General features: G+C 42.2%; 16 protein-coding genes and 5 pseudogenes across 17 annotated transcripts in view; 19 read left to right on the top strand and 2 right to left on the bottom strand.

Annotated features, from left to right (window-relative positions):
* LOC110503424 (extracellular calcium-sensing receptor-like) overlaps nt 1-1,948 on the top strand; it is a 7,614-nt gene extending 5,666 nt beyond the window's left edge. The window contains exons 9-11 of the mRNA XM_036961590.1: nt 196-389; nt 688-966; nt 1,075-1,948. Coding sequence (XP_036817485.1) covers nt 196-389; nt 688-966; nt 1,075-1,503 — 902 coding nt within the window. The 3' untranslated portion in view covers nt 1,504-1,948. The remainder of the gene's footprint in view (nt 1-195; nt 390-687; nt 967-1,074) is intronic.
* A 41,449-nt stretch (nt 1,949-43,397) lies between these two features.
* On the bottom strand, nt 43,398-52,627 carry LOC110503233 (extracellular calcium-sensing receptor-like). Its single transcript, XM_021581599.2, has 12 exons — nt 52,538-52,627; nt 52,064-52,336; nt 51,660-51,951; nt 51,155-51,397; nt 50,927-51,022; nt 50,445-50,760; nt 50,184-50,356; nt 49,797-50,027; nt 48,434-48,557; nt 47,734-47,927; nt 44,551-44,829; nt 43,398-44,442 (listed from the first exon to the last, which is right to left on the bottom strand). Exons 2-12 carry the CDS (start codon nt 52,291-52,293, stop codon nt 44,014-44,016), a joined length of 2,607 nt encoding a protein of 868 aa, XP_021437274.2. The 5' UTR covers nt 52,294-52,336; nt 52,538-52,627; the 3' UTR covers nt 43,398-44,013.
* Nucleotides 52,628-88,488: 35,861 nt separating this feature from the next.
* Nucleotides 88,489-92,550, top strand: LOC110503423 (extracellular calcium-sensing receptor-like). The gene is made up of 6 exons (XM_036962054.1): nt 88,489-88,716; nt 88,914-89,202; nt 89,615-90,367; nt 90,461-90,688; nt 91,070-91,193; nt 91,359-92,550. Exons 1-6 carry the CDS (start codon nt 88,505-88,507, stop codon nt 92,258-92,260), a joined length of 2,508 nt encoding a protein of 835 aa, XP_036817949.1. The 5' UTR covers nt 88,489-88,504; the 3' UTR covers nt 92,261-92,550.
* A 4,489-nt stretch (nt 92,551-97,039) lies between these two features.
* On the top strand, nt 97,040-97,709 carry LOC118944038 (annotated as a pseudogene).
* A 920-nt stretch (nt 97,710-98,629) lies between these two features.
* Nucleotides 98,630-104,209, top strand: LOC110503235 (extracellular calcium-sensing receptor-like). The gene is made up of 6 exons (XM_021581601.2): nt 98,630-98,866; nt 99,907-100,192; nt 100,347-101,153; nt 102,404-102,634; nt 102,777-102,900; nt 103,033-104,209. The coding sequence occupies exons 1-6, from the start codon at nt 98,655-98,657 to the stop codon at nt 103,944-103,946; spliced, it is 2,574 nt and encodes an 857-aa protein (XP_021437276.2). The 5' UTR covers nt 98,630-98,654; the 3' UTR covers nt 103,947-104,209.
* An 8,111-nt stretch (nt 104,210-112,320) lies between these two features.
* On the top strand, nt 112,321-115,692 carry LOC110503234 (extracellular calcium-sensing receptor). Its single transcript, XM_021581600.2, has 6 exons — nt 112,321-112,466; nt 112,729-113,023; nt 113,248-114,060; nt 114,201-114,428; nt 114,562-114,685; nt 114,794-115,692. The coding sequence occupies exons 1-6, from the start codon at nt 112,321-112,323 to the stop codon at nt 115,690-115,692; spliced, it is 2,505 nt and encodes an 834-aa protein (XP_021437275.2).
* A 1,923-nt stretch (nt 115,693-117,615) lies between these two features.
* Nucleotides 117,616-121,193, top strand: LOC118944049 (extracellular calcium-sensing receptor-like). Its single transcript, XM_036961578.1, has 6 exons — nt 117,616-117,734; nt 117,835-118,123; nt 118,485-119,297; nt 119,452-119,679; nt 119,959-120,082; nt 120,277-121,193. Exons 1-6 carry the CDS (start codon nt 117,625-117,627, stop codon nt 121,191-121,193), a joined length of 2,481 nt encoding a protein of 826 aa, XP_036817473.1. The 5' UTR covers nt 117,616-117,624.
* A 3,059-nt stretch (nt 121,194-124,252) lies between these two features.
* LOC118944037 (diacylglycerol kinase kappa-like) lies at nt 124,253-126,090 on the top strand. The gene is made up of 3 exons (XM_036961560.1): nt 124,253-124,307; nt 124,384-124,922; nt 125,622-126,090. The coding sequence occupies exons 1-3, from the start codon at nt 124,253-124,255 to the stop codon at nt 125,637-125,639; spliced, it is 612 nt and encodes a 203-aa protein (XP_036817455.1). The 3' UTR covers nt 125,640-126,090.
* On the top strand, nt 125,733-126,376 carry LOC110503237 (annotated as a pseudogene).
* Nucleotides 126,377-131,783: 5,407 nt separating this feature from the next.
* On the top strand, nt 131,784-135,600 carry LOC110503422. Its single transcript, XM_036962049.1, has 5 exons — nt 131,784-131,993; nt 132,669-132,927; nt 133,124-133,582; nt 134,032-134,152; nt 134,548-135,600. The coding sequence occupies exons 1-5, from the start codon at nt 131,791-131,793 to the stop codon at nt 135,168-135,170; spliced, it is 1,665 nt and encodes a 554-aa protein (XP_036817944.1). The 5' UTR covers nt 131,784-131,790; the 3' UTR covers nt 135,171-135,600.
* Nucleotides 135,601-142,129: 6,529 nt separating this feature from the next.
* Nucleotides 142,130-145,692, top strand: LOC110503236 (extracellular calcium-sensing receptor). The gene is made up of 6 exons (XM_021581602.2): nt 142,130-142,269; nt 142,384-142,669; nt 142,896-143,720; nt 143,818-144,039; nt 144,207-144,330; nt 144,587-145,692. The coding sequence occupies exons 1-6, from the start codon at nt 142,151-142,153 to the stop codon at nt 145,471-145,473; spliced, it is 2,463 nt and encodes an 820-aa protein (XP_021437277.2). The 5' UTR covers nt 142,130-142,150; the 3' UTR covers nt 145,474-145,692.
* Nucleotides 145,693-157,011: 11,319 nt separating this feature from the next.
* Nucleotides 157,012-170,199, bottom strand: LOC110503229 (extracellular calcium-sensing receptor-like). The gene is made up of 9 exons (XM_036961866.1): nt 170,138-170,199; nt 166,691-166,694; nt 161,604-161,707; nt 160,909-161,203; nt 160,096-160,385; nt 159,580-159,860; nt 159,126-159,334; nt 158,517-158,862; nt 157,012-158,249 (listed from the first exon to the last, which is right to left on the bottom strand). The coding sequence occupies exons 1-9, from the start codon at nt 170,182-170,184 to the stop codon at nt 157,333-157,335; spliced, it is 2,493 nt and encodes an 830-aa protein (XP_036817761.1). The 5' UTR covers nt 170,185-170,199; the 3' UTR covers nt 157,012-157,332.
* On the top strand, nt 162,747-182,190 carry LOC110503228 (annotated as a pseudogene).
* Nucleotides 182,191-191,147: 8,957 nt separating this feature from the next.
* On the top strand, nt 191,148-196,242 carry LOC110503230 (extracellular calcium-sensing receptor-like). 2 transcript variants are annotated; one of them, XM_036961864.1, is made up of 7 exons: nt 191,148-191,464; nt 191,829-192,123; nt 192,689-192,978; nt 193,223-193,518; nt 193,648-193,871; nt 194,294-194,639; nt 194,907-196,241. In XM_036961864.1, exons 1-7 carry the CDS (start codon nt 191,181-191,183, stop codon nt 195,821-195,823), a joined length of 2,652 nt encoding a protein of 883 aa, XP_036817759.1. In that variant the 5' UTR covers nt 191,148-191,180; the 3' UTR covers nt 195,824-196,241. The 2 variants fall into 2 exon arrangements, with proteins under 2 accessions (XP_036817759.1, XP_036817758.1); XM_036961863.1 differs by having other exon boundaries at nt 193,223-193,871; nt 194,907-196,242.
* A 2,234-nt stretch (nt 196,243-198,476) lies between these two features.
* On the top strand, nt 198,477-203,406 carry LOC110503232 (extracellular calcium-sensing receptor-like). The gene is made up of 7 exons (XM_036961865.1): nt 198,477-198,763; nt 199,165-199,459; nt 200,011-200,300; nt 200,732-201,027; nt 201,202-201,410; nt 201,772-202,117; nt 202,259-203,406. Exons 1-7 carry the CDS (start codon nt 198,486-198,488, stop codon nt 203,173-203,175), a joined length of 2,631 nt encoding a protein of 876 aa, XP_036817760.1. The 5' UTR covers nt 198,477-198,485; the 3' UTR covers nt 203,176-203,406.
* A 9,600-nt stretch (nt 203,407-213,006) lies between these two features.
* Nucleotides 213,007-219,121, top strand: LOC110503227 (annotated as a pseudogene).
* A 3,701-nt stretch (nt 219,122-222,822) lies between these two features.
* Nucleotides 222,823-228,175, top strand: LOC110503481 (extracellular calcium-sensing receptor-like). The gene is made up of 7 exons (XM_021581817.2): nt 222,823-223,100; nt 223,550-223,844; nt 224,526-224,815; nt 225,061-225,341; nt 225,553-225,761; nt 226,087-226,432; nt 226,691-228,175. Exons 1-7 carry the CDS (start codon nt 222,823-222,825, stop codon nt 227,605-227,607), a joined length of 2,616 nt encoding a protein of 871 aa, XP_021437492.2. The 3' UTR covers nt 227,608-228,175.
* Nucleotides 228,176-238,019: 9,844 nt separating this feature from the next.
* LOC110503421 lies at nt 238,020-239,564 on the top strand (annotated as a pseudogene).
* Nucleotides 239,565-242,936: 3,372 nt separating this feature from the next.
* Nucleotides 242,937-253,018, top strand: LOC110503480 (extracellular calcium-sensing receptor-like). The gene is made up of 8 exons (XM_036961709.1): nt 242,937-243,029; nt 247,972-248,075; nt 248,473-248,767; nt 249,282-249,571; nt 249,817-250,112; nt 250,291-250,514; nt 251,446-251,791; nt 252,015-253,018. Exons 1-8 carry the CDS (start codon nt 242,976-242,978, stop codon nt 252,929-252,931), a joined length of 2,526 nt encoding a protein of 841 aa, XP_036817604.1. The 5' UTR covers nt 242,937-242,975; the 3' UTR covers nt 252,932-253,018.
* Nucleotides 253,019-256,663: 3,645 nt separating this feature from the next.
* Nucleotides 256,664-262,028, top strand: LOC110503479 (extracellular calcium-sensing receptor-like). Its single transcript, XM_021581814.2, has 7 exons — nt 256,664-256,947; nt 257,409-257,703; nt 258,167-258,456; nt 258,705-258,985; nt 259,248-259,456; nt 260,065-260,410; nt 260,872-262,028. The coding sequence occupies exons 1-7, from the start codon at nt 256,664-256,666 to the stop codon at nt 261,786-261,788; spliced, it is 2,622 nt and encodes an 873-aa protein (XP_021437489.2). The 3' UTR covers nt 261,789-262,028.
* A 4,285-nt stretch (nt 262,029-266,313) lies between these two features.
* LOC110503478 (extracellular calcium-sensing receptor-like) lies at nt 266,314-271,494 on the top strand. Its single transcript, XM_036961648.1, has 7 exons — nt 266,314-266,581; nt 267,327-267,621; nt 268,042-268,331; nt 268,578-268,858; nt 269,112-269,332; nt 269,653-269,998; nt 270,260-271,494. The coding sequence occupies exons 1-7, from the start codon at nt 266,511-266,513 to the stop codon at nt 271,174-271,176; spliced, it is 2,421 nt and encodes an 806-aa protein (XP_036817543.1). The 5' UTR covers nt 266,314-266,510; the 3' UTR covers nt 271,177-271,494.
* Nucleotides 271,495-288,358: the final 16,864 nt, after the last annotated feature.

The following is a 288,358-nucleotide window of genomic DNA, read 5'->3' as shown; positions in this document are numbered from 1 at the left end:
TGACTGGTCCTCATTCTGACTGGTTCTGACCTGCCCTGGTCCTGACTGGTCCTGGTCCTGACTGGTCCTCATTCTGACTGGTTCTGACCTGCCCTGTTTCTGACTGGTCCTGGTTCTGACTGGTCCTGGTTCTGACTGGTCCTGGTTCTGACTGGTTCTGATTCTGACTCTTGATTTCTGTTCCTTCTCTGTCAGGGTCAGTTGAGTGTATCAGGTGTCCAGAGCGGTTCTGGTCCAACCCAGATCGTACGGCCTGCATCCCCCAGCTGGTGGACTTCCTCTCCTACAGCGACACCATGGGCGTCATCCTGTCCGTCATCTCAGTTTCCGGGGCAACGCTCACAGCTGGTGCCCTGGCCACCTTCTTCTACCACCGCCATACTCCCCTGGTGAGTTGAATCATGTGATCATAGAAATACAATGAATAGAACGGGCGTCCCCATTCAAGTCAATGATGGCATAATGGATGGACTGGCAGACATTTTGAGTGTTCCCGATGTCAGGAAGTAAAAGCTGGAGGTGTACCCTTCAAACTGTGCTGTGATTTGTTGAGTCAACTCTACTGACATTACAAAAAAATACGTTCCATTGCATGAGAGACATCAGACATCAGTTCGTACTGTGTCACATAAGGATGAGATTAATGACATCACTCTGTCTAAAGTATCATTCTCTGTCTCGTTCCAGGTGAAAGCCAACAACTCTGAGCTCAGCTTCCTGCTCCTGCTGTCACTCAAACTCTGCTTCCTGTGTGCACTGGTTTTCATTGGCTGGCCGAAGCCATGGACTTGCATGCTGAGACACACCCTGTTTGGTGTAAGCTTTGTGTTCTGCATCTCCTGTCTGCTCAGCAGGACTGTGGTGGTGCTGGTGGCCTTCAGGGCCACTCTGCCTGGAGAGAACCTGATGAGATACTTCAGCCCAGCTCAGCAAAGGATGGGCATCTCCATCTGCACACTCATCCAGGTGAACATCTAGTTTTTACTATTGGAATTTATTTATTTCCTTCACTGACCGTATTCTGTTGTTATGGTGACTGTGCTTTTTCCTTCCAAACCCCTTTCCCTTCCACAGGTGCTGATCTGTGTGCTGTGGCTGGCCCTAGCTCCACCCCGGCCGGCTGAGCGGGGCGGCAGAGAGGGTCGGGGGCCGAGGGTGGTCCTGGAGTGTGACGTGGGCTCTGTGGTCGGCTTCTCTCTGGTGCTGGGCTACATTGGCTTGCTGGCCTCTCTCTGTCTCCTCTTAGCCTTCCTGGCCAGGAAACTCCCTGACAACTTCAACGAGGCCAAGTTCATCACCTTCAGCATGCTGATCTTCTGTGCTGTATGGATCTCCTTCGTCCCTGCCTACGTCAGCTCTCCTGGGAAGTACACTGTAGCTGTGGAGATATTTGCCATCTTAGCATCCAGCTTTGGGCTGCTGTTCTGTCTGTTTGCTCCAAAGTGTTTCATCATCCTCCTGAGACCAAAGAGAAACACCAAGAAACACATGATGTCCAAATAGAAACCACCAAGAAACACATGATGTCCAATTAGAAACCACCAAGAAACACATGATGTCCAATTAGAAACCACCAAGAAACACATAATGTCCAATTAGAAACCACCAAGAAACACATGATGTCCAATTAGAAACCACCAAGAAACACATGATGTCCAATTAGAAACCACCAAGAAACACATGATGTCCAATTAGAAACCACCAAGAAACATGAGGGACAAATGACACATACTCATTTCGGGATTTAAGGATTGTAGAATGTCCATTCTGTTTGAAAACATACATTTCCTGGTAAACTTTCACCATATGACCTTGTTAATACCAACAGTTGATGTCGGAAGTTTACATACACATTAGCCAAATGCATTTAAACTCAGTTTTTCACAATTCCTGATATTTAATCCTAGTAAAAAGTCCCTGTTTTAGGTCAGTTAGGATCACCACTTTATTTTAGGAATGTGAAATGTCAGAATAACCGTAGAGAGAGTGATTTATTTCATTTCAGACTTTATTTCTTTCATCACATTCCCAGTGGGTCAGAAGTTTACATACACTCAATTAGTATTTTTAGCATTGCCTTTAAATTGTTTAACTTGGATCAAACGTTTTCGGTAGCCTTCCACAAGCTTCCCACAATAAGTTGGGTGAATTTTGGCCCATTGTTCTTGACAGAGCTGGTGTAATTGAGACCGGTTCGTAGGCCTCCTTGCTCACACACTTTTTCAGTTCTGCCCACAAATGTTCTATAGGATTGAGGTCAGGGCTTTGTGATGGCCACTCCAATACCTTGACTTTTTTGTTCTTAAGCCATTTTGCCACAACTTTGGAAGTATGCTTGGGGTCATTGTCCATTTTGAAAACCCATTTGCGACCAAGCTTTAACTTCCTGTGCAGTTGCAAACTGGCTTTTTTTCTGGCGGTTTTGGAGCAGTGGCTTTTTCCTTGCCCGATAGGCCTTCAGGTTATGTCGATATAGGACTCATTTTACTGTGGATATAGATACTTTTGTACCTGTTTCCTCCAGCATCTTCACAAGGTCCTTTGCTGTTCTGGGATTAATTTGCACTTTTCGCACCAATGTACGTTCATCTCTAGGAGACAGAACGCGTCTCCTTCCTGAGCTGTATGACGGCTGAATGGTCCCATGGTGTTTAGACTTGCGTACTATTGTTTGTGTAGATGAACGTGGTACCTTCAGGCATTTGGAAATGGATCCCAAGGATGTTCCAGACTTGTGGAGGTCTATAATTATTTTTCTGAGGTCTGGGCTGATTTCTTTTGATTTTCCCATGAAGTCAAGCGAAGAGGCACTGAGTTTGAAGATAGGCCTTGAAATACATCCACAGGTACACCTCCAATTGACTCAAATTATGTCAATTAGCCTATCAGAAGCTCCTAAAGCTATGACATCCTTTTCTGGAATTTTCCAAGCTGTTTAAAGGCACAGTCAAATTGTGTATGTAAACTTCTGACCAGCTGGAATTGTGATACAGTGAATTATAAATTAAATAATCTGTCTGTAAACAATTGTTGGAAAAATGACTTGTGTCATGCACAAAGTATATGTCCTAACCGACTTGCCAAAACTATAGTTTCTTAACATGAACTGTGTGGAGTTGTTGAAAAATAGTATTAATGACTCCAACCTAAGTGTATTCAAACTTCTGACTTCAACTGTATAGTCATATAATGTGTCAGAATGAAATATGTCTATATAAACTCAACAATACCATTAACGATTACGTCAACTCATGGTGGAATAGATTCCTTCATCATCCAGTGTGCGAAGTGTGTGTTTGTCCCTCATCGTACACTAAAATGCAAACAGGCATATTCCACTGTTTGCTTACCCACGGTGGGAACCTCTCCTCTCCCCATATCTCCTTCCTAAAATCAAATCAAAATTAAATTTGTCACATGCTTGTTAAACAACAGGTGTAGACTACCGGTGAAATGCTGACGGGACCTCTTTCATATTATACTGTATTTGGTGAGGAATAAATACACAGTGAAAATAAATAACAACAAGGAGTTGGGCTGTTGTGATGTACCACAAGGAGTAGGGCTGTTATGACGTACAACAAGGAGTAGGGGTGTTATGACGTACCACAAGGAGTAGGGCTGTTATGACGTACCACAAGGAGTAGGGCTGTTATGATTAACAACAAGGAGTAGGGCTGTTATGACGTACAACAAGGAGTAGGGCTGTTATGACGTACAACAAGGAGTAGGGCTTTTGTGATGTACCACAAGGAGTAGGGCTGTTATGATGTACCACAAGGAGTAGGGCCGTTATTCTGAACAATAAGGAGTAGGGCTGTTGTGATGTACAACAAGGACTACGGCTGTTATATGTACCACAAGGAGAACAGCCGTTATGCTGTACAATAAGGAGTAGGGGTGTTATGCTGAACAACAAGGAGTAGGTGTGTTATTTTAGTCAGTTAAGAACAAATTCTTATTGGCTGCGCTGCAAATTCAAATGAAATTATATAAAAATCAAACTTTCATTAAATCACACATGTAAGATACTCAATTAATGCTACACTCGTTGTGAATCCAGCCAACATGTCAGATTTTTAAAGGCTTTTCGGCGAAACCATAAGAAGCTATTATCTGATGATAGCACAACAGTAAACAAAGAGGGTAGCATATTTCAACCCTGCAGGCGCTACACTAAACTACACTAGTCTCTATGGGGGTGCCACAGGGTTCAATTCTTGGACCGACTCTCTTCTCTGTATACATCAATGAGGTCGCTCTTGCTACTGGTGAGTCTCTGATCCACCTCTACGCAGACGACACCATTCTGTATACTTCTGGCCCTTCTTTGGACACTGTGTTAACAACCCTCCAGGCAAGTTTCAATGCCATACAACTCTCCTTCCGTGGCCTCCAATTGCTCTTAAATACAAGTAAAACTAAATGCATGCTCTTCAACCGATCGCTACCTGCACCTGCCCGCCTGTCCAACATCACTACTCTGGACGGCTCTGACTTAGAATACGTGGACAACTACAAATACTTAGGTGTCTGGTTAGACTGTAAACTCTCCTTCCAGACCCATATCAAATATCTCCAATCCAAAATTATCTGGAATTTAATTTTATTTATTTATTTATTTTGCTCCTTTGCACCCCATTATTTTTATTTCTACTTTGCACATTCTTCCACTGCAAATCTACCATTCCAGTGTTTTACTTGCTATATTGTATTTACTTGGCCACCATGGCCTTTTTTTGCCTTTACCTCCCTTATCTCACCTCATTTGCTCACATCATATATAGACTTGTTTATACTGTATTATTGACTGTATGTTTGTTTTACTCCATGTGTAACTCTGTGTCGTTGTATGTGTCGAACTGCTTTGCTTTATCTTGGTCAGGTCGCAATTGTAAATGAGAACTTGTTCTCAACTTGCCTACCTGGTTAAATAAAGGTAAAATAAAATAAATAAAAAACTAAAGACAGAAATAAAATATAAAACATGCATTACCTTTGACAAGCTTCTTTTGTTGGCACTCCAATATGTCCCATAAACATCACAATTGGTCCTTTTGTTCGATTAATTCCGTCCATATATATCCAAAATGTCAATTTATTTTGCGTGTTTGATCCAGAAAAAAACAGCTTCCAAATTGCCCAACGTCACTACAAAATATTTCAAAAGTTGCCTGTAAACTTTGCCAAAATATTTCAAACTACTTTTGTAATACATCTTTAGGTATTTTTAAACGTTAATAATTGATCAAATTGAAGACAGGTCTATCTGTGTTCAATACAGGAACACAACAAACCAAGCTAATTTTGAAGTCTTGCGCAGCTCTCAACAGTGTTACGCAGTTCCTAGTTGGCCCTACTTCTTCATTGCACAGAGGAATAACCTCAACCAAATTCCAAAGACTGGTGACACCCAGTGGAAGTGGTAGGAATGGAGAACAAGTTCATAAGAAATGTTGTTTGCAAATGAGAACTCACTGAACAGACAGAGAAATGAGAACTCAGTGAACAGACAGAAACCTCAACAACAACAAAACATTCTGAATGGTTAGTCCTCTGGGTTTTGCCTGCTACATAAGTTCTATTATACTCACATACATGATTCAAACAGGTTTAGAAACGTCAGAGTGTTGTCTATCCAGATCTACCACTAATATGCATATCTTATATTCTTGGCATGAGTAGCAGGAAGTTGAAATTGGGCACGCTATTTATCCAAAAGTGAAAATGCTGCCCCCTATACCTTAAGAAGTTAAGCACATTGCTACTCTTTAAAACCGGAGTAGCCCACCTGGCTGGCATGGAAATTAACCACAGGTTAAGCTTCCTCCATTCTCTATTCAAGTGCAAAGGCCTATGGATGATGTGTGCTATTTATTTATTTATTTATATACTATACAGATGATGTGTACTATTTATTTATTGATATACTATACTATATACTACTATACTATGTGTACTATTTATTTATTGATATACTATACTATATACTACTATACTATGTGTACTATTTATTTATTGATATACTATACTATATACTACTATACTATGTGTACTATTTATTTATTGATATACTATACTATATACTACTATACTATGTGTACTATTTATTTATTGATATACTATACTATATACTACTATACTATGTGTACTATTTATTTATTGATATACTATACTATATACTACTATACTATGTGTACTATTTATTTATTGATATACTATACTATATACTACTATACTATGTGTACTATTTATTTATTGATATACTATACTATATACTACTATACTATGTGTACTATTTATTTATTGATATACTATACTATATACTACTATACTATGTGTACTATTTATTTATTGATATACTATACTATATACTACTATACTATGTGTACTATTTATTTATTGATATACTATACTATATACTACTATACTATGTGTACTATTTATTTATTGATATACTATACTATATACTACTATACTATGTGTACTATTTATTTATTGATATACTATACTATATACTACTATACTATGTGTACTATTTATTTATTGATATACTATACTATATACTACTATACTATGTGTACTATTTATTTATTGATATACTATACTATATACTACTATACTATGTGTACTATTTATTTATTGATATACTATACTATATACTACTATACTATGTGTACTATTTATTTATTGATATACTATACTATATACTACTATACTATGTGTACTATTTTCCGCTGCCACTGTTCGCCGTTGAAAATCAAAACTAATTTCACACATATTATTAAGTTTACACCAATCAAAAGTTTGAGGTCACTTAGAAATGTCCTTGTTTTTGAAAGAAAATCACTTGTTTTGGTCCTTAAAAATAAAATAGATCAGAAATACAGTGTAGACATTGTTAATGTTGTAAATGACTAGTGTAGCTGGAAACGGCAGATTTTTAATGGAATATCTACATAGGCGTACAGAGGCCCATTCTAAGCAACCATCACTCCTGTGTTCCAATGGCACCTTGTGTAAAGTAATCCAAGTTTATAATTTTAAAAGGCTAATTGATCATTAGAAAACCCTTCTGCAGTTATGTTAGCACAGCTGAAAACTGTTGTTCTGATTAAAGAATCAAACAAAGTAGTGAATAAGGGTATGTGCTACGTACGCCTCTTGGAGGAGGGAACGCAACACCCTGCTACATCTCAACTCCCCGTGGAGTGAAAAAAAAGTGTGATCGTAGATACGGGGGAAGGACGACAGAGGCTAAGAAAAATACCGTTTACAGGGAATTTATTATTCCTAACACTTTGTAAGGTGGACGGAACCAAAGCAAATAAAGTAAAAGTTAACGAATCCCATCTCCTACCTTACCTGCCTTCCCACTACTAACCTAACCTTTAGCACCACCTGGTGCACTAACCAAGATACAGACGGTGCTCCGCCCAGGTCTTACCTAACCTTTAGCACCACCTAGTGCGCTAACCAAGATACAGACGGTGCTCCGCCCAGGTCTTACCTAACCTTTAGCACCACCTGGTGGGCTAACCAAGATACAGGCGGTGGTCCGCCCAGGTCTTACCTAACCTCACCACCTGGTGTGCTAACCAATATACATGCGGTGGTCCGCTCAGGTCTTACCTAACCTCACCACCTGGTGTGCTAACCAATATACATGCGGTGGTCCGCTCAGGTCTTACCTAACCTCACCACCTGGTGTGCTAACCAATATACATGCGGTGGTCCGCTCAGGTCTTACCTAACCTCACCACCTGGTGTGCTAACCAATATACATGCGGTGGTCCGCCCAGGTCTTACCTAACCTCACCACCTGGTGTGCTAACCAATATACATGCGGTGGTCCGCTCAGGTCTTACCTAACCTTTAGCACCACCTGGTGGGCTAACCAAAATACAGGTGGTGGTCCGCCCAGGTCTTACCTAACCTTTAGCACCACCTGGTGCGCTAACCAAAATACAGGCAGTGGTCCGCCCAGGTCCTACCTAACCTTTAGCACCACCTGGTGCGCTAACCAAAATACAGGCGGTGGTCCGCACAGGTCTTACCTAGTGTGCTTAGAGTAAATACTATGGGGTATGTATGTCCGAAGGCTTCTTGCCTAAACACTCCCAGGTTGTGTTCCCCTTCCCCCCCTGGGAACAAATGAAACAGAATAATTTAGCAATACTCTAAATGTGAAATTTCAATAACCACAAACACTAAGTCGTATTGGCGTACACGTACCTCTGAAGGAGCGGCTACAAGATAATATCAAAACAACTTTCACTGACCTCCACAACAACCAACACAGGAAAGAAAATATAAACTTCCCTTTGAGGAGGAAACACTGGCTTTTATCAAGCTGGAGAAGGAGTTGGTAATTGAAGAGACAGCTGTTTCCCCTGACGAGAGGGAGGGGTCAGAGCTCCAATCAGCTATGGGGCCGACCAATCAGCTGCTATAGGAATCCAGGAAGCCATTTCCTGAAATAGACACACATACAAAGCCAGAACAGCACAGAAACTGGGGAACGTAACAGTCTGAATACTGTAAATGTGATATTTCACTATTTTTGTTTTGTCATTATGGTGTATTGTGTGTGTAGATTGACAAGGGGAAAAAACAATTTTATCAATTTTAGAATAAGGCTGTAACGTAACAAAATGTGGAAAAAGTTAAGGGGTCTGAATACTTTCACAATGCACTGTACACACACACACACACACACACACACACACACACACACACACACGCTGTCATGCAAATGTAAATGTAAATAACTGCCAGTCTAACTGTAATTGACCTTTAATTAACATCAGCACACTTAGCATCCATGGGCTTCCACTCACAGCCTACAAGCCACTGATGAAGACCTTCGGAACATCTACGTTTTAAAAAGTCTAATAAATCCATGTAATATTGCCTAGAACCATCACAATAAATCCATTATGTATATGAGACAGGTCTAAAGAAACATTAGGACATGAGGAAAATGTATTTCAGAAGAACAGTATAGCATACAGAGTTGTCCTTATGTTAGGCCCTGATCTTGCTGTGCCGTAAGGCTGTGAGCTACACTAGTTCATTCAGCAGACAAGATGTGCTTATAATTCCCGTGGCATTATTTTATATTATTTTATAGCAAGAAGAATATAATTGAACACAGCTGAATAAAATATAACGGATATTTATGTGTGCACATTGAAACAGGTCCTCCTGCATTTATTTATTTATTTATGCAACTTTAGTTGTGATACAAACCTTAGGCTATCAGTAGCGGTACGTCGGGAAAAAAATCACTGTTGTGCTAATTGCATTGTTTGATCTATAACCTGTTAGTTCATATGCCTTGCTACCATGATATATTGGCCTAAGGCCGAGACAATAAGAATACACAGTGGCAGAATAAATTCAACCATTCCTGCACGTCATCACACAACCGGAGGGAAACATCTGTCTGGTGAAGTCCACAAATCCCATTGCATCTAACAAACAGTTACAAGGCCTACAGCATGATCTAGCAAGTTAACCTTTCTGATCTCCCCATCACGGATCCGGGATCGTGAATACAGACTCAAGCTCATTACCATAACGCAACGTTAACTATTCATGAAAATCGCAAATGAAATGAAATAAATATGCTAGCTCTCAAGCTTAGCCTTTTGTTAACAACACTGTCATCTCAGATTTTCAAAATATGCTTCTCAACCATTGCAAAACAAGCATTTGTGTAACAGTATTCATTCTACAGGCGAAACCAAGATGATGCATCACCCAGGAATTAGCAGAATTTCTGAAGCTCTGTTTTCCATTCTCTCCTTATATGGCTGTGATTGCGCAACGAATGAGCCTACACTTTCTGTCGTTCGCCCAAGGTCTTAGCAGCATTGTGACGTATTTGTAGGCATATCATTGGAAGATTGGCCATAAGAGACTACATTTTCCAGAGGTCCGCCCGGTGTCCTTTGTCTAAATTTGTGCGTAATCTTCAGGTGCAGGCATTTTCTCCTGGGATTCAGGAGAGAAAGCATGTTTCCAAGAACGATGTATCAATGAAGAGATATGTGAAAAACACCTTGAGGATTGATTCTAAACAACGTTTGCCATGTTTTCAGTCGATATTATGGAGTTAATTTGGAAAAAAGTTTGCGTTTTGAGGACTGAATTTATGGATTTTTTTTGGTAGCCAAATGTGATGTATAAAACGGAGCTATTTCTAATACACAAGGAATCTTTTTGGAAAAACTGAGCATCTGCTATCTAACTGAGAGTATCCTCATTGAAAACATCAGAAGTTCTTCAAAGGTAAATTATTTTATTTGAAGGCTTTTATGTTTTTGTTAATGTTGCGTGCTAGATGCTAACGCTAATGCTAACGCTAAATGCTAACGCGAAATGCTAACTCTAGCTAGCTACTTTTACACAAATGATTGTTTTCCTATGGTTGAGAAGCATATTTTGAAAATCTGAGATGACAGTGTTGTTTACAAAAGGCTAAGCTTGAGAGATGGCATATTTATTTCATTTCATTTGCGATTTTCATAAATAGTTAACGTTGTGTTATGCTAATGAGCTTGCTGATAGATTTACACAATCCTGGATACAGGGGTTTTTTCATAGCTAAACGTGACGCAGAAAACGGAGCGATTTGTCCTAAACAAATAATCTTTCAGGAAAAACTGAACATTTGCTATCTGAGAGTCTCCTCATTGAAAACATCTGAAGTTCTTCAAAGGTAAATGATTTTTTTGAATGCTTTTCTGTTTTTTTGTGTAAATGTTGCCAGCTGAATGCTAATGCTAAATGCTACGTTAGCCATCAATACTGTTACACAAATGCTTGTTTTGCAATGGTTGAGAAGCATATTTTGAAAATCTGAGATGACAGTGTTGTTAACAAAAGGCTAAGCTTGAGAGCTAGCATATTTATTTCATTTCATTTGCGATTTTCATGAATAGTTAACGTTGCGTTATGGTAATGAGCTTGAGTCTGTATTCACGAACCCGGATCCGGGATGGGGAGATCAGAAAGGTTAACTATTTATGAAAATCGCAAATGAAATGAAATAAATATGCCATCTCTCAAGCTTAGCCTTTTGTAAACAACACTGTCATCTCAGATTTTCAAAATATGCTTCTCAACCATAGGAAAACAATCATTTGTGTAAAAGTAGCTAGCTAGCGTTAGCATTTCGCGTTAGCATTTAGCGTTAGCATTAGCGTTAGCATCCAGCACGCAACATTAACAAAAACATAAAAGCCTTCAAATAAAATCATTTACCTTTGAAGAACTTCTGATGTTTTCAATGAGGATACTCTCAGTTAGATAGCAGATGCTCAGTTTTTCCAAAAAGATTCCTTGTGTATTAGAAATAGCTCCGTTTTATACATCACATTTGGCTACCAAAAAAAATCCATCAATTCAGTCCTCAAAACGCAAACTTTTTTCCAAATTAACTCCATAATATCGACTGAAAACATGGCAAACGTTGTTTAGAATCAATCATCAAGGTGTTTTTCACATATCTCTTCATTGATACATCGTTCTTGGACACATGCTTTCTCCCCTGAATCAAATGGTAAAGTAGAAGCAGCTGGCAATTGCGCACCGAATTCGACGCAGGACACCAGGCGGACACTTGGAAAATGTAGTCTCTTATGGTCAATCTTCCAATGATATGCCTACAAATACGTCACAATGCTGCTAAGACCTTGGGCGAACGACAGAAAGTGTAGGCTCATTCGTTGCGCAATCACAGCCATATAAGGAGAGAATGGAAAACAGAGCTTCAGAAATTCTGCTAATTCCTGGGTGATGCATCATCTTGGTTTCGCCTGTAGAATGAGTTCTGGGGCACTTACAGACAAAATCTTTGCAGATTCTGAAACTTCAGAGTGTTTTCTTTCCAAAACTGTCAAGAATATGCATAGTCGAGCATCTTTTCGTGACAAAATATCGCGCTTAAAATGGGAACGTTTTTTATCCAAAAATGAAATAGCGCCCCTAGAGCTCTAACAGGTTAATGTCTCTGACTTTTTCAGATCACAAAACAACTACTGATTATAGAACCACAGAGAGTTAAGTTAACACTACAAGTTTGGCACACCTGGATTTGGGGAGATTCTCCCATTCTTAGGGAGCATCGCTAGACAACTATTTTCAGTTCTCTCCAGAGATGTTCGATCGGGTTCAAGTCCAGGCTCTGGCTGCGACACTGAAGGACATTCAGAGACATGTTCGCGAAGCCACTCCTGCGTTGTCTTGGCTGTGTGCTTAGGGTCGTTGTTCTGTTGGAAGGTGAACCTTCACCCTATTCTGAGGTCCTGAGCAGGTTCTGGAGCAGGTTTTCATCAAGGATCTCTCTGTACTCTACTCTGTTCATCTTTCCCTCGATCCTGACTAGTCTCCCAGTCCCTGCTGCTCAAAAACATCCCCACAGCATGATGCTGCCACCACCATGCTTCACCGTAGGGATGGTGTCAGGTTTCTTCCAGATGTGACAGTTGTCATTCAGGTCAAAGAGTTCAATATTGGTGTCATCAGACTGGTCTGAGAGTCTTTAGGTGTCTTTTGGCAAACTCCAAGTGGGATGTCATGTGCCTTTTACTGAGGAGTGGCGTTCGTCTGGCCACTCTACCATAAAGGCCTGATTAGCGGAGTACTGCAGAGATGGTTGTCTTTCTGGAAGGTTCTTCCATCTCAACAGAGGAACTCTAGAGCTCTGTTAGAGTGTCCATCGGGTTCTTGGTCACCTCCCTGACCAAAGCCCATCTCCCCTGACTGCTCAGTTTGGCTGGGCGGCCAGCTCTAAAAAGAGTCTCGGTGATTCCATACTTGTTCCATTTAAGAATGATGGAGGCCACTGTGTTCTTGGGGACCTTCAATGCTGCAGAAATGACCCTGTTTTTGAAAGAAAAGCACATTTTTCGTCCATTAAAATAACATCAAATTGATTAGAGATACAGTGTAGACATTGTTAATGCTGTAAATGACTATTGTAGCTGGAAACGGCAGATTTTTTATGGAATATCTACATAGGTGTACAGAGGCCCATTATCAGCAACCATCACTCCTGTGTTCCAATGGCACATTGTGTTAGCTAATCCAAGTTTATCATATTAAATGGCACATTTTTTAACGCTTTTGCAATGATGTTAGCACAGCTGAAAACCGTTGTCCTTATTTAAGAAGCAATACATTTGGCCTTCTTTAGACTAGTTGGGGTATCTGGAGCATCAGCATGTGTGGGTTCGATTACAGGCTCAAAATGGCCAAAAACAAAGAACATTCTTCTGAAACTCGTCAGCCTATTCTTGTTCTGAGAAATAAAGGCTATTCCATGCGAGAAATTGTCAAGAAACTGAAGATCTCTTACACCGCTGTGTACTACTCCCTTCACAGAACAGGGCAAACTGGCTCTAACCAGAATAGAAAGAGTGGGAGGCCCCGGTGTACAACTGATCAAGAGGACAAGTACATTAGAGTGTCAAGTTTGAGAAACAGACGCTTCACAAGACCTGTAAACTGTATTTTTCCTAGCCTCTGTCGTCCTTCCCCCGTACCTACGATCACACTTTTTTGGGGAGTTGAGATGTAGCAGGGTGTTGCGTTCCCTCCTCCAAGAGGCGTACGTACCACATACCCTTATTCACTACTTTGTTTGATTCTTTAATCAGAACAACAGTTTTCAGCTGTGCTAACATAACTGCAGAAGGGCTTTCTAATGATCAATTTGCCTTTTAAAATGATAAACTTGGATTACTTTACACAAGGTGCCATTGGAACACAGGAGTGATGGTTGCTTAGAATGGGCCTCTGTACGCCTATGTAGATATTCCATTAAAAATCAGCCGTCTCCAGCTACAATAGTCATTTACAACATTAACAATGTCTACACTGTATTTCTGATCAATTTGATGTTATTTTAACTGACAAAAAATTTAGCTTTTCTTTCAAAAAACAATTACATTTCGAAAGTAACCCCAAACGTTTGAATGGTTGTGTGTGTGTGTACAGTACTAGTCAAACGTTTGAATGGTTGTGTGTGTGTGTATACAGTACTAGTCAAACGTTTGAATGGTTGTGTGTGTGTGTATACAGTACTAGTCAAAAGTTTGGACACACCTACTGATTCCATTCCATTCACCTACGCAAAATGGTGGCTACTTTGAAGGATCTCAAAATATAAAAATATATATATTTGGTTACTACATGATTGCATATGTGTTATTTCATAGTGTTGATGTGTTCATTATAATTCCAACATGTAGAAAATGGTAAAAAATTAAGAAAAACCCTTGAACGAGTAGGTGTGTCCAAACATTTGACTGGTACTGTATAGCTCCCCACTTCCATGACTGTGTCGGTGAAGCATAGGAAATAGATGGGAAACGAGTAGGTGTGTCCAAACATTTGACTGGTACTGTATAGCTCCCCACTTACATGACTGTGTCGGTGAAGCATAGGAAATAGATGGGAAACGAGTAGGTGTGTCCAAACATTTGACTGGTACTGTATAGCTCCCCACTTCCATGACTGTGTCGGTGAAGCATAGGAAATAGATGGGAAACGAGTAGGTGTGTCCAAACATTTGACTGGTACTGTATAGCTCCCCACTTCCATGACTGTGTCGGTGAAGCATAGGAAATAGATGGGAAACGAGTAGGTGTGTCCAAACATTTGACTGGTACTGTATAGCTCCCCACTTCCATGACTGTGTCGGTGAAGCATAGGAAATAGATGGGAAACGAGTAGGTGTGTCCAAACATTTGACTGGTACTGTATAGCTCCCCACTTCCATGACTGTGTCGGTGAAGCATAGGAAATAGATGGGAAAGTGTTGCAGAGAAATACAACTGTCACAACACCTTTTCATGAGCCTTTACATGTATTGTGATTGATGCTGAAAGCTTTCCTTTTCAACCACAGGAGTCAGGGGCTGCCTCTCCATCACCCCACCAGTCATCATCTCCTACTCTCCCTAGCAGAAAGAAAGGGCCAGATGTAGAGGTGTAACCGATGTGAAACGGCTAGCTCGTTAGCGGTGGTGCGTTTCATAAATAGCGTTTCATTCGGTGACGTCACTCGCTCTGAGACCTGAAGTAGTTGTTCCCCTTGCCCTGCAAGGGCCGTGACTTTTGTGGCACGATGAGAAACAGTGCTTTGTGGGTGTCAGTTGTTGATGTGTGCAGAGGGTCCCTGGTTCGAGGCGAGGAGAGGGACGGAAGTAAACTGTTACAGAGGCAGGTGACAGGTGACACACGTTATGGCTTATTTAGAGGCGTGATTAAAAAGTAGTTTTTGTTTTTTTCTATATTTTATTTTATAGCTATTTATTTATTAATTTCTTCATGTTTTTGGTTAAGTTCTTAATCTTAACTTTAGTTCTCTAAAGTGGATTTCTGTTCTCTAATTGAAAAGTGTTTCTTGTTGGTAGTTTTGTTGCCTCTAGTTGCACAGGTGACATCCTGGTAAAAAAAAAAAAGAAGAAGAGGTGAAACGGATTTCAGTTTCTCTGCATTAAAATCACCGGGCACAAAACACGCCACCTCTGGATGTCCATTTTCTTGTTTGGTGATGACCCTATACAGCTCATTGAGTGTGGTTGAGCCAGTATCGTTTCCTGGTGGTATATAGACAGCTTCGAAAAATATAGATGAAAACAAACCGGGTAAATAGTATGGTCTGCAGCTTATCATGAGTTACTCTAAATCAGACAAACAAAACTTTGAGACTTCCATAACATTGGAGATTGCGCACCAGCTGTTTTTACCAAAGAGACTCCCCCCTTGACGATGCATCTTCTCTCCATATCGCATAGAGCCCCCCCCCCCCCCCCCCCCCCCCCCCCTTCGGTACACATTCAGACCACAGTCATCAATCAGATACACTTACTACACAGTGGCACCACATCAACAGGTAGAGCTATCAGGGCCTCAGTAGCACCACCTCAACAGGTAGAGCTATCAGGGACTCAGTAGCACCACCTCAACAGGTAGAGCTATCAGGGCCTCAGTAGCACCACCTCAACAGGTAGAGCTATCAGGGCCTCAGTAGCACCACCTCAACAGGTAGAGCTATCAGGGCCTCAGTAGCACCACCTCAACAGGTAGAGCTATCACTGACTCAGTAGCACCACCTCAACTGGTAGAGCTATCAGGGACTCAGTAGCACCACCTCAGCATGTAGAGCTATCAGGGCCTCAAGTGCAGCATTCTTGTTCCAGGAAGCTATCAGGGTCTCAGTAGCAGCATTTTGGGTCCAGTAAGCTATCAGGGTCTCAGGTCATTATCAGGCAAGTCTCTGTGTGCCTTTAGGAGGCCCTGGTATCACTATCAATCCTACAGGGGGAACTGTAGATAATGAGACCAGGTAAATGGCCCTATTGAATGGTCTTAAATGGCCCTATTGAATGGATTCTGGGTGAATCCCTCTGTCTCTGTGGTGCCCGGGACCTTTCACCACACTGAACATATGAAAGAAAGGGGGTAAAGAGACTTGCGAAGAGATGATCATGTGGTAGAGGAAAGAGAGACCCTCATTGGTTGCCCTCGCACGCCAACACATAGTTCTACAGTCCCTCCAGACATGCAATCCTAAACAGTTCTACAGACAGCCTGCACAATGGCTGTTTTTGACCATGCCCAGCTACGGCCCAGGAACAGTTTATAAAGTCATATTACAAGACATTTAGACATTTCTAACCTCAACAATGAAAGGTTATCTCTTGATGAACGATTGATTTTCTGGAATGTTTATTAGCTCAGTTTAGATTCTTCCTAACATAGCTTCTTTCTCCTGTAGTTAGACATATCCATGGCTAGAACACATCTGGTCAGCATTTACGCTAAGAATAGAGAGGGCAGCAAACCACAGGGCCATAAACAACCCTACGGGGCCACAGTCTGTGCCTCACTGATTCTCAGAAATTCTCTCTTCTTCTTTCTCTACCTCTCTTCCCATCCTGTACATGCATGCTATATGCATGGAATATGCATGGTATATACATGGAAAAGCCATGCTATATGCATGGAACATGCATGGTATATGCATGGAATATGCATGGAATTTGCATGGGAAATCCATGGTATATCGGGTGCTGTAGGTGTCCTTCCCTCCAGGACACCTACAGCACCCGATGTCAAATGAAGGCCAAAAAGATCAAGGACAACAACTGCCCGAGCCACAGCCTGTTCACCCCGCTACCATCCAGAAGGCGAGGTCAGTACAGGTGCATCAAAGCTGGGACTGAGAGTCTGGAAAAACTGCTTCTATCTAAAGGCCATCAGACTCTTAAATTCGAATAAATTGCCGTCACTTGCACACTAGAGGCTGCTGCCTATATACATAGAGTTGAAATCACTGGCCACTTTAATAAATGGAACACTAGTCACTTTAATAATGTTTACATATTTTGCATTACTCATCTCATGTGTATATACTGTACTCTATACTATTCTACTGTCTCTTAGTCAAAGCCAGTCTGACATTGCTCGTCCATATATATATATACCCCTCAGTCTACTACAGGCCTGGCTAGTTCACCCCTCAGTCTACTACAGGCCTGGCTGGTTCACCCCTCAGTCTACTATACTACAGGCCTGGCTGGTACACCCCTCAGTCTACTGTACTACAGGCCTGGCTGGTTCACCCCTCAGTCTACTGTACTACAGGCCTGGCTGGTTCACCCCTCAGTCTACTATACTACAGGCCTGGCTGGTACACCCCTCAGTCTACTACAGGCCTGGCTGGTACACCCCTCAGTCTACTGTACTACAGGCCTGGCTGGTACACCCCTCAGTCTACTGTACTACAGGCCTGGCTGGTTCACCCCTCAGTCCATTTGGCAGCACATAAAAGGTTTGAGATTTAGTTCCCTTCCCCTCTCCTTGTCTGAATCAAACCAGCTCCATAGGGTCAGATTGACTCCTCTACCAATCATCATTAGCTCAGGAAAATACGGATGTGTTGCTGATTTAGCAATGTGGGTGGAGCCAGGATAATGACTTAAAGATGATTGGATGAGCTCTATGACAGATGACAGGTGATCTTGACTGAATGACCCTCGTTGGAGCCATACTGGAACAGAGGTCAAGTTTGAGGTCATGGTCAGGGGTTTGGTCAACGTCAAGGTCAGTTCACAGACTGTCAGTGCTCTCAAACTGGTAGTGAAGGAGAGATAATTATATGTTAAAACCTCTAAGTTGAGAAATACCAAAACATACCTCTCGCTCATCCATGTGTACAAACACTGAAGGATCCATGAGGAAAACAAACACATTCTTCCACTGAACCCCTTTTCCCAGAACTGTGCATCCTCTCACTGTTTCTCCCACCTCGTGTCCCTCTCCTGTGGAAACTACCAAAATAAGGGCTGATACAGAATACGCTGTTAAGATGATCCGCCAAGTAGGGAGGTTGAAATATTGCTACATTAAAACTCATTTAAATTGTGTTGCTATAGTAGGATGGCATGTGCATCGCCTGCAGTTGCTCATGGTTTTGTACGTAATTAGATGCCAATGATGGTTGCAATTTTCCCTTGTTTACACAATTAACCGTTCATTTTAGTGTCCTATTTAGTTAGGGTGCTGTGCTGATCATGTCTTTTATTTAAATACCTTCCGGTTTAGGTTAGGAACCTGGAAGGGTTGATAAATCTGCTATGGTATAATATTAAATCTGCTGATTCACACTGGGACAACACTGCTCCCTGCTGGTGAGATAGATATTACTGATCCTACTGTTCTGATAGTTATTACTGATCCTACTGTTCTGATAGATATTACTGATCCTACTGTTCTCTACTGGTTCTGATAGATATTACTGATCTCTACTGGTTCTGATAGATATTACTGTTCTCTACTGGTGAGATAGATATTACTGATCTCTACTGGTTCTGATAGATATTACTGTTCTCTACTGGTTCTGATATATATTACTGTTCTCTACTGGTTCTGATAGATATTACTGATCTCTACTGGTTCTTATAGATATTACTGATCCTACTGGTTCTGATAGATATTACTGTTCTCTACTGGTTCTGATAGATATTACTGTTCTCTACTGGTGAGATAGATATTACTGTTCTCTACTTGTTCTGATAGATATTACTGTTCTCTACTGGTGAGATAGATATTACTGTTCTCTACTGGTTCTTATAGATATTACTGTTCTCTACTTGTTCTGATAGATATTACTGTTCTCTACTGGTTCTGATAGATATTACTGTTCTCTACTGGTGAGATAGATATCACTGTTCTCTACTGGTGAGATAGATATTACTGTTCTCTACTGGTTCTGATAGATATTACTGTTCTCTACTGGTGAGATAGATATTACTGTTCTCTACTGGTGAGATAGATATTACTGTTCTCTACTGGTTCTGATAGATATTACTGTTCTATACTGGTTGTGATAGATATTACTGTTCTCTACTGGTTCTTATAGATATTACTGTTCTCTACTTGTTCTGATAGATATTACTGTTCTCTACTGGTTCTGATAGATATTACTGTTCTCTACTGGTTCTGATATATATTACTGTTCTCTACTTGTTCTTATAGATATTACTGTTCTCTACTTGTTCTGATAGATATTACTGTTCTCTACTGGTTCTTATAGATATTACTGTTCTCTACTGGTTCTTATAGATATTACTGTTCTCTACTGGTTCTTATAGATATTACTGTTCTCTACTTGTTCTTATAGATATTACTGTTCTCTACTGGTGAGATAGATATTACTGTTCTCTACTGGTTCTGATAGATATTACTGTTCTCTACTGGTGAGATAGATATTACTGTTCTCTACTGGTTCTGATAGATATTACTGTTCTCTACTGGTTCTGATAGATATTACTGATCCTACTGTTCTCTACTGGTTCTGATAGATATTACTGATCCTACTGTTCTCTACTGGTTCTTATAGATATTACTGTTCTCTACTGGTTCTGATAGATATTACTGATCCTACTGTTCTCTACTGGTTCTGATAGATATTACTGATCCTACTGTTCTCTACTGGTTCTGATAGATATTACTGATCCTACTGTTCTCTACTGGTTCTTATAGATATTACTGTTCTCTACTGGTGAGATAGATATTACTGTTCTCTACTTGTTCTGATAGATATTACTGTTCTCTACTGGTGAGATAGATATTACTGTTCTCTACTGGTTCTTATAGATATTACTGTTCTCTACTTGTTCTGATAGATATTACTGTTCTCTACTGGTTCTGATAGATATTACTGTTCTCTACTGGTTCTGATAGATATTACTGTTCTCTACTGGTTCTTATAGATATTACTGATCTCTACTGGTTCTGATAGATATTACTGTTCTCTACTTGTTCTGATAGATATTACTGTTCTCTACTGGTTCTGATAGATATTACTGTTCTCTACTGGTTCTGATAGATATTACTGTTCTCTACTGGTTCTGATAGATATTACTGTTCTCTACTTGTTCTTATAGATATTACTGTTCTCTACTGGTTCTGATAGATATTACTGTTCTCTACTGGTGAGATAGATATTACTGTTCTCTACTTGTTCTGATCGATATTACTGCTCTCTACTAGTGAGATAGATATTACTGTTCTCTACTGGTTCTGATAGATATTACTGTTCTCTACTGGTTCTGATAGATATTACTGTTCTCTACTGGTGAGATAGATATTACTGTTCTATACTGGTTCTGATAGATATTACTGTTCTATACTGGTTCTTATAGATATTACTGTTCTCTACTGGTGAGATAGATATTACTGTTCTCTACTTGTTCTTATAGATATTACTGTTCTCTACTGGTTCTGATAGATATTACTGTTCTCTACTGGTTCTGATAGATATTACTGTTCTCTACTGGTTCTGATAGATATTACTGTTCTCTACTGGTTCTGATAGATATTACTGTTCTCTACTGGTGAGATAGATATTACTGTTCTATACTGGTTCTGATAGATATTACTGTTCTATACTGGTTCTTATAGATATTACTGTTCTCTACTGGTGAGATAGATATTACTGTTCTCTACTTGTTCTTATAGATATTACTGTTCTCTACTGGTTCTGATAGATATTACTGTTCTATACTGGTTCTTATAGATATTACTGTTCTCTACTGGTGAGATAGATATTACTGTTCTCTACTTGTTCTTATAGATATTACTGTTCTCTACTGGTGAGATAGATATTACTGTTCTCTACTGATTCTGATAGAAATTACTGTTCTCTACTGGTGAGATAGATATTACTGTTCTCTACTGTTCTGATAGATATTACTGCTCTCTACTGGTTCTTATAGATATTACTGTTCTCTACTGGTGAGATAGATATTACTGTTCTCTACTTGTTCTTATAGATATTACTGTTCTCTACTGGTGAGATAGATATTAGTGTTCTCTACTTGTTCTTATAGATATTACTGTTCTCTACTGGTTCTGATAGATATTACTGATCCTACTGTTCTGATAGATATTACTGTTCTCTACTGGTTCTTATAGATATTACTGTTCTCTACTTGTTCTTATAGATATTACTGTTCTCTACTGGTTCTGATATATATTACTGATCCTACTGTTCTGATAGATATTACTGTTCTCTACTGGTTCTTATAGATATTACTGTTCTCTACTGGTGAGATAGATATTACTGTTCTCTACTGGTTCTGATAGATATTACTGTTCTCTACTGGTTCTGATAGATATTACTGTTCTCTACTGGTTCTGATAGATATTACTGTTCTCTACTGGTGAGATAGATATTACTGTTCTATACTGGTTCTGATAGATATTACTGTTCTCTACTGGTTCTGATAGATATTACTGTTCTCTACTTGTTCTTATAGATATTACTGTTCTCTACTGGTGAGATAGATATTACTGTTCTCTACTGGTTCTTATAGATATTACTGTTCTCTACTGGTGAGATAGATATTACTGTTCTATACTGGTTCTGATAGATATTACTGTTCTCTACTGGTGAGATAGATATTACTCTTCTATACTGGTTCTGATAGATATTACCGTTCTCTACTGGTGAGATAGATATTACTGTTCTCTACTGGTTCTTATAGATATTACTGTTCTCTACTGGTGAGATAGATATTACTGTTCTATACTGGTTCTGATAGATATTACTGTTCTCTACTGGTGAGATAGATATTACTGTTCTCTACTGGTTCTGATAGATATTACTGTTCTCTACTGGTTCTGATAGATATTACTGTTCTCTACTTGTTCTTATAGATATTACTGTTCTCTACTGGTTCTGATAGATATTACTGTTCTCTACTAGTTCTGATATATATTACTGTTCTCTACTTGTTCTTATAGATATTACTGTTCTCTACTGGTGAGATAGATATTACTGTTCTCTACTTGTTCTGATAGATATTACTGTTCTCTACTGGTGAGATAGATATTACTGTTCTATACTGGTTCTTATAGATATTACTGTTCTCTACTGGTGAGATAGATATTACTGTTCTCTACTTGTTCTTATAGATATTACTGTTCTCTACTGGTGAGATAGATATTACTGTTCTCTACTGATTCTGATAGATATTACTGTTCTCTACTGGTGAGATAGATATTACTGTTCTCTACTGTTCTGATAGATATTACTGCTCTCTACTGGTTCTTATAGATATTACTGTTCTCTACTGGTGAGATAGATATTACTGTTCTCTACTTGTTCTTATAGATATTACTGTTCTCTACTGGTGAGATAGATATTACTGTTCTCTACTTGTTCTTATAGATATTACTGTTCTCTACTGGTTCTGATAGATATTACTGATCCTACTGTTCTGATAGATATTACTGTTCTCTACTTGTTCTTATAGATATTACTGTTCTCTACTGGTTCTGATAGATATTACTGATCCTACTGTTCTGATAGATATTACTGTTCTCTACTGGTTCTTATAGATATTACTGTTCTCTACTGGTGAGATAGATATTACTGTTCTCTACTGGTTCTGATAGATATTACTGTTCTCTACTGGTTCTTATAGATATTACTGTTCTCTACTGGTGAGATAGATATTACTGTTCTCTACTGGTTCTGATAGATATTACTGTTCTCTACTGGTGAGATAGATATTACTGTTCTCTACTTGTTCTTATAGATATTACTGTTCATACTGTTCTGATAGATATTACTGATCTCTACTGGTTCTGATAGATATTACTGTTCTCTACTTGTTCTTATAGATATTACTGTTCTCTACTGGTTCTGATAGATATTACTGATCCTACTGTTCTCTACTGGTTCTTATAGATATTACTGTTCTCTACTGGTTCTGATAGATATTACTGTTCTCTACTGTTCTGATAGATATTACTGTTCTCTACTTGTTCTTATAGATATTACTGTTCTCTACTGGTTCTGATAGATATTACTGTTCTCTACTGGTTCTGATAGATATTACTGATCTCTACTGGTTCTGATAGATATTACTGTTCCTACTGTTCTGATAGATATTACTGTTCTCTACTGGTTCTGATAGATATTACTGTTCATACTGTTCTGATAGATATTACTGTTCTCTACTGGTGAGATAGATATTACTGTTCTCTACTTGTTCTGATATATATTACTGTTCCTACTGTTCTGATAGATATTACTGTTCTCTACTGGTTCTGATAGATATTACTGATCGTACTGATCTGATAGATATTACTGATCGTACTGTTCTGATAGATATTACTGTTCTATACTGGTTATTATAGATATTACTATTCTCTACTAGTTCTGATAGATATTACTGATCCTACTGTTCTGATAGATATTACTGTTCTCTACTGGTTCTGATAGATATTACTGATCCTACTGTTCTGATAGATATTACTGATCCTACTGTTCTGATAGATATTACTGTTCCTACTGTTCTTATAGATATTACTATTCTCTACTGGTTCTGATAGATATTACTGTTCTCTACTGGTGAGATAGATTTTACTGTTCTCTACTGGTTCTGATAGATATTACTGTTCTCTTCTTGTTCTGATAGATATTACTGTTCTCTACTGGTTCTTATAGATATTACTGTTCTCTACTTGTTCTGATAGATATTACTGTTCTCTACTGGTTCTTATAGATATTACTGTTCTCTACTTGTTCTGATAGATATTACTGTTCTATACTGGTTCTGATAGATATTACTGATCCTACTGTTCTGATAGATATTACTGTTCTCTACTGGTTCTTATAGATATTACTGTTCTCTACTTGTTCTTATAGATATAACTGTTCTCTACTTGTTCTGATAGATATTACTGTTCTCTACTGGTTCTGATAGATATTACTGTTCTCTACTTGTTCTTATAGATATTACTGTTCTCTACTGGTTCTGATAGATATTACTGTTCTCTACTGGTGAGATAGATATTACTGTTCTCTACTTGTTCTTATAGATATTACTGATCCTACTGTTCTGATAGATATTACTGTTCTCTACTGGTGAGATAGATATTACTGTTCTCTACTTGTTCTTATAGATATTACTGATCCTACTGTTCTGATAGATATTACTGTTATCTACTGGTGAGATAGATATTACTGTTCTCTACTTGTTCTTATAGATATTACTGTTCTCTACTGGTTCTTATAGATATTACTGTTCTCTACTGGTTCTGATAGATATTACTGTTCTCTACTGGTGAGATAGATATTACTGTTCTCTACTTGTTCTTATAGATATTACTGTTCTCTACTGGTTCTTATAGATATTACTGTTCTATACTGGTTCTGATAGATATTACTGTTCTCTACTGGTTCTGATAGATTTTTTCTGTTCTCTACTGGTTCTGATAGATATTACTGTTCTCTACATGTGAGATAGATATTACTGTTCTCTACATGTGAGATAGATATTACTGTTCTCTACTTGTTCTTATAGATATTACTGTTCTCTACTGGTTCTTATAGATATTACTGTTCTCTACTGGTGAGATAGATATTACTGTTCTCTACTTGTTCTTATAGATATTACTGTTCTCTACTGGTTCTTATAGATATTACTGTTCTATACTGGTTCTGATAGATATTACTGTTCTCTACTGGTTCTGATAGATATTACTGTTCTCTACTGGTTCTGATAGATATTACTGTTCTCTACATGTGAGATAGATATTACTGATCGTACTGTTCTGATAGATATTACTGATCGTACTGTTCTGATAGATATTACTGTTCTATACTGGTTATTATAGATATTACTATTCTCTACTAGTTCTGATAGATATTACTGATCCTACTGTTCTGATAGATATTACTGTTCTCTACTGGTTCTGATAGATATTACTGATCCTACTGTTCTGATAGATATTACTGATCCTACTGTTCTGATAGATATTACTGTTCCTACTGTTCTTATAGATATTACTATTCTCTACTGGTTCTGATAGATATTACTGTTCTCTACTGGTGAGATAGATTTTACTGTTCTCTACTGGTTCTGATAGATATTACTGTTCTCTTCTTGTTCTGATAGATATTACTGTTCTCTACTGGTTCTTATAGATATTACTGTTCTCTACTTGTTCTGATAGATATTACTGTTCTCTACTGGTTCTTATAGATATTACTGTTCTCTACTTGTTCTGATAGATATTACTGTTCTATACTGGTTCTGATAGATATTACTGATCCTACTGTTCTGATAGATATTACTGTTCTCTACTGGTTCTTATAGATATTACTGTTCTCTACTTGTTCTTATAGATATAACTGTTCTCTACTTGTTCTGATAGATATTACTGTTCTCTACTGGTTCTGATAGATATTACTGTTCTCTACTTGTTCTTATAGATATTACTGTTCTCTACTGGTTCTGATAGATATTACTGTTCTCTACTGGTGAGATAGATATTACTGTTCTCTACTTGTTCTTATAGATATTACTGATCCTACTGTTCTGATAGATATTACTGTTCTCTACTGGTGAGATAGATATTACTGTTCTCTACTTGTTCTTATAGATATTACTGATCCTACTGTTCTGATAGATATTACTGTTATCTACTGGTGAGATAGATATTACTGTTCTCTACTTGTTCTTATAGATATTACTGTTCTCTACTGGTTCTTATAGATATTACTGTTCTCTACTGGTTCTGATAGATATTACTGTTCTCTACTGGTGAGATAGATATTACTGTTCTCTACTTGTTCTTATAGATATTACTGTTCTCTACTGGTTCTTATAGATATTACTGTTCTATACTGGTTCTGATAGATATTACTGTTCTCTACTGGTTCTGATAGATATTACTGTTCTCTACTGGTTCTGATAGATATTACTGTTCTCTACATGTGAGATAGATATTACTGTTCTCTACATGTGAGATAGATATTACTGTTCTCTACTTGTTATTATAGATATTACTGTTCTCTACTGGTTCTTATAGATATTACTGTTCTATACTGGTTCTGATAGATATTACTGTTCTCTACTGGTTCTGATAGATATTACTGTTCTCTACATGTGAGATAGATATTACTGTTCTCTACTTCTTCTTATAGATATTACTGTTCTCTACTGGTTCTTATAGATATTACTGTTCTATACTGGTTCTGATAGATATTACTGTTCCCTACTGGTTCTGATAGATATTACTGTTCTCTACATGTGAGATAGATATTACTGTTCTCTACGTGTGAGATAGATATTACTGTTCTCTACTTGTTCTGATAGATATTACTGTTCTCTACTGGTTCTTATAGATATTACTGTTCTCTACTGGTTCTGATAGATATTACTGTTCTCTACATGTGAGATAGATATTACTGTTCTCTACTTGTTCTTATAGATATTACTGTTCTCTACATGTGAGATAGATATTACTGTTCTCTACTGGTTCTTATAGATATTACTGTTCTCTAATGGTGAGATAGATATTACTGTTCTCTACTTGTTCTTATAGATATTACTGTTCTCTACTGGTTCTTATATATATTACTGTTCTCTACTGGTTCTGATAGATATTACTGTTCTCAACTGGTGAGATAGATATTACTGTTCTCTACTTGTTCTGATATATATTACTGTTCTCTACTGGTTCTTAAAGATATTACTGTTCTCTACTGGTTCTGATAGATATTACTGTTCTCTACTGGTGAGATAGATATTACTGTTCTCTACTTGTTCTTATAGACATTACTGTTCTCTACTGGTGAGATAGATATTACTGTTCTCTACTTGTTCTGATAGATATTACTGTTCTCTACTTGTTCTTATAGATATTACTGTTCTCTACTGGTGAGGTAGATATTACTGTTCTCTATTTGTTCTTATAGATATTACTGTTCTTTACTGGTGAGATAGATATTACTGTTCTCTACTTGTTCTTATATATATTACTGTTCTCTACTTGTTCTTATAGATATTACTGTTCTCTACTTGTTCTTATAGATACTACTGTTCTCTACTGGTTATTATAGATATTACTGTTCTCTACTGGTTCTGATAGATATTACTGTTCTCTACTGGTGAGATCCTTGTTCTGATATATATTACTGTTCTCTACTGGTGAGATAGATATTACTGTTCTCTACTTGTTCTTATAGATATTACTGTTCATACTGTTCTGATAGATATTACTGTTCTCTACTGGTGAGATAGATATTACTGTTCTCTACTTGTTCTTATAGATATTACTGTTCTCTACTGGTTCTGATAGATATTACTGATCCTACTGTTCTGATAGATATTACTGTTCTCTACTGGTTCTTATAGATATTACTGTTCTATACTGGTTCTGATAGATATTACTGTTCTCTACTTGTTCTTATAGATATTACCGTTCTCTACTGGTTCTGATAGATATTACTGTTCTCTACTGGTTCTGATAGATATTACTGTTCTCTACATGTGAGATAGATATTACTGTTATCTACTTGTTCTTATAGATATTACTGTTCTCAACTGGTTCTTATATATATTACTGTTCTCTACTGGTTCTGATATATATTACTGTTCTCTACTGGTTCTGATAGATATTACTGTTCTCTACTGGTTCTGATAGATATTACTGTTCTCTACTGGTGAGATAGATATTACTGTTCTCTACTTGTTCTTATAGACATTACTGTTCTCTACTGGTGAGATAGATATTACTGTTCTCTACTTATTCTGATAGATATTACTGTTCTCTACTGGTGAGATAGATATTACTGTTCTCTACTTGTTCTTATATATATTACTGTTCTCTACTTGTTCTTATAGATATTACTGTTCTCTACTTGTTCTTATAGATACTACTGTTCTCTACTGGTTCTGATAGATATTACTGTTCTCTACTGGTTCTTATAGATATTACTGTTCTCTACTGGTTCTGATAGATATTACTGTTCTCTACTGGTGAGATAGATATTACTGTTCTCTACTTGTTCTTATAGACATTACTGTTCTCTACTGGTGAGATAGATATTACTGTTCTCTACTTGTTCTGATAGATATTACTGTTCTCTACTTGTTCTTATAGATATTACTGTTCTCTACTGGTGAGGTAGATATTACTGTTCTCTATTTGTTCTTATAGATATTACTGTTCTCTACTGGTGAGATAGATATTACTGTTCTCTACTTGTTCTTATATATATTACTGTTCTCTACTTGTTCTTATAGATATTACTGTTCTCTACTTGTTCTTATAGATACTACTGTTCTCTACTGGTTATTATAGATATTCCTGTTCTCTACTGGTTCTGATAGATATTACTGTTCTCTACTGGTGAGATCCTTGTTCTGATATATATTACTGTTCTCTACTGGTGAGATAGATATTACTGTTCTCTACTTGTTCTTATAGATATTACTGTTCATACTGTTCTGATAGATATTACTGTTCTCTACTGGTGAGATAAATATTACTGTTCTCTACTTGTTCTTATAGATATTACTGTTCTCTACTGGTTCTGATAGATATTACTGATCCTACTGTTCTGATAGATATTACTGTTCTCTACTGGTTCTTATAGATATTACTGTTCTATACTGGTTCTGATAGATATTACTGTTCTCTACTTGTTCTTATAGATATTACTGTTCTCTACTGGTTCTGATAGATATTACTGTTCTCTACTGGTTCTGATAGATATTACTGTTCTCTACATGTGAGATAGATATTACTGTTATCTACTTGTTCTTATAGATATTACTGTTCTCTACTGGTTCTTATATATATTACTGTTCTCTACTGGTTCTGATATATATTACTGTTCTCTACTGGTTCTGATAGATATTACTGTTCTCTACTGGTGAGATAGATATTACTGTTCTCTACTTGTTCTGATATATATTACTGTTCTCTACTGGTGAGATAGATATTACTGTTCTCTACTTGTTCTTATATATATTACTGTTCTCTACTTGTTCTTATAGATATTACTGTTCTCTACTTGTTCTTATAGATACTACTGTTCTCTACTGGTTCTGATAGATATTACTGTTCTCTACTGGTTCTTATAGATATTACTGTTCTCTACTGGTTCTGATAGATATTACTGTTCTCTACTGGTGAGATAGATATTACTGTTCTCTACTTGTTCTTATAGACATTACTGTTCTCTACTGGTGAGATAGATATTACTGTTCTCTACTTATTCTGATAGATATTACTGTTCTCTACTGGTGAGATAGATATTACTGTTCTCTACTTGTTCTTATATATATTACTGTTCTCTACTTGTTCTTATAGATATTACTGTTCTCTACTTGTTCTTATAGATACTACTGTTCTCTACTGGTTCTGATAGATATTACTGTTCTCTACTGGTTCTTATAGATATTACTGTTCTCTACTGGTTCTGATAGATATTACTGTTCTCTACTGGTGAGATAGATATTACTGTTCTCTACTTGTTCTTATAGACATTACTGTTCTCTACTGGTGAGATAGATATTACTGTTCTCTACTTGTTCTGATAGATATTACTGTTCTCTACTTGTTCTTATAGATATTACTGTTCTCTACTGGTGAGGTAGATATTACTGTTCTCTATTTGTTCTTATAGATATTACTGTTCTCTACTGGTGAGATAGATATTACTGTTCTCTACTTGTTCTTATATATATTACTGTTCTCTACTTGTTCTTATAGATATTACTGTTCTCTACTTGTTCTTATAGATACTACTGTTCTCTACTGGTTATTATAGATATTCCTGTTCTCTACTGGTTCTGATAGATATTACTGTTCTCTACTGGTGAGATCCTTGTTCTGATATATATTACTGTTCTCTACTGGTGAGATAGATATTACTGTTCTCTACTTGTTCTTATAGATATTACTGTTCATACTGTTCTGATAGATATTACTGTTCTCTACTGGTGAGATAGATATTACTGTTCTCTACTTGTTCTTATAGATATTACTGTTCTCTACTGGTTCTGATAGATATTACTGATCCTACTGTTCTGATAGATATTACTGTTCTCTACTGGTTCTTATAGATATTACTGTTCTATACTGGTTCTGATAGATATTACTGTTCTCTACTTGTTCTTATAGATATTACTGTTCTCTACTGGTTCTGATAGATATTACTGTTCTCTACTGGTTCTGATAGATATTACTGTTCTCTACATGTGAGATAGATATTACTGTTATCTACTTGTTCTTATAGATATTACTGTTCTCTACTGGTTCTTATATATATTACTGTTCTCTACTTGTTCTGATATATATTACTGTTCTCTACTGGTTCTTAAATATATTACTGTCCTCTACTGGTTCTGATAGATATTACTGTTCTCTACTGGTGAGATAGATATTACTGTTCTCTACTTGTTCTTATAGACATTACTGTTCTCTACTGGTGAGATAGATATTACTGTTCTCTACTTATTCTGATAGATATTACTGTTCTCTACTGGTGAGATAGATATTACTGTTCTCTACTTGTTCTTATATATATTACTGTTCTCTACTTGTTCTTATAGATATTACTGTTCTCTACTTGTTCTTATAGATACTACTGTTCTCTACTGGTTCTGATAGATATTACTGTTCTCTACTGGTTCTTATCAATCAATCAATCAATCAAATGTATTTTATATAGCCCTTCGTACATCAGCTGATATCTCAAAGTGCTGTACAGAAACCCAGCCTAAAACCCCAAACAGCAAGCAATGCAGGTGAAGAAGCACGGTGGCTAGGAAAAACTCCCTAGAAAGGCCAAAACCTAGGAAGAAACCTAGAGAGGAACCAGGCTATGTGGGGTGGCCAGTCCTCTTCTGGCTGTGCCGGGTGGAGATTATAACAAAACATGGTCAAGATGTTCAAATGTTCATAAATGACCAGCATGGTCGAATAATAATAAGGCAGAATAGTTGAAACTGGAGCAGCAGCACAGTCAGGTGGACTGGGGACAGCAAGGAGTCATCATGTCAGGTATTCCTGGGGCATGGTCCTAGGGCTCAGGTCCTCCGAGAGAGAGAAAGAAAGAGAGAATTAGAGAGAGCATATGTGGGATGGCCAGTCCTCTTCTGGCTGTGCCGGGTGGAGATTATAACAGAACATGGCCAAGATGTTCAAATGTTCATAAATGATCAGCATGGTCGAATAATAATAAGGCAGAACAGTTGAAACTGGAGCAGCAGCACAGCCAGGTGGACTGGGGACAGCAAGGAGTCATCATGTCAGGTAGTCCTGGGGCATGGTCCTAGGGCTCAGGTCCTCCGAGAGAGAGAAAGAGAGAAGGAGAGAATTAGAGAACGCACACTTAGATTCACACAGGACACCGAATAGGACAGGAGAAGTACTCCAGATATAACAAACTGACCCTAGCCCCCCGACACATAAACTACTGCAGCATAAATACTGGAGGCTGAGACAGGAGGGGTCAGGAGACACTGTGGCCCACTCCGAGGACACCCCCGGACAGGGCCAAACAGGAAGGATATAACCCCACCCACTTTGCCAAAGCACAGCCCCCACACCACTAGAGGGATATCTTCAACCACCAACTTACCATCCTGAGACAAGGCTGAGTATAGCCCACAAAGACCTCCGCCACGGCACAACTTAAGGGGGGGGGGGGGGGGGGGGGGGCGCCAACCCAGACAGGATGACCACATCAGTGACTCAACCCACTCAGGTGACGCACCTCCTCCAGGGACGGCATGAGAGAGCCCCAGTAAAGCCAGTGACTCAGCCCCTGTAATAGGGTTAGAGGCAGAGAATCCCAGTGGAAAGAGGGGAACCGGCCAGGCAGAGACAGCAAGGGTGGTTCGTTGCTCCAGAGCCTTTCCGTTCACCCTCCCACTCCTGGGCCAGACTACACTCAATCATATGACCCACTGAAGAGATGAGTCTTCAGTAGAGACTTAAAGGTTGAGACCGAGTTTGCGTCTCTGACATGGGTAGGCAGACCGTTCCATAAAAATGGAGCTCTATAGGAGAAAGCCCTGCCTCCAGCTGTTTGCTTAAAAATTCTAGGGACAATTAGGAGGCCTGCGTCTTGTGACCGTAGCGTACGTGTAGGTATGTACGGCAGGACCAAATCAGAGAGATAGATAGGAGCAAGCCCATGTAATGCTTTGTAGGTTAGCAGTAAAACCTTGAAATCAGCCCTTGCTTTGACAGGAAGCCAGTGTAGAGAGGCTAGCACTGGAGTAATATGATCAAATTTTTTGGTTCTAGTCAGGATTCTAGCAGCCGTATTTAGCACTAACTGAAGTTTATTTAGTGCTTTATCCGGGTAGCCGGAAAGTAGAGCATTGCAGTAGTCTAACCTGGAAGTGACAAAAGCATGGATTAATTTTTCTGCATCATTTTTGGACAGAAAGTTCCTGATTTTTGCAATTATAGATATTACTGTTCTCTACTGGTGAGATAGATATTACTGTTCTCTCCTTGTTCTGATACATATTACTGTTCTCTACTGGTGAGATAGATATTACTGTTCTCTACTTGTTCTTATAGATATTACTGTTCATACTGTTCTGATAGATATTACTGTTCTCTACTGGTGAGATAGATATTACTGTTCTCTACTTGTTCTTATAGATATTACTGTTCTCTAATTGGTTCTTATAGATATTACTGTTCTCTACTGGTTCTGATAGATATTACTGTTCTCTACTGGTGAGATAGATATTACTGTTCTCTACTTGATCTGATATATATTAATGTTCTCTACTGGTGAGATAGATATTACTGTTCTCTACTTGTTCTTATATATATTACTGTTCTCTACTGGTGAGATAGATATTACTGTTCTCTACTTGTTCTTATAGATATTACTGTTCTCTACTGGTGAGATAGATATTACTGTTCTCTACTGGTGAGATAGATATTACTGTTCTCTACTGGTGAGATAGATATTACTGTTCTCTACTTGTTCTTATAGATATTACTGTTCTCTACTGGTGAGATAGATATTACTGTTCTCTACTTGTTCTTATAGATATTACTGTTCTCTACTGGTTCTTATAGATATTACTGTTCTCTACTGGTGAGATAGATATTACTGTTCTCTACTGGTGAGATAGATATTACTGTTCTCTACTTGTTCTTATAGATATTACTGTTCTCTACTTGTTCATATAGATATTACTGTTCTCTACTGGTGAGATAGATATTACTGTTCTCTACTTATTCTGATAGATATTACTGTTCTCTACTTGTTCTTATAGATATTACTGTTCTCTACTGGTGAGATAGATATTACTGTTCTCTACTTGTTCTTATATATTACTGTTCTCTACTTGTTCTTATATATATTACTGTTCTCTACTTGTTCTTATAGATATTACTGTTCTCTACTTGTTCTTATAGATATTACTGTTCTCTACTGGTTCTGATAGATATTACCGTTCTCTACTGGTTCTTATAGATATTACTGTTCTCTACTGGTTCTGATAGTTCTCTACTGGTTCTGATAGATATTACTGTTCTCTACTTGTTCTGATATATATTACTGTTCTCTACTGGTGAGATAGATATTACTGTTCTCTACTTGTTCTTATAGATATTACTGTTCTCTACTGGTGAGATAGATATTACTGTTCTCTACTTGTTCTTATAGATATTACTGTTCTCTACTGGTGAGATAGATATTACTGTTCTCTACTTGTTCTGATATATATTACTGTTCTCTACTTGTTCTTATAGATATTACTGTTCTCTACTGGTGAGATATATATTACTGTTCTCTACTTGTTCTTATAGATATTACTGTTCTCTACTGGTGAGATAGATATTACTGTTCTCTACTTGTTCTTATAGATATTACTATTCTCTACTGGTGAGATAGATATTACTGTTCTCTACTGTTCTGATAGATATTACTGCTCTCTACTGGTTCTTATAGATATTACTGTTCTCTACTTGTTCTGATAGATATTACTGTTCTCTACTTGTTCTTATAGATATTACTGTTCTCTACTGGTGAGATATATATTACTGTTCTCTACTTGTTCTTATAGATATTACTGTTCTCTACTGGTGAGATAGATATTACTGTTCTCTACTGGTGAGATAGCCATTACTTCATGAGAGGGTAACTACACACACACAACGTGATCACTAAAGGTTCATGTAAGGAGGGTTGTCCAGAGGGAGTTCATTTATCCAGTTACAACTGCATGCTTTCTGCAACCAAGCACTACTGTATAACATATTGTTTCACTCTTTCACTTTAAGTGCTGTGTCCAATTAATTATTATCCGGGGAAGTGTGTAGTGTTTTCTTAGAAAATAGTTAATTGAAGGTGTGTATAATCGACGGGAGTTAAGGAATCTAAGATAGCCTGAACACTGTCATGACGTTGGCCTGGGGGGGGGGGGGGGGGGGGGGGGGTTTATGACAGTCATAAATACCTCTCCCCCCTTTTTCCTCTCTCTACCCTACTGATGTGGCATTTGAAAATCCTTTGGTTAACATAGAGATTCTGGGAACATCAGAAGGTGGTGGGAAATGAACTATATTCTGGTAATCTGACCAATTGAACACATGCGGTGGTACTTAATGAATATGATGTCAGTTCGGGTGTCATCTGAGACATTCTCATCAATGATAAGATGACATAAACTCTACAGTGGAAAGTCTACACATCAGAGTTATCGGATTCACATGGAATTGTTGTTCAATTTAAATGTTTGAATATAAACATTTTGGTGAAGAGAGATGAAATGTAATTTTAACTTCCAAATGAGAGATTTGGGTTTTCATAAGGTTAGGGCTCTGCTCAATCAGTGGCCTGCCTCTGTGAAGAGACATGGGTTATAAAACTTTTCAAACACACCCTTCTCGCTCCACTATATAAAGCCTTGATGAAAATGTAACCTCCCTGTTCCAAGTACGTGAGGTCTGCAGCCTCTGACTTAAAAGGACTAACATGTCAACTACAGAACGAAGCCAACATCAGCGTGAGCTTTGGTTGCGAATATTATGAATTTGAACTTATTCACTACAGAAGTGATACCTCCTAGCTGTTGAGTTAGCAACAGCAGCTGCAAACGTGGGCTAGGAGAGGACAGACAGAGTTTCCCGTCTACCGCACAACGACGACACTACAACGTATCCCGTTCACCACCAGATACACTCTTCAAAGTAAAAAGGACTCGGTTTGGCAACACAGCCTTCCATCTACCACCAACCTACCGAAGCGCAGCTCAGAGTAAATATTTATTGCATTTTCCTTTTCCAAATGGGCGGTAATTTAGAATGCATAAGATACTGTATTTACGATAGCATGGCTTCTCCCTTTGGATTCTAAAGGTGGCACATTTGAATTATATGACCGAACACTTATTGCAAATGCAGGAGGCCTTAGGGTTTGTCTAAATCATTAGACAGTTTATGTAGTTTTATTTTTAAATACATTTACATTTGATGTCGTCTTACTCTGGAATGGGATTCTAGAATGGACGAAAGGGTGGCGGGGTCACGAGGAATCAGCATTGGGGTTACCAAACCTAAAATGAACTTGACATTTCTTTTTATGTGGTATGATGGTTACAGAGAGGAGGATGAAATGTTTTGAAGAGGTTTTTAAATGGCTTCTGAAGGACAGGGAAAGACAGGGAGAGGAAACATTTTAACGGTGAGGAAAATCCCTGAATATTAAAAACTCCTAATGAAGAATGATCAACTTCATTAGGAATTAAACAGACGAGGGGGGGGGGGGTTCATTATAAAATTCATCATCACCATTCTCTATCCAAATTGTACCATTACTTTAGGAGATTATTATTATTTCTGTAGGGAGTTATAAAGAGTTGTAATTCTAAATTGTTTTTTTGAATTTAACATCTTTTTTTAAAATCATGTGTTTGAAAGGGGTAAATGACCAGTTCCTTGAGGTCCTGGTTTTTGGGGTACTTATACAGTGGTATTGTGTTCAGGCTGCATATAGGAAGGGAAATATATGTTAATAAGGGATGTCAGTAACTTCAAATGGACTGTGATATATGTATTGCTATCTTCATGATCTGGTAACTCTTCCTAGAGGTCGCCAGTAGAATAAGGGAGTATTGACTCATTTAGAAAATGTTTTTTTTTTAGCAGTAACATTATGTTATGCTTTCTGACATTTGTCTTAGAGATGTTATTAAGAAAAGGTTGGGGTCATAATTCATAATTTAGTCAATGTTTGTCTAGTTTCCTGAAACAGAAATGTAATGAACTTAACTGCTGTTATGATCTGTGTTTTTTTTAGGTTATCATGGAAGGTAACGTCAGATCGTGTTTTAATGCATGGTAGAAATCATTTGACCATAGACATTGTGTGTAAATCTCAAAACCTCCCTAACCGGGTGAAGAAAGAGCAACAAGGGCGTGCAATGAGAGACAGTAAATTTTACCACTCATATCTGAGTCCGAGCCATAAACCAGGGCGGGGGTGCTGAGAGCGTGTGTGGAGTGAACGTGGAGAGAGAGAACAAGCTCAGGTGAGAGACTCGTGTACATGGGAAAAACGGAAGTGTCTACTTGGATATTAAAATCGGGACATTATCAAGGTCCATGAAATTTGACAGGCAAAAGTTACATGTGCCGTTGGGAAAAAACTGTAAACAACATCTGAAGAAGACGCCCTAGAATGATGCCGGGTGAAGGAAAGGGGGGGTGGGGGAGGGGTGCTGGGGTGTACGCCTGGCTAACTATTTAAACTGAAAATGCATTGAGATACTGGTCTTTCTTTACCAGGCCACTCTTGACAGGAAAACAAGGACAAAGGGGGGCTGTAATGAAAAGAGTTATGACCGGCAATAGAACGTTGTTTATAAATGTATGTTCTAACAGGGATGATCTGTGCTAAGTTGGTAAACTGGAATTTGAGCATTAGACTCAAAGTAAGCACTGAGGTAAGCACTCGGGTCAGATATTTTATAAACATTTTTCTTTGTGATTGGGATACAGCGAGAGAGAATTGCTAAAGCACGTTGAGGGGTGGATGCGCTGCTAACATTTATGTGGGCTAGAGAGAGTTTACAGAAAGTTGTCTCTAAGTGTCATCGTGAGGGGAGGAAGTTTGTTTTGGGGGAATCACTGGATGACAGCTTCGGGACAACCATGAAAGTTTTTTGTTTTGTTTTACCCTGTATTGAGAGTTTTTACGTTACAGCGCATCAATGAGTGATGCTGAGTTATTAAACATGTCCTTTATTTCTGTTTTCTTTTCAAGTCAATATGTTTTTAGGTTTCGTGGAACATGAGGGTGTTCATTGTTCCAGAGGAGGAAATGAGGTCTATTGATTAACTGAGTTGAGAATGTGTTAGTATGTTTGTAAATGTAGAAAATGCATTAGGAGTATAGTGTGTTATGGGTTAGATGTAATGATATAGGAGTATAGTGTGTTATGGGTTAGATGTAATGATATAGGAGTATAGTGTGTTATGGGTTAGATGTAATGATATAGGAGTATAGTGTGTTATTGGTTAGATGTAATGATATAGGAGTATAGTGTGTTATGGGTTAGATGTAATGATATAGGAGTATAGTGTGTTATGGGTTAGATGTAATGATATAGGAGTATAGTGTGTTATTGGTTAGATGTAATGATATAGGAGTATAGTGTGTTATGGGTTAGATGTAATGATATAGGAGTATAGTGTGTTATTGGTTAGATGTAATGATATAGGAGTATAGTGTGTTATGGGTTAGATGTAATGAAAGAGGAGTATCATTCCCAGAGACTGAATTTACTTCTCCTGTCCTATCCGGTGTCCTGTGTGAATTTAAGTATGCGCTAATTTCTAATTCTCTCTTTCTCTCTTTCTCTCTCTCAGAGGACCTGAGCCCTAGGACCATGCCTCAGGACTACCTGACATGATGACTCCTTGCTGTCCCCAGTCCACCTGGCCGTGCTGCTGCTCCAGTTTCAACTGTTCTGCCTGTGATTATCATTATTTGACCATGCTGGTCATTTATGAACATTTGAACATCTTGGCCATGTTCTGTTATAATCTCTACCCGGCACAGCCAGAAGAGGACTGGCCACCCCATAGCCTGGTTCCTCTCTAGGTTTCCTCCTAGGTTTTGGCCTTTCTAGGGAGTTTTTCCTAGCCACAGTGCTTCTACACCTGCATTGCTTGCTGTTTGGGGTTTTAGGCTGGGTTTCTGTACAGCACTTTGAGATATCATCTGATGTACGAACGGCTATATAAAATAAATGATTTGATTTGTTACAGGAGACAGCGCATAGAAGAAGGAGAGCAGCTAACTGTACACAATATGGGGACCTAATTGAACGTTACACATGCCCAGATAATGGTGAAAGTAGCAGAGAATGTGTTGTCATTTCATACACATTTGTCAACTTTCAGTAATGAGTTTGTCACAGAAGGGCATACCACTTGAAAGAATAGCAACCAATCCCTGTATACAGGAGGCCACATTGCCGTTTTTGTACGGTTGGATACTTCTCCAACGCCACTAATCTCTCCCCCATTTCTGACAGATAGTAAACACTTGACATACCTCCCAGTAGAATGGGACCGATCCACAGTAAATGGAACGTGTCAGAAGGTGGCTGCTTATCAACTGTTGTGGCCCAAAGTCTACACTGTAACAAAGGTGTTTACAAATGTGTGGGGGATAGATTGGCCTTGGGATGAGAGATGTGTACCTAACTTGAGCACAGGGATGTATTATCCGCAGGTACCAACTGTAGCAGAACACAGGAGGTCATTGGAGATGTTGGTGGCTAGAGACCAAGGGATAAACTAGGGAAACAGGTAGGGAGTATCTGAAAGGTTCAGTCCTAGACTTATCAGTAAAACACGAAGACAATAGGAGAGCAGGAGTCAAAGTTAGTTTCACGTGTTTTCACGTGAAGTTAGGTCCAACTGCATAATGGGTGAGTGAAGGCACCAAGACACAGGAAGTGAAGACACCATGACACAGGAAGTGAAGACACCATGACACAGAAAGTGAAGACACCATGACACAGGAAGCGGAGCGAGAGAGAGAGAGACTAGAGGCCACTGTAAGATGTACAGATGGGTTGGGTCTGGGAACTACTATAAACATCATAGTTGGTTTGGGGTTTAGCTAGCTTTATGGGTTAATGCATCATATGATAGAGGATAGAGAGGTAATTGTACTGTGAACAATATGTTGAAGGTATTGATGTGAAAGCAGATGCACTTCTGAGTTCCCTCAAGAGGATGTAATGTAGGTAAGGGTATGTTAGGGATACGCACTAGCATATCAGGTGTTGTGCCTATCAGGTGAAATTTAGAAGATGGGGAACAAAGTGAAAATGACATGACTTGGGAACACTTCTCGGAACCTGGGGCCTAAAGGGGAAGACTGGGTGACAGCATAAGGAAGCTTTTTAGAGCATTCATTTTTATGGAACCCACCAGGACATTACCCTGGAGGCATAGACAGGTGAAGAGAGAGTAGATATTGTCATGGTTTCAGACTTTGGTTTTCATGCATATATAAATATGCATCGCTTATCGCATTGTTAATACTGTTCTGTTTTATATTACATTGTTGCTTTCCAAGTCTTGTGCTATCACTCTCTTATGAACAAAAGGGGAAAGTGGAGAAACTATAAGCTGCTCCATTGTCACGCCCTGGTCTAAGTATTTTGTGTTTTTCTTCATGTATTGGGTCAGGCCAGGGTGTGGCATGGGTTTTTGTATGTGGTGTGTATGTATGGGGATTGTAGCTAGTGGGGTGTTCTAGCTAAGTCTATGGCTGTCTGAAGTGGTTCTCAATCAGAGGCAGGTGTTTATCGTTGTCTCTGATTGGGAACCATATTTAGGCAGCCATATTCTTTGAGTTTGTCGTGGGTGATTGTCCTTAGTGTCCTGATGTCCTTGTTCTGTGTTAGTTTACACAAGTATAGGCTGTTTCGGTTTTCGTTACGTTTATTGTTTTTGTAGTGTTTGTGTTTAGTGTGTTTTCTCATTAAACATGAAGCGCAATCTACACGCTGCATTCTGGTCCGACTCTCCTTCTCACCAAGAAAACCATTTCATCCATCTTCCATTGAAGGAGACAGCAGACTCAGCTGGAATTACATTTTGTTGTGTGATCACAGTTCGGAGGCCGTAAGTCTCTGAATTTGAATTCCTCGCAGTGACTGGTTGTTCATTGTTTGTTCATTTGTTTGTTTGTTTAATTAATGTTTTATAATCATTTGTTATTTTTTTTATTTGTGTTTTATCATTGTTTATACATTTAAGTAATTTCCAAGTTTATGTAAAGTGAACATTATGACGCTATTGTTCAAGAGGGAGGACTGTTGGAGTCGGCTAAACTTTGATTATTGAGATAGTAACTGAATGGCAGGAAATGAAAGAGACTGGGTTTTACGTCTCTGAAGAAAGACTGATGTCTTCGGGAATGTGTTGGGGGGATGAGAGGAAAGCAATGTGTGAAACAGGGGAGACAGATGGACATCTGTAGATTAGAAGGAGGTGTTGAGGTCAGGAGGTGAGGACAGATTCTCTTAAGGGAGTAATACAGTGCCTTGCGAAAGTATTCGGCCCCCTTGAACTTTGCGACCTTTTGCCAAATTTCAGGCTTCAAACATAAAGATATAAAACTATTTTTTTGTGAAGAATCAACAGCAAGTGGGACACAATCATGAAGTGGAACGACATTTATTGGATATTTCAAACTTTTTTAACAAATCAAAAACTGAAAAATTGGGCGTGCAAAATTATTCTGTGAATAAAAACCCCAGTGAAAAAAGTATTTGATCCCCTGCTGATTTTGTACGTTTGCCCACTGACAACGAAATGATAAGTCTATAATTTTAATGGTAGGTTTATTTGAACAGAGGTCCGGTGGCGATCTGCCTGTCGCCGAAACCTGTAGGTGGTCTTAAGAAGAGTGGACTGGGCTTTCTTCCAGGTACACCAACAGCGGCAGACGAACATCTGAGCCGAGGGTATGTTGACCTCTTCCTCAGGGAAGAGCGGGGTTGGTAACCCAAGGAACCCTTAAAGAGTGAGAGTTGTCGTGTCTTTGGCATCATTAAACTGAAGACTTATTTCTCAACTGACTCTCTGTAATTATTATTACGTGATTAAACTGATTAATCATGTACCTGTAATTAACCAGGAAGTCGGGGCACCAAGGAAAATATTCAGATTACAAAGTTATAATTTTCCTAATTTAACTCTTCAGATATTTTATATCTGATCAATTCGTCTTCGAATTAATGAATTATTATTTACCTCAAGTTAGTCTCATTCCAAACGTCGTAAATTATTGGTTATCTGCACGAACCCAGTCTTCACCATGAGTCATCCATACGTAAAATATTAATTTACTCACTAAATAATTCACAGAAATGCATAAACAAACAGTAGATAGTTCCAAGGGAATGATAAAGGAGTTTCCCTAGTGGGATAAACCGGTATTGCAGCTTGGTGGACAAAAAGGGAAGTGGGGGTCGACTGAGATGAGACACTACAAAGATGATAATTATTTGAAATGCTAATCCTTTGTACATGAACGCTCACTCATTCAGGAACAATTGCAATCAATATATATACTTACGTTCAGTGTGTCGTAGGGATCTCTGTTGAAAAGTTTGTTTCTGTTGGAGAGTCTGTCCGCTCTCTCTCTCTAACGGGGTTAGGATGGATAGTTCAGAGTGACATTCATTCATGTCGTTATAGAATAGATGTTTCGGTGGTTGTCGGATCTTCGCGTTCAATGACACCGAATTCCTAGCTGCAGACCAGTAATTAATATCAAAGACTTGTTCTTATTCTGTCGGTATCGATAGTCTAAGAGTTTATCCACGTGGGATGGTTAAAAGACTCAGCAGTCTGGTCTCAAACCTTGGCCCTCTCGTTATCGAGGTAAGCTGGTCTGCAACCTTTGTCTTCTCGTAATTGAGAGAAACATGGTCTGTTGAGGAATCCTCACAGTGGGGGTTTTATTCTGAAGAGCAGAAAAAAGCTGTCTCATGACGCCAAGTCCTAACTGTGTTCATGGAGGCGTGCCAGTGACATAAGTGAAACTTTACACAGAAATACAATTTTCTCACATTACATCATTACATAGCATCCCATAATTTCACAAATAGTTTAATATTTCCTCATTCATCCTGTACAGCAATTAGATGCAAGCCTCATAACTGAGGCTATTATATAAACAGCGTTATGGTAATGTGGCCTTATTGTCTCTCATGAGTTTCACAAAATTGTACCAAACGGACCAGTTCGTAGCTTTCAGTTAGTGGTTTCCGTTGTGGCTTTCTCCAGTAATGAGTTTAACATCACAGCGTTCCTCCAAGGTCTGGAGTCCCTCCATCAGGTTCTGAAGTTGCTCCTCATGTCTTCCAATGGTGGCTCCTTGCAGGGAGACCTTCCATCTTGCCTGAGCAGGAATTGCAACAGATCAATAGCTATTGAGCAGGGTGGCAGCGGGGCAGCAGCGTCCAAGTAGAAAAAGGGCTGAAATTCTAGTTTATTTTTGCAGGGACATCCAGGTGTGTTAATATTGTACAGGTGTGTTAGAGTTTCAAAAGAGGAAAGTTTAACGATCCAATGACAGCCTGTCACCTCAGAGAGCCCTGAGACTCTGGACTCTCTCTCATCACTCTGGACTCTCTCTCATCACTCTGGCCTCTCTCTCATCACTCTGACCTCTCTCTCATTACTCTGGCCGTCTCTCTCATTACTCTGACCTCTCTCTCATTACTCTGGCCCCTCTCTCATTACTCTGACCTCTCTCTCATTACTCTGGCCCCTCTCTCATTACTCTGGCCTCTCTCTCATCACTCTGGCCTCTCTCTCATCACTCTGACCCCTCTCTCATCACTCTGGCCTCTCTCTCATCACTCTGGCCTCTCTCTCATCACTCTGGCCTCTCTCTCATCACGCTGACCTCTCGCTCATCACTCTGGCCTCTCTCATCACTCTGGCCTCTCTCATCACTCTGGCCTCTCTTATCACTCTGGTCCCCCTCTTATCACTCTGGCCCCTCTCATCACTCTGGCCCCTCTCATCACTCTGGTCTCTCTCATCACTCTGGTCTCTCTCATCACTCTGGACTCTCTCATCACTCTGGCCAGTGTTAGCCTGCAGGGCTACATTCTATATAGCCTTACCAGGCCTCTAGCCTCTCTCAGCCTCTCTCTGATCCTATCTCCCTGTTAGAGGGCTCTGTGAGAAGAGATATCCTACCAGAGAGCTGGGTGAAGTTACTGCTATGTTTCCTAAACCCATCACATCAGGGGCTAGGGGCTAGGAGCTAGGGGCCAGGGGCTAGGGGCTAGGGGGCTAGGGGGCTAGGGAGCAGACAGGGGTTTGATTTCTGACTGAGCACTGAAAGAAGAGGAGAATGAAAGCTTGTGGGCCTGCAGTGAGAGAACACTCTCGTTTCATTCGATTCTATTAGGATACCTGTTAAACACTACAATGAGCTGACAGAGGTCTTAAGAGGACAAGCTGAGTGAGGATCAATGTAAGATGGAGGATCTTTAATTACAACAACTGACTTTGAGGAGGCACAACAACACACTCCTGTGGTCAATAGAGGTGTTTCTTTTTGTTTCCAACTTGACCACCATCTGTTTCTTGGTGATTTCTATTTGGACATCATGTGTTTCTTGGTGTTTCTCTCTGGTCTCAGGAGGATGATGAAACACTTTGGAGCAAACAGACAGAACAGCAGCCCAAAGCTGGATGCTAAGATTGCGAATATCTCCACAGCTACTGTGTACTTCCCAGGAGAGCTGACGTAGGCAGGGACGAAGGAGATCCATACAGCACAGAAGATCAGCATGCTGAAGGTGATGAACTTGGCCTCGTTGAAGTTGTCAGGGAGTTTCCTGGCCAGGAAGGCTAAGAGGAGACAGAGAGAGGCCAGCAAGCCAATGTAGCCCAGCACCAAAGAGAAGCCGACCACAGAGCCAACCTCACACTCCAGGACCACCCTCGGCCCCCGACCCTCTCTGCCGCCCCGCTCAGCCGGCCGGGGTGGAGCTAGGGCCAGCCACAGCACACAGATCAGCACCTGTGGAAGGGAAAGGGGTTTGGAAGGAAAAAGCACAGTCACCATAACAACAGAATACGGTCAGTGAAGGAAATAAATAAATTCCAATAGTAAAAACTAGATGTTCACCTGGATGAGTGTGCAGATGGAGATGCCCATCCTTTGCTGAGCTGGGCTGAAGTATCTCATCAGGTTCTCTCCAGGCAGAGTGGCCCTGAAGGCCACCAGCACCACCACAGTCCTGCTGAGCAGACAGGAGATGCAGAACACAAAGCTTATACCAAACAGGGTGTGTCTCAGCATGCAAGTCCATGGCTTTGGCCGGCCAATGAAAACCAGTGCACACAGGAAGCAGAGCTTGAGTGACAGCAGGAGCAGGAAGCTGAGCTCAGAGTTGTTGGCTTTCACCTGAAATGAGACAGAGAATGAAAATGTAGACTGAGTGATGTCATAAATCTCGTCCTCATACAGTATGACACAATTGGGTAACATTTCGCTACGTCACAAGCAGTTCCCTACACCCGCAATAGAATCTGTTAAATATGTGTATGTGACCAATAACATCTGTTAACTTCTTATGGGCAGGTGGGACAGTAGCGTACCACCTGGCCAACATCCGCAAAGAACGGATCCGGTGCTCTTTCACGCGCTTGGAAACACTGCAGCCGAAATGGGAGCCTCCTAGAAAAGCTACAATTTACGGCTCATTTTTCCACAAAAACAGCCTGAAACTCTTTCTAAGGACTGTTGACATCTAGTGGAAGCCCAAGGAACTGTAATCTGGGAGGATTTCGCCTTATAATAAAAGTGACAGCCATTGAAAACAGTGGTAGGCTGAATTCTTTTTTGGGGGGGATAGTTTGTCCTCTGTGTTTTGCCTGCCATATCAGTTCTGTTACACTCACAGACATAATTTAGAGTGTTTTCTATCCAAATATATCAATTACATGCATGGCTTCTGGGCCTGAGTAACAGGCAGTTTACTTTGGGCATGCTTTTCATCTGGACATGAAAATACTGCCCCCTACCCAAGAGAGGTTAAATATGTGTATGTTACCAATAACATCTGTTAAATATTTGTATGTGGCCAATAACATCTGTTAAATATGGACCAATAACATCTGTTAAATATGTGACCAATAACATCTGTTAAATATGTGACCAATAACATCTGTTAAATATGTGACCAATAACATCTGTTAAATATGGACCAATAACATCTGTTAAATATGTGTATGTGACCAATAACATCTGTTAAATATGTGTATGTGACCAATAACATCTGTTTAAATATGGACCAATAACATCTGTTAAATATGTGACCAATAACATCTGTTAAATATGGACCAATAACATCTGTTAAATATCTACCAATAACATTTGCTAAATATGTGTATGTGACCAATAACATCTGCTAAATATGTGTATGTGACCAATAACATCTGTTAAATATGTGACCAATAACATCTGTTAAATATGTGACCAATAACATCTGTTAAATATGTGACCAATAACATCTGTTAAATATGTGACCAATAACATCTGCTAAATATGTGACCAATAACATATTTTAAAGATGTGACCAATAACATCTGATGTGTTATCAATATGTGACCAATAACATTTGATCTGAACTGATACTCTGAGTCAATATTCACGTAAAATAAGAAATTCCCCTCGACCTCGCCCACAAAGTGGGAAAAACAAACATTCTTTCCTAATGACCCGCTATGTAAAATGATCAACTTTATCGTCAAATTTGTTGTTACACAGATATAGCAAAACATGCTGAAGAAGCTGCTATGTCGTTCCATGACACGTAACAAGGTAAGCCTGTGAGAAGAGTCGCTTGGCTTCAAGCTATTTGGTGTGGGAGAGTAGGCTAAATACAGCAATTTGTGTGTAAAACATTTTATCACAGGTTAAGACATTTAACTTGTTGTCTGTTAGTAACTCCGCTCACTACTAGTAGTTGTATAGTCTGTTAATAACTCCACTCACTACTAGTAGTTGTATAGTCTGTTAGTAACTCCACTCACTACTAGTAGTTGTATAGTCTGTTAGTAACTCCACTCACTACTAGTAGTTGTATAGTCTGTTAGTAACTCCGCTCACTACTAGTAGTTGTATAGTCTGTTAGTAACTCCACTCACTACTAGTAGTTGTATAGTCTGTTAGTAACTCCACTCACTACTTGTAGTTGTATAGTCTGTTAGTAACTCCACTTACTACTTGTAGTTGTATAGTCTGTTAGTAACTCCACTCACTACTTGTAGTTGTATAGTCTGTTTGTATGTGTTGTTGGTCTTGGCTTGCTTAATGTTCCGGTCGGGTAGCTAGCTAGTGGCTGCTAGCATCGTCATGAAAAGGGGCATGAGGGAAGCCCTACAATACTACACTTTACGAAATTGTGAGAATGTTCTGGAGCATACAATGTTGAAACGTAATCTTTAGACATATTGTAGTTTTCTTAAATGTAGTTTTGAAATTGACTAAAAACAAGCAGACCACAATAAAATTGTGTTTGAAAAAAGTAAACTATTTTCTGTCAGTCAATGGGTAACCTAAAGAGATGTTATCTAAATGAGAAAACCTGTATAAATAAGGGTAAAAAACGTAAATATATATCAAAAAATATTTTACCAACTGATGTGGCTTTAGCAATGGAACGTATTTTTTGCAATATCAGTAGAGTTGACTCAACAAATCAAAGCACAGATTGAAGGGTACACTTCCAGCTTTTAGTTCCTGACATCGGGAACACTCAAAGGGTACGTTAGTAAATTCACTCTGAAGTGCCAGAGAGCGCTCAGAGTGTGCTCTGGGCGTTCGTAAATTCAGAGCATTGTCAGATTGTCTGCTGGTAAATTCAGAGGTTTTCGCTCCTGGAGCATTTAGAGAACACACTGGACGCTCTGGTCGAGGAGTAGGGTTGATCCGAGCATTCTGACCTCACAACGGCAGTCAAGCACCCAAGTGAACTTGCTAAAGTTAGCTAGCTTGCTAGCTACTTCCAGACATAAATAAGCGATCACCTCACTCTGACCATTTTATTTGCCATAGCAAAGCTGGTTTGGCTACTTTCGTGTTATCCAGCGCGTTGGTGACTATAACTGGGTTGCTGGCAACAATTGAATTAAGCTACAGTATTTAGAATCAGAGGAGAGTGCTCTGAAATCGGAATAGATTAGCCAGAGTGAATTTATGAACGCATCCAAAAGGCCAGCCAGTCCATCCATTATGCCATCATTGACTTGAATGGGGACACCCGTTCTATTCATTGTATTTCTATGATCACATGATTCAACTCACCAGCGGCGTATGGCGGTGGTAGAAGAAGGTGGCCAGGGCACCAGCTGTGAGCGTTGCCCCGGAAACTGATATGACGGACAGGATGACGCCCATGGTGTCGCTGTAGGAGAGGAAGTCCACTAGCTGTGGGACGCAGGCCGTACGATCTGGGTTGGACCAGAACCGCTCTGGACACCTGCTACACTCAACTGACCCTGACAGAGAAGGAACAGAAATCAAGAGTCAGAATCAGAACCAGTCAGAATCAGAACCAGTCAGAACCAGGACCAGTCAGAACCAGGGCAGGTCAGAACCAGTCAGAATGAGGACCAGTCAGGACCAGGACCAGTCAGGACCAGGATCAGTCAGAACCATTCAGAATGAGGACCAGTCAGAATCAGGACTAGTCAGAACCAGTCAGAATGAGGAAAAGTCAGGATCAGGACCAGCCAGAATCAGTACCAGTAAGAATGGGGACCAGTCAGACTCAGGGATGGTCAGAAACAGGACCAGTCAGAGCCAGGACCAGTCAGAATCTGGACCAGTCAGAATCAGGACAAGTCAGAACAAGGGCCAGTCAGAATCAGAACAAGTCAGATTCAGAACCGGTCAGAATCAGGACCAGTCAGAATCAGGACCAGTCAGAACCAGCCAGAATCAGGACCAGTCAGAATCAGGACCAGTCAAATATGAATTGGAATGAGAAAAGTTGATAGATGACCTGTTGTGTTGCTGATCTCTCCCTCAGCGCAGGACAGACAGTCGAAGCAGCAAACGGGCCTCCCCTTCTGTACCGCATGTCTGGTACCAGGGGGGCAGGCAGCACTGCATATAGACACAGGGACCTACCAGACGGTGGGGAGGACGCAGTCATCATCATCATCATCACTATTATCACCATTATTACACACACACACACACACACACACACACACACACACACACACACACACACACACACACACACACACACACACACACACACACAGGCAGGTTTGCTGGGCCCCTCTGGGGACTATGTGAGGAATCTGACCACATAAATATCTAACATTCAGTATCATGTTGTTGACAGAGCTTCCTGTTTGACCTAACATTCAGTATCATATTGATGACAGAGCTTCCTGTCTGACCTAACATTCAGTATCATATTGATGACAGAGCTTCCTGTCTGAACTAACATTCAGTATCATATTGATGACAGAGCTTCCTGTCTGAACTAACATTCAGTATCGTATTGTTGACAGAGCTTCCTGTCTGAACTAACATTCAGTTATCGTATTGTTGACAGAGCTTCCTGTCTGAACTAACATTCAGTATCGTATTGTTGACAGAGCTTCCTGTCTGAACTAACATTCAGTATCGTATTGTTGACAGAGCTTCCTGTCTGAACTAACATTCAGTATCATGTTGTTGACAGAGCTTCCTGTCTGAACTAACATTCAGTATCGTATTGTTGACAGAGCTTCCTGTCTGAACTAACATTCAGTATCGTATTGTTAACAGAGCTTCCTGTCTGAACTAACATTCAGTATCATATTGTTGACAGAGCTTCCTGTCTGAACTAACATTCAGTATTATATTGTTGACAGAGCTTCCTGTCTGAATTAACATTCAGTATCGTATTGTTGACAGAGCTTCCTGTCTGAACTAACATTCAGTATCATATTATTAACAGAGCTTCCTGTCTGAACTAACATTCAGTATCATATTATTAACAGAGCTTCCTGTCTGAACTAACATTCAGTATCATATTGATGACAGAGCTTCCTGTCTGACCTAACATTCAGTATCATATTGATGACAGAGCTTCCTGTCTGACCTAACATTCAGTATCATATTGATGACAGAGCTTCCTGTCTAATTTAACATTCAGTATCATATTGTTGACAGAACTTCCTGTCTGAACATTCTTTATTTTTTTTTTTCCTGCCTTTCTCTTTGCTGTATGTCTGCCTCAGGGTGACACGCTAAACAAGTCTCTTTCTCTAACACACACACACACACACACACACACACACACACACACACACACACACACACACACACCTCTCTGCCTCAGAGAAACCAAGCTAAATGGTACTCACCTCATCTCCGCTGCCCCCTCCCCACACCACCTTCTCCATATTGATGTGAAACTGGTCGTCCACTCCCACTGAAGACAGAAAATGGCCGACCTGGACAAACTCTGCTGTCCCCTCGTGGGTCACATGCCAGTTGATGATGTCATAAGAGGCAGGCGGATTACCATTCATGTCGAAGTGGATCAAATCCCCCACAGGAGTACTGAAGTTCACTCTCCTCAGATAATGAGCAATCTCAAAGACAAAAGGTTTATTGAAACAGGATTAAGAGTTAGAACCAGTGGTGGCTTTGGGCTTTTAGTGCTCAACACTTATAAAGTGTTTCCATTGTATCCTGACTGGAAACGTTAGAGTTGTTAACCTGAAAACAGATCAACATGGTATTGTCACCTGGCTGGGCTGAAGCTTCCTGACATCAGGGCACTGTCCACTATTAAAGGGTCCCTCCCCTGGTGGACAGGCCACCATGTCCTGAATGGCGTGGGCGATGGCGTAAACAGCCTTGTACACATTGTAGCTGGCTCTCAGCTGAGACACGTCAGCATACTGGCTCTCCCCCTCACCTAGGATTGACACTTCATTTTACTGAGACAACGTCGGGAATGGATCAGGACACATAAAACAGAGCATTAGTTGTAAACTTTCTCTCACCTATGACCTCTGAACCAGTACACTGTCGCCGGGACGACGGGGTCATGCTAAGGTCAATCCCCAGGGAACACCCAAAAATCTCCTCCCACAATTCCCTCAGGAAGGGGTCGGATTTCTGGTAGTCCTCATCAGGACGTAGGCGTGTTAGGAAAGGGCCCAGGCTGGGAATGACAGCTTTCTTCAGGGCAAATCCAATAGTCCCGGCAAGAGAGGGCAGGTTTTTTGGGGAAGAGAGAGTAGAGTAGGTGACCCAGGCTTCCGAGGCGATCCACTGCCTGTCTGTTATGTTCTGACGGACAACCTCTTCCATCAGGGCCTGAAGAATGAGACGGTTAAAAAGATCAAGATAGTCAAGTTGAAGTACATGATTATCAATAAGAAAATACTTGTCTATAAAGGGCATCAAGACATGGTAGGACAAAAACACTCTGCTACAGTTGTGTAACAAATACTTAACAATACTCTGACCAGTAACTGATTACCCGTGCATCCTGAGAGATAGCGAATGTCACCACCACTTTGGCAGTAGATCCTCTGATGGTGTCCACGATGTGCTTCATCCGTCTCTGAGATGGTACCTTGGGGATGCCCATCAGTGAGAGAAAGGGAAGAGAGTCAGAGAAAATCAGAGAGAGTGTTTATATTTTATATTCATGGAGAGGGGGCGAAGCAGAGTTACAGAGAGACAGAAATCATCAGTGAGGTCGTACCTTGGGGATGACCTCTGCGTAGGCGACACAAACCCCAGATCCTTGGAGATCTTGGAGAAGCATCTGAACCCCAAACTTTCCATAGTCATCATCCCCTGACACCAGCCCCACCCACTCCCAGCCCAGCTGATGCAGCAGCCTGGCCATGCCCCGAGCCTGGAAGGCATCGCTGGGTATCGTACGGAAGAACGACGGGTACCTCCAGTTGTCACTCAAACAGGCACAGGAGGCAAAATAACTCACCTGGGAGAGAACAGAGAGAGAGAGAGTCAGGGAGAATAAGAATTTGTAAGACTCAGAGATCAGAAGGAGAGAAGTGAAGAAGGAGAGAAGAAGTGAACATAGAGTCATCAAGATAGATATTTAATTGAATGTGTAAGAGTTATCTAGATATATATTTGAGTGTAATCTGTAAGAAAGTCATTTAGATAGATATTTGAATGTAATCTGTAAGAGAGTCGTTATCTCTTTCCATCCCAGTCTGTAATCCAACCCCATGCCTCACCATGGGTAAATCAAACGGCCCGAGGGTTTGTGCCACCACGATGGAGGCTGAGGAGCGGGCATCACCGATGATGACGGGCACCTCAGGGGTTGCTCCACACTCTGTGCCTGCCACAGAGGCATCCTGGCCTGTCACCATGGCTAGGGCTGCCCCCAGAGTGGTACCCTCTGCCAGGCATGTGTCAGCAGCCAGGAACCCCAGGGTGAGGTTAGGAAGGAGGAATGGGTCGCGGTTAATCTCCTCCACCGCAAAGATCATAGTCTGGAGCCAGCGGTAAGCACGCTGGTAGAAACTGACAGATGGAGGAAGGGAAGAGACAGGTAGAGAGGAGGTGACTGAAAACACTTTACACGTGAAAACAATGACACAAAGCTGTCATCACACATCACTTCGGAGTTGCGTACATTGTGCATGTCACATTTCCCTCAATACTCCGGAACTCCTGCTCTGGTAGAGGGGCTTCCACATGGACGGGGAACAGGCCTCCAATGACCACATCTCCTGCCCGATAAACACTGCCCGAGATGGGGTTAGCCATCAGCCGACAGGCCCCCCCTCCACCTCCAGACTGACCCCAGACACACCCAGGGATAGGGAGGCAGCAGAGCAGCCACAGCCAGCCACAGAGGCACATCACCTGGATAGAGACAAGGTCGAGGACTGGGAAAGTCCGTCACCTGGAGGAGAGAGATCAAAGCAAGAACGTACAGACAGAACACTGAGTAAATAGAATGACATGAACAAAGAAACACTAGCAATTAAGAGATACACCATACACCATACACCATACACCATACACCACGGACACCTGTAACCAGACAGTTGTATGAAACAACAGGGATAGACACACAAAAAAACATGTTCCATCTCTGCCCTACCTATCAACAGTAAACCTTATCCTGGTGAGAGAGACGGACAGACAGACAGAGAGGATGAGTGTCTGTCAGTCTAGCATCTCCTGCAGAGAGTGAAATAGGGAGAGGAAGAGGAGAATAGGGGAGATGCTGATATAGGGAGAAATGAGCCCCCGGCTAAAAAACAGGGACGGGTGGGGCAGGAGGGTGTTAATTGGGGCATGTTATTGGAGGATAACTTGGGGAACAGGTAATTGAGGGTAATTGGAGAAAGCCTATGAGGGTGATGTTATTGAAGGTAATGTAGTAGGAGGGGAGAATCAGCGTCTGTTCTTCAACAACATCTGATGTCATACTTTATTCATTCTTATGACTGATTGTCTTAATAAAATACTGTACATGTGACTAAATCGAGTCGCCCATTCCTGCTGTCAAGTCACCTAGTGGCCTCATGGGTGGAATGTTATTCATATTTTTCACAGTTTCACAAATAAAAAGCAGCCGAAAATCCAGTGTTTTATGTCAACAACAAAAAATTCAGTCTTCTGTGATGCATATAAAGTTTAATATTGGGATGCAAACTCAAAATGGAATACATTTAAACTCTATATCTGACATGGTACAGGATTCTTTTTTTTTGAAGCCAATAACCATGTGTGTGAGATGTATACATTTGTCTCAAAGTAGATTTGTTTTAAGACTAAGAAACCCTCTGTACGATTTAGTACGACCCCGCCCACTGAAGTAAAAAGGTGAAAGGGACAGTTGGAGAGAGAGAGAGAGAGAGAGAGAGAGAGAGAGAGAGAGAGAGAGAGAGAGAGAGAGAGAGAGAGAGAGAGAGAGAGAGAGAGAGAGAGAGAGGAGAGAGAGAGAGAGAGAGAGAGAGAGAGAGAGAGAGAGAGACAGAGAGAGAGAGAGAGAGAGAGAGAGAGAGAGAGAGAGAGAGAGAGAGAGAGACCCCTATCAGACCACAGCAAAATCACAGTCTACTTAAACAGAGCAATACTCAATCATGAGGCATCAAAGCCAAAGGAACTGAGTAACATTAAGAAATGCTATAGATGGAAGGAATGCAGTTTGGAAACCTACCAAAAAACAATTAGGCAACAACAAATTCAATCCCTTTTAGACAATTTCCTGGGTAAAATGTTCCACTGTAATAGTGAAGGTGTAAACTTGGCAGTAGAAAATCTTAACAGTATATTTGACCTCTCAGCTTCCCTATCAAATCTAAAAATCTCAAATAGAAAACCAAAGAAAATTAACAATAATGACAAATGGTTTGATGAAGAATGCCAAATCTAAGAAATAAATTGAGAAACCTGTCCAACCAAAAACATAGAGACCCCTGAAAACCTGAGTCTACGCCTTCACTATGGTGAATCACTAAAACAATACAGAAATACACTACGGAAAAAGAAGGAACAGCATGTCAGAAATCAGCTCAATGCAATTGAAGAATCCATAGACTCTAACCACTTCTGGGAAAATTGGAAAACACTAAACAAACAACAACACAAAGAATTATCTATCCAAAATGGAGATGTATGGGTAAATGTATGGGTTCTCCAATCTTTTTGGCTCTATAACAAAGAATAAAGAGCAAAAACATATACATGATCAAATACAGATCTTAGAATCAACTATTAAAGACTACCAGAACCCACTGGATTCTCCAATTACATTGAATGAGTTACAGCACAAAATAAAAACCCTCCAACTCAAAAAGGCCTGTGGTGTTGATGGTATCCTCAATGAAATGATCAAATATACAGACAACAAATTCCAATTGGCTATACTAAAACTCTTTAACATCATCCTTAGCTCTGGCATCTTCCCCAATATTTGGAACCAAGGACTGATCACCCCAATCCACAAAATTGGAGACAAATTTGACCCCAATAACTACCGTGGAATATGTGTCAACAGTAACCTTGGGAAAATCCTCTGCATTATCATTAACAGCAGACTCATACATTTCCTCAATGAAAACAATGTACTGAGCAAATGTCAAATTGGCTATTTACCAAATTACCGTACAACAGACCATGTATTCACCCTGCACACCCTAATTGACAACCAAACAAACAAAAACAAAGGCAAAGTCTTCTCATGCTTTGTTGATTTCAAAAAATCCTTAGACTCAATTTGGCATGAGGGTCTGCTATACAAACTGATGGAAAGTGGTGTTGGGGGTAAAACATACGACATTATAAAATCCATGTACACAAACAACAAGTGTGCGGTTAAAATTGGCAAAAAAACACACACATTTCTTCAAACAGGGTCGGTTAGACAGGGATGCAGCTTAAGCCCCACCCTCTTCAACATATATATCAACGAATTGCCGCGGGCACTAGAAAAGTCTGCAGCACCCGGCCTCCCCCTGCTAGAATCCGAAGTAAAACGTCTACTGTTTGCTGATGATCTGGTGCTTCTGTCACCAACCAAGGAGGGCCTACAGCAGAACCTAGATCTTATGCACAGATTCTGTCAGACCTGGGCCCTGACAGTAAATCTCAGTAAGACCAAAATAATGGTGTTCCAAAAAAGGTCCAGTCACCAGGACCACAAATACAAATTCCATCTAGACACTGTTGCCCTAGAGCACACAAAAAACTATACATACCTTGGCCTAAACATCAGCACCACAGGTAACTTCCACAAAGCTGTGAACGATCTGAGAGACAAGGCAAGAAGGGCATTCTATGCCATCAAAAGGAACATAAATTTCAACATACCAATTACGATTTGGCTAAAAATACTTGAATCAGTCATAGAGCCCATTGCCCTTTATGGTTGTGAGGTCTGGGGTCCGCTCACCAACCAAGTCTTCACAAAATGGGACAAACACCAAATTGAGACTCTGCACGCAGAATTCTGCAAAAATATCCTCCGTGTACAACGTAGAACACCAAATAATGCATGCAGAGCAGAATTAGGCTGATACCCACTAATTATCAAAATCCAGAAAAGAGCCGTTAAATTCTACAACCACCTAAAAGGAAGCGATTCCCAAACCTTCCATAACAAAGCCATCACCTACAGAGAGATGAACCTGGAGAAGAGTCCACTAAGCTAGCTGGTCCTGGGGCTCTGTTCACAAACACAAACACACCCTACAGAGCCCCAGGACAACAGCACAATTAGACCCAACCAAATCATGAGAAAACAAAAAGATAATTACTTGACACTTTGGAAAGAATTAACAAAAAAAAACAGAGCAAACTAGAATGCTATTTGGCCCTAAACAGAGAGTACACAGCGGCAGAATACCTGACCAAGGTGACTGACCCAAAATTAAGGAAAGCTTTGACTATGTACAGACTCATAGCCTTGCTATTGAGAAAGGCCGCCGTAGGCAGACATGGCTCTGAAGAGAAGACAGGCTATGTGCTCACTGCCCACAAAATGAGGTGGAAACTGAGCTGCACTTCCTAACCTCCTGCCCAATGTATGACCATATTAGAGAGACATATTAGAGAGGACCTAGGATCAAGAGAGACACTCAAGTGTTTTAGTACTATATCTCTTGACACAATGATGAAAATAATCATGGCCTCTAAACCTTCAAGCTGCATACTGGACCCTATTCCAACTAAACTACTGAAAGAGCTGCTTCCTGTGCTTGGCCCTACTATGTTGAACATAATAAACGGCTCTCTATCCACCGGATGTGTACCAAACTCACTAAAAGTGGCAGTAATAAAGCCTCTCTTGAAAAAGCCAAACCTTGACCCAGAAAATATAAAAAACTATCGGCCTATATCGAATCTTCCATTCCTCTCAAAAATTTTAGAAAAGGCTGTTGCGCAACAACTCACTGCCTTCCTGAAGACAAACAATGTATACGAAATGCTTCAGTCTGGTTTTAGACCCCATCATAGCACTGAGACGGCACTTGTGAAGGTGGTAAATGACATTTTAATGGCATCGGACCGAGGCTCTGCATCTGTCCTCGTGCTCCTAGACCTTAGTGCTGCTTTTGATACCATCGATCACCACATTCTTTTGGAGAGATTGGAAACCCAAATTGGTCTACACGGACAAGTTCTGGCCTGGTTTAGATCTTATCTGTCGGAAAGATATCAGTTTGACTCTGTGAATGGTCTGTCCTCTGACAAATCAACTGTAAATTTCGGTGTTCCTCAAGGTTCCGTTTTAGGACCACTATTGTTTTCACTATATATTTTACCTCTTGGGGATGTTATTCGAAAACATAATGTTAACTTTCACTGCTATGCAGATGACACACAGCTGTACATTTCAATTAAACATGGTGAAGCCCCAAAATTGCCCTTGCTAGAAGAATGTGTTTCAGACATAAGGAAGTGGATGGCTGCAAACTTTCTACTTTTAAACTCGGACAAAACAGAGATGCTTGTTCTAGGTCCCAAGAAACAAAGAGATCTTCTGTTGAATCTGACAATTAATCTTAATGGTTGTACAGTCGTCTCAAATAAAACTGTGAAGGACCTCGGCGTTACTCTGGACCCTGATCTCTCTTTTGAAGAACATATCAAGACCATTTCAAGGACAGCTTTTTTCCATCTACGTAACATTGCAAAAATCAGGAACTTTCTGTCCAAAAATGATGCAGAAAAATTAATCCATGCTTTTGTCACTTCCAGGTTAGACTACTGCAATGCTCTACTTTCCGGCTACCCGGATAAAGCACTAAATAAACTTCAGTTAGTGCTAAATACGGCTGCTAGAATCCTGACTAGAACCAAAAAATTTGATCATATTACTCCAGTGCTAGCCTCTCTACACTGGCTTCCTGTCAAAGCAAGGGCTGATTTCAAGGTTTTACTGCTAACCTACAAAGCATTACATGGGCTTGCTCCTATCTATCTCTCTGATTTGGTCCTGCCGTACATACCTACACGTACGCTACGGTCACAAGACGCAGGCCTCCTAATTGTCCCTAGAATTTTTAAGCAAACAGCTGGAGGCAGGGCTTTCTCCTATAGAGCTCCATTTTTATGGAACGGTCTGCCTACCCATGTCAGAGACGCAAACTCGGTCTCAACCTTTAAGTCTCTACTGAAGACTCATCTCTTCAGTGGGTCATATGATTGAGTGTAGTCTGGCCCAGGAGTGGGAGGGTGAACGGAAAGGCTCTGGAGCAACGAACCACCCTTGCTGTCTCTGCCTGGCCGGTTCCCCTCTTTCCACTGGGATTCTCTGCCTCTAACCCTATTACAGGGGCTGAGTCACTGGCTTTACTGGGGCTCTCTCATGCCGTCCCTGGAGGAGGTGCGTCACCTGAGTGGGTTGAGTCACTGATGTGGTCATCCTGTCTGGGTTGGCGCCCCCCCCCCCCCCCCCCCCCCTTAAGTTGTGCCGTGGCGGAGGTCTTTGTGGGCTATACTCAGCCTTGTCTCAGGATGGTAAGTTGGTGGTTGAAGATATCCCTCTAGTGGTGTGGGGGCTGTGCTTTGGCAAAGTGGGTGGGGTTATATCCTTCCTGTTTGGCCCTGTCCGGGGGTGTCCTCGGAGTGGGCCACAGTGTCTCCTGACCCCTCCTGTCTCAGCCTCCAGTATTTATGCTGCAGTAGTTTATGTGTCGGGGGGCTAGGGTCAGTTTGTTATATCTGGAGTACTTCTCCTGTCCTATTCGGTGTCCTGTGTGAATCTAAGTGTGCGTTCTCTAATTCTCTCCTTCTCTCTTTCTCTCTCTCGGAGGACCTGAGCCCTAGGACCATGCCCCAGGACTACCTGACATGATGACTCCTTGCTGTCCCCAGTCCACCTGGCTGTGCTGCTGCTCCAGTTTCAACTGTTCTGCCTTATTATTATTCGACCATGCTGATCATTTATGAACATTTGAACATCTTGGCCATGTTCTGTTATAATCTCCACCCGGCACAGCCAGAAGAGGACTGGCCATCCCACATATGCTCTCTCTAATTCTCTCTTTCTTTCTCTCTCTCGGAGGACCTGAGCCCTAGGACCATGCCCCAGGACTACCTGACATGATGACTCCTTGCTGTCCCCAGTCCACCTGGCTGTGCTGCTGCTCCAGTTTCAACTGTTCTGCCTTATTATTATTCGACCATGCTGATCATTTATGAACATTTGAACATCTTGGCCATGTTCTGTTATAATCTCCACCTGGCACAGCCAGAAGAGGACTGGCCACCCCACATAGCCTGGTTCCTCTCTAGGTTTCTTCCTAGGTTTTGGCCTTTCTAGGGAGTTTTTCCTAGCCACCGTGCTTCTTCACCTGCATTGCTTGCTGTTTGGGGTTTTAGGCTGGGTTTCTGTACAGCACTTTGAGATATCAGCTGATGTACGAAGGGCTATATAAAATAAATTTGATTGATTAGAGAGACATATTTCCCTCAGATTACACAGATCCACAAAGAATTTGAAAACAAATCCAATTTTGAAAAACTCCCATATCTACTGGGTGAAATTCCACAGTGTGACATCACAGCAGCAAGATTTGTGACCTGTTGCCACGAGAAAAGGGCAACCAGTGAAGAACAAACACCATTGTAAATACAACCCATATTGATGCTTATTTATTTTATCTTGTGTCCTTTAACCATTTGTACATTGTTAAAACACTGTATATATATAATATGACATTTGTAATGTCTTTATTGTTTTGAAACTTCTGTATGTGTAATGTTTACTGTTAATTTTTGTTGTTTTTCACTTCATATATTCACTTTGTATGTTGTCTACCTCACTTGCTTTGGCAATGTTAACACATATTTCCCATGCCATAAAGCCCTTGAATTGAATTGAGACAGAGAGAGAGAGAGAGAGAGAGAGAGTGAGCGAGAGAGAGATGGAGAGAGAGAGAGTGAGCGAGAGAGAGATGGAGACAGAGGCAGAGACAGAGAGCGACAGAGAGACAGAGAGAGAGAGAGAGACAGAGAGAGAGAGAGAGAGAGAGACAGAGAGAGAGAGAGAGAGAGAGAGAGAGAGAGTGAGAGAGAGAGAGAGAGAGAGAGAGAGAGACAGAGAGAGAGAGAGAGAGAGAGAGACAGAGAGACAGAGAGAGAGAGAGAGAGAGAGAGAGAGAGAGAGAGAGAGAGAGAGAGAGAGTGAGAGAGAGAGAGAGAGAGAGAGAGAGAGAGAGAGAGAGATGGAGAGAGAGAGAGAGAGAGAGAGAGAGAGAGGGAGAGAGAGAGAGTGAGAGAGAGAGAGTGAGAGAGACAGAGAGAGAGAGAGAGAGAGAGAGAGAGAGAGTGAGCGAGAGAGAGATGGAGACAGAGAGAGAGAGAGAGAGACAGAGAGGCAGAGAGAAAGAGAGAGAGAGAGAGAGACAGAGAGGCAGAGAGAAAGAGAGAGAGTGAGAGAGACAGAGAGAGAGAGAGAGAGTGAGAGAGAGAGAGAGAGAGAGAGATTTGTACATTGTTAAAACACTGTATATATATATAATATGACATTTGTAATGTCTTTACTGTTTTGAAACCTCTGTATGTGTAATGTTTACTGTTAATTTTTGTTGTTTTTCACTTTATATATTCACTTTGTATGTTGTCTACCTCACTTGCTTTGGCAATGTTAACACATGTTTCCCATGCCAATAAAGCCCTTGAATTGAATTGAATTGAGAGAGATGGAGAAAGAGACAGAGAGAGAGAGAGATTTTTTTGTTGACAACATGAATTTGACAAAAATCACGTAATCAAAGGTATTTACTGTAGTCATCTGCAAGTTTCTGCAGTTGCTCTTCACCAACGTCATCCTGCAGCCATCACCTGCATAGTGGGAGGTTCTATCGTCAACCAATCATTGTTTGTTTAGTTTGACCCACGTGAACGTGACCAAAGACATGACTGAAACAGGAACCAATTTGCCGTGATTCAAGTATACAGTAGACATACAAATCAATATGATATTATTGTCTCTCTCTCACTAACTGATTGTACATTATACACACATATGCAGGGCTTGCTCTGGCCTTTTGGGGGCCCTAAGCAAGATTGTTTTGGAGGGAGCCCCACCCCAACTCGCACTAAATTAGTTGGGGGTGTGGAGGGTTCCTGAATATTCATTAATCTGGTTGAGCCTTCTTGAGTGCATGACGTCACACATATAGTAGCCAGTTTTGTGGTGGAATCATATCTAACAGTGGGTTATGATATGATTCCAACATAATAACGTGCTACTGGTTCGTTTCGAGCCAATATGCTCAACTCATGGATAGTTTTTCCTGTGAACAATGCATTTATAAGATACAGTGCCTTGCGAAAGTATTCGGCCCCCTTGAACTTTGCGACCTTTTGCCACATTTCAGGCTTCAAACATAAAGATATAAAACTGTATTTTTTTTGTGAAGAATCAACAACAAGTGGGACACAATCATGAAGTGGAACGACATTTATTGGATATTTCAAACTTTTTTAACAAATCAAAAACTGAAAAATTGGGCGTGCAAAATTATTCAGCCCCTTTACTTTCAGTGCAGCAAACTCTCTACAGAAGTTTAACAATCCTCTTCGTCTGATGAAGAGTAGTCAAGATCAGACCTAAACACAGCGTTGTAAGTGTCCATGTTAATTTTTATTTTAACTCAGAACACTAAGACAAAATAACAAAAATAGACCAACACAAAACAGGTCTATTTGGTGCAGATACAGAGACAGAAAACAACTACCCACAAACACTGGTGGGAACAGGCTACCTAAGTATGGTTCTCAATCAGAGACAACGATTGACAGCTGCCTCTGATTGGGAACCATACCAGGCCAAACACATAGAAGTACAAAACATAGAACAAAACATGCCCACCCCAGCTCACGCCCTGACCAAACCAGAATAGAGATGTAAAAAAGGAACTAAGGTCAGGACGTGACAGTACCCCCCGCCCTCCAAATGTGCGGACTCCGGCCGCAAAACCTGAACCTATAGGGGAGGGTCTGGGTGGGCATTTCACCCAGGTGGCGGCTCTGGTGCGGGACGTAGACCCGCGCCTCTGGAGTGGCGACCCTCACCGCTGACCCCGACCTGGGGACCCTTACCCTTACTCTGGTGGCGCCGGACAGGCGGGAGACTCTGGCGGCGCCGGAGTGAAGGGCGACTCTGGCGGCTCAGGAATTAAGGGCGACTCTGGCGGTTCCGGAGTGAAGGGCGGCTCTGGCAGCTCCGGACTGACGGGCGGCTCTGGCAGCTCCGGGCTGACGGGCGGCTCTGGCAGCTCCGGGCTGACGGGCGGCTCTGGCAGCTCCGGACTGACGGGCGGCTCTGGCAGCTCCGGGCTGACGGGCGGCTCTGGCAGCTCTGGACTGACGGGTGGCTCTGGCAGCTCCGGACAGACGGGAGACAACCGTTACATTATGATTAAAAAACGATTCCCTCAAGACTGCTCTGATGTCCAAAAGATTTCAAATCGACATTTCTTGATGTGAAACTTTTAAGTTGCATCCATTTGAAAATATCTACATTCGTCAGTCCAAAATTGCCTTTTATTTCTGTCATGGAAATACATGTATTTATTGTCACCAAATCATTTACCAAATCATTTTCTATGCCTTTAGTTTTCCATTTGGACCAATGTATCGGTGATTGGTGAATTCGGAAAAAGCTAATCAAGGATTGTTCTATAGGGTTGTGTTTTTAGGGAGTGATATTGGTTCGTGCAGAATATGTTAATTTACTTCAATATTGTTATAGTATTCTTAACTATGAAGTTGTTCATGTTTTGAACTTTAGCCTTAGAAAATAGACACGTAAAATTATTCTGGGGATGAACATGTGCACCCTTTCCTCATTAGTGCATTTAACTATATGTCATAAGTAAAAGCCCTGGTTGGCGAGTCGATACAATTCCAAGTCTGGAAGGTTAAAACCACCCTGACATAGGAAGATGTAAAACATTCCTTTATATTCTATCAGTTTTATTTGCCCATATAAAGTCTGTCATGACCGAGTATACCTTTTTTAAAGAATGTCTTTGTTGGTGTAATTGGTATTACAGAGATGAATTCTAAAACACTTTGGGAGCCATTCTGAAGAGGTTTATTCTACCTGTAAGATTTATGGGAACGATTTTTTTCCATTTAATTAGATCTGCTTTCATTTAGTTGAATAATGGGATTAAGTAATCTTTATATATTTGTTGTTTGTTGTCAGTTATTTAGCATCCTAAGTGTGGTCCAATTTAAAACCTCTCACAGCCACTGAGACGCGTTTTGACCCTTTGGGAGGCGAAAGAGTGGGTGTCGCGAGAAAATACCTAGGGCGCGCTTTGAACACAGAGCTTCCTTTGTTCCAGCTCGCCTGAGAAGAAGTGTGATTGTCCGGTTGAATTGAGAATTGTTTTGTATGTCTATAACATCCTAAAGCTTGATTCTGCACTTAGTTTGACCTGTTTAGTCGACATATAATATGTCATTTTGAAGTTTTGATGCGCAACTTTTCCGGACCAGAGGACGTTTTGGGTGCATTTCAGCTGATGTTATTAGCAGTAGCTAATACAAAGACGCAAGACTTGAAACCAAACGATGTATTGGGTAAGTATGAACCTTTCCAGAACATTCTGAACGAAGACCATCGAAGGTAAGGGAATATTTATGCTGAAATCTGTGTTTCTGTTGACTCCAACATTACGGAGAAATGTAGCTTATATCTGAGCGCCGTGTCAGAATATTGAATAGTGTGCGATTTCTGTAACGTTAAAAATAAATGTAACAAAGCGATTGCATTAAGAAGCAGTGTATCTTTCTAACTATATGTAGAACATGTATATTTAGTCAAAGTTTATGATGTCTATTTAAGTTATCTTGCCGCGCTACCTAGATTTCCTGCGGGCATTTTTGAGTATTTTCTGAACATGAATTCAATGTAAATGGACATTTATGGATATAAATGGCATATTATTGAATTTCTTTTTTTACTGTGTAACATGTCCTATTACTGTCATCTGATGAAGATTTTCAAAAGGTTAGTGAATGATTTATTTTATAATCCTGCGTTTGTTGATTGCATGTTTTGGCTATTCAAATGAGCTGTGTCTGGTGGTGGTTTGACATATATATGTCCTGTTTTCGCCGTAAAACATTTTAGAAATCTGACTTGCTGGCTAGATGAACAAGGTGTTTATCTTTCATTTGAGCTATTGGACTTGTTAATGTGTGGAGGTTAAATATTTCTAAGAATATTTTTGCGTTCCATGCGCCACCGTTTCAGCTGAACGTGGGAGGGTTGATTCCCAAATGGGAACCAATATCTTTAACAAGTTTTAACACACTACACCACCTTGCATTTATTAACACACTACACCACCCTGCATGTTGTTAACACATTACACCACCCTGCATGATGTTAACACACTACACCACCCTGCATGATGTTAACACATTACACGACCCTGAATGTTAACACACTACACCACCCTGCATTTTAACACACTACATCACCCTGCATGTTGTTAACACACTACATCACCCTGCATTTTGTTAACAAATTACACCACCCTGCATTTTGTTAACAAATTACATCACCTTGCATGTTGTTAACACACTACACCACCCTGCATGATGTTAACACACTACATCACCCTGCATGATGTTGACACACTACACCACCCTGCATGTTAACACACTACACCACCCTGCATGTTGTTAACACACTACACCACCCTGCATGTTGTTAACACGCTACACCACCCTGGATGTTAACACACTACAACACCCTGCATGTTGTTAACACACTACATCACCCATCACCCTAGAAGCACAAGCATTTCGCTACACTCGCATTAACATCTGCTAACCATGTGTATGTGACAAATAAAATTTGATTTGATTTGCATGTTGTTAACACACTACACCACCTTGGATGTTGTTAACACACTACACCACCCTGCATGTTGTTAACACACTACTCCACCCTGCATGTTGTTAACACACTACACCACCCTGCATGTTGTTAACACACTACACCACCCTGCATTTTACCTCAAGTTCCAGTAAGGAGAGTTTCCTCTAGTTTTAGAAATCACACCCTACTGAACTATACCACAATCCATATCCTCATGAAGCCCTCATCCCAGAATACACCTGTCCACCTGCCAAATAGTTCCATCCATGCTGAAACCTCAAAGACAGTAGGGCATGTAGACCCTCACACATCAAGAGGCCTCTTTATATGCTGTCTAGCTGGCTGACCACCCTCTCAGATCACCTCCTGTCCGATAGGTCCGATCTCCCAACGGGATACCGGTCAATGGAATGACGAGAGCATCTGCCAGTTTCACAGCAGGCAGTGACAACAACGCACAACTGCCATGCACAGTGGACCATAATGGAGTGAGACAGGAGACAAACACCATTCACCACTGTGCCTGAGTAGAGCACCAATGTATCCTACAGGGATGTGAAGAGGCAGAGGGCTCACCTCAACTCCTTGCACCTGCTGTAAGTCTCAGACCTCTAATCTACACACTCCTCAAGGAAGCTGTTGTCGTGGCAGAATATAAGCATAATGATCAGTATAGAGCTAAGTCTTCCATGTGATGTACAGTATAGACGTTTTAATATATACATGTGTAGGGGATTCATTCAGGACACTGTACTGCTCTTTTCCCTGCATGCCAGCTCTCAGTGTCTTTGTGTAGTAATGCACCTGTGAACAAGATAATCATATATTTACAGAGTTGAGCCAACTATTAGAATTTTAAATATTGTTATTTTTTTAGACATTCCGTGAAAATAGATTGTTGAAATATTCCCCATGTAGTGTTAATGGGGAGCTAGCCTGGCTGCCATAGAATATTTTAGTGTCATTCAAATTAATCATAATGCAGAAAACCGTATTGGCCCAACTCTCTAGACACATGACTACTGTAAACTTATGGAGTGATGACTCATAAAGGCCCACTTTGTGTGATAACCTGCCGTGCCATTGGGGAATGCTGCAGGCTATATGAGACAGAGAAGGACATAGAGAGAGAGAGAGAGAGAGAGAGAGAGAGAGAGAGAAAGAGCGAGAGAGAGAGAGAGAGAGAGAGAGAGAGAGAAAACAGAATGAGTGTTATGTTGCCCCAGGCTATAGTTTGTCTCCTCTTAACTAATATCTCCCCTTGTGGGAAAGGGAAGGGAAGGGATGGAGGGAGGGAGGGAGGGGGGTGGTGGAGAGCAATAAAGAGGTAAAGAGGTGTGTTGTGGCGCTCCAGGCAACAGTTTCCTCTCCTCTCCTCTAATACATCCCTGAGACTATCTCTGCTTAGTAAGTAGGGTCATAACAAGATGTCCCAGGGTGCACCTCTCTCAGAGGAGGACCTATTCAGGTGATAATGAAGACAACATGATAAGAGAGAACAACACTGAGACAGTTACAGTGTCAATGAGGTCCTCTAGGGAAGAGACAGGAGGCACAGAGCGGAGAGATTTAATCACGCAGTGTACAGATGCGATCAAATACATGTGTATTGGCACTCTTGCATGATTCACTATTTCTTCTAAAGTTGAAATTGAAATAATAACATGTTGTGTTTACACATGTATTTTGTTTGATTTAGAACTGCAAAGGACCAATACAACTTTTTTAAACTGAATTAAATTGGCTCTGGACTAAATTATTCCAAATTCAAATTAATTTGGTTGGAGGTAATGATTATCATTTTCTGTGTAATTTAACTCACCTGTAGTATGTTGCAGGTGCCTACAGGGTAGAAATAGTCATTCAACCAATTTTAAATAGAAAAAGCATAACATTATACTTCATTGCACTCATTTGTAAAGTGCAAGTGTGCCAAAATGTTTGTGTCTAAACCCAGAATACTGATAAAAAAGTTTAGTAGCAAACACTGAACTTGACTTGATCAGATGCCATGACTCTCATATTATCAACAGAACACTGATATGGACTAGGTATATAGAATACATCAAAATCACCTTGAAAACATGTCTAACTGGAGGCCCTTAATATCCTGATCAGACAACACCAAATGTTCTGTAAACACCAGCCTCAGAGGTTTGTAGGAAGCCAAACCAAATGTTCTGTAAACACCAGCCCCAGAGGTTTGTAGGAAGCCAAACAAAATGTTCTGTACACACCAGCACCAGAGGTTTGTAGGAAGCCAAACCAAATGCTCTGTAAACACCAGCACCAGAGGTTTGTAGGAAGCCAAACATTCTGTAAACACCAGGACCAGAGGTTTGTAGGAAGCCAAACAAAATGTTCTGTAAACACCAGCACCAGAGGTTTGTAGGAAGCCAAACGTTCTGTAAACACCAGTTTCAGAGGTTTGTAGGAAGGAGGGAGGGATGTGATTGGTGACAGTTTTTTATGTGATTATTCTAAAATATGCATGAAAACAAGATGAACATTTTTGAAATGGAGTTGTGTTTCAAGCAAACTGACTTGTTGTGGATAAAAGGCTGTGATGTAGTGCACGTGACGTAGTGCACATACAAATTGCCCACTCACTGAATAAAATACATAGGTTAACTGGGTTTCCATTGCATTTTCAACTCCACCAACGGTTTAGTCACAGACTGTTGCGATAAATAGCAAACTTACCCTATCTGGTTTACACCCGTGCTCTCTAGACAAGAGTTCGATGATAAAGTGAACAGGGGGTTAAATGATGACATATGGATAAGAGCAAAAACCAATCATCATGTCACCAGCTTTCAAATAATAGTCTATCCTCAATATTTAATCTATTGGAGACCTGCATGACCACCATGTGAAGTTTTTTTAATTTCATCTGCCTATAAACTTTTCATGTTATTCCACATCTAGGTGGTAGGCCTACAACATAACATAACATCACATCATGTGACTACACGTTTACTTCGATATGATGATTAATACATCTATATTAGCACATAAAGGCAGTTTCCACCAACATTTCTCACTGTAAGGACCGACGCTGGAGCCGAGAAGCAGGTAAAGAGAGTCAGACATTTAATGATGAACAGACAAGAAAGAAGACAGGAACAGCGGCAGAACACAGGTAACGAAAACAGCATACGACTGTTAATGTGGACGCGGGGAACAGAGCTGGGCGAAAGATAGATATAGGGAAGGAAATAACAGGTGATTGAGTATAGGTGAGTCCAAATGATCGCTGATGTGGGTGACGAGGGAAGCAGGTGTGCGTAACGATGGTGGCAGGAGTGCGTAATCCTGAGGAAATTGGCGCCCTTGAATGCCAGGGGGGAAGAGCGGGAGCAGACGTGACGGTACCTCCCCCTCTAGGGGCACCACCCGCATCCCACCTGGGCGAGCCTGATGGGCCGGGTAGAGGCACGGGCGCTGGACAAGCCGGCTGGGCATAAAATCCCAACAAACTGGTAGAGGCATCAGAACCTGGCGAGCCGGCTGAGGCATAGGAGCCTGACGATCCAGCTGAGGCGTGAAAGCCTGCTGATCACACCGGAAAAATGGAGCCTGATGCCTGGCGAGATGCCTGGCGAATGATGAACAGTCAAGAAACAAGACAGGAACAGCTTCAGAACACATGTAACAAAAACAGCATACGAATGTTAATGCAGAAGTGGGGAACAGAGCTGGAGGTGAGGTGAGCTCCAGGTGAGTCCAAATTCCCCCCTGGTGCTCGAGGGCGCCGGGCTCACCAGCATTACTCACTCCCTCCACCATCATTACGCACACCTGCTTCCCTCATCACACGCATCAGCGATCAATTGGACTCACCTGGATTCAATCACCTGTTATTTCCTTCCCTATATCTATCTGTCGCCCAGCTCTGTTCCCCACTTCTGCATTAACGTCTTGAAGCTAGGGGCACTATTTTTCGTTTGGAAAAATAACGTTCCCAAAGTACACGGCCTATTTCTCAGGACCAGATGCTAGAATATGCATATAATTGACAGATTAGGATAGAGAACACTCTAAAGTTTCCAAAACTGTCAAAATATTGTCTGTGAGTATAACAGAACTGATATTGCAGGCGAAACCCAGAGGAAAACCCAATCAGGAAGTGCCTCTTATTTTGAAACCCTTCTGTTCCTATGCATGCCTATCCTCCATTTAAAGGGATATCAACCAGATTCCTTTTTCTATGGCTTCCCGGAGGTGTCAACAGTCTTTAGACATAGTTTCAGGCTTTTATTTTGAAAAATTAGCGTGAAGGATCACATTGCGTAAGTGTAGAGGTGGGGGCTCTCAGAGTGAGTTTGTGCGCAATTGAGTAAAGCCTCCATTGTTCCTCCCGCTGTTATGGAAAAAGCTACACACGGTTGATATATTATCGAATATATATTTTAAAAACTACCTGAAGATTGATTATAAAAAACGTTTGACATGTTTCTGTGGACATTATAGATAGTATTTGGAATATACGTCTGCGTTGTGGTGACCGCTCTTTCTTGTGGATTTCTGAACATAACGCGACAAACAAACGTTGGTATTTAGGGTATAAAAATAATCGTTATGGAACAAAAGGAACATTTGCTGTGTAACTGGGAGTCTCGTGAGTGAAAACATCCGAAGATCATCAAAGGTAAACGTTTCATTTGATTGCTTTTCTGATTTTCGTGACCAAGCTTCCTGATGCTAAGTGTACATAATGCTATGCTAGGTTATCGATAAACTTACACAAACGCTTGGATTGCTTTCACTGTAAAGCATAATTTCAAAATCTGAGACGACAGGATGATTAACAAAAGGCTAAGCTGTGTTTCGCAATATTGCACTTGTGATTTCATGAATATGTATATTTGTTAGTAATATTATTTGACTGTTGCGCTATGCTATTCAGCGGTTGCTGACGAAAATGATCCCGCTACAGGGATGGGTGCGTCAAGAATCAACATTTGTATGCTGTTTTTGTTACATGTGTGCTGATGCTTCCGCCTGGCTACTCCAACCTCGGACAACAGCTCCCCCCCCCCCGCAGCTACTCGCCCAAGCCTCTCCAGGTTCTCCTTTACCCAAATCCAGATAGCAGATGTCCTGAAAGAGCTGCAAAACCTGGACCCGTACAAATCAGCTGGGCTGGACAATCTGGACCCTCTATTCCTGAAACTATCCGCCGCCATTGTCGCAACCCCTATTACCAGCCTGTTCAACCTCTCTTTCATATCGTCTGAGATCCCCAAGGATTGGAAAGCTGCCACAGTCATCCCCCTCTTCAAAGGGGGCGACACCCTGGACCCAAACTGTTACAGACCTATATCCATCCTGCCCTGCCTATCTAAGGTCTTCGAAAGCCAAGTCAACAAACAGGTCACTGACCATCTTGAATCCCACCGTACCTTCTCCGCTGTGCAATCTGGTTTCCGAGCCGGTCACGGGTGTACCTCAGCCACGCTCAAGGTACTAAACGATATCATAACCGCCATCGATAAAAGACAGTACTGTGCAGCCGTCTTCATAGACCTTGCCAAGGCTTTCGACTCTGTCAATCACCGTATTCTTATCGGCAGACTCAGTAGCCTCGGTTTTTCGGATGACTGCCTTGCCTGGTTCACCAATTACTTTGCAGACAGAGTTCAGTGTGTCAAATCGGAGGGCATGCTGTCCGGTCCTCTGGCAGTCTCTATGGGGGTGCCACAGGGTTCAATTCTCGGGCCGACTCTTTTCTCTGTATATATCAATGATGTTTCTCATGCTGCGGGCGATTCCCTGATCCACCTCTACGCAGACGACACCATTCTATATACTTCCGGCCCGTCCTTGGACACTGTGCTATCTAACCTCCAAACGAGCTTCAATGCCATACAGCACTCCTTCCGTGGCCTCCAACTGCTCTTAAACGCTAGTAAAACCAAATGCATGCTTTTCAACCGTTCGCTGCCTGCACCCGCACGCCTGACCAGCATCACCACCCTGGATGGTTCCGACCTTGAATATGTGGACATCTATAAGTACCTAGGTGTCTGGCTAGACTCTAAACTCTCCTTCCAGACCCATATCAAACATCTCCAATCGAAAATCAAATCAAGAGTCGGCTTTCTATTCCGCAACAAAGCCTCCTTCACTCACGCCGCCAAACTTACCCTAGTAAAACTGACTATCTTACCGATCCTCGACTTCGGCGACGTCATCTACAAAATTGCTTCCAACACTCTACTCAGCAAACTGGATGCAGTTTATCACAGTGCCATCCGTTTTGTCACTAAAGCACCTTATACCACCCACCACTGCGACTTGTATGCTCTAGTCGGCTGGCCCTCGCTACATATTCGTCGCCAGACCCACTGGCTCCAGGTCATCTACAAGTCCATGCTAGGTAAAGCTCCGCCTTATCTCAGTTCACTGGTTACGATGGCAACACCCATCCGTAGCACGCGCTCCAGCAGGTGTATCTCACTGATCATCCCTAAAGCCAACACCTCATTTGGCCGCCTTTCGTTCCAGTTCTCTGCTGCCTGTGACTGGAACGAATTGCAAAAATCGCTGAAGTTGGAGACTTTTATCTCCCTCACCAACTTCAAACATCTGCTATCCGAGCAGCTAACCGATCGCTGCAGCTGTACATAGTCTATTGGTAAATAGCCCACCCATTTTCACCTACCTCATCCCCATACTGTTTTTATTTATTTATTTTTATTTTTCTGCTCTTTTGCACACCAATCTCTACCTGTACATAACCATCTGATCATTTATCACTCCAGTGTTAATCTGCATAATTGTAATTATTTGCCTACCTTCTCATGCCTTTTGCACACAATGTATATATAGACTCCCCTTTTTTCTACTGTGTTATTGACTTGTTAATTGTTTACTCCATGTGTAACTCTGTGTTGTCTGTTCACACTGCTATGCCTTATCTTGGCCAGGTCGCAGTTGCAAATGAGAACTTGTTCTCAACTAGCCTACCTGGTTAAATAAAGGTGAAATAAAAAAAAAAAAAAAAAAATGCTGTTCCTGTCTTGTTTCTTGACTATTCCTCATTAAAAGTTTGACTCCCCGTACCTGCTTCTAGACTCCAGCGTCAGTCCTTACAGAATGCGGAAGCCATCAAAAGAAGCATTGGGGAGTGCTGGCATTTCAGTTGCTGGTGAAGTCGGGTCCGGGTGCCGCCGCAGATGGAGCCGGGGGTGCCTAAGCCAGTTCGTCGGGCTTCCACGCCCTAGCTGGCTTGAGATGTTTCCTTGCCCCAGTTGGCTAGGCAGGAGCCCATCCTACATCAGGCCTCAGCCGGATTGCCAGGGTTTTACGGCACAACCGTCTCGCCAGGCATCTGCGCTTCAGCCGACTCATCAGGCTCCATTGTTCCGGCGTGATCAGCAGGCTTTCACACCTCAGCCGGTTTGCCAGGCTCTGACGCCTCTGCAAGTTTTTCCTGATTTTACGCCCAGCCATACTTATGTCATGCAATAAAATGCTAATTAATTACTTAAAAATCTACAATGTGAGTTTGCATTTTTGTTGTAGGTTCCGTCTCTCACAGTTGAAGTGTACCTATGATAAAAATTACAAACCTCTACATGCTTTGTAAGTAGGAAATTCTGCAAAATCGGCAGTGTACAGTGCCTTGCGAAAGTATTCGGCCCCCTTGAACTTTGCGACCTTTTGCCACATTGGAAAGAACTGAAAACTGCTGTTCACAAATGCTCTCCATCCAACCTCACTGAGCTGGAGCTGTTTTGCAAGGAGGAATGGGAAAAAATGTCAGTCTCTCGATGTGCAAAACTGACAGAGACATACCCCAAGCGACTTACAGCTGTAATCGCAGCAAAAGGTGGCGCTACAAAGTATTAACTTAAGGGGGCTGAATAATTTTGCACGCCCAATTTTTCAGTTTTTGATTTGTTAAAAAAGTTTGAAATATCCAATAAATGTCGTTCCACTTCATGATTGTGTCCCACTTGTTGTTGATTCTTCACAAAAAAATACAGTTTTATATCTTTATGTTTGAAGCCTGAAATGTGGCAAAAGGTCGCAAAGTTCAAGGGGGCCGAATACTTTCGCAAGGCACTGTATCAAATTCTTGTTCAAACCCACGGGATGCTCAATCACCTGTTATTTCCTTCCCTATATCTATCTGTCGCCCAGCTCTGTTCCCCGCGTCCACATTAACGGTCTTATGTTGATTTGTTACCTGTGTTCTGACGCTGTTCCTGTCTTGTTTCTTGTCTGTTTATCATTAAATGTTTGACTCCTCTTACCTGCTTCTCGACTCCAGCGTCGGTCCTTACAGCGAGACATGTTGGTGGAAACTGCCTTAATGCGCAAATATACAGTGGGGCAAAAAATTATTTAGTCAGCCACCAATTGTGCAAGTTCTTCCACTTAAAAAGAGTAGAGAGGCCTGTAATTTTCATCATAGGTACACTTCAACTACGACAGACAAAATGAGAAAAAAAAAATCCAGAAAATCACATTGTAGGATTTTTTATGAATTTATTTGCAAATTATGGTGGAAAATAAGTATTTGGTCACCTACAAACAAGCAAGATTTCTGGCTCTCACAGACCTGTAACTTCTTCTTTAAGAGGCTCCTCTGTCCTCCACTCGTTACCTGTATTAATGGCACCTGTTTGAACTTGTTATCAGTATAAAAGACACCTGTCCACAACCTCAAACAGTCACACTCCAAACTCCACTATGGCCAAGACCAAAGAGCTGTCAAAGGACACCAGAAACAAAATTGTAGACCTGCACCAGGCTGGGAAGATTCTGCAATAGGTAAGCAGCTTGGTTTGAAGAAATCAACTGTGGGAGCAATTATTAGGAAATGGAAGACATACAAGACCACTGATAATCTCCCTCGATCTGGGGCTCCACGCAAGATCTCACCCCGTGGGGTCAAAATGATCACAAGAACGGTGAACAAAAATCCCAGAATCCCAGACCTAGTGAATGACCTGCAGAGAGCTGGGACCAGTAACACACTACACCGCCAGGGACTCAAATCCTGCAGTGCCAGACGTGTCCCCCTGCTTAAGCCAGTACATGATCAGGCCCGTCTGAAGTTTGCTAGAGAGCATTTGGATGATCCAGAAGAAGATTGGGAGAATGTCATATGGTCAGATGAAACCAAAATAGAACTTGTTGGTAAAAACTCAACTCATCGTGTTTGGAGGACAAAGAATGCTGAGTTGCATCCAAAGAACACCATACCTACTGTGAAGCATGGGGGTGGAAACATCATGCTTTGGGGCTGTTTTTCTGCAAAGGAACCAGGACAACTGATCCGTGTAAAGGAAAGAATGAATGGGGCCATGTATCGTGAGATTTTGAGTGAAAACCTCCTTCCATCAGCAAGGGCATTGAAGATGAAACGTGGCTGGATCTTTCAGCATGACAATGATCCCAAACACACCACCCGGGCAACGAAGGAGTGGCTTCGTAAGAAGTATTTCAAGGTCCTGGAGTGGCCTAGCCAGTCTCCAGATCTCAACCCCATAGAAAATCTTTGGAGGGAGTTGATCTGCATGGAGGAATGGGCCAAAATACCAGCAACAGTGTGTGAAAACCTTGTGAAGACTTACAGAAAACGTTTGACCTCTGTCATTGCCAACAAAGGGTATATGACAAAGTATTGAGGCACTTTTGTTTTTGACCAAACACTTATTTTCCACCATAATTTGCTAATAAATTCATTAAAAATCCTACAATGTGATTTTCTGGATTTTTTTCTCATTTTGTCTGTCATAGTTGAAGTGTACCTATGATGAAAATTACAGGCCTCTCTCATCTTTTTAAGTGGGAGAACTTGCACAATTGGTGGCTGACTAAATACTTGTTTTGCCCCACTGTAGATATAATAACCATCAAATCGAAGTAAATGTGTAGTCACATGATAATATGTTATGTTGTAGGCCTACCACCACGATGTGGAATAACATGGAAGGTTTATTGGCAGATGAAATGAAAAAAACTTCACATGGTGCTCATGCAGGTCTCCAATAGACTAAATATTGAGGATAGACTATTATTTGAAAGCTGGTGACATGATGATTGGTTATTGCTCTTATCCATATGTCATCATTTAACTCCCTGTCCACTTTATCATCAAACTCTTGTCTAGAGAGCACGGGTGTAAACCAGATAGGGTAAGTTTACTATTTATCGCAACAGTCTGTGACTAAACCGTTGGTGGAGTTGAAAATGGAAACCCAGTTAACCTATGTATTTCATTCAGTGAGTGGGCAATTTGTATGTGCACTACGTCACGTGCACTACATCACACACAGCCTTTTATCCACAACAAGTCAGTTTGCTTGAAACACAACTCCGTTTGAAAAAATGGGCCTTCCTCTGACACCGCCAGGTGTAGAGGTCCCATAACATGAGAGCACTTCACTTCTTGTCCTGTGACAGAGATGGGGATCTGAGAGATATGAATCTAATGTATGAAAGGTGATGGCATGGCAGAGAGAGAGAGAGGTAGAGAGAGAGAGAGAGAGAGAGAGAGATTCTTAAGGTAGTCATGTTCTTTGTGTATATGGAGTTATTTCAGACTGTGCTGTCACACTGTACATATACTGCTGAATACTTTAGCTCTAGAGTACAGGTAGCCAAACAGGCCCCAACTTATTTTATGGATGAGCTATTATTCATTTTAATGTTCAACCCCCCCCCCCCCCCCTCCCACCCGTACTGTTTAATGAAAAGCATGTGGGTTGAGACGCCAAACATAATATTTTCTCTCCCTGAGCTCCCATAGTTTCACCTGAGGTGCCTCGAAGTGGAAAACACCACTAACTGTAGCAGACTGGCGAAGAAAAACAATTACTCAGAGGCTTCCCCGGAGAGATGGAGGGTTGTTGTGAACTTAGAGCACCGGAAAATCACCTGCGCAACGTCCCATTCTTGCCTGGAGCTCTGTTTTAACGAGCCATCTTAGGCCAGATGTAACGAAGCATGACAAAGACTCGCTGAACCGGTTTAACGTGGCGCTTAGGGACAGGCAACGTTGAGGAGACCTTGCACCAGACCTGCCAATTTACGGGAAGCCCTGGGGGTACAGGAGGAACGGAGAGGCCGGGCGGGCAGGCGGGGGCAGGTAGGTGTTTCATACACAGGTGATGACATCAGGACCCGGGGGCGATGAGGCGAGGGTTCACCAGGTGTGGCATGGAAACATAATTAGTCTCCAGGTCTGACAGAGGGATAAGGGGACGTGATTAGGATATGCATTAGGAGATGCAACAGGCTGGCAAGGTGCACTCAGAGGGGTAAACTGTGGCTCTGTTCAATGATCAAAAAACACTTATTAACTATAGGCTGGGAAGGGCTGCGCACACTGCAGACCACAGGAGTAGACCTATTTATACAATATGTTATATGTGCTGTTGAAATAGAGAGAAATGTAAATATTTCTCAAGACATTGATATAAGCTTTTACATTATATTAGAATATTATAACCTTTACTCTTTACATGTTGAATGTTAATAGAACAATAGTGCGAAGATGACAGTCACAGATGTGTAATGACAGATCACAATGACTGTGCTAGGCTGATGTACAGATGGGGCCTGTGTAACAGGTATGACAGGGTCTTTCCAGGATCCAGGACAATCAACACGGCCTGACGTAGCCTGCTGTATAAGCACACATCTCAAAGTTTAAAACAAATTTACCATTGACATCAGTACATTATTTACTCACTAAATGATCTAGTTAGGAATTGGCCCATTCTATCTTAAAAGGGCTAATCTGCAGTCAAAGCAATAACAAAGCGGGAACCCAGCCTCTGTTTTGGTAAAAAGTTGAGGGATAGGACTGGAGAAATGTAACCACTCTCAAATTAATAGACAGAGATATGGATGCAAGGACTGACCATCCATAATATAAACATATTACAAACATTGGAGTAAAACAAGCTTATATTTCGGGTTCTGATGGAGTGTGAAAATTAAACTTTCAGTTCATGAGGCATTTATAAGTTATATTCGTCAAGAATCAATGGGTATTAGTGATGTTAGCGTCTCTCCTTTCATGAAAGTTCAACATGAATCTAGGAACGATAAGTTTTAGTTTGAAACGATTTGATGTGATTCGATTTGATTAGGGAACGAATTGACGCGATTCGGTTCGATACGATTTCTTTGGCATGAACAGATTCATTTTCCATTTCAAAAACATTTCTGCTTCTGATGGGAGCTCAGGAGCTGGGCCTCTCTGAGTTGTGTGTGTCTGAGATTACTTCTCTAAACTGAGTGGCCCTCTGTTTGTGTGTGTGTGTGTGTGTGTGTGTGTGTCACGCCCTGACCATAGTTTGCTTTGTATGTTTCTATGTTTTGTTTGGTCAGGGTGTGATCTGAGTGGGCATTCTATGTTGGATGTCTAGTTTGTCTGTTTCTGTGTTTGGCCTGATATGGTTCTCAATCAGAGGCAGGTGTTAGTCATTGTCTCTGATTGGGAACCATATTTAGGTAGCCTTTTTTGTCATTGTGGGTTGTGGGTGATTGTCTATGTTAGTTGCTTGTGTCAGCACAGTTCTCATTATAGCTTCACGGTCGTTGTTCGTTTATTGTTTTGTATAGTTTGTTCAAGTGTTCTCTGTTCATTAAATTCACGATGAGCACATTCAACGCTGCATTTTGGTCCTCCGATCCTTCCAACTACTCCTCCTCAGACGAGAAGAACGACGATCGTGACAGAATCACCCACCAACCAAGGACCAAGCGGCGTGGTAACGGGCAGCAGCAGCAGCAGCGGCCAGCATCACAAGACTACTGGACATGGGAGGAGATTTTGGATGGCAAAGGACCCTGGGAGCAGCCAGGGGAATATCGCCGCCCCAAAGCAGAGCTGGAGGCAGCGAAAGCAGAGAGACGGCATTACGAGGAGCTAGCACAGCAGCGCGGATGGAAGCCCGAGAGGCAGCCCCAAAAATGTATTTGGGGGAGGCACAGGGATAGTGTGGCAGAGTCAGGAGTCAGACCTGAGCCAACTCCCCCTGTTTACAGTAAGGAGCCAAGGAGGAAACCAGAGCCGGTCAGGGCGGTATTGGAGGTGAGCGAAGAAGAGACAGTGAAGGAGTTAATGGGGAAATTGGAGGAGCGAGTTATGAGGGAGTTGCTGTGTTGGTGCATGAGGTACGGCATCCACCCGACAGAGTTTGTTGGGGGGTTAATGTCACCTGGGTCAGCTCTCCATACTCGTCCTGAGGTGCGTGCTAGTCGTCTGGTGAAGACTGTGCCAACCCCACGCACCAGGCCTCCTGTGCACCTCCCTAGCCCTGCACGTCCTGTGCCAGCTCAGCGCTACAGCGCTCCTGAGCCGCCAGAGTCTCCCGTCTGTCCTGAGCCGCCAGAGTCTCCCGTCTGCCAGGAGCCGCCAGAGCCGCAAGTCAACCAGGAGCCGCCAGAGCCGCCGGTAAGCCAGGAGCCGCCAAAGCCGCCAGCCAGCCAGGAGCCGCCAGAGCCGCCAGTCAGCCAGGAGCAGCCAGAGCCGCCAGCCAGCCAGGATCCGCCAGAGCCGCCAGTCAGCCAGGAGCAGCCAGAGCCGCCTGTCACGTCGGTGATGCCGGAATTGCTTTTCAGTCCGGATCTGTCCTTCAGTCCGGAGTTGCCCTCAGCCCTGAGCTACCTTTCTGTCCTGAGCTACCTCTCAATCCTGAGCTACCCCTAAGTCCTGAGCTACCCCTCCGTCCTGAGCTACCCCTCCGTCCTGAGCTACCTCTCAGTCCTGAGCTACCTCTCAGTCCTGAGCTACCTCTCAGTCCTGAGCTACCCCTCAGTCCTGAGCTGCCCCTCAGTCCTGAGCTACCTCTCAGTCCTGAGCTACCCCTCAGTCCTGAGCTACCCCTCAGTCCTGAGCTACCCCTCAGTCCTGAGCTACCTCTCAGTCCGGAGCTGCCCCTCAGTCCGGAGCTGCCCCTCAGTCCGGAGGAGCTTTTTCAGTCCAAAGGCGTCCTTCAGTCCAGAGGTGTCCCTCAGTCCTGTGGGCCCATTTATTAATGGTTCCGCTCAAAGGACGCTACTAAGGTGGACTAAGACGATGGTGGAGTGGGGACCACGTCCAGCCCCAGAGCCGCCACCGTGGACAGATGCCCACCCAGACCCTCCCCTACAGGTTCAGGTTTTGCGACGATCGTGACAGTGTGTGTGTGTGTGTGTGTGTGTGTGTGTGTGTTCATGCTTGCGTGTCAATGTCAATGGTGTGTAGGCTCTAGAAGAACTAGAAACGCACACCTATAAAGACAAGGTGCTGGTTAGCGGAGTAGAAACTTGAAAATAAAGGAGAGCCGAACAATCTAGGAGCTCAGATACAAAAATGTAATATCCAACATTTCGACAGCCAAGCTGTCTTCATCAGGGTATAATCACAAACAGTGCAGGGTGACTCGTTTATATAGTGTCAAAAGACACAGGTGTCTGTAATCATGGCCAAGAGTGGCCTAATACCATTGGTTAATAATCAAATATTAAAATGTCATACAAAGAACAGCATACAAACAAATGGATAGCATACGATCATAGATTAATTTAACTACACAAGTTTACAAACATATACAATGGCAAAGTCACAATAATCACAAGAATGGCTTCAGATCAAAGTCTACGTTGAGACCGAAGGGAGCAAGGGTCTTTCAATTAAAGAGTACGTATCTCAGAGCATCGTAGCACCATTAGGTGTAAAAACTCTTTTTGGAGGCAGGCCACTCGATTTCGTCTCTGCGTTATATCGGCATCGAACATGTCACCCTCCCTAGGAGAAGGGGTGAGCTTGATCATTTATTGTTAAAACGAGAGGCTGCCTGGATCTTTAATTTAAAGACCATTGCGCCCTTCGGTCTCAACGTAGACTTTGATCATATTGTTTGTATGCTGTTCTTTGTATGACATTTTAATATTTGATTATTAACCAATGGTATTAGGCCACTCTTGGCCATGATTACAGACACCTGTGTCTTTTGACACTATATAAACGAGTCATCCCCCAGTGTTTGTGATTATACCCTGATGAAGACAGCTTGGCTGTCGAAATGTTGGTATTACATTTTTGCATCTGAGCTCCTAGAGTGTGCGGCTCTCCTTTATTTTCAAATGGTGTGTAGGCACCTGCGCTGAGACCAGCTACCTGAGAATCTACCACCCCACTATCAGACTAGGGTGGGAGAGAAATGTATGCCCCCCCCCCCCCCCCCCCCCCCACCCAACTTTATATTATCTGAAATCCCCATCACCCACTGATTAACCTATCGTAGCAGGCGTAAAATAAAGGCCTGAAACTAGATCATCAACATACTGGTCTTGACGAGAATGAAAAAAAAAAAATTGTTCAACCAATCCAGTAGATGTGGAGGAGGAGTTAAGATGCAGTGTGGCCTTATTAATTTCTCGTCACAAGCTCTCTTTCCATTTCCCTTCAACACTTGACCATCCAGTTGTTGGGGACTCAGCAGAGGTTGCCCACTGATTAACTGGTCATTTTTGGACATTTGAAAATGTTTTGAGCTAGTACTCTGTAATTATTTATATTTAGAAATTAGCATTGGCATTTCGCCAATTAAAATATAATGCCACGCTTAGAATTTTACCCCCCCCAGTCTCGAAAGCAAGTGGTTTAGCCCATTTGGAATTTAAGAAGCTCCACTCTGACCAATAAATACGAAATGATTGCTGTCCCTGTTACCCTGTTCATCAAAAAATGACCAATTACACTGACTGTTTAAAGAAAAAGTAGCCAAACTATTTATTACGGTGAACCTGTAAAATCAAAATACAATTTGCATGACTGAAAATGTGAGTTGTGTCCACTCTGGTAGGCTACATAACTCCTGTCAAACACACTTTTCTACAGCACATTTGGTAACAATGACCCAGCAAATTACATTGGTTGTCACTCAACTAATAAAGACTATGAATTGACATCGCAAAATCCATATTCCAGCATCTGAATTTTGAAGGCGCCAGATTTACGATTAGCCTAGTAGAAGAACAGTGATACCTGTCTTTGGCGCCAGCAGCTGTGTGTCCCGCACACCTGTTATCTGACAGTCATATGCAGTTACAAGCATAAAAGTTCGATAGGCTAATGAACTGAAGGAGAGAGCGCATCATTTCAACAGAGGTATAAAACAAATAAGTAAAAAAAAACAATAGTTAGCCATTTTTAACGTTTGAATAGGTTTTCTGACTGATTCATGCTTCATTTGGATTAGTCTGGGATCCCCAAGACCCAATGCACTCATATCTTAACATTTCAACCAGGGACCAATGCGTATAGGTGAATCATACATCCCTAGAATATTTACAATTATTATGATTTCAAAAATGGACGTTTCAAATGCAGATTTCCCCTTTAATAAAAAATATTTGGCAAATAATGTTTAGAATGCTGGTGCACACATGAAAGTCCATCTGGAGAAGCTACAGCATTGGGAGAACATAATCATTTGTTGTAATAGTCAAGTTAATGACGGTGATAAAAAAAAATATATATATGGACTATACAACCCCTGATGAATAACATGCCCCATAATACATCTGCAGTCAACATCGTGTTGACAGAGGGGATGCTTCTGCATGTTGTCATTCACTATTTGTGATCTAGCGAGGCTGCCCTCAGTCAACACAGTCAGTGGAGGGAGACAGAGTCCATGATATGGCCCTCTGTGCCTCACTGTCTCACTGAGATAGTAAGTAGTCAACACCTGTGTCTGGGCAGAGAGACACATACTCTGAAAGCAACACCTAACCCTTAGCCCATGCCAGAATGGACACATGAAAGGATGGCTTCGGTATAAGTAATGTCGTGGAATCTCCATCTGGCCTTATTTCCTGTTGTTTATACCCATCTATTTTCCTTTCACATGGTCCAGGGATAGTGGTAGGAGTTTTTAAAAAATGTTTATTTAACCTTCATTTTAACAGGGAGTCACACTGCGACCAATACAGTGGGGAGAACAAGTATTTGATACACTGCCGATTTTGCAGGTTTTCCTACTTACAAAGCATGTCGAGGTCTGTAATTTTTATCATAGGTACACATCAACTGTGAGAGACGGAATCTAAAACAAAAATCCAGAAAATCACATTGTATGATTTTTAAGTAATTCATTAGCATTTTATTGCAGGACATGGTGGATTTTGGACTGGGCAATAGATGACTGTGTCATTGTCTCACAGCAGACCAAGACTTTCCAATTGTTTTAGACCAGTTCAATACTGTCCCATTGTATCACAGCAGTCCAAGACTGTCCCATTGTCATAGAGCAGTCCAAGACTGTCCCATTGTCTTACATCAGTCCAAGACTGCCCCATTGTCTTACAGTAGTCCAAGACTGTCCCATTGTCTTACAGCAGTCCAAGACTGTCCCATTGTCTCACATCAGTCCAAGACTGTTCCATTGTCTTACATATGTCCAAGAAGGTTCCATTCTCAGAGCAGTTCAAAACTGTACCATTGTCTTACACCAGTCCAAGACTGTCTCATTGTCTCACAGCAGTCCAAGACTGTACCATTGTCTTAGAGCAGTCCTAGACTCTCCCATTGTCTCAGAGCAGTCCAAGACTGTACCATTGGCTTACATAAGTCCAAGACTGTTCCATTGTCTCAGAGCAGTCCAAGACTGTACCATTGTCTTTCAGCATTCCAAGACTGTCCATGGTCTCAGAGCAGTCCAATACTTTACCATTGGCTTACATAAGTCCAAGACTGTACCATTGTTTCAGAGCAGTCCATTGACTGTCCAATTGCTTAGAGCAGTTCAATACTGTCCAATTGTCTTACATCAGTCCAGGACTGTACCATTGACTTACATCAGTCCAACACTGTCCCATTGTCATAGAGCAGTCCAAGACTGTCCCATTGTCTTACATCAGTCCAGGACTGTCCCATTGTCTTACATCAGTCCAACACTGTCCCATTGTCTTAGAGCAGTCCAAGACTGTTCCATTGTCATAGAGCAGTCCAAGACTGTCCCGTTGTCTTAGAGCAGTCCAAGACTGTCCCATTGTCTTAGAGCAGTCCAAGACTGTCCCATTGTCATAGAGCAGTCCAAGACTGCTCCATTGTCTTAGAGCAGTCCAAGACTGTTCCATTGTCTTAGAGCAGTCCAAGACTGTACCATTGTTTTACAGCAGTCCAAGACTGTACCATTGTTTTACAGCAGTCCAAGACTGTACCAATAGGATATCTGCTCACTATCCCAAATTAATCATAATTGAATCAATGACATAGCTACAGTACATGCTTGTGGATAGGTATCCTACCTTTTGGTAGGTATCGCAACTCTATGTATTGCAACTCTATGTATTGCCACACTATATATTGAAAAGCTATGTATTCATATCAAATCAAATGTTATTAGTCACATGCGCCGAATACAACACGTGTAGACCTTACAGTGAAATGTTTACTTACGAGCCCTTAACCAACAAAGCAGTTTATAAAAAAAAGAAGAAGAACAAATATGAATAAGATTAAGAAATAAAAGGAACAAGTATTTAAAGAGCAGCAGTAAAATAACAATAGCGAGACGATATACAGGGGGTTACTGGCACAGAGTCAATGTTAGTAGACATAATTGGAACCGGTTAGTCGACGTAATTGAGGTAGTATGTACATGTAGATATAGATAATAATAGATAATAAACAGAGAGCAGTAGCGGTGTAAAGGGGGGGGTATGGCAAATAATCTGAGTAGCCATTTGATTAGATGCAACTCTATGTGAGCCTTACAATGGCTCAGTGTTAATTAGCAGGGAGGCTGAAGCTCAATTTAATTTAGCAGGGAGGCTGAAAGCTCGGTGTTATTTTGCAGGGATGCTGAACGTTTGAAAGTTAACATTGCATTTGTGATTATAAAGTGCTGTTCCTCTGTCCGTTCTTTATTGGCCAGGTTGTGTTGACCACTTTCAACGCCACGGGAGGCCACGGAGCAGGCCATGCTTTCCTCAGCTCAGAGCCATAAGGTTAGCATGGTGCAAGACACGGGGGAAACCAGGAAGAACCACGGGAGGCCACGGGGCAGACCATGCTTTCCTCAGCTCAGAGCCATAAGGTTAGCATGGTGCAAGACACAAAGGCAAACCAGGAAGAACCACAGGAGTCCAGGGGGCAGGCCTCAGGCTCCTCCAGCTCAACACGTGTTCCTGAGCTCAGATCTAACTCCCCTATGGATGGCCCTCAGAAGATCACTCGCCTGGAAAACGATCTGACAGGCGTCTGCACAAACACACAACACAAACAACCCAGGTTTTAATTAAATATCAGAAGATCATTAAACATCTGCAGGTCTGGGAAACATAATAACAACACATTGAACACATCGCCAATGCCTCGCTAAATCAGGCACACTGAATGAATTGTTTACATGGAGTGACTGTCAAAAGTTTGATCTTAATACCCACATCTAGATGATTATGATGGGCCTAAATTGCAGAAGAATGAGGTGAAGTAAAGAGAGATGACGGAAGTGAATACATCAAATCAAAATTACACAAAAATAAACAAATAAGCTTTCTGCCAAACATGTGCACACACAAGTACTCACGCACGGACTCACACACAGTGGCTCTGTTCAAGAGTATTAAAAACTGTGATGTATCATGGGTCAATTGTGACTGCCTGACTGTTCTACACATACTATTCAATAGTCATTCATGACGCAAGGTGATTTGTAAATCAGTCAGTCTAGACTCACCTTTAACCCTTGTGCTTTGCTGAACAATTATGTCCATTGTGATATGGGCCAGATTGACCCACACAGTTTAAAACACGACTCAAGACAGTCAAAGAAGCAAGTAAAAACAGACCAAACTTTAATTTGTCTGTGTACTACTCCCTTTACAGAACAGCGCAAACTGGCTCCAACAAGGAATAGAAAGAGGAGTGGGAGGCCCCGGTGCACAACTGAGCAAGAGGACAAGTACATTAGAGTGTCCAGTTTGAGATCCAGACGCCTCACAAGTCCTTAACTGTCAGCTTCATTAAATAGTACCCACAAAACCCTAGGCTCAACGTCAACAGTGAAGAGGCGACTCCGGGATGCCGGACTTCTAGGCAGAGTTGCAAAGCCATATTTCAGACTGGCCAATAAAATGTAAAGATGAAGATGGGCAAAATAACACAGACACTGTCGGCAGCAGGTATGCGGAAGGTGGCCTAGTGGTTAGAGCGTTGGACTAATAAAAGGAAGGTTGCTAGATTGAATCCCTGAGCTGACAAGGTACAAATCTGTTGTTCTGCCCCTGAACAAGGCAGTTAACCCCACTGTTCCCCTGAACAAGGCAGTTAACCCACTGTTCCCCTGAACAAGGCAGTTAACCCCACTGTTCCCCTGAACAAGGCAGTTAACCCACTGTTCCCCTGAACAAGGCAGTTAACCCCACTGTTCCCCTGAACAAGGCAGTTAACCCACTGTTCCCCTGAACAAGGCAGTTAACCCCACTGTTCCCCTGAACAAGGCAGTTAACCCCACTGTTCCCCTGAACAAGGCAGTTAACCCACTGTTCCCCTGAACAAGGCAGTTAACCCCACTGTTCCCCTGAACAAGGCAGTTAACCCACTGTTCCTAGGCCATCATTGAAAATAAGAATTTATTATTTAACTGACTTGCCTAGTTAAATAAAGGTAAAATAAAAAAAAAACTGGATGGAGGAAGATTGGAAAAAAGTGTTATGGACAGACAAATCTAATTTTGAGGTGTTCGGATCACAAAGAAGAACATTCGTGAGACCCAGAAAAAATGAAAAGATGCTGGAGGAGTGCTTGATGCCATCTTTCAAGCATGGTGGAGGCAATGTGATGGTCTGGTGGTGGTAAAGTGGGAGATTTGTACATGGTAAAAAGCATCTTGAAGAAGGACGGCTCTCACTCCATTTTTTAACAACATGACATGCCCTGTGGGGGGGCTTAATTGCAGCCAATTTCCTCCATCAACAGGACAATGACCCAAAGCACAGCTCCAAACTATGCATTAACTATTTAGGGAAGAAGCAGTCAGCTGGTATTCTAATAAAGTGGACAGCACAGTCATCGGATCACAACCCCATTGAGCTGTTGTAGGAGCAGCTTGACCCTATGATACGTAAGAAGTGCTCATCAATTCAACTTGTGGGAGGTGCTTCAGGAAGCATGGGGTGAAATCTCTTCAGATTACCTCAACAAATTGACAACTAGAATGCCAAAGGTCTGCAAAGCTGTAATTGCTGCAAATGGAGGATTCTTTGACGAAAAGCTAAGTTTGAAGGACACAATTATTATTTCAATTAAAAATCATTGTTTATAACCTTGTCAACATTTTGACTGTATTTTCCAATTCATTTGCAACTCATTTCACGTATGTTTTCATGGAAAACAAGGACATTTCTAAGTGACCCCAAACTTTTGAATGGTAGTGCAGCTTCCTGACCCTAAACGAAGAAAAGTAATTTCATTTCATGGAGAAAAAGGGAGGTTAACTATTATTTTAGACAAATCAAAAGTGGAAATGGGTCAAATTGACCAACAACGTAACAGGAGGGTTAAATACAAAAAATTAAAACGATTCTTGATCTTTCTATTATCAATCAAATTCAATCAAATGTAATTATAAAGCGTTTTTTACATCAGCCGAAGTCACAAAGTGCTACACAGAAACCCAGCCTAAAACTCCAAACAGCAAACAGTCTGTCCCCATTCAATTGAAGTCAGAAGTTTGCATACACTTAGGTTGGAGTCATTAAAACTCGTTTTTCAACCACCCCACAAATTTCTTATTGACAAACTGTAGTTTTGGAAAGTTGGTTAGGACATCTATATTGTGCATGACACAAGTAATTTTTCCAACAATTGTTGGACAGATTATTTTACTTATAATTCAATGTATCCCAATTCCAGCAGGTCAGAAGTTGACATGAACTAAGTTGACTGTGCTTTTAAACAGCCTGGAAAATTCCGGAAAAGTATGTCATGGCTTTAGAAGCTTCTGAGAGGCTAATTTACATAATTTTAATCAATTGGAGGTGTACCTGTCAAGGCCTCAAGGCCTACCTTCAAACTCAGTGCCGCCTTGCTTGACATCATGGGAAAATCAAAAGAAATCAGCCAAGACCTCAGTCTACAAATAATTGTAGACCTCCACAAGTCTGGTTCATCCTTGGGAGCAATTTCCAAACATCTGAATGTACCATGTTCGTCTGTACAAACAATAGTACGCAAGTATAAACAACATGGGACCACACAGCCGTCATACCGCTGCGATCATAGATCACACTTTTTTGAGAATTGTCCTCTGGTCTGATGAAACAAAAATAGGACTGTTTGGCCATAATGACCATCATTATGTTTGGAGGTAAAAGGGGGAGGCTTGTAAGCCGAAGAATACCATCCCAACCGTGAAGCACGGGGTTGGCAGCATCATGTTGTGGGAGTGCTTTTTTGCAGGAGGGACTAATTACTCAGTTATGTATAGAGCCATGTCATCATGGAATGATCTGCCACCAGAGGTCACTCAATTATGGATAGAGCTCTACTACACAGCTGAAGTCATGGAGCTCTGCCTCTCAGCTGAAGTCATGGAGCGCTGCCTCTCAGCTGAAGTTATGGAGCTCTACCACTGGGAGACAGGACATTCCCCTTCATGATGCTATTGACCTACAGGATAGTGTATTTGAATAGAATAAATTTCACCCCCCCAACCTTAGAAAGTGGATGATCACTGATGATGTCCCTAATGCACTAATGTGTCATCCTGTTATCCTGTCTTTAAAGCAGCACAGTGAACTTTCATCCTGCTATCCTGTCTTTAAAACAGCGCAGTGAAATGTCATCCTGCTATCCTCTCTTTAAAGCAGCGCAGTGAAATGTTATTATGCTATCTTGTCTTTAAAGCAGCGCAGTGAAATGTCATCCTGCTATCCTGTCTTTAAAGCAGCACAGTGAAATGTCATCCTGCTATCCTGTCTTTAAAGCAGCGCAGTGAAATGTCATAATGTTATCCTGTCTTTAAAGCAGCACAGTGAAATGTCATAATGTTATCCTGTCTTTAAAGCAGCGCAGTGAAATGTCAGCCTGCTATCCTGTCTTTAAAACAGTGCAGTGAAATGTCATAATGTTATCCTGTCTTTAAAGCAGCGCAGTGAAATGTCATCCTGCTATCCTGTCTTTAAAGCAGCGCAGTGAAATGTCATCCTGCTATCCTGTCTTTATAGCAGCACAGTGAAATGCCATCCTGCTATCCTGTCTTTAAGTTAAAGCAGCGCAGTGAAATGTTATTATGCTATCCTGTCTTTAAAGCAGAGCAGTGAAATGTCATCCTGCTATCCTGTCTTTATAGCAGCACAGTGAAATGTCATCCTGCTATCCTGTCTTTATAGCAGCACAGTGAAATGCCATCCTGCTATCCTGTCTTTAAGTTAAAGCAGCGCAGTGAAATGTTATTATGCTATCCTGTCTTTAAAGCAGAGCAGTGAAATGTCATCCTGCTATCCTGTCTTTAAAGCAGCGCAGTGAAATGTCATCCTGCTATCCTGTCTTTATAGCAGCACAGTGAAATGTCATCCTGCTATCCTGTCTTTAAGTTAAAGCAGCGCAGTGAAATGTTATTATGCTATCCTGTCTTTAAAGCAGAGCAGTGAAATGTTATTATGCTATCCTGTCTTTAAAGCAGAGCAGTGAAATGTTATTATGCTATCCTGTCTTTATAGCAGCACAGTGAAATGTTATTATGCTATCCTGTCTTTAAAGCAGAGCAGTGAAATGTTATTATGCTATCCTGTCTTTAAAGCAGAGCAGTGAAATGTCATCCTGCTATCCTGTCTTTAAAGCAGCGCAGTGGAATGTCTTCCTGCTATCCTGTCTTTAAGTTAAAGCAGCGCAGTGAAATGTTATTATGCTATCCTGTCTTTAAAGCAGAGCAGTGAAATGTTATTATGCTATCCTGTCTTTAAAGCAGTGCAGTGGAATGTCATCCTGCTATCCTGTCTTTAAAGCAGCGCAGTGGAATGTCTTCCTGCTATCCCGTGTTTAAAGCAGCACAGTGATGATACGTTATTTCAATAGAGGCAATAATATCCACAGTGGCCCGTAGAGACCATCCCATTACGCCTGTCTCTGATTGGATAACTCTAGTCCACCATGCCCTGCAGCTGTCTTTGTGAGTATAAAACTCAGTGTAGGAGTCTGCTCAGGTCTCAGGTCAGGGAGTGAAACCCCTTCAGAGTGTGATGCAGCTGCTGTGGGTGGTAGTGGTGGGGTTGTCAGGAGTCTTTGGGGCAGAGGGAACAGAGGCTGTCTGTCGGATGCTGGGGAGCCCAGAGTTCCCTCTGTTGTCCAAGGAAGGAGACGTGACTATAGGAGGAGCTTTCTCCATCCACAGCAAAACCACACAGCCCCCGCTCTCCTTCACAGAAACACCACCCCCTCTCACCTGCTCCAGGTAAGCTCCTTCACCGACACCGCCTCTCAAATTCCCCAAGTAAGCTCCTCCTTGGTTACAGTTTATTGAATATTTGGCTATTTTATTATTTATTAAGTTTAAAAAAATAATCAAATTAAACACAACTTTTGTGGTTGTGTATGCTCATGATTTGTAAAACTTATATAAACTTATATCTTTCTTTACCTTTTCTCTAGTGTAAACCTCAGAGAGTTCCGATTTGCTCAGACCATGATCTTCGCCATCGAGGAGATCAACAACAGTGACACTCTGCTTCCGAATGTCTCTATTGGATATCGTATTTATGACAACTGCGGCTCGACTCTGTACTCTATGCGTGCGGCCATGGCCCTGATGAACGGTCAGGAGAGGACGGTGGGCAAGGCCTGCTTTGGCCAAACAGCAGTTCACGCCATCATCGGAGAGTCAGAGTCCTCCTCCACTATAGTGATGTCACGCACCACCGGTCCATTCCAAATACCTGTGGTAAGAGGCCCTATAGGACAAGCAACTATACGAGATTTTAAGTCAATCTTGTTTTAGTGTATTCAGTTCCGTCTCTTTCTCTCTCCCTCTGTCTCTCCATGTCTCTCTCTCTCTCCCAATCCCTGTCTCTCATCCTCTCGCTCTCTCCCTTTCTCTCTCTCTCTCCCTTTCTCTCTCTCTCTCCTTGTCTCTCTCGTCCTCTCTCTCTCTCCCTTTCTCTCTCTCTCTCACTTTCTCTATCTCTCTCCTTGTCTCTCTCGTCCTCTCTCTCTCTCCCAATCCCTGTCTCTCTCCCTTTCTCTCTCCCTTTCTCTCTCTCACTCTCTCTCTCTATCTCTCTCTCTCTCTCCCAATCCCTGTCTCTCTCTTTTCTCTCTCTTTATGTCTCTCTCGTCCTCTCTCTCTTCTGTAGATCAGCCACTCTGCCACATGTGAGTGCCTTAGCAGCAGGAAGGAGTACCCTTCTTTCTTCCGAACCATCGCCAGTGACCTCTATCAGAGCAGAGCGTTGGCCCAGCTGGTCAAGTACTTCGGCTGGAGCTGGGTGGGAGCGGTCAACAGTGACAGTGACTATGGCAACAACGGCATGGCTATCTTCCTGGCTTCAGCCCAGGAGGAGGGTGTCTGTGTGGAATACTCAGAGAAGTTCAGCCGGACGGAGCCAGAGAAGCTGTTAAAGGTTGTTAATGTGATCCGAGGTGGGACGGCCAGGGTGATCGTAGGCTTTCTGGCCCACGTGGAGATGAACAACCTGCTGAAGGAGCTCAGTCTGCAGAACATCACCGGCCTACAGTTTATTGGTGTGGAGGCCTGGATCACTGCAGACAGCCTGGTCACCCCCACTAGCTACAGTGTGCTGGGGGGTTCACTGGGGTTCGCTGTCCAGAAGGCCAACATCAGTGGCTTCTCTGACTTTGTGATTAAGCAGTTCTGGGACACGGCATTTCAATGCACAGAGACAAGCCACCAGGAGAATGTGAGTAGTCCTTGTAGCGAGAGTCAGGATCTGATAGAGCTGAGAGATTATAATGCAGATGTGGATGAGCTCAGATACTCTAGTAATATCTATAAAGCCATATATGCAGTGGCCCACTCGCTGCACAGCTTGCTAAAGTGCCAAGACGGACTCGGATGTGATCAAAATGTGAGAACTGAACCTTGGCAGGTAACAGCGACTAAAAACATCCATTCTCTATTCCTCACTGACAGTATATCTCAAAATAAAATAAAAACTGATACTTGTTCATTTTTTCCCCAGGTAGTGGAGTCTCTGAAGCAGGTGAATTTCACCATAAAGACAGGGGACCAGGTGTGGTTTGACAGTACAGGTGCTGCAGCAGCCAGGTACGAGGTGGTGAACTGGCAGCGTGGGCCAGACGGAGGGGTCCAGTTTAAACCAGTGGGCTACTATGATGCCTCCCTACCCCCGGGACAACAGTTCGTCCTCAGGACAGAGGACATCATGTGGCCTGGGGAGCTCCAACAGGTACAGTAAATAGGTGCCAACAGATTAAAAACCAAACACAACGTTTCTGAATAACAGAAGCTTAGCGGTTAGAGCGTTGGGCCAGTAACCGAAAGGTTGCTGGTTCAAAAACCCAAGCGTACAAGGTTAAAATATCTGTCGATGTGCCCATGAGCAAGGCATTTAACCTTATTTTGCTCCAGGGGCTCTGTATTACTATGACTGACCCTGTAAAACAACACATTTCACTCCACCTACCCAGTGTGTGTGACAATAAAACAACCTTTCCTTCCTTATTGTGTGACTCATTATTACAATTGAAAACATTTATGTGACAGACCCTGCTGGAGTAAAACATGTAACATTTACAGTTAAACCATGTATGCTCTCTCTCCCCTAAAGATGCCTGTGTCAGTGTGCAGTGAGAGCTGTCCCCCAGGCACTCGTAAGGCTGTACAGAAAGGAAAGCCCGTATGCTGTTATGACTGTGTCCCATGTTCAGAGGGAGAGATCAGCAACGCTACAGGTACCACAAGCCCAACATTCATTCTGCACAGAACTTACACAAGTTGGGCGATGTGTGTCCTAATCCAGTTTTTCAGAGTTCAGTCCTTGGTCAATGTAATGTCTAGATTATGACATCATGTGTTCTACTTTACTACTAATAATACTAATCATGATTTCCTTTCAGATTCTAATGGCTGCATAGACTGCCCTGATGAGTACTGGTCCAATCTTGGCAGAGACAAATGTATATTTAAGGCTATTGAGTTCCTGACCTTTACTGAGGTCATGGGGATTGTACTTATGGTTTTCTCCTTGTTTGGAGTGTTTCTAACTGTGCTTGTGGCTATTCTCTACTTGATAAAGAAAGACACTCCCATCGTCAGGGCCAACAACTCTGAGCTGAGCTTCCTGCTGCTCTTCTCCTTGACTCTGTGTTTTCTGTGTTCTCTTACTTTCATTGGCCGGCCCTCTGAATGGTCCTGTATGCTGCGTCACACAGCGTTTGGGATCACCTTCGTCCTCTGCATCTCTTGTGTTCTGGGGAAAACAATAGTGGTGTTGATGGCCTTCAGGGCTACACTTCCAGCCATTAATGCCATGAAATGGTTTGGCCCTCCACAGCAGAGACTCAGTGTTCTGGCTTTCACTCTCATACAGGTCCTGATCTGTGCTCTTTGGTTAACAGTCTCCCCTCCTTTCCCCTACAAGAATATGAAAACCTACAAGGAAAAGATCATTCTAGAGTGTAATGTGGGATCAGCTATTGGTTTCTGGGTTGTGTTGGGCTATATAGGACTCCTGTCTCTCTTGTGCTTTGTGCTGGCTTTTCTGGCTCGAAAGCTGCCTGATAACTTCAATGAGGCCAAATTCATCACCTTCAGCATGCTCATATTTTGTGCAGTCTGGATCACATTTATCCCAGCTTATGTCAGCACTCCTGGGAAGTTCACTGTAGCTGTGGAGATCTTTGCTATTCTGGCCTCTAGTTATGGAATGCTCTTCTGTATATTTGCACCTAAATGTTATATAATCCTGTTTAAACCTGAGCTAAATACCAAGAAACATATGATGGGGAAAATGAAATGAAATGAAAACTTACACTAAAAACATGTAATGATGCTTTTCCTAAAATCTTTTCATGTGCTGCTCTGCTGGAACACATAAAACATGTCATTGGAAATGTGTTAAGCTTCAATGCTATTCTGTCAACATACAGTACATGCACCCCACTGCTAGTGAAAGACACACAAGCAAATGGCATGTCCTTATTCTGGCAAATACGCTATGGGTCTTTCCACGAAATGAGTCCATTTTGGTTAGTGAAACTTGGTGGGAAAAAAAGAAGGTTGATTTCACCTGATTTTAATATTCTGTCATGAAGAGGACACGTTCAACTGAATAAAAAACATGTTTTCCCATCTCAAGAGGTTTAAATATATATATTTTGTCAGTGCCTTTGAAAGTTACAGTCCTTAATTGAAACAATACAAAAAGCCAACACCCTAAATCAGTTTTGGTCAAAATCTGTTTAAAAAACTTATTCAGGATCGGTGTCCTTTCCACGGGACGGTTGAGCTAACGTAGGCTAATGCGATTAGCATGAGGTTGTAAGTAACAAGAATATTTCCCAGGACATAGACATATCTGATATTGGCAGAAAGCTTATATTCTTGTTCATCTAACCGCACTGTCCAATTTACAGTAGCTATTACTATGAAAGAATAACATGCTGTTGTTTGAGGAGAGTGCACACTTTTTAACATAGACACTTATTAATAAACAAATTAGGCATATTTGGGCAGTCTTGATACAATGTCTTGAACAGAAATGCAATGGTTCATTTGATCAGTCTAAAACTTTGCACATACACTGCCGCCATCTAGTGGCCAAAATGTATATTGCACCTGGGCTGGAATAATACATTATGGCCTTTCTCTTGCATTTATTTCTTTGTATTTTTCTTTTTTCTTTGTATTATCTTTTACCAGATCAATTGTGTTATATTATCCTATGTGCCTTTCACATTTGCACAAACTTCAAAGTGTTTCCTTTCAAATGGTACCAATACCATATCCTTGCTTCAGGTCCTGAGCTACAGGCAGTTAAATTTGAGTATGTCATTTCAGGCGAAAAATGAAAAAAAGGGGACGATGCTTAAAAGAGTTCTTTAAGCATTTCTAGCCTGTCTATTTACGGGTTTCAAAAAGGAATAGTTTCACGTATATATTTTTTAATGAGTAACCCGTTTACTGACATGTCCAAGCTGAGCTTCTCTAATAATGTGTATAAAGCAGTGTATGATGTAGCCCACTCCATACACGACCTGTTGACCAGCAGGCACAGTAAAGGCCAAGGTGTGAATAGGAACTGTGCACAAAGAGACAGCATCGAGCCAGGACAGGAGAGACAGCATCGAGCCAGGACAGGAGAGACAGCATCGAGCCAGGACAGGAGAGACAGCATCTAGCCAGGATAGGAGAGACAGCGTCTAGCCAGGATAGGAGAGACAGCATCTAGCCAGGACAGGAGAGACAGCTTTGAGCCAGGACAGGAGAGACAGCATCGAGCCAGGATAGGAGTGACAGCATCGAGCCAGGACAGGTGAGACAGCATCGAGCCAGGATAGGAGAGACAGCATCGAGCCAGGACAGGAGAGAGAGCATAGAGCCAGGACAGGAGAGACAGCATCGAGCCAGGACAGGAGAGACAGCATTGAGACAGGACAGGTGAGACAGCATCGAGCCAGGATAGGAGAGACAGCATCTAGCCAGGACAGCAGAGACAGCATCGAGCCAGGACAGGAGAGACAGCATCGAGCCAGGATAGGAAAGACAGCATCGAGCCAGGACAGGTGAGACAGCATCGAGCCAGGATAGGAGACAGCATCGAGCCAGGATAGGAGAGACAGCATCGAGCCAGGACAGCAGAGACAGCATCGAGCCAGGACAGGAGAGACAGCATCGAGCCAGGACAGGTGAGACAGCATCGAGCCAGGACATGAGAGACAGCATCGAGCCAGGACAGGAGAGACAGCATCGAGCCAGGACAGGAGAGACAGCATCGAGCCAGGACAGGAGAGACAGCATTGAGCCAGGACAGGAGAGACAGCATTGACCCAGGACAGGAGAGACAGCATCGAGCCAGGATAGGAGAGACAGCATCGAGCCAGGACAGGTGAGACAGCATCGAGCCAGGATAGGAGAGACAGCATCGAGCCAGGACAGGAGAGACAGCATTGAGTCAGGACAGGAGAGACAGGATCGAGCCAGGACAGGTGAGACAGCATCGAGCCAGGACAGGAGAGACAGCATCGAGCCAGGACAGGAGAGACAGCATTGAGCCAGGACAGGAGAGACATCATCGAGACAGGACAGGTGAGACAGCATGGAGACAGCACAGGAGAGACAGCATCGAACCAGGACAGGTGAGACAGCATCGAGCCAGCACAGGTGAGACAGCATCAAGCCAGCATAGGTGAGCGGCTACCTTTATGGCCCACTGATAGTTCATTTTGTTCACCTGATTTGATAATTGACTGACTGGTTTAAAATGAAAATGACAAATATTTACAATCACAACATGATTTTACTTCTAAAGTACATTAATTATACTTTATGCTATCTAGAACCTAAAAGGGTTCTTCGGCTATCCCCTTAGGAGAACCCTTTGAATAACCCTTTTTGGTTCCAGGTAGAATCTTTTTGGATTCCGTGTATAAACCCTTTCCACAGAGGGTTCTACATGGGAACCAAACATGGTTTTATTAGGAACCAAAAGGTGTTATCCTACTGGGACAGTGTACATCAGTACATGGTGATTATTTTAACTCATGCAGGTGTTGAGATACCTGCGAGACGTAAACTTCACCATGAAGTCTGGGGAGAGTTTAATTTTTTTTTTTAGGTGTGGAACTGGCAGAGAGACCAGGAAGCAGGGACAGTGTTTGTCACTGTGAGGAATTACGATGCCTCTCTCGCTAATGGAGAGCAGTTTGCCATGAATGGGATAAAGATAGAATGGGTTGGCAATCCTTTAAAGGTACACAGTTACACAGAAAACACATGGTAGCAGTTTCAGGTACTTTCATAAAACACAGATAATCAGATTAAAGGTATTTACATTTGTCGGAGATGACACATACAACGTGTAGGCGGGAATTAATTGAATGAAATGTGTGACCAAGGGGGATTAATAATATGAGTGAAGGATTAAAGCGAGACAGACAGGTTAGAGGGAGTGAGCAGGTGTTGTGTTTCAGAGGCCTCGGTCTGTGTGTAGTGACAGCTGCTTTCCAGTCTGTTGTTTGTCCTGTATCCCCTCTGTGCTGCTGGGGAGATCAGCAACCTAACAGGTGAGAAAACTGATACCACAGCCGACCCTTAGCCTTTTGGAAGCCTTAAGTTAAATGTATTTATTTTTGATCCGGGGGACCCATAGCGGCCCCTTATGTCTCTTAGTGGATAGGGCTCTGACTGATACAAACCAAATCCACTGACCGAAAAAATAGATTAACTGTGGAGTATGTGTTAACTTTTAGAATATGTGACTCACTACCTGGATTCGGTCTTATGTAGCAATTAGATTTTTTTAAATATTTTTTACATTGGATGAATGTAGAGACTCAAAGCTGTACAAAATGGTATATCATACACTGCATTTGAGGAATAATGGGAAAGCCATTTCAAATCAAATCAAATGTATTTATATAGCCCTTCTAACATCAGCTGATATATCAAAGTTCTGTTCAGAAACCCAGCCTAAAACCCCCAAAACAGCAAGCAATGCAGGTGTAGAAGCACGGTGGCTAGGATAAACTCCCTAGAAAGGCCAAAACCTAGGAATAAACCTAGAGAGGAACCAGGCTATGAGGGGTGGCCAGTCCTCTTCGGGCTGTGCCAGGTGGAGATAACAGAACATGGCCAAGATATTCAAATGTTCATAAATGACCAGCATGGTCAAATAATTGTAATCACAGTGAACAGGTCAGGGTTCCATAGCCGCAGGCAGAACAGTTGGAACTGGAGCAGCAGCACGGCCAGGTGGACTGGGGACAACAAGGAGTCATCATGCCAGGTAGTCCTGAGGCATGGTCCTAGGGCTCTGGTCCTCCGAGAGAGAGAAAGAAAGAGATAAATAGAGAATTAGAGAGAGCATACTTAAAATTCACACAGGACAAATGATAAGACAGGAGAAATACTCCAGATATAACAGATTGACCCTAGCCCCCCGACACATAAACTACTGCAGCATAAATACTGGAGGATAATTCTGCTTTGAATGTTGATCAGCTTGTAAACTCACTGTTGAGAAAAATTGCCTTTGAATGTTTTGGTATCGAGTGAAGAACTCGTCGTTGTCAACACTCATTCAGCATCGTTCACACCCTCTTAAGCTTTAGCCCCACCCATCTCGTTTCGCTCTCAGAGCGCACACCTGACGCTCTGGCCGATGATTTGTTTACCTCCCGACAACATGAAAACAGCCTAACAAGCCTAGCTGTAATTTTTTTTATTGCGCTTTATTCTAGACGTTTCTTGACACCGGCCATATTCAACGTGTGTTGTACACACGTCACGTAACATCAGCTAACGGGCCAGCCAGCTAACGTTAGCTAGTTAAAACACTATGAACACAGTGCCAATAATGCCACAGTGCTGGAGCTAATCAGCCAGGTTCAATGTTAGTTAGCTAGGTAACATTAGGATCTAACTTAGAAAAGCAACCCGGCTCTGGGAAGTGACAGCTGACTATTATAATAGACTACTTGATTATAGCGTTATCCTTGTACATTCCCAGGAATACTGGTCAAATGAAGACAAGAGTCGCTGTGTCCCAAAGGAGGTGTCATTTCTCTCATTTGAAACCATGGGAATCATGGGAATCCTCCTGGCTGCAATCTCATTGGTCAGAGCGTGTTTAACCACAGTGGTGCCATTGGTCTTCATTCACTTCAAAAAGTCTCCCATTGACAGGGCCAACAACTCTGAGCTGAGCTTCCTGGGGAAAACAATAGTGGTGTTGATGGCCTTCAGGGCCACACTTCCAGCCAGTCATGTCATGAAATGGTTTAAGGCTTCCACAGCAGAGACTCAGTGTTCTGGCTTTCACTCTCATACAGGTCCTGATCTGTGCTCTTTGGTTAACAGTCTCCCCTCCTTTCCCCTACAAGAATATGAAAACATATCAGGAAAAGATCATTCTAGAGTGTGATGTGGGTTTAGCTATAGGTTTCTGGGCTGTGTTGGGCTATATATGTCTCCTGTCTCTCTTGTGCTTTGTGCTGGCTTTTCTGGCTCGAAAGCTGCCTGATAACTTCAATGAGGCCAAATTCATCACCTTCAGCATGCTCATATTCTGTGCAGTCTGGATCACCTTTATCCCAGCTTATGTCAGCTCTCCTGGAAAGTTGACTGCAGCTGTGGAGATATTTGCTATTCTGGCCTCTAGTTATGGTTTACCTTTCTGTATATTTGCTCCCAAGTATTATATCATATTAACTAAACTTTATACACACTTTAGTATTGAGAGGGGATAGGGAGGTTGTGGGTGTTAGACAGGTGCAGTGGTTGCCCCCCCCCCCCCCCCCGAAATAATCAGTATTGTGAAATGTTTGAATGGAGGAAGCTGATCCGAGAGCAGCGCTGTCTTTCTTTCGATGCTATCAATATCGACACGCTCTCCATCGACGCACTTAGAGACCGTTCTCTCTGCGTAATGTTTGGGGAAACGCATGTTAAGTCTTCGGCTGTTTTAGGAAAGATGCATCGTTAAAACAGTCGCTGATGGGAAACCGGGCCCTGGATTGTGAGGATCAATGGTAGGCAGGTTTTCTGCTATCGACTTTATGTTTTAATTATTGTTTTGGGTTTAGGGGAGGGTCACTTGTTTTTTTTCTTTATATCTTTCATGGAGAGTTTAGTTAAAATACTGCATGCATTTCCTGAAGGGAGAGCCATCGATTTTGATTGCAGATGGGTCAGATTTTCTCCAGGTACCGCTTATTATAAATAACCTACAGTACATGTTGACTGATTGAAATAAGTTATTTCCTAGGGACAAATTATGACTACCATTCACTAACAATCCAAAAACAACTTTATTGTATTTCTGCCTGAATTACAGTTTCACCGGAAACTGTCTGATTTCCCAAAACACTCTCCATGTAAAAAAAAAAAAAAGTATTCTTCAGAGTACTCATCTTCTAGAATCTATATTCAGAAGTGACTGAGCCATTGGTTCTGGGAAAGACACACCGTACTGCACTACTCTTACTTAAAACCTCTTAGGGATCCCTTATAACACACCTAATAGGCCAACTGTTTTGTCAATCACACAGTGAGTGTCATCATTGGTCGAAACTAAGACACTGAAACAAATCTAAGCTCCTATAGCATCATACCCATCATTAATGGTAATATATAAAGGAGCCCAGATGGAGCATTGTCAGGACGGTGAGAGGTGAGAGACTCGGTGAAAAGCTATGCTGCAGCTAGCAGACCTCCTGGTGATCACTCTACTGACAGTGACAGCTAAGGCTGGGCAGCCTGTGTGCAGATCTTATGGAACAAAAGAACTGTCACAGTTCTCAAAGGAGGGAGACGTCAACTTAGGAGGTATTTTCTCCTTTCACCAAAACCCAGTCAGTGTGAATCCAACTCTGCAGGTCAACCCAGGAAGCATTCAGTGTGAAGGGTAAGTAAATGTTGAATTGTTTGGTGTGAATCATAACGCGTATGTCTCTGTTCACGTGGACAAACATGTATGATCACAGGTGTGTAAGAGAAATTATATTCAAAAAGTGTTCAACTGTCTGTTTCTGGCTGGGGTTTTCACTGACTAAATGCTTTATAGGTCTGTTTCTGGCTGGGGTTTTCACTGACTAAATGCTTTATAGGTCTGTTTCTGGCTGGGGTTTTCACTGACTAAATGCTTTATAGGTCTGTCTCTGGCTGGGGTTTTCACTGACTAAATGCTTTATTGGTCTGTCTCTGGCTGGGGTTTCACTGACTAAATGCTTTATTGGTCTGTCTCTGGCTGGGGTTTTCACTGACTAAATGCTTTATAGGTCTGTCTCTGGCTGGGGTTTCACTGACTAAATGCTTTATTGGTCTGTCTCTGGCTGGGGTTTTCACTGACTAAATGCTTTATAGGTCTGTCTCTGGCTGGGGTTTCACTGACTAAATGCTTTATTGGTCTGTCTCTGGCTGGGGTTTTCACTGACTAAATGCTTTATAGGTCTGTCTCTGGCTGGGGTTTCACTGACTAAATGCTTTATAGGTGTCTGGATGTGATTTCACTGACTAAATGTTTTATTGGTCTGTCTCTGTCTTGGATTTCACTGACTAAATGCTTTATTGTCTCTGGCTTGGATTTCACTGACTAAATGCTTTATAGGTGTCTGGATGGGTTTTCACTGACTAAATAATTTATAGATGTCTGGATGGGTTTTCACTGACTAAATGCTTTATAGGTCTCTGGATGGGTTTTCACTGACTAAATGCTTTATAGGTGTCTGGATGGGTTTTCACTAACTCAATAATTTATAGATGTCTGGATGGGTTTTCACTGACTAAATGCTTTATAGGTGTCTGGCTCTGGATGGGATTTCACTGACTAAATGCTTTATAGGTCTCTGGATGGGATTTCACTGACTAAATGCTTTATAGGTCTGTTTCTGGCTGGGTTTTCACTGACTAAAACTGAAGTGACAGTACTAGAAGTCCTCTCTGCAGGCTGGACCCAGGTGAGCTCCAGTATGCCCAAACTATGATCTTTGCCATAGAGGAGATCAATAACAGCTCTGAGCTGCTGCCAGGCCTGTCTCTGGGCTACAGGATCTTTGACTCGTGCCCCAGCATCCCCCTGTCTGTGCGGGCGTCCCTGGCTCTGATGAACGGATATGAGGAGGAGCCACAGAGCTGCACCAAGCCCTCCACCGTGCATGCTGTCATAGGGGAGACCACGTCCACTTCCACTATAGCCATGGCGCGCACCATGGGGCCCTTCCACATACCAGTGGTGAGTCAGGGAGTGTATGTCTGTATGTATTGAGAGAGTGAAAGGCAGATATGATACTATGTGAAAATACTGCTGTGGCCCAATGTGCTACTTTCAACAGAACGGCAACGTTTGAGCAGCGTGTTAGAAACGTCTGTCTTTGTTGTCTTTCCAGCTCAGTCATTCAGCCACCTGTGCTTGTCTGAGTAACAGAAAGCAATACCCTTCCTTCTTCAGAACCATCCCCAGTGACCACTACCAGAGCAGAGCTCTGGCCCAGCTGGTCAAACACTTTGGCTGGACTTGGGTGGGGGCCATCAGAACCAACAGTGACTATGGTAACAATGGCATGGCCACCTTCCTGAAAGCAGCTTCCAGTGAAGGAGTGTGTGTCGACTACTCAGTGGCAATCTACAGGACCGACCCCAGAGAGTGGTTCCTAAAGGTGGTGGACGTCATTAAACAGTCCACCTCCAAGGTGATCGTGGCCTTTGCAGACGGCACAGACCTGGAAATCCTGATAAAAGAGCTGCACCTGCAGAACGTGACGGGGTTACAGTGGGTGGGTAGCGAGGGATGGATCACCTACCGTTACATCGCCTCCCATGTCAACTACGCCGTGGTCCAGGGGGCGGTGGGCTTCGCTGTGCCCAACGCGGTCATCCCCGGCCTGGGGGAGTTCTTGGCCAACAGGCGGCCCTCCACCCAGCTGGGGAACAGGGGTCTGGTGGAGTTGTGGGAGAGCGTGTTCAGCTGCAGCATGACTCCTGGCTCCCCGGGCAGAGCCTGCACAGGGAGGGAATCCCTGAGAGACACTGGATCCCGCTACACAGACGTGTCAGATGCTAGTCTGCTCAACAACATCTACAAGGCTGTGTATGCTGTGGCTCACGCGCTACACCTGCTCACTACCTGTCAGAGTGGGAAGGGGCCTTTTCAAGATAACACGTGTGCAGCCAGGGATAAAATAGAGCCGTGGCAGGTAAAGTAACTCTGTGGCTTTACTAAGCTAACAAATAACACCTGTAGCCTGTGGCTTTACTAAGCTAACAAATAACACCTGTAGCCTGCAACTGTGTGGCTTTACTAAGCTAACAAATAACACCTGTAGCCTGTAACTATGTGACTTTACTAAGCTAACAAAAACACCTGTAGCCTGTAACTATGTGGCTTTACTAAGCTAACAATAACACCTGTAGCCTGTAACTATGTGGCTTTAATCAGCTAACAAAAACACCTGTAGCCTGTAACTATGTGGCTTTACTAAGCTAACAAATAACACCTGTAGCCTGTAACTATGTGGCTTTACTAAGCTAACAAATTACACCTGTAGCCTGCCACTATGTGGCTTTACTAAGCTAACAAATTACACCTGTAGCCTGCAACTATGTGGCTTTACTAAGCTAACAAATTACACCTGTAGCCTGTAACTATGTGGCTTTACTAAGCTAACAAATTACAACTGTAGCCTGCCACTATGTGGCTTTACTAAGCTAACAAATAACACCTGTAGCCTGTGGCTTTACTAAGCTAACAAATAACACCTGTAGCCTGCCACTATGTGGCTTTACTAAGCTAACAAATAACACCTGTAGCCTGTGGCTTTACTAAGCTAACAAATAACACCTGTAGCCTGCAACTATGTGGCTTTACTAAGCTAACAAATTACACCTGTGGACTATGACACGAGATCGGGTAGAGAACGTAAGACTGAAAAAAAAAATACCACTGCGCCTCCCGAGTAACGCAGTGGTCTAAGGCACTGCATTGCATTTGCTAGATATGCCAATGGAAATTCTGAGTTTGAGTCCAGGCTCTGTCTCGGCCGGCCGGGATCGGGAAACCCATGGGACGACGTACAATTGGCCCAGAATCGTTTGGGTTAAGGGAGGGTTTTGCTGGCAGGTATGTCCTTGTCCCATTGTGCTCTAGAGACTCCTCTGCCAGGCCGGGCGCATGCACGCTGACACGGTCGCCAGGTGTACTGTGTTTCCTCCGACACATTGGTGTGGCTGGCTTCTGGGTTAAGCGAGCAGTGTGTCAAGAAGCAGTGCAGCTTGGTTAGGGGAGGACGCATTGCTCTCAACCTTCGCCTCTCCCGAGTCCGTACGGGAATTGCAGCGATGAGACAAGGACTGTAACTACCAATTAGATACAACGAAATTGGGGGGGGGGGGGGGGGGGGTAAAAAGCTAAAAAATCAACACCCCTTATTTTATTTCCTTCCTCCAGGTGTTACATTACCTAACCCAGGTGAATTTCACCACTAAGCATGGTGAGAGGGTGTTCTTTGATGATCAGGGGGACCCATCGGCACGCTACGCCCTGGTCAACTGGCAGATGGATAGCACAGGGTACATCTTGTTTGAGACCATCGGCTACTATGATGCCTCACAACCAGAGGGCCAGAGGTTTGAGATGAAGGAAGGTGTGAGTGCTGTCTGGGCAGACAATCAGCCTGAGGTGAAGACTTGTTGGGGAGAAGCATCTATTAATCATTCAACACAACTGTGAATGTGTTCCTTCAAGAGTTTTGCTTTAAAGTATACTGTGAACTTGTGTGTGTTTAAATATGAGTGTCGTAAAGGGTATCTGTGTGTTCCAGGTACCCAGGTCTATCTGCAGTGAGAGCTGTCTGCCAGGTACACGCCGGGCCTTCGTCAAGGGGAAACCTTTCTGTTGCTTTGACTGCATCGCCTGTGCAGACGGGGAGTTCAGCAACACCACAAGTGAGACCTCAGGACTCGCAGCCTTTACGCTAGCCTTCATCCTGTTCATTTTGGGAAAAATCTCAGCCAGCACTTTACTGGTCTATCTAAAGATGTACTCGCTGTACATAATACAATTGTTTATGCTTTCAGATGCAGTGACATGTACAACATGCCCCCCCGAGTACAAGTCAAATGAAGAGAGGAATAATTGTCATTTGAAAGGCATTGAATACCTCACCTTCAAGGAACTCATGGGTATACTGCTGGTAGCCTTCTCTGTGTTTGGTGGGTGTCTGACAATGACAATAGCACTGATATTCTTCAACTACAGAAAGACTCCCATAGTCAGGGCCAACAACTCTGAGCTGAGCTTCCTGCTGCTCTTCTCCTTGACTCTGTGTTTTCTGTGTTCTCTTACTTTCATTGGCCGGCCCTCTGAATGGTCCTGTATGCTGCGTCACACAGCGTTTGGGATCACCTTCGTTCTCTGCATCTCTTGTGTTCTGGGGAAAACAATAGTGGTGTTGATGGCCTTCAGGGCTACACTTCCAGCCAGTAATGTCATGAAATGGTTTGGGCTTCCACAGCAGAGACTCAGTGTTCTGGCTTTCACTCTCATACAGGTCCTGATCTGTGCTCTTTGGTTAACAGTCTCCCCTCCTTTCCCATACAACAATATGAAGACATATAAGGACAAGATCATTCTAGAGTGTGATGTGGGTTCAGCTATTGGTTTCTGGGCTGTGCTGGGCTATATAGGACTCCTGTCTCTCTTGTGCTTTGTGCTGGCTTTTCTGGCTCGGAAGCTGCCTGATAACTTCAATGAGGCCAAATTCATCACCTTCAGCATGCTCATATTCTGTGCAGTCTGGATCACCTTTATCCCAGCTTATGTCAGCACTCCTGGGAAGTTCACTGTAGCTGTGGAGATCTTTGCTATTCTGGCCTCTAGTTATGGAATGCTCTTTTGTATATTTCTCCCCAAATGCTACATAATTTTATGTAAACCAGAGAAAAACACCAAAAAACATTTGATGGGTAAAACGTCATCAAAAGCACTTTGACTTTGTTACAACACCTTTTGAATATATTTTTACATTACTGACTTTAAAATGTTTTGATGTTAGATGGTGTTGTTTATAAAGTCTTTGTTTAATGTAATGTTTTTAGATAATATAGCGCGTGAGTTTCATCTCATATCTTAGTATCCTTACCTGTGTAATATGCAAGAAACTATGGCTGATAATGGTTTTCTCTGCTAACTTCTCAGAGATTTCTTCTCAACTGTGATAATAACCATTGAAACTCAGTGAAAACGAATAAAATGTTTAAATCACTTCTGCCAGTTATTTTAAAAGGTTAAACCACTACACCAAAACAATGAGCTCATCATGCTGCAACACTTCATTTTAAGGGGTCCTTATATGTAATTACGCTGTACCAAGTAATGTGGTTAATTGTATAGTTACACTGAAATAACCCTATTTAACTGGTGGTAACTGCAGTTTGTAATTACGGAGGTGTAACAACAAAAGCTTGTTACCATGCATATTACAAATGGGCAAGTTTCCATTTAATTGACCAATTTAGTGTGTGGTTTGTTCTCAGCTGCATCCTATTCAGTAATAATTGTCACAAGGTTGGAATATCTTGTGGACAAATGCGCTGGGTGTCCGAGATTACAAATGTTGAAGGATCAATAGGCTCTCGTTACCTACCTGTGAATGCGAACTCTTTTTCAATGTTGTTCATCCCAGATTATGATATTTCTTCCTTACAACTAATGTTACAAGCTGAACCTCCTTGCCAACCAAGTGAGAGGATAAACCCACAACTACACCACATAATACATGTAATATCTGCATAAGTACAATGTAATTACTAGGTGTTACACAGGCTTTCTCGAGTTCTCGAGTTCTATTTAATTACTTATTACTCATTACCAAGTGAAAATACCTACAAAAGATGAGCTTCTACATTCAGACAACTTTATTGAAACATGTCAAAAATACCTTACATTTCTTACAAAATAATAGTGATGTTTAATTAGATTTTAAACATGGATACAGTTTAGGTCGGAAGTTTACATAAACCTTAGCTGAATAAATTTAAACTCAGTTTTTCACAATTCCTGACACTTAATCCTACTAAAAATTCCCTGCCTTGGGTCAGTTAGGATCACCACTTTAGTTTAAGAATGTGAAATGTCAGACTAAAAGTAGAGAATTATTTATTTCAGCTTTTATTTCTTTCATAACATTCCCAGTGGTTCAGAAGTTTACATACACTCAATTAGTAGTTGGTAGCATTGCCTATAAATTATTTAACTTGGGTCAAACGTTTCAGGTAGCCTTCCACTGTAAGGTTTGCGGAGCTGGTGGCAGTGAAGTCAGACGCAGGAGAGCAGAAATATCCTGGAAGGATATTGAGGCTAGGTAACACGGTCACCACCGATAAATCCATGAAAATCGAAAATTTCAATAAGCATTTCTCTACAGCTGGCCATGCCTTCCTCCTGGCTACAACCAACCCCGGGCAACAGCTCCGCCCCCCTGCAGCTACTCGCCCAAGCCTCCCCAGCTTCTCCTTCACCCAAATCCAGATAGAAGATGTTCTGAAAGAGCTGCAAAACCTGGACTAGAACAAATTAGCTAGGTCAGACAATCTGGACCCTCTCTTTCTAAAACTATCCGCCGCCATTGTTGCAACCCCTATTACCAGCTTGTGCAACCTCTCTTTCGTATCGTCCGAGTTCCCTAAAGATTGGAAAGCTGCCGCGGTCATCCCCCTCTTCAAAGGGGGTGACACCCTAGACCCAAACTGTTACAGACCTATATCCATCCTGCCCTGCCTATCTAAGGTCTTTTAAAGCCAAATTAATAAACAGATCACTGACCATTTAGAATCCCACCTTACCTTCTCGGCTGTGCAATCCGGTTTCCGAGCCGATCACGGGTGCACCTTCGCCACGCTCAAGGTACTAAACGATATATTAACTGCCATCGATAAAAGACAGAACTGTGCAGCCATTTTCATTGACCTGGCCAAGGCTTTCGACTCTGTCAATCACCAAATTCTAGTCTGCAGAATCAATATCCTTGTTTTTTCTCATGACTGCCTTGCCTGGTTCACCAACTACTTTACAGACAGGCTTCGGTGTGTCAAATCGGAGGGCATGTTGTCCGGACCTCTGGCAGTCTCTATTGGGGTACCACAGGGTTCAATTCTCAGGCCAACTCTTTTCTCTATATATATCAATGATGTCGCTCCCGCTGCAGGAGATTCCCTGATGCACCTCTACGCAGACGACACCATTCTGTATACTTCTGGCCCTTCCTTGGACACTGTGCTAACTACCCTCCAAACGAGCTTCAATGCTATACAACACTCCTTCCTTGGCCTCCAACTGCTTTGAAAAGGTAGTAAAACCAAATGCATGCTTTTCAACCGTTCGCTGCCCGCACCCGCCCGCCCGACTAGCATCACCACCCTGGACGGTTCCGACCTAGAATATGTGGATAACAATAAATACCTAGGTGTCTGGTTAGACTGTAAACTCTCCTTCCAGACTCATATTAAACATCTCCAATCCAAAATCAAATCTAGAATCGGCCTATTTCGCAACAAAGCCTTACTTACGCCAAACTTACCCTAGTAAAACTGACTATACTACAGATCCTCGACTTCGGCGATGACATCTACAAAATAGCTTCCAATACTCTACTCAGCAAACTGGATGCAGTCTATCACAGTGCAATCCGTTTTGTTACCAAATCACCTTATACAACCCACCACTGCGACCTGTCGGCTGGCCCTCGCTACATATTCTTCGCCAGACCCACTGGCTCCAGGTCATCTATAAGTCTATGCTAGGTAAAGCTCTGCCTTATCTCAGATCACTGGTCACGATAACCATAGCATACATTCCAGCAGGTATATCTCACTGATTATTCCCCAAAGCCAGCACCCCATTTGGCTGCCTTTCCTTCCAATTCTCTGCTGCCAGTGACTTGAACGAATTGCAAAAATCGCTGAAGTTGGAGATTTTTATTTCCCTCACCAACTTTAAACATCAGCTATCTGAGCAGCTAACGGATCGCTGCAGCTGTACATAGTCCATCTATAAATAGCCCACACAATCTACCTACCTCATCCCACATACTGTTTAAATGTACGTTTCTGCTCTTTTGCTCACCAGTATCTCTATTTCCACATCATCATCTGTTCATTTATCACTCCAGTGTTAGTCTGCTAAATTGTAATTATTCGCTCCTATGGCCTATTTATTGCCTTACCTCCTCGTGCGTTTTGCACACACTGTATATAGACTTTCTTTTTTTTCTACTGTGTCATTGACTTGTTTATTGTTTTTTCCATGTGTAACTCTGTGTTGTTGTCTTTGTCATACTGCTTTGCTTTATCTTGGCCAGGTCGCAGTTGTAAATGAGAACTTGTTCTCAACTAGCCTACCTGGTTAACCTCTCTAGGGTACGTGGGACGCTAGAGTCCCATATGGCCAACATCCAGTGAGATTGCCAACATCCAGTGAGATTGCCAAATTGTATCCGTAAAGTTCATTAAACATGTAAAACAATGTTTATAATCAAGCCTCAGGTTGTTTTTTAGCCTAAATGATCTATAATATTTCAACCAGACAATAACGTTGTCAATATAAAAGGTAAACAAGAAATGCACATGCGGCTGAAAAAGCTCTGCGACACGGTAGGGTCCACACGTTCAGACTGGTCTTACTCACTCATTCATAAGAATACAAGCCTGAAACGATTTCTAAAGACTGTTGACATCTAGTGGAATACATAGGAACTGCAAATGGAGTCCTAAGTCAATGGATACTGTAATGGCATTGAATAGAAAACTACAAAACCAACAAAAAAAACTACTTCCTGAACGGATTTTTCTCAGGTTTTTGCCTGCTAAATCAGTTCTGTTATACTCACAGACACTATTATCACAGTTTTGGAAACTTTAGAGTGTTTTCTATCCAAATCTACCAGTTATATGCATATCAAATCTTCTGGGCCCAAGTAGCAGGCCGTTTAATTTGGGCATGCTTTTCATCCAAAATTCCGAATGCTGCCCCCTACTCTAGAGAAGTTAAATAAACCTCTCAGGAATATGTGGGATGTTAGTGTCCCACCTCGCCAACAGCCAGTGAAATTTCAGGGCGCCAAATTCAAAACAACAGAAATCCCATAATTAAAAGTCCTCAAACATAGAAGTATTTTACACCATTTTAAAGATGAACTCGGGCCTCCCGGGTGGCGCAGTGGTTAAGGGCGCTGTACTGCAGCGCCAGCTGTGCCATCAGAGTCCTGGGTTCGCGCCCAGGCTCTGTCGTAACCGGCCGCGACCGGGAGGTCCGTGGGGCGACGCACAATTGGCCTAGCGTCGCCCGGGTTAGGGAGGGCTTGGTCGGTAGGGGTGTCCTTGTCTCATCGCGCACCAGCGACTCCTGTGGCGGGCTGGGCGCAGTGTACGCTAGCACGGTGTTTCCTCCGGCGCATTGGTGCGGCTGGCTTCCGGGTTGGATGTGCGCTGTGTTAAAGAAGCAGCGGCTTGGTTGGTTGTGTATCGGAGGACGCATGACTTTCAACCTTCGTCTCTCCCGAGCCCGTACGGGAGTTGTAGCGATGAGACAAGATAGTAGCTACTACAACAATTGGATACTACGAAATTAGGGAGAAAAAGGGGTAAAATTAAAAAAAAAAAAAAAAGATGAACTCATTGTAAATCCAGCCACAGTATCCAATTTCAAAAAGGCTTTACGATGAAAGCATGGCAAGCAATTATGTTACGTCACTACCTAGTCACAGAAAAACAGCCATTTTTCCAGCCAAAGAGAGGAGTCACAAAAAGCACAAATAGAGATAAAATTCATCACTAACCTGTATGTTTTGATGTCATAGGACTTCACAACATGGCGGATATCTGTATGGCTTGTTTTGTTGTCTGAGTGCCGTACTCAGATTATTGCATGGTGTGCTTTTTCGGTAAAGCTTTCTTGAAATCAGACACAGAGGTTGCATTAAGGAGATGTTTATCTAAACTTCCCTAACACTTGTATTTTCATCAACATTTATAATGAGATTTTTGGATAAAAATATGAACTTTATCAAACAAAACATACACGTTTTGTTTGATAAAGTTCATATTTTTATCCAACAATCTCAGTTTACATTGGCGCGTTACGTTCAGTAATGTTTTGTTTCCAAAACATCCGGTGATTTTGCAGAGAGCCAGATCAATTTACAGAAATACTCATTATAAATGTTGATGAAAATACAAGTGTTAGGGAAGTTTAGATAAACATCTCCTTAATGCAACCTCTGTGTCTGATTTCAAGAAAGCTTTACCGAAAAAGCACACCATGCAATAATCTGAGTACGGCACTCAGACAACAAAACAAGCCATACAGATATCCGCCATGTTGTGGAGTCAACAGAAGTCAGAAATAGCATTATAAATATTAACTTATCTGTGATGATCTTCATCAGAATGCACTCCCAGGAATCCCAGTTCCACAATAAATGTTTGATTTGTTTGAAAAAGTCCTTTATGTCCAAATACCTCCATTTTGTTTGCGTGTTTAGTACACAATACAAACTCACGAGGCTCGGGCAAGTCCAGGCGAAAGTTCAGACAAAAAGTCATATTACAGTTCGTAGAAACATGTCAAACGATGTACAGAATCAATATGTAGGATGTTTTTAACATAAATCTTCAATAATGTTCCCACCGGAGAATTCTTTCGTCTGTAGAAATGGGATGGAACGCAGGTCGCTCCCACGTGAGCGCGCATGATCAGCTCATGGCACTCTGGCAGTGACCTGACTCAATCAGCTCTTATTCCCCCCTCCTTCACAGTAGAAGCATCAAACAAGGTTCTAAAGACTGTTGACATGTAGTGGAAGCCTTTGGAAGTGCAACATATCACCCCATAGACACTGTATATTCGATAGGCAATGACTTGAAAACTACACCTCAGATTTCCCACTTCCTGGTTGGATTTTTTCTCGGGTTTTTGCCTGCCGTATGAGTTCTGTTATACTGACAGATATCATTCAAGCAGTTTTAGAAACTTCAGAGTTTCATGCATAATAATATGCATATATTAGCAACTGGGCCTGAGTAGCAGGCAGTTTACTCTGGGCACCTTATTTATCCAAGCTACTCAATACTGCCCCCAGTCCCAAATAAGTTAAATAAAGTTGAAAAAATAAATAAATAAAAAAATAAATAAATCTTAACAAAAACCAAGCCATGAAGTCGAAGGCATTATACATAGAGCTCTGAGACAGGATTGTGTCGAGGCACGGATATGGGGAAGGGCACCAAAACATTTCTGCAGCATTGAAGGTCCCCAAGAACACAGTGACCTCCATCATTCTTAAATTGAAGAAGTTTTGAAGCACCAAGACTATTCCTAGAGCTGGCCTCCTGGCCAAACTGAGCAATCGTGGGAGAAGGGCCTTGGTCAGAGAGTTGACTAAGAACTTAATGGTCACTATGACAGAGCTCCAGAGTTCCTCTGTGGAGATTGGTGAACCTTCCAGAAGGACAATAATCTCTGCAGCACTCTACCAATCAGGCCTTTATGGTAGAGTTGCCAGACGGAAGCCACTCTTCAGTTAAAGGCACATCACAGCCCACTTGGAGTTTGCCAAAAGGCACCTAAAGGACTTTCAGACCATGAGAAACAAGATTCTCTGGTCTGATGAAACCAATATTGAACTCTTTGACCTGAAAGCCAGGTGTCAGACTCATGTCGAAGAGGAAACCTCGCACCATCCCTACAGTGAAGCATGGTGGTGGTGGCAGCATCATGCTGTGGGGATGTTTTTCAGCGGCAAGGATTGGGAGACTAGTCACGACTGAGGGAAAGATGAACAGAGCAAAGTACAGAAAGATCCTTGATGTAAACCTGACCAGAGCACTCAGGACTCCATACTGGGGCAAAGGTTCACCTTCCAACAGGACAACAACCCTAAGCACACAGCCAATACAACGCAGTAGTGGCTTCGGGACAAGCCTCTGAATGTCCTTGAGTGCCCCAACCAGAGCCAGGACTTGAACACAATCGAACATCTCTGAAAATACCTGTGCTGCAATGCTCCCCATCCAACCTGACAGAGCTTGAGAGAAGAATGGGATAAACTCCCCAAATACAGGTGTACCAAGCTTGTAGCCTCATACCCAAGAGGACTCAAGGCTGTAATCACTGCCAAAGTACCAAGTAAAGGGTTTGAATAATTATGTAAATGTGATATTATTATCATTTTTTTGTAAGAAATTTCAACAACAAAAAATGTTTCCTTTTTTTGCTTTGTCGATATGGGGTATTGTGTAGATTGATGAGGGGGAATTAGGAATCAATTTTAGAATTCGGCTGTAACGTAACAAAATGTGTAAAAATTCAAGGGGTCTGAATCATTTCCAAATTCAATGCATTCGGAAAATATTCAGACCCCTTGACTTTTTCCACATTTTGTTACGTTACATGGAGACCATTAAGTGCGAAAAATATATTGTTACATTTCCTGATCTTTCTCATATCTGGCAGATATAAGACAGACACTTCAGAACAAACTTCCTTTAGATTTTTTTGGGGGGGACTATCTATTGTTCCATGTAGTGAATATGTTATTCAATGCATTTGTATGGGCTACTAACAGTAAGGCCAAATTCAATGTTTCATCAAATATTTTGGGGGGATATTTTTTTGTTACTTCAAGAGGTCTTAAAATTCAAAATCAAATAGCAAAATGATCCTTGGTATGACCTTCTTAAAACAATTCCACACTAATTATGCTAGTCATTTTCTACTAATCAATACAGTGTCATAATCATCCTTGGAATGACCTTCTTAAAACAATTCCACACTAATTATGCCAGTCATTTTCTACTAATCAATACAGTGTCATAATCATCCTTGGAATGACCTTCTTAAAACAATTCCACACTAATCATGCCAGTCATTTTCTACTAATCAATACAGTGTCATAATCATCCTTGGAATGACCTTCTTAAAACAATTCCACACTAATCATGCCAGTCATTTTCTACTAATCAATACAGTGTCATAATCATCCTTGGAATGACCTTCCTGAAACAACTCCACACTAAACATGCCAGTAATTTTCCGGTAATCAATACAGTGTTGTTATCATGACACAATGCAGCACCTCCCTCACTGATGCCCAATGGTGCTCGTTCCCTGGTGGAGTGTGACACCGTATAAATATCAGTTTCAGCACTGCCATCCCTTTGTTGGGCACCTGTAATGCCAGCCTAGCATACTACAGAAGCCTAGCAGTGTCAGGTATGCTGTCCACACATAGGTGGCCAGAGCAGGGCTGGGCGATGCTACAGCTGGTTCTGGTGGCTGCTCTATCCAAGGCAGAGCCAGAGGGCCTGGTGATGTGCAGGCGGAGAGGAGGTCCAGAGTACCCACAGCTGGCCAAGGACGGAGACATCATTCTGGGAGGCATCTTCTCATTCCACAGCAGCTGGCAGAACAGAGAGCTGAACTACACACAGAGCCCACCACCTCTGCAGTGCACCAGGTAAACTACTGGCAGGAATAAGGTTGGCATAATATTGAAAATCAGGGAAAATACTATGGGCAAGTTTTAAGAACAACATACATATTAAGAAAACAGCTAATTCCTTATTTTTTTTTTTACTATGGTTATCAACAATTATCGGTTTCAATAATGTATCTCTAGAATAATTTCTTACAAAATATTTTTTTCGAAAATATTGTGCATTTTAGTCAGGGAACATTTGAACCCCAAACCCTGACATTAACTGTCGTGTTGGAACCAGTCTGAATTTCAGAGCGTTCCAGTTTACCCAGGCTATGCTGTTTGCCATAGAGGAGATCAACAACAGCACATCCCTGTTGCCCGGTGTCTCTCTAGGCTATAAGATCTATGACTCATGTGGCTCCATAGCCAGAGGGGTGAGGGTGGCCCTGGCGCTGGCTAACGGGAACCAGGAGACATCCACAGAGGGTTCAGGTTGCTCCAGACCAGCCCAGGTTCAGGCCATCATGGGGGAGGACTCCTCCTCACCCAGCATGGCCACTGCTACCGTCCTCGGTCCCTTCCATATCCCGATGGTAGGCAGAGGGCAAGGTTAGGAGTCAAGAGGGTATCAGTGAATTAAGATGTTCTATACATTAACTCAAAACATGCTCATTGGTAGTCATTAAAAACTTTTTGAAAAATGCTTTCCCCCTAAATAGTATTATTTGGAAGTGTTGTCTATTCTTATACTGTTGATAGATAGTTGTATGTCCTAATTGGTTGTCTATTGTGACTCCTGTACAATTTATTTCCTCAGATCAGCCACTTTGCCACATGTGGGTGTCTGAGTGATAAAGTCAAATACCCCTCCTTCTTCAGAACGATCCCCAGTGACCGCTACCAGAGCAGAGCCCTGGCCCAGCTGGTCAAGCACTTTGGATGGACTTGGGTGGGCGCCATCCGAACCAACGACGACTATGGAAATAACGGCATGGCCACGTTCATTGAGACAGCAGAGCAGCTGGGGATCTGTCTGGAGTACTCTGTGGCCTTCTTCAGGACAGACCCTGAGGAGAAGCTGCAGAGGGTCATAGAGAGCATCAAGACGTCCAAATCCAAGGTCATTGTTGCCTTCCTCTCCTTCCTGGACCTAGACTTGCTGGTGAGGCAATTTGCCCTCTACAATCTGACAGGCTACCAGTGGGTGGGCTCCGAGGGATGGATCATTGACTCCTACATCGCCAGGGTGGATGCCCACCACATCCTAAACGGAGCCATAGGCCTGTCCATCGCCAAAGCCCATGTCACAGGGCTGGGAGAGTTCATCCTGGACGTGAGGCCACTTAAATCTGCCGGCATTGACAGCAGCATGTTCACTGAGTTCTGGCAGGCTTTGTTTGACTGTCGCTTCAGGCAGGGTGAGAGCTCAGAGTCCGAGACGGGTCAGTCTCAGCGAGAGTGTACAGGCAGGGAGAATCTGTCTGGGTTGCAGAACATCTTCACTGATCTGTCTCTAATGGCCATCTTTAATAATGTCTATAAAGGTGTTCTGGCTGTGGCCCATGCCCTCCATAACGTTTGGGGCTGTGGGGAGACGTGTGGCAACAAGACACAGCCTGATCCACAGACAGTGAGTTGATAAGCACACGTTAGGAAGTGTAACTCAGATCTTCATATGTCAGACATTTCAGTTCAAACTACAAAAAAAAGCTGGGTTGTGAATATTCCTGCTATTTTAATATTATTACTGTTATTGTTATGTCTCCTTAGATTCTCGAGCACATAAAAAATGTGCGTTTCAAGACAAAGGAAGGGGAGGAGGTGTATTTCAACGAGAAAGGGGACGTTACTGCCAAGTATGACATCATCAACTGGCAGCCGAAAGAGGACGGCAGTGTGGAGTTTGTTACCGTGGGTCTTTACGATGCCTCCCTACCTGCAGACAGGCAACTCACCATCAACAACAGCTCCTTAGTGTGGACACAGAATGCAAAGCTGGTGCGAATAATTGAATGTCAAATACACGCTATGTGTTGCAGGCTAGCATCTGTAACTGTACACAGAGTAGTGGATTGTGTCACCATGTTCTCTAATGTAAACCAGCAATGCTTTTTTAAATGTTTTATTACAGGTGCCTGTGTCAGTGTGCAGTGACAGCTGTCCCCCAGGTACTCGTAAGGCTGTGCAGAAAGGAAAGCCTGTATGCTGTTATGACTGTATCCAATGTGCAGAGGGAGAAATCAGCAATAACACAGGTAGTAACAATCAGTCAAACAGTGATAAGAGAAATAAACCAACCTACACAGTTGTCCTGGAATGAAAAATTTCTAAAACAAATTACATTCCTTTTGTTTTTTTTATAGATTCTGTCACCTGTGATCAATGTCATCCTGAGTTTTGGACCAATAAGAAGAGGGATGTGTGTGAAAAGAAGGAAATAGAATTTCTCTCCTATGAAGAAATCATGGGAGTGTTGCTGACTGCTGTCTCCCTGTTAGGAACATGTATGACGAGTATTGTGGCATTTATTTTCTTCAGATACAAGAAAACCCCCATCGTCAGGGCCAACAACTCTGAGCTGAGCTTCCTGCTGCTCTTCTCCTTGGCTCTGTGTTTTCTGTGTTCTCTTACTTTCATTGGCCGGCCCTCTGAATGGTCCTGTATGCTGCGTCACACAGCGTTTGGGATCACCTTCGTCCTCTGCATCTCTTGTGTTCTGGGGAAAACAATAGTGGTGTTGATGGCCTTCAGGGCTACGCTTCCAGCCAGCAATGTCATGAAATGGTTTGGTCCTCCACAGCAGAGATTGACAGTAGTGTCCTTCACGTTTGTCCAGGCTTTGATATGCACTCTGTGGTTGGTCCTGTCCCCTCCCTTCCCCATTAAAAACCTCACTACCTACAAGGAAAAGATCATTCTTGAGTGTGATGTGGGTTCAGTTATTGGTTTCTGGGCTGTGTTGGGCTATATAGGACTCCTGTCTCTCTTGTGCTTTGTGTTGGCTTTTCTGGCTCGAAAGCTGCCTGATAACTTCAATGAGGCCAAATTCATCACCTTCAGCATGCTCATATTCTGTGCAGTCTGGATCACCTTTATCCCAGCTTATGTCAGCTCTCCTGGGAAGTTCACTGTAGCTGTGGAGATCTTTGCTATTCTGGCCTCTAGTTTTGGTTTACTTTTCTGTATATTTGCACCTAAATGTTATATAATTTTAATGAAACCAGAGAAAAACACTAAAAAGTTGATGATGGGAAAAATGTAAACAAAATCAGCATGAACGTTATATATATATATATATATATATATATTGTTTAGTCATGTTTGTCATGATAATGTACTTCATTTTACATTTTAATTATTTCAGGTTTGAACGTTTAAATGTTGAAAATAAACCATGTATAACGAGAAATTGAATTGGTTGTTTTTTTGATTATGAACTAAGTCCAATTCAACAGAATTTGTTTTTATGTCAGAGTATGGCTAAAATGTAGTGAATGAGGTATATAACCTGAATACCATGCTAACCTTCTCAACAACAAGAGAGAGTACCATGCTAATTTTCTCAACAACAAGAGAAAGTACCCTGCTAACCTTCCCAACAACCAGATTACCATGCCACCTTCCCAACAACCAGATTACCATGCCACCTTCCCAACAACCAGATTACCATGCCACCTTCCCAACAACCAGATTACCATGCCAACCTTCCAAACAACCAGATTACCATGCCACCTTCCCAACAACCGTAGTACCATGCCACCTTCCCAACAACAAGAGAGAGTACCATGCCACCTTCCCAACAACCAGAGAGAGTACCATGCCACCTTCCCAACAACCAGAGAGAGTACCATGCCACCTTCCCAACAACCAGAGTACCATGCCACCTTCCCAACAACCAGAGTACCATGCCACCTTCCCAACAACCAGAGAGAGTACCATGCCACCTTCCCAACAACCAGAGTACCATGCCACCTTCCCAACAACCAGAGTACCATGCCACCTTCCCAACAACCAGAGAGAGTACCATGCCACCTCCCCAACAACAAGAGAGAGTACCATGCCACCTTCCCAACAACCAGAGAGAGTACCATGCCACCTTCCCAACAATAAGAGTACCATGCCACCTTCCCAACAACCATAGTACCATGCCACCTTCCCAACAACCAGAGTACCATGCCACCTTCCCAACAACCAGAGAGAGTACAATGCCACCTTCCCAACAACCAGAGAGAGTACCATTCCACCTTCCCAACAACCATAGTACCATGCCACCTTCCCAACAACAAGATTGCCATGCCATCTTCCCAACTTCCCAACAACCATAGTACCATGCCACCTTCCCAACAACCATAGTATCATACCACCTTCCCAACAACCAGAGAGAGTACCATGCCACCTTCCCAACAACCAGAGAGAGTACCATGCCACCTTCCCAACAACCATAGTACCATGCCACCTTCCCAACAACCAGAGAGTACCATGCCACCTTCCCAACAACCATAGTACCATGCCACCTTCCCAACAACCAGAGAGAGTACCATGCCACCTTTCCACCAACCAGAGTACCATGCTAACCTTCTCAACAACCAGAGTACCATGCCACCTTCCCAACAACCAGAGTACCATGCAAACCTTCTCAACAACCAGAGTACCATGCCACCTTCCCAACAACCAGAGTACCATGCCACCTTACCAACAACCATAGTACCATGCCACCTTCCCAACAACCAGAGAGAGTACCATACCACCTTCCCAACAACCAGAGAGAGTACCATGCCACCTTCCCAACAACCAGAGAGAGTACCATGCCACCTTCCCAACAACCAGAGTACCATGCCACCTTCCCAACATTCAGAGAGAGTACCAAAAACAACATCCTGATCACAATAAGACAGAATCTCAACGTGTCTTTGATTCCTTGTTTGGTTGAGTGTCCCCTGTTCTCCTGAGACCTTCCTCCTCCAGGAGCCACACCAGGGATGGAGCCATAGCAGCTAACCCTGCTGCAGGGGCGGGGGGGCCAGGGGCTATATATGGGCTGAGGCCGGGAACTGTAGAGTCTAAGAGCCCTGACTGCACTACAGAGCCAGGAGCCATGCCACAGCTGGAGCTGGTCCTGTCGGTGCTGCTGGTGGTGGTGATGGGGGAGGGAGAGCCTGTGTGCAGGTTGCAGAGCAGGGCAGAGCTGCCAGACATGGCCAAGGACGGGGACCTTGTCATCGGAGGCATCTTCTCGTTCCGCACCGAACAAGATGGGGTCATAGACACATTTCAGACAATCCCTAAAATTCGTAGATGCATAAAGTAGGTATATTCATCATGTTAATTTGTTTCAAACGTTGTTGTTTTTATTTATTTGAAGTTTAAAGTGTATTAAATCATTTCTAACTACACATTTTTTTAGTTATAATTTCAGAGAATTCCAGTTTGCTCAAACAATGATCTTTGCAATTGAGGAGATCAACAGAAACTATGAAATTCTTCCAGGCATTAAGCTTGGATACAAAATCTACAATCACTGTGGCACTATGGATATACTGAGAGCTGCAATGGCTCTGGTGAACGGACAGAAGAGCATAATCCATGACAACAACTGCACTGAATCGGACACAGTCCAGGCCATCCTTGGGCATTCTGGATCAACACCTACTATCGGAATGGCACAGATGGTTGGGAGGTTTCAAATACCAGTGGTAAGATACAAAATGAACATACATTGAACAACATAAACTGCCTAGTAAATGCAATGTCAGCATGAACAAATTACTACTTCACATAGCTTTTAAATCAAATGCACAAGTATCTACAGCATAATCTAGTCTGTGATATTCAGAAGTGCTGTCACATTCAGAAGTGCTGTGATATTCAGAAGTGCTGCCATATTTAGAAGTGCTGTGATATTCAGAAGTGTTGTGATATTCAGAAGTGCTGTCATATTCAGAAGTGCTGTCATATTCAGAAGTGCTGTGATGCAATGTGCTGTCATTTTCAGAAGTGGTGTGATATTTTGTCACTAATGTCACAAACTGTCTTTTGTGACCCTCACTTAAACAGATCAGCCACTTCGCCACCTGTGGGTGTCTGAGTAACAGAAAGGAGTTCCCTTCCTTCTTCAGAACCATCCCCAGTGACTTCTACCAGAGCAGAGCCTTGGCCCAACTGGTCAAGCACTTTGGCTGGAGCTGGGTGGGTGCAATAAGCAGTGATAATGACTACGGGAATAGAGGCCTAGCCACCTTCATGCTAGCTGCACAGGAGGAGGGAGTGTGTATAGAATACTCTGAGGCATTTGAGCAGACAGGTCCGCGCCATGAGATTCTCAGGATAGTAGAGATTATTAAACAGTCCAGTTCAAAGGTCATCATGGCCTTCATGACCCACAGGGAGATCAAGGTTCTGGTGAGTGAGCTCTACAGGCACAATATCACAGGACTGCAGTGGATCGGCAGCGATGCATGGATCACAGACCCTTCTCTCACTGCCATCGAGGGACACAGCGCCCTGCTGGGCGCCATAGGCTTCACGGTGACCAGGGCTCACATCCCTGGGCTGGGAGAGCATCTGAAGGACGTCCACCCTTCTCACTTCCCCGACAGCATGTTTCTCAGGGATTTCTGGGAGATTGTGTTCGACTGCTCACTCAATATGACTACAGAACCTAAGAGGAAGCCATGCAACGGCTCTGAGAGTTTAAGAGACGTGCAGAACACATTCACAGATGTGTCCGAGTTCACATTCACTAATAACGTGTATAAGTCTGTGTATGCTGTAGCTCACGCCCTCCACAACCTGTTGACATGTGAGGAGAGCCGGGGACCCTTCTCTAACGGGAGCTGTGCTCAACCCACACGCATACAGCCCTGGCAGGTGAGCAGGAACCAGAGAATTCACTAGTTTTCATTGTCACACGTTACGTATCATTAACAAATACACTGATGAGAGATTATGCGTTTTTTTTCTTCAACTTTTTTAGTAGCTGAACTATTTTTTGTAATTTCTTCCCCCCTAAAAACCACAAAAGGTTTTGCATTACCTTCAAACAGTGAATTTCACAACAGAGGAGGGGGAGAGAGTGTTTTTCGACGGTAACGGAGACTCACCGGCTAGATACGAACTGGTTAACTTACAAACCACTAACCCAGGCACCATGGATGGAGTCACCGTCGGTACCTATGATGCCGCACTGCCAAAAGGCCACCAGTTCACGATGAATAACGTCAGTGTCATATGGAGAGGACGTAGTAAAATGGTGAGGCTCTTAGTCACTCAAACATCTCTCTCTATATACATATTTATTCTACAGAGAATATAAAACTATCTGTATTCTTCAAATTATAGGTCAAAATACATTTTAGGATCTAAGTGTACACAAGTAAATTAAAAACATGATTCTGTCATTACACTGTTTTCGCTGTTTTCTGTGTATCAGGTGCCTGTGTCAGTGTGCAGTGAAAACTGTAACAAACCCTGCTGGAGTAAAACATGTAACATTTACAGTTAAACCGTGTCTGCTCTCTGTCCCCTAAAGATACCTGTGTCAGTGTGCAGTGAGAGCTGTCCCCCAGGCACTCGTAAGGCTGTGCAGAAAGGAAAGCCCGTATGCTGTTTTGACTGTGTGCCATGTTCAGACGGAGAGATCAGCAACGCTACAGGTGATGAGCAAACACACAGCATTACGGCTCACTGAAACAGTCACTCAGAAATCGACACAGGTCCCAGAGGCACACTCCTAAAAAAACAAACATTTTAAATAATGTCATATTTCAGACATCGATCTTAGTATGTAATTGCTTTACGAATGTAAAAGTGGAGTCTGACTGTTGTTTTTTTTAAAATCTAACTTCAGATTCCATCGAATGTATGAGGTGCCAGCTGGAATACTGGTCCAACAAGTACAGAGATTCCTGCCGCCCGAAAGAATTTGAATTCTTATCTTATGAGGAAATCATGGGGACACTGCTGGCCTTGTTTTCATTGCTAGGGGTGTTTCTTACTGTGATGACATCATTCATTTTCTACTGTTACAGAGAGACCCCCATCGTCAGGGCCAACAACTCTGAGCTGAGCTTCCTGCTGCTCTTCTCCTTGACTCTGTGTTTTCTGTGTTCTCTTACTTTCATTGGTCGGCCCTCTGAGTGGTCCTGTATGCTGCGTCACACAGCGTTTGGGATCACCTTCGTCCTCTGCATCTCTTGTGTTCTGGGAAAAACAATAGTGGTGTTGATGGCCTTCAGGGCTACACTTCCAGCCAGTAATGTCATGAAATGGTTTGGTCCCCCACAGCAGAGACTCAGTGTTCTGGCTTTCACTCTCATACAGGTCCTGATCTGTGCTCTTTGGCTAACAGTCTCCCCTCCTTTCCCCTACAAGAATATGAAAACATATCAGGAAAAGATCATTCTAGAGTGTGATGTGGGTTCAGCTATTGGTTTCTGGGCTGTGTTGGGTTATATAGGACTCCTGTCTCTCTTGTGCTTTGTGCTGGCTTTTCTGGCTCGAAAGCTGCCTGACAACTTCAATGAGGCCAAATTCATCACCTTCAGCATGCTCATATTCTGTGCAGTCTGGATCACCTTTATCCCAGCTTATGTCAGCTCTCCTGGGAAGTTCACTGTAGCTGTGGAGATCTTTGCTATTCTGGCCTCTAGTTTTGGTTTACTTTTCTGTATATTTGCCCCTAAATGTTTCATTATTTTGCTGAGGCCAGAGCAAAACACCAAGAAACATATGATGGGGAAAACATCCAATGATATACGTCATTAACATATTTTAGAAAATGTTTGGGCCTACTAATTGATATACTGTTTTTCAAATGTTCTGTAGTAAACTGTGAGGACAACAACTGCTGCATGTTTGAACCTTGTTAAAATAATATAAATCACTAACTGTTTAGTGTTTAGTGCTTTCAGTGTTGTGTGTATTTAAATAAATCACAATCAACAAAAACCTTTTGTGAAATAATAGATATTGAAACATGAACATTAGGACATTGTCAAAGATAGACAGGCAGTCTCAATAAGTTATTGTGTGCAAGAAAACACAGGGCAGACAGACAGACAGACAGACAGACAGACGGACAGACGGACGGACGGACGGACGGACAGACAGACAGACAGACAGACAGACAGACAGACAGACAGACAGACAGACAGACAGACAGACAGACAGACAGACAGACAGACAGACAGACAGACATGCAGTCAAACAACCAGACAGACAGACAGACAGACAGACAGAAAGACATGCAGTCAAACAAACAAACAGACAGACAGACAGACAGACAGACAGAAAGACATGCAGTCAAACAAACAAACAGACAGACAGACAGGCAGGCAGGCAGACAGACAGACAGACAGACAGACAGACAGACAGACAGACAGACAGACAGACAGACAGACAGACAGACAGACAGACAGACAGACAGACAGACAGACAGACAGACAGACAGACAGACAGACAGACAGACAGACAGACAGACAGACAGACTGGTAACCATCTGGTACAGACAAGCAGTCCCTTTGACACACACACGTACAGTGGGATGTGTCTCTCCAGGTACAGAGGAGCTGCTGCTAATGCCACAGAGCACAGTCCCGGTGGAGTAAACACCTCAAGGCCCCTAGCTCATCCTTTAACACAACAACAACAGTAGCAGCTTCCCATCCAAAGACACAGTATACTGTAATATACAGATTCTGTCAAATTGTGACCACCTTTGCATGATTCGCTATTTCTTCTAAAGTAAATATAAATGTATGTTTTGGTGTTTACATTTGATTTAAAACTGCACAGGATCAAGAATTTGAAAAAATGAAAAGCAATGAAAAAGTCCTAATTAATTTGGGGCAATGATAATCCATTACGTTGTAATGTAACTGACCTCTGGTTAGTTGCAAGGTGCCTACAGGGTTAACAATAGTCTTCAATCAATTTTGAAAACAAAAACAGAACATTATGATCCATTTTTTGTATTTTTAAATGTATTTTTTAGTTAAATGTTTTTAAAGCGAAGTCATACTAAGACTAGGCTCTCTTTTACAGATGAGTCCTGCATAAATACATCAAACACATACAACATACAATATACAACATTACAAAACACATTCAGAAAAGCAGACACATGTATTATTAACATAGAGGTCTCTGATCATGTCTCTGAACTGACCACGGGGGGGGGGGATCAGAACATCTCATTTCAGAGAGCTCTGTAAGTTGTTCCACATAAATGATGCAAAAACCCAATTCTGTGGAGACCGAAGGGGCCTCCAGTGTAAATCGAATCCTGAGACCAGGTTTGTTCATTTGTAAGTCTAAATTGAATTAATGATGACAGATACATAGGACGTTTTGTTTTTGCATGAGTGCTTTGTAGATAAACACAAGAAAATGCTGCCCTCTCCTTACATACGAAGAGGCCTAAACCAGGGCAGGGTAATCTATTTGACTGAATCTCTTTAAACCTGCTCTTTAGCAATTATACTACAAAAAATACACTGTATTATCAAATGAACCATGTACCCAGATATCAGCCTGTCACTTTATCCCAACCATTGTAATACAAAGGGACCTGCTGGATAACTGGGGCTGGACAGGTGTCAGTGAGAGTCCATGGTGGTGCCTCATCCTCTCCTGGTTGAGAGTCAATGGTGGTGCCTCATCCTCTCCTGGTTGAGAGTCAATGGTGGTGCCTCATCCTCTCCTGGTTGAGAGTCCATGGTGGTGCCTCATCCTCTCCTGGTTGAGAGTCAATGGTGGTGCCTCATCCTCTCCTGGTTGAGAGTCCATGGTGGTGCCTCATCCTCTCCTGGTTGAGAGTCCATGGTGGTGCCTCATCCTCTCCTGGTTGAGAGTCCACGGTGGTGCCTCGTCCTGTCCTGGTTGAGAGTCCATGGTGGCACCTCATCCTCTCCTGGTTGAGAGTCCATGGTGGTCCCTCATCCTCTCCTGGTTGAGAGTCCATGGTGGTGCCTCATCCTCTCCTGGTTGAGAGTCCATGGTGGTCCCTCATCCTCTCCTGGTTGAGAGTCCATGGTGGTCCCTCATCCTCTCCTGGTTGAGAGTCCACGGTGGTGCCTCGTCCTGTCCTGGTTGAGAGTCCATGGTGGTGCCTCATCCTCCCCTGGTTGAGAGTCCATGGAGGTGCCTCATCCTCTCCTGGTTGAGAGTCCATGGTGGTGCCTCATCCTCTCCTGGTTGAGAGTCCGTGGTGGTGCCTCATCCTCTCCTGGTTGAGAGTCCATGGTGGTGCCTCATCCTCTCCTGGTGGCTGATAAAGCTCTTCTAAAAGGACAGTTGACCTTTGCAGACTGAAAACCTCAACAACCCCAGCTGGTGAAGAAAGGAGATCTAGTTATGGGTACACATTTATACCCTCAATGAGTCCAGTTTCATGTTGTTGTTTTTTTGTTTGTTCATTTTGCAAATGGTTTCGGCAAGTAAAGGTCGATTGCATAAACCCCCTGATTTATTTTCTGTACATCTCACAGACTGCAGCCGCCACACATTTTTATATCTGTGAATTTGAACGGCTGTAACAGAGCTTTGGAGCACATCAGATAGCAGCAACGTGCCCGGATATGTATGTGCCACATCTGTCCAGTGTTCCATTAGACTGTCGACACTACAGTACTACCTATGGTACAGTAGTTAGAGAGATCTACATCCTAAATCATGCAGGGCACATGTGTCCTCACTGTGAGGACTTGGGTAGCCCGGCACCGGCTGGCTCTCTGATGCTCTCTTAACACCCCTATGTCAGTCTCTCGATACCTCAGAGACGTGTCACACCTCCTACATGCCAGGTTGAGGGGTGTGTGGGCAGGATGTGGACGGGGGCAGGAGTAAGGGGCGGGAGCACCGACAGACAGGGCCTCTGTGGTAAGGCTCTGAGACAGACGCAGGGTTCAGAGAGTATAAAAAGAGGAGCTGTGAGGAGTAAGAGCCACGGAGCCAGCCCTAGCTACAGACTGCACTACGGCGCCAGCCCTATCTGTAGACTGCACTACGGAGCCAGCCCTAGCTCCAGACTGCACTACGGAGCCAGCCCTAGCTCCAGACTGCACTACGGAGCCATCCCTAGATCCAGACTGCACTACGGAGCCAGCCCTAGCTCCAGACTGCACTACGGAGCCAGCCCTAGCTCCAGACTGCACTACGGAGCCAGCCCTAGATCCAGACTGCACTACGGAGCCAGCCCTAGCTCCAGACTGCACTACGGAGCCATCCCTAGCTCTAGACTGCACTACAGATCTATCCCTAGCTCTAGACTACACCACGGAGCCATTAGCCGTTCCACTGCTGGAGCTGGTCCTGTTGGTGCTGCTGGTGGTGATGGGGGAGGGAGAGCCTGTGTGCAGGCTGCAGGGCAGGGCAGAGCTGCCAGACATGGCCAAGGACGGGGAACTCGTCATCGGAGGCATCGTCACCTTCCAGACGGAGTACGACAGCAGGATACCCGACTTCCAGAGTTTACCAGATCTACTATCGGAGGAAGTGAGTATCCTGTTTCACGTGACTAGAAAATTCTGAGTTTTATTGTTTTCAATATGAAGAGTGATCTTTTAATCTACTGTATATCTGAGGTTTATTTCCTATACACCACTCTATAAATGTGACCTTTGTCTATTGCAAATAATTTAAAGTAAAATAAATTATTTCACTGTAGTCTGATAATTCAGTAACAGAACAATGAATGCAAAAGTTACGTAATTTTTTAAAACTTTTCCTCTTTAGCATTTGCACTACCTACATACTGTAAATTTCACAATGGGAAGAGAGGCTTTTTTTTTTTTTTTACAGCAATGGAGATTCCCCAGACAGATATGAACTTATACACTTACATAGTGCTACATCGGGACCATGGAAGTGGTTTCTAGCATTATCTGGGGAGGACGTAGTGAGACCGTACATTGTCATATTGTCTCATATCTCTGGCTGGGGAGTCAGTATGCTATTCTGCATGATATTTAATAACACAACAATTACACTGAACCTCAGCCACTCAGCCCCTGTTGGTATGTAAAGTATCGAGACAAGTCAAGTAACACACACTCTACAGTGAACAAGCATTGATGATTGATATGCACATGAGTGAACATGAATACACACACTCTCCTTGGACACTTATGTGAGTCTGTTTGTTTTCCTGAATCATTAACGTTGTGTTTTTTTGTGGACTTTTTCTCCAAACAGATTCAGCCGAGTGCATGAAGTGCCCAGTCCAGTACTGATCCAATGGGAGAGGGGATAGATTGAATTCCTGTTCTACTCTGAGGTCATGAGGGCCATTTTGTTTTTTGGTATATTTGATTGGTTTGTTTAACTATTATGATAGCAACAATTTTATTCCAATTCAGAGAGACCCCCATCGCCAGGGCCAACAACTCTGAGCTGAGCTTCCTGCTGCTCTTCTCCTTGGCTCTGTGTTTTCTGTGTTCTCTTACTTTCATTGGCCGGCCCTCTGAGTGGTCCTGTATGCTGTGTCACACAGCGTTTTGGATCACATTCGCCCTCTGCATCTCTTGTGTTCTGGGAAAAACAATAGTGGTGTTGACGGCCTTCAGGGCTACACTTCCAGGCAGTAATGTCATGAAATGGTTTGGTCCTCCACAGCAGAGACTCAGTGTTCTGGCTTTCACTCTCATATAGGTCCTGATCTGTGCTCTTTGGTTAACAGTCTCCCCTCCTTTCCCCTACAAGAATATGAAAACATATCAGGAAAAGATCATTCTAGAGTGTGATGTGGGTTCAGCTATTGGTTTCTGGGCTGTGTTGGGCTATATAGGACTCCTGTCTCTCTTGTGCTTTGTGCTGGCTTTTCTGTCTTAAAATCTTCCTCATAACTTTAATGAGGCCAAATGCATCATCTTCAGCATGCTCATACTGTATTCAGCTTACGTCAGCTCTCCTGGGAATAACCAATTTCTGTGTTCATGAAAGTGACTTATTGAACGATCCTCACTTTCAGAATGCACAGACCCTTGTTTTTGGGAATGAGAAATATCTCAGTTTCAGCTTAGAGAGAAGAAGCCTCGTGAGGTATTACTCTGTCACATGCATGAACCAGTATTGGTCGGTCACATGAATGAAGCAAACGCTAATGATGAATTAATTATGAATCAGCTAAATCAAGCAAATATAACTTGTCTGAAGTCTACAAGAGAACTAACGGGACTGCCCCGGTAGAGCTCCTGATCAACATGTGTACTTGGTGCATTGAGTTTGTTGAAATCTCTCCAGAGCACTAATAATAAAGGATGATTCATTAAAGATTGACGTTGAGTGTCCTGTGTAGAATTTCCACAACAGATCTTTGCTATTCTAGCCTCTAGTTATGGAATGCTATTTTCTACATTTCTTCTAAAAAAACAGAGGAAAACACAAACAAAAAAAACATTCTCATGGGGTAGAAGACCAATGATATACATGACTAACTTTTAGGTCATCTTTTAAGCAAAAACAATTCAATGTAAAATATCAATGTATTATAATCATTTATTGTTGATTTAAAATGTACAATTGTCTGGTTACTGTATGTTTGCTGTTTTATTAGAATTCAAACCGTAACCCATCTGCCATAACATAATGCTTAAAAACCAAACACCTTTCAATACACATCCAATAGTATAACGCATACAACAGCAGCCCAGTGCACCTGAGGAAAGATGTACAGTACTACATACCGACAATGCTGAAGGGTTTAAGTTTGAAGTATAACTACATCTCATTCATTGACATCTTTAAAGTCTACAGACATGCATAGCCTTGGCTGAATTTGAAATATTCTCTCTGTGTCCAATAACAAAAATACACTTCTAATGCATATCTCGCATATTCATCAAATGTGAAAGAAACTTATCCATAATCAATTACTTACAAAGATAGTTATTCATTAGATAAATTTTGAAACAAATCCAAAAAATCTATATTCGAATTCCCAATAAAACATATGAAACGTCCTTAAATTAACTTAATTAGATTAAAGCTAAAATCTTTAATTGCAACATCCCTTTTTTCGACTTAAAATGTAAAAGAAATAAATAATATACAGTGTTTAAGCCATTGATTCTTGAGGAATATAACTTATAAATTCCTCATGGGCTTAGTTCAACTGTCGTACCCCATCAGAACCCAAAATATGAGCTTGTTTCATTCCAATTTTTGTAAACAAAGTAAATGTTAAACAAACACTGTATAGCATCATAGCATGGTTAAATAATACACTGCTCCAAAAAATAAAGGGAACACTAACGTAACACATCCTAGATCTGAATGAATTAAATATTCTTATTAAAAACTTTTTTCTTTACACAGTTGAATGTGCTGACAACAAAATCACACAAAAATGATCAATGGAAATCGAATTTATCAACCCATGGAGGTCTGGATTTGGAGTCACACTCAAAATTAAAGTGGAAAACCACACTACAGGCTGATCCAACTTTGATGTAATGTCCTTAAAACAAGTCAAAATGAGGCTCAGTAGTGTGTGTGGCCTCCACGTGCATGTATGACCTCCCTACAACGCCTGGGCATGCTCCTGATGAGGTGGAGGATGGTCTCCTGAGGGATCTCCTCCCAGACCTGGACTAAAGCATCCGCCAACTCCTGGACAGTCTGTGGTGGATGGAGAGAGACATGATGTCCCAGATGTGCTCAATTGGATTCAGGTCTGGGGAACGGGCGGGCCAGTCCATAGCATCAATGCCTTCCTCTTGCAGGAACTGCTGACACACTCCAGCTACATGAGGTCTAGCATTGTCTTGCATTAGGAGGAACCCAGGGCCAACCGCACTGCATATGGTCTCACAAGGGGTCTGAGGATCTAATCTCGGTACCTAATGGCAGTCAGGCTACCTCTGGCGAGCACATGGAGGGCTGTGCGGCCCCCCAAAGAAATGCCACTCCACACCATGACTGACCCACTGCCAAACCGGTCATGCAGGAGGATGTTGCAGGCAGCAGAACGTTCTCCATGGCGTCTCCAGACTCTGTCACGTCTGTCACATGGCTCAGTGTGAACCTGCTTTCATCTGTGAAGAGCACAGGGTGCCAGTGGCGAATTTGCCAATCTTGGTGTTCTCTGGCAAATGCCAAACGTCCTGCACGGTGTTGGGCTGTAAGCACAACCCCCACCTGTGGACGTCGGGCCCTCATACCACCCTCATGGAGTCTGTTTCTGACCGTTTGAGCAGACACATGCACATTTGTGGCCTGCTGGAGGTCATTTTGCAGGGCTCTGGCAGTGCTCCTCCTGCTCCTCCTTGCACAAAGGCGGAAGTAGCGGTCCTGCTGCTGGGTTGTTGCCCTCCTACGGCCTCCTCCACGTCTCCTGATGTACTGGCCTGTCTCCTGGTAGCGCCTCCATGCTCTGGACACTACGCTGACAGACACAGCAAACCTTCTTGCCACAGCTCGCATTGATGTCCCATCCTGGATGAGCTGCACCACCTGAGCCACTTGTGTGGGTTGTAGACTCCGTCTAATGCTACCACTAGAGTGAAAGCACCGCCAGCATTCAAAAGTGACCAAAACATCAGCCAGGAAGCATAGGAACTGAGGAGTGGTCTGTGGTCACCACCTGCAGAACCACTCCTATATTGGGGGTGTCTTACTAATTGCCTATAATTTTCATCTGTTGTCTATTCCATTTGCACAACAGCATGTGAACTGTATTGTCAATCAGTGTTGCTTCCTAAGTGGACAGTTTGATTTCACAGAAGTGTGATTGACTTGGAGTTACATTGTGTTGTTTAAGTGTTCCCTTAATTTTTTTTGAGCAGTGTATAATGTTGATATCGTGGATGGTCAGTCCTTGCATCCATAGCTCTGTCCATGAATTTGAGAGTGGTTACAATTCTCCAGGTCCTTACCTTAGCTGTTTTTTACCAAAACAGAGGTGAGGATGCCATTTTGGTTTAGTTTCAATTAAGTATTCAGACCTCTGTATAACAAGCATTAGTATCAAGAGCATTTAAATGTCCAGCCATTCACCGGGCATAACAGACAACTGATGTGTCATCATCATTATGACGAGTTGCCTCCATAAGACAGCAACAGTCTCTACAGTATATTGATTCCCAGCAGTACCCCTTCCTCTGCTGAAGGAGGGTGCCAGCGTGATGTCACACTCTGGAGGATGCATCACCGAGCCAGGCAGTAGGCTAACTCCTACCACAGGCCTATTAGTGTCATCTTAGTTAAGGCCTCAAGACCTGCCGCCTAGGCCCTCCACCTCCTGCACCACAGAGAACCCCCACACCGGAACTAAGAACTCCAACACCAGATTCCCCCAGACAGAACATAGATAACAAAGAGGAAGCAAGCTATGCTGATCACAAGATGCCTTTTATACACTACTTGTAACGCGCATGTAATCAGACGGTAGATAGATGTCATAATATGGCAGACAGATGTTATAATACGGCAGAGAGATGTCATAATATGGCAGATAGATGTCATAATGTGGTAGATAGATAGATGTCATAATATGGTAGCTAGATAGATGTCATAATTTGGCAGATAGATTTCATAATATGGCAGATAGATTTCATAATATGGCAGATAGATGTCTTAATTTGGCAGATATATTTCATAATACAGCAGATAGATGTCATAATGTGGCAGATAGATGTCATAATATGGCAGATAGATGTCATAATACGGTAGATAGATGTCATAATGTGGCAGATAGATGTCATAATATGGCAGATAGATGTCATAATATGGCAGATAGATGTCATAATATGGCAGATAAATGTCATAATATGGCAGATAGATGTCATAATGTGGTAGATAGATGTCATAATATGGTAGCTAGATAGATGTCATAATATGGTAGCTAGATAGATGTCATAACATGGCAGATAGATATCATAATATTGCAGATAGATGTCATAATGTGGTAGATAGATGTCATAATACGGTAGATAGATGTCATAATATGGCAGATAGATGTCATAATATGGCAGATAGATGTCATAATATAGTAGCTAGATAGATGTCATAATATGGTAGCTAGATAGATGTCATAATTTGGCAGATAGATATCATAATATGGCAGATAGATGTCATAATGTGGTAGATAGATGTCATAATATGGCAGATATATGTCATAATATGGTAGCTAGATAGATGTCATAATATGGTAGCTAGATAGATGTCATAATATGGCAGATATATGTCATAATATGATCGATAGATGTCACAATATGGCAGATAGATGTCATAATGTGGTAGATAGATGTCATAATATGGCAGATAGATGTCATAATTTGGCAGATAGATGTCATTATTTGGCAGATAGATGTCATAATGTGGTAGATAGATAGATGTCATAATATGGTAGCTAGATAGATGTCATAATATGGCAGATAGATGTCATAATATGGCAGATAGATGTCATAATATAGTAGCTAGATAGATGTCATAATATGGTAGCTAGATAGATGTCATAATATGGCAGATAGATATCATAATATGGCAGATAGATGTCATAATGTGGTAGATAGATGTCATAATATGGCAGATAGATGTCATAATATGGTAGCTAGATAGATGTCATAATATGGTAGCTAGATAGATGTCATAATATGGCAGATATATGTCATAATTTGGCAGATAGATGTCATAATGTGGTAGATAGATGTCATAATATGGCAGATAGATGTCATAATTTGGCAGATAGATGTCATTATTTGGCAGATAGATGTCATAATTTGGCAGATAGATTTCATAATATGGCAGATAGATGTCATTATTTGGCAGATAGATTTCATAATGTGGCAGATAGATGTCATAATTTGGCAGATATATTTCATAATATGGCAGATAGATGTCATAATATGGCAGATAGATGTCATAATATGGCAGATAGATGTCATAATATGGCAGATAGATGTCATAATATGGCAGATAGAATCAAGGTCTATTTTTGCAGCTGACACGCTTTGTGAATGATATCTATCTGTACCTGGAAACCAGTGTAACCCATTTCAGATAGATGTTGAAATAAATTAAATGTAATCTAATAACAAATTACTTAGATAATTCATCGTACTGTGTACACTAGAATGGAAAGGGCTGTTATATTAGGACACATAGTGAGAGTGGGAATGGGAAAACTTCTCTTGAAAGAGATAAACAATTACTGTGGTAAATAAACGGAAATTACCATTGGTTGACCAAGGAATCAGATGTCATGTTGTTTGCTCTCCTAAGTTCTGGATGCCTTACGCAATATTTGTGTTTGCTTGTCAGTCTGTCCCCAATTGAATAGCCCCTTACAGCTGGGTAGGAGACAGGAGGCTATAAAACACAGAGACTCTCCAGGATGGTGACTGTGCCAAGGCGAGGCTCTGAGATGAGACCAGTCACACTTGTCTTGTTAGCTCTGTTCACCGGGGCAGTGACTCCCTACTGCAGAAGACTCTGTCTGACTCTGGACCCGAGCACTGAGCTACCACACACTAGAGAGGATGGGGAGACAAGAGGTTCCACTTTAAACAACTCCGCTGGAGACGCTCTCACTCACTGTAGAATGAATCTGCTTCTGAAAGATGAACGGTGAGTATACAAATGGAATTGTAATTATTGGGAGAAAAAAATATTTTTTACTAATGTCATTTTATTTTGCAAATCTGACCATCTCTTTTCAGCACTAACAATTTCTCTCTCTAGGAACATTAAATAAATGTAGCGACGATTCCTAAATATAATGTATTTTTGTCCGTAATACACACATAACTTCTTATTATAACATTATATTGTAAGATATGGAGAACCTGGATTTAAATGTCACTCCTGGTTGTTTAATCAGCACTGATTTTGTAATTGTTTTAATTGTCTCTGTGGGAAACTGAGATCAAATGATTGGACTCTAAATGACATATCATGGGACATCTAAAAAGGCAATTAAACAACCTGATGGGAAACTCCACAGGATGCCGGAGCAATGTACTAGTTTCTCCCGAAGTCACTCCAGATATCTCTCTCTCTCGCTCTCTGTCGTTGAGGACTAAATGTACACAAATAAACTGCACTCATCTTGAATTGTTGTACGCAGGTTACAGCTGTATTAAATGAACAGATGTAGCACCAGACATTCATATTGATTTGCTAAATGTAGGTTTTTTGGAGGAGGATCTTACTGTCTTCCAAATTGTTCAAAAGATTTTGAAGGGGGAGTAGGGGGTTGATGTACAGCCATGTGAAAATATATTGTGCTGTTTTATTCTCCAGCACAATTCAAGAGGACTGGATGGTGCTATTCCCCAGAGAGGAGATCAACAGAAACTCTGAACTTGTACCGGCTGTGACTCTGGGCTACAACGTCTATTCCATCTGTGGGAGGGACAACCTGCTGCGAGCCGTTCTGGAACCTTTGAAAGGAGGGGAGCAGAGAGAGCCGACAGGACTGCGGAGCTGCGGCCGCAGCAGGGTGCTGGCGCTGGTGGGACACTCCTCCTCTGGTCTCGGCAGCTCCTCACACTGGCTACAGGTGAGACTGACAGGGAGTGTGATACCCAGCAGTACATATTGTGCATCCCTACCTCCTACAGAATGATTTGTTGAGTAATGCACATTTTAAAATGTAATAAAATCTTGTTGATTCCGACATTAGTCAAGTAAGTGTGTTCAATAATGATATGTCAACTAAAAACGTGTGTTGTTCTCCTTTCTGTCCTTGTGCATAGATGATCCACATATGTACTTGTGCATGTCTGAGAGACAGAGATGTTAACCCCAGAGCCATTCTCCTCAGAGCAGAGTCCAGTCACTGTGCCCAGAACCTAGCCCCGATGCTGCCCCTGACATGCTGGAGCAGAGTGGATGTTGTCTGTGGGACATGCATACCGGAGGGTAAAGCTGAGGGTCAGGCTCCCTTACATGAGGTGAAGGGGTTTGTTCTCCCCGGCCTGACTGAGTTCTTACTAAATCTGATACCCTGGGATGGATCACAGAGTACCTTTATCTGTGACTGGAGCCTGGCTGCTCAGCAGTGGCTGTGCTCCCCTCTACCTGAGGGCCGAGCATGGTTCCAGGTCCATAGGGTCATGTGTGCATTGACAACGGCAGCTGACATGAGAAAGGAATGCAGCGACAGTCATACTGAGTCTGACTGTATAAAATATGCTGTATTGACACCAAACCAGGTACTTGTTTACTTGTATTTTTGTGATCATTGTACTATTTATGAAGGCTGATGCAATGAGGGGAAAATTAAAAGTGGCAGATTCCCAAGTCAGTTAAGAACAAATTCTTATTTTCAATGACGGCCTACCGGGGAACAGTGGGTTAACTGCCTTGTTCAGGGGAACAGTGGGTTAACTGCCTTGTTCAGGGGAACAGTGGGTTAACTGCCTTGTTCAGGGGAACAGTGGGTTAACTGCCTTGTTCAGGGGAACAGTGGGTTAACTGTCTTGTTCAGGGGCAGAACAACAGATTTGTACCTTGTCAGCTCTGGGATTCAATCTAGCAACCTTTTGGTTACAAGTCCAACGTTCTAACCACTAGGCTACCTTCCTCCCCATATAAATAGATGATTTGTCTAAGTGCATTGTGGGTCTATGGTGTAGTAACTACTGTAGTATTCCACTGACAGCTACCAAAGGCGGCGTGCATAAATATATCTCCGCTGGGCAGATGGAGTGATGCTAACACAGGAGTAGCACGTTGTTTCAACCTAAAAGTGACGACAGACAGAGAACATGGTCAGAAAAATGGTGAGGAAAAAATCCACTTGTGAATTGTGACTGATATAATGTTGACTTCCTCTTCCTCCTCTATAATAATGGTTGTGTTTTTGTAACAAATCATGAACCGCAAATTGTATATAAATAATCTGTTTGAATAAAATGTCTGATCAAGCATTTGATTCAACCTAACATTTAGTGTGAAAATCACGCTGAAATTATTTTTTTTTATATCAGGACCCAAAAGCCAGGGTATAAAATGAATTGTGCAGCATTTTAAGTCAGTGTAATATTACCCTAAATGCCACAAATCATATTAAAGATAACCAATGATCTATGCAGGCTACAATGTCGCCTTTTTGATGTTTTGCTTATTGACAGTGTAAAATCCTCGCATTGTTCTAAATACTGTGTTTCTTTACCAGATGCTAGTAACTATATCCCACATATCCTGCAGAGCAGCCATCGGTGTGTCTCTTATGGCTGGGTGGAAGAAGGACTTCTGCTGACGGCTCTGTTCTGGCTTATGATCTACACCAGTAGATCTCACAGAGACACCAGAAAGCTGAGCTTCCTGCTGCTCATCACACAGACTCTGTGTTCTCTCTCACCTCTCACCGCCATTGGCCGGCCCTCTGAGTGGTCCTGTATGCTGCGTCACACAGCGTTTGGGATCACCTTCGTCCTCTGCATCTCTTGTGTTCTGGGGAAAACAATAGTGGTGTTGATGGCCTTCAGGGCTACACTTCCAGCCAGTAAAGTCATGAAATGGTTTGGTCCTCCACAGCAGAGACTCAGCGTTCTGGCGTTCACTCTCATACAGGTCTCGATATGTGTGCTTTGGTTAACAGTCTCACCTCCTTTCCCCTACATAGGGCTCCTAGCCTTCTTGTGCTTTGTTCTGGTCTCTCTGGTCAATAAGCTACCTTCTATGCAAGCTAAGTTCATTTTATTGACTGTTCTTATACATGTACAATTAGCAGCATGGTTGCAAACCTCCAGGGCACCAACAAGGTATAAACTGGTCATTGAGATACATTCAACATAGCTAGATGTCTAAACCTAGAAACTGAAAGGTTGTACACGAGGGATGGGCAACTCCAGTCCTCAAGGGCCTAATTGGTGTCACACTTTTGCCCCAGTCTCAGCTAACAAACCTGACTCCAATATTCAACTAATCATGATCTTCGGTTTAGAATGCAAGTAGTTTCATCAGGTGTGTTAGCTACGGATGGGGGGAAAGAGTGACACCAATCAGGCCCCGCCGAGGACTGGAGTTGCCCATCCCGGTTGTACATAAATTCATTGTTTTCTAATCACTTGTTAATATTATCCATAGTTATAAAATAGCTTTGTAACCACAATAATTTTACTTAACTAGGCAAGTCAGTTAAGAACATTTTTTTTTTGTTGATGGCCTAGGAACAGTGGGCTAACTGCCTTGTTCAGGTGCATAATAACAGATTTTTACCTTGTCAGCTCTGGGATTCGATCTTGTCACCTTTAGTTACTAGTCCAACGCTCTAAACGCTAGGCTACCTGCCACCTCAACACTCTAACCACTAGGCTACCTGCCACCTCTACACTCTAACCACTAGGCTACCTGCCACCTCTACACTCTAACCGCTAGGCTACCTGCCGCCCCTAAGAAATGTATCTTGTCATGTCATCTTAATAAAGCAACAATACAAAAATGTAATTATGTGACTGTTTCCTACAACTGTGCATAAAGCATCCTTAAGTGCAATACAACATACATTGGCAGCAGCTAATGGGGATCCATACTAAATACAAAAATACACAATAATATCATTACACTCAACTCTGGTTAACAAACTGGTGATCATAACATAATACCACAATCAAATCAATGAAACTGAGAAGTACATCTTTTAACCCTTAGAGGACATTATACCATATAATAAGGTATCTGAACCTCTGGTGAATAGAGTTGTTTGTAGGTGTCAAGACTACAGATGTAGCATCTTAATTTGAGCCAGTTTGCTACAGCAGGAAAATAATCCTGCAGCAACAGGAAATGTGAATTATTACGTGGATTATTATGAATGGACATTTTGCTGAGGTTGATACATTTTTCGTTAGGGCAAATTCAAGTCTGAAATGGCAAAGTGAAAATTACAAACTTTAGAAGCCTGTTTAAAACTAAATTATAAACTGGGTGGTTCAAGCCCTGAATGCTGATTGGCTGAAATATGGGGTATATCAGATCGTATACCACGGGTATGACAAAACCTTTCTTTTTGCTGCTCTAATTATGTTGTTAACCAGTTTATGAAAGCAATAAGGCACCTCAGGGGTTTGTGGTACATGGCCAATATACCACGGCTAAGGGCTGTATCCAGGCACTCCGCTTTGCGTAATAAGAACAGCCCTTAGCCGTGGTATATTGGCCATATACCACACCCCCTCGGGCCTTATTGCTTAAATACACTACAAGTTTGCCTTTTCTCACCAACAAAAGAGTGATCAAATTAAGATCCTACATCTATATGTTACCTGCTTGAGCTGTAGCCCTGCTGGGCTCCCCACTGACATAGCAGTGAATGGAGCACATAGTAGTAGTACTGCCCATTGTGAGAATCAGAGGCCTAAACCCCCTTTTCATTATTACAAAGAGCTCACACACAACAGACGACATTCATCAGCCAGCTGCGTCCATTACATTGAAATTTGATTCAGGTCTCCAACAAGTAGGCTGAAATAGGGGTGTGATCAGCACACTAGGTACAGTATGGTCCTATCATTTTAAGCCTAAACATATAGCAGTGGGCTAAATCAGTCACGCAGACTGTTTCTGGGTTGTCTCAAACCAATCTACTTTGAAACAAAGTGTACACCTCACACACATGATTATTGGCTTGAAATAAAGAGGACACCTGTACTATGTCAGATATAGAGTTAGAACATGTTACATTGTGAGTTTACATCCCAATATTGCACTTTACATATACAGAAGTACAGAAGACTTTCAACATTATCCATTATTCCAGGCATCTCAGGAATTACCAATAATGCACCATTCTCTGACATACAGTAACTAAGGGTAGCTTTGTGTTGGCTAACTGTCTAGCGTCATATCCAGATAGCCAGCTAATGAAAATAGTCGGGGTGGCAATGGTCGGAAGCTGAGCGGTTGCCATACCAACACAATAGAAAAAAATAAAGTCTATATTCAGTGTGTGCAAATGGAGTGAGGAGGTAAGGCAATAAATAGGCCATAATAGCAAAGTCATTACAATTTAACATATTAACACTGGAGTGATAAATGAGCAGATGATGATGTGCAAGTAGTGATACTGGTGTGCAAAAGAGCAGAAAAGTAAATAAAAACAATATGGGGATGAGGTAGGTAGATTAGGTTGGCTATTTACAGATGGACTATATACAGCTGCAGCGATCGGTTAGCTGCTCAGATAGCTGATGTTTAAAGTTAGTGAGGGAATTGTAAGTATCCAGCTTCAGCGATTTTTGCAATTCGTTCCAGTCACTGGCAACAGAGAACTGGAAGGAAAGGTGGCCAAAGAGGTGTTGGCTTTAGGGATGACCAGTGAGATATACCTGCTGGAGCGCGTGCTACGCGTGGGTGTTGTTATCGTGACCAGCGAACTGAGATAAGGCAGAGCTTTACCTAGCATAGACTTATAGATGACCTGGAGCCAGTGGGTCTGGCGATGAATATGTAGCGAGGGCCATACAGGTCGCAGTGGTGGGTGGTTTAAGGGGCTTTGGTAACAAAATGGATGGCACTGTGATAGACTGCATCGAGTTTGCTGAGTAGAGTATTGGAAGCTATTTTGTTGATGACATCGCCGAAGTCAAGGATTGGTAGGATAGTCCGTTTTACTAGGGTAAGTTTGGCGGCGTGAGTGAAGGAGGCTTCGTTGCAAAATAGAAAGCCGATACCAGATTTGATTTTGGATTGGAGATGTTTGATATGAGTCTGGAACGAGAGCTTACAGTCTAGCCAGACACCTACATATTTGTAGTTGTCCACATATTCTAGGTCAGAGCTGTCCAGAGTAGTGATGCTAGTCGGGCGGGCAGGTGCGGGCAACGAACGGTTGAAAAGCATGCATTTGGTTTTACTAGCGTTTAATAGCAGTTGGAGGCCACAGAAGGAGTGTTGTATGGCATTGAAGCTTGTTCGGAGGTTAGTTAACTTCTCTAGGGTCTGTGGGACGCTAGCGTCCCACCTGGCCAACATCCAGTGAAATTGTGGAGCGCCAAATTCAAAAACATCAATACTCATTATAGAAATTCATAAAACATCCACAAGTGTTATACATCGGCTTAAAGATTAACTTCTTGTTAATCCAACCGATGTGTCAGATTTCAAAAAGGCTTTATGGCGAAAGCAAACCATGCGATTATCTGAGAACAGCGCACAGCAGATAAATCATTACAAACAGTAACCAGCCAATTAGAGGAGTTACAAAGGCAGAAATAGCGATACAATTAATCACTTACCTTTGATGATCTTCATATGGTTGCACTCCCAAGACTCCCATTTACTCAATTAATGTTTATTTTGTTAAAGTCCCTCTTTATATCCAAAAACCTCCGTTTTGTTCGCACGTTTTGTTCAGTAATCCACAGGCTCAAAGGCAGTCACAACAGGCAGACGGAAAATCTGAAAAGTATCAGTAAAGTTCGCAGAAACATGTCAAACGATGTTTATAATCAATCCTCAAGTTGTTTTTAGTCATAATAATCAATAATATTTCAACCGGACAAAAGCTTTGTCAATATAAAAGGAAAACAAGAAAGGCGCCACTCTCGGTCGAGCGTATGAAAAACCTCTGGGACCCTGCAGTGTCCACTCATTCAGAGACCAGCTCTGAAACCAGATTGCACAGCGGAGGTATGGTGGGATTCGAAATGGTCTGTGATCTGTTTGGCTTTCGAAGACTTTAGAAAGGCAGGGCAGGATGGATACAGGTATATAACAGTTTGGGCCTAGAGTATCACCCCCTTTGAAGAAGGGGATGACCGCAGCAGCTTTCCAATCTTAAGTGATCAAAGGGGTTAGGGGTTGCAACAATGGTGGCAGATAGTTTTAGAAAGAGATGGTGCAGATTGTCTAGCCCAGCTGATTTGTACTGGTCCAGGTTTTGCAGCTCTTTCAGAACATCTTCTATCTGGATTTGGGTGAAGGAGAAGCGGGGGAGGCTCAGGCAAGTAGCTGGGGGGGAGCTGTTGGCCGGGGTTGGGGTAGCCAGGAGGAAAGCACGGCCAGCCGTAGAGAAATGCTTATTGACATTTTCGATTATCATGAACTTATAAGTGGGCAGCTGGGAGGAGGTGCTATTGTTCTCCATGGACTTTACAGTGTCCAAAAGCTTTTTTTGAGTTAGAGCTACAGGATGCAAATTTCTGTTTGAAAATGATAGCCTTTGCTTTCCTGACTGAGTGCGTGTATTGGTTCCTGACTTCCCTGAACAGTTGCACATCGTGGGGACGATTCGATGTTGTTGTGTTGGTCAAGGGCTATATCTGTTCTATATCTGTTCTAAGTTCTATTTTTTTTTGAAAAGGGCATGCTTATTTATGCTTATTTAAGATGGTGGGAAAATTACCTTTAAAGAACGACCAGGCATCCTCGACTGACGGGATGAGGTTAATATCCTTCCAGGATACCCGGGCCAGGTCGATTAGAAAGGCCTGCTCACAGAAGTGTTTTAGGGAAAGTCTGACAGTGATGAGGGGTGGTCGTTTGACCACGGACCCATAGTGGATGCAGGCAATAAGGCAGTGATCGCTGACATCCTGATTGAAAACAGCAGAGGTGTATTTGGAGGGCAAGCTGGTCAGGATAATATCTATGAGGGTGCCCATGTTTACGGATTTAGGATTGTTTCTGGTGGGTTGAGACGGTTTCTGACAGTCTGTGCAGAAATTCTTTGGTTGTGCAAACCCACAATTTTATCAGCTGTCTGGGTGGCTGGGCTCAGACGATCCCGCAGGTGAAGAACCTGGACGTGGAGGTCCTGGGCTGGCGTGGTTACACGTGGTCTGCTGTTGTGAAGCCGGTTGGATATGTTTATATTATATATATTATACGTATTACATATAAATATTATATATTTATATTGTATTCATTTATACAGTATATACAAGTCTGAAATGTTGAAGGGGAAATTACAAACGTTAGAAGCCTTTTTAAACCTTGAATACACTACAAGTTTGCATGCAGGAAAAATCTCAACAACAAAATCTAATTAAGAGCGAGCATCTCTGTATGTGTGTCGTTAATGCCTGAAATCAGGCTTGGCAGCATGGTTTTGAATGAGGAAAGATTGCTTCCGTACATTTGCTCACATTGTATATATACTTATTTTTCTACTGTATTATTGACTGTATGTTTGTTTTACTCCATGTGTAACTCTGTGTTGTTGTATGTGTCGAACTGCTTTGCTTTATCTTGGCCAGGTCGCAGTTGTAAATGAGAACTTGTTCTCAACTAACCTACCTGGTTAAATAAAGGTTAAATAAAAAATAAATAAATAAAAAATACATGACAACAGGAATCAGCAACAGGAATCAGCAACAGGAATCAGCAACAGGAATCAGCAACAGGAATCAGCAACAGGAATCAGCAACAGGAATCAGCAACAGGAATCAGCAACAGGAATCAGCAACAGTATCATTGTCAACTCATGTTTTAGGAATATAAATGGTACTTTTAAAGGGATATTTTGTGGATGCCATTTTTATGTCTTTGTGTCGATTATGAAGGAAGTTAGATAAAGGGCCACCTCTAGCTGCCTCCAGCTTAGATATATATTTATTTTTATTTCACCTTTATTTAACCAGGTAGGCCAGTTGAGAACAAGTTCTCATTTAAAACTGCAACCTGGCCAAGATAAAGCAAAGCAGTGTGACACAAACAACAACACAGAGTTACATATGGAATAAACAAGCGTACAATAACACAATAGAAAACATCTATATACAGTTTGTGCAAACGAGGTAAGATTAGGCAGGTAAGGCAATAAATAGGCCGTAGTGGCAAAGTAATTACAATGTAGCAATTAAACACTGGAGTGATAGATGTGCAGAAGATGAATGTGCAAGTAGAGTTACTGGGGTGCTATAAACATAAAGGGCCACATTGTCAAAATGTAACACTTTAGCATACTTACTCAACAGGATTCTACTTAATCATGTAAAAACTAGTGAATGAGCACAAAAATGTGCTATGATGTATTGATATTGATGATATTAGTAATATATTTGTCTTATCAAGCGGATTTGAAGCAACCTCACATTAGAAATAGGCATGTGGCGCCCTCTTCTGGCCACACCGGTACTGCTATATATTACAAACACGGCCATGATTCCTCGTTCCCTTTCTAATAGATGGTAGATGGTTCCTCGCAGTGAGTGCCAGGACAAACTGTAATCTATTCTTCGCTTTTCTTAAAATAAACTTCAGATACATTTTGCCAAGTCAAGTCCAGTAAAGTTAGCTTAAATGTGTGGTAGCTATTTAAAGATCCTTACTGTAAAGTGTTACTACCATGTTTATTGTTCCATAAAGCCGTTAAAATGTTTTTATTGAGAATTCCGTGTTTTTAAAGGTTCTAGTCCCCCGCTACAATAGAAATAGATAGGTTCTTTATTCTCTATTGTTCTATAGTCCCTTTTAAGCTATGTGTATATCATATTGTTGTACCCACTATTTTTGCCAAGTGGTGCCAATCCAAGAATGCCAGTGCTGAACCCTCTGGGAGAAGCATCACTAAGGATGTTTTCCAGTGGGCACACCTCCTGCCTGTCCCCAACACACACACACACACACACACACACATGCCCAACACACACACATCCCAAACATACACACATCCCCAACAGGAACAGAGGTGTATATAAAGCCCAGACATAGAACGGAACCCGGTCACAAGATGCTGAGCGATCATGTGTGGACTAGAGAGGGTCATACTCGGCTCATTGCCATTGCTTTGCATCCACACAGTGTTTGCCTGTGAACTATTCGGCCGGTTTGACATGCCTAGTTTGTTCAAAGCAGGGGATGTCATGATAGGGGGCATTTTCCCTGTATTCAACAAACAAGAGGACAGCAGTGCCTCTTTTGTGAAGGAGCCTGATAAAGTGAAGTGTGCTGGGTAAGTGTGTCACCCTTCTGTACCATGAGATAACAGTTGTGTGTATGTCTGTTCATTCTGATTATTAACACTTTTTTTTTACCCTTTTCTTCTCCTGAAAACCTACTCTGGCAGATTTGACTTGCGGGCCTTTCGCTGGACCCAAGTGATGATGTTTGCGATTGATGAAATAAACAAAGACAGTATTCTACTACCCAACGTCTCTCTAGGCTACAGGATCCTTGACTCGTGTGCATCTCCCACCAATACTTTACGGGCTGCTCTGACGTTGGTTAGCAGTCCAGAGGAGATCGAGCCCACTGCCCCATGCCTACCTACTATATCTGCCCTAATAGCTGAATCAGGCTCCTCTCAGTCCCTGGCTGTGGCTGGAACACTGGGACCATTCAGAGTGCCAATGGTAAGAGCCACATGCTTCATTCATGACGGGTGTCTAGCTATATTGAAAAGGTGTACAATACCGATGCACTTGATATCCTGTAATGTTTGCATGTCAGGTGTGTGATGTGTTTGCATAATTGTAAAGCTTTTAAATCAAAAAGCATACTTAGAGTAAAGATAGAAAGCTTTTCATTGACTTTCTTCTTCGTCCCATTATTATTTTATTTTTTTCTGCATTTTATCAGGTCAGTTACTTCTCTACATGTGCATGTCTGAGTGATAAAGGCAAATACCCCACATTCTTCCGCACTATCCCCAGCGACTACCATCAGGCAAAGGCTTTAGCAGCCCTGGTCAAGCACTTTGGCTGGACTTGGATTGGGGCGATACAGTCCGATAATGACTATGGCCGGAATGGGGTCCAAGCCTTCACTGAAGAGGTTAAAAAACTTGGGGTTTGCATTGCGTTCGTTGGGACAGTGTTACGAACCTACCCAAGCAGTAAAATCCTTGATGTGGTGGACATGATCAAACAATCAACAGTCCAAGTCATCCTGTCATTTGTTCCTGAGGGTGACCTTTATCCTCTGATGAGGGAGGTGGTGAGGCAGAACATAACGCACATTCAGTGGATCGCCAGCGAGGCTTGGATCACAGCAGCCCGGCCCTCCACCCCTGAAATATACAGCTCTTTCGGCGGCGCCATAGGATTTGTGGTGCGGAAGATGGCCATCCCAAAGCTACGACACTTTCTCATGGGCATCAGTCCATACACAGATCGAAACGCTGCCTTTGTGAGGGATTTCTGGGAGAAGATGGTGGGTTGTCGGCCTCTCTCAGCCGGTGAGCCCTCAGTCTCCGAGAGGAGCAGTAAGACGTGTACTGGAGCGGAGACACTTGTGGATTCACAGGATCTGTTCTTCAATGTCACACAGCTGAGAGTGTCTTATAATGTGTATAAGGCAGTGTATGCTGTTGCACACGCCCTTCATCACTTAATATTTTGCAAAGAAGAAAGAGAAGGCACGATGAGACCATGTGTAAATCTATCACAGATACAGCCTAACGAGGTGAGCTGAGGAGGGGGATAAAAAGCATTGGCTTTTTTCTTGTCCTACTACTATTCATGCAAAAACATTCATATTTTCTCCTTCTTCTAATCGATAGGTCAGTGATCAACTGAAGACTGTGCATTTCATAAATCAATTCGGTGAGGCCGTGTTCTTTGACGAAAATGGAGACCCCCCTGCCTCGTATGACGTCATCAACTGGCAGCTGAGGGCAGGGCAGGTGCAGCATGTGACTGTGGGCCAGTTTGGCTTAGCCGCTAACCAGGCCTACGAGCTCAGCATCCAGGAAGATAGCATAGTCTGGAGGACAGGGAAACTGGTAGCTATAGCAACACACCTTTGACAGAATATTTAGGGTAGAAAGATGAATTACAATAATTTATTTATTGACAGTATTTGCATGGAACATTGCGAACGTGTATACTACTACTACTAATAACAATATAATATAATACCACTACTATACATATTTACTTTCCTCATTAGATTCCTGTAGCAGTGTGCTCTCAAATCTGCCCTGTTGGAACCAGAAAAGCCCAAATCAAAGGAAAATCTGTCTGCTGTTTTGATTGCATCCCCTGTGCTGATGGGACAATAGCCAATGCAACGGGTAAGCCAACAGTCAACACACTGCAATATCAACAGGTAGGTTTACAGTCAACACACGGCAATATCAACAGGTAGGTTTACAGTCAACACACTGCAATATCAACAGGTAGGTTTACGGTCAACACACGGCAACATCAACAGGTACGTTTACAGTCAACACACTGCAGTATCAACAGGTATCAACAGTCAAAATGAAAACTAATTTGTGCTGTTAATGAACTATAAGCTGGTGTTGTGTGTGAGTTATTCAGGAGCAGCGGACTGTAGCCCCTGTCCACAGGAGTACTGGTCCAACGACGGGAGGGACCAATGCATCCTGAAAACAGTCGAGTTCCTGTCTTACTACGAACCAATGGGAATCGCTCTTACTATGGTGTCCCTGCTTGGGGCCTGCCTGTCGTTTGCCACCATGCTGGTGCTCATCCACTATAAGGAAACGCCAGTGGTCAAGGCCAGTAACTCTGAGCTGAGCTCTCTACTGCTGTTCTCTCTCTTCCTGTGCTTCCTCTGTCCCCTCACCTTCATCGGCAGGCCCACCGCCTGGACCTGCATGCTGCGCCACACCGCCTTTGGGGTGACCTTTGCCCTCTGCATCTCCTGCATGCTGGGCAAGACTATCGTGGTGGTAACAGCCTTCAGGGCTACCCTGCCCGGCAACAGCATGGCAGGGAAGTTTGGGCCCTCCCAGCAGAGGATCATCGTGTGCTCCTGCACCGTGGTTCAGATATTTATCTGTGTGCTCTGGCTAAACCTGAACCCACCTTACATGGACTTCAGATATAGTCATAGGAAGATAGTTCTAGAATGTAATACTGGTTCCGAGACTGCATTCTATGCAGTGTTGGGATATATAGGTATTCTTGCAGGGATATGCTTGGTTCTGGCTTTTCTGGCTCGAAAGCTGCCTGATAACTTCAACGAGGCCAAATTCATCACCTTCAGCATGCTCATATTCTGTGCAGTCTGGATCACCTTTATCCCAGCTTATGTCAGCTCTCCTGGGAAGTTCACTGTAGCTGTGGAGATCTTCGCTATTCTGTCTTCCGCCTTTGGATTATTGATTTGTATTTTTGCCCCAAAATGTTATATACTTTTTATAAAACCAGAGAGAAATACCAAGAAACATGTCATGGGGAGGAATTGAAACAAACACTTGTGACGTGCTCAGCTGTGGCTATTAAAGTATGTACGACTTGATTATTAAATGAGCTTTTCTTTCGTGTAGCAAGCACTTTAAAGAAATGTCTTCGCAAATTGCTGAGTGCTAAATAATCACGTTTGAAAAATATGTATTTTCTGTACTACACTGCTTGTCAAATACTGTATAACGCATCCTTTTTCATCCCCCCTGCTGCTGCTGAGCAAAGGGAAAGTACTACTCAGCCTTCTGTGTACTGCTTGTTTAATTACAGTATATACTTGTTTTACCAAGATGTGTGCAGATAAGTCAAATGTTTATACATACAGTAACTCATCATAAAATCTCATGAAGATTGTCCTGTTTATTTCAGAATAACTTCTTCCTAACCTTAGATAAATATGTAACCTATGGTACATGGTCAATATTGCTCATAACTCAGTAGAGAATGTATTATAAACGTTATTACTAATAAAGTAAACTATATATACAAAAGTATGTAGACACCCCTTCAAATTAGTGGATTCAGATATATTTCAGCCACACCCATTGCTGACAGGTGTATAAAATCGAGCACACAGTCATGCAATCTCCATAGACAAACATTGGCAGTCGAATGGCCTTACTGAAGAGCACAGTGACTTTCAATGTGGCACCATCATAGGATGACACCATTCCAACTAGTCAGTTTGTCATACATATGCACTGCTAGAGATGCCCTGGTCAACTGTAAGTGCTGTTATTGAAGTGGAAAAGTCTAGGAGCAACAATAGCTCAGCCGCGAAGTGGTAGGTCACACAAGCTCACAGGGACCACCGAGTGCTTAAGCGCTTAAAAATCTCACTACCTAGTTCCGAGTAATGTCAGCACAATAACTTTTGTCGAGAGCTTCATGAAATGGGTTTCCATGACCGAGCAGCCGCACAAAAACCTAAGATCACCATGCACAATGCCAAGTGTCGGCTGGAGTGGTGTAAAGCTCGCCGCCATTGGACTCTGGAGCAGTGGAAACGTGTTCTCTGGAGTGATGAATCACGCTTCACCGTCTGATGGTTCTGTGCTTCCAACTTTGTGGTAACAGTTTGGGGAAATCATTTTCCTGTTTCAGCATGACAAAAAGTGAGGTCCATACAGAAATGATTTGTCGAGATCGGTGAGGAAGAACTTGACTGGCCTACATAGAGTCGTGACCTCAACCACATCGAACACCTTTGGGATGAACTGGAACACTGACTGCGAGCCAGGTCTAATCGCCCAACACTAATGGTCTTCGGTTTGGGTTCATGTAAGGCTCTTGTGGCTGAATGGAAGCAAGTCCCTGCAGCAATGTTCCAGCATCTAGTGGAAAGCCTTCCTAGAAGAGTGGAGGCTGTTACAGAAGCAAATTGGAGACCAACTCCATATTAAAGCCCATGATTTTGGAACAAGATGTTTCGACAAGCAGGTGTCCACATACTTTTGGTCATGTAGTGTATATTGATTATACATACTGATAAGGAATCATTGCATAGAAATGTGTCATAATTTGCAATTAACTGATTCATTCATCTGATTCAAGTTAGTCGAGACTTGACAGTTCATGCAGCTTTAGTATTCTGATCTTTGTATTCTGATCATAGACTTCCGAACGCATCGTGGGTCTGGTAGCAGAGAAAACAGTCTACGACTTTGGTGACTGGAGTCTCTGACAATTTTATGGGCTTTCCTCTGACGTAGCCAAATTGGATCTATGATCGTACACTATCCATTTATGTTTTTTTTTATGCTTTTTTAATATATGAGAATCAACCAATGATATCAGGCCACACCCAGCCATGATTACAGACACCTGTGTGTCTTTTGACACTATATAAATGAGTCATCTCACAGTGTTTGTCATTATACCCTGATGAAGACAACTTTCTTGTCGAAACGTTGTACATAAACATTTTTGCATCCGAGCTCCTAGAGTGCGCGGCTCTCCTTTATGTTTTTAAGTGTTCCACTCCGCTAGCCAGCACCTTGCCTAAATAGATGTGCGTTTTTTTCACCTCTAGACTTTCCTCTGACAGTGCCTATTATATAGGTCCTGGATGGCAGGAAGCTTGGCCCCAGTTATGTACTGGGTCGTACACCCTACCCTTTGTAGCGGCTTAAAGTCAGATGCCAAGCAGTTGCCATACCAGGCGATGATGCAACAGGTCAGGATGCTCTCGATGGTGCAGCTGTAGAACTTTTTGAGGATCTGGGGAGTCATGCCAAATCTTTTCAGTCTCCTGAGGGGGGAAAGGTGTTGTCGTGCTGTCATGACATTGCCCTCTTTGGGTAGGTCACCACCAAGCCACAGAAAAACACAGCCATTTTTTTCCAGCCAAAGAGAGGAGTCACAAAAAGCAGAAATAGAGATAAAATTAATCACTAACCTTTGATGATCTTCATCAGATGACACTCATAGGACTTAATGTTACACAATACATGTATGTGTTGTTTGATAAAGTGCATATTTATATCAAAAACCTGAGTTTACATTGGCACATTACGTTCAGTAGTTCTAAAACATGCGGTGATATTACAGAGAGCCACATCAATTTACAGAAATACTCATAAAAAACATTGATAAAGATATGACTATTATACATGGAACTTTAGACACAATTCTCCTTAATTAACCTTCTTCCCGCGGTGTATCCCAAAAACTCTGTTTCCTCTAACCCCACCTAACACTTGGCAGAGTTTGCCGTGAGCCCTGCCTTCCTAAGTGCATCTAACACTGCCTTTACCCGGGGTAAGTGGGATTCCCAATCTGGGCTGTAGATCCCCACATCATCTAAATAAGCTGCGGCATACGCTTGGTGCGGTTTTAGGACCTTGTCCATTAGCAGTTGAAACGTGGCTGGGGCCCCGTGTAAGCCGAATGGCATGACAGTGTATTGAAACAAACCGTCAGGGGTAGCAAAGGCTGCCTTTTCTTAGGCTCTGGGGGTCAGAGGAATTTGCCAGTACCCTTTGGTTAGGTCCAGGGTCGTAATGTACCAACCAATTTTCTCCAGTATTTCATCTACTAGGGGCATGGGGTAGGCATCAAACTTGGAGAGTTAATTTACCTTCCAAAAGTCGTTACAGAGCCGCAAAGACCCATCGGGCTTGGAGACCATCACAAATCGACTAGACCACTCACTATGTGACTCTTCGATCACTCCAGCTGCCAACATTTTCTCCATCTCTGCTCTAATTGCGGCCTGTCGAGCCTCAGGTACCCAATATGGCCTCATGCGCACTTTTCTCCCTGGTAAGGAAACAACATCATGAGCCGTAACCTCAGTTCTGCCGGGTCCCTCTGAAAACACATCTCTATTTTTCTGGATCAGGGTTTTTCCTTCCTGTACTTGTGCTGGGGACAGAGTAGGTGAAATATTTACTTTGGCTGTTTGAAAAAAGTTTGGCGTTATAGTTGCAGCATTTTCCGGTCGATTTCTCAGCCAAGCATGATGAAGAAACGGGAGCAATTTCGCCTACAAAAATTAAGTCCAATACAGCAAATGAAAGATAAACATCTTGTTAATCTACACATCTTGTCTGATTTTTTTTATGTTTTACATCGAAAACACAACATATTTATTTATGTTAGATCACCACCAAATCCAAAAAAACGTCACCCAGTAAAATACTACTTGAGTCAAAGTCTAAAAGTATTTGGTTTTAAATAATGTAATTGCTAAAAATGTACCTTAGTATGAAAAGTAATAGAAAAGTTTAAATAATTTCACATGCATTATATTTTAAGCAAACCAGACATCACATTTGTATTTATTTTATTTAATTTATTTAATTTTATTTACGACATCCAGGGGCTCATCCACTAACACTCAGACACCATTTACAAATGAAGCATGTGTGGTTATTGAGTCCACCGGATAAGAGGCAGTAAGGATGACCAGGGATGTTCTCTTGATGTGTGTGTATTTGACCATATTCCTGTCCTGCTAAGTATTCTAAATGTACTTTTGGAGTAAAATGTACATTATTTTGTTTAGGAATGTAGTGGAGTATAAGTTGTTCAAAAATATAAATAGTAAAGGACATATACCCCTAAAAACAACTACTTAAGTAGTACTTTAAAATATTTACACCATTGCCTGCAACCTGGTTCAGGTTATCAGTCAACCTACCAGGGTGGTTAAAAACAGAACAGGACTGAAATCAGCATGATTTAATCACAAATGTACTAATGCTGCATATTTTTTGCTTGAAAGCAGTAACCAAATCCATGGAATGTAGTGATCACATTATAGTAGACATATGTAGGAAAAACAATGTTTCAAAGGATGGGTCTAATTGTAGCGGTCCTACGTGTGGCTGGTGTAGGGAGTCAGGCGCAGGACAGCAGATACGAGTTATAAAGTCATTTACTCATAAAATACAAATATACAAAGGCAACAGTGATAGCTCACAAACACGGACCGAAATACAATAAACAATCGCTCACGAACACAACATGGGGAACAAGAGGGTTAAATAATAAACAAGTAATTGGTTGAGTGAAGCCAGGTGTGATAAGACAAAGACAGAACAAATGGAAAATGAAAAGTGGATCGGCGGTGGCTAGAAGGCCGGCGACGTCGACCGCCGAACGCCGCCCGAACAAGGAGACGAACCGACTTCGGCGGAAGTCGTGACACTAATATAGTGTATAAGAGGTCATACAATATGTTTAGTAGAGATTCCTACAGTATGTTGTTGATGAGAATCATATTTGTTGGTCAACCAACCAGATGCTGCACTTGACACATTTATGAAATCCCAGTTACTAATAAGCATGCATTCATTATGAAAATTACTGTAAAAACTGTTAAATACCTGTGGATTGATGAGGAATGGAAATATTGTATGGTTGAGAGGGATGAGGCAAAAGAAATGGCAAATAAGTCTGGCTGCACAACCAATACTGCAAATTCAGAAATCATGTGACTAAACAGAATAAAAATATGAGTGTCACGATCGTCGTAGTGAGGAGACCAAAGCGTGGTGTGAATACATACTTTTAATGAATGACGAAAAAACATGAAGTACACTAAACAAACAAACAAAATAACAAAAGGACCGTGACTGCTATCGAAACTGAGTGCTAACATGCAACATCACATAGACAATAACACACGGTGCACCACAATACAAAACGGGCTACCTAAATATGGTTCCCAATCAGAGAACCATATCAGGCCAAAACACATAGAAATCGACAAACTAGACATACAACATAGAATGCCCACTCCTATCACACCCTGACCAAACAAAACATAGAATCAAACAACGCAAATCATGGTCAGAGTGTGACAAAGACGAAACTACACTATGACACAAAGAAACATGACTTGAAGAATGATAGTAAAAAGCTTTGGAGCACTTTAAATGGCATTTTGGACAAAAAGTCGGCCCCATCATCCATTGAATCAAATCTTTAAGGATTTTTTCCATTGGCAAGATTACCAAACTTAAGCATGACATGCCAGCAACAAATGCTGACACTACACATCCAAATATATCTGACCAAATGATGAAAGACAAGCATTGTAATTTTGAATTCGGTAAGGTGAGTGTGGAAGAGGTGAAAAAAATTATTGTTGCCTATCAACAATGACAAGCTACCGGGGTCTGACAACGGATGGAAAATTACTGAGGATAATAGCAGATGATATTGCCACTCCTATTTTCCATTTATTCAATTTAAGGCTACTAGAAAGTGTGTGTTCCCTCTGGGTTAGGGAAACAAAAGTCATTCCCTTAACTAAAAATAGTAAAGCCCCCTTAACTGGCTCAAGTAGTAAGCAACCCTTAGTAAACTTTTGGAAAAAAATATTGTTTGACCAGATACAATGCTATTTTACAGTAAACAAATTGACAACAGACCTTCGGCGCACTTATATGGAAGGACATTCAACAAGCACAGCACTTTTACAAAGGACTGATGATTGGCTGAGAAAAATATATGAGCAAAAGTTTGTGGGGACTGTTTTGTTAGACTTCAGTGAGGGTTTTGACATTATTGATCATAGTCTGCTGCTGGAAAAACGTATGTGTTATGGCTTTACACCCCCTGCTATATTGTGGGTAAAGAGTTACCTGTCTAACAGAACACAGAGAGTGTTGTTTAATGGAAGCCTATCCAACATTTTTATTTCATTTATTTATTTATTTATTTATTTATTTAACGTTTATTTAACTAGGCAAGTCAGTGAAGAACAAATTCTTATTTACAATGACGGCTTAGGAACTGTGGCCTAACTGCCTTGTTCAGGGGCAGAACGACAGATGTTCGTCAGCTCTGGGATTCGATCTAGCAGTCTAACAGTCTAGTCCTCTTGGCAAGCTGGCTCTAAACAGGATTTCCCCTACAGTCTAGTCCTCTTGGCACATTGCCTCTCTTATTTTTTTCTCTACAGTCTGGTCCTCTTTCCATGCTGGCTCTACACCATATTTACATTGTAGTCCTCTTGGCACGCTGCCTCTCTTATATTTCCACTACAGTCTAGTCCTCTGCACATTATATTGCCTACAGTAAAGTCCTCTTGGCACGCTGGCTCTACACAGTATACAAGTATATATAAGTATACGTTTATAAGTTTAAGCACAGAGACAGGGCAAGAATGGCCTTCTATGGCATCAAATGGAACATAAAATTTGACATACCAATTAGGATCTTTCTAAAAATATATCAGTTATAGAACCCATTCTCCTTCTGGTTGTGAGGTCTGGGGTCCGCTCACCAATCAAGAATTCACAAAATAGGACAAGACCAAGTTGAGACTCTGCATGCAGAATTCTGCAAAAAAATCTTCAGTGTACAACATAAAACACCAAATAATGCATGCAGAACAGAATTAGGCCGATACCCTCTAATTATCAAAATCCAGAAAAGAGCCATTAAATTCTACAACCACCTAAAAGGAAGCGATTCCCAAACCTTCCACAACAAAGCCATCACCTACAGGGAGATTAACCTGGAGAAGAGTCCCCAAAGCAATCTGGTCCTGGGGCTTTGTTCACAAACACAAACCGACCCCAGAGAGTCCCAGTATAACAAAACAATTAGACCCAACCAAATCATGATAAAGAAATATATTACTTGACACATTGGAAAGAATTAACAAAAAAACTAAGCAAACTAGAATGCTATTTGGCCCTAAACAGAGAGTACACAATGGCAGAATGCCTGATCACCGTGACTGACCCAAAAATTAAGGAAAGCTTTGACTATCCACAGACTCAGTGAGAATAGTCTTGCTATTGAGAAAAGCCACCGAAGGCAAACCAGGCTCTCAAGAGAAAACAGGCTATGTGCACACTGTCCACAAAGTGAGGTGGAAACTGAGCTGCACTTCCTAACCTCCTGCCAAATTGTATGATCATATTAATGACACATATTTCCCTCAGATTCCACAGACCCACAAAGAATACAAAAACAAGTCCAATGTTTATATACTACAGTGTGCATCCATAGCAGCAATATGTGACCTGTTGAAATGGCTAACAAGTGAAGAACAAATACCATTGTAAATTACAACCCGTATTTATGTTAAGACATAATTTGACATTTAAAATGTTGCTACAATTTTGAACTTGTACTTTGAAACATACTTGTTTATTTTACTTTTGTTTATTTATTTATTTATATTTTTGTTTATTTATTTATATTTTTGTTTATTTATTTATATTTTTGTTCATCCCTTTCACTTGCTTTGTCAATGTAAACATGCAGTTGAAGTCTGAAGTTTACATACACTTAGGTTGGAATCATTAAAACTCATTTTTCAAGCACTCCACACATTTCTTGTTAACAGACTCTAGTTTAGGCAAGTCGGTTAGGACATCTACTTTGTGCATGAGACAAGTATTTTTCCAACAATTGTTTACAGACAGATAATTCACTGTATCACAATTCCAGTGGGTCAGAAGTGTACATACACTGAGTTGACTGTGCCTTTAAACAGTTTGGAAAATTCCAGAAAATTATGTAATGGCTTTAAAAGCTTCTGAGTCAATTGGAGGTGCGCCTGTGGATATATTTCAAGGCCTACCTTCAAACTCAGTGCCTCTTTGCATGACATCATGGGAAAATCAAAAGAAATCAGCCAGGACCCCAGAAAAAAAATTGTAGACTCCCACAAGTCTGGTTCATCCTTGGGAGCAATTTCCAAATGCATGAAGGTAACAAGTTCATCTGTACAAGCAATAGAACGCAAGTATAAACACCATGGGACCACGCAGCCGTCATACTGCTCTGTCACGACTCCGACCGAAGGTGGCTCCCCTTCCCGTTCGGGTGGCGCTCGGCGGTCGTCGTCGCCGGCCTACTAGCTGCCACTGATTATTTCCTCCCCCTCCCTTATGTGTTCATTGAGTGCACCTGTTTTGAATTCTGTATAATTAGTGAGGCTTTATTTAGTCAGCCGGCCCGCCTGGTTCCTTGTGCGGGATTAATTATTGTGACCTTCTGTGTTGTGTAAACTTGTGTGCACGTCTGTGAGTTACGTGCTTTCCCATTTCGTGGGTCTTTTCTGGACCGTTTAAGTCCCCCTGTTTGGGGCGTTTGTTTTGTTTACGCCCTGTGTTTTCGTGGGGTTGGCTTATGTTCACCGTTGTGGTGCATTAAAATAGCACTCCCCTGAACTCTCTGCTTCCTGCGCCTGACTTCTCACCCACTACACTCAGAACGTTACATGCTCAGGAAGGAGATGAGTTTTGTCTCCTAGAGATGAACATACTTTGGTGCGAGAAGTGCAAATGAATCCCAGAACAACAGCAAAAAACCTTGTGAAGATGCTGGAGGAAACAGGTACAAAAGTATCTATACCGACATAACCTGAAAGGTCGCTCAGAAAGGATGAAGCCACTGTTCCAAAACCGCCATAAATAAGCCAGACTACGGTTTACAACTGCCCATGGGGACAAAGATCGTACTTTTTTGAGAAATGTACTCTGGTCTGATGAAACAAAAATAGAACTGTTTTGCCATAATGATCATCGTTATGTTTGGAGGAAAAGTGGGAGGCTTGCAAGCTGAAGAACACTATCCCAACCGTGAAGCACTGGGGTGACAGCAGCATGTTGTGGGGGTGCTTTGCTGCAGGAGGGACTGGTGCGCTTCACAAAATAGATGGCATCATGAGGATGTAAAAATACGTGTATATATTGAAGCAACATCTCAAGACATCAGTCATGAGTTAAAGCTTGGTCGCAAATGGTTCTTCCAAATGGACTATGACCCCAAGCATACTTCCAAAGTTGTGGCAAAATGGCTTAAGGACAACAAAGTCAAGGTATTGGAGTGGCCATCACAAAGCCCTGACCTCAATCCTATAGAAAACTTGTGGGCAAAACTGAAAATGTGTGCGTGAGCAAGGAGGACTACAATCCTTACTCAGTTACACCAGCTCTGTCAGGAGGAATGGGCCAAAATTCACCCAACTTATTGTGGGAAGCTTGTGGAAGGCTACCCAAAACGTTTGACCAAATTTAAACAATTTAAAGGCAATGCTACCAAATACTAATTGAGTGTATGTAAACTTCTGACCCACTGGGAATGTTATGAAAGAAATCAAATCTGAAATACATTTTTCTCTCTACTATTATTCTGATATTTCACATTTTTAAAGTAAAGTGGTGATCCTAACTGACCTAAGACAGGGAATTTGCAGAAGGATTACATGTCAGAAATGGTGAAAAACTGAGTTTAAATGTATTTAGCTCAGATGTTTGTAAACTTCCGACTTCAACTGTATGTTTCTCATGTTAATAAAGCCTCTTGAATTGAGAGAGACAGAGGCGGAGATGGATAGTTTAACATGTATAATATATTGTTCTCTCCACAGGTGAGCTACTTTGCGACCTGTACCTGTCTGACAGATAAACTCTCCTACCCCTCGTTCCAGCGGACTGTGCCCAGTGACCTGTTCCAGGTGTGAAGGAAGATGAGAAAGTTTTAGATATAAGTAGTGCAAAAGCAATGTCTTAAGGAAGTACACTTTTAAGTATTAATGTATTGCTCAGTTGAATAAACTCTAGTTAAATAATCACCTCCATACAACACAAATTGTTGAAAAAAAAAAATCAAATTTAATCACGGTGCCAGATTACAATGAGGTTTATAGTAAATGTTTCTCTGAACACATTGCTTTTGCTGCTATGAAAATGTGCCCCATAATTTTTCTTATGCCATGCTCTCTGTCTAATCCTTCTTTATCTCATCCTAGGTTCGGGGTTTAGTCCAGTTGGTGAGCCACTTCGGCTGGCGCTGGGTTGGAATCCTGGGAACCTCCGATGACTACAGTCGCTATGGCATCCAGGCCTTTACCCAGCAGCTGAAGGACCAGGGAGGCTGCTAAATAAAACGATGTAGAAACTCTCTGAGAACGTGGATAAGCAACATACAATACCAACTGTTTAATTCTTCATTCTCAGCTGACATATGTACTGGTTCAAAAGATCTGACTGACACAGAGAGAATTGAATCGAATGTGTCACGTGTGTCACGGCTCAGGATAAGACCCAGATGCAGACACAGGGCACCTGTTGTTTGTGGGATTTTTTTTTTGTGTATTGCCTGTTAACACTGCAATTACTTCAGGATTCATTTGTTTTCTGTATTTGTTTGGTTGATTTTCTTTGGTTAAAACATGTGGAAGCACGCTGCGCCTTGGTCCAATCATTCTTACGATTGTGACAGCGTTCCAGGTGATTACCTCATGAAGCTGGTTGAAAGAATGCCAAGAGTGTGTAAAGCTGTCATCATTGCAGAATAATCTAAAATATAAAATATAATTAGATTTGTTTAACACTTTTTTGGTTACTAAATGAATCCAAATGTGTTTTTAAATAGTTTTGTCTTCACTATTATTCTAGTGTAGAAAATAATAGAAATTAAGAAAATCCTCAAATTAGTAGGCGTGTCCAAACTTTTGACTGGTACTGCAAGTAAAGAACAACTTAGTGTTAAGTGTTTCTCATAACCACAACTCATAATGGTTGCTGCCCACTGCAGTACTTGTGATCCAGAGTGGTGCAGCGGTCAAAGGAAATGCATATCAGCGCTAGAGGCATCACAACAGACCCTGATTCGATTCCGGGCTGCATCACAATCGGCCGTGATTTGGAGGCCCGTAGTACGATGCACAATTGGCCCAGGGTCGTCCGTGTTAGTGTCTGGCTCGGTCTGTAATTGTAAATAAGAATTGGTCTTAAATGCAATGAAGTACTCTACATTGCACTAGAAACTATTTGGCTTCTTGAACAGTGTGTGTCTTAATTAACTGCTCTGGTAGGTGATGTAAGCATGAGAAGACTGCCAAACACTGGACACTGGGTTGAAGTGTTTCAAATAATGTGAATAAGGTTGGCATATTTGTGATATGTAATTAATAAAAAGTAAAGAGTATAAAAAACAAGGTATCTAACAAATATGGATTGACTGGCCAATCATTGACACCAATATATCTGAAAATGTTTATTATATTATACTATTATAATATTATATTAACTAACTATTATAATATACATTATGATGAACTACAATATCAATTGAACACATGCACTTCAATGTTATATCAATTCATATAGGAATAAAGATTTTCTCCAACAACATGGAAGTGGTTCCCCTCTGTAGGCTACTGCTAATCACATCATTTAGCAGGTCAAAGAAGATTTTAACACTCTAGATTTGAACAATTTCACATAACATTGGAATATCTAAAGTGACCCTGTTACATGTTAATAGTTACAAGATTACCAATGATTATCTGCTAAATTGTTGTTCATCTCTGTCAGAGTTGTCCTCCCTAACTGTATGATAAACCATATAACTGAACAATGTTTTTTAACCTCAATCATTTCTTAATAACGTTTATCATTGGATGTCTTCTCCATGAGGTGTTTCTTGGTGTTCTTCTCCGGCCTGAACAGAATAATAAAGCATTTAGGAACAAATAATAGAAAGAACAACCCAAAGCTAGAGGTGATGATGGCAAAGATCTCCACAGCTACAGTGAACTTCCCAGGAGAGCTGACATAAGCTGGGATAAAGGTGATCCAGACTGCACAGAATATGAGCATGCTGAAGGTGATGAATTTGGCCTCATTGAAGTTGTCAGGCAGCTTCCGAGCCAGAAAAGCCAGCACAAAGCACAAGAGAGACAGGAGACCTATATAACCCAACACAGCCCAGAATGCCCCTACAGAGCCTAAGTCACACTCGAGAAGGACTTTTTCTTTGTAGGTAGTGAGGTTTTTAATGGGGAAGGGAGGGGACAGGACTAACCACAGAGTGCATATCAAAGCCTGGACAAACGTGAAGGACACTACAGTCAATCTCTGCTGTGAAGGGCCAAACCATTTCATGACATTACTGGCTGGAAGTGTAGCCCTGAAGGCCATCAACACCACTATTGTTTTCCCCAGAACACAAGAGATGCAGAGGACGAAGGTGATCCCAAACGCTGTGTGACGCAGCATACAGGACCACTCAGAGGGCCGGCCAATGAAAGTAAGAGAACACAGAAAACACAGAGTCAAGGAGAAGAGCAGCAGGAAGCTCAGCTCAGAGTTGTTGGCCCTGACGATGGCCGAAGTTCGGTGGCGGTAGAAGACGGTTGCCGTGGCAATGGCCAGACAAGCCCCGCCCACAGAGCAGGTGGTCAGGATGATTCCGAGGACCTCGTGGAAGGACAGGAACTCCACAGGCTTAAGGATACAGAGGTCTCTCTCAGCGTTGGGCCAGTACTCCTCGGGACAGATCAGACAGTCTGAAGAATCTGAACAGGACAAAACAACAGACATCAAATGTTAATAATAATAGATTCAGGTTTTATTTATTTACAAATACATGTCCCACAATGCTGCACTTTTTCAGTTTACAATAAAGAATGTTGAATTAATGTGCAGCTTACATGAGATAATAAGAACAGGAACATGATTGACAGACACTACCTTTGTAGTGCTGGTAATATGAATAAACCACTACTTAGTAAACTGTGATAGAAATTACTACACATTTTTGCCAACTGTTCCTATAGTCCTACCTGTGTTATTACTGATCTCTCCCTCTGCACATTGGATACAGTCATAACAGCATACAGGCATTCCTTTCTGTACAGCCTTACGAGTGCCTGGTGGACAGCTCTCACTGCACACTGACACAGGTACTTGGGTACTGTTCTTTACCCAGGTGATTTCCTTCTCCATGTCAAACATCTGGTCAGGAGGCAGGGACGCATCATAGCGCCCCACTGTCACAAACTCCATCTTCCCACTCTCTCCTATCTGCCAGTTGACCAGCTCATATGTGGGCACTGGGTCCCCGTTGGCATCGAAAGACACCTGGTACCCGTTACGAGAGAAGTTCACCCTCCTCAATCTCTCCAGGACCTGGGGGTTAAAAGGGCAAGGAAGAGAGAGGGGACGAGAGAGAAGGAGAGAGGGGAAGAGAGATGGAGATAAGGGAAGATAGAGATGGAGTAAGGGGATGAGAGAAAGAGAGAGAGAAACAGAACTTTAATTTACCTTGTATATTTCTCAAAGGTGTTTCTTCAAAACCAGCCGTAAAGTATAATGAGAACTCCTAGGCCTTCATACTTGTAGCCAATATAAACATATATATCAGGACATTATACTATTGTCTTGTTATTCACCTGTGTTGGCTTCACATGGAGGTGATTGTCACAGTTCACAGTGGAGTTTTCACTCGCTTCACAAATGATGCTGTGGATGGCGTGTGCTATGGCATAAACAGCTTTATACACCATGTTAGTGACACGCAGCTGGGATGTATCTGTGTAGGGGGTCTGTAGCTGCTGTATATCCTCACTGCCATCACACACCTTCTCTTCAACCCCAACACCTGTAGAGGTCCCTACAGATAGAGAGAGACAGAATGATAGGAAGATAGATAGATAGATAGATAGATAGATAGATAGATAGATAGATAGATAGATAGATAGATAGATAGATAGATAGATAGATAGATAGATAGATAGATAGATAGATAGATAGATAGATAGATAGATACATACATACATACATACATACATAGATACATAGACACATAGATACATAGATACATAGATACATAGATACCCAGCTGACAGCCAAAGGCTCCCTCCCAGAACTCGGTGAGCAGGGGAGAGTTGGACACCTTCTGTGGGGAGAGGTCCATGAGGAAGTCCCTAAGACCGGGGATGACAGAGCGTTGGATGCCAAATCCGATGGCCCCGGCACACATTGCAAAGCGCAGCATATCTGGGTCAGTGACCCAGGTCTCGCTTCCGATCCACTGGCGGGGCGGAGAGGGCAGGCGTTCCATCTCCCTCAGCAGGATCCTCATGTCCCCAGTGGCTGCAAATGCAACCACCACCCGGGCTGTGGAGCTGGGGAACATGATTATATCATAAAATATGCTTATGTTTGTCATTAATTGGTATGTCTCAGTAAAGTGAACATGAACATTAGCATTAAATAACGCTTTTCACATGCTTAAGATATGCAAATCATGTTGGTCTCACAGATCAGCTTTGGGAAAAGAGAGAAATTAATAATTGCAGCTTTTAGAATTATGGTCTTGCATTTGTGTGAATGAAAAGTTCACAAGTAATCATGGATCACCTGCGTATCACGTCAGCCACCCGTTGCACTCTGCTGAGTGGGTTGGTACGGTAGAAGGCTTCAGAATACTCCACACAGATACCCTCCTCTTGTGCTGCCTTTAGGAAAGCAGCCATCCCGTTATTACCGTAGTCAGAGTCGGAACGGACCGCCCCAATCCAGGTCCAGCCGAAGTGCCTGATGAGGTGGGCCAGAGCGGCAGCCTGGAACTGATCACTGGGGATGGTTCTGAAGAAGGTTGGATACTGTTTCTTATCACTCAGACACGCACAGGTGGAAAAGTGGCTCACCTTGGTAAAAACAGACAGTCGAAAACATGAGAAAGAAGATCATGTGGGCCAAACGAGTCTCAGTTATTGGCTACTTCCTATTTTTTTTCTTTAGCTGTGTAGTTTGATTGGGAGATAATAAAAATAAGCCAATTTATTATTGTTTTCGTTTTGTAAGAATGAAAAGGATGTACGTTTCGACCCAAGACCTTGGTCATTCTATTCATATTTAAAATAGTGTTATAAGACATACTGGTGCTGTGAAAAACATGAGTAAAAGGTGTGACAACAATCCCTGGTCTCCCATAACAACCTAGCCTATGAAAGATCAGATCATGTTTAAATGCCTCCAGACATTTTCCAGACTCATATTCCTCAGATCATGTTAAAATGCCTATAGAAGTTCTTCAAACTTTCTCATCATAATTTCACACAGAAATGTATGTTCCTGAAAGAGAGAATAGAGTTGGAATACAAGAAGTTAAAATATTATTTATTTCCTGAAAGAGAGGAGAATATTAGATTTCTTTCCACTGGAGTTTACCTGAGGAATGCCGAAAGGGCCGATGATGCGCAACATGCTGATGGTTGGCGTGGAGCCAGACTCTCCCACGATAGCTGTCACCGTTGCCGATTCAGAGCACTGTTCTCCGGTATCAAACATGGGATCCAGGCCGTTAGCCAGTTGGAAGGCCACTTTTACAGCCATGGGGACCGAGGAGCACGAGTCGTGTACTTGATAACCGAGTGTGACACCTGGTAGAAGGTCTGAACTGTTGTTTATCTCGTCAACTGCGAAGACCATGGCGCGCGAGAAGCGCAACTCACGGGAATCCAAACTGTAAATAGAAGGGAGGTAAGTGAGCACCACTTGACTAAATGGTAAACTAGCCTATAGAATATATAGTTATAAGAGGGCAAACATCTTAATATCTAGCCATATTTTACTGTCTATAGGCCTACACTTTTGTTATCAGTAATTGAGGACATTGTAGTATTGCCTGCATTTTGAAAATGTGACCCTTTGTAACAGTAGACTTTATCTACTCTCTCAGACACAAACACACTATTTATCTGTCTTAAAAACACTGTTTATTTGTCTTTAAATGCTTTTCATATGTCTTTAAACACACTGTTTATCTGTCTTCAAAACACTGTTCATCTGTATTTAAAACACAATTTATCTGTCTCCCCACACAGCCACAGTCCTGTCCCCTGTTCCCTCTTGCGCTCACTGACCTCCCTGTGCACTGCAGGGGCTCAGGCAGGCTGGTGTAGCTGTGTTCCACAGTGTGCATGTAGTAGTGCATGGAGAAAACACCCCCGATGACAAAGTCCCCGTCCTGGGAGAACACCGGAGGACGAGGGGTGCCTTGGAGCCTGCATCTGACAGACTCCATCCCAGAGGCAGAGACAGAGGCAGAGGCAGACGAGAGCAAGGCGAGCCCACCAGCCACCACAGCTAGATGGAGTAGAACCAGACTACCAGCGAGACTTGGATCGAGAGCAGGAGCCGGAGACAGCCTCATTCCCCTGATGTGTAGAAGGTACGGAGTACCACAGTGCCACACAGACCCACATAGGTTAGGTTACCTCTCTAATCTCATTTAAATACCCACCGAACCTGTGTGGGGATTCCTCTAGGGGCCACAATGTGGGTATAGCCATGCCAGGGAGGGAGGGGTTAGAGGCTCACCCAGTCAGGTCCTGCTTCTTTCATCTATAGAGAGTGTATGCACCAGCATCAGAACTACGTTGACTGTAATGGTTTAGATAGACTTAAACATACAGTAAACACACAATAACCATCTGACTCTCTTATATTTCCTCCACAGTCTTGTCCTCTTGGCACGCTGGTTCTAAAGGAAGCTTGTTCTCGAGACATAAGAAAGATCAGAATGTATTAATACATTTTTTATTTTAACATGTGGGGGTTTCATCCTTATATTTGGCACTAAACTGTCCCCATACTATACAGTCGTGGCCAAAAGTTTTGAGAATGACACAAATATTAATTTTCACAGACTGCTGCCTCAGGTTGTTTGATAGCAATTTGAATATTCTCCAGAATCTTATGAAGAGTGATCAGATGAATCCCTCCTTGCCATGCAAATGAACTGAATTCCAAAAAACATTTCCACTGCATTTCAGCCCTGCCACAAAAGGACCAGCTGACATCATGTCAGTGTTTCTCTAGTTAACACACGTGTGCGTGTTGACGAGGACAAGGCTGGAGATCACTCTGTCATGCTGATTAAGTTTGAATAACAGACTGGAAGTTTCAAAAGGAGGGTGAGCTTGGAATCTTTGTTCTTCCTCTGTCAACCATGGTTACCTGCCGTAATCATGGCTTTGAACAAAAAGGGCTTCACAGGCAAGGATATTGCTGCCAGTATGATTGCACCTAAATCAACATTTTTTTCGGATCATCAAGAACTTCAAGGAGAATAGTTCAATTGTTCTGAAGAAGGCTTCAGGGAGCCAAATACAGTCCAGCAAGCGCCAGGATTCAGTTGCGGGATTGGGGCACCACCAGTACAGAGCTTGCTCAGGAATGGCAGAAAGCAGGTGTGAGTGCATCTCCATGCACAGTGAGGTGAGGACTTTTGGAGGGTGGCCAAGGGTCAAGAAGGGCAGTAAAGAAGCCACTTCTCTCTGGTAACCCATTCCAATCACCAGGTGCATGGCTGTACATTTGCAGTATGTATCAATGTGCATTTACCATCACGAGTTTGTCATGCTCAAAAATCCTGCAAAAATACCAAATTGACTGGCCTGATGAACTCGGGATGGCCGGGCAGTGATTCTGGATCCTCTCCGTCACTCATTGGTGTTGATTTCAGAATGTCATTTTGGTGATGGTACCTAACTGTTTAAACATATTACAAATGGACAAAAGTGTGCCAGGAACTCACCGTCCATCAGTCAATTAGATATCAATTTGAAACCAAACTGATACAAACTGACACCACACCCACTTTTTCCAACTCGTTTAGTAGCCAACTAAACAAAATTCACAGCTCCTTCTGTTCAAACCATAATAAAAAGATAAAACACAAAGTTACGTTCTAGCTGCTACCTTCTAGAGCCACATAACTCCCCACGCACTATCGACCTGAGCTCTAGAACAGGTTTCAAAAGTTTCAGAACTCTAGGTCTGACGGTTCTTTAATAGTTCGAACAAAGTTAACTATTGCAGGCTCTGTCTGTCTCTACGCACCATACTGTGTCCCTCCGTCCAAGCTGTGTGTGTGTGTGTGTGTGAGTTTTCTTGGAAATTTTATGGGAGACATGACTGATTTACAGTTCATGAGGGTTGCCTAATCACGCATATGAAGTTTTGGAAATATCTGACTTTTTTAACCCTTCGAAACAGCCCCTGTGACACCACTTCCGGTTGGCACAGGAAGCTATAAGTTCTATGAGGGTTGCCAATAACACATTTTGAAAAGATCAGACCTTTTTTTTCTTTTTTTTTTGCGTACATTTTTTCCCTTTTTCTCCCCATTCAATTGTTTAGTAGCTACTATCTTGTCTCATCGCTACAACTCCCGTACGGGCTCGGGAGAGACAAAGGTTGAAAGTCATGCGTCCTCCGATACAGAAAACTGCTTCTTAACTGCTTCTTCTTACCCCCAAGGGGACTAGACTGTAGATGAAATACTGTTTAGAGCCAGCGTGCAAAGAGGACTAGACTGTAGATGAAATAGTCATAAAATCTATGCAGCCTACTAAGCTCAGCAAAAAAGAAACGTCAATTTTTCAGGACCCTGTACTTCAAAGAAAATTTGTAAAATTCCAAATAACTTCACAGATCTTCTTAGTAAAGTGTTTAAACATTGTTTCCCATGCTTGTTCAATGAACCATACATAGTTAGTGAACATGCACCTGTGGAACGGTCGTTAAGACACTAACAGCTTGCAGATGGTAGGCAATAAATGTCACAGTTATGAAAACTTAGGACACTAAAGAGGCCTTTCTACTGACTCTGAAAAACACCCAAAGAAATATGCCCAGGGTCTCTGCTCATCTGCGTGAACGTGCCTTGGGCATGCTGCAAGGAGGCATGAGGACTGCAGATGTGGCCAGGGCAATAAATTGCAATGTCCGCACTGTGAGACATGACGGACAGCTGATTGTCCTCACTGTTGCAGACTACGTGTAACAACACCTGCACAGGATCGGTACATCCGAACGTCACACATGCGGGACAGGTACAGGATGGCAACAACAACTGCACGAGTTACACCAGTTATACCAGGAATGCACAATCCCTCCATCTGTGCTCAGACTGTACGCACTAGGCTGAGAGAGGCTGGACTGAGGGCGTGTAGGCCTGTTGTAAGGCAGGTCCTCACCAGACATCACCGGCAACAATGTCGCCTATGGGCACATACCCACTGTCGCTGGACCAAACAGGACTGGCAAAAAGTGCTCTTCACTGACGAGTCACGGTTTTGTCTCACCACGGGTGATGGTTGGTTCCGCGTTTATTGTCGAAGGAGTGAGTGTTGCACAGAGGCCTGTACTCTGGAGCGGGATCGATTTGGAGGTGGAGGGTCTGTCATGGTCTGGCGCGGTGTGTCACAGCATCATCGGACTGAGCTTGTTGTTATTGCAGGCAATCTCAACGCTGTTTAGCCCAGATCTCAATCCCATTGACCACGTCTGGGACCTGTTGGATCAGAGGGTGTGGACTAGGGCCAATCCCCCAAGAAATGTCCAGGAACTTGCAGGTGCCTTGGTGGAAGAGTGGAGTAACATCTCACAACAAGGACTGGCAAATATGGTGCAGTCCATGAGGAGGAGATGCACTGTAGAACTTAATTTAGCTGGTGGCCATACCAGATACTTACTGTCACTTTTGATTTTGACCCCACCCCTTTGTTCAGGGACACATTATTCAATTTCTGTTAGTCACATGTCTGTGGAACTTGTTCAGTTTATCTCTCAGTTGTTGAATCTTGTTATGTTCATTCAAATATTTACATAGTTCCTTCCTATCAGACCTTGCGGTCATGGCAGATTGTAACGGTCTGAGTGTAGTGGGTGAGGAGTCAGGCGCAGGAAGCAGAGAGTTCAGGGGAGTGCTATTTTAATGCACAGAGAAACGGCCAACATAAGCCAACCCTCACGAAAACACAGGGAGTAAATGAACAAACAAATGCCCCAAACAGGGGGACTTAAACTGTCCAGGAAAACCCCACAAAATGGGAAAACACACAACCCATAGATGTGCACACAAGTACACCAAACCGACGGTCACAATAATTAATCCCGCACAAGGAACCATGCGGGCCGGCTGACTAATAAAGCCTTACTACTAACTACCTAACTCAAAACAGGTGCACTCAATAAACACATAAGGAGGGGGAGGAAATAATCAGTGGCAGCTAGTAGGCCGGCGACGACGACCGCCGAGCGCCACCCGAACGGGAAGGGGAGTGTCCTTCGGTCGGAGTCGTGACACAGATGATATTCTTATTTTTTGTGACTTTAATATTCACAGGGAAAAGTCCACAGACTCACTCCAAAAGGCTTTCAGAGCCATCATCGACTCAGTGGGTTTTGTCCAACATGTCTCCGGAACTACTCATACTCTGGACCTAGTTTTGTCTCGTGGAATACATTTTGGGGATCTTAATGTTTTTCCTCATAATCCTGGACTTTCGGACCACCATTTTATTACGTTTGCAATCGCAACAAATAATTTGCTCAGACCCCAATCAAGGATCATCAAAAGTAGTGCAACAAATTATTGAACAAACCAAGGATTCCTTGATGCCTTTCCAGACTCCCTCCACCTACCCAAGGACGTCAGAGTACAACAATCTGTTAACCACTTACGTAACTGAGGAACTTATTTTAACCTTACATAATAACTAGATTCAGTCGCACTCCTAAAAACTAAAAATATTTGTCATTATAAACTAGCTCCCTGGTATACAGAAAATAACCGAGTCCTGAAGCAAGCTTCCAGAAAATTTGAACGGAAGTGGCACTACACCAAACTGGAAGTCTTCTGATTAGCTTGGAATGGAAAGACAGTACCGTGCAGTATCGAAGATCCCTCACTGCTGCTAAATCATCCTATTTTTCCAATTTAATAGAGGAGAGTAAGAACAATCCAAAATTTATTTTTGATACTGTCGCAAAGCTAACTAAAAAGCAGCATTCCCCAAGAGAGGATGGATTTTACATCAGAAGTGATAAATTCATGAACTTCTTTGATGAAAAGATCATCTTCATTTGAAAACAAATTACGGACATTTCTTTAAATATACGTATTTCTCCAAAGCTCAGTTGTCCTGATTCTGCGCAACACTGACCTAGGATCAAGGGAGACACTCAAGTTTTTTAATCTCCTGACACATTGATGAAAATAGCAATGGCCTCTAAACCTTCAAGCTGCATACTGGACCTAATTCCAACTAAACTACTGAAAGAGCTGCTTCCAGACCCCATCATAGCACTGAGACTGCACTAGTGAAGGTGGTCAATTACCTTTTAATGGCGTCAGACCAAGGCTCTGCATCTGTCCTCGTGCTCCTAGACCTTAGTGCTGCTTTTGATACCATCAATCACAGCATTCTTTTGTAGAGATTTGAAACCCAAATTAGTCTACATGGACAAGTTCTGGCCTGGATTAGATCTTATCTGTCAGAAAGATATCCGTTTTTCTCTGTGGATGGTTTGTCCTCTGACAAATCAACTCTATTGTTTTCACTATTTATTTTACATCTTGGTTAATTTTCACTGCTATGCGGATGATACACAGCTATACATTTCGATGAAACATGGTGAAGCCCCAAATTTGCCCTCCCTGGAAGCCTGTGTTTCAGACATAAGGAAGTGGATGGCGGCACAGGTTTTACTTTTTAACTCAGAAATGCTAGTTCTAAGTCTCAAGAAACAAAGAGATCTTCTGTTGGATCTGACAATTAATCTTGATGGTGATACAGTTGTCTCAAATAAAACTGTGAAGCTCCTCGGCGTAAATCTGGACCCTGATCTCTCTATTGACGAACATATCAAGACTGTTTCAAGGACAGCTTTTTTTCCATAACATAACATTGCAAAAATCAGAAACTTTCTATCCAAAAATGATGCAGAAAAATGTTTTTGCCACTTCTAGATTAGACTACTGCAATGCTCTACTTTCCGGCTACCCGGATAAAGCACTAAATAAACTTCAGTTAGTGCTAAATACGGCTGCTAGAATCCTGACTAGATCCAAAGAATTTGATCATATTACTCCAGTGCTAGCCTCTCTACACTGTCTTCCTGTTAAGACTAGTGCTGATTTCAAGGTTTTACTGCTAACCTACAAAGCATTACATGGACTTGCTCCTATCTATCTTTCTGATTTGGTCCTGCCGTGCATACCTACACATACCGTGCGTCACAAGACGCAGGCCTCCTTATTGTCCCTAGAATTTCTAAGCAAACAGCTGGAGGCAGGGCTTTCTCCTATAGAGCTTAAATGTTATGGAATGGTCTGCCTATCCATTTTGAGAGACGCAGACTCGGTCTCGACCTTTAACCTCTCTGGGATATGTTGGACGGTAGCGTCCCACCCAGCCAACAAGCCAGTGAAAGTGCAGGGCGCCAAATTCAAAACAACAAAAATCTCAGAATTAAAATTCCTCAAGCATACAAGTATTTTAGACCATTATAAAGATAAAATTCTCGCTAATCCAGCCACAGTGTCTTATTTCAAAAATACTTTACAGCGAAAGCACCACAAACGATTATGTTAGGTCACCACCAAGTCACTGAAAAACCCAGCCATTTTTCCAGCCAAAGAGAGGAGTCACAAAAAGCACAAATAGAGATAAAATGAATCATTAACCTTTGATGATCTTCATCAGATGACGCTCATAGGACTTCATGTTACACAATACATGTATGTTTCGGTTGATAAAGTGCATATTTATATCCAAAAATCTCATTTTACATTGGCCTGTTATGTTCAGTAGTTCCAAAACATGCAGTAATTGCAGAGAGCCACATCAATTCACAGAAATACTCATAATAAACATTGATAAAAGACACAACTGTTATACATGGAACTTTAGATAAACTTCTCATTAACTTCTTGCGTCGCGCAAACCCGTATCCGGGAGCGTAATCATATCCTCAAGCTCATTACCATAACGCAACGTTAACTATTCATGAAAATGGCAAATGAAATGAAATAAATATATTCACTCACAAGCTTAGCCTTTTGTTAACAACACTGTCATCTCAGATTTTCAAAATATGCTTTTCAACCAAAGCTACACAAGCATTTGTGTAAGAGTATTGATAGCCTAGCATAGCATTAAGCCTAGCATTCAGCAGGCAACATTTGCACAAAAACAAGAAAAGCATTCAAATAAAATAATTTACCTTTGAAGAACTTCGGATGTTTTCAATGATGAGACTCTCAGTTAGATAGAAAATGTTCATTTTTTTCCAAAAAGATTATTTGTGTAGACGAAATAGCTCCGTTTTGTTCATCACGTTTGGCTAAGAAAAATACCGGAAAATGCAGTCACTTACAACGCCAAACTTTTTTCCAAATTAGCTCCATAATATCGACAGAAACATGGCAAACATTGTTTAGAATCAATCCTCAAGGTGTTTTTCATATATCTATTCGATAATCTATCAGTGGTGGCAGCTGGCTTCTCATCAGAAACAAACGGAAAAATACAGCAGCTGGAGATTACGCAATTATTGCAACGGAGGACACCAAGCAACCACCTGGTAGATGTAGTCTCTTATGGTCAATCTTCCAATGATATGCCTACAAATACGTCACAATGCTGTAGACACCTTGGGGAAAACGTGGAAAACGTAAGCTGACTCCTAGCTCCTTCAGAGCCATATAAGGAGTCATTGCCATGAGGCGGTTTCAAAAAATGCGGGCACTTCCTGATTGGATTTTTATCTGGGTTTCGCCTGTAACATCAGTTCTGTGGCACTCACAGACAATATCTTTGCAGTTTTGGAAACGTCAGAGTGTTTTCTTTCCAAAGCTGTCAATTATATGCATAGTCGAGCATCTTTTCGTGACAAAATATCTTGTTTAAAACTGGTAGGTTTTTCATCCAAAAATTAAAAGAGCGCCCTCTATATCGAAGAAGTTAAAAATCCACAGCGCTTCACCAATTATATCAGAGATGTAATGAATGGATTGGCAGAATAGACCAACAAGCATTTGTGTAAGAGTATCGTTACAGTGCCTTGCGAAAGTATTCGGCCCCCTTGAACTTTGCGACCTTTTGCCACATTTCAGGCTTCAAACATAAAGATATTGAACTGTATTATTTTGTGAAGAATCAACAACAAGTGGGACACAATCATGAAGTGGAATGACATTTATTGGATATTTCAAACTTTTTTAACAAATCAAAAACTGAAAAATTGGGCGTGCAAAATTATTCAGCCCCCTTAAGTTAATACTTTGTAGCGCCACCTTTTGCTGCGATTACAGCTGTAAGTCGCTTGGGGTATGTCTCTATCAGTTTTGCACATCGAGAGACTGACATTTTTTCCCATTCCTCCTTGCAAAACAGCTCGAGCTCAGTGATGTTGGATGGAGAGCATTTGTGAACAGCAGTTTTCAGTTCTTTCCACAGATTCTCGATTGGATTCAGGTCTGGACTTTGACTTGGCCATTCTAACACCTGGATATGTTTATTTTTGAACCATTCCATTGTAGATTTTGCTTTATGTTTTGGATCATTGTCTTGTTGGAAGACAAATCTCCGTCCCAGTCTCAGACTCCATCAGGTTTTCTTCCAGAATGGTCCTGTATTTGGCTCCATCCATCTTCCCATCAATTTTAACCATCTTCCCTGTCCCTGCTGAAGAAGAAAAGCAGGCCCAAACCATGATGCTGCCACCACCATGTTTGACAGTGGGGATGGTGTGTTCAGCTGTGTTGCTTTTACGCCAAACATAACGTTTTGCATTGTTGCCAAAAAGTTCAATTTTGGTTTCATCTGACCAGAGCACCTTCTTCCACATGTTTGGTGTGTCTCCCAGGTGGCTTGTGGCAAACTTTAAACTACACTTTTTATGGATATCTTTAAGAAATGGCTTTCTTCTTGCCACTCTTCCATAAAGGCCAGATTTGTGCAATATACGACTGATTGTTGTCCTATGGACAGAGTCTACCACCTCAGCTGTAGATCTCTGCAATTCATCCAGAGTGATCATGGGCCTCTTGGCTGCATCTCTGATCAGTCTTCTCCTTGTATGAGCTGAAAGTTTAGAGGGACGGCCAGGTCTTGGTAGATTTGCAGTGGTCTGATACTCCTTCCATTTCAATATTATCGCTTGCACAGTGCTCCTTGGGATGTTTAAAGCTTGGGAAATCTTTTTGTATCCAAATCCGGCTTTAAACTTCTTCACAACAGTATCTCGGACCTGCCTGGTGTGTTCCTTGTTCTTCATGATGCTCTCTGCGCTTTTAACGGACCTCTGAGACTATCACAGTGCAGGTGCATTTATACGGAGACTTGATTACACACAGGTGGATTGTATTTATCATCATTAGTCATTTAGGTCAACATTGGATCATTCAGAGATCCTCACTGAACTTCTGGAGAGAGTTTGCTGCACTGAAAGTAAAGGGGCTGAATAATTTTGCACGCCCAATTTTTCAGTTTTTGATTTGTTAAAAAAGTTTGAAATATCCAATAAATGTCGTTCCACTTCATGATTGTGTCCCACTTGTTGTTGATTCTTCACAAAAAAATACAGTTTTATATCTTTATGTTTGAAGCCTGAAATGTGGCAAAAGGTCGCAAAGTTCAAGGGGGCCGAATACTTTCGCAAGGCACTGTAGCTAGCATAGCATTAAGCCTAGCATTCAGCAGGCAACATTTTCACAAAAACAAGAAAAGCATTCAAATAAAATAATTGACCTTTGAAGAACTTCGGATGTTTTCAATGAGGAGACTCTCAGTTAGATAGCAAATGTTAATTTTTTCCAAAAAGATTATTTGTGTAGGAGAAATCCTCCGTTTTGTTCATCACCTTTGGCTAAGAAAAAAAAAAACGAAAATACAGTCATTACAACGCCAAACTTTTTTCCAAATTAACTCCATAATATCGACAGAAACATGGCAAACGTTGTTTCGAATCAATCCTCAAGGTGTTTTCACATATCTATTCGATGATAAATCATTCGTGGCAGTTGGGTTTCTCCTCGGAAGCAAACAGAAAAATACATGCAGCTGGAGATTACGCAATAATTGCGACGGAGGACACTAAGCGACCACCTGGCATATGTAGTGTAAATGGTCAATCTTCCAATGATATGCCTACAAATACGTCACAATGCTGTCGACACTATGGAGAAACGACAGAAAGTCTAAGCTCATTCATGACCCGTACACAGCCATATAAGGACTCATTGAAACACAGCGCCTTCAAAAAATCTGGGGTACTTCCTGTTTGAAATTTCATCTTGGTTTCGCCTGTAGCATCAGTTCTGTGGCACTCACAGACAATATCTTTGCAGATTTGGAAACGTCAGAGTGTTTTCTTTCCAAAGCTGTCAATTATATGCATAGTCGAGCATCTTTTCGTGACAAAATATCTTGTTTAAAACTGGTAGGTTTTTCATCCAAAAATTAAAAGAGCGCCCTCTATATCGAAGAAGTTAAAAATCCACAGCGCTTCACCAATTATATCAGAGATGTAATGAATGGATTGGCAGAATAGACCAACAAGCATTTGTGTAAGAGTATCGTTACAGTGCCTTGCGAAAGTATTCGGCCCCCTTGAACTTTGCGACCTTTTGCCACATTTCAGGCTTCAAACATAAAGATATTGAACTGTATTATTTTGTGAAGAATCAACAACAAGTGGGACACAATCATGAAGTGGAATGACATTTATTGGATATTTCAAACTTTTTTAACAAATCAAAAACTGAAAAATTGGGCGTGCAAAATTATTCAGCCCCCTTAAGTTAATACTTTGTAGCGCCACCTTTTGCTGCGATTACAGCTGTAAGTCGCTTGGGGTATGTCTCTATCAGTTTTGCACATCGAGAGACTGACATTTTTTCCCATTCCTCCTTGCAAAACAGCTCGAGCTCAGTGATGTTGGATGGAGAGCATTTGTGAACAGCAGTTTTCAGTTCTTTCCACAGATTCTCGATTGGATTCAGGTCTGGACTTTGACTTGGCCATTCTAACACCTGGATATGTTTATTTTTGAACCATTCCATTGTAGATTTTGCTTTATGTTTTGGATCATTGTCTTGTTGGAAGACAAATCTCCGTCCCAGTCTCAGACTCCATCAGGTTTTCTTCCAGAATGGTCCTGTATTTGGCTCCATCCATCTTCCCATCAATTTTAACCATCTTCCCTGTCCCTGCTGAAGAAGAAAAGCAGGCCCAAACCATGATGCTGCCACCACCATGTTTGACAGTGGGGATGGTGTGTTCAGCTGTGTTGCTTTTACGCCAAACATAACGTTTTGCATTGTTGCCAAAAAGTTCAATTTTGGTTTCATCTGACCAGAGCACCTTCTTCCACATGTTTGGTGTGTCTCCCAGGTGGCTTGTGGCAAACTTTAAACTACACTTTTTATGGATATCTTTAAGAAATGGCTTTCTTCTTGCCACTCTTCCATAAAGGCCAGATTTGTGCAATATACGACTGATTGTTGTCCTATGGACAGAGTCTACCACCTCAGCTGTAGATCTCTGCAATTCATCCAGAGTGATCATGGGCCTCTTGGCTGCATCTCTGATCAGTCTTCTCCTTGTATGAGCTGAAAGTTTAGAGGGACGGCCAGGTCTTGGTAGATTTGCAGTGGTCTGATACTCCTTCCATTTCAATATTATCGCTTGCACAGTGCTCCTTGGGATGTTTAAAGCTTGGGAAATCTTTTTGTATCCAAATCCGGCTTTAAACTTCTTCACAACAGTATCTCGGACCTGCCTGGTGTGTTCCTTGTTCTTCATGATGCTCTCTGCGCTTTTAACGGACCTCTGAGACTATCACAGTGCAGGTGCATTTATACGGAGACTTGATTACACACAGGTGGATTGTATTTATCATCATTAGTCATTTAGGTCAACATTGGATCATTCAGAGATCCTCACTGAACTTCTGGAGAGAGTTTGCTGCACTGAAAGTAAAGGGGCTGAATAATTTTGCACGCCCAATTTTTCAGTTTTTGATTTGTTAAAAAAGTTTGAAATATCCAATAAATGTCGTTCCACTTCATGATTGTGTCCCACTTGTTGTTGATTCTTCACAAAAAAATACAGTTTTATATCTTTATGTTTGAAGCCTGAAATGTGGCAAAAGGTCGCAAAGTTCAAGGGGGCCGAATACTTTCGCAAGGCACTGTAGCTAGCATAGCATTAAGCCTAGCATTCAGCAGGCAACATTTTCACAAAAACAAGAAAAGCATTCAAATAAAATAATTGACCTTTGAAGAACTTCGGATGTTTTCAATGAGGAGACTCTCAGTTAGATAGCAAATGTTAATTTTTTCCAAAAAGATTATTTGTGTAGGAGAAATCCTCCGTTTTGTTCATCACCTTTGGCTAAGAAAAAAAAAAACGAAAATACAGTCATTACAACGCCAAACTTTTTTCCAAATTAACTCCATAATATCGACAGAAACATGGCAAACGTTGTTTCGAATCAATCCTCAAGGTGTTTTCACATATCTATTCGATGATAAATCATTCGTGGCAGTTGGGTTTCTCCTCGGAAGCAAACAGAAAAATACATGCAGCTGGAGATTACGCAATAATTGCGACGGAGGACACTAAGCGACCACCTGGCATATGTAGTGTAAATGGTCAATCTTCCAATGATATGCCTACAAATACGTCACAATGCTGTCGACACTATGGAGAAACGACAGAAAGTCTAAGCTCATTCATGACCCGTACACAGCCATATAAGGACTCATTGAAACACAGCGCCTTCAAAAAATCTGGGGTACTTCCTGTTTGAAATTTCATCTTGGTTTCGCCTGTAGCATCAGTTCTGTGGCACTCACAGACAATATCTTTGCAGATTTGGAAACGTCAGAGTGTTTTCTTTCCAAAGCTGTCAATTATATGCATAGTCGAGTATCTTTTCATGACAAAATATCGCGCTTAAAACGGGAACGTTTTTTTATCCAATAATGAAATACCGCCCCCAGAGTTCCAAGAAGTTAATGCAACAGCTGTGTCAGATTTCAAAAAAACTTTACGGAAAAGCACACCATGCAATAATCTGAGTATGGCACTCAGAGACCAAAACAGCCAAAGAGATATCCACCATGTTGTGTAGACAATATTAGTCAGAAATAGCATTATAAATATTCACTTACCTTTGATGATCTTCATCAGAATGCACTCCCAGGAATCCCAGTTACACAATAAATGTTTGATTTGTTCGATAAAGTTCATCATTTATGTCCAAATACCTTCCTTTGTTAGATCGTTTGATAAACAAATCCAAACGCTCGTGCAATTCCAGCCGAAAGGTTGGACGAAAAGTCCAAAAAGTTCCGTTACAGTCCGTAGAAACATGTTAAACTAAGTATAGAATCAATCTTTAGGATGTTTTTAACATAAATCTGCAACAATTTTCCAACCGGAGAATTCCATTGTCTATAGAAAAGCAATGGAATGCGAGCTATCTCACATGACAGCGCGTCACGAGCTCAAAGCATTTTGCCAGACCTCTGACTCATTCCCCTCTCATTCAGCCCCACTTCACAGTAGAAGCATCAAACTAGGTTCTAAAGACTGTTGACATCTAGTGGAAGCCTTAGGAAGATGACCCATATCCCACTGTATCTTCAATAGGGAATGAGTTGAAAAACAACCAACCTCAGATTTCCCACTTCCTGGTTGGATTTCTTCTCAGATTTCTGCCTGCCAAATGAGTTATGTTTTACTCACAGACATCATTAAAACAGTTTTAGAAACTTCAGAGTGTTTTCTATCCAAATATACTAATAGTTTGCTTATATTAGCAACTGGGCCTGAGTAGCAGGCAGTTTACTCTGGGCACCTTATTCATCCAAGCTACTCAATACTGCCCCCCAGTCACCAAGAAGTTAAAACTTTATTGAATACTCATCTCTTCAGTAGGGACTATGATTGAGTGTAGTCAGGCCCAGTGGTGTGAAGGTGAACGGAAAGATACTGGAGCGACAAACCGCCCTTGCTGTCTCTGCCTGTCCGGTTCCCCTCTCTACACAGGGATTCTCTGCCTCCAACCATATTACGGGCCGTGCCGTCCCTAGGAGGGGTGCGTCTCTTGAGTGGGTTGAGTCTCTGACGTCATCTTCCTGTCCGGGTTGGCGCACCCTCCGGGTTTGTGCCATGGAGGAGATCTTTGTGGGCTATACTCTGTCTTGTCTCAGGGAAGTAAATTGGTGGTTAAAGATATTTAGTGGTGTGGGAGCTGTGCTTTGGCACAGTGGGTGGTGTTATATCTGCCTGATTGGCCCTGTCCGGGGGTATAGTCGGATGGGGCCACAGTGTCTCCCTACCCCTCCTGTCTCTGCCTCCAGTAATTATGCTGCAATAGATTATGTGTCCGGGGGCTAGGTTCACTGTTATGTCTGGAGTATTTCTCCTGTCTTATCCAGTGTCCTGTGTGAATTTAAGTATGCTCCCTCCTATTCTCTCTCTCTTTCGCTCTTTGTCTTTCTCTTCTCTCGGAGGACCTGAGACCTGGGACCATGCCTCAGGACTACCTGGCCTGATGACTCCTTGCTGTCCTCAATCCACCTGGTCGTGCTGCTGTTCCAGTTTCAGCTGAACCCTGACCTGGTCACCGGAAGTGCTCCCTTGTCTCGGACCTGCTGTTTTTGACTCTCTCACTCTACCACACCTGCTGTCTCTTAACGTTTGAACATCTTGGCCATGTACTGTTATAATCTCCACCTGGCACAGCCAGAAGAGGACTGGCCTCCCCTCAGAGCCTTGTTCCTCTCCATGTTTTGTTCTAGGTTCCAGTGTAGAGCCAGCATACCAGAGGACTAGACTGCATGGAAATATAAGAGAGCCAGAGTGCAAAGAGGACTAGACAGAAGTGGAAATATAAGAGAAGCAGCGTGCCAAGAGGACTAGACTGTAGGGGAAAAACTTTGTAGAGGCAGAGTGCCAAGAGGACTAGACTGTCTGGGAAATACTGTGTAGAGCCAGCGTGCCAAGAGTACTAGACTGTCTGGGAAATACTGCGTAGAGCCAGCGTGCCAAGAGGACTAGACTGTCTGGGAAATACTGTGTAGAGCCAGCGTAACAAGAGTTTTAGACTGTCTGGGAAATACTGTGTAGAGCCAGCGTGCCAAGAGGACTAGACTGTCGGGGAAATATTTGTAGAGTCAGCGTGCCAAGAGGACTAGACTGTAGAGGAAACACTGTGTAGAGCCAGCGTGCCTAGAGGACTAGACTGCAGAGGAAATATAAGAGAGCCAGCGTGCCAAGAGAACTAGACAGTAGGGGCAATATAAGAGAGCCAGATGGTTATAGTGTGTCTACTGTATGTTTATGTCTATATAAACCATTACAGTCTACTTAGGGCTTTCGCTGGTGTATGCAGTCTCTATATGTGAAAGAAGCAGGACCTGACTGAGTGAGCAGAGCAGCTTCTAACCCCTCCCTTTCTGGCATGGCCATACCCACAGTGTGGCCCCCAGAGGAATCCCAAAAGAGGTACGGTGGGTATTTAACCCAGAGAAGAGAGGTATCCTGACCTATATGGGTCTGTGTGGCGCTGTATTACTCCATACCTTCTACACATCAGGGGAATGAGGCTCTCTCCGGCTCCTGCTCTGGATCCAAGTCTGGCTGGTAGTCTGGTTCTACTCCATCTAGCTGTGGTGGCTGGTGGGCTTGCCTGGCTCTCGTCTGCCTCTGTCTCTGCCTCTGGGCTGGAGTCTATCAGATGCAGGCTTGAAGGCACCCCTCGTCCTCCGGCGTTCTCCCAGGACGGGGACTTTGTCATCGGGGGTGTTTTCTCCATGCACTACTACATGCACACTGTGGATCACAGCTACACCAACCTGCCTGAGCCCCTGAAGTGCACAGGGAGGTCAGTGAGCGCAAGAGGGAACAGGGGACAGGACTGTGGCTGTGTGGGGAGAGAGATACATTGTGTTTTAAAGACAGAGAAACCATTTGTTTAAAGATTGATAAACAGTGTATTCAAGACAGGTTAACAGTGTTTTAAAGACAGATTAACTGTGTTTTTAAAGACAGATTAAAAGAGAAGGTAAAGACTACTGTTACAAAGGATCACATTTTCAAATGCAGACTAACCTACAGTGTCCTCAATTACAGACAACAAAAGTGTAGACATATAGACGGTATGGAAAATAATACTAGATATTAGGCTGTTTGCCATGGTAACATTCTATAGTCTAGTTCATCATTCATCAGGAGGTGCTCACTGACCCATCTTCTATTTACAGTATGGATTCCCGTGAGTTGCGCTTCTCCCGCGCCATGATCTTCGCAGTTGAGGAGATAAACAACAGTTCAGACCTTCTACCGGGTGTCACACTCGGTTATCAAGTGCACGACTCCTGTGCCTCGGTCCCTATAGCCGTGAAAGTGGCCTTCCAGCTGGCTAACGGCCTGGATCCCATGTTTGATACCGGAGAACAGTGCTCTGGGTCGGCTACAGTGAAAGCTATTGTTGGCGAGTCTGGCTCCACGCCAACCATCAGCATGTTGCGCGTCATAGGCCCTTTCGGCATTCCTCAGGTAACTCCTGTGAAAATAAATCATTCAGCTTCTTTTAATTTACTGTATTCCTAATGTATATTCTCCTCTCTTTCAGGAATGAGTTCAACTTTTAAATTACCGTATTTCAACTGTATTCTCCTCTCTTTCAAGAATATACATTTCTGTGTGAAATTATGCAGAGAAAGGCATTTGAACATAGACTGAGGACGATGAGTCTGGAGAACTTCTCTAGGCATTTGAACATAGACCGAGGATTATGAGTCTGGAGATCTTCTGTCGCCATTAAAACATGATCTGAGGACTATCTTTCATAGGCTACGTTGTTATGGGAGACCAGGGAATTGTGTTACAGTTTTGTGTACCTTTTTCATTCTGGCCTAATGAAAAACAATGAGATTGCTTATTATTATTAATGTCTCCCTGACATCAAACTACATAGCAAAATAAAAAAAAGCAGAAAGTAGCCAATAACTGAGACTCGTTTGGTCAACATGATGTTCTTTCTCATGTTTTCGACTGTCTGTTTTTACCAAGGTGAGCCACTCTTCCACCTGTGCGTGTCTGAGTGATAAGAAACAGTATCCAACCTTCTTCAGAACCATCCCCAGTGATCAGTTCCAGGCTGCCGCTCTCGCCCACCTCATCAGGCACTTCGGCTGGACCTGGATTGGGGCGGTACGTTCTGACTCTGACTACGGTAATAACGGGATGGCTGCTTTCCTACAGGCAGCACAAGAGGAAGGCATCTGTGTAGAGTATTCTGAAGCCTTCTCCCGTACCAGCCCACTCAGCAGAGTGCAACGGGTGGCCGACGTAATCCGCAGGTGATCCGTGATTACTTGTGAACTTTTCATTCATACAAATGCAAGACCAGAATTATAAAAAATACTATTGTTTTTAATTTCTCTCTTCTCCCAAAGCTGATCTGTGAGACCAACATGATTTGCATATCTTAAGCATGTCAAAAGTGTTGATTAATACTAATGTTCATGTTCACTTCACTGAGACATTCCAATGAATGACGAACATGACCAGCATAATAAGCATATGATATAATCATGTTCCCCAGCTCCACAGCCCCGGTGGTGGTTGCATTCGTATCTTCTGGGGACATGAGAATCCTGCTGATGGAGATGGAACGCCTGCCCTCTCCACCCCGCCAGTGGATCGGGAGCGATCCCTGGGTCACTGACCCAGATATGCTGCGTTTCGGTCTGTGTGCCGGGGCCATTGGATTTGGCATACAACGCTCTGTCATCCCCGGTCTTAGGGACTTCCTCCTGGACCTCTCCCCACAGAAGGTGTCCAACTCTCCCACGCTCACTGAGTTCTGGGAGGGAGCCTTTGGCTGTCGGCTGGAGACAGGTATCTATGTATCTATCCATCCATCCATGCATCCATCCATCCATCCATCAGTCTATCTATCTATTTACATGTCTGTCTGTCTGTCTGTCTGTCTGTCTGTCTGTCTGTCTGTCTGTCTGTCTGTCTGTCTGTCTGTCTGTCTGTCTGTCTGTCTGTCTGTCTGTCTGTCTGTCTGTCTCTCTGTCTGTCTGTCTGTCTGTCTGTCTGTCTGTCTGTCTGTCTGTAGGGACCTCATCTACAGGTGTTGGGGTTGAAGAGAAGGTGTGTGATGGCAGTGAGGATATACAGCAGCTACAGGCCCCCTACACAGATACATCCCAGCTGCGTGTCACTAACATGGTGTATAAAGCTGTTTATGCCATAGCACACGCCATCCACAGCATCGTTTGTGAAGAGAGAGAAAACTCCACTGTGAACTGTGACAAAAACCTTAATGTGAAGCCAACACAGGTGAATGACAAGTCTGTAGTATAATTTCCCGATAAATATGTTTATATAGACTACATGTATGAAGGCCTAGGAGTTCTCATTATACTTTACAACTTCTTCTGAAGTAACACATCTGATAAATATGAGTTGAATTAATGTTCTGTTTCTCTAACTCCCTCTCTCTATCTCTCTTCCCTTCTCTACATTTCTTTTTTTTTTTACATATTTCTTCCCCTTTCTCCATCTCTCATCTTTCTATTCCCCTCTCTCCATCTCTCTCCATCTCTCATCCTCTCACTCATCTATCTCTTCCCCTCTCTCCATCTATATCTCCTTCTCTCATCCTCTCACTCATCTCTCTCTTCCCCTCTCTCCATCTATCTCTCATCTCTCATCCTCTCACTCATCTCTCTCTTCCCTTATCTCCATCTCTCCTCACCTCTCTCCTTCTCTCACATCCTCTCTCTCTCTCTCTCTCTCTCTCTCTCTCTCTCCCTTGCCCTTCCAAACCCCAGGTCCTGGAGAGATTGAGGAGGGTGAACTTCTCTCGTAACGGGTACCAGGTGTCTTTCGATGCCAACGGGGACCCAGTGGCCAACTATGAGCTGGTCAACTGGCAGACAAGGGAGAGTGGGAAGATGGAGTTTGTGACAGTGGGGCGCTATGATGCGTCCCTGCCTCCTGACCAGAGGTTTGACATCAACAGGGAAATCACCTGGGTAAAGAACAGTACACAAGTACCTGTGTCAGTGTGCAGTGAGAGCTGTCCCCCAGGCACTCGTAAGGCTATACAGAAAGGAAAGCCTGTATGCTGTTATGACTGTATCCAATGTGCAGAGGGAGAGATCAGTAATAACACAGGTAGGACTATAGGAACAGTTGTGTAGTAATTTCTATCACAGTTTACTCAGTAGTGGTTTATTCATATTACCAGCACTACAAAGGTAGTGTCTGTAAATCATGTTCCTGTTCATATTATCTCATGTAAGCTGCATATTAATTCAACATTCTTTATTGTAAACTGAAAAAGTGCAGCATTGTGGGACATGTATTTGTAAATAAATTAAACCTGAATCTATTATTTTTAACATTTGATGTCTGTTGTTTTGTCCTGTTCAGATTCTTCAGACTGTCTGATCTGTCCCAAGGAGTACTGGCCCAACGCTGAGAGAGACCTCTGTATCCTTAAGCCTGTGGAGTTCCTGTCCTTCCACGAGGTCCTCGGAATCATCCTGACCGCCTGCTCTGTGGGCGGGGCTTGTCTGGCCATCGCCACGTCAACCGTCTTCTACCACCACCGAATGTCGGCCATTGTCAGGGCCAACAACTCTGAGCTGAGCTTCCTGCTGCTCTTCTCCTTGGCTCTGTGTTTTCTGTGTTCTCTTACTTTCATTGGTCGGCCCTCTGAGTGGTCCTGTATGCTGCGTCACACAGCGTTTGGGATCACCTTCGTTCTCTGCATCTCTTGTGTTCTGGGGAAAACAATAGTGGTGTTGATGGCCTTCAGGGCTACTCTTCCAGGCAGTAATGTCATGAAATGGTTTGGTCCTCCACAGCAGAGATTGACTGTAGTGTCCTTCACGTTTGTCCAGGCTTTGATATGCACTCTGTGGTTGGTCCTGTCCCCTCCCTTCCCCATTAAAAACCTCACTACCTACAAGGAAAAGATCATTCTAGAGTGTGATGTGGGTTCAGCTATTGGTTTCTGGGCTGTGTTGGGCTATATAGGACTCCTGTCTCTCTTGTGCTTTGTGCTGGCTTTTCTGGCTCGGAAGCTACCTGATAACTTCAATGAGGCCAAATTCATCACCTTCAGCATGCTCATATTCTGTGCAGTCTGGATCACCTTTATCCCAGCTTATGTCAGCTCTCCTGGGAAGTTCACTGTAGCTGTGGAGATATTTGCCATCATCACCTCTAGCTTTGGGTTGTTCTTTCTATTATTTGTTCCTAAATGCTTTATTATTCTGTTCAGGCCAGAGAAGAACACCAAGAAACACCTCATGGAGAAGACATCCAATGATATACGTTATTAAGAACATATTGACGGGAACAGACATTGTAACGTTCAGTTATGTGGTCTTTCATAGAGTTAGGTAGGACTACTCTGACAGAGATGAACAACAATTTAGCAGCTAATCATTGGTAACATTGTAAGTAGTAACAGGACACGGGTTCACTTTAGATATTCCAATGTTATGTGAGATTGTTCAAATCTAGAGTGTTAAAATCTGATTTACCTGCTAAATGATGTGATTAGCAGGAGCCTACAGAGTGGAACCACTTCCATGTTGTTGGAGAAAAGCTTTATTCCTATATGAATTGGTATAACATTGAAGTGCATGTTCAATTGATATTGTAATGCATCATATTATGTATTATAATAATATAATAAACATTTTCATACACAGTTGAAGTCGGAAGTTTACATACAATTAGGTTGGAGTAATTAAAACTTGTTTTTCAACAACTCCACACATTGTTAACACTTGTTAACAAATTATAGTTTTGGCAAGTCTGCTAGGATATCTACTTTGTGCATTACACAAGTAATTTTTCCAACAATTGTTTACAGACAAGAGTATTTCACTGATAACTCACTGTTTCACAATTCTAGTGGGTGAGAAGTGTTTATACACTAAGTTCACTGTGCCTCTGTCTGCACTCCGTCCAGACAAAAACTCAAAATGTTCCGTCACAGTCCTTTAGAAACGTGTCAAGCGATGTATGGAATCAGTCTTTAGGATATTTTTAACATAAAACATCAATAATGTTCTAACCGGAGAATTCCTTTGTCTGAAGAAAAAGCACTGGAACGAGAGGTAACTCTGTCGGAAGCGCGCGTAATGAGACAAAGGCACTCTGCCAGACCACTAACTCAAAAAGGTCTCATGAGCCCCTCCTTTGTAGTAGAATCTTCATTCAAGTTTCTAAAGACAGTTGACATCTAGTGGAAGCCGTAGGAAATGTAACTTTATCCATATCTCAAAGTGTATTCGGTAGACCAAGCTTTGAAAAACTACAAACCTCAGTTGTCCGACTTCCTGGTTGGATTTTTCTCAGGTTTTCGCCTGCCATATGAGTTCTGTTATACTCACAGACATTATTCAAACAGTTTTAGAAACCTCAGAGTGTTTTCTATCCAATACTAATAATTACATGCATATATTAGCATCTGGGACAGAGTAGGAGGCAGTTCACTCTGGGCACGCTATTCATCCAAAAGTGAAAATGCTGCCCCCTATCCCAAAAGAGTTAAACTCTTAGACTATTGATACAAACAGAATAAGAACAAGTCTTTGATATTAATTATTAGTCTACAGCTATGAATTCGGTATCATTGAATGCGAAGACCGACAACCGCCAAAATGTCTATTCTATAACGACACGAATGAATGTCACTCTGAACTATCTATTCTAACCATGACAGAGAGTGAGGACAAACTCTCCAACAGAAACAAACTTTTCAACAGAGCTCCCGATGATACACTGAGCGTAAATATATATATTGAATGCAATTATTCCCGAATGAGTGAGCGTTCATGTGCAAAGTATTAGCATTTCAATTGTTATAATTATCAACTGTGTAGTGTCTTATCTCAGTCGACCCCCACTTCCCTTTTGTACACCAAGCCGCGATGCCGGTTTATTCCACTAGGGAAACTCCGCTATCATTTCCTTTTAACTATCTATTGTTTGCGTGATGCATTTCTGTGAATTACTTAGGTAGTAAATAAATGATTTTAAGAAAATTGATTATAACTTTATAATCTGAATAATTTCCTTGTTGCCCCTACTTCCTAGTTAATTACAGTTACATGAGTAATCAGTTTCATCGCGTAATAATAATTACAGAGAGTTATTTAATAAATAGGTCTTCAGGTTTAATGATGCCAAAGACACGACAGATGACAGAGAGAATCAAGTAGACGGCACGCGCCAAACGTCTGATTTATGACCCTATGTCCGGATGACGCTTACATTCCCAAATATGGGCATCCGGCCAGGACATCTTGGAGGGAAGGTGTCACATGGTTATGGCCATATAATGCATCCTGTTGTCACGTGTTAGAGAGTGTGTTATTTTATATCTATATTGCATCTATTCCTTTGAAGTTGTCATGATGATTGATGTGTTTGAACTGGGGGGGGGGGGGGTTGAACATTTCAAAGAGGATGACCCCACACCCACCCTATTTTATTGCCCTTGAAGGAGGAATATCCGAGATTTTAAAAATAAAACCCAGAACATTAAACAGAAAATTAATTATCCTAGGCCAATTCTTGGGGTGCTATGCATCTCTTTTCATGAACCCAATGATAAAAGCATCGAGGACGTTTTGTATTAGGCCCCTGAATGTTTTAAAGGAGTTTTGGATACGAGTGATGGACACATGTCTTACATATTCAAACCTGAGGATTCTACTGTTATGAAGATATTCACAGACAGCGGACCCAATCCCCTTTGTCATGCAAAAGCTGGGAGTTTTTCTCCTGCGCTGTGTATGAGAGAACGGCTTAAGATAAGGCTAGCGCTCTGTCAAATTGAACAGGCCCTGAGTGGTACAACCCTGCCAGGATATGCAATGGAAGAACTTGTGTGCGGGCGCAGTGATTTGAAGGCCCTAAGATTCGCTTCAATGGCGTATAGCCCCGATTCCAAAGTGACAATTTTAGCATGTGAACAATTTGATAGTACAAATAAGATGAAGTCTGTCAGTTCATATGTATTTTCCAAAGCCTGCAAGGATGTAAACTTTTTTATGCCAGTATTTAGCTTTAAATGGATTGATTTCCTTATATTCATAACCTTGATGAATAAGCTGGACAGTTTTTTCCAAAATAGTGAACAATTACGTCGCTGGCCGCGTCTATCCTTAAAGACATACCCAGGATCTACATGCAAGACGTTTGATCTATCCCTGGAGTGAAAACTTACGGAGCCTTGACGGAGCATGTGTGGGATATCCTGCGAGCAAGAGAATATGTCTTGACGCTGGTGAATTGGAGACGGATGCCAGTCAGGGCTAACCTGCCCCTTTATCTGTAAAAAAGGAATAGTAAAAATGTTTTAAATAATTATAACATGTTTTAAAAGTTCTGTACTAAAGATCTAGAATTAAAGGGGATTAATGCTATATCTCAACCCTTAACGAACGGGAATCTCTCGTTTTTTCTCATACGGTCTGTCGCGGAGAAATGCAATGTCTTATTTTATACGAATTCAGTCTTTCCTACAACGGTATGTTATAAACATTAAAGGTTATTAAAAGTTTAGTACTGTCTGGTAATGATGTATAACTGTTGTACAACCACTGTTTATAAATTAAACATTCTCACATGTTTCAATATTGCGCAGTAAAAATGTTTTGGATGAATTATAAGATGTTTTAAAAAGGTCTGTACTAAATATTATGAATTAAATAAATGGTTTTAAAGAGGTACCTCACATTTAACGATGGGGCTCTGTCTTTTAGATCTATCATTATGCATGTTTCGGAAAAAAAGTATTTCGGAAAAGACGTGTGCGTGCGCGGATGTGTGTGTGCAGGGCCAGGAGGTGTGTGTGTTTCAAAACAAAAGGGGGGTGTGAGGTGTGTGTCTCTGCATGGGGCGTTTGAAACCAAAAATATGTGTGAGGACTGTTTAGGATTAGGTGGGCGTCTCTTAAAATGGGCACTTTCGATTCATTAACACACGCCTTTCAAATACGTTTTTATCTCACCCCCAAGGACGTGGGAGGCTAAAAAGTCAAACATCCCCGGCAGAATATATCTTGTCGAGACAACTTCCTTTGGTTTAAAACAAATGCTATTTGCAATCAGCCCATATACAAACTGCCCCCCACCCAGGTCTATAAATGTATAATGGACACTCCCCCCAAACTGCTAACCATGATGTTGTCGGAAGTGAAAAGAAAATACCGGCAGACAGAATATGTCGAGACAACCACCTGTGGTTTTGGGGTCTCTAAACATTCAGGGGTCCTGCCGCCTGAAAAAACATCACCCCCGTTCTGTAAGATCATTACAGAAATCTCTCCTTTGAGCCAAGACCGCGGAGCGAGGCTAGTGAAACAGATACTATCCCCTCTGTTCGAACAACCAAAATCGCAACTCCAGATATCAACCCAGAACAGCTGTCACGTTCTGACCTTAGTTCCTTTGTTTTGTCTTTGTTTTAGTATGGTCAGAGCCTGAGTTGGGGTGGGCAGTCTATGTTCTTTTTTCTATAATTTGGGATTTCTGTGTTTTGTGTATTCACCGTACAGTAATGTTTCGTTTCGTTCGTTGTCACTTTATTGTTCTGTTCTTTAGTGTTCTGAGTTCTAATAAATATCATGAACACTTACCACGCTCCGCATTGGTCCTGCGATCTTTCCTACTACTAAGAATAAACCTGTTACAACAGCTAAAAGACCATCTGTGAATCCGTCCTAATGGAGCTTTCTGAAGGAGAGTTAGTGAAAATAATATATTAGGTATTTTTTCAGGGAATGGTATGGATATTATTGATATTATTGGAATATTAAACAGGAGTTATATGTTTTTTAAACGGGGGGATAATGATTTTTTTAGGTAATATGTCAAATGCACGTATTCTTGTCATTTAAAAAAGTATATACATATCGGATAAATATATGTTAATATTATCTAACGTTTGTAGGGTATCCTTCATTTACGCAGTTGCTCCGGGGGATTAATGATCTGGAACAGCCTTCGTTAGAAGGGGGTTCAGAGGAGAAAAACGCATGCAGCCAGTCCCCATCACATTATTGTAGACATAAGTCCAATAATAAAATTCATCAGAATATTAATACATTTAAAACAAAAAGTGTGCACCCTATATTAAAAGCTATTTTTGTGTTTACAGCTGACAGACCGCCAAGAAGGATAACAGCCTCCTTATGGACCCTGAACAACATCGGAGGAGCAGATGTCACAGATTCTATTCTCCCGTTCTGTACGAATGTTTTTTCAAACACACCAAGAACCGAGAATTTGAAGGACCCATCAATTACCCCGCGAACCCACACCCGCTCGCTTCATATTCCAGACTCAAACAAGCAACGCACAACCCGGGCGCAAGTACATTGCACAGAATCACCCACTCCCGAAAAGTGCTACTGGGCAGGGCACTTACTGCTTCAAGAAACGGCTCTACTTGTACATGGTATGAAGCCATTATATATATTTATATTATTAGTTATACATATTTCATTATTTATATATTTTTCTGATTGAATATGTTAAAACAATGACAAATAATGTTGTAATATTGTTAATATATAGTATTATACCTGAAATATATATATTTTTTTATCTAAAATATTTTATGTTTAATATCCTATTTTGTATATATTATTTTCTTTCAGACTCCTCGCCGGCGTATAACGGCACAGAACCCCATACGCACCTAGAGAACGCAGAGGATTTCGGCTCACCGGACATTCACAAAGAATCAACGAAACCGGTGGATTTCATCGTTTTAAATGACATTTCAGAGGTAGACAACCTGCTATTATGGAGGCGGCCAACCTTCTTGATTCCTCCGAACCTGAAATAGAACAAGCTAGGTTTTTCACAGCCTTTTCCAAGGGTGCTCCAAAATCCCAAAAGGTTTTGCTCCACACGAATGTGGCTTTACTCGAGCGACAAAACCATCATTATCTATCCTCCTGGCATAGAACAATGCCATATTTGTTAAACAGCAATCTGAATCAAAAATGCAAATACGTGCGCTAAAAACATATATGTAACATGTATCCGTCCAGAATACCACAAGAACACACATCATTAATTATCCAAATGGCTGAGCCAAGAGACATAATTGAGACAGTTGAAACCCTGTTATCCCAGATACCGCCCGAACTCCAAGCTATAATTAACCTGTCACGCCCTGACCTTGGATATCCTTTTTATGTCTCTATTTTGGTTTAGTCAGGGCGTGAGTTGGGGTGGGCATTTCTATGTGTTGTGTTTCTATGATTTTCTATCTCTATGTTTTGTGCGGGTATGGTTCTCAATCAGGGACAGCTCTCTATCGTTGTCTCTGATTGGGAACCATACTTTGGTGCCTTTTCCCCACCTGTCTTGGTGGGAAGTTTACATTCTTTATGGCACTTTGCCTTTGAGCTTCGCGGTTTGTTTTTGTATTCTTTATTGTTTTGTCGGTGTCATTTTGATCATTAAAAGATAATGTACACTCACAACGCTGCACCTTGGTCCTTTCCTTCATACAGCCGTGACATAACCATATGAATGAGGCTGGAGTAACAGACATAATACCGATAGATGAAAACACATAATCGCAGATTCCCGCCAAACTCAAATAAATAGTTAATTGTATGAATGAGTCAGGGGCGACCAATGAAAACCTGTTATTCCAGATTCCTGAAGCCCTCATATCGTTAATTAACCAGATGAATGAGAGCCTAAGATCTTCCTCACCGGACCCCCCATAAACCACGCCATTAACACCCATGTGTTTGGATTTGGAAAATTGTCTAATAAATCAGGAGGGAGATGGTATTGATAGAAGTGTCCGGGTTGTGTACCGAAATCAATTCTGCAATACAGAGATTCAACAGTTTTTCAATTTCACATGGGTGAATCAGAATCTTGACTATGCAGTGTTTATGTGATGACCCTGGATACTCTGAATGAACTGTTAGACAGGGCAAGAGATTATGGCGAACCTCGTGATGTTTTACAGTTGGAAATTTGTGGAGAAATCCTGCATAACACTATATCTCTTATTTTACCCAATGGCGAAGCAGATCTTGAACAATTTATAGCCCTGCTGGAACGATCTGTTCAATCAAATGTATCCATCATAGCCGATAGGACCCTCGATCTTGTAGTGCAAATAATACGTCAACCCCTGGGTGGCGGGGATCAGAGAAAGAAACTAGATAGCCTAATGCCATCAGAAATCATAACCAATAAAAGGGCCTACCTCATAAACGTTCACAATCCAGGTAATAAGCTATGCTTTGCAATAGGTCTAGCACATTTACTCAACTCTGAATGTACTGATCTAGAGGAGTTACACAAGGCTAGAGAGCTCCAAACGGCCGTGGGTCTATACAGGATGCGGTGGAAGTCCATTCTTTCTTTATAATTTCACCCTGTGAAATACTTTTCCTGAAGAGTCAGGGGTATCTTCCCAACGGGTCTCGTAACCCGTGAACAACCTATACCCCTTTGTCATGACTTTCAGTTCGGGACACACAACCTTGCAAAGAACCGGCCAGTCTTCAAGCCCGTAGTCCACTCCTAAAGTCTGGTCTGTATATTTTTCTCCTTCGGCTACCGTATAGACGTTTGGAATGAGACTAGCGTGAGGTAAAGAATAATTCATTCATTGGAAGACTAATTGATCAGATATTAAAATATCTGAAAGTTATATTAGGAAAATTATAAGTTTGTAATCTGAATATTTTCTTTGGTGCCCCGACTTCTTAGTTAATTACAGTAACATGATTAATTTGTTTAACCGTGTAATAATAATTAAGAGAGTTATTTGATCAAATTTAGTCTTCAGTATTAATGATGCCAAAGACACGACAATAGCTTGGAAAATTCAGGAAAAATATGTAATGGCTTTAGAAGCTTCTGATAGGCTGATTGACATCATTTGAGTCAATTGGAGGTGTACCTGTGGATGTATTTCAAGGCCTACCTTCAAACTCAGTGCCTCCTTGCTTGAAATCATTGGAAAATCAAATGAAATCAGCCAAGACCTCAGAAAAAAAACTTGTAGACCTCCACAAGTCTGGTTCATCCTTGGGAGCAATTTCCAAATGAATGAAGGTACCACGTTCATCTATACAAACAATAGAACGCAAGTATAAACACCATGGTAACACGCAGGCGTCATACCGCTCAGGAAGAAGATGCGTTCTGTCTCCTAGAGATTAGCGTGCTTTGGTGCGAAAAGTGCAAATCAAACCCAGAACAACAGCAAAGGACCTTGTGAATATACTGGAGGAAACAGGTCTGAAAGTATATCTGTTTCCACAGTAAAACGAGTCCTATACCGAAATAACCTGAAAGGCCGCTCAGCAAGGAAGAAGCCACTGCTCCAAAATCGCCATAAAATGCCAGACTACGGATTGCAACTGCACATGAGGACAAAGATTGTGACTATCGTTATGTTTGGAGGAAAAAGGGGGAGTCTTGCATTCGTGAAGCACGGGGGTACAGCATCATGTTGTGGGGTTGCTTTGCTGCACGAGAGACTGGTGCACTTCACAAAATAGATGGCATCATGAGGAGAAAAAATGATGTGGATATATTGAAGCAACATCTCAAGACATCAGTCAGGAAGTTAAAGCTTGGTCGCCAATGGGTCTTCCAAATGGACAGTGACACCAAGCATACTTCCAAAGTTGTGGCTAAATTGGCCTAAGGACAAAAAATCAAGGTTTTGTAGTGGCCAGCTCTGTCAGGAGGAATGGGCCAAAATTCACCCAACTTACTGTGGGAAGCTTGTGGAAGGCTACCCAAAATGTTTGACCCAAATTAAACAATTTAAAGACAATACTACCAAATACTAATTGAGTGTTTGTAAACATCTGACCCACTGGGAATGTGATGAAAGAAATAAAACCTGAAATAAATCATTTTCTCTACTATTATTCGGCCTTATCACATTCTCAAAATAAAGTGGTAATCCTAAATGACCTAAGACAGGGAATTAAATGTCAGGAATTTTGAAAAACTGTTTTTAAATGGATTTGGCTAAGGCAAATGTAAAATTCCGACTTCAACTGAAAGGCAACGTGCCAAGAGGACTAGACTGTAGGGGAAATATAAGAGAGGAAGCTTACCAAGAGGACTAGACTGTATAATAAATCCTGTGTACTGCCAGTGTGCCAAGAGGACTAACTGCAGAGGATTAACTGTATAAAGCCAGCATACCAAGAAGACAAGACTGTTGGGTAAATACTGTGTAGATACAGTTTGCCCAGAGGTCTAGACTGTAGAGGAAATATAAGAGAGGCTCATGGTTATTGTGTGTCTAATGTATGTTTATGTCTATCTAAACCATTACAGTCAACATAGTTCTGATGCTGGTGCATACACTCTCTATAGCTGAAAGAAGCAGGACCTGACTGGGTGAGCAGATCAGCTTCTAGCCCCTCCCTCCTTGGCATGGCCATACCCACAATGTGACCCCCAGAGGAATCCCCATAGAGGTACGGTGGGTATTTAACCCAGAGAAGAGAGGTATCCTGACATATATGGGTCTGTGTGGCGCTGTATTTCTCCATACCTTCTACACATCAGGGGAATGAGGCTCTCTCCGGCTCCTGCTCTGGATCCAAGTCTGGCTGGTAGTCTGGTTCTACTACATCTAGCTGTGGTGGCGGTTGGGCTTGCCTTGCTCTCATCTGCCTCTGTCTCTGCCTCTGGGCTGGAGTCTGTCAGATGCAGGCTCCAAGGCACCCCTCGTCCTCCGGCGTTCTCCCAGGACGGGGACTTTGTCATCGGGGGTGTTTTCTCCATTCATTACTATATGCACTCTGTGGATCACAGCTACACCAGCCTGCCTGAGCCCCTGCAGTGCACAGGGAGGTCAGTGAGCGCAAGAGGGAACAGGGGACAGGACTGTGGCTGTGTGGGTAGACAGATAAATTGTGTTTTAAAGACAGAGAAACAGCGTGTTTAAAGACAGAGATACAGTATATTTAAAGTCAGATCAACAGTGTTTAAAGAGTGTATTTGTGTCTCAGAGAGTAGGTAAAGACTACTGTTACAAAGGATCACATTTTCAATTGCAGACTAACCTACAGTGTCCTCAATTACAGACAACAAAAGTGTAGTCATATAGACGGTATGGAAAATAATACTAGATATTAGGCTGTTTGCCATGGAAACATTCTATAGGCTAGTTTATCATTTATCAGGAGGTGCTCACTGACCCATCTTCTATTTACAGTATGGATTCCCGTGAGTTGCGCTTCTCGCGAGCCATGATCTTCGCAGTTGAGGAGATAAACAACAGTTCATACCTTCTACCGGGTATCATGCTTGGTTATCAAGTGCACGACTCCTGCAACTTGGTCCCTATGGCCGTGAAAGTGGCCTTCCAGCTGGCTAACGGCCTGGACCCCATGTTTGATACCGGAGAACAGTGCTCAGGGTCGGCTACAGTGACAGCTATCATTGGCGAGTCTGCCTCCACGCCTACAATCAGCATGTTGCGCATTATTGGCCCTTTCGGCATTCCTCAGGTAAACTTCTATGGAAAGAAATCATTCAGCCTCTTTTAATTTACTGTATTTCTACTGTATATTCTCCTATCTTTCAGGAATGAGTTAAACTTTTAATTTACTGTATTCCTACTGTATATTCGCCTCTCTTTCAGGAATATACATTTCTGTTTGAAAATATGGAGAGAAAGGCATTTGAACATAGACTGAGAACTATGAGTCTGGAGAACATCTAGAGGCATTAAAACATGGTCTGAGGACTATCTTTCATATGCTAGGTTGTTATGGGAGACCAGGGATTGGTGTCACAGTTTTGTGTATCCTTTTCATTCTGGCCTAATGAAAAACAATAGATTGGCTTATTATTATTAATATCTCGCCTCCCTAACATTTTTTATATTCCACCTTTATTTAACCAGGTAAGCTAGTTGCGAACAAGTTCTCATTTGCAACTGCGAACTGGCCAAGATAAAGCCTACATCAAACTACACAGCTAAATAAAATAGCAGGAAGCAGCCAATACATTAGAGTTGTGAGGCCGACATGATGTTCTTTCTCATGTTTTCGATTGTCTGTTTTTACCTAGGTGAGCCACTCTTCCACCTGTGCGTGTCTGAGTGATAAGAAACAGTATCCAACCTTCTTCAGAACCATCCCCAGTGATCAGTTCCAGGCTGCCGCTCTGGCCCACCTCATCAGGCACTTCGGCTGGACCTGGATTGGGGCGGTCCGTTCCGACTCTGACTACGGTAATAACGGGATGGCTGCTTTCCTGCAAGCAGCACAAGAGGAGGGTATCTGTGTGGAGTATTCTGAAGCCTTCTCCCTTACCAACCCACTCAGCAGAGTGCAACGGGTGGCCGACGTGATCCGCAGGTGATCCATGATTACTTGTGAACTTTTCATTCATACAAGTCCAAGACTAGATTTACAAAATATATTATTGTTGGTATATTCTCCCATTTCCAAAGCTGATCTGTGAGACCAACATGATTTGCATATCTTAAGCATGTCAAAAGTGTTGATTAATACTAATGTTCATGTTCACTTCACTGAGACATTCCAATGAATGACGAACATGACCAGCATAATAAGCATATGATATAATCATGTTCCCCAGCTCCACAGCCCGGGTGGTGGTTGCATTTGTATCCTCTTGGGACATGAGAATCCTGCTGAGGGAGATGGAACGCCTGCCCTCTCCACCCCGCCAGTGGATCGGGAGCGAGTCCTGGATCACTGAACCAGAGATGCTACGCTTCGGCCTGTGTGCCGGGGCCATCGGAATTGGCATCCAACGCTCTGTCATCCCCGGTCTCAGGGACTTTCTCCTGGACCTCTCCCCACAGAAGGTGTCCAACTCTCCCCTGCTCACTGAGTTCTGGGAAGCAGCCTTTGGCTGTAGGCTGGGTATAGGTATCTATCTATTTGTCCGTCCGTCCGTCGTCCATCCGTCTTTCTGTCTGTCTGTCTCTCTTTCTCTCTGTCTGTCTGTCTCTCTGTCTCTCTGTCTCTCTGTCTCTCTCTCTTTCTGTCTATCTGTAGGGACCTCATCTACAGGGGTTGGGGTTGAGGAGAAGATGTGTGATGGCAGTGAGGATATACAGCAGCTAAAGACCCCCTACACAGATACATCCCAGCTGCGTGTCACTAACATGGTGTATAAAGCTGTTTATGCCATAGCACACGCCATCCACAGCATCGTTTGTGAAGAGAGAGAAAACTCCACTGTGAACTGTGACAAAAACCTTAATGTGAAGCCAACACAGGTGAATGACAAGTCTATAGTCTAATTTCTTGGTGAATATGTTTATATAGACTACATGTATGAAGGCCTAGGAGTTCTCATTATACTTTACAACTTCTTCTGAAGTAAAACATCTGATAAATATGTTTCAAATTAATGTTCTGTTTCTCTCTCTCCCTCTCTCCATCTCTCTTCCCTTCTCTCCTTATCTCTCTTTCCATATTTCTTCCCCTTTCTCCATCTCTCATCTCTCTATTCCCCTCTGTCCATCTATCTCTCCATCTCTCATCCTCTCACTCATCTATCTCTTCCCCTCTCTCCATCTATCTCTCCATCTCTCATCCTCTCACTCATCTATCTCTTCCCTTATTTCCATTTCTCTTCATCACTCTCCTTCTCTCTCGTCCCATCTCTCTCTCTTTCCCTTGCCCTTCCAAACCCTAGGTCCTGGAGAGATTGAGGAGGGTGAACTTCTCTCGTAACGGGTACAAGGTGTCGTTCGATGCCAACGGGGACCCAGTGGCCACCTATGAGCTGGTCAACTGGCAGATACAGGAGAGTGGGAATATGGAGTTTGTGACAGTGGGGCACTATGATGCGTCCCTGCCTCTTGACCAGAGGCTTGACATCGAGAGGGAAATCACCTGGGTAAAGAACAGTACACAAGTACCTGTGTCAGTGTGCAGTGAGAGCTGTCTCCCAGGCACTCGTAAGGCTATACAGAAAGGAAAGCCTGTATGCTGTTATGACTGTATCCAATGTGCAGAGGGAGAAATAAGTGATAACACAGGTAGGACTATAGGAACAGTTGGCAAAAATGTGTAGTAATTTCTATCTCAGTTTACTAAGTAGTGGTTTATTCATATTACCCGCACTACAAAGGTAGTGTCTGTCAATCATGTTCCTGTTCTTATTATCTCATGTAAGCTGCACATTAATTAAACATTCTTTATTGTAAACTGACAAAGTGCAGCATTGTGGGACATGTATTTGTAAATAAATAAAACCTGAATCTATTATTATTAACATTTGATGTCTGTTGTTTTGTCCTGGTCAGATTCTTCAGACTGTCTGATCTGTCCCGAAGAGTACTGGCCCAATGCTGAGAGAGACCGCTGTATCCTTAAGCCTGTGGAGTTCCTGTCCTTCCACGAGGTCCTCGGAATCATCCTGACCGCCTGCTCTGTGGGCGGGGCTCTACTGGCCATCGCCACGGCAGCTGTCTTCTACCACCACCGAAATTCTGCCATCGTCAGGGCCAACAACTCTGAGCTGAGCTTCCTGCTGCTCTTCTCCTTGGCGCTGTGTTTTTTGTGTTCTCTTACTTTCATTGGCCGGCCCTCTGAATGGTCCTGTATGCTGCGTCACACAGCGTTTGGGATCACCTTCGTTCTCTGCATCTCTTGTGTTCTGGGGAAAACAATAGTGGTGTTGATGGCCTTCAGGGCTACACTTCCAGCCAGTAATGTCATGAAATGGTTTGGTCCTCAACAGCAGAGATTGACTGTAGTTTCCTTCACGTTTGTCCAGGCTATGATATGCACTCTGTGGTTGGTCCTGTCCCCTCCCTTCCCCATTAAAAACCTTACTACCTACAAGGAAAAGATCATTTTAGAGTGTGATGTGGGTTCAGCTATTGGTTTCTGGGCTGTTTTGGGCTATATAGGACTCCTGTCTCTCTTGTGCTTTGTGCTGGCTTTTTTGGCTCGGAAGCTGCCGGATAACTTCAACGAGGCCAAATTCATCACCTTCAGCATGCTCATATTCTGTGCAGTCTGGATCACCTTTATCCCAGCTTATTTCAGCTCTCCTGGGAAGTTGACTGTAGCTGTGGAGATCTTTGCCATCATCACCTCTAGCTTTGGGTTGTTCTTTCTGTTATTTGTTCCTAAATGCTTTATTATTCTGTTCAGGCCAGAGAAGAACACCAAGAAACACCTTATGGAGAAGGCATCCAATGATAAACGTTATTAAGGAATGATTGAGGTTAAAAAACATTGTAACGTTCAGTTATATGGTTTATTATACAGTTAGGTAGGACTACTCTGACAGAGATGACCAACAATTTAGCAGGTAATCATTGGTAACATTGTAACATTGTAGGAACGTGACACAGGTTCACTTTAGATATTCCAATGTTATGAGAGATTGTTCAAATCTAGAGTGTTAAAATCTGATTTTACCTGCTAAATTATGTGAGTAGCAGTAGCCTACAGAGTGGAACCACTTCCATGTTGTTTGGAGAAAATCTTTATTCCTGAATGAATTGATATAACATTGAAGTGCATGTGTTCAATTGATATTGTAATTCATCAATTTATGTATAATAATATAATAAACATTTTCATACACAGTTGAAGTTGGACGTTTACATACACTTAGTTTATAGTCATTGCAACTCATTTTTCAAAAACTCCACACTTTTCTTTTTTCACAAATTGTACATGACACAAGGAATTTTTCCAACAATTGTTTCCAGATAGATTATTTTACTTTAAATTCACTGTTTCACACTTCCAGTGGGTGAGATGTTTACATGCACTTAGTTGACTGAAAATGATGTCATGGCTTTAGAAGCTTCTGATAGGCTGATTTGACATCATTTGAGTCAATTGGAGGTGTACCTGTGGATGTATTTCAAGGCCTATCTTCAAACTCAGTGCCTCTTTGTTTGACATCATGGTAAAATCAAATGAAATCGGCCAAGACCTCAGAAAAAAAATTATAGACCTCCACAGTCTGGTTTATCCTTGGGAGCAATTTCCAAACGCCTGAAGGTACCACGTTCATCTGTACAAACAATAGTACTGTCACGCCCTTGTTTCTCTATGGTGTAGTAAGTCAGACTAGGAGTTATACTAGTTTATCATTTCTATATTATGTTCAATATTTAATTTTCTATGTTGGTGTTTTGTTTGATTCCCAATTAGAGGCAGCTGATAATCGTTGTCTCTAATTGGAGATCATATATAGGTAGATATTAGTCCCACCTGTGTTTGTGGGATATTATTTTGTGTTTGTGCATGTGTTCCATGTAGTCACGTTCCGTTGTTCGTTTATTTGATTTATTGTTTTTGGTTAAATTTTCACTTTGGAACAAATATGTGGAACTCAATATCAGCTGCGCCTTGGTCCCGTTCTTACGACAACCGTGACAAGTACGCAGTATAAACACCGTGGGACAACGCATGCGTCGTACCGCTCAGGAGGAATATGCATTCTGTCTCCTAGAGATTAACGTACTTTGGTGCGAAAAGTGCAAATCAATCCCAGAACAACAGCAAAGGACCTTGTGAAGATGCTGGAGGAAACAGGTCCGAAAGTATTTATATCCACAGTAAAACGAGTCCTATATTGACATAACCTGAAAGGCCGCTCAGCAAGGAAGAAGCCACTGCTCCAAAACCACCATAACAATGCCAGACTACTGTTTGCAACTGCACATGGGGACAAAGTGGCCATCGTTATTTTTGGAGGAAAAGGGGGAGTCTTGCAAGCCAAAGAACACCATCCCCACCGTGAAGCCCGGGGTGGCAGCATCATGTTGTGGGGTTGCTTTGCTGCAGGAGGGACTGGTGCACTTCACAAAATAGATGGCATCATGATGAAATACAATTATGTGGATATATTGAAGCAACATCTCAAGACATCAGTTAGGAAGTTAAAGCTTGGATGCTAATGGGTCTTCCAAAAGTACAGTGACCCCAAGCATACTTCCACAGTTGTGACAATAATGGCCTAAAGACAACAAAGTCAAGGTATTGGAGTGGTCATCACAAAGCAGTGACCTCAATGCAATAGAACATATGCGGGCAGAACTGAAAAAGCATGTGCCAGCGAGGAGGCCGACAAACCTGACTCAGTTACACCAGCTCTGTCAGGTGGAATGGGCCACAATTCACCCAACTTATTGTGGGAAGCTTGTGGAAGGCTACCCAAAATTGTGGACCCAAGTTAAACAATTTAAATGCAATGCTACCAAATTCTAATTGAGTGTATGTAAACTTCTGGCCCACTGAGAATTTGCTGAAAGAAATTAAAGCTGAAATAAATTATTTTCTCTACTATTATTCTGACTTCACATTCTTAAAATTAAGTGGTGATCCTAACTGACCTAAGACAGGGGATTTTTACTTGGATTAAAAGTCAGGAATTTTTGAAAAACTGAGTTTAAATGTATTTGGCAAAGGTGAATGTAAACTTCTGACTTCAACTGTAAGTGAGGCAACTTACCAAGAGGACTAGAATGTAGGGGAAATATAAGAGAGGAAGCTTACCAAGAGGACTAGACTATAGCAGAAATACTGTGAAGAGCTAAGGTGCCTAGAGGACTACACTGTTGGGTAAATACTGTGCAGTGCCAGCGTGCCAAGAGCACTAGACAGTGCGAGAAATATAAGAGAGGCTGATGGTTATTGTGTCTAATGTATGTTTATCTAAACCATTACAGTCAGTTCTGATGCTGGTGCATACACTCTCTATAGCTGAAAAAAGCAGGACCTAACTGAGTGAGCAGATCAGCCTCTAGCCCCTCCCTCCTTGTACAGTGGGTATTTAACCCAGAGAATAGAGGTATCCTGACCTATGTGGTTCTGTGTGGCGCTGTATTACTCCATACCTTCTACACATCAGGGGAATGAGGCTCTCTCCGGCTCCTGCTCTGGATCCAAGTCTGGCTGGTAGTCTTGTTCTGCTACATCTAGCTGTTTTTGCTGCTGGGCTTGCCTTGCTCTCATCTGCCTCTGCCTCTGGGCTGGAGTCTGTCAGATGCAGGCTCCAAGGCACCCCTCGTCCTCCGGCGTTCTCCCAGGACGGGGACTTTGTCATCGGGGGTGTTTTCTCCATCCACAACTACATGCACACTGTGGAACACAGCTACACCAGCCTGCCTGAGCCCCTGCAGTGCACAGGGAGGTCAGTGAGCGCAAGAGGGAACAGGGGACAGGACTGTGGCTGTGTGGGGAGAGAGATACATTGTGTTTTAAAAACATGGAGACACACTGTTTAAAGACAGATAAACAGTGTGTTTAATGACAGGTAAACAGTGTTTTAAAGCCAGATAAACCGTGTCTTTAAGACAGATAAACAGTGTGTTTGTGTCTGAGTAGATAAAGCCTACTGTAACAAAGTGTCACATTTTCAAATGCAGGCAATACTACAATGTCCTCAATTACAGTTATCAAATGTGAAGGCATGTAGACAGCGTGGAAAATAAGGCTAGATTTTAAGATGTTTGCCCTCGTTTAACCATATAATCTATAGGCTAGTTTACCATTTAGTCAAGTGGTGCTCACTCACCTATCTTCTATTTACAGTTTGGATTCCCGTGAGTTGCGCTTCTCGCGCGCCATGGTCTTCGCAGTTGAGGAGATAAACAACAGTTCAGACCTTCTACCAGGTGTCACACTCGGTTATCAAGTGCACGACTCGTGCACCACGGTCCCCATGGCCATGAATGTGGCCTTCCAGCTGGCTAACGGCCTGGATCCCATGTTTGATACCGGAGAACAGTGCTCGGGGTCACCTACGGTGACAGCTATCGTTGGCGAGTCTGGCTCCACGCCAACTATCAGCATGTTGCGCATAATCGGCCCTTTCGGCATTCCTCAGGTAAACTAATGTGGAAAGAAATCATTCAGCATATTTTAAATTTACTGTATTCCTACTTTATATTCTCCTCTCCTTCAGGAAGGAGTTAAACTTTTAACTTACTGTATTCCAACTGTATATTCGCCTCTCTTTCAGGAATATACATTTCTGTGTGAAATTATGTGGAGAAAGGCATTTGAACATAGACTGGGAACTATGAGTCTGGAGAACATCTAGAGGCAGTAAAACATGGTCTGAGGACAATCTTTCATAGGCTAGGTTGTTATGGGAGACCAGTTGTTATGGGACACCTTTTACTCATGTTTTTCACAACACCAGTATGTCTTATAATACTATTATCAATATGAATAGAACAACAAAGGTAGAAACGGGCAGAAATATGTATCCTTTTCAATCTGGCCCAATGAAAAACAATACATTATTATCATTAATGTCTCCCTAACCTCATACCACACAGCTAAACAAAAAAAGCAGAAAGTAGCCAATAACTGAGACTCGTTTGGTCAACATGATGTTCTTTCTCATGTTTTCGACTGTCTGTTTTTACCAAGGTGAGCCACTTTTCCACCTGTGCTTGTCTGAGTGATAAGAAACAGTATCCAACCTTCTTCAGAACCATTCCCAGTGATCAGTTCCAGGCTGCCGCTCTGGCCCACCTCATCAGGCACTTCGGCTGGACCTGGATTGGGGCAGTCCGTTCTGACTCTGACTACGGTAATTACGGGATGGCGGCTTTCCTACAGGCAGCACAAGAGGAAGGCATCTGTGTGGAGTATTCTGAAGCCTTCTCCCGTACCAACCCACTCAGTAGAGTGCAAAGGTTGGCTGACGTGATCCGCAGGTGACCCTTGACTACTTCTGAACTTTTCATTCACACAAATGCAAGACCATATTAATAAAAAAAATACTATTCTCATTAATTTCTCTCTTTTCCAAAAGCTGATTTTATTTTAACTAGGCAAGTCAGTGAAGAACAAATTCTTATTTTCAATGACGGCCTAGGAACAGTGGGTTAACTGCTTGTTCAGGGGCAGAAGGACAGAATTGTACCTTGTCAGCTCAGGGGTTTGAACTTGCAACTTTCCGGTTACTAGTCCAACGCTCTAACCACTAGGCTACCCTGACACCCTGTGAGACCAACATGATTTGCATATCTTAATTGCGTCAAAAGTGTTGATTAATACAAATGTTCATGTTCACTTCACTGAGACGTTCCAGTGAATGACAATCATGACCAGCATAATAAGCATATGATATAATCATGTTCCCCAGCTCCACAGCCCGGGTGGTGGTTGCATTTGTATCCTCTTGGGACATGAAAATCCTGTTGAGGGAGATGGAACGCCTGCCCTCTCAGCCCCGCCAGTGGATCGGGAGCGAGTCCTGGGTCACTGACCCAGATATGCTGCGTTTCGACCTGTGTGCCGGGGCCATCGGAATTGGCATCCAACGCTCTGTCATCCCGGGCCTCAGGGACTTCCTCCTGGACCTCTCCCCACAGAAGGTGTCCAAGTCTCCCACGCTCACAGAGTTCTGGGAGGGAGCCTTTGGCTGTCGGCTGGGGACAGGTATCTATCTATCTATCTATCTATCTGTCTATCTATCTATCTATCTATCTATCTATCTATCTATCTATCTATCTATCTATCTATCTATCTATCTGTCTGTCTATCTGTCTGTCTGTCTGTCTGTCTGTCTGTCTGTCTGTCTGTCTGTCTGTCTGTCTGTCGGGACCTCTACAGGTGTTGGGGTTGAAGAGAAGGTGTGTGATGGCAGTGAGGATATACAGCAGCTACAGACCCCCTACACAGATACATCCCAGCTGCGTGTCACTAACATGGTGTATAAAGCTGTTTATGCCATAGCACACGCCATCCACAGCATCGTTTGTGAAGAGAGAGAAAACTCCACTGTGAACTGTGACAAAAACCTTAATGTGAAGCCAACACAGGTGAAAAACAAGTCTGTAGTATAATTTCCCAATAAATATGTTTATATAGACAACATGTATGAAGGCCTAGGAGTTCTCATTATACTTTGCAACTTCTTCTGAAGTAACACATCTGATAAATTTGAGTTGAATTTATGTTCTGTTTCTCTCTCCATCTATCTTCCCTTTTCTCAATTTCTCTCTTTCCATATTTCTTCCCCTTTCTACATCTCTCATCTCTCTCTTCCCCTCTCTCCATCTATCGCTCCATCTCTCTTCCCCTCACTCACTCATCTCTCTCTTCCCTTATCTCCATCTCCCTACACCTCTCTCCTTCTCTCACATCCCTTCTCTCTCTCTCCCTTGACCTTCCAACCCCCAGGTCCTGGAGAGATTGAGGAGGGTGAACTTCTCTCGTAACGGGTACCAGGTGAATTTCGATGCCAACGGGGACCCAGTGGCCACCTATGAGCTGGTCAACTGGCAGAGACGGGAGAGTGGGAAGATGGAGTTGGTGACAGTGGGGCTCTATGATGGGTCCCTGCCTCCTGACCAGAGGCTTGACATCGACAGGGAAATCACCTGGGTAAAGAACAGTACACAAGTACCTGTGTCAGTGTGCAGTGAGAGCTGTCCCCCAGGCACTCGTAAGGCTGTACAGAAAGGAAAGCCTGTATGCTGTTATGACTGTATCCAATGTGCAGAGGGAGAGATCAGTAATAACACAGGTAGGACTATAGGAACAGTTGTGTAGTAATTTCTATCACGGTTTACTAAGTATTGGTTTATTCATATTACCAGCACTACAAAGGCATAGTAGTGAATCTATTATTATTAACATTTGATGTCTGTTACATTGTCCTGGTCAGATTCTTCAGACTGTCTGATCTGTCCCGAGGAGTACTGGCCCAACGCTGAGAGAGACCGCTGTGTCCTTAAGCCTGTGGAGTTCCTGTCCTTCCACGAGGTCCTCGGAATCATCCTGACCGCCTGCTCTGTGGGCGGGGCTTGTCTGGCCATCGCCACGGCAACTGTCTTCTACCGCCATAGAACATCGGCCATCGTCAGGGCCAACAACTCTGAGCTGAGCTTCCTGCTGCTCTTCTCCTTGGCTCTGTGTTTTCTGTGTTCTCTTACTTTCATTGGCCAGCCCTCTGAGTGGTCCTGTATGCTGCGTCACACAGCGTTTGGGATCACCTTCGTCCTCTGCATCTCTTGTGTTCTGGGGAAAACAATAGTGGTGTTGATGGCCTTCAGGGCTACGCTTCCAGCCAGCAATGTCATGAAATGGTTTGGTCCTCCACAGCAGAGATTGACAGTAGTGTCCTTCACGTTTGTCCAGGCTATGATATGCACTCTGTGGTTGGTCCTGTCCCCTCCCTTCCCCATTAAAAACCTCACTACCTACAAGGAAAAGATCATTCTAGAGTGTGATGTGGGTTCAGCTATTGGTTTCTGGGCTGTGTTGGGCTATATAGGACTCCTGTCTCTCTTGTGCTTTGTGCTAGCTTTTCTGGCTCGGAAGCTGCCTGATAACTTCAATGAGGCCAAATTCATCACCTTCAGCATGCTCATATTCTGTGCAGTCTGGATCACCTTTATCCCAGCTTATGTCAGCTCTCCTGGGAAGTTGACTGTAGCTGTCGAGATCTTTGCCATCATCACCTCTAGCTTTGGGTTGTTCTTTCTATTATTTGTTCCTAAATGCTTTATTATTCTGTTCCGGCCGGAGAAGAACACCAAGAAACACCTCATGGAGAAGACATCCAATGATATACGTTATTAAGAAATGATTGAGTGGAAAAAACATTTTAACGTTCAGTTATATGGTTTATCATACAGTTAGGTAGGACTACTCTGACAGAGATGACCAACAATTTAACAGGTAATCATTGGTAACATTGTAACTAGTAACATGACACAGGTTCACTTTAGATATTCCAATGTTATGAGAGATTGGTGAAATCTAGATTGTTAAAATGATATTACTAATGCCCTCGATAATAGACAGTACTGTGCCGCCTTGTTCACAGATTTATCTAAAGCTTTTGACACTGTAGACCATGCGATGCTTTTGGGTAAGCTGTCGTCATTAACACTGGGATTGGAAACCAACGATGGTTTCATGACTATCTAAAGGATAGAAGTCAGGCTGTTAGAGTCAACGGCATCCAGTTACAAGCAATTGGAGTTGGTTAAAGGGGTTCCACAAGGTTCTATACTTGGTCCATTACTGTTCACTCTCTACATAAACAACATCGGTGATGAGATAAGAACTTGTCAAATTAATTTAAATGCTGATGACACTGTCATCTACTCTATCGCATCAACGGCTGACCAAGCATTATCACTGTATTTTATACAGCTGACACTTGTTTTAAATGCAAGGAATACACATTTTATTATTTTAACAGGTTCAAAAAGTTGGTTGAAAATACACTTGCACTTACGAGCTTAGATGGTTCTCGAATAATCAGGTCTCTGCATATAAATACTTATGGATATGGTTGGATGATGAACTTTCTATTAAAATGCATATTGACCAACTTTGTAAACGGCAAAAAATCAAGCTAGGCTTCCTCTATAGAAACAGGACATGCTTGTCCTCTACAAATAGAAGACAAATGATGCAAGCTACTTTTATGTCTGTTATAGATTATGGGGATATTATTTACATGCATTCTACGGCATCAACACTTAAATAGCAGGGTGCTACTTATCAATGCGCACTTAGGTTTATTACGGGTGCTAGCTACAGAACTCACCACTGTGTTTTATAACAAATTGTGGGTTGAACTTTGCTGTCTGTGAGACGAGAATACGCTCTCGTGTTTGTTTATATAGCACTTCTGAAAAAGCGACCTTCCGATTTATCATCACTCATCAATATTAGAATGAAATATCCTAAAACCAGGTCTCAAGCATGGATTACACTTGAGGCCCATGTGATTTCCACAGAGTTGGGTATGGCTGCCTTTTCCTAATACTCTCCTTGCCTATGGAATAGCCTGCAGACTAAACCTAAACTTGAGACTCTTGTCCCCCTTGATCATTTTAAATAGTTATTGGAGCATTTTTATTTTTGAATTGCTTGTAACTGTTTCAGGAAAGACAAGTTCTCGTGCTGTTAGTAGAATAACCTACGTGTAAATTAAATCTGTTTCTGTATGTTTATTGTGTTATCTGCGATAGTTTTGTTTGTCTTGTTTAGTGTTTTAATCATTGTACATAAACTGTATGTGTAAACATGTATACCCAGGGCCCAGCTGTAACAGAGACCTTGGTCTCAGGCTGTGTTCCTTGTTGAAATAAAGTTATTAAAAAAATATATATTTAAAAATCTAATTTGACCAGCTAAATTATGTGATTAGCAGTAGCCTAGTATTTGGCTCCCTTGAACTTTACGACCTTTTGCAAGGTGCTCTGGTCAGATGAAACCAAAATTGAACTTTTTGGCAACAATGCAAAACGTTATGTTTGGCGTAAAAGCAACACAGCTCATCACCCTGAACACACCATACCCACTGTCAAACATGGTGGTGGCAGCATCATGGTTTGGGCCTGCTTTTCTTCAGCAGGGACAGGGAAGATGGTTAAAATTGAGGGGAAGATGGATGGAGCCAAATACAGGACCATTCTGGAAGAAAACCTGATGGAGTCTGCAAAAGACCTGAGACTGGGACGGAGATTTGTCTTCCAACAAGACAATGATCCTAAACATAAAGCAAAATCTACAATGGAATGGTTCAAAAATAAACATATCCAGGTGTTAGAATGGCCAAGTCAAAGTCCAGACCTGAATCCAATCGAGAATCTATGGAAAGAACTGAAAACTGCTGTTCACAAATGCTCTCCATCCAACCTCACTGAGCTCGAGCTGTTTTGCAAGGAGGAATGGGAAAAAATGTCAGTCTCTCGATGTGCAAAACTGATAGAGACATACCCCAAGCGACTTACAGCTGTAATCGCAGCAAAAGGTGGCGCTACAAAGTATTAACTTAAGGGGGCTGAATAATTTTGCACGCCCAATTTTTCAGTTTTTGATTTGTTAAAAAAGTTTGAAATATCCAATAAATGTCGTTCCACTTCATGATTGTGTCCCACTTGTTGTTGATTCTTCACAAAAGAATACAGTTTTATATCTTTATGTTTGAAGCCTGAAATGTGGCAAAAGGTCGCAAAGTTCAAGGGGGCCGAATACTTTCGCAAGGCACTGTAACATTCTTCCTTCGCTACTGATCGGGCTGTATACTGAATCCATTCCAACCCTAGGTTGGAATCCCCATAACCAGTTTCCACCTCATTCACTTCCTTCTTGACGCTACCCATCCCTTAAAACCTCTTGGTGTTAGGGGGCAGTATTTTCATTTTTGGAAAAAAAAACGTTCCCGTTTTAAACGGGATATTTTGTGAGGAAAAGGTGCTAGAATATGCATATAATTGACAGCGTTGGATAGAACACACTCTACCGTTTCCAAAACTGTAAAGATATTGTCTGTGAGTATAACATAACTGATGTTGCAGGCGAAAGCCTGAGAAAAATCCAATCCGGAAGTGCCCCAGGTTTTGAAAGCACTGCGTTCCAATGACTCCCTATTCAGCTGTGAATGTACCATCAACGAGCTTACACTTTCTACTTATTCCCCAAGATGTCTACAGCTTTGTGACGTAGTTTAACGCATTTCTGTTGAAGAATAGCCGTAGGCGGCCACATTGCGTAAGTGGTCATATGGTGGCTCCGAGAGAGATTCTCGCGTAAAATGCAGAGGTAGCCATTATTCCAATCGGTCCTAGTGAAAAACGAATCGTCCCGACGGATATATTATCGAATAGAAACACCTTGAGGATGGATTCTAAACAACGTTTGCCATGTTTCTGTCGATATTATGGAGCTAATTTGGAGTATTTTTCGGCGTTGTGGTGACCTCAATTTCCAGCCAAAAGTGAAGAACAAACGGAACTATTTCGCCTACAAAAATAATCTTTTGGGAAAAAATTAACTTTGGCTATCTACCTGGGAGTCTCGTGAGTGAAAACATCCAAAGTTCATCAAAGGTAAACAATTTGCTTTTCTGATTTCATTGACAAGGTTGCCTGCTGCTAGCAAGGCATAATGCTATGCTAGGCTATCGATAAACTTACACAAATGCTTGTCTAGCTTTGGCTCTAAAGCATATTTTGAAAATCTGAGATGACAGGGTGATTAACAAAAGGCTAAGCTGTGTTCCAATATATTTCACTTGTGATTTTCATGAATAGGAATATTTTCTAGGAAGATTTATGTCCGTTGCGTTATGCTAATTAGTGTCAGATGATGACAACGGTCCCGTTCACGGGATGGGGTGTCACTACAGGTTAACCTCTAAAGGCTGCCTCCCTTGTTCTCCATTTCCGCCTGAAGACATACCCTAATCTAACTGCCTGTAGCTCAGCCCCAGAGGCAAGGACATGCATATTCTTGGTATCATTTGAATGGAAACCTTCTGAAGTTTGTGGAAATGTTAATTGAATGTAGGAGAATATAACACAATAGATCTGGTGGAAGAAAAGAGAAAGAAAAAGCATATGTTTTTAGTTTTTTATTGTTGTAGCATCATCTTTCACATGTACTAAAATAGCCACACAGTCAGATATGATGCTGGAGATAATTTTGATGGATAACACAAGAGGGCAACTGTAGGTGTGCAAATGGGTGAGCTACATGACATGTATCATGAAGTCACCCAGGTGTCCCACACAAGTTGCCCAAATGTACCCAAGTGGCCGAATTGGTGAAATGACCTATAACTATATACAACAGTGCAAATAACTACACTGCTCAAAAAATTAAAGGGAACACTTAAACAACACAATGTAACTCCATGTCAATCACACTTCTGTGAAATCAAACTGTCCACTTAGGAAGTAACACTATTTGACAATACATTTCACATGCTGTTGTGCAAATGGAATAGAAAACAGGTGGAAATGATAGGCAATTAGCAAGACACCCCCAATAAAGGAGTGGTTCTGCAGGTGGTGACCACAGACCACTTCTCAGTTCCTATGCTTCCTGGCTGATTTTTTGGTCACTTTTGAATGCTGGCGGTGCTTTCACTCTAGTGGTAGCATTAGACGGAGTCTACAACCCACACAAGTGGCTCAGGTAGTGCATGTATGCTCTGAATGTTTGCTCTGTCTGTCAGCGTAGTGTCCAGAGCATGGAGGCGCTACCAGGAGACAGGCCAGTACATCAGAAAACGTGGAGGAGGCCGTAGGAGCGCAACAACCCAGCAGCAGGACCGCTACCTCCACCTTTGTGCAAGGAGGAGCAGGAGGAGCACTGCCAGAGCCCTGCAAAATGACCTCCAGCAGGCCACAAATGTGTATGTGTCTGCTCAAACGGTCAGAAACAGACTCCATGAGGGTGGTATGAGGGCCCGACGTCCACAGGTGGGGGTTGTGCTTACAGCCCAACACCGTGCAGGACGTTTGGCATTTGCCAGAGAACACCAAGATTGGCAAATTCGCCACTGGTGCTCTTCACAGATGAAAGCAGGTTCACACTGAGCACATGTGACAGACGTGACAGAGTCTGAAGACGCTGTGGAGAAGGTTATGCTGCCTGCAGTATCCTCCAGCATGACCGGTTTGGCGGTGAGTCAGTCATGGCGTGGGGTGGCATTTCTTTCGGGGGCCGCACAGCCCTCCATGTGCTCGCCAGAGGTAGCCTGACTGCCATTAGGTATGTGATCCTCAGACCCCTTGTGAGACCATATGCTGGTGCAGTTGGCCTTGGGTTCCTCCTAATGCAAGACAATGCTAGACCTCATGTGGCTGGAGTGTGTCAGCAGTTCCTGCAAGAGGAAGGCATTCATGCTATGGACTGGCCCATCCGTTCCCAGACCTGAATCCAATTGAGCACATCTGGGACATCATGTCTCGCTCCATCCAACACAGACTGTTCAGGAGTTGGCGGATGCTTTAGTCCAGGTCTGGGAGGAGATCCCTCAGGAGACCATCCGCCACCTCATCAGGAGCATGCCCAGGCGTTGTAGGGAGGTCATACAGGCACGTGGAGACCACACACACTACTGAGCCTCATTTTGACTTGTTTTAAGGACATTACATCAATGTTGGATCAGCCTGTAGTGTGGTTTTCCACTTTAATTTTGAGTGTGACTCTAAATCCAGATCTCCATGGGTTGATAAATTTGATTTCCATCGATAATTTTTGTCTGATTTTGTTGTCAGCACATTCAACTATGTAAAGAAAAAAGTATTTAATATGAATATTTCATTCATTCAGATCTAGGAAGTGTTATTTTAATGTTCCCTTTATTTTTTTGAGCAGTGTATATATACAGTGCCTTGCGAAAGTATTCGGCCCCCTTGAACTTTGCGACCTTTTGCCACATTTCAGGCTTCAAACATAAAGATATAAAACTGTATTTTTTTGTGAAGAATCAACAACAAGTGGGACACAATCATGAAGTGGAATGACATTTATTGGATATTTCAAACTTTTTTAACAATTCCAAAACTGAAAAATTGAGCGTGCAAAATTATTCAGCCCCTTTACTTTCAGTGCAGCAAACTCTCTCTAGAAGTTCAGTGAGGATCTCTGAATACTCCAATGTTGACCTAAATGACTAATGATGATAAATACAATCCACCTGTGTGTAATCAAGTCTCCGTATAAATGCACCTGCACTGTGATAGTCTCAGAGGTCCGTTAAAAGCGCAGAGAGCATCATGAAGAACAAGGAACACACCAGGCAGGTCCGAGATACTGTTGTGAAGAAGTTTAAAGCCGGATTTGGATACAAAAAGATTTCCCAAGCTTTAAACATCCCAAGGAGCACTGTGCAAGCGATAATATTGAAATGGAAGGAGTATCAGACTCTGCAAATCTACCAAGACCTGGCCGTCCCTCCAAACTTTCAGCTCATACAAGGAGAAGACTGATCAGAGATGCAGCCAAGAGGCCCATGATCACTCTGGATGAACTGCAGAGATCTACAGCTGAGGTGGGAGACTCTGTCCATAGGACAACAATCAGTCGTATATTGCACAAATCTGGCCTTTATGGAAGAGTGGCAAGAAGAAAGCCATTTCTTAAAGATATCCATAAAAAGTGTCGTTTAAAGTTTGCCACAAGCCACCTGCGAGACACACCAAACATGTGGAAGAAGGTGCTCTGGTCAGATGAAACCAAAATTGAACTTTTTGGCAACAATGCAAAACGTTATGTTTGGCGTAAAAGCAACACAGCTCATCACCCTGAACACACCATCCCCACTGTCAAACATGGTGGTGGCAGCATCATGGTTTGGGCCTGCTTTTCTTCAGCAGGGACAGGGAAGATGGTTAAAATTGATGGGAAGATGGATGGAGCCAAATACAGGACCATTCTGGAAGAAAACCTGATGGAGTCTGCAAAAGACCTGAGACTGGGATGGAGATTTGTCTTCCAACAAGACAATAATCCAAAACATAAAGCAAAATCTACAATGGAATGGTTCAAAAATAAACATATCCAGGTGTTAGAATGGCCAAGTCAAAGTCCAGACCTGAATCCAATCGAGAATCTGTGGAAATAACTGAAAACTGCTGTTCACAAATGCTCTCCATCCAACCTCACTGAGCTCGAGCTGTTTTGCAAGGAGGAATGGGAAAAAAATTCAGTCTCTCGATGTGCAAAACTGATAGAGACATACCCCAAGCGACTTACAGCTGTAATCGCAGCAAAAGGTGGCGCTACAAAGTATTAACTTAAGGGGGCTGAATAATTTTGCACGCCCAATTTTTCAGTTTTTGATTTGTTAAAAAAGTTTGAAATATCCAATAAATGTCGTTCCACTTAATGATTGTGTCCCACTTGTTGTTGATTCTTCACAAAAAAATACAGTTTTATATCTTTATGTTTGAAGCCTGAAATGTGGCAAAAGGTCGCAAAGTTCAAGGGGGCCGAATACTTTCGCAAGGCACTGTACATAGATTTATATTTCATAAAACGGCATTAGCACTTCCAAGTCCAGAAATACGTCCTGTCCTTGCAGAAAAAGCTCCTCAGCTCCTGTTTGAATCATAACACTCAAAGATTCCTCAAACAATTAATCTGTCTCACTTTCCAGATCAATCTCTTCTATAATCTGGTGCAAATCTGTATACTTAGACTTTGACTTAACTTTTCCTGATTTATTCGCCATGATGTCTTCAATGAAATCGTTGAAAATACAACTTTCCAAAATACTGCTGTGCGGAACAAGCGTCACAGCAACTCTCGTGACGCGTGCATTTACAAACAAGGAATGGTGTTCCAACCCAAAACCATTACATACTGGCGTTTACCTCAGCTCATTGGCTATCTACCCAGCTAGATTTCAAGAAGATCAGTGGTCATTGGGCAGAAATACAGTCAATCAACAAAGCTTCGCTAAAATTATTGGTTTGCTCGTTGTCTTCAAATCAGTTCACTTCGGTCAATACTCCCCGCAAAAAAACAATCACGTTTGGCTGTGTTGCAAATATCCAAAGGAATGCACTGAAACCAACCAGGACTAGATAAACGATGGTTTACCGTGTGTAATTACGTCGAAAGCTACATAAAAAATTGATTGAGATGGAATTCACGGCACAAACGGGTTACAAAATGTTTCGATTTAGGCTATAAAAATGGATTTTATCAAAGAAAACTGCACTTCATTTGATCACTGGTACCCTCAGGAAGAGAAATAAGAGCAAGGTATCAGAATGAAGTCATAATTTTACCTTCAGATGTGAATGTGTAAAAACTGTCATGGCGGAAAATGTTTTTGTTGTTGATTGCTCTTCTCAAGCAAAAGCATGGTATTTGTTCTTGGTAATAGTCGAAAATGTAGTTTGATTAACAAGATCATAATCTTTTGAAGGATGTAAGACACTTGCATTTTCAAGAATGTTTAATGTTACGAAGTTGTATTTTTAGTGGTCACTCTGACATTTCCCCTGATGTTGATTCCTGTACGGGGATCGCAGCTATAAGAGGTTATTAATTAATTAACTTCTCTGGGATAGGCGGGACGCAAATGTCCCACCTGGCCAATTGCCAGGGAAATGCAGAGCGCCAAATTCAAATAAAATACAATTAAATTCAAACTTTCATTAAATCACACATGTAAGATACCAAATTAAAGCTACACTCGTTGTGAATCCAGCCGACATGTCAGATTTCAGAAAGGCTTTTTGGCTAAAGCATAAGAAGCTACTATCTGATGATAGCTAGTTATATGACACAGGTTCACTTTACATATTCCAATGTTATGAGAAAATGTTAAAATATTGAGTGTCGTGCCTCCCGGGTGGCGCAGTGGTTAAGGGCGCTGTACTGCAGCGCCAGCTGTGCCATCAGAGTCCTGGGTTCGCGCCCAGACTCTGTCGTAACCGGCCGCGACCGGGAGGTCCGTGGGGCGACGTACAATTGGCCTAGCGTCGCCCGGGTTAGGGAGGGCTTTGTCGGTAGTGGTGTCCTTGTCTCATCGCGCACCAGCGACTCCTGTGGCGGGCTGGGCGCAGTGTACGCTAGCCAAGGTGGCCAGGTGCACGGTGTTTCCTCCGGCGCATTGGTGCGGCTGGCTTCCGGGTTGGATGTGCGCTGTGTTAAAGAAGCAGCGGCTTGGTTGGTTGTGTATCGGAGGACGCATGACTTTCAACCTTTGTCTCTCCCGAGCCCGTACGGGAGTTGTAGCGATGAGACAAGATAGTAGCTACTACACAATTGGATACTACGAAATTGGGGAGAAAAAATAAATAAATAAATAAAATAAAATATTGAGTGTTAAATTCTAATTTGACCTGCTAAATGATCTGATTAGCAGTAGTCTATAGAGTGGAACCACTTCCATGTTGTTGGAAAAAAGCTTTATTCCTATATTATTCCTATATGAATTGATATTGTAATTCATCATATTATGTATTATAATAATATAATAAACATTTTCAGATACAGTTGAAGTCGGAAGTTTCCATACACTTAGGTTGGAGTCAATAAAACTAGTTTTTAAACAACTCCACAAATTTCTTGTTAACAAATAATAGTTTTGGCAAGTCTGTTAGGACTTCTACTTTGTGCATGACACAAGTCATTTTTCCAACAATTGTTTACAGACAGATTATTTCACATATAATTCATTGTTTCACACTTCCAGTGGGTGAGAAGTTTACACACACTAAGTTGACTGTGCCTTTAAACAGCTTGGAAAATTCCAAATTTGATGAAATGCCTTTAGAAGCTTCTGGTAGGCTATTTGACTTCGTTTGAGTCAATTGGAGGTGTACCTGTGGATGTATTTCAAGACCTACCTTCAGACTCAGTGCCTCCTTGCTTGACATCATAGTAAAATCAAATGAAATCAGCCATGACAGAAAATGAATTGTAGACCTCCACAAGTCTGGTTCATCATTGGGAGCAATTTCCAAATGCCTGAAGGTACCACGTTCATCTGTACAAACAATAGTACGCAAGTATAAACAACATGGGACCATGCAGGCGTCATACCGCTCAGGAGGGAGATGCGTTCTGTGTCCTAGAGATTAACTTACTTTAGTGCAAAAAGTGCAAATCAATCCCAGAACAACAGCAAAGGACCCTGTGAAGATGTTGAAGGAACCAGGTTCGAAAGTATCTATACCCACAGTAAAATGGTCCTACATCGACATAACCTGAAAGGCCGCTCGGCAAGGAAGAAGCCACTGCTCCAAAATGCAATAAAAAGCCAGACAACGGTTTGCAACTGCACATGGGGACAAAGATCGTTACCATCGTTATGTTTGGAGGAAAAAGTGGGAGGCTTGCAAGCTGAAGTCACCATCCCATCCGTAATGCACGGGGTGGCAGCATCATGTTGTTAGGTTGCTTTTCTGCAGGAGGGACTAGTGCACTTCACAAAATAGATGGCATCTCGAAGATGGAAAATTATGTGGATATATTGAAGCAACATCTCAAAACATCAGTAAGGAAGTTAAAGCTTGGTCGAATATGGATCTTCCAAATGAACAGTGACCCTAAGCATACTTCCAAAGTTGTGGCAAAAATGGCCTAAGGACAACAAAGTCAAGGTATCGGAGTGGCCATCACATAGCCCAGACTTCAATGCAATAGAACATTTGTGGGCAGAACTGAAAAAGTGTGTATGAGCGAGGAGGCCTACTAACCTGATTCAGTTACACCAGCTCTGTCAGGAGGAATGGGCCCAAATTCACCCAACTTATTGTGGGAAGCTTGTGGAACGCTACCCAACACGTTTGACCCAAGATAAACAATTTAAAGGCAATGATACCACACATTAATTGAGGGTTTGTAAACTTCTGACCCACTGGGAATGTGATGAAAGAAATAAAAGCTTTTCACATTCTTAAAATAAAGTGGTGATCCGAACTGACCTAAAACAGGGAATTTTAACTTGGATTAAAAGTCAGGAATTTTGAAAAACAGAGTTTAAATGGATTTGGCTAAGGTGAATGTAGACTTCTGACTTCAACTGTGAGGCAACGTGCCAGGTGGACTAGACTTAAGGGGACATACTTTGCAGAGCCAGTCTGCCATTAGGATTACAATTGTGTAGATTCTGTGTAGAGTCAGCGTGACAAGAGGACTAGACAGTAAGGGAAATATAAGAGGCTCATGGTTATTGTGTCTGATGTATGTTTATGTCTGTCTAAACCATTACAGTCAACATAGTTCTGATACTGGCGCATACACTCTCTATAGCTGAAAGAAGCAGGACCTAACTGAGTGAGCAGATCAGCCTCTAGCCCCTCCCTCCTTGGCATGGCATTACCCACAGTGTGGCCCCCAGAGGAATACCCACAGAGGTACAGTGGGTATTTAACCCAGAGAAGAGAGGTATCCTGACATATATGGGTCTGTGTGGCGCTGTATTTCTCCATACCTTCTACACATCAGGGGAATGAGGCTCTCTCCGGCTCCTGCTCTGGATCCAAGTCTGGTTGGTAGTCTGGTTCTACTACATCTAGCTGTGGTGGCTGCTGGGCTTGCCTTGCTCTCATCTGCCTCTGCCTCTGGGCTGGAGTCTGTCAGATGCAGGCTCCAAGGCACCCCTCCTCCTCCGGCGTTCTCCCAGGATGGGAACTTTGTCATCGGGGGTGTTTTCTCCATCCACAACTACATGCACACTGTGGATCACAGCTACACCAGCCTGCCTGAGCCCCTGCAGTGCACAGGGAGGTCAGTGAGCGCAAGAGGGAGCAGGGGACAGGACTGTGGCTGTGTGGGGAGAGAGATACATTGTCTTTTAAAGACACGGAGACACACTGTTTAAAGACAGATAAACAGTGTTTTAAAGACAGATAAACAGTGTGTTTAATGACAGGTAAACAGTGTTTTAAAGCCAGATAAACAGTGTCTTTAAGACAGATAAACAGTGTGTTTGTGTCTGAGAGAGTAGATAAAGCCTACTGTTACAAAGTGTCACATTTTCAAATGCAGGCAATACAACAATGTCCTCAATTACAGTTATTAAATGTGAAGGCATGTAGACAGCATGGAAAATAAGGCTAGATTTTAAGATGTTTGCCCTCGTTTAACCATATAATCTATAGGCTAGTTTACCATTTAGTCAAGAGGTGCTCACTCACCTATCTTCTATTTACAGTTTGGATTCCCGTGAGTTGCGCTTCTCGCGCGCCATGGTCTTCGCAGTTGATGAGATAAACAACAGTTCAGACCTTCTACCAGGTGTCACACTCGGTTATCAAGTGCACGACTCGTGCACCACGGTCCCCATGGCCATGAATGTGGCCTTCCAGCTGGCTAACGGCCTGGATCCCATGTTTGATACCGGAGAACAGTGCTCGGGGTCGCCTACAGTGACAGCTATCGTGGGCGAGTCTGGCTCCACAACAACCATCAGCATGTTGCGCATCATCGGCCCTTTCGGCATTCCTCAGGTAAACGTCTATGGAAAGAAATCATTCAGCATATTTTAAACTTACTGTATTCCTACTTTATATTCTCCTCTCCTTCAGGAAGGAGTTAAACTTTTAACTTACTGTATTCCAACTGTATATTCGCCTCGCTTTCAGGAATATACTTTTATGTGTGAAATTATGTGGAGAAAGGCATTTGAACATAGACTGAGAACTATGAGTCTGGAGAACATCTAGATGCAGTAAAACATGATCTGAGGACAATCTTTCATAGGCTAGGTTGTTATGGGAGACCAGGGATTAGTTTCACACCTTTTAATCATGTTTTTCACAACACCAGTATGTCTTATATTACTATTGTCAATATCAATAGAATGACCAAGATAGAAACGGGCAGAAATGTGTATCCTTTTCAATCTGGCCCAATGAAAAACAATACCTTATTATTATTAATGTCTCCCTAACCTCATACCACACAGCAAAAACAAAAAAAGTAGGAAGTAGCCAATAACTGAGACTCGTTTGGCCGACATTATGTTCTTTCTCATGTTTTCGATTGTCTGTTTTTACCTAGGTGAGCCACTTTTCCACCTGTGTGTGTCTGAGTGATAAGAAACAGTATCCAACCTTCTTCAGAACCATTCCCAGTGATCAGTTCCAGGCTGCCGCTCTGGCCCACCTCATCAAGCACTTCGGCTGGACCTGGATTGGGGCGGTCCGTTCCGACTCTGACTACGGTAATTACGGGATGGCTGCTTTCCTTCAGGCAGCACAAGAGGAGGGTATCTGTGTGGAGTATTCTGAAGCCTTCTCCCTTACCAACCCACTCAGCAGAGTGCAACGGGTGGCCGACGTTATCCGCAGGTGATCCATGATTACTTGTGAACTTTTCATTCATACAAATGCAAGACCATATTTATAAAAAAAACTACTATTGTCATTCATTTCTCTCTTTTCCAAAAGCTGATTTTATTTTAACTAGGCAAATCAGTGAAGAACAAATTCTAATTTTCAATGACAGCCTAAGAACAGTGGGTTAACTGCCTATTCAGGTGGAAAAGCACAGAATTGTACCTTGCCAGCTCAGGGGTTTGAACTTGCAACCTTCCGGTTACTAGTCCAACACTTTAACCACTATGCTACCCTGCCACCCTGTGAGACCAACATGATTAATACTAATGTTCATGTTCACTTCACTGAGAATTCCAATGAATGACGAACATGACCAGCATAATAAGCATATGATATAATCATGTTCCCCAGCTCCACAGCCCGGGTGGTGGTTGCATTCGTATCCTCTTGGGACATGAAAATCCTGCTGAGGGAAATGGAACGCCTGCCTTCTCCGCCCCGCCAGTGGATTGGGAGCGAGTCCTGGGTCACTGACCCAGATATGCTGCGTTTCAGCCTGTGTGAAGGGGCCATCGGATATGGCATCCAACGCTCTGTCATCCCTGGCCTCAGGGACTTCCTCCTGGACCTCTCCCCACAGAAGGTGTCCAACTCTCCCCTGCTCACTGAGTTCTGGGAGGGAGCCTTTGGCTGTCGGCTGGGGACAGGTATCTATCTATCTATTTATCTATCTATCTATCTATCTATCTATCTATCTATCTATCTATCTATCTATCTATCTATTTATCTATCATCTATCTATCTATCTATCTATCTATCTATCTATCTATCTATCTATCTATCTATCGGTCTATCTATCGGTCTATCTATCGGTCTGTCTGTCTGTCTGTCTGTCTGTCTGTCTGTCTGTCTGTCTGTCTGTCTGTCTGTCTGTCTGTCTGTCTGTCTGTCTGTCTGTCTGTCTGTCTGTCTGTCTGTAGGGACCTCTACAGGTGTTGGGGTTGAGGAGAAGGTGTGTGATGGCAGTGAGGATATACAGCAGCTACAGGCCCCCTACACAGATACATCCCAGCTGCGTGTCACTAACATGGTGTATAAAGCTGTTTATGCCATAGCACACGCCATCCACAGCATCGTTTGTGAACAGAGAGAAAACTCCACTATGAACTGTGACAAAAACCTTAATGTGAAGCCAACACAGGTGAATGACAAGTCTGTAGTCTAATTTCCTGATAAATATGTTTATATAGACTACTTGTATGAAGGCCTAGGAGTTCTCATTATACTTTGCAACTTCTTCTGAAGTAACAAATCTGATGAATTTGAGTTGAACTTATGTTCTGTTTCTCTCTCCATCTATCTTCCCTTTTCTCAATTTCTCTCTTTCCATCTTTCTTCCCCTTTCTACATCTCTCATCTCTCTCTTCCCTTCTCTCCATCTATCGCTCCATCTCTCTTCCCCTCACTCACCTCTCTCGTCCCTTATCTCCATCTCTCTACACCTCTCTCCTTCTCTCACATCCCTTCTCTCGCTCTCCCTTGACCTTCCAACCCCCAGGTCCTGGAGAGATTGAGGAGGGTGAACTTCTCTCGTAACGGGTACCAGGTGTCTTTCGATGCCAACGGGGACCCAGTGGCCACCTATGAGCTGGTCAACTGGCAGAGACGGGAGAGTGGGAAGATGGAGTTTGTGACAGTGGGGCTCTATGATGGGTCCCTGCCTCCTGACCAGAGGCTTGACATCGAGAGGGAAATCACCTGGGTAAAGAACAGTACACAAGTACCTGTGTCAGTGTGCAGTGAGAGCTGTCACCCAGGCACTCGTAAGGCTGTACAGAAAGGGAAGCCTGTATGCTGTTATGACTGTATCCAATGTGCAGAGGGAGAGATCAGTAATAACACAGGTAGGACGATAGGAATAGTGTGCATAGAATGTGTAGTAAATTCTATCACAGTTTACTAAGTTGTGGTTTATTCATATTAACAGCACAACAAAGGCATAGTAGTGAATCTATTATTACTGACATTTGATGTCTGTTGTTTTGTCCTGGTCAGATTCTTCAGACTGTCTGATCTGTCCCGAGGAGTACTGGCCCAACGCTGAGAGAGACTGCTGTGTCCTTAAGCCTGTGGAGTTCCTGTCCTTCCACGAGGTCCTCGGAATCATCCTGACCGCATGCTCTGTGGGCGGGGCTTGTCTGGCCATCGCCACGGCAACTGTCTTCTACCGCCATCAAACTTCGGCCATCGTCAGGGCCAACAACTCTGAGCTGAGCTTCCTGCTGCTCTTCTCCTTGGCTCTGTGTTTTCTGTGTTCTCTTACTTTCATTGGCCGGCCCTCTGAATGGTCCTGTATGCTGCGTCACACAGCGTTTGGGATCACCTTCGTCCTCTGCATCTCTTGTGTTCTGGGGAAAACAATAGTGGTGTTGATGGCCTTCAGGGCTACTCTTCCAGGCAGTAATGTCATGAAATGGTTTGGTCCTCCACAGCAGAGATTGACTGTAGTGTCCTTCACGTTTGTCCAGGCTTTGATATGCACTCTGTGGTTGGTCCTGTCCCCTCCCTTCCCCATTAAAAACCTCACTACCTACAAGGAAAAGATCATTCTAGAGTGTGATGTGGGTTCAGCTATTGGTTTCTGGGCTGTGTTGGGCTATATAGGACTCCTGTCTCTCTTGTGCTTCGTGCTAGCTTTTCTGGCTCGGAAGCTGCCTGATAACTTCAATGAGGCCAAATTCATCACCTTCAGCATGCTCATATTCTGTGCAGTCTGGATCACCTTTATCCCAGCTTATTTCAGCTCTCCTGGGAAGTTGACTGTAGCTGTGGAGATCTTTGCCATCATCACCTCTAGCTTTGGGTTGTTCTTTCTATTATTTGTTCCTAAATGCTTTATTATTCTGTTCCGGCCGGAGAAGAACACCAAGAAACACCTCATGGAGAAGACATCCAATGATATACGTTATTAAGAGATGATTCAGTGGAAAAAACATTGTAACGTTCAGTTATATGGTTTATCATACAGTTAGGGAGGACTACTCTGAGAGAGATGACCAACAATTTAACAGGTAATCATTGGTAACATTGTAACTAGTAACATGACACAGGTTCACTTTAGATATTCCAATGTTATGAGAGATTGGGGAAATCTAGTGTTAAAATGATATTACTAATGCCCTAGATTATAGAAAGTGCTGTGCCGCCTTGTTCATTGATTTATCTAATGCTTTTGACACTGTCGACCATGCGATGCTTTGTGTAAGCTGTCATCAATAACACTGGGATTGGATGCCTGTCGTTGGTTTGATAACTATCTAAAGGATAGAAGTCAGGCTGTTAGAGTCGACGGCATCCAGTCAAAGCCTTTGGAGTTGGTTAAAGGGGTCCCACAAGGTTCTATACTTGGTCCATTACTGTTCACTCTCTACATCATCAATATCGGTGATGAGATAAGAAAGTGTCAAATTCATTTATATACAGATGACACTGTCATGTACTGTATCGCTTCAACGGCTGACCATGCATTATCACTATTGGAGACATATTTTAAGACATTACAAGTGTATTTTATACAGCTGAAACTTGATGCAAAGAAAACACATTTTATGATTTCAATAGGTTCAAAAAGTTGGTTGAAAATACACTTGCACTTACGAGCTTAGATGGTTCTCAAATTAATCAGGTCTCTGCATATAAATACGTATGGACATGCTTGTCCTCTACAAATAGAAGACAAATGATGCAAGCTACTTTCATGTCTGTTATTGATTATTGGGATATTATTTACCTGCATGCAACTGCATCAACACTTAAAGTTATCTTCTAATTTATCATCACTCCTCAATATTGTAACTATATATCCTAAAACCAGGTCTCAAGCATGGATTTAACTTGAGGCCCATGCGGTTTCCACAGAGTTGGGTATGGCTGCCTTTTCCTGTTACGCTCCTTGCCTATGGAATAGCCTGCAGACTAAACTTAAACTTGAGACTCTTGTCCCCCTTGATCATTTTAAATAGTTTTTGGAGCATTTTTATTTTTTAATTGCTTGTAATTGTTTCGGGAAAGACAAGTTCTTGTGCTGTTAGTAGAATAACCTACGTGTAAATTAAATCTGTTTCTGTATGTTTATTGTGTTATCTGTGATAGTTTTGTTTGTCTTGTTTAGTGTTTTAATCATTGTACATAAACTGAATGTGTAAACATGCATACACCCAGATATAACAGAGACCTTGGTCTCAGGCTGTGTTCCTTGTTGAAATAAAGTTATAAAAAAATACATATATTTAAAAATCTAATTTGACCTGCTAAATGGTGTGATTAGCAGGAGCCTACAGAGTGGAACCATTTCCATGTTGTTGGAGAAAAGCTTTATTCCTATATGAATTGGTATAACATTGAAGTGCATGTGTTCAATTGATATTGTAATTCATCATATTATGTATTATAATAATATAATTAACATTTTCATACACAGTTGAAGTGGGAAGTTTGCATACACTTAGGTTGGAGTCATTTCAACTCGTTTTTCAACAATTCCACACATTTCTTGTTAACAAATTATAGTTTTGGCAAGTCTGTCAGGACATCTAAGTAATTCCTACAACAATTGTTTACAGGCAGATTATTTAATTTATAATTCACTGTTTCACAACTCCAGTGGGTGAGACGTTTAGATATACTAAGTTGACTGTGCTGTTAAACAGCTTGGAATATTCCAGAAAAATATGTCATGGCTCTGATAGACTTATTGACGTCATTTGAGTCAATTGGAGGTGTACCTGTGAATGTATTTCAAGGACTACCTTGAAACTCAGTGTCTCTTTGCTTCAAATCATGGTCAAATCAAATCAGAAAAAAACTTGTAGACCTCCACTAGTCTGGTTCATCCTTGGGAGCAATTTCCAAACGCCTGAAGGTACCACGTTCATCTGTACAAACAATAGTACACGTATAAACCCCATGGGACCACGCAGCCGTCATACCGCTCAGGAAGAAGACGCTTCGTTCTCCTAGAGATTAACGTACTTTGGTGTGAAAAGTGCAAATCAATTCCAGAACAACAACAAAGGACCTTGTGATAATGCTGGAGGAAACAGGTACAAAATATCTGTATCCACAGTACAACAAGTCCTATATCGATATAACCTGACAGGCCTCTCAGCAAGGAAGAGGCCACTGCTCCAAAAACGCCATAAAAATGCCAGACTACGATTGGCAACTGCACATGGGGACAAAGATGGTGACCATCGTTGTGTTTGGAGGAAAAAGGGGGAGTCTTGCAAGCCGAAGAACCGTGAAGCACGGGGGTGGCAGCATCATGATCTGGGGTTGCTTTGTTGCAGGAGGGAGTGATGCACTTCACAAAATAGATGGCATCATGAGGAGAGAAAATTATGTGGATATATTGAAGCAACATTTCAAGACATCAGTCAGGAAGTTAAAGCTTGGTTGCTAATGGGTCTTCCAAATGTACTGTGACCCCAAGCATACTTCCAAAAATGGCCTAAGGACAACAAAGTCAAGGTATTGGAGTGGCCATCACAAAGCCCTGACCTCAATGCAATAGAACATTTGTGGGCAGATCTGAAAAAAGCATGTGCAATCAAGGAGGCCGACAAACCTGACTCAGTTACACCATCTCTGTCAAGAGGAATGGGCCAAAATTCACCCAACTTATTGTGGGAAGCTTGTGGAAGGCTACCCAAAACGTTTGACACAGTTAAACAATTTAAAGGCAATGCTACCAAATACTAATTGAGTCTATGTAAACTTCTGACCCACTGGGAATGTAATGAAAGAAATAAAAGCTGAAATAAATAATTTTCTCTACTAGATTCTGACTTTTCACATTCTTAAAATAAAGTGGTGATCCTAACTGACCTAAAACAGGGAATTTTTACATGGATAAAATGTTAAGAATTTTGAAAAACTGAGTTTAAATGTATTTGGCTAAGGTGAATGTAAACTTCTGACTTTAACTGTAAGTAAGGCAACGTGCAAAGAGGACTAGACTGTATGGGAAATATAAGAGAGGAAGCTTACCAAGAGGACTAGACTTTAGAATAAATACTGTGTACTGCCAGCGTACCAAGAGGACTATACTGTATTGGTAATATAAGAGAAAATAGGACCAATAGGACTAGACTTTTGAATAAATACTGTGTACTGCCAGCATACCAAGAAGACTAGACTATATGGGAAGTACTGAGAAGTGCCTGAATGCCAAGAGGACCAGATTGTAGGGGGAAAATAAGAGAGAGAGCAAAGAGGTCTAGACTATAGAGGAAATATAAGTCAGGTAAAGTGAAAAATTGACTAGACTTTTGAATAAATACAGTGAAGAACCACCCCCCCCCCCCCAGACCGTAAGAGAAATATAAGAGAGGCTCATGGTTATTCTGTGTCTAATGTATGTTTATGTCTATCTAAACCATTCCAGTCAACGTATTTCTGATGCTGGTGCATACACTCTCTATAGCTGAAAGAAGCAGGGTGAGCAGAGCAGCTTCTAACCCCTCCCTCCTTGGCATGGCCGTACCCACAGTGTGGCCCCCAGAGGAATCCCCACAGAGGTACAGTGGGTATTTAACCCAGAGAAGAGAGGTAACCTGACCTATGAAGGTCTGTGTGGCGCTGTGCTACCCCATACCCTCTACACATCAGAGGAATGAGGCTCTCTCCGGCTCCTGCTCTGGATCTGGCTGGTAGTCTGGGTCTACTACATCTAGCTGTGGTGGCTGGTGGGCTCACCTTGCTCTCGTCTGCCTCTGCCTCTGCCTCTGGGCTGGAGTCTGTCAGATGCAAGATCCAAGGCACCCCTCGTCCTCCGGCGTTCTCCCAGGACGGGGACTTTGTCATCGGGGGTGTTTTCTCCATCCACAGCTACATGCACACTGTGGATCACAGCTACACCAGCCTGCCTGAGCCCCTGCAGTGCACAGGGAGGTCAGTGAGCGCAAGAGGGAACAGGGGACAGGACTGTGGCTGTGTGGGTAGACAGATAAATTGTGTTTTAAAGACACAGAGACACACTGTTTAAAGACAGATAAACAGTGTGTTCAAGACAGAGAAACATTGTGTTTAAAGACAGGAAAACAGTATTTTAAAGACATATAACCATTGTTTTAAAGACAGAAAAACAGTGTTTTAAAGACAGATAAACAGTGTGTTTGTGTCTGAGAGAGTAGATAAAGCCTACTGTTACAAAGTGTCACATTTTCAAATGCAGGCAATACAACAATGTCCTCAATTACAGTTATCAAATGTGAAGGCATGTAGACAGTGTGGAAAATAAGGCTAGATTTTAAGATGTTTGCCCTCATTTAACCATATAATCTATAGGCTAGTTTACCATTTAGTCAAGTGGTGCTCACTCACCTACCTTCTTTTTACAGTTTGAACTCCCGTGAGTTGCGCTTCTCGCGCGCCATGGTCTTCGCAGTTGACGAGATAAACAACAGTTCGGACCTTCTACCGGGTGTCACACTCGGTTATCAAGTGCACGACTCGTGCAACACGGTCCCCATGGCCATGAATGTGGCCTTCCATCTGGCTAACGGCCTGGACCCCATGTTTGATACCGGAGAACAGTGCTCGGGGTCGCCTACAGTAACAGCTATCGTGGGCGAGTCTGCCTCCTCGCCTACCATCAGCATGTTGCGCATCATCGGCCCTTTTGGAATTCCTCAGGTAATCTCCTACGGAAAGAAATCATTCAGCTTCTTTTAATTTACTGTATTTCTATTATCTCTCCTTCAAGAATGAGTTCAACTTTTAATTTACTGTATTTCTATTGCCTCTCCTTCAGGAATGAGTTCAACTTTTAATTTACTGTATTTCTATTGCCTCTCCTTCAGGAATGGGTTCAACTTTTAATTTACTGTATTTCTATTGCTTCTCCTTCAGGAATGAGTTCAACTTTTAATTTGCCAAGTTCCAATTGTATTCTCCTCTCTTTCAGGAATATACATTTCTGTGTGAAATTTTGAGGAGAAAGGCATTTGAACATAGACTCAGGACTATGAGTCTGGAGAACTTCTGTAGGCATTAAAACATGATCTGAGGACTACCTTTCATAGGCTAGGATGTTATGGGACACCAGGGATTAGTTTCATACCTTTTACTCAGGTTTTTCACAACACCAGTATGTCTTATTATCAATGTGAATAGAACGACAAAGGTAGAAACGGGCAGAAATATGTATCCGTTTGAATCTGGCCCAATGAAAAACAATACATTATTATTATTAATGTCTCCCTAACCTCATACCACACAGCTAAACAAAAAAAAGTAGGAAGTAACCAATAACTGAGACTCGTTTGGCCGACATGATGTTCTTTCTCATGTTTTCGACTGTCTGTTTTTACCAAGGTGAGCCACTTTTCCACCTGTGCTTGTCTGAGTGATAAGAAACAGTATCCAACCTTCTTCAGAACCATCCCCAGTGATCAGTTCCAGGCTGCCGCTCTGGCCCACCTAATCAGGCACTTCGGCTGGACCTGGATTGGGGCGGTCCGTTCCGACTCTGACTACGGTAATTACGGGATGGCTGCTTTCCTACAGGCAGCACAAGAGGAGGGCATCTGTGTGGAGTATTCTGAAGCCTTCTCCCGTACTAACCCACTCAGCAGAGTGCAACGGGTGGCCGACGTGATCCGCAGGTGATCCGTGATTACTTGTGAACTTTTCATTCACACAAATGCAAGCCCATATTTATAAAAAATACTATTGTTAATAATTTCTCTCTTTTCCAAAAGCTGATCTGTGAGACCAACATGATTTGCATATCTTAAGCATGTCAAAAGTGTTGATTAATACTAATATTCATGTTCACTTCACTGAGACATTCCAATGAATGACAAACATGACCAGCATAATAAGCATATGATATAATCATGTTCCCCAGCTCCACAGCCCGGGTGGTGGTTGCATTTGTATCCTACAGGGACATGAAAATCTTGCTGAGGGAGATTGACCGCCTGCCCTCTCCACCCCGCCAGTGGATCGGGACTGAGTCCTGGGTCACTGACCCAGATATGCTGCGTTTCAGCCTGTGTGCCGGGGCCATCGGATTTGGCATCCAACGCTCTGTCATCCCCGGCCTCAGGGACTTCCTCCTGGACCTCTCCCCACAGAAGGTGTCCAACTCTCCCCTGCTCACTGAGTTCTGGGAGGAAGCCTTTGGCTGTAGGCTGGGGACAGGTATCTATCTATCTGTCTATCTGTCTGTCTGTCTATCGATCTATCTATCTATCTATCTATCTATCTATCTATCTATCTATCTATCTATCTATCAATTTACATGTGTCCAAATCTCCCACGCTCTGTCTGTCTGTCTGTCTGTCTGTCTGTCTGTCTGTCTGTCTGTCTGTCTGTCTGTCTGTAGGGACCTCTACAGGTGTTGGGATTGAAGAGAAGGTGTGTGATGGCAGTGAGGATATACAGCAGCTACAGGCCCCCTACACAGATACATCCCAGCTGCGTGTCACTAACATGGTGTATAAAGCTGTTTATGCCATAGCACACGCCATCCACAGCATCGTTTGTGAAGAGAGAGAAAACTCCACTGTGAACTGTGACAAAAACCTTAATGTGAAGCCAACACAGGTGAATGACAAGTCTGTAGTATCATTTCCTGATAAATATGTTTATATAGACAACATGTATGAAGGCCTAGGAGTTCTCATTATACTTTACAACTTCTTCTGAAGTAACACATCTGTTAAATTTGAGTTGAATTTATGTTCTGTTTCTCTCTCCATCTATCTTCCCTTTTCTCAATTTCTCTCTTTCCATCTTTCTTCACCTTTCTCCATCTCTCATCTCTCTCTTCCCCTCACTCATCTCTGTCTTCCCTTATCTTCATCTCTCTACACCTCTCTCCTTCTCTCACGTCCCCTCTCTTTCTCTCCCTTGACCTTCCAACCCCCAGGTCCTGGAGAGATTGAGGAGTGTGAACTTCTCTCGTAACGGGTACCACGTGTCTTTCGATGCCAACGGGGACCCAGTGGCCACCTATGAGCTGGTCAACTGGCAGAGACGGGAGGGTGGGAAGATGGAGTTTGTGACAGTGGGGCTCTATGATGGGTCTCTGCCTCCTGACCAGAGGCTTGACATCGAGAGGGAAATCACCTGGGTAAAGAACAGTACCCAAGTACCTGTGTCAGTGTGCAGTGAGAGCTGCCCCCCAGGCACTCGTAAGGCTGTACAGACAGGAAAGCCTGTATGCTGTTATGACTGTATCCAATGTGCAGAGGGACAGATCAGTAATAAATCAGGTAGGACTATAGGAACAGTTGTGTAGTAATTTCTGTGATGGTTTACTAAGTACTGGTTTCTTCCATTTACCAGCAATACAAAGGTAGTGTCTGTCAATCATGTTCCTGTTCTTATTATATCATGTAAGCTGCAAATTAATTCAAAATTCTTTATTGTAAACTGACGAAGTGCAGCATTGTGGGACATGTATTTGTAAATAAATAAAACCTGAATCTATTATTATTAACATTTGATGTCTGTTGTTTTGTCCTGTTCAGATTCTTCAGACTGTCTGATCTGTCCAGAAGAGTACTGGCCCAACGCTGAGAGAGACCGCTGTATTCTTAAGCCTGTGGAGTTCCTGTCCTTCCACGAGTTCCTCGGAATCATCCTGACCGCCTGCTCTGTGGGCGGGGCTCTACTGGCCATCGCCACGGCAGCTGTCTTCTACCGCCACCGACATTCGGCCATCGTCAGGGCCAACAACTCTGAGCTGAGCTTCCTGCTGCTCTTCTCCTTGGCTCTGTGTTTTCTGTGTTCTCTTACTTTCATTGGTCGGCCCTCTGAATGGTCCTGTATGCTGCGTCACACAGCGTTTGGGATCACCTTCGTTCTCTGCATCTCTTGTGTTCTGGGGAAAACAATAGTGGTGTTGATGGCCTTCAGGGCTACACTTCCAGCCAGTAATGTCATGAAATGGTTTGGCCCTCCACAGCAGAGATTGACTGTAGTGTCCTTCACGTTTGTCCAAGCTATGATATGCACTCTGTGGTTGGTCCTGTCCCCTCCCTTCCCCATTAAAAACCTCACTACCTACAAGGAAAAGATCATTCTAGAGTGTGATGTGGGTTCAGCTATTGGTTTCTGGGCTGTGTTGGGCTATATAGGACTCCTGTCTCTCTTGTGCTTTGTGCTGGCTTTTTTGGCTCGAAAGCTGCCGGATAACTTCAATGAGGCCAAATTCATCACCTTCAGCATGCTCATATTCTGTGCAGTCTGGATCACCTTTATCCCAGCTTATGTCAGCTCTCCTGGGAAGTTCACTGTAGCTGTGGAGATCTTTGCCATCATCACCTCTAGCTTTGGGTTGTTCTTTCTATTATTTGTTCCTAAATGCTTTATTATTCTGTTCAGGCCGGAGAAGAACACCAAGAAACACCTCATGGAGAAGGCATCCAATGATATACGTTATTAAGAAATGATTGAGTGGAAAAAACATTGTAACGTTCAGTTATATGGTTTATCATACAGTTAAGTAGGACTACTCTGACAGAGATGACCAACATTTTAGCAGATAATCATTGGTAACATTGTAACTAGGAACATGACACAGGTTCACTTTAGATATTCCAATATTATGAGAGATTGTTCAAATCTAGAGTGTTAAAGTGATTTTACTAATGCCCTAGACAATAGGAAGTACTGTGCCGCCTTGTTTCATAGATTTAACTAAAGCTTTTTACACTGTAGACCATGCGATGCTATTGGGTAAGCTGTCGTCAATAGGACTGGGATTGGATGCCTGTCGTTGGGTTCATGACTATCTAAAGGATAGAAGTCAGGCTGATAGAGTTGACGACATCCAGTCATAGCCATTAGAGTTGGTTAAAGGGGTCCCTCAAGGTTCTCTACTTGGTCCATTACTGTTCACTCTCTACATAAACAATATCTGTGATGAGATAAGAACTTGTCAAATTCATTTATATGCTGATGACACTGTCATGTACTCTATCGCGTCAACGGCTGACCAAGCATTATCACTATTGGAGGCAGATTTTAAGACATTACAAGTGTATTTCATACAGCTGAAACTTGATGCAAAGAAAACACATTTTATGATTTCAATAGGTTCAAAAAGTTGGTTGAAAATACACTTGCACTTACGAGCTTGGATGGTTTTTCGAATTAATCAGGTCTCTGCATATAAATACTTAGGGACATGGTTGGATGATGAACTGTTTTTTAAAATGCATATTGACGAACTTTTGTAAATGGCTAAAAATCAAGCTAGGCTTCCTCTATAGAAACAGGACATGCTTGTCCTCTACAAATAGAAGACAAATGATGCAAGCTACTTTTATGTCTGTTATAGATTATGGGGATATTATTTACATGCATTCTACGGCATCAACACTTAAATAGCTGGATACTACTTATCATTGCGCACTTAGGTTTATTACAGGTGCTAGCTACAGAACTCACCACTGTGTTTTATATCAAAATGTGGGTTGAACTTTGCTGTCTGTGAGACGAGAACAAGCTCTCGTGTTTGTCTATAAAGCATCTCCGAATAAGCTACCTTCTAATTTATCATCACTCATCAATATTAGAATTGTATATCTCAAAACCAGGTCTCAAGCATGGATTACACTTGAGGCCCATGCGATTTCCACAGAGTTGGGTATGGCTGCCTTTTCCTAATACTCTCCTTGCCTATGGAATAGCCTGCAGACTAAACTTAAACTTGAGACTCTTGTCCCCCTTGATCATTTTAAATATTTATTGGAGCATTTGTATTTTTTAATTTCTTGTAACTGTTTCGGGAAATGCAAGTTATTGTGCTGTTAGTAGAATAACCTACGTGTAAATTAAATCTCTTGCTGTATTTTTATTGTGTTATCTGTGATCGTTTTGTTTGTCTTGTTTAGTGTTTTAATCATTGTACATAATTATATGTGTAAACATGTATACCCAGGGCCCAGCTGTAATAGAGACCTTGGTCTCAGGCTGTGTTCCTTGTTGAAATGAAGGTATACATTTTTGTTTTTTAACTCTAATTTGACCTGCTAAATGATGTGATTAGCAGTAGCCTACAGAGTGGAACCACTTCCTTGTTGTTTGGAGAAAAGCTTTATTTCTATACGAATTGATATAACATTGAAATGCATTTGTTCAATTGATATTGTAATTCATCATATTATGTATTATAATAATATAATTAAAATGTTTATACACAGTTGAAGTCAGAAGTTTACATACACTTAGGTTGGAGTCATTATGTTAAGGGAATTTTTTATCAATAATGACTAATTATGTATACATTTCAATCAGGACTGACTAATCAGAATACTATTATGTTACTGTATATGTACTAATCAGAATACTATTATGTTACTGTATATGTATGAATTTTCATTCTTAATCCTAGTACTGAATATAATGTGTGTAAATATAATCAAGAATTAGAACAATGACTGTCTGTTCCTTGGTAGAAATGAATGAACGATATCTTCAGACTGGCTAGAATGCTTATCTACACAAGAAGACCTTGGCTCATAAATTATTTTAAATTGGTAGGGAGACGATGTGGGAAGGCTTGAGATACTGCCTTTGTACCAGGGTGGGAGAAGAGACGGGTTGGTACTGGAATTAATGACGTCATTTTCAGTTTATAACCTGTGGTAAACTGTATCGTGCTCAGTACTCTCGTGAATAAACTCTGCTGATTAACTTTAAGACTGGGCCGATGTACACCCCAGACCACAGGGACGGTGACTAGATCCAAACGAACAGTGCTTTTCCCAGTCGGCAGCAGGTCAGTAGCCTTTATTCTCGAATTTGGGAGGGATTATTTGGGATATTTTTTTATTAAATGTTATAAAGGAGTTTGGATTTAATCAATGATAGGTGCTTGAATATTCTGAACAAATACAACAGGTTTCTCCCTTGTGTTTTAACCGAAATCGATAGGAAGGAAACAGCTCTGAAATTGACCTGTGGTAAGGTGCACTACCATAAATAAACTAGAGCTTAATAAATCCTGATTTTGCAAGCCGGAAGGTTATTAAGGAGAGATATAGTACACATTGGGGAATTAGGACGCTTGTTCCGTACAAATAGGATAGCCATTAATTCAAAAAACATACCTAAATAAAGTTTGAACCTGAGTAGTCTATCTGTATATGGGAAGTAGTCTGACTATGAAGAAGTAGCAGATAGATATATATAAAACAAGTGAGGATAAATCAGGCTTGGTGAGAAGGCAGGGTAATTCTAGGCGAACAGAATAATTGAAACTGTACAATGCTGAAAGGAATTATTATCTAAGGGGAGGACAGGGTAACTTAGTCTAGAGTAGTGAGATATGAGATATTAACGTTGAAAGTCCCAAGGAAAATATCCTACGGGTGAAATGTAATGTCCGATCAAAAGTCATCTATAGATGAGGTTTCCAGGAAGGAGAAACACATACTGATTATCATTAAAGAGACACGCACATAGTCAGATAGAAAAGCAACTAAAGTAACTAAGTAACGGTAAATAGCAGATTCATAGAAATACACATAGAACGTCAAGTTAAGTATAGAAAGGCATAGAGAAGTGATTAAATACCATAGCTACGAGTAACGGTAAGGATTAAGGATGGGTGGAAATTCCTCAAAGGAGGTGCCGGAACTAACGGGAGACGAGCGTTATATGGAACAGAAAGACAAGAGAAACATTGATTTCGGTCTAAGATGGAGAAAGAAATATGATTTTGATGGCCGTCTAAATGTAGAAAAGCTGGAATCACTTATAAAACAGATACATAAGGAATGTGGAAAAAATGTGAAAAAGCAGAATTAACAGGGGTTATACACAGCCGGAGTTTGGCTTTCGGAAGCAAAAAAGAGAGTGGGGAGCGCAGATAGTAGTAAATCTAAAAAGAGTCAAGATGCGCTGCCCTCCGCTCCCTCAGATTAAAAAGTTAGCCAATTGGGTGGAGGTGAGGGTAACAAACTATATCCTTCCCGATTATACCAAGAATACAGAGGTAATCCAGTCGATGAAATAGTGGTTGTGAGAATACGGCTGCAGGAGCTACCTGCGAAATTACCACCCATATATGTGAATCCTGCTGAAGCCGAGGGAGGTATAATAGAGTTAGAAAAAGGAATAAAGTCGAGAAAAGTTGATAAGGTGAGTCAAAAGACAAATATAAAATGTTTTAATTGTAATGAAACTTGACATTTCGCCCGGGAGTGTAACACTCCCTGCAAACGTCACCACCAATATTGTAATTTTACTGAGGGGAAGGTCAGAGGCGACAATCGGGTAAATAAAAATAAGGGTCAGATACAAAGAGAGCGAGATTAATGAGAATCCTAACTGAGGGAAAACTTTGGGTCGTTAAATTAGGGCTATTTTCTGTTGTCCAGATGCCGGAGTTACAAATACAGGCAACTGTAAAATGGCTCAATTTGCGGAGAATCTCAGTCAGTTCCATAGTGTTGGTGGTATAGTGGTGAGCGTAGCAGTCTGACAAACTGCAGTCCAGGGTTCGGTTCCCAGCTGAGGCGGTTAACTTAAATTGATTTTAGATTGTAATTCATCTATTTGTATGTTTTGCCTGAAAAAATATGGTCGCTAGTGTTTGTATAAGATATGAACTGAACGTTTAATATGTGGTTTTAGATTGAATTGAAAAAATAAGTCATTAAAAATAATGGCGAGACAATTTCGATGTAATACGCTATTTTGCCCAAAATGATCTGCTGGAATAATGTATTGAGATGGGAGTCGTATTTAAATAAATGTATCATAGAAGAGAAAGTCACCTAAAGTTAAATGTAGGGAATAACGGAGAGATACGATACATTTTCATGCTATCAGGATGTTATAGCTTTTTATGAATCGACTGACATACGATAAATTTAGCACAGAACATGGGACGTTTAAATGTTAGGGTATAGAAAGTTGAGAAGTTTGGTTGGTTTTACTTTGTTGTTAGAATTTAAAGCAGAACTAAATCTGAATAGGGAATATATATTTTACAGAGGCAGGCTGATTTGCGGTGTCGTCTTACGTTGAACAACATCGTTCCTCAAATTTAAACAGAGAAAATGGGTTGTTGCATTTAGAGGGAAAAATGCGTGCATTATAGCTTAGAGTTACTTTTCAAAAGTGGCTAAAAGTGCCAAATACATTTTTTTTCAAAGGAGCTAAATATCGTAAGGATAGTCTGAAAAGATGCTACAGCTAGCAACGGAATTGTTAGGCATTCAATTGGGCTATATAGTGTAACGCTTTGGACTATAAAATAGGTAAGAATAGTTGAATCGTAAAAAGTTGTGGTTGTTTCCCGGGTATTGATTTTTGGTTAGGTAACGCCAGTGAATTCGAACAAGAAGTTAACGTATTCTAAAAACACTACAGGGAACAAGTAAATGTCTTGTCTTAAAGGGACAGTGCACGTTTATCACAGTGGTTTGAGTGTATGGCAGTGTATAAAATATTTTGGGACGACAATTTGAAGATAGACTGAATGAGTTACATGAAACATCGAGGGATTTAAAACGAATGATGTGAAGGGATTATCATAATTATTAGGTTTCGTTGTTGTAGTAAAAGTTTGGGTGAAGGGGATTTCCCTGTTCCCAGAGACAAGATATCTTAAAGGGGTACACTCACATATGGATTATTAGGAGTTTTAATTAGACAAGTGAATAACGTATTGGGAATAGAGTCGTAATTAAAATGCTAAGTCAAAGACGAGACAGTTACTTAAATCAAAATTAATTCTAAATAATAACGAAGAGACAATTACCATTTATGCCCATTGAAATGTTTTTATAAAAATAGCGAATTTAGAGATATTGGTTGGTGTTGTAAATTATAATTCAAGATTTGAACAGATGTGATAAATTAGGTTTGGTTTATCGAACCCGTACTACCGTTGCTGCAGACAACCAACAATTATTTACAATTCATTGAAAGTCGTTACGGATTGGGTCGAGGTTGAGCGCTTGTTGATGACATCACTCGCAAAAAAAAATAAAAAAATTCCAAATACATTGTAAAAGTAGTTTGTGAGTCGTCAGGATAGTCAGGAAAGATGCTAAAAACTAGCAGCTGATTCGCTAGGTGTGCATCATAGATTTGTGGCGTTTATTTGGACTGTATTAGGCTATGAGAAAGGGAGACTGGATGTCTGAATCATAAAACATTGTGATAACGGATTCTGATGGTTATTGATTCCTGGTTTGATTGTTTATGTAACACCAGTGAATGTGAGCACTGTTTCCATTATGTGGAACAATGTTAGGGTATTAATGTTGAAAAGCAACCTCTATAGAAAAACATAATTGCATATGTTTCGGGAAATTAGCTAGGTTGAATTTGGTTATTTGAGCTTTTCCCCTGATACGTAGACATCTGTAATAGGGAGGGGCAAGTTGATTTTTTTTCTTGAGGAACAAGCAGATAATGATTTGTTTTATTGAGATGTAAACGTGAGTCTCTGAGTATTTTTTTCATCTGATGCATTATAGTAGTGAGTTTTTGTATAGTATGTTTTTTGCTGATAAAAGTGGTTTGTTTATTTGGTTACTGGTTATGGTCAATTTTAGGGTTTGATTTAACTTAGTTAAACATTGTATTCTGGTGTGTTTAAGTAGGATTCCTTATTCTGGGACGGATGGAAGTTATCTAAAATATGTCAATTGAAGGAGCCATGGGAGAATGCGATTGCATTTTTATTAAATATCTGGGATTAAATTACGGATTTCTTACACTGAGAAATGTACGACATTTGCGGCCGAGGGAAAAAGTAATACATTGGATAATAATGTTATCAGGTTAATTGTTCATTTAAGTAAACGTATACATAGACGTTGTTAAAAATGTATGATTAATGATTTGAGTCAAAGGGGAATTATCATTAGGTTTAGTTTATAGTTCACTTTTGAGTTTCTGAATCGAAGTAGAATAGTGAATGCTAGTTAGGCGTGTTGTGTTCTTCTGGGAAAATTGAGGTTTAGGTGTCTCACTTTTAGATGTTTCCTGGGATTATAATCTTGAGGAGAGTGGGTGAGATAGAGGCCATAAATGACCAAGACCTGGACGTTTTGATTATCCTTTAAGCTTTGCAAATATATACACATAAAACATTTGTTAGGACTATTTGTTTTAGTGCAAAGGTATTTTAAAGAGGCAAGCTCACATATGGAACTTTATGAGTTTTAATTTTATGAGTTTAATTACACAAGTGAATTTCTTTGATTTTAAGGATAAAGGGTTCTTTAATATGTCTAATGTAGTATGGAACATGACTATAAAAGGGTGGTATGACCTATTGACCTTATCATGGCTATCTTTTGGGGTCTGATCAGCCCCGGGGGAGAGCCAATTGTATAATGAATTTGTGGTCAGTTGGGTTACTAATTTTAAGGCAAATTAATTATAATTGAGTTTTAGTTAGGGGTTTAGAATTATTGTTTGAATCACTGAAGAGAAAGTGTTTCAGGATTCTGTTTTACAATATTAGCTGTGAAGTTTTTGAATTGGCTATTATGGATTTGATATTACAACAGAAAATAATTATATTTATCATTGAGAATAAATAGGGGTGATAAATTACTGTAGATAAGGTATTCCACACTATGCAACATATATTAAATTCACGTTATTGTCAGATAGAATACTGAGGATCCCTGAAGAAAGAGCTTGTAAGTGTAGGAAGGATTTTGATATGGTTAGCATTTGTTTTGGCTCTGTTTAACTATTAGGAGGTTTTTGAAATAGTACTAAATATACTTGTTAAAGTAGATAAGACACTTGAAAGAGAATTGGTACAGGATTGATATGAATGGATGCCCAAGGGAGAATTGGACATACATGATAATGTCAATCATTATATATTTGTATATTTGTTACCTGGGCAGAGCCAGGTATCAAAAGGGGGGTGGGTAAGTTAGTGGCCTATTGGATAATAAACTAATAAATAGGCATAGAAGTTAAAGATATAATCAGAACAAATGAGAAACTGTTTGTTAACCAAACCTGTATGTCCAAGATTTTATGCACTACGGGCGAATTACAGGTGAAGTCACTCAATCCAGTCCCTGAGGCCTGTTGGGGGGACCATACCAAGGACTCCTGGTGACAGCTAGCTGAAAGAGCTACCCGGATTCATATCACACGGCGGGAGGGTAAGACACAGTGACACTGTCAAACAATAAACAGTGTTCGAGAGGAGAACTGGAATTAACAGAATTCCGGAGGCCATCTCTCGAATGAAGATTTACTTTCCCGTCATTCCATCCCTGTTTTTGTTCATAGAAGTGAAAGTGTGTCTGGCTTTTGCTGATGATGTGTTCTCTGGAAGAGGGTGGGGCTTTATGGGTGCGCTGTCCATCCTGAGCTGTCTGGTTGTGGGAGCCGTATTCCTGATACACCATGAACACCGAGAAGGCCAGAGGGTAATATTGACATAGTTAAACAATGAGGATTTAGTATTAATCAAGCATAAGACATCACTTGATCTGGATAAACAGGAAGTGAGAGTGAGACTGGGAAGGATGTCTCAGAGGAGTTCTATGTAGACCAAATGGGGCCTCTGACTCCTTGGCAGTTCAGGACTAAGATCAGCTATTATGGAAGACATCTATGTAAGTCCCTGTAAGTCCCTAGTTCATGGAAACCAGTTATCACTCACATCATGTGAGAGGGCTAAATACATTTACATACCCAGTATGGAAGAAGATGGAGTGTAGTGAAAGTAGGGTTTCAGTGGATAACCTAGTGCAGTTAAACTGGTAATGGGGACTCTAACCTCTGGTTAGAGTGGATTCAATATACGGCCAGATCAATAGCTAAAAAAGAATGCTATGCTTGTGCCACCGCAAACCTCAGTTGACAACCATCCCTTTTCCATTAAATGGAATTAATTCACCTAAGGGAATGGCCTATATGGTAAAGCTATTCATGGAAGCAGGAAAGCCAGATAATAACAGTTTTGCACTATTTATATCCACGTTCCTCTGAAATCTAAGCTCCCTCCTTTCACAGAGGCAAGGGGAGACTGTTTACTGTTTGATTCAGTATAGTACTTCTGGGAAATACGTGGGGGAAAATCAGTACCTGCAATGGGACAGATAATGTTACTTCTGATGCGACAAATGAGTGATTTGGCAGGGTGGTTGAGATCTGGGGATTTCAGTAAGATAAGGAGGCCCAGGGCTCACATCTGGTGGTGGTTGTGTGGGGGAATGACGTTATGGCCGAGTATTACCGGCTAATTGGACAGGGGTATGTGCACTGATACATTTGAGAATGCCTTTCACACTCATTCAACACCATGACAAAATGTTGGCTAAACGGGAGAAACGAAGTACTCCGTCTGGGTCTTTTGATGATAGAGTTTATATTGACAACATTGGGGTTCCACGGGGGGTGCCAGACAAGTTCAATGCTAGAAATAGATCCAGGCAGGATTAGAGTCAATTATTTGTTGGTGGTCCACTCTCAATGAGAATGTGGATTGGATCAATCCACAGCGCTTCACCAATTATATCAGAGATGTAATGAATGGCAGGGCAGAATAGAATAGTCTTGGATATGTTTGCTGGCTGAAAAGGGTGGGAGTATATGGAGGTAGTTTGGATCCCGATGACACAGTTCCGAATGGATCAGTGACCAAGGCCTTGGCTGGTTTACACACCCTAGCTCACGAGTTGGCAGTGAACTCAGGGGTGGATACTTCTCTGACTAATTGGGTTGACAGTGTGTTTTGAAGATGGAAAAATGTCATGATTACTGTGTTATGGGCTACCTTCACCTGTGCGATTGTGTTAGTTTTGTGCGGATGTGTTTGATTGCGTGTATGAAAGTTGTCATTTCCAGGACAATGGAGAAATCAATGACACTTCAGATGGTGATATATGGTCCAATCCTAAGCTCTGACCAGTGGAATACAAAATACATGGCTCCGGACGTAATAGAAGAATCCGGATCCTTTCACTCGCGAGGATACCATATTTGATGTTTAGGGAATTTAGATGTTTTCTTGTTTCAATGTATAGACAGTTTTTTTCATGAAGATTGTGACGGAAAATCCTTATAAGTAGAGATAAGATTTCTGATGTAGGTTAGAAGTCATTGAAGTTCATTGTGTGTACATATTGGTTTGTCTTATTCTAGTATATCATTGATATTTCCATGTAGTGTTTAATGATGGTATGAATTGTAAAGTCATTTTTAGGGTGGATTGTTAGGAAACTGAACAATAGTCTTATTTTAAATGAAACTGTAACTAAGTAAACTTGTACTCTGTTTTATTATATCTGATTAACAATATGAGTTCATAAGAAGGGATTGTGTGACACGGACAAGGAGTAATTAAAGTTAATGAACACCATTCCAACTAGGGAGAAAGGAATGGTTTGTGGATTATGTAAGCAGAAAAGGAAGTTACCCTATGGTTGAACCGACGAAACTGAGCTCTGGGGTGTTTTAGATAAGGCAGTGAGTGCATTCCTAGGTTTTCTGTTAATTAGAACTGTCAGCTAAGTGGTGATTGATAATGGTGAGGGGTCTAAAGTTAATTCAGTTAGGTTATGTGACCTGTGAGTGTGTTAGTGAGTTGGAATGAACTTTGGAACTCACTTGATTCTCGGTTGGGAGGAGGGGATTAATTTTAGAAGCAATGAAATTACGTCATGTTATTGTATATAAACTGTTGCTCGTGATAACGTGGCAGTGCGCTCCGAGAATAAATTATGTTACCTATTATTGAAAGGACTGGTCTCCGTCTATTTTATGCAAACAAGAATCTTACAAATTCTCATAAAATAGATTAAGGGAATTAAATTAATGAAAACATATTGGAATGACTAAATTACTGTAACAACATCCCAGCTGTGTGTCACTAACATGGTGTATAAAGCTGTTTATGCCATAGCACGCGCCATCCACACAGCATCGTTTGTGAAGAAAGAGAAAACTCCACTGTGAACTGTGACAATACCTCCATGAGAAAACTCAATGTGAAGCCAACACAGGTGAATGACAAGACGATAGTATAATGTTCTGATTGATATGTGTATATAGACAACATGTATGAAGGCCTAGGAGTTCTCATTTTACTTTACAACTTGTTCTGAAGTACTGCTACTGATAAATATATGAGTTGAATTAATGTCCTGTTTTTTTCTCTCTCCCCCTCAATCCAATTCTCTCTTCCCTTCTGACCATCTCTCTTCCCACCTCTCCAGCTCTCCCGTCCCCACTCTCTCCCTTGTCTTTCCAAACACCAGGTCCTGGAGAGATTGAGGAGGGTGAACTTCTCTCGTAACGGGTACCAGGTGTCTTTCGATGCCAACGGGGACCCAGTGGCCACCTATGAGCTGGTCAGCTAGCAGATACGGGAGAGTGGGAATATGGAGTTTGTGACAGTGGGGTGCTATGATGCGTCCCTGCCTCCTTACCAGAGGTTTGACATGGAGAGGGAAATCACCTGGGTAAAGATCAGTACACAAGTACCTGTGTCAGTGTGCAGTGAGAGCTGTCCACCAGGCACTCGTAAGGCTATACAGAAAGGAAAGCCTGTATGCTGTTATGACTGAGAGATCAGTAGTAAATCAGGTAGGACCATAGGAAGAGTTGGCATAAAATGTGTAGTACTTTCTATCCCTGTTTACTAAGTAGTGGTTTATTCATATTACCAGGAACATATTGTCAATCATGCTCCTATTCTTATTATCTCATGTAGGCTGCACATTAATTCAACATTCTTTATTGTAAACTGACAAAGTGCAGCATTGTGGGACATGTATTTGCAAATAAATTAAACCTGAATCTATTATTATTAACATTTGATGTCTGTTGTTTTGTCCTGGTCAGATTCTTCAGACTGTCTGATCTGTCCCGAGGAGTACTGGCCCAACGCTGAGAGAGACCGCTGTATCCTTAAGCCTGTGGAGTTCCTGTCCTTCCACGGGGTCCTCAGAATTATCCTGACCGTCTGCTCTGTGGGCGGGGCTTGTCTGACGTTCGCCACGGCAACAGTTTTCTACCATCATCGAACTTCGGCCATCGTCAGGGCAAACAACTCCGGCTGAGCTTCCTGCTTCTCTTTTCCTTGACTCTGTGTTTTCTGTGTTCTCTTACTTTCATTAGCCGGCCCTCTGAATGGTCCTGTATGCTGTGTCATACAATGTTCGGGATGACCTTCGTCCTCTGCATCTTTTGTGTTCTGGCGAAAGCAATAGTGGTGTTGATGGCCTTCAGGGCTACGCTTCCCAGCAGTAATGCCATGAAATGGTTTAGCCCTCCACAGCAGAGATTGACTGTAATGTCCTTCACGTTTGTCCAGGCTTGATATGCACTCTATGGTTGGTCCTGTTCCCTCCCTTCCCCATTAAACTTCTAAGGGCTGCAACCCAGTTAACGTGATTGATATGACAACAGCCAATGAAAGTGCAGAGCGCCAAATTCAAACAATAGAAATCTCATAATTATACTTCCTCAAATACACATGTATCTTATACCATTTTAAAGGTGATCTTGTTGTTAATCCCACTAAAGTATCCAATTTCAAAGGCTTTACAGCGAAAGCACCACAAACAATTATGTTGGGTCACCACCCTGTCACTGAAAAATTCTGACATTTTTCCAGCCAAAGAGAGGAGTCACAAAAATAACAAATTGAGATCAAATTCATCACTAACCTTTGATGATTTTCATCAGATGACACTCATAGGACTTCATGTTACACAATACAAAAATGTTTTGTTCGTTAAAGTGCATATTTATATTCAAAAAATTTAAATTTAAAATCTCACTATACATTGGCGCGTTACGTTCAATAGTTCCAAAAACATCCGGTGATATTGCAGTGAGCCACAACATTTTACAGAAATACTCATTATCAATGTCAATGAAAATACATGGAAATATAGATACACTTCTCCTTAATGCAACCACTGTGTCAGATAAAAAAATAAAAAAACTTTTGTTAAAAAGCAAACCTTTATTGGGTGGGAGTCAACAGAAGTCTTAAATAGCATTATAAATATTCACTTACTTTTGATGATCTTCATCGGAATGCACTCCCAGTAATCCCAGTTCCACATTAAATGTTAGATTTAGTTTGACAATATATATATATATACCTTCCATCATTTATGTCCAAACAGCTAGTTTTGTTAGCACGTTTGGAAAAAAAAATCCAAAGTCATGAAGCCCGTTCCCTAGTTGCAGACGAAATGTCAAAAAGTTCCGTTCCTGTCCATAGAAACATGTCAAACGATGTATGGAATCAATCTTTAGAATGTTTTTAACATAAAACGTCAAAAATGTTCCAACCGGAGAAATACATTGTCTTCAGAAGTGCGATGGAGGTTTAACAAATGATAGTTTTGGCAAGTCTGTTAGGACATCTACTTTGTTTATGACTCAGGTAATTTCTCCAACAATTGTCTACAGTTGTTTCACTTATAATTTACTCTTTCTCACTTCCAGTAGGTGAGAAGTTTAGATACACCAAGTTGACTGTGCCTTTAAATGCTTGGAAAATTCCAGAAAAATATGTCATGGCTTTAGAAGCTTCTGATAGGCTGATTGAGATCATTTCAGTCAATTGGAGGTGTACCTGTGGATGTATTTCAAGGCCTAGCTTCAAACTCAGTTACTCTTTGCTTGACATCATGGTGAAATCTAATGAAATCAGACCTCAGAGACCTCAGAAAAATTATTGTAGACCTCCACAGTCTTGTTCATCCTTTGGAGCAAAAGCCAAATGCCTGAAGTAACCACGTTCATCTGTACAAACAATAGTACAATAGTAGTAGTACAATGGCCCTCTTTCTGGGACTCACCCACAAACAGGACCAAGCCTGACCTGCTGAGGAGTGACGGACTCCATCCTAGCTGGAGGGGTATCTACCAACATAGACAGGGCTCTAACTCCTCTAGCTCCACAATGAAATAGGGTGCAGGCCAGGCAGCAGGCTGTTAGCCAGCCTGCCAGCATAGTGGAGTCTGCCACTAGCACACTCAGTGTAGTCAGCTCAGCTATCACCATTGAGACCGTGTCTGTGCCTCGACCTAGGTTGGGCAAAACTAAACATGGCGGTGTTCGCCTTAGCAATCTCACTAGGATAAAGACCACCTCCATTCCTGTCATTATTGAAAGAGATCATGATACCTCACATCTCAAAATAGGGCTACTTAATGTTAGATCCCTTACTTCAAAGGCAATTATAGTCAATGAACTAATCACTGATCATAATCTTGATGTGAATGGCCTGACTGAAACATGGCTTAAGCCTGTATGTAATGAAACCTAAGATGACCTGGGGTACTAATGTAAGAAATAACACGTAAAAAAACAAAAAACTGCATAGTTTCCTAGGAACGCGAAGCGAGGCGGCCATCTCTGTTGGCGCCGGAAGTAGTACAACAAAACTAAGGAGATGATTGTGGACTTCAGGAAACAGCAGAGGGAACACCCCCCTATCCACATGGATGGAACAGTAGTGGAGAGGGTAGCAAGTTTTAAGTTCCTCGGCATACACATCACAGACAAACTGAATTGGTCCACTCACACAGACAGCATTGTGAAGAAGGCGCAGCAGCGCCTCTTCAACCTCAGGAGGCTGAAGAAATTCGGCTTGTCACCGAAAGCACTCACAAACTTCTACAGATGCACAATCGAGAGCATCCTGGCGGGCTGTATCACCGCCTGGTACGGCAACTGCTCCGCCCTCAACCGTAAGGCTCTCCAGAGGGTGGTGAGGTCTGCACAACGCATCACCGGGGGCAAACTACCTGCCCTCCAGGACACCTACACCACCCGATGTCACAGGAAGGCCATAAAGATCATCAAGGACATCAACCACCCGAGCCACTGCCTGTTCACCCCGCTATCATCCAGAAGGCGAGGTCAGTACAGGTGCATCAAAGCTGGGACCGAGAGACTGAAAAACAGCTTCTATCTCAAGGCCATCAGACTGTTAAACAGCCACCACTAACATTGAGTGGCTGCTGCCAACACACTGACACTGACTCAACTCCAGCCACTTTAATAATGGGAATTGATGGGAAATGATGTAAATATATCACTAGCCACTTTAAACAATGCTACCTTATATAATGTTACTTACCCTACATTATTAATCTCATATGCATACGTATATACTGTACTCTATATCATCGACTGTATCCTTATGTAATACATGTATCACTAGCCACTTTAAACTATGCCACTTTGTTTACATACTCATCTCATTTGTACATTCTGTACTCGATACCATCTACTGTATCTTGCCTATGCTGCTCTGTACCATCACTCATTCATATATCCTTATGTACATATTCTTTATCCCCTTACACTGTGTACAAGACAGTAGTTTTGGAATTGTTAGTTAGATTACTTGTTGGTTATTACTGCATTGTCGGAACTAGAAGCACAAGCATTTCGCTACACTCGCATTAACATCTGCTAACCATGTGTATGTGACAAATAAAATTTGATTTGATTTGAGCCTGATGAATTTACTGTGTTAAATGATGCCTCACCTCCTGGCTACACTAGTGACCATATCCCCCGTGCATCCCGCAAAGGCGGAGGTGTTGCTAACATTTACGATAGCAAATTTCAATTTACAAAAAAAAAAAATGACGTTTTCGTCTTTTGAGCTTCTAGTCATGAAATATATGCAGCCTACTCAATCACTTTTTATAGCTACTGTTTACAGGCCTCCTGGGCCATACACAGCGTTCCTCACTGAGTTCCCTGAATTCCTATCGGTCCTTGTAGTCATAGCGGATAATATTCTAATCTTTGGTGACTTTAATATTCACATGGAAAAGTCCACAGACCCACTCCAAAAGGCTTTCGGAGCCATCATCGACTCAGTGGGTTTTGTCCAACATGTCTCTGGACCCACTCACTGTCACAGTCATACGCTGGACCTAGTTTTGTCCCATGGAATAGATGTTGTGGATCTTAATGTTTTTCCTCATAATCCTGGACTATCGGACCACCATTTTATTACGTTTGCAATTGCAACAAATAATCTGCTCAGACCCCAACCAAGGATCATCAAAAGTCGTGCTATAAATTCACAGACAACACAAAGATTCCTTGATGTCCTTCCAGATTCCCTCTGTCTACCCAAGGACGCCAGAGGACAAAAATCAGTTAACCACCTAACTGAGGAACTCAATTTAACCTTGCGCAATACCCTAGATGCAGTTGCACCCCTAAAAACTAAAAACATTTCTCATAAGAAACTAGCTCCCTGGTACACAGAAAATACCCAAGCTCTGAAGCAAGCTTCCAGAAAATTGGAACGGAAATGGCGCCACACCAAACTGGAAGTCTTCCGACTGGCTTGGAAAGACAGTACTGTGCAGTACCGAAGAGCCCTTACTGCTGCTCGATCATCCTATTTTTCTAACTTAATTGAGGAAAATAAGAACAATCCGAAATTTCTTTTTGATACTGTCGCAAAGCTAACTAAAAAGTAGCATTCCCCAAGAGAGGATGACTTTCACTTTAGCAGTGATAAATTCATGAACTTCTTTGAGGAAAAGATTATGATTATTAGAAAGCAAATTACGGACTCCTTAAATCTGCGTATTCCTTCAAAGCTCAGTTGTCCTGAGTCTGCACAACTCTGCCAGGACCTAGGATCAAGAGAGACGCTCAAGTGTTTTAGTACTATATCTCTTGACACAATGATGAAAATAATCATGGCCTCTAAACCTTCAAGCTGCATACTGGACCCTATTCCAACTAAACTACTGAAAGAGCTGCTTCCTGTGCTTGGCCCTCCTATGTTGAACATAATAAACGGCTCTCTATCCACCGGGTGTGTACCAAACTCACTAAAAGTGGCAGTAATAAAGCCTCTCTTGAAAAAGCCAAACCTTGACCCAGAAAATATAAAAAACTATCGGCCTATATCGAATCTTTCATTCCTCTCAAAAATTTTAGAAAAGGCTTTTAGAAGGCAACAGCTCACTGCCTTCCTGAAGACAAACAATGTATACGAAATGCTTCAGTCTGGTTTTAGACCCCATCATAGCACTGAGACGGCACTTGTGAAGGTGGTAAATTACATTTTAATGGCATCGGACCGAGGCTCTGCATCTGTCCTCGTGCTTCTAGACCTTAGTGCTGCTTTTGATACCATCGAGCACCACATTCTTTTGGAGAGATTGGAAACCCAAATTGGTCTACACAGACAAGTTCTGGCCTGGTTTAGATCTTATCTGTCGGAAAGATATCAGTTTGTCTCTGTGAATGGTTTGTCCTCTGACAAATCAACTGTACATTTCGGTGTTCCTCAAGGTTCCGTTTTAGGACCACTATTGTTTTCACTATATATTTTACCTCTTGGGGATGTTATTCGAAAACATAATGTTAACTTTCACTGCTATGCGGATGACACACAGCTGTACATTTCAATGAAACATGGTGAAGCCCCAAAATTGCCCTTGCTAGAAGAATGTGTTTCAGACATTAGGAAGTGGATGGCTGCAAACTTTCAACTTTTAAACTCGGACAAAACAGAGATGCTTGTTCTAGGTCCCAAGAAACAAAGAGATCTTCGGTTGAATCTGACAATTAATCTTAATGGTTGTACAGTCGTCTCAAATAAAACTGTGAAGGACTTCAGCGTTACTCTGGACCCTGATCTCTCTTTTGAAGAACATATCAAGACCATTTCAAGGACAGCTTTTTTCCATCTACGTAACATTGCAAAAATCAGAAACTTTCTGTCCAAAAATGATGCAGAAAAATTAATCCATGCTTTTGTCACTTCTAGGTTAGACTTCTGCAATGCTCTACTTTCCGGCTACCCGGATAAAGCACTAAATAAACTTCAGTTAGTGCTAAATACGGCTGCTAGAATCCTGACTAGAACCAAAAAATGTGATCATATTACTCCAGTGCTAGCCTCTCTACACTGGCTTCCTATCAAAGCAAGGGCTGATTTCAAGGTTTTACTGCTATCCTACAAAGCATTACATGGGCTTGCTCCTACCTATCTCTCTGATTTGGTCCTGCCGTACATACCTACACGTACGCTAAGGTCACAAGACGCAGGCCTCCTAATTGTCCCTAGAATTTCTAAGCAAACAGCTGGAGGCAGGGCTTTCTCCTATAGAGCTCCATTTTTATGGAACGGTCTGCCTACCCATGTCAGAGACGCAAACTCGGTCTCAACCTTTAAGTCTCTACTGAAGACTCATCTCTTCAGTGGATCATATGATTGAGTGTAGTCTGGCCCAGGAGTGGGAGGGTGAACGGAAAGGCTCTGGAGCAACGAACCGCCCTTGCTGTCTCTGCCTGGCCGGTTCCCCTCTTACCACTGGGATTCTCTGCCTCTAACCCTATTACAGGGGCTGAGTAACTGGCTTACTGGGGCTCTCTCATGCCGTCCCTGGAGGGGGTGCGTCACCTGAGTGGGTTGATTCACTGATGTGGTCATCCTGTCTGGGTTGCCCCCCCCCCCCCCCTGGTGGTTGAAGATATCCCTCTAGTGGTGTGGGGGCTGTGCTTTGGCAAAGTGGGTGGGGTTATATCCTTCCTGTTTGGCCCTGTCCGGGGGTGTCCTCGGATGGGGCCACAGTGTCTCCTGACCCCTCCTGTCTCAGCCTCCAGTATTTATGCTGCAGTAGTTTATGTGTCGGGGGGCTAGGGTCAGTTTGTTAAATCTGGAGTACTTCTCCTGTCCTATTCGGTGTCCTGTGTGAATCTAAGTGTGCGTTCTCTAATTCTCACATTCTCTCTTTCTCTCTATCGGAGGACCTGAGCCCTAGGACCATGCCCCAGGACTACCTGACATGATGACTGTCCCCAGTCCACCTGGCCGTGCTGCTGCTCCAGTTTCAACTGTTCTGCCTTATTATTATTCGACCATGCTGGTAATTTATGAACATTTGAACATCTTGGCCATGTTCTGTTATAACCTCCACCCGGCACAGCCAGAAGAGGACTGGCCATCCCACATATGCTCTCTCTAATTCTCTCTTTCTTTCTCTCTCTCGGAGGACCTGAGCCCTAGGACCATGCCCCAGGAATACCTGACCTGATGACTCCTTGCTGTCCCCAGTCCACCTGACTGTGCTGCTGCTCCAGTTTCAACTGTTCTGCCTTATTATTATTCGACCATGCTGGTCATTTATGAACATTTGAACATCTTGACCATGTTCTGTTATAATCTCCACCCGGCACAGCCAGAAGAGGACTTGCCACCCCACATAGCCTGGTTCCTCTCTAGGTTTCTTCCTAGGTTTTGGCCTTTCTAGGGAGTTTTTCCTAGCCACCGTGCTTCTACACCTGCATTGCTTGCTGTTTGGGGTTTTAGGCTGGGTTTCTGTACAGCACTTTGAGATATCAGCTGATGTACGAAGGGCTATATAAATACATTTGATTTGATTTGATTTGATTTGATATAAACACCATGGGACCACGCAGGCGTCATACCGCTCGGGAAGAAGACGCTTCGTTCTCCTAGAGATTAACGTACTTTGGTGCGAAAAGTGCAAATCAATCCCAGAACAACAGCAAAGGACCTTGTGAAGATGCTGGAGGAAACAGGTACGAAAGTATCTATATCCACACTAAAACGAGTCCTATATCGTTATAACCTGAATGGCCGCTCAGCAAGGAAGAAGCCACTGCTCCAAAACCGCCATAACAATGCCAGACTATGGTTTGCAACTGCACATGGGGACATAGAACAAAACCATCATTATGTTTGGAGGAAAAAGAGGGAGGCTTGCAAATCGAAGAACACCATCCCAACCGTGAAGCACGTTGGTGGCAGCATCATGTTGTGGGGTTTTTTGCTGCAGGAGGGGCTGGTGCACTTCACAAAATAGATGGCATCATGAGGAGAGAAAAATATGTGGATATATTGAAGCAACATCTCAAGACATCAGTCAGGAAGTTAAAGCTTGGTCGCAAGGGGGTCTTCCAAATGGACTGTGACTCCAAGCATACTTCCAAAGTTGTAGCAAAATGGCCTAAGGACAACAAAGTCAAGATATTGGAGTGGCCTTCACAAAGCCCTGACCTCAATGAAATAAAAGCTGAAATAATTAATTTTCTCTACTATCATTCTGACATTTCACATTCGTAAAATAAAGTGGTGATCCTTACTGACCTAAAACTTACTGACCTAAAAGTGAATTTTTACTTGGATTAAATGTCAGGAATTTTGAAAAACTGAGTTTAAATGTATTTGGCTAAGGTGAATGTAATCTTCCGACTTCAACTGTAAGTGAGGCAACGTGCGAAGAGGACTAGACTGTATAGGAAATATAAGAGAGCCAGCGTACCAAGAAGACTAGACACTAAGGGAAATATAAGAGAGGCTCATGGATATTGTGTATCTAATGTATGTTTATGGCTATCGAAACCATTACAGTCAACGTAGTTCTGATATTGGTGCGTACACTCTCTATAGTGGAAAGAAGCAGGATGGGTGAGCAGAGCACCTTCTAAACCCCTCCCTCCTTTGCATGGCCATACCCACAGTGTGGCCCCCAGAGGAATCCCCACACAGGTACGGTGGGTATTTAACCCAGAGCAGAGAGGTAACCTGACCTATGTGGTTCTGTGTGGCGCTGTATTACTCTATACCTTCTACACATCAGGGGAATGAGGCTCTCTCCGTCTCCTGCTCTGGATCCAAGTCTGTCTGATAGTCTGGTTCTACTACATCTAGCTGTGGTGGCTGGTGGGCTCGCCTTGCTCTCGTCTGCCTCTGTCTCTGCCTCTGGGCTGGAGTCTGTCAGATGCAGGCTCCAAGGCACCCCTCGTCCTCCGGCGTTCTCCCAGGACGGGGACTTTGTCATCGGGGGTGTTTTCTCCATCCATTACTATATGCACACTGTGGATCACAGCTACACCAGCATGCCTGAGCCCCTGCAGTGCACAGGGAGGTCAGTGAGCGCAAGAGGGAACAAGGGACAGGACTGTGGCTGTGTGGGTAGACAGATGAATTGTATTTTAAATACAGAGGAACAGTGTGATTAAAGGCCGAGAAACAATGTGTTTAAAGACAGATAAACAGCTTTTTAAAGACAGGTAAACAGTGGTGTGAAAACAGATTACAAGTGTGTTTGTATCTGAGAGTGTAGTTAAAGACTACTGTTACAAAGGATCACATTTTCAAATGCAGGCTTGACTACAATGTACTCAATTACAGACAACAAAAGTGTAGACATATAGACGGTATGGAAAATAATTCTAGATATTAGGCTGTTTGCCATGGTAACATTATATAGGCTAGTTTGTGATTCGTCAGGAGGTGCTCACTCACCTATCTTCTATTTACAGTATGGATTCCCGTGAGTTGCGCTTCTCGCGCACCATGGTCTTTGCAGTTGAGGAGATAAACAACAGTTCACACCTGCTACCGGGTGTCACCCTTGGTTATCAAGTGCACGACTCCTGCTCCTCGGTCCCCATGGCCGTGAAAGTGGCCTTCCAGCTGGCTAACGGCCTGGACCCCATGTTTGATACCGGAGAACAGTGCTCGGGGTCGGCTACAGTGACAGCTATCGTGGGCGAGTCTGGCTCCACGCCAACCATCAGCATGTTGCGCATCACCGGCCCTTTCGACATTCCTCAGGTAAACTTGTGGAAATTTATCATTCAGCTTCTTTTAATTTACTGAATTCCTAGTGTATGTCCTCCTCTCTTTCAGGAATGATTTCATCTTTTAATTCACTGTATTCAAACTATATTATACTCTCTTTCAAGAATATACACTTCTATGAGAAGTTATGTGGAGAAAGGCATTTGAACATAGACTGAGGACAATGAGTCTGGAGAACATCTATAGGCAGTTGAACATAGACTGAGAACTTTTAGTGTGGAGAACTTCTGTAGGATTTTAAACATGATCTGAGAACTATCTTTCATAGGCTAGGTTGTTAAAGGAGACCAGGGATTGGTGTCACACTTTTGTGTATCCGTTTTCATTCTGGCCTTATGAAAGAAAATTAGTTGGCTTATTATTATTAATGTATCCCTAACATCAAACTACACAGCTAAAGAAAATAGCAGGAAGTAGCTAATACATTAGAGTTGTTTGGCCAACATGATGTTCTTTCTCATGTTTTTGATTGTCTGTTTTTACCTAGGTGAGCCACTCTTCCACCTGTGCGTGTCTGAGTGATAAGAAACAGTATCCAACCTTCTTCAGAACCATCCCCAGTGATCAGTTCCAGGCTGCGGCTCTGGCAAACCTCATCAGGCACTTCGGCTGGACCTGGATTGGGGCGGTCCGTTCTGACTCTGACTACGGTAATAACGGGATGGCTGCTTTCCTAAAGGCAGCACAAGAGGAGGGCATCTGTGTGGAGTATTCTGAAGCCTTCTACCGTACCAACCCACTCAGCAGAGTGCAACGGGTGGCTGACGTGATCCGCAGGTGATCCGTGATTACTGGTGAACTTTTCATTCACACAAATGCAAGACCGTATTTGTATAAAATTCTATTGTTATTAACTTCCCTCTTCTCCCAAAGCTGATCTGTGAGACCAACATGATTTGCATATCTTAAGCATGTCAAAAGTGTTGATTAATACTAATGTTCATGTTCACTTCACTGAGACATTCCAATGAATGACAAACATGACCAGCATATTAAGCATATGATATAATCATGTTCCCCAGCTCCACAGCCCGGGTGGTGGTTGCATTCGTAGCCTCTGGAGACATGAGAATCCTGCTGAGGGAGATGGAACGCCTGCCCTCTCCGCCCCGCCAGTGGATCGGGAGCGAGTCCTGGGTCACTGACCCAGATATGTTGCGCTTCGGCCTGTGTGCTGGGGCCATCGGATTTGGCATCCAACGCTCTGTCATCCCCGGCCTCAGGGACTTCCTCCTGGACCTCTCCCCAAAGAAGGTGTCCAACTCTCCTCTGCTCACTGAGTTCTGGGAGGGAGCCTTTGGCTGTAGGCTGAGGATAGGTATCTATCTATCCATCCACCCAGCCATCCATCCATCCATCCATCCATCCATCCATCTGTCTATTGAACATTTTATTTACATGTCTGTCTGTCTGTCTGTCTATCTGTCTGTCTGTCTGTCTGTCTGTCTGTCTGTCTGTCTGTCTGTCTGTCTGTCTATCGGTCTCTCTGTCTGTAGGGACCTCATCTACAGGTGTTGGGGTTGAAGAGAAGGTGTGTGATGGCAGTGAGGATATACAGCAGCTACAGGCCCCCTACACAGATACATCCCAGTTGCGTGTCACTAACATGGTCTATAAAGCTGTTTATGCCATAGCACACGCCATCCACAGCATCGTTTGTGAAGAGAGAGAAAACTCCACTGTGAACTGTGACAAAAACCTTAATGTGAAGCCAACACAGGTGAATGACAAGTCTGTAGTATAATTTCCCGATAAATATGTTTATATAGACTACATGTATGAAGGCCTAGGTGTTCTCATTATACTTTACAACTTCTTCTGAAGTAACACATCTGATAAAAAAGAGTTGAATTAATTTTCTGTTTCTCTCTGCATATTTCTTCTCTCCATTTCTCTCTTTCCATCTTTCTTCTTCTCTCATCCTCTCACTAACGTCTCTCTTCCCTTATCTCCATCTATATCTCCTTCTCTCATCTCTCTATTCCCCTCTCTCCATCTATATCTCCTTCTCTCATCCCCTCACTAACCTCTCTCTTCCCTTATCTCCATCTATATCTCCTTCTCTCATCTCTCTATTCCCCTCTCTCCATCTATATCTCCTTCTCTCATCCTCTCACTAACGTCTCTCTTCCCTTATCTCCATCTCTCATCTCTCTATTCCCCTCTCTCCATCTATATCTCCTTCTCTCATCCTCTCACTAACGTCTCTCTTCCCTTATCTCCATCTCTCTACACCTCTCTCCTTCTCTCATCCCCTCACTAACGTCTCTCTTCCCTTCTCTCCATCTATATCTCCTTCTCTTATCTCTCTATTCCCCTCTCTCCATCTATATCTCCTTCTCTCATCCCCTCACTAACCTCTCTCTTCCCTTATCTCCTTCTCTCATCTCTCTATTCCCCTCTCTCCATCTATATCTCCTTCTCTCATCTCTCTATTCCCCTCTCTCCATCTATATCTCCTTCTCTCATCCCCTCACTAACCTCTCTCTTCCCTTATCTCCTTCTCTCATCTCTCTATTCCCCTCTGTCCATCTATATCTCCTTCTCTCATCCCCTCACTAACGTCTCTCTTCCCTTATCTCCATCTCTCTACACCTCTCTCCTTCTCTCTTTTCCCCTCTCACTCTCTCACTTGCACTTCCAAACCCCAGGTCCTGGAGAGATTGAGGAGGGTGAACTTCTCTCGTAACGGGTACCAGGTGTCTTTCGATGCCAACGGGGACCCAGTGGCCACCTATGAGCTGGTCAACTGGCAGACAAGGGAGAGTGGGAAGATGGAGTTTGTGACAGTGGGGCGCTATGATGCGTCCCTGCCTCCTGACCAGAGGCTTGACATGGAGAGGGAAATCACCTGGGTAAAGAACAGTACGCAAGTACCTGTGTCAGTTTGCAGTGAGAGCTGTCCCCCAGGCACTCGTAAGGCTGTACAGAAAGGAAAGCCTGTATGCTGTTATGACTGTATCCTATGTGCAGAGGGAGAGATCAGCAATAACACAGGTAGGACGATAGGAATAGTGGTTTATTCATATTACCAGCACTACAAAGGTAGTGTCTGTCAATCATGTTCCTTTTCTTATTATCTCATGTAAGCAGCACATTAATTCAACATTCTTTATTGTAAACTGACAAAGTGCAGTGTTGTGGGACATGTATTTGTAAAAATATAAAACCTAAATTTATTATTATTAACATTTGATGTCTGTTGTTTTGTCTTGGTCAGATTCTTCAGAATGTCTGATCTGTCCAGAAGAGTACTGGCCCAACGCTGAGAGAGACCGCTGTATCCTTAAGCCTGTGGAGTTCCTGTCCTTCCGCGAGGTCCTCGGAATCATTCTGACTGCCTGCTCTATGGGCGGGGTTTGTCTGGCCATCGCCACGGCAACTGTCTTCTACCGCCACCGAACATCGGCCATCGTCAGGGCCAACAACTCTGAGCTGAGCTTCCTGCTGCTCTTCTCCTTGGCTCTGTGTTTTCTGTGTTCTCTTACTTTCATTGGCCGGCCCTCTGAGTGGTCCTGTATGCTGCGTCACACAGCATTTGGGATCACCTTCGTCCTCTGCATCTCTTGCGTTCTGGGGAAAACAATAGTGGTGTTGATGGCCTTCAGGGCTACACTTCCAGCCAGTAATGTCATGAAATGGTTTGGTCCTCCACAGCAGAGATTGACTGTAGTGTCCTTCACGTTTGTCCAGGCTATGATATGCACTCTGTGGTTGGTCCTGTCCCCTCCCTTCCCCATTAAAAACCTGACTACCTACAAGGAAAAGATCATTCTAGAGTGTGATGTGGGTTCAGCTATTGGTTTCTGGGCTGTGTTGGGCTATATAGGACTCCTGTCTCTTTTGTGCTTTATGCTGGCTTTTCTGGCTCGGAAGCTGCCGGATAACTTCAACGAGGCCAAATTCATCACCTTCAGCATGCTCATATTCTGTGCAGTCTGGATCACCTTTATCCCAGCTTATGTCAGCTCTCCTGGGAAGTTCACTGTAGCTGTGGAGATCTTTGCCATCATCACCTCTAGCTTTGGGTTGTTCTTTCTATTATTTGTTCCTAAATGCTTTATTATTCTGTTCAGGCCGGAGAAGAACACCAAGAAACACCTCATGGAGAAGACATCCAACGATAAACGTTATTAAGAAATGATTGAGGTTAAAAAACATTGTAACAATCAGTTATATGGTTTATCATACAAGACTACTTTGACAGAGATGACCAACAATTTAGCAGCTAATCATTAGTAACATTGTAACTAGTAACATGACACAGGTTCACTTTAGATATACCAATGTTATGAGAGATTGTTAAAATCTTGATTGTTAAAATGATATTACTAATGCCCTCGATAATAGACAGTACTGTGCTGCCTTGTTCACAGATTTATCTAAATTTTTTGACACTGTAGACCATTCGATGCTTTTGGGTAAGCTGTCGTCATTAACACTGGGATTGGATGCCTGTCGTTGGTTTCATGACTATCTAAAGGATAGAAGTCAGGCTGTTAGAGTTGACGGCATCCAGGTAAAAGCCATTGGAGTTGGTTAAAGGGGTCCCACAAGGTTCTATACTTGGTCCATTACTGTTCACTCTCTACATAAACAACATCGGTGATGAGATAAGAAAGTGGCAAATTAATTTAAATGCTGATGACACTGTCATCTACTCTATCGCATCAACAGCTGACAAAGCATTATCACTATTGGAGACACATTTTGAGATATTACAAAGGTATTTATACAGCTGAAACTTGTTTTAAATGCAAAGAATACACATTTTATTATTTCAATAGGTTCAAAAAGTTGGTTGAAAATACACTTGCACTTACGAGCTTAAATGGTTCTCGAATAATCAGGTCTCTGCATATAAATACTTATGGATATGGTTGGATGATGAACTTTCTTTTAAAATGCATATTAACCAGCTTTGTAAACGGCTAGAAATCAAGCTAGGCTACCTCTATAGAAACAGGACATGCTTGTCCTCTACAAAGAGAAGACAAATGATGCAAGCTACTCTTATGTCTGTTATCTATTATGGGGATATTATTTACATGCATTCAACGGCATCAACACTTAAATAGCTGGGTGCTACTTCTCATTGCGCACTTAGGTTTATTACGGGTGCTAGCTACAGAACTCACCACTGTGTTTTATATCAAATTGTTGGTTGAACTTTGCTGTCTGTGAGACGAGAACACGCTCTCGTGTTTGTCTATAAAGCACTTCTGAAAAGCTACCTTCTAATTTATCATCACTCATCAATATTAGAATTGTATATCCTAAAACCAGGTCTCAAGCATGGATTACACTTGAGGCCCATGTGATTTCCACAGAGTTGGGTATGGCTGCCTTTTCCTAATACTCTCCTTGCCTATGGAATAGCCTGCAGACTAAACTTAAACTTGAGACTCTTGTTCCCCTTGATCATTCTAAATATTTATTGGAGCATTTTTATTTTTTAATTGCTTGTAACTGTTTTAGGAAAGACAAGTTCTTGTGCTGTTAGTAGAATAACCTACGTGTAAATTAAATCTGTTTCTGTATGTTTATTGTGTTATCTGTGATAGTTTTGTTTGTCTTGTTTAGTGTTTTAATCATTGTACATAAACTGTATGTGTAAACATGTATACCCAGGGCCCAGCTATAACAGAGACCTTGGTCTCAGGCTGTGTTCCTTGTTGAAATAAAGTGATAAAAAATATATATATATTTAAAAATCAAATTTGACCTGCTAAATGGTGTGATTAGCAGGAGCCTACAGAGTGGAACCACTTCCATGTTGTTGGAGAAAAGCTTTATTCCTTATTGAATTGATACAACATTGAAGTGCATGTGTTCAATTAATATTGTAATGCATCATATTATGTATTATAATAATATAATAAACATTTTCATACACAGTTGAAGTCAGAAGTTTACATACAATTAGGTTTTAGTCATTACAACTCGTTTTTTAACAACTCCACACATTTCTTGTTAACAAATGATAGTTTTGGCAAGTCTATTAGGACATCTGCTTTGTGCATGACACAAGTAATATTTCCAACAATTGTTTACAGACAGATTATTTCACTTATAATTCACTGTTTCTTACTTCCAGTGGGTGAGACGTTTACATATACTAAGTTGACTATGCCTTTAAACAGTTTGGAAAATTCTAGATAAATATGTCATGGCTTTAGAAGCTTCTGATAGGCTAATTGACATTATTTAAGTCAATTGGAGGTGTACCTGTGGATGTATTTAAAGGCCTACCTTCAAACTCAGTGCCTCCTTGCTTGACATCATGGGAAAATCAAATGAAATCGGCCAAGACCTCAGAAATAAACTTGTAGACCTCCACAAGTCTGGTTCATCCTTGGGAGCAATTTCCAAATGCCTGAAGTACCACGTTCATCTGTACAAAGAATAGGTTTCAAGTATAAACACCATGGGACCACGCAGGCGTCATACCACTCAGGAAGAAGACGCGTTCTGTCTCCTAGAGACTAGCGTACTTTGGTGCGAAAAGTGCAAATCAATCACAGAACAACAGCAAAGGACCTTGTGAAGATGCTGGAGGAAACAGGTACGAAAGTATCTGTATGCACAGTAAAACGAGTCCTATATCGACATAACCTGAAAGGCCGCTCAGCAAGGAAGAAGCCACAGCTCCAAAATCACCTTAACAATGCCAGACTACGGTTTGCAACTGCATATGGGGACAAAGATCGTGACTATCGTTATGTTTGGAAGAAAAAGGAGGAGGCTTGCAAGCCGAAGAACACCATCCCATCCGTGAAGCACGGGGTGGCAGCATCATGTTGTGTGGTTGCTTTATTGCAGGAGGGACTGGTGCACTTCACAAAATAGATTGCATCATGAGGAGAGAAAATTATGTGGATATATTGAAGCAACATCTCAAGACATCAGTCAGGAAGTTAAAGCTTGGTCGCAAATGCATCTTCCAAATGAACAGTGACCCCAAGCATACTTCCAAAGTTGTGGCAAAAATGGCCTAAGGACAACAAAGTCAAGGTATTGGAGTGGCCATCACATAGCCCAGACCTCAATGCAATAGAACATTTGTGGGCAGAACTGGAAAAGCGTGTGCGAGCGAGGAGGCATACAAACCTGACTCAGTTACACCAGCTCTGTCAGGAGGAATGGGCCAAAATTCACCCAACTTATTGTGGGAAGCTTGTGGAAGACTACCCAAAGCGTTTGACCCAAGATAAACAATTTAAAGGCAATGATACCAAATATTAATTGAGTGTATGTAAACTTCTGACCCACTGGGAATGTGATGAAAGAAATAAAAGCTTTTCACATTCTTAAAATAAAGTGGTGATCCTAACTGACCTAAAACAGGGAATTTTAACTTGGATTAAAAGTCAGCAATTTTGAAAAACAGAGTTTAAATGGATTTGGCTAAGGTGAATGTAAACTTCTGACTTCAACTGTGAGGCAAAGTGTCAAGAGGACTAGACTTAAGGGGAAATACTCTGTAGAGACAGTCTGCCATTAGGATTAAAATTTTGAATACATTCTGTGTAGAGTCAGCGGGACAAGGGGACTAGACAGTAAGGGAAATATAAGAGGCTCATGGTTCATGTGTGAATAATGTATGTTTATGTCTATCTAAACCATTACAGTCAATGTAGTTCTGATACTGGCGCATACACTCTCTATAGCTGAAAGAAGCAGGACCTGACTGGGTGAGCAGAGCAGCCTCTAGCTCCTCCCTCCTTGGCATGGCATTACCCATAGTGTGGCCCCCAGAGGAATCCCCACAGAGGTACGGTGGGTATTTAACCCAGAGAAGAGAGGTAACCTGACCTATGTGGGTCTGTGTGGCGTTGTATTACTCCATACCTTCTACACATCAGGGGAATGAGGCTCTCTCCGGCTCCTGCTCTGGATCCAAGTCTGGCTGGTAGTCTGGTTCTACTATATCTAGCTGTGGTGGCTGGTGGGCTTGCCTTGCTCGCGTCTGCCTCTGTGTCTGCCTCTGAGCTGGAGTCTGTCAGATGCAGGCTCCAAGGCACCCCTCGTCCTCCGGCGTTCTCCCAGGACGGGGACTTTGTCATCGGAGGTGTTTTCTCCATTCATTACTATTTGAACACTTTGGATCACAGCTACACCAGCATGCCTGAGCCCCTGCAGTGCACAGGGAGGTCAGTGAGCGCAAGAGGGAACAGGGGACAGGACTGTGGCTGTGTGGGGTGACAGATAAACTGTGTTTAAAGACATGGAGACAGTGTGTTTAAAGACAGATAAACAGTGTGTTTAAAGACAGATAAATAGTGTATTTAAGGATGATAAACTTTTTTTTAAAGAGACAGTCTGTTTAAAGACAGATAAACAGTGTTTTAAAAACAGATAAACAGCGTTTAAAGGCATATTAAAAGTGTGTTTAAAGACAGATTAAAAGTGTAGGTAAAGCCTACTGTTACAAAGGATCACATTTTCAATTGCAGACTAACCTACAGTGTCCTCAATTACAGACAACAAAAGTGTAGGCATATAGACGGTATGGAAAATAATACTAGATATTAGGCTGTTTACCATGGAAACATTCTATAGGCTAGTTTATGATTTGTCAGGAGGTGCTCACTGACCTATCTTCTATTTACAGAATGGATTCCCGTGAGTTGCGCTTCTCGCGCGCCATGGTCTTTGCAGTTGAGGAGATAAATAACAGTTCAGACCTTCTACCGGGAATCACGCTTGGTTATCAAGTGCACGACTCCTGCTCCTCGGTCCCCATGGCCGTGAAAGTGGCCTTCCAGCTGGCTAATGGCTTGGACCCCATGTTTGATACCGGAGAACAGTGCTCGGGGTCGACTACCGTGACAGCTATCGTTGGCGAGTCTGCCTCCACGCCAACCATCAGCATGTTGCGCATCATCGGCCCTTTCGGTATTCCTCAGGTAAACTCCAGTGGAAAGAAATCATTCAGCTTAATTTACTATATTTCTAGTTTATATTCTCCTCTCTTTCAGGAATGAGTTCCACTTTTAATTCTCTGTATTCCAACTGTATTCTCCTCTCTTTCAGGAATATACATTTCTGTCTGAAATGATGTGGAGAAAACCATTTGAACATAGACTGAGGACTATGAGTCTGGAGAACTTCTCTAGGATTTTTAAAATGATCTGAGGACTACCTTTCATAGGCTAGGTTGTTATGGGAGACGAGGGATTAGTGTCACAGTTTTGTGTACCTTTTTATTCTGGCACAATGAAAAACAATGAGATTGCTTATTATTATTAATGTCTCCCTAACATCATTAAAAATAGCTAAATAAAAAAAAAAAGAAGTTGCCAATACATTAGAGTTGTGAGGCCGACATTATGTTCTTTCTCATGTTTTCGACTGTCTGTTTTTAACTAGGTGAGCCACTTTTCCACCTGTGCGTGTCTGAGTGATAAGAAACAGTATCCAACCTTCTTCAGAACCATCCCCAGTGATCAGTTCCAGGCTGCCGCTCTGGCCCACCTCATCAGGCACTTCGGCTGGACCTGGATTGGGGCGGTCCGTTCCGACTCTGACTATGGTAATAACGGGATGGCTGCTTTCCTGCAGGCAGCACAAGAGGAGGGTATCTGTGTGGAGTATTCTGAAGCCTTCTCCCGTACCAACCCACTCAGCAGAGTGCAACGGGTGGCTGACGTGATCCGCAGGTGATCCGTGATTACTGGTGAACTTTTCATTCACACAAATGCAAGACCATATTTTTTTTTTTAAATACTATTGTTATTAATTTCTCTCTTTTCCCAACGCTGATCTGTGAGACCTACATAATTTGCATATCTTAAGAATGTCAAAAGTGTTGATTAATACTAATGTTCATGTTCACTTCACTGAGACATTCCAGTAAATGACAAACATGACCAGCAGGTTAAGCATATGATATAATCATGTTCCCCAGCTCCACAGCGCGGGTGGTGGTTGCATTCGTATCTTCTGGGGACATGAGGATCCTGCTGGAGGAGATGGAACGCCTGCCCTCTCCGCCCCGCCAGTGGATCGGGAGCGAGACCTGGGTCACTGACCCAGATATGCTGCGCTTCAGACTGTTTGCCGGGGCCATCGGATTTGGCATCCAACGCTCTGTCATCCCCGGCCTCAGGGACTTCCTCCTGGACCTCTCCCCACAGAAGGTGTCCAACTCTACCCTGCTCACTGAGTTCTGGGAGGGAGCCTTTGGCTGTAGGATGAGGACAGGTATCTATCTATCTATCTATCTATCTATCTATCCATCCATCCATCCATCCACCAATCTTTCTGTCCATCGATCTATTTACATGTGTCTGTCTGTCTGTCTGTCTGTCTGTCTGTCTGTCTGTCTGTCTGTCTGTCTGTCTGTCTGTCTGTCTGTCTGTCTGTCTGTCTGTCTGTCTGTCTGTCTGTCTGTCTGTCTGTCTGTCTGTCTGTCTGTCTGTCTGTCTGTCTGTAGGGACCTCATCTACAGGTGTTGGGGTTGAAGAGAAGGTGTGTGATGGCAGTGAGGATATACAGCAGCTACAGACCCCCTACACAGATACATCCCAGCTGCGTGTCACTAACATGGTGTATAAAGCTGTTTATGCCATAGCACACGCCATCCACAGCATCGTTTGTGAAGAGAGAGAAAACTCCACTGTGAACTGTAACAAAAACCTTAATGTGAAGCCAACACAGGTGAAAAACAAGTCTGTAGTATAATTTCCTGATAAATATGTTTATATAGACTACATGTATGAAAGGCCTAGGAGTCCTCATTATACTTCACAACTTCTTCTGAAGTAACACATCTGATAAATTTCATTTGAATTAATGTTCTGTTTCTCTCTCCATCTATATTCCCTTCTCTCCATTTCTCTCTTTCCATCTTTCTTCCCCTTTCTCCATCTCTCATCTCTCTCTTCCCCTCTGTCCATTTTTCTCACCATTTCTCTTCCACTCACTCATCTATCTCTTCCCTTATCTCCATCTCCCTTCCCCTCTCTCCTTCTCTCTCATCCCTTCTATCATCTCTCTCATCCCTTCTCTCATCTCTCTCATCCCTTCTCTCATCTCTCTCTTCCCTTATCTCCATCTCTCATCTCTCTCTTCCCCTCTGTCCATCTATCTCACCATTTCTCTTCCACTCACTCATCTATCTCTTCCCTTATCTCCATCTCCCTTACCCTCTCTCCTTCTCTCTCATCCCTTCTCTCATCTCTCTCTTCCCTTATCTCCATCTCTCCACCTTTCTCCTTCTCTCTCATCCCATCTCTCTCTCTCTCTCTTCCCCGTCAAACCCCCAGGTCCTGGAGAGATTGAGGAGGGTGAACTTCTCTCGTAACGGGTACCAGGTGTCTTTCGATGCCAACGGGGACCCAGTGGCCACCTATGAGCTGGTCAACTGGCAGATACGGGAAAGTGGGAAGATGGAGTTTGTGACAGTGGGGCGCTATGATGCGTCCCTGCCTCCTGACCAGAGGTTTGACATGGAGAGGGAAATCACCTGGGTAAAGAACAGTACCCAAGTACCTGTGTCAGTGTGCAGTGAGAGCTGTCCCCCAGGGACTCGTAAGGCTGTACAGAAAGGAAAGCCCGTATGCTGTTATGACTGTATCCAATGTGCAGAGGGAGAGATCAGTAATAACACAGGTAGGACTATAGGAATAGTTGGCAAAAATTGCGTAGTAATTTCTATCACAGTTTACTAAGTAGTGGTTTATTCATATTACCAGCACTACAAAGGTAGTGTCTGTCGATCATGTTCCTATTCTTGTTATCTATATAGACTTGCTTCTACTGTATTATTGACTGTATGTTTGTTTTACTCCATATGTAAGTCTGTGTTGTTGTCTGTGTCGAACTGCTTTGCTTTATCTTGGACAGGTCTCAGTTGTAAATGAGAACTTGTTCTCAACTTGACTATCTGTTTAAATTAAGGTGAAATAAAAAAATAAAAAAATGAATCAAAATCTCATGTAAGCTGCACATTAATTCACCATTCTTTATTGTAAACTCACAAAGTGCAGCATTGTGGGACATGTATTTGTAAATAAATTAAACCTGAATCTATTATTATTAACATTTGATGTCTGTTGTTTTGTCCTGTTCAGATTCTTCAGACTGTCTGATCTGTCCAGAAGAGTACTGGCCCAACGCTGAGAGAGACCGCTGTATCCTTAAGCCTGTGGAGTACCTGTCCTTCCACGAGGTCCTCGGAATCATCCTGACCGCCTGCTCTGTGGTCGGGGCTTGTCTGGCCATCGCCACGACAACCGTTTTCTACCGACACCGAACTTCGGCAATCGTCAGGGCCAACAACTCTGAGCTGAGCTACCTGCTGCTGTTTTCCTTGACTCTGTGTTTTCTGTGCTCTCTCACTTTCATTGGCCGGCCCTCTGAATGGTCCTGTATGCTGCGTCACACAGCGTTTGGGATCACCTTTGTCCTCTGCATCTCTTGCGTTCTGGGGAAAACAATAGTGGTGTTGATGGCCTTCAGGGCTACACTTCCAGCCAGTAATGTCATGAAATGGTTTGGTCCTCCACAGCAGAGATTGACTGTAGTGTCCTTCACGTTTGTCCAGGCTTTGATATGCACTCTGTGGTTGGTCCTGTCCCCTCCCTTCCCCATCAAAAACCTCACTACCTACAAGGAAAAGATCATTCTAGAGTGCGATGTAGGTTCAGCTATTGGTTTCTGGGGTGTGTTGGGCTATATAGGACTCCTGTCTCTCTTGTGCTTTGTGCTGGCTTTTCTGGCTCGAAAGCTGCCTGATAACTTCAATGAGGCCAAATTCATCACCTTCAGCATGCTCATATTCTGTGCAGTCTGGATCACCTTTATCCCAGCTTATGTCAGCTCTCCTGGGAAGTTGACTGTAGCTGTGGAGATCTTTGCCATCATCACCTCTAGCTTTGGGTTGTTCTTTCTGTTATTTGTTCCTAAATGCTTTATTATTCTGTTCAGGCCGGAGAAGAACACCAAGAAACACCTTATGGAGAAGACATCCAACGATAAACGTTATTAAGAAATGATTGAGGTTAAAAAACATTGTAACAATCAGTTATATGGTTTATTATACAGTTTGGTAGGACTACTCTGACAGAGATGACCAACAATTTAGCAGATAATCATTGGTAAAATTGTAACTAGTAACATTACACAGGTTCACATTAGATATTCCAATGTTATGAGAGATTGTTAAAATCTAGAGTGTTAAAATCTAATTTGACCTGCTAAATGATGTGATTAGCTGTAGCCTACAGAGTGGAACCACTTCCATGTTGTTGGAGAAAAGCTGTAAAAAAAAAAGCTTTATTCTTATATGAATTGATAGAACCTTGAAGTGCATGTGTTCAATTGCTATTGTAATTCGTCATATTATGTATTATAATAATATAATAAACATTTTCATATACAGTTGAAATTGGAAGTTGGAGTCATTAAAACGTGTTTTTCAACAACACTACAGATTTCTTGTTAACAAATTATTGCTTTAGCAAGTCTGCTAGGACATCTACTTTGTGCATGACACAAGTCATTTTTTCAACATTTGTTTACAGACAGATTATTTCACTTCCAGTGTGTGAGAAGTGTACATACACTAAGTTCACTGTGCCTTTAAATAGTGTCATGACGTTGCCCTCTTTGGACTCAGCTAGCACCATGCCCTTAATTCTGCACCACCCCCCCCCCCCACCCCCCCCACCCCTCTCTCTCTCTCTCCTACACCCAGGCTGCTGTGGTCAGTGAGGTCGGAAATTCCTGGAGGAAATTCTTCCTCATTGCCAGACAGTGTAGAGAGAGAGTGAGTTTCATACAGAGAACAAAGCTCTGTATGAGAGCACAAAGTTGGAGAACCTAACAATATTCATGTTCTGGAGAATGTATAAAAGATCAGTGAAGTAATTAGCTACGAACTGGTCCGTTTGGTACAATTTTGTGAAACCCATGAGAGACAATACAGCCACTTTACCATAACCCTGTTTATACAAGAGTCTCAGTTATGAGGCTTACATGTAATTGTTGTATAAAATTAATGAGTAAAGATAAAACTACTGGTGAAATTATGTAATGTGATTTTAGACTGTTTAATGAATGAAACTCCAATTCCCTTTGGAGTTGAACTAAATCAGAGGCCCGCCCATGAGTGCAGACATTGAGGACTGCCCCTTTTTATGTTCCGAATAAAACCCCCACCTGAGTTTTCCCACTTCTGATCAGCTTCCCTTGAGAACCACGAGAGGGCTAAGGTTGTAGACCTGTACCTCATCAGGGAGGGAGTTAAGGTTTGAGTAGATTACTGAATCTTTGAACCATACCACGTGGTTAACCTCTTAGACTATCGATACCAACAGAATAAGAACAAATCTTTGATACTAATTGGTAATCTGCAGCTAGGAATTCGCTATCATTGAACGCGACGACGACAAACCGCCGAAACATCTATTCTATAATGACATTGGTGAATGTTACTCTGAACTATCAATTCCAAACACGGCAGAGAGAGAGAGAGAGAGGGCGGACAAACTCTCCAACAGAAACAACCTTTTCAACAGAGAACCCGACGACACACTGAGCGTAAATGAATATATTGATTGCAATTATTCCTGAATGAGTGAGCGTTCATGTGCAAAAGATTAGCATTTCAAATAATTATCAACTTGTAGTGTCTCATCTCAGTTGACCCCCACTTCCCTTTGTGTCCACCAAGCCGCGATACCGGTTTATACCACTAGGGAAACTCCGTTATCATTTCCTTGTAACTATCTACTGTTTGTTTATGCATTTCTGTCAATTCCTTAGTTAGTAAATAAAGGATTTAAGACCATTGATGTATGGATGACTCATAGTGAAGACTGGGTTTGTGCAGATAACCAACAAAATTAAAATTACGACGTTTGGAATGAGGTAAAGAATAATTCATTAATTCAAAGACTAATTGATGATATATTAAAATATCTGAAAGCTGTATTAAGAAAAATCTGACTTTGTAATCTGAATGCCTTGTTAATACTTCAGGTTTTATTTTATTCATCCATTATTTTACCAGGTAAGTTGACTGAGAACACGTTCTCATTTGCAGCAACGACCTGGGGAATAGTTACAGAGGAGAGGAGGGGGGATGAATGAGCAAATTGTAAACTGGGGATTATTAGGTGACCGTGATGGTGTGAGGGACAGATTGGGAATTTAGCCAGGACACCCCTACTCTCACGATAAGTGCCATGGGATCTTTAATAACCTCAGAAAGTCAGGACACCCGTTTAACGTCCCGTCTGAAAAAAGGCACCCTACACAGGGCAGTGTCCCCAATCACTGCCCTGGGGCATGGGGATATATATTTTTTAGACCAGAGGAAAGAGTGCCACCCATTGGCCCTTCAGATAAAAACGTGTAGACCTCTACAAGTCTGGTTCATCCTTGGGAGCAATTTCCAAACTCCTAAAGGTACCACGTTCATCTGTACAAACAATAGTACAAAAGTATAAACACCATGGGACCGCGCAAGCATCATACCGCTCAGGAAGAAGACACCTTCTGTCTCCTAGAGATTAGCGTGCTTTGGTGCGAAAAGTGCAAATCAATCCCAGAACAACAGCAAAGGTCCTTGTGAAGATGCTGGAGGAAACAGGTATAAAAGTATCTGTATCCACAGTAAAACGAGTCCTATATCGACATAACCTGAAAGACCGCCATAAAACTGCACATGCGGAAAAGGACGACGCTTGCAAGCCGAAGAACACCATCCCAACCATGAAGCACGTTGATGGCAGCATCATGTTGTGGGGTTGCTTTGCTGCAGGAGGGACTGGTCCACTTCACAAAATAGATGGCATCATGAGAAGATAATTATGTGGATATATTAAAGCAACATCTCAAGACATCAGTTAAAGCTTGGTTGCAAATGGGTCTTCCAAATGGACAGTGACACCAAGCATACTTCCAAACTTGTGGCTAAATTGGCTTAAGGACAACAAAGTCAAGGTATTAGAGTGGCCATCACAAAGCCCTGACCTCAATCCTACAGAAAATGTGTGGGCAGAACTTAAACAGCGTGTGCGAGCCAGGAGGCCGACAAACCTGACTCAGTTACACCAGCTCTGTCAGGAGGAATGGGGCAAAATTCACCCAACTTATTGTGGGAAGCTTGTGGAAGGCTACTCAAAACGTTTGACCCAAGTTAAACAAAATAAACACAATGACACAAAGTATTAATTGAGTGTATGTAAACTTCTGACCCACTGGGAATGTGATGAAAGAAATAAAAAATGAAATAAATCATTTTCTCTACTATTATTCAGACTTTTCACATTTGTAAAATAAAGTGGTGAGCCTAACTGACTTAAGACAGGGAATTTTTACTTGATTAAAAGTCAGGAATTTTGAAACACTGAGTTTAAATGGATTTGGCTAAGGTGAATGTAAACTTCTGACTTCAACTGGGAGGCAACGTGCCAAGAGGACTCGACTGTAGGGGAACAATAAGAGAGGAAGCGTACCAAGTGGACTAGACTTTAGAAAAAATACTGTGTACTGCCAGCGTGCCCGGAGGACTAGACAGTAGGGGAAATACTCTGTAGAACCAGAATACCATGAGGACTAGGCTGTAGAGGAAATATACGTGTGGAACAAGCCAAGAGGACTAGGCTGTAGGAGAAATACGTTGAAGAGCCAGCATGCCAAGAGGACTAGACTGTTGGGAATATACTGGGTAGAGTCAGCGTGCAAAGAGGATTACACTGTAGAGGAAATATAATTGAGGCAAAATGCCAAATGGACTAGACTTTAGCAGAAATTCTTTGAAGAGCCAAAGTGCCTGGAGGACTAGACTGTTGGGTAAATACTGTGTAGAGCCAGCGTACCAAGAGGACCAGACTGTAAAGGACATATAAGTAAGGCAAAGTGACAAATGATCTAAACTGTAGGGGAAATATCGTGTAGAGCCAGCGTGCCAAGCGAACTAGACTCTAGAGGAATAACTGTATAGAACCAGCATACCAAGAAGACAGTTGAGGAAATACTGTGCAGAGCCAGCATTCCAAGAGGACTAGACAGTAAGGGAAATATTATTTTTATTTTTTTTAACCTTTATTTAACCAGGAAGGGCTCATTGAGATTTAAAATCTATTTTTCAAGAGTGTCCTGGCAAAGATAGGCAGCACCAAGTTATTACAAAAATTACAAACAAACAACATGAAAAACTACAAATAATCTAGGTAAAACCATAGAATTCACAATATAAGAGAGGCTCATGGATATTGTGTGTCTAACGTATGTTTATGTCTATCTAAACCATTACAGTCAATGTAGTTCTGATGCTGGTGCATATTCTCTCTATAGATGAAAGAAGCAGGATGGGTGAGCAGAGCACCTTCTAACCCCTCCCTCCTCGGCATGGCCATACCCACAGTGTGGCTCCCAGAGGAATCCCCACAGAGGTACGGTGGGTATTTAACCCAGAGTAGAGAGGTAACCTGACCTATGTGGTTCTGTGTGGCGCTGTATTACTCCATACCTTCTACACATCAGGGGAATGAGGCTCTCTCCGGCTCCTGCTCTAGATCCAAGTCTGGCTGGTAGTCTGGTTCTACTACATCTAGCTGTGGTGGCTGGTGGGCTTGCCTTGCTCGCGTCTGCCTCTAGCTCTGCCTCTGGGCTGGAGTCTGTCAGATGCAGGCTCCAAGGCACCCCTTGTCCTCCGGTGTTCTCCCAGGACGGGGACTTTGTCATCGGGGGTGTTTTCTCCATGCACTACTACATGCACACTGTGGATCACAGCTACACCAGCCTGCCTGAGCCCCTGCAGTGCACAGGGAGGTCAGTGAGCGCAAGAGGGAACAGGGGACAGGACTGTGGCTGTGTGGGTAGACAGATAAATTGTGTTTTAAAGACAGAGGAACAGTGTGTTTAATGCCCGGCAAACAGTGTGTTTAAAGTCCGATAAACATTGTGTTAATGACCGAGAATCAATGTGTTGAAATACCGATAAACAGTTTGTTTACAGACAGAGGAACAGTGTGTTTAAAGACCGATAAACAATGTGTTTAATGACAGATAAACAATGTGTTTAAAGCCAGATAAACAGTGCGCTTAAAGACAGATAAACAATGCGCTTGAAGACAGATAAACAGCGTGTTAATGACAGAGAAACAATGTGTTTAAAGCCAGATAAACAGTGCGCTTGAAGACAGATAAACAATGTGTTTAAGGAAATAATAACAATGTGTTTAATGACAGATAAACAGTGTGTTTAAAGCCAGATAAACAGTGCGCTTGAAGACAGATAAACAGTGTGTTAATGACAGGTTAACAGTGTTTTAAAGACAGTTTAACTGTGTGTATAAAAACAGATTAAAAGTGTAGGTAAAGCCTACTGTTACAAAGGATCACATTTTCAATTGCAGACTAACCTACAGTGTACTCAATTACAGACAACAAAAGTGTAGTCATATAGACGGTATGGAAAATAATACTAGATATTAGGCTGTTTGCCATGGTAACATTATATAGGCTAGTTCATCATTCATCAGGAGGTGCTCACTGACCCATCTTCTATTTACAGTATGGATTCCCGTGAGTTGCGCTTCTCACGCGCCATGGTCTTCGCAGTTGAGGAGATAAACAACAGTTCCTACCTTCTACCAGGTGTCACACTTGGTTATCAAGTGCACGACTCATGCAACTCGGTCCCCATGGCCGTAAAAGTTGCCTTCCAGCTGGCTAACGGCCTGGACCCCATGTTTGATACCGGAGAAGAGTGCTCGGGGTCTTCTACAGTGACAGCTATCGTGGGCGAGTCTGCCTCCTCGCCAACCATCAGCATGTTGCGCATCATCAGCCCTTTCGGCATTCCTCAGGTAAACTCCTGTGGAAAGAAATCATTCAGCTTCTTTTAATTTAATGAAGTTTATTCTCCTCTCTTTCAGGAATGAGTTCACCTTTTAAATTACCGTATTTCAACCGTATTCTCCTCTCTTTCAGGAATATAAATTTCTGCGTGAAATTATGTGCAGAAAGGCATTTTAACATAGACTGAGGAATACGAGTCTGGAGAACTTCTGTAGTCATTAAAACATGATCTGAGGACTATATTTCATAGGCTCAGTTTTTATGGGAGGCAAGGGAATGGTGTCACACTTTTGTGTATCCTTACCATTCTGACCCAATGAAAAACAAATAAAAATACTAAATAAAAAAAACAGGAAGTTGCCAATACATTAGTTGTTAGGCCGACATTATGTTCTTTCTCATGTTTTCGACTGTCTGTTTTTACCAAGGTGAGCCACTATTCCACCTGTGCTTGTCTGAGTGATAAGAAACAGTATCCAACCTTCTTCAGAACCATCCCCAGTGATCAGTTCCAGGCTGCCGCTCTGGCCCACCTCATCAGGCACTTCGGCTGGACCTGGATTGGGGCGGTCCGTTCCGACTCTGACTACGGTAATAACGGGATGGCGGCTTTCCTTCAGGCAGCACAAAAGGAAGGCATCTGTGTAGAGTATTCTGAAGCCTTCTCCCTTACCAACCCACTCAGCAGAGTGCAACGGGTGGCCGACGTGATCCGCAGGTGATGCATGATTACTAGTGAACTTTTCATTCATACAAATGCAAGACCATATTTATAAAACATACTATTGTTATTTCTCTCTTTTCCCGAAGCTGATCTGTGAGACCAACATGATTTGGATACAGTATCTTATGCATATCAAAAGTGTTGATGAATACTAATGTTCATGTTCACTTGACTGAGACATTCCAATGAATGACAAACATGACCAGCATATTAAGCATATGATATAATCATGTTCCCCAGCTCCACAGCCCCGGTGGTGGTTGCATTTGTATCCGCTTGGGACATGAGAATCCTGCTGAGGGAGATGGAACGCCTGCCCTCTCCACCCCGCCAGTGGATCGGGAGTGAGTCCTGGGTCACTGACCCAGATTTGCTGCGTTTCGGTCTGTGTGCCGGGGCCATCGGATTTGGCATCCAACGCTCTGTCATCCCCGGCCTCAGGGACTTCCTCCTGGACCTCTCCCCACAGAAGGTGTCCAACTCTCCCCTGCTCACTGAGTTCTGGGAGGGAGCCTTTGGCTGTAGGCTGGGTATAGGTATCTATCTATCTATATATCTATCTATCTATATATCCTTCTATCTATCTATCTATCTATCTATCTGTCTGTCTGTCTGTCTTTCTTTCTGTCTGTCTGTCTGTCTGTCTGTCTGTCTGTCTGTCTGTCTGTCTGTCTGTCTGTCTGTCGGTCGGTCGGTCTCTTGGTCTCTTGGTCTCTTGGTCTCTTTGTCTCTTGGTCTCTTGGTCTCTTGGTATCTCTCTATGTCTGTCTATAGGGACCTCTACAGGTGTTGGGGTTGAAGAGAAGGTGTGTGATGGCAGTGAGGATATACAGCAGCTACAGACCCCCTACACAGATACATCCCAGCTGCGTGTCACTAACATGGTGTATAAAGCTGTTTATGCCATAGCACACGCCATCCACAGCATCGTTTGTGAAGAGAGAGAAAACTCCACTGTGAACTGTGACAAAAACCTTAATGTGAAGCCAACACAGGTGAGTGACAAGTCTATAGTCTAATTTCCTGATAAATATGTTTATATAGACAACATGTATGAAGGCCTAGGAGTTCTCATTATACTTTACAACTTCTTCTGAAGTAACACATCTGATTAAAATGAGTTGAATGTTGAATGTTTCTCTCTCCATCTTTCTTTCCCTTTCTCCATCTCTCATCTCTCTCTTCCCCTCTGTCCATCTATCTCTCCATCTCTCATCCCTTCTCTCATCTCTCTCTTCCCTTATCTCCATCGCTCTTCACCTCTCTCCTTTTCTCTCGTCCTCTCTCTCTCTCTACCTTGCCCTTCCAACCACAGGTCCTGGAGAGATTGAGGAGGGTGAACTTCTCTCGTAACGGGTACCAGGTGTCTTTCGATGCCAACGGGGACCCAGTGGCCACCTATGAGTTGGTAAACTGGCAGAGACGGAAGAGTGGGAAGATTGAGTTTGTGACAGTGGGGCGCTATGATGCGTCCCTGCCTCCTGACCAGAGGCTTGACATTGAGAGGGAAATCACCTGGGTAAAGAACAGTACACAAGTACCTGTGTCAGTGTGCAGTGAGAGCTGTCCCCCAGGCACTCGTAAGGCTATACAGAAAGGAAAGCCTGTATGCTGTTATGACTGTATCCAATGTGCAGAGGGAGAGATCAGTAATAACACAGGTAGGACTATAGGAACAGTTGTGTAGTAATTTCTATCACAGTTTACTAAGTAGTGGTTTATTCATATTACCAGCACTACAAAGGTAGTGTCTGTCAATCATGTTCCTGTTCTTATTATCTCATGTAAGCTGCACATTAATTCAACATTCTTTATTGTAAACTGACAAAGTGCAGCATTGTGGGACATGTATTTGTAAATAAATAAAACCTGAATCTATTATTATTAATAACATTTGATGTCTGTTGTTTTGTCCTGGTCAGATTCTTCAGACTGTCTGATCTGTCCCGAGGAGTACTGGCCCAACGCTGAGAGAGACCTCTGTATCCTTAAGCCTGTGGAGTTCCTGTCCTTCCACGAGGTCCTCGGAATCATCCTGACCGCCTGCTCTGTGGGCGGGGCTTGTCTGGCCATCGCCACGGCAACTGTCTTTTACCGACACCGAACGTCTGCCATTGTCAGGGCCAACAACTCTGAGCTGAGCTTCCTGCTGCTCTTCTCCTTGGCTCTGTGTTTTCTGTGTTCTCTTACTTTCATTGGCCGGCCCTCTGAATGGTCCTGTATGCTGCGTCACACAGCGTTTGGGATCACCTTCGTCCTCTGCATCTCTTGTGTTCTGGGGAAAACAATAGTGGTGTTGATGGCCTTCAGGGCTACGCTTCCAGCCAGTAATGTCATGAAATGGTTTGGTCCTCCACAGCAGAGATTGACTGTAGTGTCATTCACGTTTGTCCAGGCTTTGATATGCACTCTGTGGTTGGTCCTGTCCCCTCCCTTCCCCATTAAAAACCTCACTACCTACAAGGAAAAGATCATTCTAGAGTGTGATGTGGGTTCAGCTATTGGTTTCTGGGCTGTGTTGGGTTATATAGGACTCCTGTCTCTCTTGTGCTTTGTGCTGGCTTTTCTGGCTCGGAAGCTGCCGGATAACTTCAATGAGGCCAAATTCATCACCTTCAGCATGCTCATATTCTGTGCAGTCTGGATCACCTTTATCCCAGCTTATGTCAGCTCTCCTGGGAAGTTGACTGTAGCTGTGGAGATCTTTGCCATCATCACCTCTAGCTTTGGGTTGTTCTTTCTATTATTTGTTCCTAAATGCTTTACTATTCTGTTCAGGCCAGAGAAGAATACCAAGAAACACCTTAGGGATAAGACATCCAATGATATACGTTATTAAATAATGATTGAGTGGAAAAAACATTGTAACGTTCAGTTATATGGTTTATCATACAGTTAGGTAGGACTACTTTGACAGAGATGAACAACAATTTAGCACATAATCATTGGTAACATTGTAAATATTAACATGACAGGTTCACATTAGATATTCCAATGTTATGAGAGATTGTTCAAATCTAGAGTGTTAAAATCTAATTTGACCATGCAAAATGATGTGATTAGCAGTAGCCTACAGAGTGGAACCATTTCCATGTTGTTGGAGAAAAGCTTTATTCCTATATGAATTGGTATAACATTGAAGTGCATGTGTTCAATTGATATTGTATTTCATCATATTATGTATTATAATAATATAATAAACATTTTCATACACAGTTGAAGTCGGAAGTTTACATACACTTAGGTTGGAGTCATTACAACTCCACAATTTTCTTGTTAACAAATGTAACTATTTTAGGACGTCTACTTTGTACATGACGCAGGTCATTTTTCCAACAGTTGTTTACAGACTGATTATTTCACTTATAATTCACTGTTTCACACTTCAAGTCGGTGAGAAGATAACAAACTAAGTTGACTGTGCCTTTAAACGGCATGGAAAATACCAGAAATATATGCCATGTCTTTAGAAGCTTCTGATAGGCTGATTGACATCATTTGAGTCAATTGGAGGTGTACCTGTGGATGTATTTCAAGGCCTACCTTCAAACTCAGTGCCTCTTTGCTTGACATTATGGTAACATCAAATGAAATTGGCCAAGACTTCAGAAAAAAAATTGTAGACCTCCACAGTCTGGTTCATCCTTGGGAGCAATTTCCAAACACCTGAAGGTACCATGTTCATCTGTACAAACAATAGTACTGTCACGCCCTGACCTTAGACAGCCCTTGTTTCACTATGGTGTAGTAGGTCAGGGCGTGACTACGTGTTATTCTAGTTTATCATTTCTATGTTGTGTTCTAGTTTATATTTTGTTGTTGGTGTTTTGTATAATTCACAATTAGAGGCAGCTTGTAATCTTTGTCTCTATTTGGAGATCATATTTAAGTAGACATTTTTCCCACCTGTGTTTTTGGGATATTATTTTGTGTTTGAGCATGTGTACCACATAGTCACATACCGTTGTTCGTTAATTTGATTTCTTGGTTTTGGCTTAAGTTTCACATTGGAATAAATATGTGGAACTCAAAATCCGCTGCGCCTTGGTCCCGACAACCGTGACATAATAACCCACCAAAAGAGGACCAAGCAGCGTATCCACGGGGTAAAGGAGTTTTGGACATGGGAAGAAGTGATGGGTGGATGCGAGACCCTCCCTTTGCGACAGACGGAAGGTAATAATGGAGGACAGCGACGACGCCAGGGTTCGCGTCCACCGAAGCCCAAGGACAACCCCAAGATTTTTTGGGGTGGGGGCACAAGGGGTGGCCGACTGAAACACGTGAAGAGCCAGAGTACATGGAGCAGGCGATAGAGATGTGGTCAGTCGACCCAAGGAGAGTGCCAGAGCCCGCATGGGAGTTGATGGAACAGTGTGAGGAAGGATACAGAAGTATGGAGTTGGCTAGGAGTATGCGGCAGCGCAATCGTGCTGAAGAGCGGGTCCTCAGTCCGGTGCCATATGGGACGGCTCCATGCACCACATCTCCAGTGTGCCTCCTCAGCCCGGTATGTTCTGTGCCGGTTCCTCGCTCTCGCCATGAGGAGCGTGTCGTCAGTCCGCTGCTAAAGAAACCCCAAGATTCTTTTGGGGAGGGCACATGGAGCTGGCGGTCGAGCAGCGGAGAGTGCCAGAGCCTGTGTGGGATTCCGGAGAGAGGTGGTAGCAATGAGAATGCTGCCGTACAGGAGTGCTGAAGAGAGTGACACCAGTCAGGTGCCATCTGCACCGGTGTCACTCATCTGGCCTCCAGGGCGCCTTCCCAGTCCGGTACGTCCTGTGCTTCCTCCACACACTCGCCCTAATGTGCGTGTCACCAGTCCGGTGCCACCTGTGCCGGCTCCACATGCCAGGCCTCCAGTGCGCAATCCCAGTCCGGTACGTCCTGTGCCTCCTCCACACACTCTTCCTAATGTGCATGTCACCAGTCCAGTGCTACCTGTGCCGGCTCCACGCATCTGGCCTCCAGTGCGCTGTCCCAGTCTGGTGCGTCCTGTGCCTCCTCCCCTCACTCTCCCTGAAGTGCGTGTCACCAGTCCGGTGCCACTTGTGCCGGCTCCTCACCAGGCCTCCAGTGCGTCTCCCCAGTCCGGTACGTCCTGTGCTCGCTCCCCTCACTCTCCCTGAAGTGTGTGTCACCAGTCCGGTGCCACCTGTACCGGCTCCACTCACTAGGCCTCCGGCGACGGATCACAGTCCAGAGCTTCCGGTGACGGTTCACAGTTCAGAGCTTCCGGTGACGGTTCCCAGTCCAGAGCTTCTGGCGACTGTCAATGGTCCGGAACCTCCAGTGACGATCAATGGTCCGGAACCTCCAGCGACAGTCAACGGTCCGGAACCTCCAGCAACGGTCAACGGTCACGAGCTTCCAGGCAAGGCATCCAGTCCTGCTCCAGGGCAGGAGCCTTCCTCTGCGTTGGGGCCCAGTACGGGCACGGTGTCCAGTCCCGCTCCAGGGCAGGAGCCCTCCTCTGCGCCGGTGCCCAGTACAGGGAAGGCGTTAAGCCCGGCGCCATGGTTGGATCTATGGTCTGAGGGGGGCTACGACCCGCACCGGTGCCGCCACCGACGCTCGTCACCTCCCTAACTCCCCCATTTGGTTTCAGGTTTTGTGGCCGAATTCCGGACCTTTGGGGGGGGTTACTGTCATTCCCTGACCATAGAGAGCCCTTGTTTCTCTATGGTGTAGTAGGTCAGGGCGTGACTAGGGGTTATTCAAATTTCAATCAAATTTATTTTATATAGCCCTTCGTACATCAGCTGATATCTCAAAGTGCTGTACAGAAACCCAGCCTAAAACCCCAAACAGCAAGCAATGCAGGTGAAGAAGCACGGTGGCTAGGAAAAACTCCCTAGAAAGGCCAAAACCTAGGAAGAAACCTAGAGAGGAACCAGGCTATGTGGGGTGGCCAGTCCTCTTCTGGCTGTGCCGGGTGGAGATTATAACAAAACATGGTCAAGATGTTCAAATGTTCATAAATGACCAGCATGGTCGAATAATAATAAGGCAGAATAGTTGAAACTGGAGCAGCAGCACAGTCAGGTGGACTGGGGACAGCAAGGAGTCATCATGTCAGGTATTCCTGGGGCATGGTCCTAGGGCTCAGGTCAGTTGAAACTGGAGCAGCAGCACAGCCAGGTGGACTGGGGACAGCAAGGAGTCATCATGTCAGGTAGTCCTGGGGCATGGTCCTAGGGCTCAGGTCCTCCGAGAGAGAGAAAGAGAGAAGGAGAGAATTAGAGAACGCACACTTAGATTCACACAGGACACCGAATAGGACAGGAGAAGTACTCCAGATATAACAAACTGACCCTAGCCCCCCGACACATAAACTACTGCAGCATAAATACTGGAGGCTGAGACAGGAGGGGTCAGGAGACACTGTGGCCCACTCCGAGGACACCCCCGGACAGGGCCAAACAGGAAGGATATAACCCCACCCACTTTGCCAAAGCACAGCCCCCACACCACTAGAGGGATATCTTCAACCACCAACTTACCATCCTGAGACAAGGCTGAGTATAGCCCACAAAGACCTCCGCCACGGCACAACTTAAGGGGGGGGGGGGGGGGGGGGGAGCCAACCCAGACAGGATGACCACATCAGTGACTCAACCCACTCAGGTGACGCACCTCCTCCAGGGACGGCATGAGAGAGCCCCAGTAAAGCCAGTGACTCAGCCCCTGTAATAGGGTTAGAGGCAGAGAATCCCAGTGGAAAGAGGGGAACCGGCCAGGCAGAGACAGCAAGGGTGGTTCGTTGCTCCAGAGCCTTTCCGTTCACCCTCCCACTCCTGGGCCAGACTACACTCAATCATATGACCCACTGAAGAGATGAGTCTTCAGTAGAGACTTAAAGGTTGAGACCGAGTTTGCGTCTCTGACATGGGTAGGCAGACCGTTCCATAAAAATGGAGCTCTATAGGAGAAAGCCCTGCCTCCAGCTGTTTGCTTAAAAATTCTAGGGACAATTAGGAGGCCTGCGTCTTGTGACCGTAGCGTACGTGTAGGTATGTACGGCAGGACCAAATCAGAGAGATAGATAGGAGCAAGCCCATGTAATGCTTTGTAGGTTAGCAGTAAAACCTTGAAATCAGCCCTTGCTTTGACAGGAAGCCAGTGTAGAGAGGCTAGCACTGGAGTAATATGATCAAATTTTTTGGTTCTAGTCAGGATTCTAGCAGCCGTATTTAGCACTAACTGAAGTTTATTTAGTGCTTTATCCGGGTAGCCGGAAAGTAGAGCATTGCAGTAGTCTAACCTGGAAGTGACAAAAGCATTCTAGTTCATAATTTCTATGTTGTGTTCTAGTTTATATTTTCTATGTTGGTGTTTTGTATGATTTCCAATTAGTGGCAGCTGGTAAACATTGTCTCTAATTGGGGATAATATTTAAGTAGATATTTTTCCCACCTGTGTTTGTGGAATATTATTTTGTGATTGTGCATGTGTACCAGGTAGTCACGTTTCGTTGTTCGTTTATTTGATTTATTGTTATTTGCTTAAGTTTGGAATAAATACGTGGAACTCAATATCCGCTGCGCCTTGGTGCCGTTCTTACGTCATTCGTGACAAGTACGCAGTATAAACACCATGGGACAACGTAGGAGTCATACCGCTCAGTAAGAAGACCCGTTCTGTCTCATAGAGATTAATGTACTTTGCTGCGAAAAGTGCAAATCAATCCCAGAACAACAGCAAAAGACCTTGTGAAGATGCTGGAGGAAACAGGTACAAAATTATTGATATCCACAGTAAAACGAGTCCTATATTGACATAACCTGAAAGGCCGCTCAGCAAGGAAGAAGCCACTGCTCCAAAACCGCCACAAGAATGCCAGACTATGGTTTGCAACTGCATATGAGGACTAAGTAACCATGGTTATGTTTGGAGGAAATAGGAGGAGGCTTGCAAGTGAAAAGAACACCATCCTAACCGTGATACACGAGGGTGGCAGCATCATGTTGTGGGGTTGCTTTACTACAGGAGGGACTGCTGCACTTCACAAAATAGATTAAATATGTGGATATATTGAAGCAACATCTCAAGACATCAGTCAGAAGTTAAAGCTTGGTCGCAAATTATTCTTCCAAATGGACAATGACCCCAAGTATACTTAAAATCTGTGGCAAAATGGCTTAAGGACAACAAAGTCAAGGTATTGGAGTGGCCATCACAAATCCATGACCTCAATCCTATAGAAAACTTGTGGGCAAAACTGAAAAAGTGTGCGGGAGCAAGGAGGACTACAATCCTGACTCAGTTACACCAGCTCTGTCAGGAGGAATGGGCCAAAATTCACCCAACTTATTGTGGGAAGCTTGTGGAAGGCTACCCAAAACCTTTGACCCAAGTTAAACAATTTAAAGGCAATGCTACCAAATACTAATTGAGTGTATGTAAACTTCTGACCCACTGGGAATGTGATGAAATAAATCAAATCTGAAATAAATTATTCTCTCTACAATTATTCTGACTTTTCACATTCTTCAAATAAAGTGGTGATCCTAACTGACCTAAGACAGGGAATTTGCAGTGGGATTAAATGTCAGGAATCGTGAAAAACTGAGTTTAAATGTATTTAGCTCATATGTTTGGAAATTTCTGACTTCAACTGTATGTTTCCCATGTTAACTTTTTATGGCTGCAGGGGAAGTATTGAGTAGCTTGAATGAAAGGTGCCCAGAGTAAACGGCCTGCTCCTCAGTCTCAGTTGCTAATATATGCATATTATTATTAGTATTGGATTGAAAACACTCTAAAGTTTCCAAAACTGTCAAAATATTGTCTGTGAGTATAACAGAACTGATATTGCAGGCGAAACCCTGAGGAAAATCAAAACAGGAAGTGGCTTCTATTTTGAAAACTCCATGTTCCATAGCCTCCCTTTGCTGGATTTAAAGGGATATGAACCAGATTCCTTTTCCTATCGCTTCCTCAAGGTGTCAACAGTCTTCAGACAAAGTTTCAGGCTTTTATTTTGAAAAATTAGCCAGAATGATAACATCGCGTCAAGTGGTAACATGAGTTTTGCTCGCGCAACAGACTTTGGATAGGTATTGCTTTTCCCTCTCCTACTTTGAAAGACATTTATGGTTGATATATTATCGATTATATATTTTTAAAACAACCTGAGGATTGATTATAAAAAACGTTTGACATGTTTCAGTGGACATTATGGAAACTATTTGGAATTTTCGTCTGCGTTGTCGAGACCGCTCTTTCCTGTGGATTTCTGAACATAAGGCGACAAAACAAATGGAGGTATTTTGGATATAAAAATAATCTTTATGGAACAAAATGAACATTTGTTGTGTAACTGGGAGTCTGGTGAGTGAAAACATCCAAAGATCATCAAAGGTAAACAATTCATTTGATTGCTTTTCTTCTTTTCGTGACCAAGCTACTTGATGCTAAGTGTACTTAATGTTTTGTCGTGCGATCCATAAACTTACAAAAACGCTTGTATTACTTTCGCCGTGAAGCATAATTTCAAAAATCTGACACGCCAGGTGGATTAACAAAAGGCTAAACTGTGTTTTCCTATATTGCACTTGTGATTTCATGAATATAAATATTTGTAGTAATATTTATTGAATGTAGCGCTATGCTATTCAGCGGTTGTTGATGACGCTTATCCAGATAGGGGGATTGCAGACATAACAAGTTCATAAAGCCCCTTGAATTGAGAGAGACAGAGACAGAGATGGATCGTTTAACATGTATTATATATTGTTCTCCCCACAGGTGAGCTACTTTGCGACCTGTACCTGTCTGACAGATAAACTCTCCTACCCCTCGTTCCACCGGACTGCCCAGTGTTAATAGTTACAATGTTACCAATGATTAGCTGCTAAATTGTTGGTCATCTCTGTCAGAGTAGTCCTCCCTAACTGTATGACAAACCATATAACTGATCATTACAATGTTTTTTTCCCCACAATCATTTCTTAATAACGTTTATCAGTGGATGTCTTCTCCATGAGGTGTTTCTTGGTGTTCTTCTCCGGCCGGAACAGAATAATAAAGCATTTAGGAACAAATAATAGAAAGAACAACCCAAAGCTGGAGGTGATGATGGCAAATATCTCCACAGCTACAGTGAACTTCCCAGGAGAGCTGACATAAGCTGGGATAAAGGTAATCCGACCTGCACAGAATATGAGCATGCTGGAGGTGATGAATTTGGCCTCATTGTAGTTATCATGCAGCTTCCGAGCCAGACAAGCCAGCACAAAGCACAAGAGAGACAGGAGTCCTATATAGCCCAACACAGCCCAGAATGCCCCTACAGAGCCTAAGTCACACTCGAGAAGGACCTTTTCCTTGTAGTTAGTGAGGTTTTTAATGGAGAAGGGAGGAGACAGGACCAACCACAGAGTGGATATCAAAGCCTGGACAAACATGAATGACACTACAGTCAATCTCTGCTGTGGAGGACAGTTAAGGGATTTTTTTATCAATAATGACTAATTATGTATACATTTCAATCAGGACTGACTAATCAGAATACTATTATGTTACTGTATAGATGTATGAATTTTCTTTTAACCCTAGTACTGAATATAATGTGTGTAAATATAATCAAGAATTAGAACAATGACTGTCTGTTCCTTGGTAGAAATGAATGAACTTATAGCCAGACTGGCTAGAATGCTTATCTGCACAGGCAGACCTTGGCTCGGGTCGTAAATAATCTTAGTAGGGAGAGACGATGTGAGAAAGCTTGAGAACTATACAGCCATTGTACTGGAGCGGAGATGAGACGGGGTAGTACGAAAACTAATGACGTCATTTTCAGTTTATAACCTGTGGGAAACTGTATCATGTTAGGTACTCTCGAGAATAAACGCTGATGGTCGATTTTGAGACTGGTCTCTGTCCATTTTATGCAAATAAGAGTCTTACAAATTCTTAGGAATTGACAGAGTGTTGAATTTTAATTGGGTATTAAAACATACAGGAATTAAATTCCTCTAACAATTGGTCCTTCGAGCCGGATCTAAATACCCGTCTCTGCCATCTGAAGGTCGTACACCGTAAATCGTGCACGAGCGGGTCTGGTCCCGTTATTTAAGACCTGGCCTCTGATTTGAGGGTAAAGACCAGGCCGGTGTACACCCCAGACCGACAGGGACGGTGACTAGATCCAACAAACAGTGCTTTTCCCAGTCGGTGGCCTGTATTGAAGATATTTTTTATTGGATGTTCTAAAGAAGTTTGGATTTAATCAATGATAGGTGCTTGAATATTCTGAACAAATATAATAGGTTTCTACTTTGTGTTTTAACCAAAATCGATAGGAAGGAAGGAAACAGGTCTGAAATGACCCGTGGTAAGGTGCACTACCATAAATAAAATAGAACTTAATAAATCCTGGTTCTGCAAGCCGAAGGGTTATTAAGGGTGGGATATAGTAAGTTTTGTTAGATAGGACGTTCGTTCTGTACAAATAGGATAGCCATTAATTCAAAAGACATACCTAAATAAAGTTTTACCTAAGTAGTCTATCTGTATATGGGAAGTAGTCTGACTATGAAAAGTAGCAGATAGATATATTAAAACAGGTGAGGATAAATTAGTCTTGGTGAGAAGGCAGGGTAATTCTAGGTGAACAGAAAAATTGAACCTATTCAATACTGAAAGAAATTAATATCCAAGGAGGTGGAAAGGGAAACCTAGTCTAGAGTAGTGAGATATGAGATATTAACATTGAAAGTCCCAAGGAACAATAGTTTATCATGAGCTTATAATTGTATACGGGTGGGATGTGTTACTGTAATTTAATTATGCCAATGTGCTTTCATCAATTGAAAGCCCTTAATCTATTTTATGAGAATTTGTAAGATTTCTTGTTTGCATAAAATAGACGCAGACCAGTCTTTCAATAATAGGTAATAGAATTTATTATCGGAGCGCGCTCCCCCCTAGGAATGCAGTCACTGCCTTATCTAAAAACCCCAGAGCTAAGTTTCAGTAGGGTCAACCATAGGCTAACGACCTTATGTGTTTACACAATCCACAACCCATTTGTTTCTGCCTAGTTGGAATGGTGTTCATTAACTTATTACTCCTTGTCCGTGTCTCACAATCCCTTCTTGTGAACTCATATTGTTAATCAGATATAATAAGAAAGAAGTATAAGTTTACTTACAGTTCCATTTAAAATGATTTGTTCAGTCACATTAATCATAATTTCCTAACGTATGTAATGTCCGATCACAGGTCAAATCTATAGACGAAGTTTCCAGAAAGGAGAAATAAATATAGAATCCCATACACATTGATTTTCATTAAAGAGACACACACATAGTCAGACAGGAGTGCAACTAAAATAACTGTGTAACGATAAATACACACACGTAGAAGGTAAAAAATAGAAAGGCATAGATAGATAAGTGATTAGATACCATAGCTACTAGTAACGGTAAGGATTTATTAAACATGGGTAGTAAATCCTCGAATAAGGTCCCGGAATGGACGGGAGATTACCATTATATGGAGCAGAAAGACAGAAGGAATATTGATTTCTGTTTAAAATGGGAAAAAATGTATGGTTTTGATGGGCATCTAGATGTTGAAAAGTTAGAATTTATTATAAAACAGATACATAAGGAATGTGGCAAGGACATGCAGAAGCAGAATAAACAAGGCTTATACACAGCCGGAGTTTGGCTTTCAGAAGCAAAAAAGAGAGTTGAGGGTGAAGGAGGAAACCCAAAAAGAGCCAAGATGCGCTGCCCTCCGCTCCCGCAGATGAAAAAGTTAGCCAATTGGGCGGGGTTGAGGGTAACAAACTATATACTTCTCGATTATACCAAGAATACAGAGGTAATCCGGTCGATGAGATAGTGGTTGTGAGAATACGGCTGCAGGAGCTACATGCAATATCACCACCCATATATGTGAATCCTGCTGAAGCCGAGGGAGGTATAATAGAGTTAGAAAAAGGAATAAAGTCGAGAAAAGTGGATAAGGTGAGTCAAAAGACAAATATAAAATGTTTTAATTGTAACGAAAGTGAACATTTCGCCCGGGAAATGATTTGAGGGGATTATCATAATTATTAGGTTTTGTTGTTGTAGTAATTGTTTGGGTTAATAAGTCTACCCCTTCCTTTTTCGAACATTCTGTTAAAAATCGCGCAACTTTTCAGCGTCCTGCTACTCATGCCAGGAATATAGTATATGCATATGATTAGTATGTGTGGATAGAAAACACTCTGAAGTTTCTAAAACTGGTTAAATCACGGCTGTGACTATAACAGATCGTGTGTTTCATTGAAAAACGCAAGAAAAACTGCTCTCTGAAAGCTAAAAATAATTTCCATAAGTCACTTTCATGGGTTGTCAAAAGGGCACAAAATGTATTATCGACCTGCATGCAATTCATTCAGATTCCACACGATGTCGCCATTGTCGTCATTTTCAATGGAGTTTTTTCTTGGAAAATCCAACTAACTGGATTCCGTTTCTTCCGGTCTCCACCAGGATGTTTTCAATGTGCACATTGGCAGCCATTGATTTGCAGACGAGGAGCTATTGAATATACATCGCCCTGTAATCATTTTGATAGATTATAAACGTTTACTAATACCTAAAGTTGGATTACAAAAGTATTTCGAAGTGTTTTGTGAAAGTTTATCGTCAACTTTTTTAATTTTAAAAAATGACGCAGCGTTTAAAAACAATGTTTTTTTCTGAATGACACAGCTTCCATAGAAAGCTATTTTGGGTATATATGGACAGATTTAAACGAAAAAAAGACCCAATAGTGATGTTTATGGGGCATATAGGAGTGCCAAGAAAGAAGCTCGTCAAAGGTAATGAATGTTTTATATTTTATTTCTGCGTTTTGTGTAGCGCCGGATAAGCAAAGTCTTTGTTTACGTCGCATTCAGGCATTTTGGGGTGTTGCATGCTATCAGATAATAGCTTCTCATGCTTTCGCCGAAAAGCATTTTAAAAATCTGACTTGTTGGCTAGGTTCACAACGAGTGTAGCTTTAATTCAATACCCTGCATGTGAATTTTGATAAAGGTTTGAGTTTTAACGAGTACATTTAGCATTTAGCGTAGCGCATTTGCATTTCCAGGTGTCTACTTGAGACATCTGCGTCTCAAGTAGGAGCAAGAAGTTAAGGGGATTTCCCTGTTCCCAGAGACAAGATATCTTAAAGGGGTACACTCACATATGGAATATTAGGAGTTATTTTCTGAGTTTTAATTAGACAAGTGAATAAAAATGGTTAAAGATAAAGGGTTCTTTAATATGTCTAATATGGTGATGAACACGAATGTAAAGGGGTGGTGTGACCTTTGACCTTATCATGGGTATCTCTTGGGGTCTGATCAGCCTCAGGGGAGAGCCATTTGTATAATGAATTTGTGGTCATTTGGTTTACTAGTTTTAAGGTAAATTCATAATAATGAAGTTATAGTTTGGGGTTAGAATTTTAGTTTGAACCGCAGATGAGAAAGTGGTTCAGGATTCTGTTTACAAACATTAGCTGTGAAGTTTTTGAATGGGCTATTATTGATTTGGTATTACAACAGAAAACAAATCCTATCTATCATTAAGAATAAATAGGGGGAGATAAGATACATTGAGGTTTGGATAGGATATATATTTAGCCAATAGGACAGGAAATTACATAGAAAAATAAGTTTCAGTTCTTAGGGGTGATACATTACTCTAGATAAGGTATTCCACACACTATGCAACATATATTAAATTATTGATGAAACTGATTTTAAGGTTAGTTCATGTTATTGTCAGATAAAATACTGTGCATCCCTGAAGGAAAAATCTTATTAGTGTAGGAAGGATTTGATATGGTTAGCATTTGTTTTGGCTTTGTTTGACTATTAAGAGGTTTAATTTAAATAGTATTACATTTGACAGGAATATATGACATCTGTGATGATTTAGGATTATTGTCAGGATTAAGATAGATGGATTAAGGAAATGTAAGGATTTTAGAGATTGCCACTCATAGACATGTTTTTTCTATAATCAATGATTTTAGATAAAGTCAAACAGTGAGACGCTTAGTGGTATTTGAGAGATAGGAGAGAAAAGGGTTACTGTTTAAATCGGTAAATATATATATTTAAGAACATATATAAGTAGCACAGATACTTGTTAAAGTAGATAAGACACTTGACAGAGAATTGGTACAGGGTTGATATGAATGGATGCCCAAGGGAGAATTGGACATACATGATAATGTCAGAACATAAGGATAATTTACTAATCCTACCTAAGTCATTATTTAGGGTATATAAGGTTGTTACCTGGGCAGAGCCAGGTATCAAAAGGGGGATGGGGAAGTTTGTGGTCTAGGATAGGACACTTAGTGGCCTATTGGATAATAAACTAATAATAATAAAAAATAAAAAAAAATGTAGCTAACAAATAGGCATATAAGTTAAGGATATAAAAAGATAAAACATATGAGAAACTGTTTGTTAACCAAGCCTGTATGTCCAGGATTTTATGCATTACAGGTGAATTACAGGTGAATTACAGGTGAAGTCACTCAATCCAGTCCCTGAGGCCTGTTTAGGGGACCATACCAAGGACTCCTGGTGACAGCTAGCTGAAAGAGCTATCCGGATTCATATCACACTGTGGGAGGGTAAGACACAGTGACACTGTCGAACAACAGCAGTGTTCGAGAGGAGAACTGGAATTAACAGAATTCCGGGGGCCATCTATCGAATGAAGATTTCCTTTCCCGTCATTCCATCCCTGTTTTTGTTCATAGAAGTGAAAGTGTGTCTGGCTCTTGCTAATGATGTGTTCTCTGGAAGAGGGTGGAGCTTTATAGGTGGGCTGTCCATCCTGAGCTGTCTGGTTGTGGGACCTTATTCCTGATACACCATGAACCCCGAGAAGGCCAGAGGGTAATGTTGACATAGTTAAACAATGAGGATTTAGTATTAACCAAGCATAAGAGATCACTTGATCTGGATAAACAGGAAGTGAGAGTGGGATTGGGAAGGATGTCTCAGTGGAGTTCTAGGTAGACCAAATGGGGCCTCTGACTCCTTGGCAGTTCAGGACTAAGAGCAGCTATTATGGAAGACATCTATGCAAGTCCCTGTGTAGTTCATGGAAACAGGTTATCACTCACATTATGTGAGAGGGCTACATACATCTACATACCCAGCATGGAAGAAGATGGAGTGTAGTGAAAGTAAGGGTTTCAGTTGATAACCAAACCAACCAAACCAAAGCTACACAAGCATTTGTGTAAGAGTATTGATAGCCTAGCATAGCATTAAGCCTAGCATTCAGCAGGCAACATTTGCACAAAAACAAGAAAAGCATTCAAATAAAATAATTTACCTTTGAAGAACTTCGGATGTTTTCAATGATGAGACTCTCAGTTAGATAGAAAATGTTCATTTTTTTCCAAAAAGATTATTTGTGTAGACGAAATAGCTCCGTTTTGTTCATCACGTTTGGCTAAGAAAAATACCGGAAAATGCAGTCACTTACAACGCCAAACTTTTTTCCAAATTAGCTCCATAATATCGACAGAAACATGGCAAACATTGTTTAGAATCAATCCTCAAGGTGTTTTTCATATATCTATTCGATAATCTATCTGTGGTGGCAGCTGGCTTCTCATCAGAAACAAACGGAAAAATACTGCAGCTGGAGATTACGCAATTATTGCAACGGAGGACACCAAGCAACCACCTGGTAGATGTAGTCTCTTATGGTCAATCTTCCAATGATATGCCTACAAATACGTCACAATGCTGTAGACACCTTGGGGAAAACGTGGAAAACGTAAGCTGACTCCTAGCTCCTTCACAGCCATATAAGGAGTCATTGCCATGAGGCGGTTTCAAAAAATGCGGGCACTTCCTGATTGGATTTTTATCTGGGTTTCGCCTGTAACATCAGTTCTGTGGCACTCACAGACAATATCTTTGCAGTTTTGGAAACGTCAGAGTGTTTTCTTTCCAAAGCTGTCAATTATATGCATAGTCGAGCATCTTTTCGTGACAAAATATCTTGTTTAAAACTGGTAGGTTTTTCATCCAAAAATTAAAAGAGCGCCCTCTATATCGAAGAAGTTAAAAATCCACAGCGCTTCACCAATTATATCAGAGATGTAATGAATGGCTTGGCAGAATATAATAGTCTTGGATATGTTTGCTGGCTGAAAAGGGTGGGAGTGTATGGAGGTAGTTTGGACTTCGATGACACAGCTCCGGATGGATCAGTGACCAAGGCCTTGGCTGGTTTACACACCCTAGCTCACGAGTTGGCCATGAACTCAGGGGTGCATACTTATCTGACTAATTGGGTTGACACTGTGTTTGGAAGATGTAAAAATGTTATGGTTACTGTGTTATGGGAAACCTTCACATGTGTGACTGTGTTAGTTTTGTGCGGATGTACAGTGCCTTGCGAAAGTATTCGGCCCCCTTGAACTTTGCAACCTTTTGCCACATTTCAGGCTTCAAACATAAAGATATAAAACTGTATTTTTTTGTGAAGAATCAACAACAAGTGGGACACAATCATGAAGTGGAACAACATTTATTGGATATTTCAAACTTTTTTAACAAATCAAAAACTGAAAAATTGGGCGTGCAAAATTATTCAGCCCCTTTACTTTCAGTGCAGAAAACTCTCTCCAGAAGTTCAGTGAGGATCTCTGAATGATCCAATGTTGACCTAAATGACTAATGATGATAAATACAATCCACCTGTGTCTAATCAAGTCTCTGTATAAATGCACCTGCACTGTGATAGTCTCAGGGGTCCGTTAAAAGCGCAGAGAGCATCATGAAGAACAAGGAACACACCAGGCTGGTCCGAGATACTGTTGTGAAGAAGTTTAAAGCCGGATTTGGATACAAAAAGATTTCCCAAGCTTTAAACATCCCAAGGAGCACTGTGCAAGCGATAATATTGAAATGGAAGGAGTATCAGACCACTGCAAATCTACCAAGACCTGGCCGTCCCTCTAAACTTTCAGCTCATACAAGGAGAAGACTGATCAGAGATGCAGCCAAGAGGCCCATGATCACTCTGGATGAACTGCAGAGATCTACAGTTGAGGTGGGAGACTCTGTCCATAGGACAACAATGAGTCATATATTGCACAAATCTGGCCTTTATGGAAGAGTGGCAAGAAGAAAGCCATTTCTTAAAGATATCCATAAAAAGTGTCATTTAAAGTTTGCCACAAGCCACCTGGGAGACACACCAAAAATGTGGAAGAAGGTGCTCTGGTCAGATGAAACCAAAATTGAACTTTTTGGCAACAATGCACAACGTTATGTTTGGCGTAAAAGCAACACAGCTGAACACACCATCCCCACTGTCAAACATGGTGGTGTGGAATTGCAATTAATTGCAAAATCCCTCTTTGCCAAAAAACATTTCCACTGCATTTCAGCCCTGCCAAAAAAAGGACCAGCTGACATCATGTTCGAATAACAGACTGGAAGCTTCAAATGGAGGGTGGTGCTTGAATCTTTGTTCTTCCTCTGTCAACCATGGTTACCTGCAGGGAAACACGTGCCGTAATCATTGCTTTGCACAAAAAGGGCTTCACAGGCAAGGATATTGATGCCAGTATGATTGCACCTAAATCAACCATTTATCGGATCATCAAGAACTTCAAGGAGAGCAGTTCAATTGTTGTGAAGAAGGCTTCAGGGCGCCCAAGAAAGTCCAGCAAGCGCCAGGACTGTCTCCTAAAGTTGATTCAGCTGCGGGATTGGGGCACCACCAGTACAGAGCTTGCTCAGGAATGGCAGCAGGCAGGTGTTAGTGCATCTGCATGCACAGTGAGGCGAGGACTTTTGGAGGATGGCCTGGGGTCAAGAAGGGCAGCAAAGAAGCCACTTCTCTCCAGGAAAAACATCAGGGACAGACTGATATTCTGCAAAGGGTACAGGGATTGGACTGCTGAGGACTGGGGTAAAGTATTTTTCTCTAATGAATCCCCTTACCGATTGTTTGGGAAATCCTGAAAAAAAACTTGTCCGGAGAAGACAAGGTGAGCGCTACCATCAGTCCTGTGTCATGACAACAATAAAGCACCCTGAGACCATTCATGTGTGGGGTTGCTTCTCAGCCAAGGGAGCGAGCTCACTCACAATTTTGGATAAGAACACAGCCATGAATAAAGAAGGTACCAACACATCCAACGCAAGTTCTCCAAACCATCCAGGAACAGTTTGGTGATGAACAATGTATTTTCCAGCATGATGGATGGAGCACCTTGCTATTTTTCAAAAGTGATAACTAAGTGGCTCGGGGAACAAAACATTGATATTTTGGGTCCATGGCCAGGAAACTCCCCAGACCTCAATCCCATTGAGAACATGTTGTCAATCATCAAGAGGCAGGTGGAAAAAAATAAATAAATAAATTCTGACCAACTCCAAGAATTGATTATGCAATAATGGGCTGCCAGCAGTCAGGATGTGGCCCAAAAGTTAATTGACAGCATGCCAGGGCAGATTGCAGAGGTCTTGAAAAAAAAGGGTCACCACTACACATTTTTACTCTTTGTATCAACATCATGTAATTGTCAATAAAAGCCTTTGACACTTATGAAATGCTTGTAATTATACTTCAGTATTCCATAGTAACATCTGACAAAAATATCTAAAGACACTGAAGCAGCAAACTTTGTGGAAATTAATATTTGTGTCATTCTCAAAACTTTTGGCCACGACTGTACATACTTCCATAATTTTTTAGAACAGGTACCGGGGACATTCAGACGAGTATTGTGATGCCTGTGGGCTTCCTCGCGCAAAACACCCGACTAGTCTCACATGTATCAGTGTGTAGCCGAAACGGTTTGGATGCTACAAAACAGAAGTTGGCAGATCTTGAGTCCCAAGAGCGTGTGGAGGTCATAGAGCAAAACGGAGAATACCATTGTGTTCGTGAGTCTTATCTTTCAATAGAGTTCAAAGGCAAACCATTTGGATGCTACAGACGATTTTGTGAGAAGACCAAGTCTCATGGTCT

Source organism: Oncorhynchus mykiss, chromosome 24, assembly GCF_013265735.2.
Source record: "Oncorhynchus mykiss isolate Arlee chromosome 24, USDA_OmykA_1.1, whole genome shotgun sequence".
Lineage (NCBI taxonomy): Eukaryota > Metazoa > Chordata > Actinopteri > Salmoniformes > Salmonidae > Oncorhynchus > Oncorhynchus mykiss.
Note: the sequence above shows the minus strand (reverse complement) of the source record. Positions and strands in the feature narration are given on the sequence as shown.

Coding starts and splice junctions, on each gene's coding strand:
- LOC110503422 (XM_036962049.1), top strand. CDS start 131,791: ATGAGACCAGTCACACTTGTCTTGTTAGCTCTGTTCACCGGGGCAGTG. Junction 132,928..133,123: donor GCTCCTCACACTGGCTACAG/GTGAGACTGACA, acceptor CCTTGTGCATAG/ATGATCCACATATGTACTTG. Junction 133,583..134,031: donor CTGTATTGACACCAAACCAG/GTACTTGTTTAC, acceptor TTCCACTGACAG/CTACCAAAGGCGGCGTGCAT.
- LOC110503233 (XM_021581599.2), bottom strand. CDS start 52,293: ATGTGCCTCTGTGGCTGGCTGTGGCTGCTCTGCTGCCTCCCTATCCCT. Junction 50,761..50,926: donor CTATCTCTCAGGATGCACGG/GTAATCAGTTAC, acceptor CTCATTCTTCAG/GCCCTGATGGAAGAGGTTGT. Junction 48,558..49,796: donor GAGGGGGCAGCGGAGATGAG/GTGAGTACCATT, acceptor ACCGTCTGGTAG/GTCCCTGTGTCTATATGCAG.
- LOC110503479 (XM_021581814.2), top strand. CDS start 256,664: ATGAGGCTCTCTCCGGCTCCTGCTCTGGATCCAAGTCTGGCTGGTAGT. Junction 258,457..258,704: donor GTGGCTGACGTGATCCGCAG/GTGATCCGTGAT, acceptor CATGTTCCCCAG/CTCCACAGCGCGGGTGGTGG. Junction 259,457..260,064: donor TTAATGTGAAGCCAACACAG/GTGAAAAACAAG, acceptor TCAAACCCCCAG/GTCCTGGAGAGATTGAGGAG.
- LOC110503480 (XM_036961709.1), top strand. CDS start 242,976: ATGGAAAAGTCCACAGACCCACTCCAAAAGGCTTTCGGAGCCATCATC. Junction 248,076..248,472: donor CCCCTGCAGTGCACAGGGAG/GTCAGTGAGCGC, acceptor TTCTATTTACAG/TATGGATTCCCGTGAGTTGC. Junction 250,515..251,445: donor TTAATGTGAAGCCAACACAG/GTGAATGACAAG, acceptor TCCAAACCCCAG/GTCCTGGAGAGATTGAGGAG.
- LOC110503234 (XM_021581600.2), top strand. CDS start 112,321: ATGTGCAGGCGGAGAGGAGGTCCAGAGTACCCACAGCTGGCCAAGGAC. Junction 112,467..112,728: donor CCACCTCTGCAGTGCACCAG/GTAAACTACTGG, acceptor TGTTGGAACCAG/TCTGAATTTCAGAGCGTTCC. Junction 113,024..113,247: donor GTCCCTTCCATATCCCGATG/GTAGGCAGAGGG, acceptor TTATTTCCTCAG/ATCAGCCACTTTGCCACATG.
- LOC110503230 (XM_036961863.1), top strand. CDS start 191,181: ATGAGGCTCTCTCCGGCTCCTGCTCTGGATCCAAGTCTGGCTGGTAGT. Junction 191,465..191,828: donor CCCCTGCAGTGCACAGGGAG/GTCAGTGAGCGC, acceptor TTCTATTTACAG/TATGGATTCCCGTGAGTTGC. Junction 193,872..194,293: donor TTAATGTGAAGCCAACACAG/GTGAATGACAAG, acceptor TCCAAACCCTAG/GTCCTGGAGAGATTGAGGAG.
- LOC110503236 (XM_021581602.2), top strand. CDS start 142,151: ATGCCTAGTTTGTTCAAAGCAGGGGATGTCATGATAGGGGGCATTTTC. Junction 142,270..142,383: donor GATAAAGTGAAGTGTGCTGG/GTAAGTGTGTCA, acceptor CTACTCTGGCAG/ATTTGACTTGCGGGCCTTTC. Junction 142,670..142,895: donor GACCATTCAGAGTGCCAATG/GTAAGAGCCACA, acceptor GCATTTTATCAG/GTCAGTTACTTCTCTACATG.
- LOC118944049 (XM_036961578.1), top strand. CDS start 117,625: ATGGCCAAGGACGGGGACCTTGTCATCGGAGGCATCTTCTCGTTCCGC. Junction 119,298..119,451: donor CACGCATACAGCCCTGGCAG/GTGAGCAGGAAC, acceptor AAACCACAAAAG/GTTTTGCATTACCTTCAAAC. Junction 119,680..119,958: donor GGAGAGGACGTAGTAAAATG/GTGAGGCTCTTA, acceptor TGTCCCCTAAAG/ATACCTGTGTCAGTGTGCAG.
- LOC110503478 (XM_036961648.1), top strand. CDS start 266,511: ATGCACTACTACATGCACACTGTGGATCACAGCTACACCAGCCTGCCT. Junction 266,582..267,326: donor CCCCTGCAGTGCACAGGGAG/GTCAGTGAGCGC, acceptor TTCTATTTACAG/TATGGATTCCCGTGAGTTGC. Junction 268,859..269,111: donor CTGGGAGGGAGCCTTTGGCT/GTAGGCTGGGTA, acceptor GTCTGTCTATAG/GGACCTCTACAGGTGTTGGG.
- LOC110503229 (XM_036961866.1), bottom strand. CDS start 170,184: ATGGATGGAGCCAAATACAGGACCATTCTGGAAGAAAACCTGATGGA. Junction 159,861..160,095: donor GTGGCTGACGTGATACGCAG/GTGATCCATGAT, acceptor CATGTTCCCCAG/CTCCACAGCCCGGGTGGTGG. Junction 159,335..159,579: donor CTGGGAGGGAGCCTTTGGCT/GTCAGCTGGGTA, acceptor GGACCTCTACAG/GTGTTGGGGTTGAAGAGAAG.
- LOC118944037 (XM_036961560.1), top strand. CDS start 124,253: ATGTGGACGGGGGCAGGAGTAAGGGGCGGGAGCACCGACAGACAGGGC. Junction 124,308..124,383: donor CGACAGACAGGGCCTCTGTG/GTAAGGCTCTGA, acceptor CCACGGAGCCAG/CCCTAGCTACAGACTGCACT.
- LOC110503481 (XM_021581817.2), top strand. CDS start 222,823: ATGAGGCTCTCTCCGGCTCCTGCTCTGGATCTGGCTGGTAGTCTGGGT. Junction 225,762..226,086: donor TTAATGTGAAGCCAACACAG/GTGAATGACAAG, acceptor TCCAACCCCCAG/GTCCTGGAGAGATTGAGGAG. Junction 226,433..226,690: donor ACAGATCAGTAATAAATCAG/GTAGGACTATAG, acceptor TGTCCTGTTCAG/ATTCTTCAGACTGTCTGATC.
- LOC110503423 (XM_036962054.1), top strand. CDS start 88,505: ATGCAGCTGCTGTGGGTGGTAGTGGTGGGGTTGTCAGGAGTCTTTGGG. Junction 89,203..89,614: donor GTCCATTCCAAATACCTGTG/GTAAGAGGCCCT, acceptor TCTCTTCTGTAG/ATCAGCCACTCTGCCACATG. Junction 90,689..91,069: donor GGCCTGGGGAGCTCCAACAG/GTACAGTAAATA, acceptor TCTCCCCTAAAG/ATGCCTGTGTCAGTGTGCAG.
- LOC110503232 (XM_036961865.1), top strand. CDS start 198,486: ATGAGGCTCTCTCCGGCTCCTGCTCTGGATCCAAGTCTGGCTGGTAGT. Junction 200,301..200,731: donor TTGGCTGACGTGATCCGCAG/GTGACCCTTGAC, acceptor CATGTTCCCCAG/CTCCACAGCCCGGGTGGTGG. Junction 202,118..202,258: donor AGAGATCAGTAATAACACAG/GTAGGACTATAG, acceptor TGTCCTGGTCAG/ATTCTTCAGACTGTCTGATC.
- LOC110503235 (XM_021581601.2), top strand. CDS start 98,655: ATGCTGCAGCTAGCAGACCTCCTGGTGATCACTCTACTGACAGTGACA. Junction 98,867..99,906: donor GGAAGCATTCAGTGTGAAGG/GTAAGTAAATGT, acceptor TCCTCTCTGCAG/GCTGGACCCAGGTGAGCTCC. Junction 102,635..102,776: donor GGGCAGACAATCAGCCTGAG/GTGAAGACTTGT, acceptor TGTGTGTTCCAG/GTACCCAGGTCTATCTGCAG.